The sequence below is a fragment of the Anopheles coustani genome, chromosome 2, assembly GCF_943734705.1.
Source record: "Anopheles coustani chromosome 2, idAnoCousDA_361_x.2, whole genome shotgun sequence".
NCBI classification, from domain to species: domain Eukaryota; kingdom Metazoa; phylum Arthropoda; class Insecta; order Diptera; family Culicidae; genus Anopheles; species Anopheles coustani.
This window is the reverse complement of record NC_071289.1, coordinates 87,740,603-87,979,930: the sequence shown is the minus strand read 5'-3', so window position 1 is coordinate 87,979,930 and position 239,328 is coordinate 87,740,603. Positions and strand designations below refer to the sequence as shown.

At 44.7% G+C, this 239,328-nt stretch overlaps 22 protein-coding genes across 25 annotated transcripts; 8 read left to right on the top strand and 14 right to left on the bottom strand.

Annotated features, from left to right (window-relative positions):
- Positions 1-11,657: 11,657 nt before the first annotated feature.
- Positions 11,658-12,597, top strand: LOC131265261 (angiomotin-like). The gene is made up of 2 exons (XM_058267523.1): positions 11,658-11,681; positions 11,758-12,597. Exons 1-2 carry the CDS (start codon positions 11,658-11,660, stop codon positions 12,595-12,597), a joined length of 864 nt encoding a protein of 287 aa, XP_058123506.1.
- A 3,793-nt stretch (positions 12,598-16,390) lies between these two features.
- On the top strand, positions 16,391-24,496 carry LOC131263609 (uncharacterized). The gene is made up of 4 exons (XM_058265839.1): positions 16,391-16,897; positions 18,532-18,642; positions 22,784-22,866; positions 23,097-24,496. The coding sequence occupies exons 1-4, from the start codon at positions 16,796-16,798 to the stop codon at positions 23,185-23,187; spliced, it is 387 nt and encodes a 128-aa protein (XP_058121822.1). The 5' UTR covers positions 16,391-16,795; the 3' UTR covers positions 23,188-24,496.
- Positions 24,497-27,766: 3,270 nt separating this feature from the next.
- LOC131265260 (peptidyl-alpha-hydroxyglycine alpha-amidating lyase 2) lies at positions 27,767-37,290 on the top strand. The gene is made up of 3 exons (XM_058267522.1): positions 27,767-28,006; positions 36,247-36,416; positions 36,489-37,290. Exons 1-3 carry the CDS (start codon positions 27,767-27,769, stop codon positions 37,288-37,290), a joined length of 1,212 nt encoding a protein of 403 aa, XP_058123505.1.
- Positions 37,291-40,084: 2,794 nt separating this feature from the next.
- LOC131265259 (microfibril-associated glycoprotein 4-like) lies at positions 40,085-41,194 on the bottom strand. The gene is made up of 2 exons (XM_058267520.1): positions 40,308-41,194; positions 40,085-40,229 (listed from the first exon to the last, which is right to left on the bottom strand). The coding sequence occupies exons 1-2, from the start codon at positions 41,192-41,194 to the stop codon at positions 40,085-40,087; spliced, it is 1,032 nt and encodes a 343-aa protein (XP_058123503.1).
- A 1,438-nt stretch (positions 41,195-42,632) lies between these two features.
- LOC131263610 (uncharacterized) lies at positions 42,633-62,222 on the bottom strand. The gene is made up of 6 exons (XM_058265840.1): positions 61,606-62,222; positions 60,865-61,054; positions 45,182-49,746; positions 43,916-45,100; positions 43,221-43,850; positions 42,633-43,149 (listed from the first exon to the last, which is right to left on the bottom strand). Exons 1-6 carry the CDS (start codon positions 61,639-61,641, stop codon positions 42,775-42,777), a joined length of 6,981 nt encoding a protein of 2,326 aa, XP_058121823.1. The 5' UTR covers positions 61,642-62,222; the 3' UTR covers positions 42,633-42,774.
- A 240-nt stretch (positions 62,223-62,462) lies between these two features.
- LOC131263601 (ATPase ASNA1 homolog) lies at positions 62,463-64,017 on the top strand. Its single transcript, XM_058265830.1, has 3 exons — positions 62,463-62,987; positions 63,051-63,309; positions 63,379-64,017. Exons 1-3 carry the CDS (start codon positions 62,575-62,577, stop codon positions 63,715-63,717), a joined length of 1,011 nt encoding a protein of 336 aa, XP_058121813.1. The 5' UTR covers positions 62,463-62,574; the 3' UTR covers positions 63,718-64,017.
- A 23-nt stretch (positions 64,018-64,040) lies between these two features.
- On the bottom strand, positions 64,041-66,326 carry LOC131263598 (2-amino-3-ketobutyrate coenzyme A ligase, mitochondrial). 2 transcript variants are annotated; one of them, XM_058265826.1, is made up of 3 exons: positions 66,260-66,326; positions 65,179-65,381; positions 64,041-65,110 (listed from the first exon to the last, which is right to left on the bottom strand). In XM_058265826.1, the coding sequence occupies exons 1-3, from the start codon at positions 66,324-66,326 to the stop codon at positions 64,091-64,093; spliced, it is 1,290 nt and encodes a 429-aa protein (XP_058121809.1). In that variant the 3' UTR covers positions 64,041-64,090. The 2 variants fall into 2 exon arrangements, with proteins under 2 accessions (XP_058121809.1, XP_058121810.1); XM_058265827.1 differs by having other exon boundaries at positions 66,272-66,326.
- Positions 66,327-69,543: 3,217 nt separating this feature from the next.
- Positions 69,544-82,829, bottom strand: LOC131267250 (uncharacterized). Of its 2 annotated transcripts, none has more exons than XM_058270074.1 (6): positions 82,025-82,829; positions 81,755-81,951; positions 70,807-70,943; positions 70,530-70,727; positions 69,932-70,462; positions 69,544-69,870 (listed from the first exon to the last, which is right to left on the bottom strand). In XM_058270074.1, exons 1-6 carry the CDS (start codon positions 82,162-82,164, stop codon positions 69,550-69,552), a joined length of 1,524 nt encoding a protein of 507 aa, XP_058126057.1. In that variant the 5' UTR covers positions 82,165-82,829; the 3' UTR covers positions 69,544-69,549. The 2 variants fall into 2 exon arrangements, with proteins under 2 accessions (XP_058126057.1, XP_058126056.1); XM_058270073.1 differs by lacking the exons at positions 81,755-81,951; positions 82,025-82,829 and adding exons at positions 73,586-73,757; positions 73,875-74,081.
- A 534-nt stretch (positions 82,830-83,363) lies between these two features.
- LOC131265258 (nose resistant to fluoxetine protein 6-like) lies at positions 83,364-93,807 on the bottom strand. Its single transcript, XM_058267519.1, has 12 exons — positions 93,741-93,807; positions 87,014-87,156; positions 86,711-86,857; positions 85,810-86,101; positions 85,371-85,734; positions 84,958-85,126; positions 84,524-84,603; positions 84,326-84,439; positions 84,105-84,255; positions 83,681-84,010; positions 83,500-83,614; positions 83,364-83,425 (listed from the first exon to the last, which is right to left on the bottom strand). The coding sequence occupies exons 1-12, from the start codon at positions 93,805-93,807 to the stop codon at positions 83,364-83,366; spliced, it is 2,034 nt and encodes a 677-aa protein (XP_058123502.1).
- Positions 93,808-96,822: 3,015 nt separating this feature from the next.
- Positions 96,823-97,570, bottom strand: LOC131265257 (uncharacterized). Its single transcript, XM_058267518.1, has 3 exons — positions 97,169-97,570; positions 96,984-97,098; positions 96,823-96,923 (listed from the first exon to the last, which is right to left on the bottom strand). The coding sequence occupies exons 1-3, from the start codon at positions 97,568-97,570 to the stop codon at positions 96,823-96,825; spliced, it is 618 nt and encodes a 205-aa protein (XP_058123501.1).
- Positions 97,571-98,223: 653 nt separating this feature from the next.
- LOC131263433 (uncharacterized) lies at positions 98,224-100,017 on the bottom strand. The gene is made up of 7 exons (XM_058265634.1): positions 100,005-100,017; positions 99,394-99,548; positions 99,177-99,323; positions 98,948-99,110; positions 98,747-98,878; positions 98,486-98,679; positions 98,224-98,400 (listed from the first exon to the last, which is right to left on the bottom strand). The coding sequence occupies exons 2-7, from the start codon at positions 99,529-99,531 to the stop codon at positions 98,224-98,226; spliced, it is 951 nt and encodes a 316-aa protein (XP_058121617.1). The 5' UTR covers positions 99,532-99,548; positions 100,005-100,017.
- Positions 100,018-100,777: 760 nt separating this feature from the next.
- Positions 100,778-104,071, bottom strand: LOC131265255 (nose resistant to fluoxetine protein 6-like). Its single transcript, XM_058267517.1, has 8 exons — positions 103,823-104,071; positions 103,587-103,730; positions 102,550-102,718; positions 102,387-102,479; positions 101,600-102,326; positions 101,390-101,540; positions 101,139-101,325; positions 100,778-101,067 (listed from the first exon to the last, which is right to left on the bottom strand). The coding sequence occupies exons 1-8, from the start codon at positions 104,069-104,071 to the stop codon at positions 100,778-100,780; spliced, it is 2,010 nt and encodes a 669-aa protein (XP_058123500.1).
- A 2,152-nt stretch (positions 104,072-106,223) lies between these two features.
- On the top strand, positions 106,224-108,596 carry LOC131265254 (uncharacterized). The gene is made up of 6 exons (XM_058267516.1): positions 106,224-107,039; positions 107,116-107,460; positions 107,601-107,680; positions 107,743-108,203; positions 108,267-108,397; positions 108,480-108,596. Exons 1-6 carry the CDS (start codon positions 106,224-106,226, stop codon positions 108,594-108,596), a joined length of 1,950 nt encoding a protein of 649 aa, XP_058123499.1.
- An 829-nt stretch (positions 108,597-109,425) lies between these two features.
- Positions 109,426-112,053, top strand: LOC131265253 (uncharacterized). Its single transcript, XM_058267515.1, has 7 exons — positions 109,426-109,444; positions 109,527-109,666; positions 109,732-109,875; positions 109,983-110,771; positions 111,107-111,300; positions 111,457-111,871; positions 111,934-112,053. The coding sequence occupies exons 1-7, from the start codon at positions 109,426-109,428 to the stop codon at positions 112,051-112,053; spliced, it is 1,821 nt and encodes a 606-aa protein (XP_058123498.1).
- Positions 112,054-112,643: 590 nt separating this feature from the next.
- Positions 112,644-116,425, bottom strand: LOC131265252 (nose resistant to fluoxetine protein 6-like). The gene is made up of 11 exons (XM_058267514.1): positions 116,140-116,425; positions 115,923-116,065; positions 115,693-115,842; positions 114,918-115,083; positions 114,637-114,771; positions 114,363-114,559; positions 114,126-114,295; positions 113,700-114,062; positions 113,400-113,550; positions 113,007-113,339; positions 112,644-112,940 (listed from the first exon to the last, which is right to left on the bottom strand). The coding sequence occupies exons 1-11, from the start codon at positions 116,423-116,425 to the stop codon at positions 112,644-112,646; spliced, it is 2,391 nt and encodes a 796-aa protein (XP_058123497.1).
- Positions 116,426-120,908: 4,483 nt separating this feature from the next.
- LOC131265251 (nose resistant to fluoxetine protein 6-like) lies at positions 120,909-124,238 on the bottom strand. The gene is made up of 11 exons (XM_058267513.1): positions 124,124-124,238; positions 123,908-124,050; positions 123,678-123,827; positions 123,163-123,328; positions 122,861-122,995; positions 122,587-122,783; positions 122,350-122,519; positions 121,924-122,286; positions 121,635-121,785; positions 121,242-121,574; positions 120,909-121,175 (listed from the first exon to the last, which is right to left on the bottom strand). Exons 1-11 carry the CDS (start codon positions 124,236-124,238, stop codon positions 120,909-120,911), a joined length of 2,190 nt encoding a protein of 729 aa, XP_058123496.1.
- A 4,429-nt stretch (positions 124,239-128,667) lies between these two features.
- Positions 128,668-133,593, bottom strand: LOC131265250 (nose resistant to fluoxetine protein 6). Its single transcript, XM_058267512.1, has 12 exons — positions 133,267-133,593; positions 132,943-133,147; positions 132,651-132,842; positions 132,252-132,454; positions 130,820-130,989; positions 130,572-130,740; positions 130,018-130,211; positions 129,733-129,883; positions 129,251-129,437; positions 129,015-129,157; positions 128,830-128,944; positions 128,668-128,765 (listed from the first exon to the last, which is right to left on the bottom strand). The coding sequence occupies exons 1-12, from the start codon at positions 133,591-133,593 to the stop codon at positions 128,668-128,670; spliced, it is 2,154 nt and encodes a 717-aa protein (XP_058123495.1).
- A 2,497-nt stretch (positions 133,594-136,090) lies between these two features.
- LOC131262902 (probable beta-hexosaminidase fdl) lies at positions 136,091-172,159 on the bottom strand. The gene is made up of 7 exons (XM_058264996.1): positions 172,059-172,159; positions 168,625-168,842; positions 144,904-144,967; positions 141,535-141,812; positions 139,813-140,528; positions 139,589-139,745; positions 136,091-139,505 (listed from the first exon to the last, which is right to left on the bottom strand). Exons 3-7 carry the CDS (start codon positions 144,952-144,954, stop codon positions 138,341-138,343), a joined length of 2,367 nt encoding a protein of 788 aa, XP_058120979.1. The 5' UTR covers positions 144,955-144,967; positions 168,625-168,842; positions 172,059-172,159; the 3' UTR covers positions 136,091-138,340.
- Positions 172,160-173,940: 1,781 nt separating this feature from the next.
- LOC131267032 (NADH dehydrogenase [ubiquinone] iron-sulfur protein 4, mitochondrial) lies at positions 173,941-175,067 on the top strand. Its single transcript, XM_058269775.1, has 4 exons — positions 173,941-174,047; positions 174,209-174,356; positions 174,433-174,608; positions 174,679-175,067. The coding sequence occupies exons 1-4, from the start codon at positions 173,998-174,000 to the stop codon at positions 174,857-174,859; spliced, it is 555 nt and encodes a 184-aa protein (XP_058125758.1). The 5' UTR covers positions 173,941-173,997; the 3' UTR covers positions 174,860-175,067.
- Positions 175,061-183,457, bottom strand: LOC131267031 (uncharacterized). Its single transcript, XM_058269774.1, has 7 exons — positions 182,968-183,457; positions 178,698-178,826; positions 178,027-178,234; positions 177,926-177,960; positions 177,419-177,537; positions 175,514-176,906; positions 175,061-175,409 (listed from the first exon to the last, which is right to left on the bottom strand). Exons 1-7 carry the CDS (start codon positions 183,409-183,411, stop codon positions 175,272-175,274), a joined length of 2,466 nt encoding a protein of 821 aa, XP_058125757.1. The 5' UTR covers positions 183,412-183,457; the 3' UTR covers positions 175,061-175,271.
- A 182-nt stretch (positions 183,458-183,639) lies between these two features.
- LOC131265249 (sodium channel protein Nach-like) lies at positions 183,640-185,315 on the bottom strand. Its single transcript, XM_058267511.1, has 5 exons — positions 185,209-185,315; positions 184,597-185,149; positions 184,249-184,531; positions 183,926-184,183; positions 183,640-183,860 (listed from the first exon to the last, which is right to left on the bottom strand). Exons 1-5 carry the CDS (start codon positions 185,313-185,315, stop codon positions 183,640-183,642), a joined length of 1,422 nt encoding a protein of 473 aa, XP_058123494.1.
- A 492-nt stretch (positions 185,316-185,807) lies between these two features.
- LOC131266111 (transmembrane protein 135-like) lies at positions 185,808-189,465 on the top strand. Of its 2 annotated transcripts, XM_058268471.1 has the most exons (7): positions 185,808-186,040; positions 186,110-186,327; positions 187,585-187,810; positions 187,877-188,707; positions 188,785-188,925; positions 188,997-189,163; positions 189,243-189,465. In XM_058268471.1, exons 3-7 carry the CDS (start codon positions 187,664-187,666, stop codon positions 189,358-189,360), a joined length of 1,404 nt encoding a protein of 467 aa, XP_058124454.1. In that variant the 5' UTR covers positions 185,808-186,040; positions 186,110-186,327; positions 187,585-187,663; the 3' UTR covers positions 189,361-189,465. The 2 variants fall into 2 exon arrangements, with proteins under 2 accessions (XP_058124454.1, XP_058124453.1); XM_058268470.1 differs by having other exon boundaries at positions 185,808-186,327.
- Positions 189,466-239,328: the final 49,863 nt, after the last annotated feature.

The window sequence follows — 239,328 nt, the reverse complement described above, 5'->3', positions numbered from 1 at the left end:
CGTGGCCTACTTTCGCCCTCATCCAAAATAGGCACGTACGCCAAACCACACCGAAGTAGCGCCGTAAGAAAAATCCTTCGAGCCACAGCACACGCACGACGGTTGCGGGCCAGTTTCCGAAGGTCTCGGATTGGCAGTACTTCAGAATTTTGCAAACGAAGCCATACGAGCGTTTTGTGAGAAAAATATTTTGCTAAACGCACAGTCAATACGTAACAACCGTTCGTCAACAGCGAGTACCGGGCGCCTCCACCGTAAAATCGGCTCGGCCACCCAATGCAATACCGCATTCATCCGGGGTGTTTCCTTTGCCGGGAGCAAACGTTACCGAATTCCCACCGTTCCCGCCATTCCCGTGTCAAGGACACGGGGAAAAACCCGTAACGGTGGAAGGACATCGAATCGAAAAGTAGGGCAACGCTGAAAACCGAATGACGTCATAGCTGGGCTTACATCAACGGGAACATGGGCGAGCCTCCCCAATGCCACAACCTGGGAGGCTGCTCGGGTGTTGGCTCGTTCGCTTTCGTCATCAACTGCCATGCACCGTGTCGAACCGGGGAGGGATCCCACAGGAAAGCTGGCGAGTGAAAGCATGCCAGTCACGCACACACCCCGTCTCGTAGGCTCGATACGGCTCAAACAGAGACCAAAAAAAAAACCAGCTCTCGATGGCACCGGGTTCCAGAATCGGGATTGAAATCTAGGTCAAGCATCCAGGGCTGTCCTTTCGGCGGGCTTCACGTTTGTCTAGCGCCCGGTTCAGGGCGAACGGCCATCTATCTTCCTGCAGGGAAGCTGACCGCTGCTAGTTTGTGTCCGGATCCACAAGCTGTCGTCTTGTTGTTCGAGCTGTAAGGATGTGGCCTGACTGATTGTTTGTTTGGCTTCTTCGAGTGGATTGGATCACCCGCTCGTTCATTACGGGGACTTAGTTCAAGACTACTGCAGAACTGGGAAAGAAAGACTTCACGTTACATATTGTTAGCACCAAACTCTCCTCTCCAGTCGAGTTCGGCAAACCAGCCGAAGTCCTTTTCATCCATCAAGCCCTTTCCCACGTTCCAGAAATTACCCAAGGACAAACGCAAGGACTTGGAGATATGTTAGTAACAAATTTAGACTCGGCTAGGCTTAATCCCACAAAAGATGGCGAATACAAGGGTAGAGAAAGTTAGGACGTTTGATCCCTCAATTCAGGTCAAACTATTAGGCAACGGTAAACAACTATGTTGGCCTAGATCTAGAATCTACTCTAGAGTGTTTGAAAAGAATATGTTGGAACCAAATTTCACGGTTGGGCAAAGCCTAGAATTGATGACTGTTTTGCATGGTCGGATCAAGATGATTTGAATGAAATGGTTTCGGGTTACTCTGAAGTAAATTGATAAGTTCCTTTTAATAAGTAAATCATGGGGAAAGTAATTTTTATGGTTTAGAAAATTAGAAGCATTTATTTGGAGTATTAATTTCAAAGATAAGGAAAAGCGTTCAACCAATTTTCAAAAACAACAAAACCATAGCAATTCGTAAAATACTATAATGCTTTTTCGGTTTAGATTCGAAATTGCTCAGTAGCAATCCAAAATCATGACAACTATGAATAATAAATAATCCATCATTAAATGTCCAATACAAAAAAATAAACCTCGTCAGCAATGAAAGCATTCTACGACGGCACGCGATGCTGAAGATGGTAATTCTGAAAACAAGCCGAACCCGATTTAATACACCGAGTGCGGCAGCTTTTAGCAACGTGTCGCGACTAAGCTCTCTTTCGTTTCGGTTGGGTTTCCTCTTCGTTCAAGATGATTTCCACAGAAGATGTGTTTTTGCATCAGCACACGCTTGGATGTTTCATCATAAAAGGCTTATATTCAACGGAATGTAAGGAAGCTTTGTAATGCAAATGGGAAAACGCGGGTTTGAATTACCTTACATTTGTTTATTTGTGCACTTGAAAGATATAACACGTCTTTAAATAACTTATAACAAAGCAAAAGTCTGTGTCGTTTCTATATTTAACACACAAATTCGTTTATGAAATTCGCTTTAATTTAGCCGAAGTGAAAGTGTAAATGTAACGAAAATGATTTCATTTTCAATAGATAAGTCAATCAATTGAATTAAATATTGTGTAGATAACATTTATTCGATGCACCGAAGTGGTCGTGCTTTGCAACACCAAAGGAGATTCTATTTCCGTAGTATTTTCACTGGAAATTGTCGCAAACGGTCAAACTGCGGTTTACTAACGAACGAAGGCACTCTCTGGGAAAGCGGAAATTGGCGGGACCGAGCCAGTGGCATCCATTTCCAAGCCGGTCACAGTCGGACGCACCGGATGGTTGAAAGGTCACACCGAATTGGAGCAAGGTCACGCTATGAATGCCACCGTCAGAGTGGTAGCTGGACTATAGGAAGATGAAAGGGGGTGGGGAGAGGGAACCGGTTGCATCCCGAGCATCCAAAGTGCCCCTTTGGTGCACTTAGTTGGTGCGATAGGAAAATAATAGGAACAAACCGGTGCATGGCACCGTCGTTGACATCGGTTGCTTCATTATGCTCACTTTTGCGCCATCAGCCAGAGGTCGAAGGTCACGTGGTTTCCGGTACGACGCTCCGCGGCAAGCACGTCATTTCCGGGAACTTTTTTCGATTTGTTTTCCTCTCCTGTCCAGCGCAGAATTTTCCACACGCTGCTAGGCTCCTGTCGCATTTTCTTTGACGAGAAAAAAAATCCACAACCGCTCGGAAGGTCATTTCCACCTGAATAAAAATGCGTTTCCATTTTTCTATGCCCCAGGAACTCGTCCTTCTAAGCGTTGACCTAATTAGCAATTTGGACAGTCGAAATGGGCGACTCATTGCCAGGGGAGGGACAATGACAGCCCGGTCCTTCAAGGGCGATGGTGGCAATAAATATCTTTTATTTTTCATCACCCGGCGTCGACCAACGCTCGGAGTTGAGGGAAACCCGTCACTGTGTCACAATTACCGGTCGAGACCACGCCATGCCACTTGTCTAGCGCTTGTCAGCGGGTTTATCGGCACCGATGTTAGTGCGTAGGTCATCGTCGTCATTATCAGAGCATGAAGAAACCTCCGGTTGTCCTCTGAAACCGTGTGTGTGTGTGTTGGGGAGTTCATTTTCGACATTTTCCTGATGGAGGGAAAGACAATGGGCGTAGGTGGATGATAAATCGTTTCGAATTCGACCGAAACTGGGATGATAGTGGGTCAACGGCGTTAGCATCGGGGATCAACCAACCCGGTTATGGGCGTTACAGCATCACTCTTATGATGATGGGCGTTGTTCTGGGAAGATTTTATTACCAGGTTGTTTGACCTTTCTCCCAATAAATAGAGTGATGTCCCTAGAAATCGCCCGACAATGATAGGCTTAGTTGTATTGCATTTTCCAGGGTAAATGGGCTCTACAAGTAAAATTTTAAATAAATTAAAACAACGAAAACCTGTGGCGTATTCTGCGAAACATGAAGTCGCACCCAACTTTCCGCCACATCCATCAAGCTGCGGTTCCGGTTTCGGACAGAAATCGTAGAAATAAAAATCACGCTTTTCCATTCTACATCTCGAACGCCCCCGATCCGCGCGAAACACGTGCCCCGAGTTTGCGCCACGCAAATCGTCACTAGCGGTGAAACCTTATCAAAAATTAAGTTCACCTTTGAGCCGCCACGGCACGGGAACTGTTCTATTTATACGACAATAAACATGGCGCTCCGTTTGTATGGAAAAGCGCCGACATCAAACGGGATCGGTGCTCGCGCTGGTGGTTCACTTTAGTGGCACGTTTTTCCTGTCACGGTTGGATTTAAATACACACGCAGGCACAAAAGAAAGGCGATGTTTCCACGGCGCGTGACAGTTTTATTACCGGCTTGTGGAAGCGCCGAGCGCCGGGATGCTGGTGACACCTGGAATAAGGTTGGTTTTCTTTCCTTCCCTCCCAACTCACGCTGACACCTTTGATACCGAGGTTACTGAATGATGCTAATAGGTTCGTGGACATGCGTGGACCCGGTCACTATGGACTGAGGAAAGAATTTTCCCGTGGGTCGATGTTACCCTGGCCATTAGGTTACACAGTCGTAGGCCGTCCTCTATGGTTGGGAGATTTTAGATTACCGAATAATCCCACATCATAAGACCTGAAGGCCGTACGGATTGTGGTTTCACCTTGTGGCTATGATGTGATGATGGTTTTCAATCATGAGAAATACCTACCATTGCAGGCAGAATCTCCTATAACGTATTCTCTCGCTCAAGATGGTGCAGTAAGTCCGATTGCATCACTGTCGATTGCATCAGCAGAAGGGTGATGATTGGGCTGGGATTCGTAAAGCGTCTCGTCGGTTCCATGGAGATAGTTACGGTGCATAGTGTTACCATTTATAACATTCATCCAAATAGAACTTCGGTCCTATCATATCAGATAACTGGGACGGAAGTAAATGTACTTGTGGATTTGTAGTCTAAAAATAGACACAATTCTTACGAGTTACGAGTTCGTTCGTAAGATCGTAACTGCTTGAAGGTTGACGATATAGATAGTCTGTAATCTTCAATGATTGTTCTATGATATTCTCCGTTACGAAAACCCTATATTTATGACGGCCATGATTGAAACAGCGATGCCCAACATCGCTTGATCAAAGTAATCACTCAATAATTTTCAGTTTGAAATTACATCGGTTAGCGTGCAACCACATAACAAACCTGCCTCAAGTGGGTGAAAATGGATCAAATTGGAAACGAATTAATCCTCGGCGGGTTTTCACCGGAAATACGTGCCACTTATTGGGGTCAGCTGTGTCGTCATAATATCGTACACCACACATCAGGCATGTGCAAAGTGATGCACCGTTGATGACGTAGGTGGATGCAAGTTGGCATACAGCGTTCGGCTAAGGTCATAATAATAAGTGTCAAAGTTTTTAGGTTTGAAAAATAACCAAATTTATTTTATAATAATGTTATTACTTTGAGTGCCACAACAGTTTATTTTTAAATGTTTCCTTTTAGAGATCGCACAGTATTAGAGAAAACATGTATGTCAAAGATGTCAACAGTGAGGCTTAATTGATATCTATATCTTTTAAATTCATAAATCAAAGCGTTATTTGCGAATACTATACAGAAATGTTTAATAAGTTTGTCTTCGTTTCATAATCTGAACTAAACAAATTATAACTGTACATAATTTCATTGAACACAAGGCCAATTTAGTCAAAATGCATTTCATAGGTTGATGGAATGTATATTTTCTAATTATCATTTGGAATTCCATCATCATTTTAAAAACTTACACATTCCACTATTGTTTAATGCTTTGATTTATTTTTGTAAAAATAAATATGATATTTTATTATTGTCTTTTGCATGTTTATCTCCTCATGTATTTATAAAACTTACCCATTCGTAATTTTTTTTCGTTTCGATTTATTTTCAAAAAACTATCCCCCCTGCGGCCAGAGAACAGGTAAAAACAAAAACCCATTAAAACATGTGCAGCACTAGAAACGCCATCGAGTATCGAAAATGGTGGGAACGCGCCACTACCAGGCGAACATGCTCGCTGTGGGTAGCTCGGTTCCCCTTTGCACGATGCCAACAACGCATGACGTCACGACACCGCGTCGAACCGCCAAACCCAAATAATAATGCATAGTGGTGATTGAAGCGAAGTGAAGCGCATGGAGACGAGCATGAACAAATGAAAAGAAAACCCGCACGACACGGGGTACGGGCATGCCCGCGTCGATGCTCGCCTATGCGCCTGTGTGCTCGAGGGCACGCTTGTGTGTGTTGCCTGCATGTGAACGGGGCAACGTTACCGGTGGGGTCTCGAATGCGCCGTCGTCGAACGCAAAAAATCCGGCCCCGGCGCTAGGTTGGCACTTTTTCGGAATGCGCACGAGTTCCACCGGGCACAGGGCAGCAGGAATCGGCTGCCGGCCGGTAGGACACAGTCATCACATACACACACACACACACACCTTCTCCATCCGTCAGTGGTGGCGGGTTTTCGATTCAGCTCCGTCCGTCGGACCATTTCCCCGGTGCCGTTGCCGTCGGAGCGTTTTCCTTTATTCATTTTCTCCCCACTTTTGGCGCCAGCGGTTCGGCCCGAAAGGGTGTCCCAGATTGCAGTGCGCGCCGGTCAATGACCTACGAACTGCATCCCGGCGTTTCCTTCTGGTCGTTTGCATTCGTGAGTCGGGTCTTCGCCGACCATTTGGTTGCTTTCCGGTTTTCTTCGACGTTGTGCCTACCTGTTGCTGTTCCTGCTCTGGCGGAACGAGCGGATCAACGCGGACAAGGACGAATAACCGTTTCGGAGGCCCGGGGAACATTAAAATCAGGGCAAGTAGTTGTGTGGGCTTGACACCAATGCACCAGTAGAAGTAATAGAGAAAAAGATATATGAATAACATAAAACAGAGCGAGAAAGTGCTACGAAGAAGTTAAAAGTCAACCTGAAAGATAGGAAAAAACGGAAGGATAAAATATGAATGGGCTGGCAATTGGAGCATTATTTTACACCACACACGTCCCCACGTACGGAACCCCAAACCCGCATCATATTCATCAAGGATCATCTTTGCGGCGCACTCGAGCTGCCATTTCGGTTAGCCAGTGTGTTTGCTTCCTGCCCACATCCGTGCCCGGAGTGCTTCTATTGCGCTATAAATAGCAACCCCTTCGCTTTTCAGCCGGGGAAAGCCCAAGCCGGAGCTTCAACTGTGGGCCGATCGTAAATGGAACGCCAGGAAAAATGCAACCCTTGGGGCTGGAATGTTTCTCACGCCAAAAGCAGAAACGTGCGGGTCCGTTTTTCCGTGACGCTTTGATCGGAGCAAGCGATGGACATGGTTTGCAACGCTTTGGGAAAACGTCAGATGGAACCGGGGCTTATCTTCGGATGGAACAAGCCGCTCATCACGAAGAGCATCTCGGGAAGTGGCAGACAAAAGGAGATTTAAAGGAGTTTTTATTGATCTCTAGGTGTGCCAAGCCCGTGCTTAACCCGCTTGAAGGCGCTTGTTTTTGTGTCAGTTCAGTGGAAAATAGACACCTTGCAGACTTTTTAGGGATGTAAAACTAGTGTATTTGTGAAATCAAAATAATATGGCTGTTTTATTAAGACCAAAGGAACTGGTAGAGTATAATGTTTGTGATTCGCTCGTATATTTACATTCTCTTCTAACTTGTTAATATTTTTTTAGCCATCGGATGTTATTGGAAGCGACCCAAAAGAAAATGGAATATTACTTTAGTTTTTTATAACTTCTTTGCTGTGTAAAACAAGTTCTACAAAAGATTTTTTTGCTTGAAATATATCAAATTATGCTTCTCAAACAGTTACTGATTGACAGTTATCAGTAGATTCTTATCAGAATTTCTCAACTAAAAATTGTTATGTTTAAAACAAGCAATTTTATTCATGTTCATTGTTATAAAATCTGTATTAAAATTAAAAATTGAAAAAAAAAATCTCTTAAATTTAAAATAAATATTGAACATCAGCTTTTCTTATTTTGTTGGAAAATTAAATTCGTTCCAATTTATTTCCTAAACATTGAACTTGTAAAAAAAACAACAATGTGAACTGAAAAAAGGAATAAGACCTGAGTCTTTCTAATAAGTAAAAGTCAATGTAAAAGACACGTCTATGTAGCAGTTTTTACATGAAATGTTTCGATCCTTTAAAATAAGGATAGATCAGTTGAATAGCTAACCTTCAAACGATTGTTACAATGTGTAACCACAGTTGAAACAATTTACATATTCCCACAGCTAGTCTGTTTTATTTATAGAGAAAACCAAACCATTGGGGCATGTTCCTGGAAGCGTACTGCAATCGCAATGCGGCTCAGTTCACCTCGGGGGTTCTTTAGAAGTGCATATGTCGAACAGGCTCTAATGAATGTCATTATCACGCGCCACAGCGAGAAGATTGGTCCGTTTGTTCTAGAGCAGCACGTGCGAGCATTTGGTCGGCAATGTTTGAGGATACTTCTTGCTAACCTGTTGTTGTTCGCGCATCCGTGTTCTGTGACGTCGAATGGGCAAACTGCTGGTTTCGGAAAAATGACCAACGTGAAAACGCTTGGTCTTCACCTTCGGCTAGCGCCGTTCGCATCCAACCGTGAGTGCACGTGAGCGGGAAAAGGTCACACCTCCCATCGAACGACTACGTATTGGTCAGTGTTTGCCCGCGCTCGGTGTTGGCTCCCGGCCATCGATTCCGGTGTGCGACGGATCGAGTCGAAGCCAACCTCTGACCTTTTCAGTGCCTTTGTCGTCGCTCCAGCCGTTGTTGCTTTTGCAGGGATTGTGCCGGTTCAGCTTCTACAGCGTCTTCAAGCGACCGGAACTGCGTGCGGCGAGATGAGACGCTGATGATAAAATACGGCAAAACCATACCCACACTCTCCCATGAGGGCCATACTGACCTTCGAAAGGACCATGGGGGCTTCAAGGTTTGTCTACGAGGAAGAAAAACGGAGCGAGTTTTGCCCGCTATTGAACGTTTTATAATGTTGGTCCACGATTTAATAGATAACTGGAAACAGTTTAGTTGAGTGAGAAACAAATGCTATCGATGCAAAATTACCTTCATTTTTATCGTTTTCCACGTTTCCCGCAAGCCGACCAAACTCAAACTGAAGTCTGAATGGTCCAATCAGTCTGCTCGAGGACGACATCAGAACCTCGCTGGATGCTATTTTCATCGAGCACGAGGGAAAGTTTCACCAAAGTTTCCTGAAGTTGCTGCGTAAGGTTGCTTTTGTGATTAAACCGTGTCAGCCCCGAAGCCTCCGCTTCATCTTCCCGCGGTCGCCAGAGTTTAATACAAACAAGATCCATTAATGCATTGAAGGTTAAGTCAGGGCCATGAAACCGGGCAAATAAACAAAATCTAGTATAGCTAATGTGGGTGACGGCGGTGGAAATTGGGCGGAAAATTTCTTCCTACCACATTGCAACATGCCGGATTTAAATAAGGCGGCATGAGAATCGATTTTGCGTTATGAAGGGAGAGAAAAAGCTTATAATAAAGAAACTTTGATTAGCAGGACTACGTTGCAGTGAGTCGATAGGTTTCTTGAAGTTTGTTATCAGTTTTTGAAAATTATTTTCAAGTGAAATGCGCTAAGGTTATCACATTTGCAAATAATAAGCATAAAGTAAGCACATCGTAAAATTAATGACATAAAATATCCATATGTTTAGATTAGTGCTCGAAACCAAACTGATATAACTTCAGAAACTTATCAATCGCCCTCCTGTCACGACAGGCACGTATCTGCTCAGCAAACATGCAAGACCGAAAGGATGGGCCTGACTGTTTGCTAATCGGTAATTTCACCACCTCCCCGCCTATAAATAGGTTAATTTGGGCCTGCAGTAGGTTAGGTGGTTGCGTTTTTCCCTACTTTTTCAAAGGGGTTTTGTTCACCGATCCTATTTTTAGCCTCGCCCTCACCTTCGGCTGGGAACAGCGGTGTGCAGCTTAGGCGTAATGTTGGATAATCTTTTAATAGTGATAGAGTTTCCGGCGGAACGCTGCTGACTGCGCTGTGGTAATAATGATAATGAGCTGGCAGATAAGGACACCGCAGCTTAACGCATGAGAAAGCTCCCAAAGCTGCCGCAGACCGGAGAAGTTTTCCTCGGAGGAAAACGGTCCGTGTCTTTTGGCAGGGCGCGGACCAGGTACGCCGTTTTCCGTGGGTTGCCTAGGATGTTATCGATGTCATAGGCTGTCTATTGTATGTGTGTATGGAGAAGTCGGTCGTTTTTGGGATGTCTGCTGAAGCACGTTTCATCACGGTTGGTGGTGATTTGTTGGAGTGTGAAAATAGGCTAGATAATTATAGTTTCGGAGAAGTGTCTACCAAGGGGAAAGTCATTTAAAAATAGCTGTCTATTGTTCGTTGTAAACGATACTACAAATTATTACCATCGGATGTTGAAGTATGTGAGAAATGAGAAAAATGTATTATGTTTGGCATATCGACAATAAATGATGTTCTGTTGTAATATGCTTTAAGAAATACTGGAAAGAGGCATCTAAGAAAGCTTCTGTACATCACGGTAGCTCAATCAAACCCATCCAACATCGCACACCATTTTCCTATGAAGAAGATCAAGGTCCTTTCAAATCACGATCGTAATGTGAGATAATGAGAATGGGAGAATGAGACATTTGTAACGATGAGATTCAACAGAAGTCATTTTATTTCCATTGAAAACTTAAATGACATTAAGTTATTCTTGTTGTGAATAGCTACTAATTTTAGCGTGAAACGTTGAAAGCAAATAATCCTGGATGGGGTCTTGTTTGCGTTATAGGAATTCCTTTCTGCTCTCCAAATTTCGATCGACTTAAACAATGAAATATTCACTCGAACGAAATTCACTCGCCGACTGAGATCGAAAAGTAATCCGGTACCGATTATTTCCACCGGGATTTTTCGACATGATTATTTCGCACAGGTTCTCACACCAGTAATCATGTGCGCTTTGATGGAGCGGAGAAAGGTAGCGAAAGAAAAAATGAAATCGTGAACGAAAAATCGCAGATTCACAAAGCACGCGATTTGTTCGTAGTTTTCGGAACCCCGTTACGTGCATCTTGAGTGGTTTCAGCCGAGCGAAACGATGATGTGTGTTTTATTATTCGTCGGATCAGCGTTTTCTTCTCCGTTCCCCCGTTGCAGGATTATGCATGAAGCTACCGGGCGGAACACAGGAACCGTCTTCCGACCAAATATCCGACAGCGAAGTTCGGGGAAGGAAAATTAAATTTTCAAAGCTTCCTGCGCCGGTTGGAGCCCACGCGGTCCGATGGTTGAGCAAGTAAGCCGGCTTTCAGTGGCAGGTAAAGGCATAAAGAACCCTCACAATGCATGTTCTTATACGTGGACGGGAAAATGAGTCCGTAAACAAGAAAACTTTTTTTCGTACCACCGGATTTTGATTGGTTTCGTGGTGGGTGTTTGACTTCATTATTTTTTTGTTTTTTTTTTTTTGGTTTGCCTTTGGTTGTGTAGCTGGATTTACTTGGAAACCCTGTCCGCGAGCGTGAAGCAAAGGCAACAATCTGCATAATTCATGTACAACGCAAGCAAACGCCATTGTGACTCAAAGCCAAACAAGGAGGATTCAAAGCATGAACAGGGTAAACCAAACCAGGGTCTCTGGGTGCAATGCAATGGCTTTGCAGTGGCCGAAATGAAAAAAAGCAACGTAAACAAGGAACACAAAAAACTAAACGCAATTTAAATTCAAATTTTTGAAAATCACTATGTGTTTCTTTTAGGCCAAATGTGGTCCGATTAACATTGCACCCATTGCATGTGTGGTGAGTCGTTTCAATTGCTCCGATTTGTTTTGGAAGTGGTAAGTTCAATTTGGACTCTCTTTTTCTTTCCCCCCTCCTCGTAATCATTGCCAAATTCACTTTCAACATGACAAGGAGAAAACGAAAGAAAATTTGGACATATCCCTACTCGCGAGACTTTTTCGGGAGTTGCATTATAAAAGTCATAGTCGGGCGCACCGAAAGGTATCAGTTTCGTAGTGATCGTCTTCGGTTAGCAGTAAACATTACCACCGTCAGCATGGCAGCTTCGTTTGGTCGTACGGTAAAGGAAAATCTCCATCATTACGGGAAAAGTTTAGATTTTGGGGTTTTTAAACCATTTGTTGTTTTCTCTTCAGTTCCTTCAGGTTGCAGTCCTGGTTGCGGGTGTTCTGTGCACCGGTACGGAAGCTGGATTCGCTGCCGCCCCCTTGGTAGCCGCCCCCGTTGCTACCACCTACCTTGCTGCAGCCCCCGCTCCGGTCGTTTTCCCCGCCCAAGGTGTTCTCCGCTCGGCGTACAGCCAGGTCGTGGGCCGTAGCTACGCTCCCTCATCGTTCGTCCCGGTGGCAACTTCGTTGGCCTACGCCGCCCCACCAGTGGTCGCCCCCGTTGTCCGTGCCGTCCCAACCGCGTACGTCGCGCCACAACTTGTCGCCGGTCCAGTCCTCAAGACGGTGGCCGCTCCGAGTGCGGTGGCTGTTCCGCTGGCACCTCGTTTTGCAGCCCCTCTTCCTGTAGCCGCCCCCGCACCGGTGGCCCCAGTCGTGCGGACGGCCGCCGTACCCGCAGCCATCGCACCCGCCTTCGCCCCATCAGCGGTTCTCGCGAGCCGTGTCGCTCCATTTCCCGCTCCGGTAGCTCCGGCTCCCGCTCCCGCACCGGCCGCATCACTCCCGGGAGTTATCGAAGCTCGGGATGCCTCGGCACCAGCTGCCCGCACTGGACAGACCACTTTTCTGACCGCATTCGGATCGCCCGAAGGAATCCGGCTCGGTTTTGAAGGAACGTCACTGGCCGGCGTTGCCTCCACCAGCGTTGAGTCCGCTCGGGCCGCTCCAGCTCCGAACCCACAAAATACCGCCTCAGGACGGGGCGCTGCCACCCCAGCACAAGCTGCCTCCAACCAGGAAACCTTCGGCGTACCCCAGCCCGCTCCTTTCCCCGAGTATGGCCTACCGGCTTCGGTAAATCCATAAAAAGTGTTCACTTTCTCGAGCGATCGAGATGCTCCCGAATCGTGATCCATCCAGCTCCTACTACAGTACCTTGCAATGAATGTTTATCTATAGAATAAATTAGTCACAATCATTAATTGCTGCTGTTTTCGTTTCCAATTGTAAATGTCACGGTACGCCTGCATTGAAACAAAACGAAAGTTCAACGTCGAAAGAAACCGATACCAACTAGCAAGGAAAGCTACCTAGCTAGCAAACAACTCCGTGGTGAATTCGGCAGAATTTTACATCATTTAATTGAACCACTTCTTTCGTTTCGCCAAAGCGAGACGAAATAAAAACATGTTCCCACATTAGGAAAATAGATAAAATCCACAGAATAATTGAAACACGATAGCAAGGCGAAAGACGCTGGGCGTGTAGCTAAAAATAGACGGCGTAACAGAGTACTGAAGAAGAAAGAACGCTTTCGGAACATTTTTCTTCGGTTTTTCTTTCGCTCCTGGGCTTCACTGGAAAACACCATCCACGCCATCGGGTGGTATTATTTTCGGAATCCTTTAATTTAAAATATCATTCCTTTTTTTTCACGTTGATGTGTTCTGTTCCGGTTCCACCGTTGTGACAAGGTTGGCTTGAGCGCTTCTTCATTGAAGGGTAAAAAAAGGAAACCCGACTTACGCCAACCGGGAGCAGCAGAAGGAAGGTTTGCCTTTTCCGTAGGATGCTCCGGTGGCTTTTATTACAAGAATATAGGTTTATTATCCCTTAATTAAAGTTAATGTTAATGAAAGCTTCCGAGAAAGATCCACGAACGAGGTCGTTGACCACCGATGCAATGCAACGGGAGCATACGAAAGTGCAATATTCGTGCGCCACGAAATAGGGCTCACTCGTAGCTTGCTCTCTGCTTGTCTCTCGCGGGTGGTCGAAGACTACTCCCCCTAGAGCCTTCGGGAAGGCCGAAGTGTGACGTAATGGCGTGAAATCTAGGGCAAATGGGGGTGAATGGCGTGGGCGGGGCGTGTTCGTGGGAGACGCGGTAATGCATGTCAACTCCATAGACATGTGATCTACTTTTGCGCGAGCTTGGGCTTGAATGAAATTGTTACAGGCAATGTGCCAACCTAAAACTTTTACGAGTTTCTAATGGACAATAATTCGTGCCATGAAATACCACCAAACGAAAAGCCGACAAATGCACGTTAGTGCTGCAGCCCATAACAAACGGTGTGACTATCCCACCCAAGGGCGTTTTTATCATTCAGCCTTTTGCTTGTTCACCGATCCACACCACTGCGGGTCATCGCCGCATCGATCCGGCGCATTAGTATTCCCGACGCAGAGCATATGTTTTGTCGCGTAAACAAAGCCAACAGTCAACCGTGATGCATTTAACTATTTGATTGGCGTATGTTTGCCTGAATTTTGAAATCAACCAAGCGCACTTGGGTTGCTTGACTATTCATCAAGCTTGTCCAGGGGATCATTTCGTTTGACCTGGCGAAGTGGAGAGAGAGGCGATAGACAAGAAACCAGTATAAAGATAAAAGCAAATTGGGAAGGTTGCTCTCGACCGACCGAAATGTAGACGAAAAATGAATGTTGATTTTGTTGGCGAAACGCAACGAGGGATTAAATGGTGGCGGTTCACCCAATCGATTGGGTGGCAAATTAGATCATCTTCCGCCCGACCTAAGGTTCAGTTTTTGTGTACGTTGATAAAATTGTTTGAGTGTTGAGTTATGATCTGGGAATATTTAAAAAAAAATAAAAAATAGTTTTTTGAAAACTATGTTTCTATGATAAAATCAAACGTTAAATTAAAAGCAAACAAAATATTTTAAAACATGATTAGAATGATTTGAACAAACTTTAGCTATAAGCAGCAATTAAGCTGACATTTTCCTAGTGTTATAAACAATTGAAAATAAAAAAATACAAGAGAGACAAATTTGGGCACCTTGCAGCAAAATCATTGGATAAAACTATGTTTATAGTTGTTTCACATTTACTGTGTGATTTATCTAATAAAGGGACCCTGTATGGTTGTGTTTCATTATATTATTAACTTTTGTGGAGAGTGGCAAAGGATATACTTTTAAACTACTCAAAAACTGATGCAGACTGAACTCTTTTTTGTATGAAGGACTTAGAAAAAAGGTGAAAAGGTAAAGGTGGGATATGCATTAATGATAAAACCAATAGTGAGCGTTACAAAAACTAATTATCCGGGTCACAGTATATTTTTCTAAATGCTTGGTTGGGCAAATTTTTATCGATAGATACATTAATTTTGTCTGCAATTTAAGCTTTTAAGTATTAATTTTATCATTTGTCAGGAAGTGCTTTAACAGAGTGATTGTGAATCGTCTTGTAGTAGTTACCCAGGTTACGGATTAAACTAAATTAAAGCGATGCAACTCGGTCCCTTGAAATTGCCGCAGGGAAACTAAAAATAATACGTTGAAATTATAGGAAACAATAGTAAATGGGAAAGTGAACGACTAGTAAAACTGTCAATTCTTTTTTTATGGAGACGCCCAGTAACTCTGCAGCTACGAAATAGAAAAAGATAACAATTATCTCGATTCGATACTTCTTGATCTCTGTTTTTCATGGTGAGGGGAAGCTATTTTATACAAAGTAAAGTGGCATTTGCAGATTTTATTGGCATCGTTAAATCTAAGAAAGACGTTAAGATTCGAATGTATGATGAAATGATTTTGGGTGATTCAACCAATTTCACCTTAAAAGAGAGCTTGTAGAAATAATTCAACATCACTAAATTGCGACGAATGCTTTTACAAACACTTTCGACGGTATATTTTCTATGCGCCACCAGGCGTCTCCATCGTGTATCTTCGCCGAAAGCTTTCCAAGACATGGAAAGCACACAGCTGCTCCTGAGCTTTCGATTTCGAACCAACCAGGGGCCTGTGTTAGCAAAAAGACAAAAGAAAAAGCAGTAAACAATCGAAACAACATTCTGCCTCGGAACATTAGTGCACTCGCTCAGCCTCGCCGGTTTCAATGCAGCTTGCTATCTCATTCGCCCGGGGCCATCCACCATCACGACTGGAGAACATTTTGCGTTCCGGCAAAAGGCGACCGGCGGCATTCAACCGACGGCAGTCGTCTCGGTTCAGTTGACGATCTTCCTTCCACCGTACGGCACGGTGTTTTGACGTTTATCTATTTACACCAGATTAACGCCGCCATTCTTGTCCCCGACGACGTGCCCCAACGCAGTCCCTTCACCATCTGCCAGTCTGCGACATCCGTGCGGGATTGCGTGCGGGAATTTCATCGAGTTTTCATCGATTAAAAAAAGGGATGACGATGAAGTGAAGTGTTTAGTTGTTGAGAGCAACAAATCCCTTTTTTGTTTTGTGATAATTATCTTGCAACGAAGTGAAGTTGTTAATTGATACTGTTGATAAATGTGAATGAACGTATAAACGAATCTACGCACAAGCACAAACACAGTGTAGCCAATTGAAAGAAAAAGTAGAACAAGAGTGAATGGCGCTGCAATAGTATTCGGCGAACGATAAGTCTGCGAAAAGGAAACCACAATACAAAAAAGAAAAACGGGCCGACACATATCAATTTATCACTAGGATCATTCTCGGGTTCTGCTACGCGTTTGCCGCTGTCATCGTTATCAACAAGTTGGAAAGCTGCGTCGCGGTTCTGTTTGTTTGTTTTCATCCCTCGCCATCGGTTCAATCTACGTCCCCTTTTTATTTACGCGTCTAGCGCTGTCAATGGCGTTTGGATTAGTGAGAGTGTTGTGAGGAGGAACGGGGGAAAAAAATGAAGTGAAAAACAACCAAGCAGCGGTTGCAAATTTGTGCCAACGGTTGACAGTGATTGGATTGGATTGATTCGCCTCGGTTCATCTCTTGGTTTGGCGGGGAATTCTCGAGGTATTATACTATTTTCCTAAAGACACTGTTAGAAATTTCATTGTGACTGCCTCGTCCATTTCTTCCGAGAACGACCCAAACGATCCCAGGCCGGTTCGGAGTTGACAAGCAATTGGCGTCGCCAATTGGCGGACACAATTGGGTAACAATTGTAGCGCTGCGTCAGAGACTCACTCGTGTGCGGCCGGGCGGCATTTTGGCGGCAATTTGTTGTTGACGAAGCGAAATACTGTTATTAGGGTGGAACTTCGGTGAGAGGGGAACTAGAAAGCACGGTGCAACTACAGATGAGACGGGATTCAGTGAACCGACCGCTGAAGGAAACGACAAAAACCAGCAAAATGACATCAAGTAGATCGATAGCAAATCGGCGGACTAAAATTAACAAGGTAAGGTTGCTCCTTGTATTGTAAGAAACATAATTAATCAATTGCTTTTTTGCTTTCGATAATCCTTTCACTTTTTTTAATTGTCACCATCCACTGTCGGGAAAAATGTACTTCCACGTTAGTATGCTTTTTCTTTATTTTTAACCATTTTCCTTTGAACTTTCGGAAAGCTTCCCACCCATAAAACCGGTCCTCAAGTCGAGAGATCCTTTGAAAGACATCTTGAGGCAGCCATTTTAAATTCCTCGCCATAGAATTATGACGCACTTAATGTCGTCGGCACCGAAGCAGATGAGGAAACCGAAAGCCCAACGAAGCTTGGGATGTGCGAACCCTTTTTTCCCTTCCGCTTCCCCGGAACGGTGCGAAGGTTTATTTCATAATGTCTGGAAAAGGCGAGCAGAGGACGCAGCGGAGGGGGAAAATAATGCCGGATGCAGCGGAGTGTATACTCAAGTACGCCGCTATCGATCAGCAGCCAGCCACAAGCGGGTGTCCATTTTATCGATGCCGAAGCGGGTCTTCTACAGTGTGTGCCGATTTTTCTACCACAGTTTTAGTAACTGATGTGAAGATCAAATAGGTTTGTGTATGGTAAAAGAACATAGGACGAATAAGTCAATTGAAGCTCTTTTAAATTGAAAGTTTATGTTTTTCAATAGTAGCTTACAAGTCATAAACAATTTAAATTAGTTCAACTAAACACAGGCCTAAGTATACGGAAGCGAAATATAAAAGAATACAAAATACAAAACAAATGTTTGGGTTTCTAACTACAAAAACATAAAAGAGATGGGAGTGAAATTCCAAACTCACTGTATCCATACTCGAGCACCCCGGATATCATTGTTATGCTTTTCGGCGAAGTCTACTGGGGAACGAATGAACGGGAAAGAAAAAACTTCAACCCTTTTCGAAGCCTGCACTAAGCTTTTCTTTTGCCCTTTTCCAATGGCAGGCTTTTCCAACTCGATGCTCCCAAACCTGGAAGCAAGGGGTCCATAAACATGACAGAAACGTGGACGTGAATGCTGTCATTGTTGCAGGTTTTCCTTCCTCCATCTCGCGTGCTTTTCTTTAGTTTGTATAGCTTTTCTTCCTCCTGCTTTTCAACAACGACGCGTTCTCTCTGTCCATCACTTTCTTGTCCCTTTTTATCTTTGTTCACGTGCTTTTAAGGATGCCGATCGGCCTGTTCAAGTACTGTTTTCATTTATCAAAAACAAGAAAAGAAAATACACCCTTAATCAAACCCCCTCTGCCCAGCTCCACCAGGCCTCGTCCTGAATCAAGTGAACCCATTTTCACCGGCGATCCTTTCATTCCTGTTTGCGTTTTAGTGGAGCATTTTCTTATTTGCTTGCCAGAATTTCTTACCTCGTGCGGAATTTTCTTTATTTTACCTTTTTCATCGCCCTTTATCGCTGTCAGGTCCTGGATCGCGTCGCTCCTATTACCTTTCATTACTTTTACCTGACACGGGACCCCTTTGCATTTCCCTCATGCGCTCCAGTTCCTTTCTATCGCCTTCAGTTTTTCGCGCTCATGCGTGTGGAGATTGCACAATAAATTTCTTACCCGTGCACACTTTTCTCGTTCCACTGTTTGATACTCTCCTTTCTATTTGTGACCAGGTGTGGGTTGCCTTTGCGGTGTTTGGCGCAATATCCATCCTTCGGCCGGCGTCGGGCCGAATCGTGAAGCGCAGCTACTCCGACCAGAGCGTCCGAGGATACCTGACCGAGGTGAGCATAGTTTTATTACGCTGTTTTTCCGATCTTTTTTTTTCTCCCCCGAGTGCTCGAGTTAATATTCTGCCATTCCGCTTCGGTGCCGTTCGAGCATTAACGTAATCCTACCGGGCCATGGTGCTTATGCTCGTGTGTCCTCGTCGTCCTTTTCCGCTGGCAAAGCACTGGGGCTGGGACACTGTGCAACAGTTCTGTACGGCGCCATTCGGGCCCTAACCACCTTTATAGCCTGCTAGAATTTCCTTCCAGCTGAGATATTCAAGAGGCGACGGTTGGATGGAATGTTTCCAAACACACAGCGCAGCAACTCCTCCGGAAAAGCAAGCCGTACACAACAGGCAGATTGAAAGCAATTCACCGAAACCGATCCGGTGAACATCCAAGCATCTTCTTCCTATTTTTTTTTTGTTACATACGGCAACCCTATGGTGTTTCCGATTTGGTCGACGGTTAGATATCCTCGAGGTAAACGATACCTCGCTTTCCTGCCACCAAACCAAACTTGTTTGATGCTTGCTCAGTACCTTCGCTTTCATCTTTTCTGTCTAGCGAATGAAAGAATCGGGAGTAGTTTGCTTAAGGCATGTTTTTTGTTATTTCAAGCAGTATCTTTTTGACTTAAAAACCATCTCTTAAAAGCAAATGTCATGTTTATTTTTATTTATTAGATAAGCCCCCAAGAAAAACATTCGGCTAGAGTTGTTTTGCTGGTAAACTTAGTTTAGACTTGCTAATGGGTCACTGAAAATTTTGTATAGTTTCCATCCAATCTACCGATATCAAACAAATTTATGAAATTTAATAGTTTTCCATCAATTTCCATTAAACCTCACAAATCATAACGCACTTGGCAAACAAATCTTCATTTTGGAACTGTTTAGGGAAAGTTTTTTAATCCGAACTTGAAATTGCCTTTTCGTGATTTTGAAGGTTATTAAATTTCGCCACAAAATCCCCCATCCCACCGACATTCCTTCCACTCTCCACCCTTCTTCGACAGCTTCCCCCCTATGCGGTTGTATTGCCTTTCCACCCTTTTCCGTGCGTCCCAGGCACCCAAGCAAATGTGAACGTGAAATAATTTCATTTCGCTTCCTGATCTTTCCCATTTGTTTTTCTTCTCCTTCTCGTTTTCTACCGGGTGCGCCTTTTCCGGGCACGTTCCGGTCGTTTCACTGGATCCCTTTCGCTTTCATCCAGTTTTTCGGAAGGGGGATGCTTTTCCTCTGCCCGAGCTTGCTCAGAGATATGCGGATGCGGCGGGAAAAGGTAGCCTACGAAAGCGATTGAAATTCCAGCCCAGCAGCGGGGGGACGGATGGGAAGGAAAAACCAAATTTTCCTTTCATTAATTGAGTCTCTAATGGGTTTTGCGGGGTCGCAACGCGATTTTTCGTTCGCTCCGTTTCCGGCTGGCAGGCATCACGGAAGCGATGATTTGGTTGGCGCAGGTTTTCTGCGAGGGTTATCAAACACCTGCGATCGAAGGAAAAGCTCGCTAGAACTTCCGGTTCGTGTTGGGAAAAATTGTAACGACGTCAAGAACTTGAAAATGTATACTCTACCGTTGGGAAGATTGTCACTACATATTTGCTCCATGAACACTGTGTGAAACTCTCTCTGGCTTTATAAAATTTAATGCTATATAAAACTGCGTTCCGATTCCACTCGATTAAAGCTTCCAGTTGATGATATTTGATGTTGGTTCCAGAGAAAATGAAGCATTCGTTCCCAGGGTGGTGTTTTTTTCTTACGCAAACTGCTCTCCACGATCGCTTACATTTTCGTTGCTTACAACACTCAACAAATCGGTGGCAAACACTTGTAGCGTGGCCCGTAGACGGAACGGCACGAGATAAGGATCGACTCTGCGCTGACGAAGAGCCATAAAATACCCAATTATTCGCCTGTATCCTTCGTCACGCTTGGCCGTGCTCGAGTGGTTTTCTATCGAGGGCAGAAGATGGGCCGACTTAGAGGACGATAATAATAATAATAATAATAATAATAGTAATGATAATAATCTCGTTGATCGCAGCAACGGCCGCTGGCGGAATCTCGGCTCCCGAGTGTAATGAAAACCCACCCGCCCCGGTTTTTCCGGGTCCGCCGACCCTGTTGGCCGCGATATTGGGTTTCCAATTTGGCTCCACGGCTCAACCACGGTGAAAGCTGACTAACGCTGACCATACCCGTCTAACGTCTTTTGCGCTGGAAGCGAGAATGAAATAAAATAAATAAAATTTCTGCAACCGCTCCCAAAAAGCGCCCGGGCACCAACTTTATCCGCCTGTGGGTGGTCGGTGTAAAATCTGTACAAAAACTGCGGAGATTAATGGATGTTAAGAGGAAAATTTTGTCTCAATCCATCAAATTATTTACACATCCACAAGGGAGGGTAAAAATATGGGAAAAGTAATGTCTGAAGGAAGTCCTCGAGCACTTCACGCCTAACTCCTAGAGGTCACACACAAATCGTTGCCACCTCAGGAATCTCCTTTCCTCGGGGCATGGACCATTAATTACGATGATAAATTAGTTTGATTGCGATCGTAGTCGCAAACACACCTCACAGGCTTCACGGGATGAGATAGGAACGGAATTTGATTATGAAAGAAGTTACCGAAAAGAGCCACTGGCGTTGGGAGATACGGTGGAAACGGGTGGAAAACAAACAGCCGACTGAAGCGGACACCGACAAATATCCCAGCCAAGCGTTGTTGTAAGTTTGTTCAAGTGACTACAGTTTTTATGCGCACCTCGAGTGCAACGATGTAAAACTTTGGCCAACTTTCATTTTTTGTGTGTTTTTGATCGCGTTCTGGGTACTTCAAATGGTGCAGTGTTCGTTGCAGTGAGAGTTCTTGAAGAAGTTCGGGAGTTTGATGGTTCTAGCATATCCGGTTAGACTACTTTTATAAGTTTTTATTTCGTCTCTCCATGTTAATTGAGGTTAATCGACAGTAAGTTTTTCGATCATACCTCCTTCTGGCGCTTTACTTGTTAGCTTCGCTTGAACCGATTACAAAAAAAAAATCACTTAATGACCGATCACAAAAAATAATCACTTAATGATGTATCATAAATGAAAGCTGCAGTATGTTTTTCAATTTGTCAAAATTATTTATTATTTGTTCTTCAATCGTTGAAATTAGCTGCTTCTACGTAGCAATGCAATTTTTCGGGTTTTATTGTTGGTGCAACCGAATTTTATCATTTTAAGATTTTAACTCATAGTTCATATCATATCTTAGTAACTAATGAAAAGCACATATTCTTTCACTCAAATAAGCAAATTTAGGTTAAAGTACATGACAGTTTACTTGCTAATACATTTTATGCTCTTGTTGAATTTCAAAGCAGAATATTTGTCTCCTCAGGTAAGCAAGTTTATTTTGTCTAAATATATTTTCCCCACTTATTTCAACAAACCTATTTTTATCTCCTTAACTGTATCTTCTTTCACATCAAATACCATCTGCCTTTCATCGAAAGTGAACAACCAAGTCTGGGGGGAGAATGTAGGAATTTTTCTCAAAGTTATGACAGCGTTCGGTTGAACTTTCCTTGAGACGTTCCAGGCTTGTCATCCTTTCCGGACGCAGACCACAACGCACGCGTGGCCAACCACGGTGTCACGTTTCGTAACGTCCCCTCCCCCTCCCACCCTGCCCAGCTGCTCATTTCCCCGATTTTCCCGTGTGCGCAAACCGTGTGAACAACCGTGCGGCAACTGAATGAATCTTTTATTTGACTTAATTAACCTGACACGAATTCGGTCGACGCTCCGGTTAGGCCAACTGTTTACCCACCATCATCGCAGCAGCCCATTTTCCGCTTACTCTAACTTTAACGGGAGGGCGGGGGAATCGTTTCCGCGGCAAAGTTTGCCGACACTTGTGCCAGTATTTCGCCCCGTTGGCGCAACTTCGGGCAAAACTTTCGACCCGGCGAGCTTAACTATCCGGAAAATTTATTGCCCACCGGTGGCATCCGCTTTTTCATCCGAAGATGTTCGCTCCCCTTTCCTTCCCCCCCGGGGGGCGGGGGGGGGGGGATGTTTTCCTATGCCAAAGACGAATCCTTTGGCTCCGATCACTTCCAAACCGTTCTCTTTCTCTCTCTCTCGTTTGCAGCGTACCTGCTGGTGGAACGAGGTATGCAAGGAGGAATTCCAACAGCTGTTCCGATGCCGGTGTCCTCAGTGGTCGTACTGCAGGTAGGTTGGTTGGAACGTTGCAGTCTGCTCATAATACAAATAAAAAAACGATTAAAAAGCTCACCATGAAACATCATAAACGAGTACATCAAAGAAGTGCCAGACTTTGCCAACTTTAAACGCACTGCAGTGCATGATGGTGTTATGTGGTGCTCATTTTTCACTCCTCCTTTCCCTGCTACCCCCCACCCGGAATGCGGCTCGGATGGTTTTAATTTATGTCGCTTCAGGTCACCGGGACGGTACTACAACGCCTACTGCTCCATGACGAACACCGGCTACATCTGGACGCAACCCACGTGGGACTGGGAGACGGCCTAACCTCGCCAGCATCGGCAACGGTGCCGGGGTTGCAGCAACAACAGCAGCAGCCGGTCGGGGACAAGTGGAACGAGGGTCGTGGAATTGATGTCACAAGCTGTGGAACATTTTACTGTTTAAAGTACGCTGTTTGGCCCTTGTGAGACTAGAAAAGGGTTGAAAAGGATTAACAAGTGTTGGAACTCATCCAACGCAAGCGTCAGTAATCATCAAATATTCATCATTTTCAGACCAAAAGCGAACATCCACTGTCGAAACTTGATCGTTTCAGCATGGTGAAGGGTTTCTTCTCAGGTGGCTACACCCTTTTGGCACTTTGAGACAACACCTGGCTCATAAATGTGACCTGTACGTCGTCACTGTTTTTCGTTGTGCGAAGATATATCTCCAAAAATATGTTTTCTGATAGAACATATAGAAATGATTGTTAGTTTCAAAATAAATTAAAGTATAAACAACTTTTTACCTGTTAATTTTCACTGCTTTCTTTGCGGTTTCAATAAAACCTTGAATGATAAATCACTTAATGTACTCATTGAAAACAATATAGCTGCCATAGCATAAAGAAAAATCAATAGACAACAAATGGCGTAAGAGCATTCGATTCATCATACAAAAAAGATTGCAACTGTTCAGGCAAAGTTTATCGTTTAAAGCACTAGCAGACCAAACGTTCGATAGACTTACAGTGTACATGAGGTGGGCACAAAGCATGCTTACAGCAAGGAAAAATAAAACCATTTTACGAAATGTGTTTGGCAATAGTTGGTCGTTGGGTTTAGAGATAAGGCGCCTTTTGCTGCAAAGTCCCAACATGTAGTCGCTTTAGCCGGAACGATTTTATTCCGATCTTTGCGGGCTGGGTGCTTTATTTTAGCAATAGCAGTGGTAGAAATAGTAGCATTAGTAAAAGTAGTAGTAGTAGTAGTGATAGAAGCAGTAGTTGATGCAATTGGATAAAAAACCTGTTGGAAGAAGGGATTACAAGGGTGTCGAGATAAATAAAAACAGTATTATCGGGACGCTGGAGACCACATATAACATGGTAAACGAAAAGGACAAGGATAAAAACAGCACAAAACACAGGATGCATTTTAGAGTGGGGCCATGTTGAGCACTTGGATTGAGTAGTGTGTTTCAAACGTTATGTTACCGAATAAAGCTGCAAAAGGAGCAAACTGAATACACTCTTGCATAAGTTTTAAAAAAAGGACTGAGAAAAAAATGAGAAATTTTAGTTTCATTTAAAAACAAGTTACAGTAAGTATTAGGAATATTATTCCTTAAGCAAAAGAAAGTGTATGTTTAATTTTACTCGTTCACTTAACGGAAAGAAAAATAATAAATGAAATTGTTGACCTTAAAAACCAGGGAAAATTACTTTGTAAAAACTAACCCCTAGCAACAGCTACTAAATTAGTAACTGTGAATGCCAGGAAACGGGAAGCGATGGAAAACTGTACACGCCGATAGTAAGGCATAACAGTAGCAGTAGATTGAAATGTCGATGGAAAACTCCGGCTAGCGTTGAAGGCACGCGTGGGTTAAGGGATGGCAATGGGTAAAAACCAGCAACAGATTGGCCCCCTTTTTAGCATGTCAACTTCAGTGACGCACACGTACGAAAATGTAGGTACACAAACACATGCACGTGGGGTGCGGGGAGCCCCCGTAGAAGGGAAAATTGAAACGAAAACGGCCCCAGTAGCGTATGACGGAGGAGACGAACGGGAAATTCAAACCATTTGCCACGCAGAGCACGAAACTGTCGGTTCGTTGGCTGTAAGAACGGTGTTTCCGGTCGTTGCGGCATTTTAAGGAGCAACAGGTTAGTGCGATTTCCGAGTGTCACAGTAGTAGACGTTTTTTCCTAAAATAAGATATGGAGTCATGAGTTCTGTTTTAAGGTAAATTGCGTTTGGTAATTTCGCCTGAAAGACGAAACGACTAACGATATTGAAACCAAAAAGTATTCGACAAACTAACCTATCCAGCTTCAACTTCAACCGTGCTGAATTTAATCAATTACACATCAGTGCAGTGAACCATATAATTTAATTGTACGGCTATCAAGGGGATCGCATGGTCAATTTGAAATCACGCATTGTGGAAAAAATCGTCATTAGTTGACCATCGTTAGAAAACCCTTCACAAGCCCCGCTGTTTGCTGGTTCAATCCGTCATTAAAGTTTTATGGGGTTTCGTGTAACGAAATCATAGTGCAATGTTGATTGATATCGAATGTGCTCCGATATTCATTATTCGAACGAGCTGCTCCATATGGAGCGATCGATCGGAAAGCCCAACCATATACGTCACAGACAGTCATGGTGACAGGCAGATAAGCGTGGGGATTTCGATTACGGGATTACTGTGACAACACGTGTCGCATACTCTTCAATTCACGTTAAGCAAGGTATTATGTTACTGTTGCTTTTAAACTCGAACATCGGACCCGAGCGCAATGTCGCGTAATGAAATGTGACAGTTTGTGAGGAGCTTCAAAAAAAGGATATAAAAAGGACTTTTTAGCCAAATTGAGAAAATCATTGAAGTAGTCTCATATGGTACTGATAAAACATAATTTATCGGCTTTTGAATCTTCCAAATGTACAACCAGCTCATGAAAGGAAACAAGTAGTTAAAGAAATTGTGTTGGTTGTGTTTTGTTTTCGAAAGGATTGGGAAAATTGTATGCCACAAAAGCTTCTGCAGACATCTCAACGTATGACGAAGCTTTTGCTACAATTTCAAAAGTATGTAAATTTAAAACACGAACAACGGTTTCACCACAAAAGATAAGTGTTTATACATTCTCTTTACATCAACTTTGTATCTGAAGAGTAAAATAGTTTTTTTTATCCAAAATAAGTCAACAGCTCATTTGAACTCATGCTCTTGGTTTTTCTTCTACTGTTCTTATGGTTATGGGAGTAATTTAGGAAACCAACAAAACACAAGCATACAAAGAAGAAGCTCTTGAAAGGTAATCTTTTGTTCTATCTCAAATGGTGCAACGGTTGATTTCCGCCCGAAACGGATATTATGAAGCTTCCGACAACGTTGAAGAGAGGCAAGTGCGCATGTCCAAGAAACGTTGTCAACACGACAATCAAGATTAGGTTGTTCAAAAAGTTCAGAAAAAAGTCCGCGGTGTTCCCGGTGTCTTTGTCGTTTTTAACTTTTGAAGAAATAATAACAAAATATGATAAAAAGAAAGAATTATAATAAAAAGAAAGAAAAGAATTCTTTTTTATGATTGAAGAAAGCACTGCAAAGTTTTCAAAAGCTCACTGTCATTCACGAGTAGAAAGCTCGATGAGGAAAATGGTTTTCCCACCATTTTTTTCTCTCACGGTAAAAGTAAATCCTTGAGGAGTCTCTGAAGGTTTATGACACACAGACCTTGAAGAACTACATGTAAATAGTAACAGCATGTGGATGCACAGCGAACACAAACACCTGGCAAAACATTTCCTCGCCTGCAGGAAAACAGTGTCCTATGTACTACAGAATACTTCGCGTCGTAGTACCAGCACTAGCACAGAGCGCCCCATCGCCGTGGTATGCGTGAGATTCGCTCCACATTTCCCGCACACAATGGCAGCATCACTCCGTACGTACACCGTAAGGCTTGTCACATCGCACTTTATCAGTCAAAACTGTCCGTGTCAGGCTGGTCCGTTATCCAAACAAGTGCCGTATCTGAGACAGCGCTGCCTCGAACTGTTTGGCGTTTGTTGCGAATCGCCCTCGAAGCCATCGCCGTTCGTCGCGGCAGACATCAGAAGCCTCCCGGACGAGCAGGTTGCCAGGGAAAACTCCGAGCAGCTGTCGGGAGCGTGTCCAGTAGTTCCTCAGCGCGTTCGATCCAGGTTGGATCCGTGGCGGAAGTGAACGTTCGATACATTCGTGCGTGTGTGTGCTTTTCGAAGCGGTGCCCAAAATCGAACGGTCGAAGCAAAAATCATCCCCAAACACATATCGTTTCGAGGGAAACTGTCCAACCATGGCGAGCCGTGGAGTAGAAGTGCCGGAAACGGACTGAGTTCGCTAGCCGTCGGAATCGACTGTGTTTAGTTGCGCGATTGCAAGTTGAGTGTAAGTATTTTCCTCAACGATGAAATGAACGATAGAAAGTGGATCTTGTTTTCATCGATAATCGGAACAACGTTCAAAATGGTAGAGTGAAAATGACGAACAATACGTCGGACATCCGGTGTGCGTAATCTTTTCCACCGACATATGGCAACGTTAATACGAGGTGTTAACATTTGTTACGTTCCACTTGACACTTTGTTTGACGGTAGTGTAGTTTTGTGGTTTTCTTTGAATAAATTTATTTTTCTCGTTTTCTTCATCCATACCCCACGATCCCTTTCGCAGCATCCGGTTAGGTGAAAACAGTTACTAAAGGATCCTTGTTTATCCTTCCTCCTTCCTTCCTACTTTCCTCTATCCGGGCGTTGGGTATCTTTCTCCCGGGGGTTCTTCTTGTTGTAAGTGACAGCCGTCCCCCTTTTCCCGAACACGTAAACCGACGATGACATCGCAGGACAACCTTCCGCGGGGACGCAGGATGATCACCCGGACCGTAGGCGTGTCGAGGGTGATCATCGCCCTGGCGGTGCTGGTGTTGGTGGTGATGCTGGCCGGCGGCACCGACTCGTACACGGTTCCCCGGGACAACGACATCCTGCTGGCGGATGGGTTCTTCAAGCGAATGCGGGATCTGTTTGCCGAGCGGGCCTACGAGGACGCCTTCAGTGTCGGCGGTGGTGGTGGTGGAGTTGGAGGCATGGAAATGGCCGACGAAGCGGTAAGTACATCTCTTAAATCCCCTCCCAACCGGCGGACTAGTTCCGTTCGATCCCATTATAAGGCGGAAATCGAACTGTTCGAGCAAAATATTCAGCTTCATGAGGAGCACTTGAGATTCGCAACGAAACAAAGAAACCAATCAGGATGGCTCGTCTAAAGGACTATCCACAGTCAGTCGGTGGATGGGTTCGGCCCGGAGCCTTTGGAACAATAGTGGATTTGCAATGTTTTGTTAACCAAACGCTGATCTGAGTACCCAACTACAGTTTTACCGTAGTTCAGTGGGGATTGGAGTCATCATCTCCCGCCGGAAAGATATTCTTTCCTGCCAATATTGGCCAACGGTTCCACAAGAGATCCCCGGATACGGTTCAATATCAACCGGTACGGCGCGCGGAATGGAGTATGAATGAAAACGATCCTCGTGAACGTTCAATGGTGATATTGACTTTCGACTACCGACGTTCGAGACTACTAGGAGGATGGCTACCGTATTGTTAATCGGTCTAGGCTTAAGGGTTCAATAAAAACTAAGCACTATTATCGGAAAACGGAGGAAGCAATAGCTTTAGGAGAAGGACGAGGGAAAACGGGAAGTAATTTCGTTCTCGAATGGTTCGCTTTTGGTTGCATTGTTCGGAAATTCCTTATTTTATCACCGGTATCCTTTGCCAGGAGTTGCTTCGGGGTATAGTCGTTCCATGTTTGGTGCGACTACTGTAAGGATGTTTTGGAACTGTTTTTTTTTTTGCCGAGCATATTGGACTGACGACATTAAAGATAAAAAAGAATCTGTTCCAACATGCACAACCTTTAATTTCAACCAATTTGAATCTTCAAATCTTCTGTTTCTCTCAGCGCTGCACTTAATTTTTGTCACGTTTTGAAAGCACGTATGGTTTAGTTCATATGAGCATATGTTTTAACGAATAACAGGTGCCATACTTTTCCCTTATTTGTTCCTCGCATGAAGTAAAATTTAGGTCTTGCTTTTTATTCAATTTTTAAGTTCACTTTTTCTTGGTAGTGAAAATATTGCCAGCAATCTGTGCCACAAATTACCACCTTCAGTAGGCGGATTCATGGACGAGTAGAATCCCACCCAATTTCTTAAAATCACCCAAAATTCTTAGAACCACTGCCGTCCTGTTTCCCCGGGAAGCTTTCAATAACCGACTGAATAATTCATGACGATTTCCTCTTCCACCTGAAGCGGCGAGTTCGGTGATAGATGCGTCAAGGAGATCGGTGAAGTACATCACGTCCCTTCCGGATCGCACACCGAACGGTGGCATAATTAATGTTGCATTTCCACCGGCACCGCATAAGTGTTGTCCGTGTCCTATCGTCCATCTTCGTTACGTGCCGTGGCTTCCGTCTTGGCAAGTGCAAGACGGAGCACACATGACCGGCTCTCGGCTAACCCGAAACGGTGTGCCTCTTATCGCGGATTCTCCCGAGACATTGCTCCCATTTTCTATCCCTCAACTCCAGCTCAGGGAGCGGCAAATTAGATTCCGACAAGTTGCGGTTCCGTGTTGCCCATAAACAAACCGTCTTTGTTTCCGCTGCCACTGAGTGTTGCCGAGTGCGATGGGAGTGAATTTTTCATACGCTATTTTTGGCCCGCTCCTGCTTCCACTAATGCGCCCTAATTGCGTTAGGTAAAGTTACGCCATGCTCAACCAGCCAAACTCCAGCTAGGCCAAGTGTTGCAGAAAAAAAACATAAGTAAAGAAAAAGAAGAAATCCGGAAAGTACAATGTGCGACTATAAAATGTCTTGCCTAATTATAGCCTAGAAATAGATACATCATTGTAAACGCTCTTGTACTCATTTCAAGCACCATCACTTTTTGTTAAAACCCATCGAATTATCAGCCGAATTTGTCGACACTGTAACAACACTGATTGGGATTCCCTTCGTTCGCTCGATAGTGGCAACTCCTACACAGTCTCTTATCACCATCACTCATAGAACAACCGACCAGCATTTGTAGCGCTCTACGACGGGACTTAGTCAAAGAGTAACCACATTATGGCATGACATGGTCAAGGTCGTTTGTGTTTCGTAACAACTGGCCTTAATGGCGAAATTTATCACATAACAGTTCACTGCCCTTTTATTCCACTTCTGAGAATGCAATGTTGTTAACCGTTTTGTTAGATTTCGCAAAACTGTTTAGGCTCAGAGGAAAGTGAAGATAAGTTTGTAACACTATTAGGTTTCAGGGATGAATATTTCGAAGAAACGGTTATTTGCAACTAAAAGAAAAACATACAATAATGCCACATAAAAACTGATAACTATTAGAACCAACGAAATATTTCATTTTAAATCAATTTCCCTTCACTGAAACACAGGGCATACTCAACGATTTTTATACTTAGATCTAGTAGATGATAGTTGTTTTATCTCATTTGTAAAATTTTCAAGAAAAAAGCTTAAAGTTTTCATTAAAATTACTAAATTTACCATCAAAGAAGTCAGATTTAAATTGGAAAATTACGAATGAAAACGAAACAATGGTTGTTATTAAACTTACACAATCGTCTGACAAATCCTTTTGATCCCTTTGTGCACCCTCCAGATCATAATGGGCGACGGCGTTCATTCACAAGATCGCACCTTCTTCTGGCTACTGTTTTGCCAACTTTATTTGCCAACGCCTCTTTTGTAGTCGGTGACGTCGCCGGGCTCGAGACCGCAGCAAGGCTCGGGCAGGGCTTCCGACCGCTACACCAAGCACCTTCTGCTACATGGGCCGACTTTTCGCGGAATTGGATAGAAAAGCCGCATCGTAAACCCGTCGGTAGCCTTGGGTTCGCTTCTTTGCGGGAGATTTAGTGCTTGTTTTGCTATGCTCTGTTTTGTTTCCTTTATTGGTAAGACGTTTTTTCTTCTCTCTCCTCCTTTGTGGAAGGACCGTTGGTTGAAGCATTCAGGGCACTTCAAATGATTCCCATTGCTTGCGATGCGAGCCACTGCAGCCAAGATCCTTCACTCCACTCCTAATGGGGTGTGGGTGGTGCTATAAAACCTCACACAGGGCACCTCGGGGGAGCAGTCAAGTTTCGAACGGGGTTTGTTATTTTCCCTAGCCTACACCCACCCCCTAGGGCGGGTGTCGTATCGAATTGAAAAGTTAGGTTAAAACGACGACACCGAAAGCAAATCGCAAAGAAGAAAGCAACAAACACGCCTTCATACCGGGCGGTAACTTTTCCCAGTGCCTCCGTCCCAATGGGGGTGCAACTTTGGCCCCAAGAAACCGCACATCCACATCGGGCGGGTGAATGGGAAACTTTTTCCACCACAAAACTCCTCGCACATATTTTCCCCCCGGACGTGGCACCACTTCCGTTCACCGGTTCACCGCCGAATTCGGTGGCTTCTGATGGTGATGCCGTCTCGGTGTTGGACACTTCCCACCAGTTCCCATTTGTTCCCACAGGCCCCCGAAATCCCGGTGTCCCGGAAGCACAAAACGATTCTCGGGCCGTATGCAAAAAAGGTCACCGCGCGAGCCTAGGTTTTCCACCACCTCGCGTACCTCGTCGTAAAGCGAGTGAAATCTGACACATCGGAAAGTTGATGGGTACTTTATCTTCTTTTCTCTTCTTGAATTCTATTTGCTCCACCGTTGTTGCATCACAAGACGGAGGGAAGTTTTTGGAGTGGAGTGTTTCCTACGCCATAGAGAATAAGCTAACCCCCAACCCTCGAACGGTTCAGCTCCAAGATGGCGGTGGAAGTTTTGTGACCCCGATGCCGACGCCGCACGCCCCGGCAAGGGTAAAGTTTTTCTCGTTATCTCGCCCTTGTCGTAAGGCGAGGTTCTTGATTGCTGATCGGGTTTGATTTAGCCGGTGGTGTTTCGCTTTTCATTCCTTTTGCTTCTTGGATCATCTGAGACGCACACGGTAAACATGGATAACAATATGCCTTTTTCCACCTTTTGAGGCGAGAATTTAGCCTTTTCAAAACCTGTTGTTTTCTCCACTCTCGTCCAAGTTTCGTTGTGTTCCGATGGGAAAAACTTTTCGGCAGGAATCACGCGCTCGGATGATTGATGGATATTGCCGAACGCGCGGCCCGCCAATGAACCGTGTGACAATATTCGGGGGCCACCTGGTGGGTCACCATTTGGGATCGGCTTTTCCCAACCATCCCAATCTGCAAAGGTGTCTGTGCGGAAGATTTATGGTTTATGACACACGAGTCACCAGCAATATTAACCGCATCGCTACATTAGTCCGTCGATCCAGTTTGGAGAGGGATGGGGACAAATAATTCACAACATTCACACACCGGAGACTTTTCCGGGCGCTCTTGAAGCATTTTTGGGTAGGCTTTTGAAAGTTGTTTATGTAAGTAAGATTTGAACACGCACGATGACGATGACGGGTCCCCCAAAACTACGTGTGTTTTGAAGGTGAACCAAGGCGAAAATTAAAAGCTCCCACAACCGTACGTGTCTAAGTGGTCGTTCCGTTATCGGGCCTCCGGCGGATGCATGCAGTCATAACATCCACACGGCATGTGCCAATGAGATACTACACCATTCTAACGCTGGAAAAGGCTTGAGCAACCAGAGTGTCACCATTTGGGTTGTTTAATGGGAGGCCGGCTAGGATTGTCGAATAATAAAACCTAATTGCTACGGAAGGATAAGCCATAATGATTATGGATGGTCAAAATGTGGCTCCAACCAGATGGTATCCTATGTTGGTGATGAACCCTTTTTCTATAAAATATTTCAGTGAAATGATCAATGATAATGAAATTAAACTGAAAATCAAAACAAGCAAAATAGATATTACTATTCAATAACGTCCTAGAAATGATATGATAGGATCAGAAAAACTCTTGCGTCTTATATTGTTGATTTTTGTGCTAGTTCAGTTTTCTCTAATTTTTCGCACATAAAAACTTTTAACTATTTTTAATAAAGCTTACATTTTTGTAACATAACTCACGACGGAGTTTTTAATTTAGTTTCATATCAATATGATTGTATGTCTGTTTGATTGTAAACCTGTTCATGGATTCATCTGCAATACAAGTTTGGCTGCCATGTGTTAATCAAACATAATGCTATGTTAACAACTTCATACTTTTTAAAAGCATGATGAACTGTTATTGGGTGACTAGTTTCGATAACTTTTTTTACATAATATTTTAACAACAAATTTCAATTTTAAATAGGAGTGATAATTGTTTGCTAAAATCTAAATCACGCATTGAAGGTCGAGCTTATACAATTCCTATAACGTAAATCAAAGTATAAGGCCTAGGATATTTTCTGACCATTAATGAAGACTATCGTTTTCGTACCACTTTTGAACATATGTGTGTCCCATAAAATTTAAATTAAACGCAATTCGGCTTTGAACTGTTTAAAACATAAAACCAGTCCATTAATCATAAATTTCGGTAAAATAAATGATAAATAATTCAATATGCCCCTCGACGATCGTCCACACACTGGAAATAAATCGCTCGACGAACTTACCGCACGCTCCCCAGAGTCCTCGGGGCGATATGAAATATGTATCGGATTTGTGTTTATTTCAGTTTTTTAAAGCAAACCTCCTCACCCATTCAGTGGGAAATATTAATACCTGTAATGGATGTCCTTCGTTGCCGGTTGCGCTTCGTCCAAACATGGGTGGAGTTTACGATTCGCTGGCATTAGGCTTACCTCGAAATGGTCCAGTGAATCGTGTGTCCGTGGTCCGTGCCCTGTCGATCCGATCGCCAACCGAACACGGGACGGGATTTTGACACCGGCTCACGCGCTGCCGGCTTCCCCCCCGGGAGCCCTTAGGCGTAGCTCGGTGGTTATCGTTCCGTACTCCGGTCATATGAGTGTGGAAAAAGCTGAACACTCTGATTCACTCTGGCGTCTTTGGGAAGGAGCATCAAAAATGGCCACGGTGGAAAAAGCGTCCGGCAAACCGAATGAAAGGAATGAGCCAGTACAAAAGGATATTTATTTATATGCTCCAAAAAAGTAAGTAATGGCATCAGGATTATGATTTCGTACCAGGTAGGACGGGAAGCTTTTCAGTTAACGATCCCACCGGGCAATCTTACTTGGCGTAATGTGCGCCGTACACTTTTGTTTGGCCTTAGGGCGCAACGTACAGGATGTTGGAAATCGTATTCCTTCCTTCGTTCGAGGTTCGTCCGCTCCGGAGTTGGTGAGGTTCGGTTATTATGTACAGCTGAATGGATGCCGCTTTCGTCTCATGTCCTCGCCCGATACATTCGATTGAGATATCTTCCATTTCCGGAGGATTTTCTCCACCTCCACCCCGGTCCGAACGAACTCTCACTGGCATTCATCATGCAAATTGTGCCACCGGGCTGAAGTTAGGGCCATCTTTGCATTAATCATGAGTGCTTTCCTCCCGCCAGCCGGTGGTAAACTCACCATCCAACACACACAGACACATAAACGCAAACCGAAAAGCCACCAACATCTAGGACGTCATTGGAGGAAGCCGATTGCCGAGCGGTCGAACCGTGCCGGGCCGTTAAACTCCAACCATTTCCCATAAACATGTCTTGGGTTTTCCATCCCGAACCTGACCCGGCTGCCCGGCTTTTCTCAGCCCCCCCTCCAACCGTCGACTGTGTGTGTAGCAGATGGATATTTTCTTCGAGAAAACCGCACACCGTTTGCGTGCCGGGTGGCATTTGTCTCGGCATTAACGATAGCATACGACACCTGGCGCGTTCGCCGAGCAACTTAAAGCTGAACCGTGTACACACGTGAGCAGAGATGGTGTCATGTGTGCACGCTGGGTGTGTTCCTTATTCCTGCCTCCTTCCTTCCGTTCGCTAACGAGCCAGACGTGTATGGAGCTTCTATTTTTTTTCTTGCGAGCCGATTGAATCGATAAGCGCTATCAACGAAAATTACGGCGTTTCGGGTGGGAATCAATATTCACTTACCACGCACTGCTGGCTGCAATGGGCTGGAAAAGCCGTGAAAAACGTTATCGTAAAGTAAGTGTTTATTCGTTGGCTTCGTACCAGCTGTACGTTTCATTAGAAACAGGTTGGAATGAAAACGAATTTATTTCTTGCCGGGTGTCTTAAGGTTGTCAGTTTCGAGAGTAAATTCAACGAAACACTGCACCTGACTGTTTGTGACTGTTTTATTGCCAAAAACTTGTAACATGCAATGAAGAAGCACAAAAAACTGGTATGTCAATGATGAGAACGATGAGATATGAATATGTAAAGGGATAATCCAACAAATTATTCAATTTATAATAATTGTGTTAAGGATTGTAAAGAGGAACTGAAAATGCTGAGGTTCTGAAAAATTAACACAACATTAAGTGCTTGCTAAACTTTTATAAATAACACAATGTGTATTTTCTGGTATCAAAGTCAGAAAACTATCTCGTATATGGTGTGTACCAACAATGTCTCTTCAATTTACAGATTCCAACAAGGATATACCTAAAATATTGAACAACTGAATCCATCAATTAATGTGATTAGTTTTCTCATAATAATGGCCCGGACACTATATTTGGAGTGCAATTAAAGAACTACTACTATATTGGAAGAGTATTGTATCATCCTTTCGAACCATGTGATTTTTTTAAACTATTGAACAAAATGTGAAAATTGTATGCTTCTAGTAAAACAAAAGGAAAATTTTAAAAGTTTCGATAATTATTTCTAGTTCCATTATGCGTTGAAAATTACCCGCGAATTAGCGTGAATATTGTAAGTTATTCGATTTGTTATTTTACCTTCATGACAGCTCGTAAGGTACTAGGCGTCTCCATCATGAAAAGCGACAGCTTTTTTGGAACAATTTTCCGTTTTTTCAAATTCATGTTAATCTGGTGTAAGCGAGTGCATGCTTTGTTGAAGCTCTTTAACACTTTGTTGCCAGGCGCTTTCTGGGTAAAATATGCGGCAGTCACCGGAATCAAAGTATGCGTGTATCGCGTTGCTCTAATCTCTGCCTACTGTGTGCGCTTGCTTGCGAACATGTTCGTCTTGCCGCCACAACGTTAAGCCAAGCTATCTCGAGTATATTCGGGCTCTGTCAACAAAATGTTAAAAAGGATACTGTCATCGTCGATTTAATCTCATATGAGATTTAAATCCACACCGCCGAGTATGCGGCTCAGACCATTTTTTCTAACCACTCTGCTTTCTTATGCCTTCAGTTACTAATAAGTCTGTAACGCTTCTTAATTTCAGGTCCCGCAAGCGCCGGTGGACACGTCGCACTTGGATAGTCCTCCCAAACCGAAGGTGGTAGAAGGATGGCCAAAGGTCGAGCACTCGTTCGGTCAGGTGACGGCAGTGACGATCGATCTGCAGGGCAATCCGGTCATCTTCCATCGTGGCAGTCGCACGTGGACGGCAGAGTAAGTTGCGTTGAGGGGCTTATAAGATCGTTGTTCGTTTCATCTGATGCGTGTTCTCTCCATGTGTTGTAGGAGCTTCAATGAAAGCAACCACTACCAGCAGATAGCCGAGGGACCAATTGTGGAGACGACGATCGTGACGCTGGCGGCGGCCGACGGTGCGGTGCTGGAGGAGCGTGGAGCCGGCATCTTCTACATGCCCCATGGGCTCACGATCGACCGCGGGGGCAACATGTGGCTGACGGACGTGGCCCTCCATCAGGCGTTCAAGTTCATGCCGGGCCGGGACTACCCGAGCATCACCCTTGGCCACCGCTTCGAGCCGGGTTCGTCCCGGAGCCACCTGTGCAAGCCGACGGCCGTGGCAGTGGCCAGCACGGGGGAGATTTTCGTCGCCGACGGATACTGCAACAGCCGGTTGTTGAAGTATAACGCGGCCGGCCGCCTGATCCGCACCATCCCGCAGCCTCCGGAGTTCCTCTCGCTGCAAGTTCCGCACGGGTTGACGCTGCTCGAGCACCTGGACATGGTGTGCGTGGCCGATCGGGAGAATATGCGCGTGGTGTGCCCGCGGGCTGGCCTACAGACGTCGAACGGTGAGGGCACGCAGGCAGCCACCATCCAGGAGCCGGATCTGGGGCGTGTGTTCGCGGTGGCCGCCTACGGAGACCTGGTGTACGCGGTGAACGGACCCACCTCGCCGATGATCCCGGTGCGTGGCTTCACCATCGATCCGCGCTCCGAGACCATCATCGACCACTGGGGTCCGCAGTTCGAGAACCCGCACGCGATCACCTTCTGCCCGAACGGCTCGGCCATGTACGTCACCGAGATCGGCCCGAACCGGGTGTGGAAGTTTTCGCTAACCAACTAAGCGGTTCCGCCGCCAGCTGGGAACACGGTTCGACAGGCTCCTTTCGAAGCACCACCCCAAGTACCGTCCCGGAGGCGCACCCACCATCGCCCGCACCGTGCCGTGTCTCGCCATCCATCCGAGCCACCGAGTGACCACGACTTAGCCCTCGAGGGTGCGATCCAACCGACACCAGTCGCACCGGAACCAAACCAAACAACACAAGAACCATCGCAACGAAACACCAACACCGTTGAAGCCGGGAAGATAACGTGAAAAGTCGAAACCCACCACGGGGAAGCGTGCTTCTGGGGAATTGTGCATAGGGTGGCCAATCGGGGTCGCTAGCCGAACCGGTTCTCTACTCCTCGCTCAGGCCAGTCAAACCCATGGCCGACCCGACACTTGTCATGTCCAGCCGGGCAAGGGTTGGCACGACCATGAACGTCACCTGACTGTTTTTGTTCCATATTTTTCGGTTAAATTATTCAAACCCACGGGAAAGGGCCACTGCATCATCCAAGAGCCCCGAGGTAACACAATAAACTTGGCAACCAACATCTTCACCTTGAGAAGTTTAAACAAACAAAAACAAAACTTAAGACGATAAGCACCGGAGATGCTCTCGGGACGTTCCAAGGAAAGTATGCCACTAAGCCGCATCGTCTTGCTGCGGGCGGCAATAAAAATATCTATAGAAATATACAGCCATATTCATATACATAGATGCACCACCATCAATTAATGGTACTTTAGAGGGTTCCCTTCCACGCGCGTAGCGGCGTTGGTTTTGAGCAAGTTCGGACAATTTTAAATTTAATCTACTTGCAAAGCAACACCTAAACAAAATAGGAAACAAACATGATTATGAGAGAAGAAAACGGCAGTAGAAACGAACCAAGATTATAAATCAGAAATCGATTTATAAATACATAACAATAAAAATAAATAACCATTCACGCTCATACACACGCACACAAACACATTACTGATGCATTAGTTGTAAAAGAATGGTTGAAAATTATAACCTTCTTCCTACAGCTTACAGTTCTACAGTCCTAATGCAAGAGTTGGGGAAAAAGTTTCAAACAGAATAATAAGTAGCGAAACCAAAGGAACGTTTTCTGCAAAAAAAATCAAAGCGACTAACATTTTCATGTCTGCTTCGTTTGAGCAAGTGTTAGTAAAGTTAGTAGGAATTTATGCTACCAACATTCCGTGAACTAGCATAACGACAAAACACATTTAGAGGAAACCACTAACGCCGAACAGGAAACTAAGAAAAGAGCACCAAGAAGTCATGGAAAGAGACAAGAAGGGGTGGAAAAATCATTCATTGCTGCACGGCGTTCACATTTTTCACATTGATTTTTTCCTGCGCCTGACCATCACCATAAACCAGCACCAACCAGCGTAGAGAATCGAAACATTTGTTAGAGTTTGCCTAAACAAAACAATAAGAAGGAAAACATAAACCCTACAGTCCGCGCTACTCGGCGTTAAGGATCACATACAATACGTAGCTCGCAGAGACGCCAGGTTCGAGAAATCTTTCTAAATGCAAATGCATATTTTTATACGACGATAGAGCGTCACAGCTAATAATAGGCCGCCTTTTATTAAAAAAACAAAGAGGATAAAGTTCAACTTAAATATCAATCATACAAACACAACACACACACACAGTCAGACACAAACTGTGGAATGTACGTATGTGTACGCAAGGAATTAGGAAGTTATTGAATTCCTCTGTCCTGGATTGGAAGCGGCCCGTTTTGATGGAGCAGAACCTTTCTTCGCAAAATAATGGAATAACTTAGAGCCATCTTGTTGGATAAGCAGGAAGTATTGATTATGGCAAAATACGAGTACAAGTAGATGAATTATTAAATATTATCGGAAATTATTTTGTGTAGTCTAATACCTGTGTTACAACGCAAAGGCAAACATTACATCCATAGAATTTCTTGTTCCATCATATCAATATGAATACGACGGAAATGCCGCACCACATGGGGTGGATGTTAGTAACGTTTGCATAACAATTCAGAATACAACAAAACAAAAACACTTCAATCGTAGAGAACCTGTTAACCTTCAAACAATTCCAAAGTGAAATTAACAAGTTTTAAAAATAACACAATACTATGGTTTCGGCACTCGGCGACCAAAAAAAGGGTGAAAACATAGCGACAACTGCATTCAAACAAATTATCATTTAAATTTGAGCTACCCATGATGAAGGGGGTAAAAAAATCTATAAACCCAATAATTCGTGCTATGTCACTATGCTATATATACATATATACACATATATACGTATTATTATATACGCAAGAGATAAAATATATGACGCATATATTATTCGACACCATAATGGAGAAAAAGGAAAGCATAAACACTCCCGTGAGTAATACACAAAACACGGTAACCCCGGCGACTTTCGCGGGCCATTTTGTTATTAGAAAATCTAGACAAAGCCACACAAACGTACACAAGCATAAAAAATACATCACCCCCTGTTGAACCACCAAAGTAGCACGGTTTGCTTCACATCCGCGGAGAGAAAAAAACATTTCCCTGCAGCTGGGTAACTTTCCGATTTAGGCGCTTGGCAGAGTTTGAGTTTCCGATGACCAAAAGTGCATACAGTTAGAGGTCCTTCCGGACGTTCTGAACAGGAGCAAACATCCCACGGCGCCAGTTGATTATTGCAATAAAACATCCTCTTATTTTCACGCCTTTCTTTTCCAACACGTGTGTTACTGTTGACGATGTTTTGCTTGGATCCTTTTGTTCTTCCTCAGGCAACGATTTAGGATTCACTCGTGTCGGTGTCTGCACTGTAAGGCCGGATCATCATGGTGGTTTTGCGTAGCGTTTCAAAGTCGTTGAACTCCTTCCAAACCATGCCATCAAGCTTGTTTACCGACTCACCGTAGAATCGTCCATTCAGGAAGCTGCAAAGGAAAAATAAAATGTCACACAATTGGTAGTCATTGTCTTAGCAAATGATCGATGGCAAAACCAACACGAACCTCTCCATACATCGGTGGAACCACCATCCTCCATGATAGACTGCCGCACAGTTGCTCCGGTTCACGCTATCGTTGTCCCGGTCGCTCGTCGAGAATGCACTATTCTCGTGATAACGCAAAGAGTCACCGACGGTTCCGCTGTATTTGCCCAATGAAGTGAGCCGATAGTTATCGCTTTCGGGTCCAACCGAAAAGTTATCATAGTGTGCGTAGCCAATCTCACCGGAAAACGTTTCCAGCACTATCAGCAACTCGTGGCGACCACCCGCCTGCAAAATATCCCGGACCGTCTCCAATCCGAGCCAGTGGTCGCCCTCCACGTTGCCAAAACCGATCCTATACTTTTCCCAGGATCGATCAAAGTTCACCTCCGCGGATGATTTACGCTGGAACACTGTCCAGCCCTTGCCGAGCGATTCGATATTTACACGTTCACGGTAGACCGGCCGCAGTTGTCCGTGGGGACCGACAATCTGATGCAACCCGACCGCTTGGTCCATGGTCTCCATCTTCCGTGCCATCCGACGCACCACATCCGCCGTTTGTTTTTGCAGTTGTTTTTCCTGATCGTTTATTTCCTTTTCAACAGACGTTAGCTGCTTCTCAATCGCCGCAATTCCACTCTTTATTTTCATTTCACTCTCCATGGTCATCTTCATTTGTTGGACCATCAGCGTCTCCAGTTTTTTAACACTCTCCGCAAGTGTTTCGATTTGCTTCCCAAAGTGTTCTTCGAGGCGTATCTCCAATACGGACATGTGTTCCATTAGCAGTTCGAACATTAGTCCCGGAACGTCAGTTATCACATTAGGACCATTGTTGCAATTGATCCTAGGCACCAGAATTCCACCGATTAATGCAAACAAAATGAAGGTGGATATTGCCATCTTTTCATGAGTGAATGAGTCTTACGCGACACGATGTTTAATGGTCAACTGGCCTCACATTTTTTGAGTGGTGAAATTCTCCAGTAGAATAACTTATCACTACCAGTGGGTTTTTATTATTGTTATCAGCACGCAAACATTCGTACCACTAAACCGAGCCAGTGCTCGCCTTTGATGGACCCGAAAACCGTCCATGCCGAACCTTCTCTGGAAGACGATTCAGCTTCCGCCGAAACCGTGCTCGTTTGTTGGATCCACATAAACGTTGAATTCCTTGTTATCGACGAAAAGTTGTTGCGTTCCAGATACCGTATTTTATCGAGTATAGTGCGCACTTTTTTCAAATTAAAAGGTTGATGAAAAACTATCTGCGCACTATATTCGGTAGTTACCCAAGCAGCATGTAACCAACATGAACTCCAATACTTTTGTTTTGGTTTAGGTGCGCACTATACTCGATAAAATACGGTACTACGGTACTACATTCGATTCGGCGCACAATTTGTATGGCTTGCTGCTACCATGCTACCATGGTTGAGAAAACCTCTTTATTAGTACACTCGCTAATGGCGTTCCATCGAAATGGATCAGTAGCAACTCGACGTAAAATCCATATGATGGTTAAGGAGGATAAATAAAAAACCATTGTGCCTTCTCTTTCATATTGAACGAAACATAATCTTTACAGTCATCTGTTTCCTTTTTCTTATTAAGTATGCCATGGTTTTATAATTTATTCAACGTACTACACGTTTGCTGAAGCGAATGCTTAAAGAGACATTGAATAGGATTTCTCAAATTTTACACCATTTTAAATTTCCCGGAATAGTTGTATTGTTTTCTTCACTGTGGTGTTTGTTTTATTTTACGGACCAATCCACCCGAAACAACTACAGCCCACATAAGCCCATTGTTTTCGCTAGCCTGCGTACTTGTCTTCATTCTACCTACAAACATTAAATAACAAACTTAGAAAATTAGCTGCCACGAATGGACGCATTTTAATCCTGTTTTGCAACCAAGTCCATCATAGATTCTAAGCGTGTTTACGATCACATTTTACCTTCGTGAGATCCTAATGAAGAAATCTGTGAATCGTACCGTTTTGCTGCCAAAGGAAAATCAATGCTCTAGCCGTCGTTCGTAGCCAGATTACAAAGAGATTTTTAATTCATATTTGTCACTAAAATTTACATTTCGAAAACATAACAATTTGCTGCCCGGAATGTGTACCTAAGTCAAACTTAAAAACAAAATAGAAACAGCGTACAACCTGCGAGTCTTACCTCGTTTTTTTGTTTTCTGCTATTCTCCATCAGAAGCTGATCAGAAACTTGTAGTGTTGTGTTCCCTAGCTTGGATTGAAATCTTTCTTAGGCTGTCGTTAAAGGCACTTCTTTACATTTGTCTACCTATCAAATACCGAATACTCATCCGCTCAGTTCGTGACTCGTTAAATACAACTAGTTGAAAATAGAACAAGTATTATAAAATGTGTTTCATAGCTAAATGAAAACAATCATGTATGTTATGCGAGAATTCTCCATTTGTCCTATAAGTTCAGTACGACTGAGGGAGTTTTAGATTTTCCACTCTTTTAAAAACTTCACAACTCGGTTCAACTCGCTTAGCCAGCGTTTTAAGTCGGCTTGGGTATCAGCGGCAAGCAGGAAGCACACGATATTGCTTCGGATGCGTCCCCCGGTGGGAGACATGGCGCGAATACGCTCACTGCCCGAAACCGTACTTTGAGCCTCCCCGAGCGAGTTGGGGCTCGTTGGCGCGCCGGTGCTCTTGTAGCTTCCTATCCCACTGCTGTTACAGCTGGCCTGAGCGGCAACCTGAGAGGCGAAGATGTCCACCTTGAGCGTGCGGGGACGCGAGCAGATGGAACGTTCGGCCAGCTCGATCCGTTCGTTGACACACCGGACCAGATCGATGCTCTGTATCGGTTGCTGAAAGGACACGGAAGAATTTGGTATTCTGTTACGCGCCGTCGAAATCGGGACGCCAAAGTTGATCTCACCTTTTCTTGGCACTCTTGTGGATAGTTCCAGAATTCCAGCGCAAATCCATTCACCTTGCACCAGCGCCGGTTCCAGCTGATCACCTCACTGCCGTCGCTCTTCGCGCCCACGTCCAAAAACCCGCAAACGTCGGAACTCTCGAACCGTACCTCACTGTTGACGCTCATGCCGATCGTGCCGGCCATGTTCGAGGTGTACGCCATCGAGTCGAGCGTCAGGTACTTGAAATCCTCCACCAGGAAAACATTGTCGTTGCCCTGCCGCCGAACCAGCTGCTGGAAGTTACTCGATACCGAATAGTATGCGCCGTGAACCGACGACTGTTCGGCCACATCATCGGGCACGCTCAGGAACGTTGCCGTCGGTTGCTCGCTCCGGACTTCGGCGGTACGAGCCGTGGCGTAGGTGGCATCGAACGTTCCGCCTAGTTCTGCCGGTTCTCCGCCACTCGAGGAGCTGGTGAGCAGCGTGAAAGAGGTGAGCGTGAGAAAACCCTGCGATTTAAAGCGGGAAAACTCATTGTCGAAATCGAATGATTTGGGAGAACTAGAGCGGAACGAGAGCATCCTTCCAGCTTCGCGCAGTTTCTTCGATGGTGACGGACATCCGAGCGGGCGTTTCTGCGAATCCTGGGTGAAATAGTGAAAAAGTTAGCCGGCACTTTGCAAGCGAAAGTATCCACCATATAATTTACCTTGTCCAGATGGTATCGGCTCTCGAAGCTATAGTTTTTCATGTTTTTCCGAAGCCGCAAAACGAATACCTCCACGCGAATCTCGTAGTCCGCGTCGAGGTCGTGGAATCGAATTTCGCAATCGCGGAAGTACACCCGCCCGTCGCTGCGTCGCTCCATTGCCACCGTTCCTTTGACCTGGTCCTTGTACGTACAGACGACGACATAGAAGTAGTTGAACAGTGCATCGCTGATGGCCGTTTCCTTTAGCGGGAACTCAAAGTGATTAAGCGCCACCACACCGACACGTTTGCGCTTGGCCAGCGTCATCCCGTTGGCCGCGTAATCGATACGGCTCAACTCATTGCGAGCCGCCGTCTCCTTCAGAGTGGCCAACAGTAGCAGCCGTTCGGCCTCGATCAACTCCTGCGAGCACTCAAACTCGCGCGTTCCTCGACAAATGGCTACCGCTTGCTTCAGCTGCTTGCGGGCATCCGCCTGCCGTTTGATCTGCAAGATCAGCTCCGACATGTACTGGTTGCTCAGTTCCGTCATCGAACCACCGTTGGTTGAAACGATGGCACTGCTGCTTCCATCGGCTACCGAACGATACATTCCATCCGAATCCGGATCGCTTCCAGCCACCGAAGTACGCTGAGCAGGCTGTCTGACCTTTCCCTCGCCCTTCCCGGGCGAGCTGGATGTAGACGACGAAGAACATGAAGAGGAACCGGATCCTTTGCTGCTCGAACGATCCTCTAGCAGGTAGTTGGCGAAACGCTGGCGTTCACTTTTGATGAAACTTTTGCTCTTACGAAACGAGGATCGCAATTTGTCCTTCAGGTTTCGCATCACAGTTGAGGATGAAGAATTCTTACCGGACGGTGAACCGCCGATCGGAGAAACGTTCGACGTGGCGAAGGTGTCGCCCTCCCCGCGGTGGCTGATCAACTCGGACACGTCCACGGTATCGACGGTTAGATTGCGACGATGGTCGAACTTCTCCGGAGGGCAACGAAACACGCGGGACACGGGTGGCGCTAGATCGACCGTATCGTATCCGCCGATCCTGTCGATATCGTTGGCTGCCGATGACGCCGTCGTACCCGTTTCGAGCGATCCCATATCCGAGAGCGTCACGTTGTTGTGCAATGAAACGACCAACTCCTCTATTTCCCTATCGTCGTACCGTCGAAGTGATTCGATCTGTGGAAAGGGAAAAGGTTGCGACAAACGGTAATAATTGCGATCAAACAACTTTCAGCATCAGAAATGATCATCTCTTACCTCACTGTCCGTATCGAAGCATCCGAGTGGTGCAGCTCCAAAGTTGTTATTCTTCTTATTCCGAAGCGGCGGAATGGGACGTGCTTTACTTTCCGAGCTCCCCGATGGTCCCTGGTCTTTACGTTCTTCAACTATGATATCCTTTTCAAACGAATAATTATCCTCACTGTTCTGTCCCCGCCCGTACCCGTCCTCCCTGGCAGTTGGTGCTGCTTTCTGTTGGAAACGTTCGTGTTCAATTCTGCGCACGGTAAAACCCTCCATCAAGCGATCTTCGACCCGTTCCCGCACGATTGGTGGCTCCGCTACGACTGCCGGCCCCACTTCCGAACCCGTTACGTCGCTGTACCCCTGCTCTTCGTCCTGCAAAACCGAAATATCACTATCATCAGTTGACAGGCGTGATTGATCCGTCTGCTCCCTCGTCGATCGCAGCGATGAACCCTGGCTAAACAGTGATCGCCGGGTGGATGAACTGGCGGCGGTTACAGCGGTGACGGTTTGTCTTGCCGTTCGCTCGGGATAGTGTCGACCTGGACAGTGACAGCTACTTTCGGCCACGGCCGTTTTGTAGAGGTAGCTATCCGGCTCGGTGTCTCCCGTAGCCATACGCTGATCACTACTACCTTCACGAGCACAACGATGATTATGGTTATCATGATCATCATCATCATAATCATCGGAGAAAAGGATTGCACCCCGCCGGTTAGAAGGTTTCATCTGACTTTTGCTGGTATTGTTTTGCTGCTTGCTTACCGGTGTGGACGTTACGATTGGATCCGCCGCAACGCCCACCGAAGCGACGTTTGTCAGTGATCGTGCCCTCATCACCGCGAGCCCCGGACGCTCCCGGGTGCCCTTCGTCTTGCTTACCGTCGCGTAAAGTATGTTCGGATTGTTGTTCACCATCAAGTACCGTTTGTTCGTTTCGGCGCTGATGAACTCGTTCAGGACCGTTTTGACTCCCTTCGGGGAAATCTCCTGATAGATCGGTTCATCGTCCTCTTCGGGAGCGTGCACGTCCACTTGCCTCCCATGGATCGTCCGCCGGCCGTAACTTTCCTGCGTGCCACTGTCACCACCATCCACCATGTGTCGAATATTGCTCAGAAAATCGCCCATATGCGCCACGTTGCTCACGTTTAAATCGTCAAACGAGTGGAAATCTCCATGGCTGTGGTTTTCTTGATCCGCAACCGGACCATGCTCCCGTGAGCTGGCCGTAGAAGACTGTGAAGCAAAACGGAACATCTTTTTAGGTGAGAGTTTACGCAACGTTTTCAGTTTTTCATTCAACAACTGTATGCCACTCTTGCGTGGGGACATTTTGTCGTCCTCCTCCTTTCTCCGCCCCGGTGAAGATTGCGTCGGGCGGGCGCCGGCAAAGTTTAGACTACGTGCCGACTTGCGGTTCGTTTCCACCTTCGTTCGTCTGTCCCGACCGAAATCGTTTTCTTTATTTGACTCCGTAGGAACAGATTCCCTCTGCGGTACGGCGTGCTGCGTCGCACGATGAGCAAGCGGAACGATCGCTTCCTCTAAATCCTCCTCTTCGTCCGACGCTGAACGATCTTCCTCCAGCGCCGGATGCTGTGGCCTCGGGTTCGAGCACGATTTGCAACGCAAGTGATCCGGCGTGAAGCCCAGATGTTTGTGGTGAAGATTTTGCTTTTTCTTCACCGAGCTATTGCGATTAATGTTCGGATCGCGGCCGGCATACGATTGGGACGGAGTGGTCGTGTTGGTGCTACTTACGGTGTTCATCTTTTTCGGAGTTTCAAACTTTTTTATCGACCATATCTTCTTCTTCGACGCCTCGAACAGTGTGCGCGTTCGTTTCAGGATGGTCGCCTTGCGAAAGGTGCGCCGTTTCGCTACTTTGCCACCGACACTGGCACCGCTGTGGCTGTTGCTGTTGTTGCGAGCCAGCGATTCAGCTCGGCGTGCCGCCATAGGACAACATTCACTCTCGGCGACGAGCAGCTGTTGTGTTTGCTGCGTGACCGCTTCCCGTTTCACCTTTCTTCTCCGTGGCTCATGGTTCGAGCGCCTGGCATCGTCTAAAAAATTCTCCTGCTGTTGACGGCGACGTTCGAATATTCCACCCGTCGTGCGACGTCTACGTTCCGCGGGCAGTTTCCGGTGGGCCGCATTACTTTGACGCTCCTCGTTGAGGAACTGTTCGATCAGACGACGAGTTGCGACACTTCCCGTACCGCCTCCACCGGGCCGCTGCAGTTCGCCTCTACGGTTGGGGGTACTTTTCACGTTCGATTCGCGCACAAACCGATCGAAATCCGTCGACGACGAGTGACGGCGAGGTGGTGGTGTCATTGCTCCATCGACCGTGTCAATGTCGAGCTTTGGACCGAGTGGATCACTTTTAACCGTATGCTTTGAAGCCAGTACACTCTTCCCCGCAGAAGACTGTTGTGGCGCTGGCCTGGAATTTCCCGTCTTTATCAACCTCTTTCTACTTTCATCCTCCGAGTAGTGCAGCATGCTGTAAACCTGCGCTGGAATCGAAAGGTTCTTCCCAATACCAACCACCTCGGCCGTCGGGACGGTCCACCCGACCTGATGGGATTTTGGTTTGCCATCCAACTTCCAACCGATTGCGTGCACCGATGGATCACTGTCTTCCAATTCCCTGCGCGCAGGACAGGATGGCGCAACCTGTAACGGTCGCTTCGGCGAGTTGGCAAAGGTACGGGGAGGTTTCTTCGGTCCGCTCGTTTGTAGCGAGGAACTAGTTGTTGATGCATCGGATGACGCACTTTGCCCACTTCCCCCCTTCGATGTCGCGTGCTGCAGCTTTTTCAACCGCTTCATCATCAACCGGCCCATTGTTTTGCCGGAAAAGCGTGGTTTTCCCTCCAACTTGCCGACGGACATGACCGAATCGAAGGACTCATCACCGGGCGAGACGATGTCGCACACTATGAAATCGCTGAAGCACTCCTCCGGACGGGATCGTAGCGGTGGGGACGGTGATTTTGATGCGGCCTTACCGTCCTCAGCACCCTTCCTCCGATTAATGCCGTACAGCCGATCAAAGTGTATCGTGGAGTCCAGTATTTCGTTACAAAAATTGTCATCCATGATACGCTGCTGCCGGTAGTTGGACTTCTCGTGGCGTTTCTTGCTGCTGCCGATGCTCCCACCGCTCGTTCTTGACTTCCGTCTCTTTTCGGGCTTTTCGTCGTCGATGTCTTGCATCTCAACACCTCCGCCGTTCGCCTTTTGCATCTCCTTAATTTGTGCCTTGTTCAACGTTATCGACGATGAGACCTCCTGGTGATCCTCCGACAGCTCCTGGACTATTCTGATCATCGGCTCTTCGGTAGCGCCATCAAGAACATCGCCGTTTTCGCCATCAGACGATGTGCTGGGAGAGTTGCGGTCGGCGGATCTACGCTTCTTCTCGGAATCCTGAGGCGTGACAGGCTGCGAGGTTGCTTGCTCATAGAAGGAAAGCGTCGAATCATGAAGCTCATCACAGTCGTGGTATTCTTCGTTTTCCGGCGTTTGACAAGAACGATTAGTTGCCAACGAACTGCGGCGATGCTTGGCATGATGATCAGTCTTATGGTGCAGGCCACAGTTACTACTCCTTTTTTCCAACTGTTCTACTTTGTGGCCGTCACCCCCGTACCCGCCACCAAAAAGGATTCCTTGTTCCGCCTCCTCCATGTCCATCAATTCACCCGCTTCAGTCTTTGCTGCATGAGCTGCCTTGGATGCAAATCTCCGATCCCCGCCGGAAACCGGTTTAAAATCAACCGCTTCGGCCGGCGCCGACACTACGATATCAACAGCCTTTTCCTCCGCTTCCGCTTCCGAAGCCCCTTTGCTCGTCCTTAGAGGATTAGTATCACATCGGTAGTTAATATTAATGGTAATCATCGTGCTGTGGCCACCCAATTCCTCCTGCTGCTGCTGGCTGATGTCGTTAGTCGTTTGCGTTTCCGCCGCCACCAAGTCGAACCGCTCGATACTGGCCACATCACGGCTGCCTTCGCTGAACGCCGAGCTGGTGCGCACACTTCGACACCCACCATCTCCTCCTGCGCTACTCCCACTGCTGGTCACACTCGCACTTTCAAAGTCGCTCGTTTCCACATCACACGGGTCGTTTCCGGCGGCAAAGAGCCGACTCCCGACCGTCGACTCCAGCGTCCTAGGAGGTGGTTCGACGTTGCCAGCAGCTCCCTTCGCCTTCTCGAACTGTTGAACCATCATCTTCACCCGACTGCTACCGCTGAGATTGTTGTTCCAGTCCTCATCGGACGGCTCCTCGGTCACTGTGGCGTCATGGTTTCGTACTACCGCTGGGCTTCCGACACGAACGCCACACGAGCCACGATCGCTCGTCGGCCAGGCCGAAGCTGTTGCAATATTTACCTTCCCGTGGCGTCGTTGGTCGTTCTGGTCCAGTGTCAGATGTTGTCTAGTGGCCGCTCGAGACTCGAGTGGTTCTTCCGCGTTGCTCAATAGCTCATCGGTTGTGGTTGACCCGTGGCTGGTGTTGGAAGAACTTCGTTCAATTAGAGCGTGTCGTTCATCTGGAGAAGAAATAAAAGAGAAGGAAAAACGAAACAAATAAGTCAAGAGCCACAGCGAATGTGCAATGAAAAGAAGGTTTCAACACTGCTGGAGAACACGTGTCACACAGGCACGCACGGTTTAACGAATAACAGTCACGACATGATCGGTTGAAAATGTGTAAAGAAGTTGATTGTTTCGTGCTAATGAATGATTTCCATTCATCCAGGGTAGTTTACAAAATGAGAAAACAAGCATGCGTTCACTTAACAGGGACGAAATAGACCTGCTTTATACCAACATTAAATAAGTTTGTCCTCACAATTTCGATGAAACTACGTTGCCACTGACACGTTTAACCAACTGATAGCAATCATTTTCTCCACTTTCAAGGCTGTATACACTTTAGCAGAGAATGCAAAATAGGAAAACCAAGCAACTGTTTATTTCTTCACAATCTTTTGAACACATGGGCATCTATTCAGAGTGTTTTGTTCGAAACTGCCTCTTGAAACTATCGCTCCTTGTTTCCTCTAATTCCTACATTGTGTTTTATCTCAAAAAATGGTAAATGCGCGCTTGTCGTGCCATTATTCAACCGCAAGAGAGTGCTACGATACCGGAAAAACTAAACCTAGTCTGCTGCGTTGGTCAAAAATTGCACCGTGGAAACGCAGTCAAAAAAAGACGCCTACTCGAATCTACTTGTTACAAATTTACACAATTCAAACCAGCCGTTCCGTTCTGAACACAAAGCATGAGTAGTGATGTTACTTTATCAAATGTTTGATTTTATCATGTTTCCTCAAGTGTATTCCACATGGAATAGAACACCGAGCTAAACGGCATCATTACAGCCCGAAATGTGGATAATAAAAATCAAGTGTTGAACAAAGTGCCCACCGGAACCGATCTGTTTTGCCCTATTAGCCGAACGGTAGGGAAGGGTGCCAGCAGCTAGCGAACGCCATCACTCTCGACTATGACAAGGGTCGACCCGAGTCGGATTGCCTTAATTGAAACCCATTCAATTTGGGCATATCATTGCACAAGTTGTCCAAGTTCAGTAACAAACCACTGTGCATTTGTGGAAGAAATCTTTCAACTGGCCTGAACGATGCTGGTACGGGTGGTGAAGGGGTTCCAACCGATGCCGAGGGTCGAAGCTGCCGGCGGGCGGTCGTGAGGTTAGAAGAAGAATCAATCCCTCAGGCAAGACGGTAGAAGCAAGTGCGCCCTTGCAAGTAGCGACACAACGACGCACTTAAGAAAACGGTGACGATCGTCTGCGGGCACCATACGGGTGTGCGTGCGTGTGTATGTATGCCTACACCATTTGTACAAATAAGTCAACCACGTTTCGTTCCTTGGAATGGAAGCCCTAGGAACGGGGCATGGGCAAGTGTAGGATGCATTGCGATCGCATCGGACCAAAATGCACCTACGGACGACGGCTGTAGGATGCAACTCAACTGCAACGGAACAGATTCGAACCGATTCAAACTGTGCGTTTTTGCAACCCAACGGCCACCAACGTTCACCGTATGGCGTTGCAATGATAAAGTGAGTAGGATGTTATCTGGAGGGCGGAACTGGTTTTCTGGAATAAGCAACACAGCCACGTTTCGGGTCGAACGCCCTTGCAACTAAGTGGAAAGTAAAAAAAACGGCCATCTGGAACGTTTTTGACTCAATTCTGGCTATGGTTGGTAGGAGAAAATATTGGTTTTTAGATTGATTTCAAAGCGCGATGATGTAAATCATCAATATAAATTTTTACGGTTCTTGAAGTTGCAATAATTGATTTTCTTGTATTCGAGTAAATTCTATTCATTTGCACAACCTTATGCTGTTGCCTGCATAAAACTCGTAAATAATTACATTCCCTCCATCTCGGCTTAATATACAAACCATGGAACGCAAACATCTCGCCCATTATCGTGTACAGCGTCGTTCTGGCATGGAGGGATGCGCTTTTTATCAAGACACTCTCTTCTCACAACCAGTTTTTGCGCCTCGCGATCGCTTGGCCGAACCGGTCCTCCACCTCGCTCCTCCCTGGTTTGACTTATTACCATCTTTATTACCACTCACGAAACGGTGTCGTCAACGTCCGCGCAATGGCAAACAATCTTTACCTTTCGAGCCGCTCGTCTCCGCCAATCCATGTCGGCTTTCTTCCCTGCCATTCGTGGACTTTCGTGGACGAAAAGCCCCAATCAACTTGGACGAGACGCCGCTATCTCTTTGCGAAACCCATTTCGCAAACACGTTCGCATTCTTTAATTCCTTTCCCCCGCCGGCAGAGCCGATGGAGTATATAGCGTCTTCGGCAGTTTGGCAGTGCCTCGCTCTCTAGCTTTTTGGAACGAGCCCGGTTTTCTTCCCTCCACCAGAAGAAAACCCGGTTGGCATGCGCTTGGCTCTGATTTACGACGAAGTTCTGCGCCGATTATTGCTGGTCCGTGCAGCGAATCATGGTCCTTCCTTTTGCAGGGAGGAGGATGATCGCGAGTAACTTCGGATTGGAAATGGCAATGACCGCTGAAAGCGCACCACTTTGATGGCTCCGTTGACGTTACGCTGGCAGTTTGAATAACATATGCAAATCCTTCCTTCCACGCCTCCTTTTCGACGGATTTTACTGGTTTAAAGTCGTGGCATTAAGTATTCGAGGCGCGAATAAGATCGCCTCCGATGAGGTATTTCTCAGAGCTACCGGTGGTTTCAGCATTGTTTTTCAAATTAAAATCTATTTCAGTACGTGACAATAATGATCGATTTGGAATCGAAAACAACTCCAACTCAAAAACATCATCACTTTCCAATCGCAAAATGAACAACACGAATTCTTTGTGGAACTTTCATTTGAACGCAAGATTTTTCTCAACAGTTCTTTAAATCTAACGAGATTTTTCCCCCAATCAAACATTCACACGCACAAAAACGTTTGCCATCGTTCCGCCGGCCTCAGAGGAAACAGGTTTCGTTTTGAACCGTTCAACCGGACAAATCCTGTTCCAGCATTGAACTCACCGAACAGGTGAATGTGCCTTCGCCACGAGGAACAACTCCGGTGGTGTCCTCGCGTTGCACAGTGCCTTCCTTTCGATACAGCGCAATTCTTGGCCCAACGAGGAAGAGAATTGCGAAAATCAAAACCCGATGCAAGCGTGATTTTTAAGGTCAGAACAGAAGGAATGTGCCCGGACTGAGGAAGATGCATGGCGTCCTTCTTGCAGCAGTCGACAACCAAATAATTGAAGGTAATCAACGCATTCGTTGAACGCTCTTCAACACTTTACGTTTTCCTTTACATGCTATTCACACTTTCAAATTAAAATAAAATCGAAACGTTGGAAAGTCCGTTAAATTTAAATATCGCGTCCGCGTCGAATACGAATTTAAATCAACAACAACATTTTCCTGCCACGATGCACGCTATCTCCGGTGGCAACTCCCGATGGTGCCATTATCACAAAAACCGGACCAACCTGAACGGTGGTAGTGGGGAAGATAAGAAGACGAAGGATCGCCTCGGACCGATCAACCAGCCCAGGAGTGGATGCTTTTATTACTCCTTCTCCTTGTTTTTCTTTTGTGTCGTCCTTTTTTATGCGACGGGTCCCCCCATGGCCATAAACCGGACAAACCAGAAATGAGTTTCTTTTGCGAGTCGCAAGCACGCGAAATGCAAAGACTAAACAATGAAAGTTGGCAAAGATAAATAATGTGCTGGAAGAGAAATTATGTTTCCCGAGATCGTTGTTCTCTTGGGAGGAGGAGGAGGATCGGGGGAAGGCTAGAAAGGCAGATTAATAAACCGGCTCTTGCCAGAGCGAACACAACGTGACACCTCGGGTACAAAGACACCAGGCAAGTAACGTTGAAGAAGTGTTCAGACGCGTTCTCTTATACGCGCAGAAACGAAATTCTCTGTTAATCTCGATGGTTCTCGTGTTTTCTTACTCCGATTGGTTGTGCCATTTTTCGTAAGATAAAAATTGCTGTATTGCGCACAAATGCCGATAACGAAAACCGGTAACCATTTTACGCAGGCAAAAGGTGAACATTTCGCTTGGCAGTAAATAAAAAAAAACCGTACATCATCTCAGCGACTGCAAGTAATGGCAATTAGTAAAAAGAGATTCTCGTTTCTCGGCACTAATTAGGAGCGCAGTACCGATTCACCGGCCGCGACTTCAACGCCAGTAGCTGAAGGCAACCGCAGCCTTGATGATATCTTACGTCGATTAAAAGAAACGGCTCGCGGGCACATCTTTAATCGACCTACTCCTCGCGCGTTTTGGTTCTTCGAAAGTGGTGAAAATATCGCGCCCCTCCAATCGATAAATCAATTTAGCCATCCATTTGTCTACATCCCCGCTCCATTGTACTCAATCACTGAACTCTCAATCTGGGGCAGCGAGAGAGCATAAGGCCAGACAGCCCCAGACATCTTTCCCTTCAGCACCTGACGTGGTTTTTCTTCAAACATCCTAAGGCGTTTGATTGAATGCTGCCATTGTGTGGAGAGTTTACGCGGAACAAAAGCAGAAAACCTCGACCTGCAATGAAGATCCATGATTTGAGTATTATCTCAACCACCTCCTCCTCCTCCCCGGTGGGGGGGGGGAGCATGAAATGTTTCATTGCCCTCCTTCCACGTTTTTGTGCTGCCTTCCTCTTCGCCCCCTTAGGCAACACGGGAGAGCGAAGCCAATGCCGTAATGGCGTCTGCCATGTGGGGGCCAAGAGATTGTTGCTATTATTATCAAATTAGCACCAGCATGTTATACGGGCGCCTGCTTCCGTATTTTCCTCACAGGTCATTTGTAAGTTGTTGGGCAGCGTTGCTGAGCAGCGAATGGAATCGACAAATCGGACCGACCAAAAGCGAGAAGGCTGCTCGGGATGAACTGATCCGTGCTCCGAAGATTATCAGATAATTGGCCAAGGGGATTATTGCCAACCGCGACGATACATCGATTATATACAGTAGAGGTCACAAGGGATGCCTACAAATAGCAAAATAAAATACTTTAATACATACAACGATTTGTCCAAATCATTCCACATGTTTGGATTTAGACTTGAACCAATGAAACACTTGATCGTCTTTTCAAAACCGGGTTTTAACATAAAAAGCATAGAAGATCAAAGCTTTCAGACCGCGCTATTCTCTTATGCAAAACAAACGACTTGGACAAACATCATCTTTAAAAACCAACCCCATCAAAACCAGTTTTTCGGTGAGAACCACGTTGGAACAATTCGGTAACCTCTTTTTTGAGCAGAAACTGAGCAAGTGGAGCGGAAATTTGGCAAACAATTTTCACACAATCTTCCATTCCGTATGCGATCCGCGTACGGTCGCCTTCTATTATGCTTCCATTACATGATTTTCAAATGAAAATGGGAGGTAATTTCCGTTCGAACGGTAGCGCAATGGAACAGAGGCCGGAGCGAAAGCGGGGCATAAAAATCGGCTGAATGAAGCATAATTAAAAGCAGGTCGTAAGTGAGCATCCTTCCGACAGCCGTGCACCCCGGATGTGACCCGCCGATCCTATCTTTATGCCACCTTCCTTCATCGCCTTATCCACATTGAAGCACGACCTGCCGACCCCGCCGGCCAAGGGTCACTTAGAAGAACGCGGAAGGATTTCGCTCTCCCAACGCATTAAGGGCTTCTGTTTTCTGTTTTCCCGTTTGTTTTCGTGTTGGAAAAAATAATAATATTTAGTCCGGCCCTTCGGTTGGTGTGCGGGTGAAGAGCACCACAAACCAGTGCCGACATGAGATGGGCATCAGAACATACATAAACCACACCACCGACAAGTAGGAAAGGCTTGGGCCAACGACGACGGGGTATGCGTAAGGGGTATGAATTCTACAAATGCCCATTAAATACAATGATACCTTCCTCTGGCCCGCCCGATGGATTCGATCCGATTTTGGAACCACCCGAGCCGCGATCGCTGGAGGATCTCAAGACGAAGCACGTCTGGTTTTCGTCGATCAAAACACGCAAGCCCGTAAAAATAAAACTACCGTACCCAAGCCGCGCGGAAAGGCGGAAGGAAGTGAGGAAATTACGCGCTCAAGTGGGCATCGAGAGAAAACATACACGGACGGATCATAAGAGCACCACAGCAAAAGAAACACGAAGAAACTCCGAAAGCCGGAAGTAAAGGGCAATCGACGGGGCAAACGAAGTGGGTGAAGTAACGGGGCAGACGAGGCGGGACGAGAAGATAAGGTTTCGGCGCAGGTTGTGGCGTCTGGAAGGGCGTTAACAACGGCGCGCTTTGTGAAACCGCAGCACCCCGAAGAAGAAGCCACGTGGTTTGAATATTGGAAATGAAAAGTGTTTTTCTAATTCTGGTTCTCTGCGCTTCACAAGCTGACGCTTCTTCGTTGGGGAATGTTTTTTCTAATTGTGTTATGAAGAGTCATTGCGGCAGGTAGATTTTGAATGTTATTGGAAGCAAGTTGGAACTTATGAATTTTATTCCCACAGAAGCATAAGTATATTAATCTTTTTTCTGAAGAGTATTAGAAAAAGCGAAAGGAGAAAAGGGAACAAAACCACTTTTAACAAATCTTCAACAAAAAAGAATGCCTAAAATAAATAGCACTCATGTGGTAAAAAAGGTTTAATAAAGAACAAAAATGATTGATAAATGACAGAACCAGAGCGTTTCATTCAAAAGATAACCTTTTTCTGCGTGAAATCTTGCACAAATTTGAAGATATTTAAAAATCTATTTGCTCACGTAAGAGAAGAAGGGACGAAAAGGACCGTGCAGGGAACACGTTTACCAACATTGTCTCTTTACAATCGACCGGTGACATTCGATTAATTAGAGACCATTCCTTTCTTCACGCTTGCGGACAACTTTTTATCTTCCGAAACTGACCGGTCACCGAGTGTAGCGAAATCAATTTTCCACCCGTTCCTGAGAGTTCGAGGAGATGCAAGAGAGAACCGCAAAACAAAAGACGATATTCTCCTTTAAGTGTGTCCTTCGTTGGGTGGAACCCAGGATATGTCGGCGGACATCTTTGAGGTCGAATGAAAAACTGACAGGCAAAAAAAAACGCATAAGGGTTCATGGAGATCTGGTGAAATGACAGGAGGAGAAGAAAACAAGTATGAGAGAAAAAAACAATCCCTTGGAACGTAAAACGTTTTGATGCGATTCCATTGCAGCATTTACGATCCATCCAAACAGGTCGTTCCCTGCCTGGTTCCTTCCCGATACAGACTTCGGGCCAAATACGGAAACGTTCCTTCAATGCCGTTTATGGATTCCTCCATGTCGGGGATGTTGTGGATTCCTTTGCCAGTCCGTCGAAGAACCATAAACTCACGTTCCGATCGCATCGGATTCGTTCGCTGAACCCGCAAACTAAAAGGAAAATAATTAAACACTCGGCACCAGACCAAAAGTCTACCGTTCGAATCGATCCTGTTTGCTAAAGAACTACCATTTTTGCCATCCATTTGTGCGACACGATGGTTTTAACAGCAATTCCACCATATTCGGCCTTCATCGGTCTTAAGACGATCGGGCTCAGCCGTGAGCTGACGGCGATGCGTGGGAAGACTTTACTAAAGCACCAGATCTCAGCACGCGGTCACGATGATCAGTAATCGCCCAAGTCTGCCTTAACCGTTCGGAGAAGGGGGCTCGTCTTAGGTTGGTGGACCGGTGTGCAAACGAGACCACCCATTCCACCACGTACCGGGCCACTTTTCCCCTGGGTCGTGCAGGAAATAATAGCACGAATCCCACGCTGTCGATGGCTCAAGGCGACCGGGGATGCCGGTAGTTCCGTTTCAATCTCTATCTCAAGTTCACGCGCACGAGACAGTCCGACGCTCGATGGGTATATTTATAGTTATTTTTTGCTTCTATCGCCGTCATCACGAGTTAATATTTACCACCGGAGAAGTCGACGACGACGATGACGACGACGGCAGTACGTTATCTCCCCGGGTGCGTTTATATAAGCGTAAACGGAAGAACGTGTGCGTTTCGAAGAGTGTTTGTGGCAGTGGAATGGAAGGAAAGGTGTCTGCATATTTTTAAAATCAACCGTTTTTCACCGTTTGTTTGTTCGCCTCAGGCCATGTTTGGGATAGGTCAGGCATGTCACGGTCCGGTTAGAGATCACCATGTGCTTCCTTTGGAGCGTGTGTGACATCAAAGGGCAACTGGTTTTCATGGTTTGTACAAAATTCGATGAACTCATTTAAAATACTCCCAAAAAAACCTGAAACATGAACAAGTATTGAAAATAGTTTCCTTTGGTTTCACAAATTAAAAAAAAAGATTTTGTGAAAATAAATCATTTAATTGAAACAACTCCTTCTAAGCATCGGTGGGGACATTTTCAAGGGATATTTATTATTTTGTGGTAAATAAAGCACCCAGGCAGGCGGTTCCTTCCCACTGCCTCAACTCCAAGGCTTTCACAGTGAGGCCCTAAGTAGAGTTAAACGAATCTCTGAGCAAATATAACTAATTCCGACACAGGCTTCCCTGCCTCAAATGTGGAGCAGGTTGTAACCGGAATGGTAAAAAAAAGGAAGCACGAAAGCTGTAAATAATGGAAACATCATGCCGAAACATGATCGCTGCTCCACGCGGCATTATCTCGCGAGTAAACAGGCCGCCACCAGCTCGGTCTACCATCCACATACCGTTCCCCTTGTGCTTCCATCTATTTTGTACGGTGTGGTCCGGTTCGGCTGAACCGTTACTAATAATCTACGCAAACAAACGCGGCCGCAAAAGGGACCCAAAAAAACCGAAAGCGAGTGAAGTGAGGCAAGCACCCGACGGAGGTCTGTCATTGATCCGTCTAGCTCCGATACGATCGCGAGTGACTGGTAATAAAACGATAAAGAAAACAGGGCCAAACTACAGCACTGTCCAAATGAACACCAGACTGTGTACGATAATCTTCACAAAAAGTTAACTCCTAATCCATCGATTCTAAACGCAAGACCAATCTTACGTACTTCTTCAGACAAGAAACCCTCTCCCGCCAGGTCATGAAAGATCAAGGAAGGGAAAAACGGGGCCGTTAAAATTGATTAGGCATACAGAAGCGTCGAGGCAAATCATTGCGTTTTCGGGCCTAATGACGTTGCGATTCGGCGGTGAAACTAAATCAACACATGACCACCGACCGTGGGGCCGTGCGAGGTGAGCAACGTACTTCGATGGCGCCGACCTTTTCCGAACCGTATGCACTTGTTATCAGCAACAGGACACGAAAGCCAAACACTCGGCTGATGCTGTACGGCCACAATTTCAACCCGTACTGCTGTGCAACGAACCGCACGAGGTGGAAAAGAAACGGCTTGCCCTTTGGTTCGATCATTACACCCGATGGGACCCGACTTTTGACCGGTTAGACGTGTGCTACCGGCATACTTCAGCAAGCAAATGGGGGCCTCAGGCGCATGTGCTTTTCAACAGTAACGTCTACAAAAACAGCAAACATTCATGGGTGTTACCAGCAAACAAACAAATGATTAGTTTCAGGTTCTTAAGAGAAAATAAACATGTAACATGTTTTGCGATAGAATAATAAACAACTGATAGTATACAACTTACTTAGTATACAATATCAATAAAAAGGGTCGTAAAATTCAGGTTTGTGTCATGTTTTAAGAAAAATAATAATCATACATTTTAGTTAGACTTTTAGACAAAAAGAGTTATTGGTTTTTGGTTTGATAATGCTAGAAAAGCTTCTGTTTGGAGTCACCTGTATCTACGTGCATTATAGAAACACGTTTTTCGATCCATTTACACGGAAGCTGTTCGCGTCGAGACAAAATGCTGACCAGTTGAGTACAACGGCGATGAAACCCCCTCCATACCATTACCGGTTAATGGTTACTCCGCCTTACTTATGTGTCATTATAATGATGGATCAACGGGGGGAGACCAGTTGCCATCGTAGGGGTAGAGATGAAGCCTGGCGGTGGATAATTTTTAATGGCCAAGCAAGGTTCTTCATCTTGACAACTACCTCTTGCGTTACTTTGCTTGGCTTTACAGAGCCTGAATTGGCCCGTCAACGTGTCGCGCGTATCGGTATATGCATACCAGACGGAGAGAAGTGGCTGGGTTGTCCTCATTCGCCACCGCCGGGTCCGTGTCGGGCTTTAAAGTGTCGAGCCAACCTTGAGGTTCCGGGGGCCCGCTTTCTCGAAATTATGTGCGCGATTACATATGCATGCCGGTTCGTGTGCGAACCGTGGTTGGCGAAGAGGACGTTATGGACCAAGCAACGTGAGCGAACCACCGTGCAAAACGGGTCGAGGAAGAAAAGATACAAGTTAACCACGAAAATGTTACTCTCTACAGATTTATGCTCGAACCGTGTCTGGCCAAGCTACAAAAGTAAACACGTGCCATGGACGAGTGTGACGCGATGACGCGATGGATGAAGAGGGGCCACTTTGTTGCTGCATACGCAGTAGTGGGGTATTTGCGGTTTTTTATGCGAAAACGTGTCCATTCGGTTAAACTAAAAACTATCAGAGTAGCTTACCCCCTCCTTTCGACCAGTTTTCTCTTGACTTCATCTTACGAGGTGTCAAGTTTTGCGGTTTGTTTGGTTTGTGCATCTATTGTAGGTGCCATAAAAGGGTTTATTTACGAACACGTTTTTTCTTAAGCTGAACGTCATCAATCTTGTTGAATTGTTGCTGTTACTGGTTAATAGTAAACGCGATGCGTTTCAATAGCAACAAAATAGCTCTACGATGAGTGCAAATGTGCAATGTTAACAAAACAACAATTTCATTTGATATGAAACACAAAGTGAGTCCAAACAACAACAAATTGCTGATGTGACAAAAATCATGCAAAGTTTCATCGCTGCTCGCCGACCGTGGGCTATCAACCTTGACATAAAAGTCGATTTTTCCTTTTTTAGGTAAAATGCGCAAAACATTCTACGACGTAAGAGCCTTTGTAGGCGAATGGCCGCTATGGTTTTCATATGTTTCGCTGATGTTACGCCTTCCACTGTTCGGTTTTTAAGCGAGACATGCGTGCTGACTGATAAGGATTCCGGTGCGATGGACCCGGGATGAGGCTACTTACCGGGCTCAAACTGGAGATTGTTCAACAGCAGCGACCGATGAACGGAATCGAGCGTATCGAGAACGGAAGGATTCGTTAGCAAACGCGTTCGTACCGCAATGTGATCTTTGCCTCCCGTTAGCGCAAGTTCTCCAGTTCCGTATGGCTTGTTGTTTTCTGCGACGTGCAGTTTGTCGGCGCGTTTCCTTTTCTGCCGGGTTCGAAATCCCGGGGGAAGGCGTAACGTCGTAGTGGGTGATTGTTGGAGTAGCGTGAAAAGAAGGAGAAGTAAAGTAAATAAAATATTACTTGCCGGCTAAGAGGTCATATTGATCGAACGTGCGCGAAAGGAGGGAACGGGAATAAAAACCGGATTCTGGGCAATCGCGAGCTTTGCGAGATTTTACTTCCTTCTTACCATTCGCGAATAGCATGGAATACACAATATTTTTGGTTGTTTAAATGAAAGTTTACCATTGTTTGGCGTTGCACAATTTCTAAAAAGTAATGCACACACTTTGCTTAAGGACAACACTTTGGTGAGGTAATGACCAAAATTTCTCTGCAGGTCTACTATGATCCGGGTTGTAAAAATACGATCATAACCTCAAAACGGCCCTAGGTTGCTTTGATCTTAAACCGGACTAGTGCTTGCATTTTCTAGGCCTTATTTTTCCATTCGAACAGAAACGACCATCCTTTTATTACCATTCCCTCCACTGGAGGTCCTTTTCCCGCTGAGCGTAAACGCTAGACACTTACGGATTCTTTCACTCCTTGCCGGAGGTATGTCGCCATGAATCGTTGAGAAGTCCTTGAAGGAAGCAGTCGAAGATGTGTGGAGGCAAACAAACGACGAATGAAAGAAACAAACTACCTCCACCACCACCGAACAACCGAGCAAGTCTTGCCAGACACCGGGGGACGCTAAATTCCGGCACGGACAGAAAAACCAAACAACCACAACAACAGGACAAGAACAGCCTATCTACGAACGAAGGACACCATTGAACAACGATTGAGAAAGCGTGCGATGCAATCCACGGAGCCGCTTGACCCCTTCCAAATAGAAACCAATTGTTAAATCGCCGCACAGTTCACTACAGGTCGGGCATTTAAACAAACTGCCTTGCGAATGGGAACCAACGACTCGGGTCGTCCTTTGTTTCAACCACTTGTTGCGCTGGTGAATGATACGACGGGAATTAAATCCTTCACAATGTTATTCTTTGGGTCGTTGATAAAACGGTACCAGCATGGGTTTGACCACTAATGCATAATGTGCCGGAACATCGTCAAATCAAGAATTTGGTACAAAACTGAAGCGCGCGCGTTTTTTCACTAACTTCAAACGATCGTCCGATACGTGTTTCCTCGTCAACAGCTCGGAACCGAATGATGAAGATTCGAAGAATTCAAACGTCAAAACTGGTAACGGAATTTTGAACTTCGGATTCAACGATCCCGGAACTATAAACGGATTTGAATCGAAAGATTGGATTTTTTGCAAGATTCGAACTCGGTGAGTCGGATTCGGATCATTCGGATTTAGTCAAAATCAAAACATTGTACGATGGCAACACTGCCACAATGGTGAGTGTTCGTTTGTTGACATTTGACGTTGACAGAACCAGCAGATTCCGATATTTGTGATATTTTTCCGCAGGACGTCCAAAATCGGCTAAATTTGTGCAAATTTTTGCAAACCTCACACACCTAACTCGTCCAAAGATGGAGGAAGATTTTGAACCGTGCGAGCCGACGCTGCAAAATGTAATCGATCAGACCTCGCTGAAGTGGGTATTTGTCGGTGGCAAAGGTGGTGTGGGCAAGACGACCTGCAGCTGTAGTCTGGCGATACAGCTGGCACAAAAGCGCGAATCGGTGCTAATTATCTCGACCGATCCGGCCCACAACATATCCGATGCGTTCGATCAGAAATTCACAAAGGTCCCGACGAAAGTGAACGGGTTCGAGAATTTGTTTGCGATGGAAATCGACCCAAACGTCGGTTTGAGCGAGCTGCCAGATGAGTACTTCGACGGAGAAGGGTCCGCGCTGAACGTCGGCAAAGGGGTGCTACAGGAGGTGATCGGCACATTGCCCGGTATCGACGAGGCCATGAGCTATGCGGAAGTCATGAAGTGAGTAAATGGGAAAGTTATCCTTGGGAATAAGTTATTAATCGCGTCCCGTTCTCTTTCCAGACTTGTGAAAGCGATGAACTTCTCGGTGGTTGTCTTTGACACGGCCCCAACGGGACACACACTCCGTCTGCTTTCCTTTCCACAGGTCGTCGAGAAGGGTTTGGGCAAGCTTTTGCGTTTGAAGATGAAGCTGGCCCCAATCATTTCGCAAATGGGAGCCCTGTTCGGACTGCAGGACTTCAACGGTGATACCATTGCAAACAAGCTGGAAGAGATGCTCAGTATCATACAGCAAGTGAACGAGCAGTTCCATAATCCTGTAAGTACACCTATCTTATCCCTCCAATTCAGCACAGTTCCTTCCAATGGTTACTTTCTTCGTTTGCAGCAACAAACCACGTTCGTGTGCGTCTGCATAGCCGAGTTCCTATCGCTTTACGAAACCGAACGGCTCGTCCAGGAGCTGACCAAGTGCGGTATCGATACGCACAACATCATCGTCAACCAGTTGCTGTTCCAGAAGAAAGGCCAACAGCCGTGCAGCATGTGCTCGGCTCGGTGCAAGGTGCAGGAAAAGTATCTCGATCAAATTGCCGACCTATACGAAGATTTCCACGTCGTTCGGTTACCGCTGCTGGACGAGGAAGTGCGCGGGGTGGAGAAGGTGAAAAAGTTTTCCCGAAACCTCCTCGTTCCCTACTCGCCCGATGCCCCAACACCGGAGTAGGATATCAATTTGTTGCATCGAAGACAGGTATTCCGTGGCAAAGCATCCAATGCTGGCGTTCAATCAATTCTGGAGACAGTGTATAGGCGGGTTTGTATTGTCGGGTTGATAAAATAGCACATTTACCGGGTACATCATTTTTGTAAATGAGCAACGATTAGTTTTATTTTACTTCTGGGCTTATGCCGCGCACCGTTTGTGTGTTTCCTTGGGTGATCTGCGATCGGTAATCCTCAATTTTTGCAATTTGTATTGTTTCTTTCTTTAAATAATAAATGCCCCAATAAAAAGACTTCTAAATATTTGGAAAATTTGTGCTTTTCTTTCCTTTGCTTTCCCACTTGTAGATCGAGTGTCAATTGATTCATCATCTTCAAGACACAACACCAAGTTTTTTGCCTACTTCGATAAACGCGGCCACCGCCCGATCGATTTCTTCCTTCGTATGGGCCGCCGAAAGCTGAACACGAATGCGTGCTTTACCCTTCGGCACCACCGGATAGCTGAATCCGATCACGTAGATCCCGCGGCGTAGCATTTCGTCGGCGAAGGTGGACGCCAGCCGGGCATCACCCAACATCACCGGGCTGATCGGATGATCCATGCCGGAGATGGTAAAACCGGCGCTTGTCATGGCCTCCCGGAACCGGCGCGTATTACTTTGCACCTTCGCCGTCAGTGAGTTCGATTTCATCAGCATATCGAGCACTTTCTGTGCACTGGCCACCACCGGTGGCGGCAGGGAGTTGGAGAAGAGATACGGCCGAGACTTCTGGCGCAACAGATCGATCAATTCGCGCGGTCCAGTCGTGTAACCTCCGGCGGCACCACCCAGCGCCTTGCCGAGCGTCGAATTGATGATATCGCACCGACCGAGCATTCCGTAGAACTCTTCCGTACCGCGACCCGTCTTGCCGAAAAATCCAGTCGCGTGGCAATCGTCCACAAACGTAACTGCACCGTACCGATCGGCCAGCTCGAAAATCTCCGGCAACGGAGCCACATTGCCGTCCATCGAGAATACACCGTCGGTGACGATCATCTTAATGCGCGCGTCGGTACTCCGTAGCTTCTCCTCCAGGTCGGCCATATTACGGTGCAGGTAACGGGCCTTCTTCGCCTTGCATAGCCTGATACCGTCGATGATGGACGCATGGTTAAGCTCGTCGGAGAAAACGGCATCTTCCGGCGTTAGTACCGCCTCGAATATGCCTGCGTTTGCATCGAAACAGGACGCATAAAGGATCGTGTCCTCACGCTCGTGGAACGCCGATAGTTTGTTCTCCAGCTGCTTGTGGATGTTTTGTGTGCCACAGATGAACCGAACCGAGCTCAAGCCGGCCCCATACTCGTCGAGAGCTTTCTTGCCATAGTTTATAACGTCATTGTTTGCCTAAACGAAGGGTAGAAGAAGTTTATAAAAATCGATTTCCGTAAAATTGGTTACGTCGAGAAACGCACCGAAAGACCGAGGTAGTTATTGGCACAAAAGTTGAGGATCTTCCCGCTGGTACCCTCCACTCCGATGGCCGTTGCTTGCGGCGTGGTAATGATGCGTTCGTTCTTGTATGTTCCCGCCTCGCGGATGTCGTTCAGCTGATTTTGGATGATTGTGCGCAGCTTTTCGTTTCCGGCCGTAGCGGTGCTGTATAAGGCAATTGGTGCTTTTATGCGAAAAATTTAAGAAATATAGATTAAATATTTATTTGTGGGGCTTTTGTTTCCTATAAACTGATTTTAAATTTTAAATTTAGAACATGCTTTGTGTCATTTAAAATAATAAACCGTAGGACTGCTACTCTTCCTTCGTTAGTAATTCATTAGGAAGGGTCACGTCTTCAAGCTGTTACAAGATTTTTGCATAATAGCAATAGTGTTTTCCTTTTGCTAATATCTGTCTTAACATACTATGGCATAATGGCTAACGGTTTTCAGTTGTGGACTGGAAAGGTGTAGACAAAAATACAGCATCTTTTATCAGCTGTTCTCTACGCTGTTCGCTATTTCGGGCTATTTTCAAGATCCCCAGAAAATGTCTCCCATTGCCATCCGACTGTGATGACGCACACGTGGTTACTTAGCGTTCATATTGCGTGTATCTATTCTATACCTGCCCCTGACCGGCGCTGCTTATAGGAATCCTGTCAATCATTTCGTCGAGTTCGAACACTCTTCTCATTAAAAATAGAATCCATGGCAATGCGAAGCGATGTTTACTGATATTTTCGGGACAAAAGATACTTGGAGCAGCAATAATTAACGTAAAATATAACTGAAGTTACCAATGATTAGAAGTAATACAAGTTAGTTGGATCTCTAAACACTTAGTATTAATCTTGCCCATCTCTCAAACTAAACCACAAGTTTTTTATCACCATGCATATCCCATAAAAATGTTGCTAGTTTTGCTTTCTATGGCCTCTTCCCGCTTCTATTGGCCTTCTAACGAACACCCATACAAGTAAAGGCCGCCCGATAGAGTGTTGTGCCTCCTTATATACTTGTGATGCAATTTGCAAAAACCTGTTTTCCATCGACGGGCCCTCAACCTTACCTCTGGTGGGGTTGCATTTCTGCAACAAGTTGCGAGAGAACTGCATCGTTGCCATTCTGCTTGGACGACGTGTGGTCAACCGGTAGTCGTAACACTCGTTCACCTAAACTTCACTAACTAAGCTCCTTTGACGATTGAAACGAAACGAGTTGCCAAATAGGACAATATTCGTTCAACGTGATCAGGTTTCGTGTAGAGAAATATGGCTGGTAGTGCAAAAATGTTAAACTAATGCGACACTGGACTTCACGTTCCCTGTTCTTCGCTCGTCGTAGATGTTTGTGTTTGATTAGAACAGCGAAATTGGATCAATTGAATACGACCGTTGTGCGTTTCCGCATACCACACTTGCTCAACCCTCAAACCACCGACCAGTTAATATAAGCCACGCGCTAGACGATGGAACCGATGTGATCCGATCCGGCCAAAGCGTAAACGACCACTGCCGGCGGATCCGTGATACTGTGCGCCAGCCGGTCCGGCCATTTGTCCGCGGTTATCCAAAACTGTAAAGAAAATATGTTTGAGAGAAAGAGCAGGTTTTGAATATTGGACGCGAAACGGATTGCATTCGCGAGAGTGGAGCATAAAACACGACTTGTGCTCTCCAAACAACCCTGTGCCGGATCGCATAGCAACGCCTAAGTCCGGTTTGTCATTCGAGGACCATTAGAAAAACGGTTACTTTGGACGCGTGGGGGAGGCCAGGGTGAACGATGTAGGCCGGTTGTTTAATCAATGCAGAAGCAAAGGAACGCCGCTGACTAGATGACAAAATTTATCCAAATGCAGCTCGAACACGATTAATACGACAATTGGTAAACAACTTCTTCCATATGGGAAGGGTTTTAATATTTTTCTTTCACTTCAGAAACTCACACAACTTCGATCGCCATGGTCACGGTCTGCGTTTTAAATTCGAAAGGGTTTATTTGGGCGCAATCAATCATGTTGGAATCTGTCCTAGCTGGTACCACGGAGGTGATTTGTGATGTGAGTTGGGAAAGGATTTGCTTTAGTTTTTCCCTCATAACACATTCCCGTTCCTCGTGAGTAGGGAAGGTGGTGGTGTGTGGAAGAGTGGGTGTGTTTGTATACCTAATTTACTCCTCCTTGTGTTTAACCTACGACAACATCGAACTGTATCCTTTTTGTTTTTTGTTTATACACAAACAGACGGTGAAATAAGGCATCGGCGCGTAAACTTTAACGTATGCACATTGGTGAAACGTACAACAAAATACAACCTGTTTAACGGGTTAAAACAATGTTACAGATAACTAAACTATTGGATATGCGCAGCTACCGGCACTAGTAATCAATAAAATAAGAAAATTAAGTACAAACAATACTTCACTAGTTTTCAAGCCTTTCTAGTACGCCCCTCAACGGTGCTGTTTCAGGTACTAGAAATTAGAAAGGCGACCGGTGAAATGATTTCTTTCGTCATATAGACGGCCTAACAAAATATCGTGTGCTAATCTCACATGCTTAACTCGAATGAAGAACTTTGGGGAAATCTAGAACAAAAATTGAGACAACTTTACAACTGTTACAAACGAAATAAAAAGCAGGTTAAACTTAATTCGTATTAAGGCAAGCCTGGGCCAACGGTTGGCTTAAACTTAAGCAGCTGCCTGGTAGAAAACTGACCTTTTCGTGGATATCGGAAAGAAGCTGCTGAAACTTATGATTAAAAATTAAATGAAAACCCAAAAACACGCACATTTAAAAGCGCAACGAAGTTTTCTCCCGCACATTTTGCCGAACCTGCCTCGTTCGTTATCACTTGAGAGAAACGCACCGCATATTAACTGCAACCGGAAAGCGTTGTGAAAGCGTACACACAATAGACTGGACTGTTCTACTGCCATACTTGGTGATTTTTCTCGATTGCCCGAAAATACTTATTGCTTACTGAATTTAATTGAACCCTTTTTGAGGCTGTGGATGAACAATTCGAAATCTATTCACTTCTCTTCCTCTCAACGATGCCTCTTTAACCAATGGATCGTTTTTTGATTTCCTTCCCATCTAAATATCAGTAAATAGCCATTAGTTGCCCATTTGATCTTCAATACTTATCTCGAGAGACACACGTTCCGCGGGGTTTGGTTCTAAATTGGATACCCGACTTTTCGCTTCAAGGTACTAAATGTAGTAGAGTTAAATCTGTGTGTGTGTGTGTGGGTTTGTGAGTTATTTGGCCAACCGTGCCCCGTGAATGTAGAATCTCGGTTTCTGTAAGCTGACCATTATGATGGGGATGTGGATACCAATGGTTGTATCTAGCGTTCTACAAGGATGAAACAAATTCATGCAACGGGAGTCGATCGTTAATCGTTCTACGCACAAGATGGACTATTGCTTTGGAATGAAAAACTGTTTGCGGTTTAAAAACAAGGTTTGTGCCTACCTTCGTTAGGAATACCTTTTGCGTCCGCGTGTTTTTAGCTGTTCGATGTTACGACGTTAATTGGTGCATTCATTCCCCTCGCTTTACGCTTCAACTAGAACTTTGAAGATTTGTTTTGAAGCAACCACCCCGCCCTACTGGCTACGATAAAATTATCTGATTAATGATTTTCAAAAACCAAAGGATACCGTTTCTTGCCTCTAATGTGTTGCTAATTAGTGCGAGTTTGATTAAAACAAAAACTTTTATCTCCTAAACATCACTTGCGTGCCTCTATATCGTCACATTTGGGAGGAGGGTTGGCCTGTGCACTATTATCTATTCCCGCTACCTTATCAGGTTACACACGCGACCGGTTACACTTTCTGGCTCCATGGGTTTTTTTTTCCAACTGGCCCGCGTGGGGTCCGCGGCTTTGCAAACACACCTACAATTTCTCCCGTAAGTCATACGTTTACGATTCTCTGGCCATCATCGATCACACGTTCACTAAATTTGTCACTTGTATCTCTTTGTATTCAGTGTCGTTCTATCATATGTTCTCGTTAAATGTTAAATGTGTTTTGTCCTGCATTTCCTGTTGCTTCGCCTCCGACGCGCAAACATACCTACCATATATCAATTGAATTATTTAAAACTTTGGTTTACCTTCCCTTCAACATCGGCCCATCGGGGATTGGCCAAGGTTTGTTTTTTTTCGTTTTTTTCAGTTTTACGGTCAACACTGTACAAAGCCTAGCCTTTTTGTTTTCCATCCCGCTGAAACACTCCGATAGGAATAGGGAGCCGGCGCAAGGAACGGACGTGGGCCTCGACTTCAGAGCTGTCGCGATCGATACGTTCGTTTCATCGATCAAGTGATCTACATGACGGAATCGAAAGTGGCGGGAGCTTTTTTGCTGCTAACGGAGCCGTCAGCATTTGCCGTACCGGTGATTTCATTCGGTTTGGATGGTTGTGCGGGACCAGCATTGGCGACGTTCGGTTGCGGTGTGGTTGACATCTGCAAAACTAGTGTGCCCGGGTACAGCATCGACGTTTGGGGCTTGGCCGTGGTCGTAGTGGTCGGGGTGGCAGCCTCTGTTGATTTGGGAGTAACGGGAGGGTTTGTGCTGACCGTGGCTGGCGGAATATGTTCGGCGAAGAGTTGCGAAAGCAGGGGTGACATGTTATCCTTCATGATCTGTAAAGAAATAGTGTGTGAGTGTGTTGTTTTAATAAAGTAATCGATCGATGCGCCTCACCTGTTGCGTCCCGTTCGATGACTCGCGTGACAGATGGATCGCTTCCTTCGTTTCGATCTGCTGAATCTGATCCTGCAGCGCACCGAGCTTTCCGTTCACTCCATCGAGCTTGCTGTGGTACTGCTGGCACTCGACTTGTACCGTCGCGATCGTTCCGTGCAACCCGGTGGTCACGTTGGCCAGCGCCGCCAACTGCTCGTTGATCGTTTTCTGGTCCGCCTCGAGAGTCGTCATATTGTTACGTATCTCCAGCCAGACCGCCTGAATCGAGGACACGTGCGACGAGATGTTGTTCTTATCCTCGACCAATCCCTCGATGCGCTTCGTCTGGTTCGCCAGGTCCGTGGCCAGCCAGACGTTCTTTTGCCGCAGCGCCTCCAGCTCACCGGTAACGTTCTGGGCGAGATTGTTCAGCTGCCCGGTCAGCTGTTCGCGCAGTTCGGCTATCGTTTTCTCGACACCCTTCGCCACTTCGTCGCCTCCGATGATGGCCGCGCCGGAGGTGGTGTTCTGGATGTGACCGAAGATCTTCTACAAAGCATAAAGCGGGACGATAAGCGACAATAATAAAGTCGATCTTTTCCAACCTCACACGTACCTGTAAGTCTTCGAGCGATTTGTTCAACTGCTTCTGCTCGGTCTGGATGGCCGTGAGACGTTCCTCCAGGGCGCCGATCCGGGAGTTCGAATCGCCAATGCTGGAGCCCAGATCGGCCACGCTGGACTGCAGGCGGTTGAGTTGTGCTTCCTGCGAGTTTTCATTCTTCTTGTCCATCGAATCTCGCAACTGTTTGAGCTGTGAAATTGAGAATGAGGTAGAACCAAACAGGGAACTTTAGAACCAACTCGAACTAAAACCCCGTTCCCTTACTTACCTCCGTGTGGAACTTGGAGAGTATTTGTTGCATCTGCAGCAGCGTCCCGTTGAGGGCGGTCTGGTTCTGCTCCAGGCTCTTGGACGTTTCGTGCCACTTTTGTAGCGCCTCTGGCACATTTTGACTAGTTGCTGAAACTGCACCGTGTCCGAGGGACGATCGATAACAGCCATTTCAAGCAAGCACGTTCCGTTCCATGTTGCGAGTAATGAGAGAGAGAACAAAAAAAAAACAGAATTAATTTGGTTAATTATCTTCCCGTCGGTTTTCGAGGTGTTCCTCGGCGTAACGCAAACGTTTCGATAGGTTTCTTTTTAGGACTTCATTCCACCGCGGGTGGGTGGAAGTCGTAAATTTTGTTTCCCAAACCGAAATGCGTCCTTTTTGCGCATCGTTCTACTGTTGGCTAGGAGGATGAAGGAAAGAAAAGAAAACCCCCCTAAGGCTAAGGTAGCACATTTTTCGTTTGTTTTCCACCCATAACACCCCATTACCTCCCCACAGAGAGTCTAGATCCAGTTTGTGGTTTTAGCAGGACTGCTGATGATGGTGCTGTTTTATTTTTCCCTCTCACCCACCTAATTGGCCAGTTTCCGGCGAGTTCCGGTGGCCGGTAATTGGAGGGATAATCATATCTAACTGTATTACGCACAAACTACCATGGTCGGGAGAAACTATAAGCCACCAGCCGGGACGAAGACTATCCTCTTTGGCGAGCAGTTTACTTCCTTTTTCCCGTCCTCCCTTTGCTCGTTGCATTATCTCAGCTTCCTAGGGAGCCTTTTTGCTTCCACTGGCCACGAAGCCTGGAACGGACCATCATAATCAACGCTTTACGATATCGTGTTTTGTTGTTAATTGACAATGAAAAGGATCATTTCATTTCGTTAACGAGCGTCGGTGGAGCTTAATGGATGCTGTTCGAATAGTCATGCTTTAACCGGTACCGGAAGTTGGTTTTATTGTCGAAGCAAAAGGAGAAACAAACCGCTTTTAAAACCGAATAAATAGGTAATATTCTAGTGTTTCGATTCATCATTACATTCGTGTGCAGGAAAGTGCTTGCAGAAGAAATTTTCACCATCATAAATCACTTTCGGAACTAAGTTACTGCAAAAAACAAAAATTGCCATCGATCGGTCACACAAGTGGATGACAATATTGGCTTTCGCTTTGATGGATGTTGATGCTTAATTTCTCACTGGCAAAATCTGCCACTGATGGCACACTGATGAATTAACGGTCTCGCCGAAGCCGACCCACAAGATCCTTGGACGGTCATGGAAAACCGGGGGAAAAACTTGACACAACAACCATTTCTTCGTTTCGTGACATTTCCTTCCTTAACGATGGGTGTCAAGTTCCAGCCACGTGGCACGTGACGAACGTGAAATTATATGCAAGAGAGCCCTCGGTTCGAACCGTTTATTTGGAGGTTTGCACTTTTAGACACGGTTGTTGCAGACCGTCCCGACATCATTTGAAGTTCAAGTTCACGTACTCTTGTCGCCAATATCGGGACACCCCGAGACACGTGACGATGATTCCGGGTCGAGCGGATGGAGTCAACATTCCTACCGTTTTGTTCGTTTCTTTTTACTATTATTATTCTTCAACAGCCTCTTCCTTTTTGATCCGGATACCACCAAAAAAGAAAAGACACCGAAACGGGGCCCAAATTGGAACCACTCCAAGCGACTAAAAGATCTTTGAAAAGAAAATGCTAATATCGGAAAAGCCGTTATCGGCACAGGCCGCACGCTTCACCGAGCAACCGATCCGTCGGTATTGGCGCAAGGGAAGAAAGAGGAAGTGGAGGAAAAAAAAGCACAAAATTGGATATAATACCGGCGTTCGGGTTGTGCATTCGGTGGTTTCGGTCCAGAATTTCTCCGATGAACCGTGCGGCCGGCCGCAAGCCGGAACGGAAAGCAATTCCTTAAACTTTTTGTTTTTGCGCCGTTTGGGGTTCGTTTTTATTTTCCTCCCCTGTTTTGCTGCCTCCGTCGTTGGCGGCGTTGGGGGATTTTCCGATCGAAGAACTGTGGCAAACAACAAACTTTTCACCAGCGTTTGGTGTGGAGTCCCGTCTGTATTCGGGTGAGTCGGTGTTGCGCAAAAGCTGGCGCTTTGCAAGGGATGAAAGTATACAAAAAGTTTGAAAAAAGAGAAAAACTTAAGCGATTTTGAGGAGCTGCTCCCCACGGTACGGTGTTTTATTGTGATAAAAATCCGTTTCATTGGGGTAGAAGCAAAACTTCCATAAACGCTACTTCCTTCTACAGCCTTAGCGAAGATAGCAAACAGCTTGAGTTATTAGAGCAATATAATAAATTTCCCTTAGAGCTTTTTCTAAAGGCATCTCGAAGTTTTTAAAGCGCCCCACGGTATTAGCGGTTGCAGAAAATTGTATCAAACGTAATCATTTTGAGCAGGAAACCGAAAGGTCCGACGTGGAACGGGAGAACGTTTCAATAGGTCTCCACCAAGTCCATAGTTTAACTTAATTTTACAATGTTTTCAGATCCCCTTGACGAGCTTGACCCGGTGTAGACTCTCTCCCTGACCATCGGAAAAACTTTTCCCCATTATCCCAGAAACGAAATGCGATCTCGCGGTCACGCAAAAGCTATACGGCCAAACTTGGCAAAAGTCGACCACAACATGCTTATTATTATTATTGTTATTTTGACCGTAGTTGGCTCTTCGTCCTGCCGACCGTAAGTTTCTTCGTCATCAATAGAAAAAGAAAAGGAGGACCACATCCACAGAAGGTCACCTTGTTCGATGCGGATGCGATACTGCGATATCTGCTGCCTGATATCGAAGTACAGCCAGTACATGAAGGCGAGCGAGATGAAGATGCAGGACACGAACAGGAGCGGGCCGCAGGTGCGCAGACAGGAGAACCGCTTCGTCCGGCACCGGGACTGTGTGCGGACCTTTGGCTGCTGCAGTGGAAGGTAAGAGAAAGGGGAAGAGAAAACAGAGAAAGAGAGAAAGAGGAAACGAGTGGATGAGTTGGCGGAACTGGTTGGCCAACGGACATCACCAACGCGCACACACACCCATGAGTAGTCCTCCTGTTCGTCGGTAGAATTCGAGAGGAGCTGGTCGTGCGAAGCGACACCGTTGCTGGCTATGTGCCGACCGGCGCCACTCTTCGCGCCCTTGGCCAGCGAGTGCGCCACCAGGGCGTCCAGCTCGCGCCGCTTGCGCATCTTCTTCCCGCCGACCCGCAGCGGCACCGCCACATGATGCCCGACCGACTCCATCTCGAGCTGGGGCGCCAGGGGACGCTCGTCGAAGGTCACCACCCGGTAGTGGTGCTGGTGCTGCGCCGCGACGAAGGGGTGCTGGAGGTGGTGGTGTAGCTGATGGTAGGCCGGGGGAGGATGGTGTGGGGTTGGGCGCCGGGTGCGCGATCCGCGTATGATACCGGTGGGCCGAAGGTCGGTGAGTTCCGCCTGGCCGCTTCCGCTACTGCCACCGTCCGCCTCGTCCGCGTCCCGGTAGACGTGGCGCGTCCCGTCGTCGGCGTCGTCGTCCTCTTCGGCGCTTCCCTGCCGGGCCAGACCGTCGTAGCTGTAGCCACCGTATGCGCCGAGCCGGCCCTTCTCCGGTGCCCGTGGCCAGCCGGCGTGCGTCCGTAGATCCGTGGCGAGATCCGTTTGCGCCGCCACCTGCACGCGACCGAACGGTTCGTACAGCCAACCGGTGCGCACGTGGACCGAGCGTCGCTTCGGCGGGGGAGCTATCGTCGCTGGCGCCGCAATCCGGCCATTCCCGTTCGCTTACCAAAACCACCGACACATGGTCGCGATTGATTTCACAGGCGCACACACCGAAGCACTGGCACGACAATTGCACACCTGTCACACACACACACACTGGAGCGAAATTCAAAATCAAGCCGACGACAGTTTACGGTGATTTTGTTCTAATTTGTTTTCTGCTTTCCACCTCGCCTGACTGACACACCCGAACCCGACCCGGCATGGAAATGGAAAAGGCATCCGAACGAAATTCAACCAACAATCCAATGGATCCCCTCTTGGGAAAATAAAAACCGATAGCTCGACAACCCAACCCAAAACCAAATGAAGCGTAGTTTGTTATCGTTCATCGTGTCATAAATCAGTTGACATTTTCCCCACTCTAATAATTACATTTTAATTCCCCAACCAGGGCGTGACGGAAGGGTTGAAATGTTCCATGCACCAAATGGATAAAAAAAACCCCAACAAATAGATTTGAATCACGTTTAGTGCCACATTGGGTTTATTATTGGAAAGGAGCGAGGGGGAAAGCTGTGTCTAAAGAATGACAAAATTTAGATAATGTCCTATGCGATAACATTATTCTGACGCGTGAAAAAGGAACCACTTTCCAAAGGCACAGCTGGCACAGATTTCCAATGGTGCAAAACAAACAAAATAAGGGTAAATGTATCAGTATTTGCACATTTTGTTTTGCATGTCGATAACACAAATTCTTATGTCGCTTTATTTATTTTGTACAACTCTCGCATAAATTCTTTTTGTAACGATTTTTCTTCTCATCAACTGCTGTTTTAAGTTCTTTTTCTATTGTGGTCTGTGTACGAAAGCACAGTGTTAATAGTTAAAGCAATAATAATTGAATAAATTGATCGAAAGGATTGGATGAATGGTTGATGAATGATCGAATGAATGCGATCCAAACTAACGTCGAATTCAAACATATTTTTAAAAAATTGGAAATATTCGCAACCAAGTTGGCATTGAAAATTAAGGCAACTATGGCCTACTACAGCCGAAATAACGGTGAGAGAAGAAAGCGCAAGGAAAAGTTTTTAAATTATAATCTGGAGAATCACGACAAATAGTTCAGCAACATTTTGGGAATTTTAACCAATAACTGTCGACTAACGTGTGTACAAAAATTTTGTTTATCGATTTAGTGTCGCTTGAAAACGTTTTCGATTTGATCGAAACACTCCTTTTACTTTTACAATTTGCACAACCACATAAGCGATTGTGAGAATTTGATCGTATGTTGGTAAAAATATTGATCATAAACCGTAACGAAAGGGTTGGTTGGTTCTACCAAGGAGGTTCATCGGAACAACCGAATCAGTCAAAACTCGTTCACCCTTATCGCCAGTCAATTGGATTCGTAAGATCAAAGGGATTGCTGGTAGCGACAGGATACCTACACCACCTGCCAAATGTTACCGAACAGGAGTGGCAAAGTGTCTGAGGGAAGTGAAAAAGGCGCTGCCGACGAAGAAACAGGCTACAAACGGATTTTCCTACAGTAAATTTTGGGGAGGGAAAAGAAACGAACCATTCCCCAAAAAGCAATACTACAATAAAACACTAATCCAATTGGGATACGGGTAGAAGTAACGCTTCGTGCTATTTTTAAACCAACGGGACACCGCAATCGTACTCCCAACATATCGACCCGTTAAGGAATTAAATATGTGGTGGAATTTTCCGAGCGGGGGGAAAAACGACCCCGGAAAGAATCGGCGGACGCGTGGAACCGTTTGAAAGGAAGAAATCGAATTGAAATCTAATCGCAAAGGGAACACACAAAACCACTCACAATCTCACGAACAAATCCAACCCGAAGTGAAAAGTGTCGTAGTTTTTTTTTTGCTGTATTTTCCTCCCCACCTAGTATCTTCAGGGTACGTATCCTTTGGGTTTCCAATAGTTCTCTCCAACGTTTGGCGAAGAGCAAGAGTGTGAATCGACGGAAAACCCATCCCTCTGGGACCCCGGGGTGGGGGTTTTCTTTTCGCCGTCAATCACTCGATCCCAAATTATCCCATTTCCTTACACTTTGGCGATAAGGGGGGAAAAAATGGAGCAAACGAAAGACGACTTAAACCGACTATTTCAAGGTCCCATTTGTGGGAAACGGTTCGGTTTCCCAAGGCCCCCGAAGGTTGTAGCTGCATGCAGCTGAGGCTAACGGGGGGATATAAGTGAATGCGGGGGAAACGAAATGGAATAAATCTTCCGGTATCTTCTCTAATGGATCGGGTACATTTGGGCAATTCTCCGAAGAAAACACGCTGGCGAGGCTTCACACGTTTCCGGGCCGCACTCTTTGTTTTCCCCAAAGGTTTTCATTCCTCTCGGAAAAGGTGGAAAAGCCACAGAATTGAAAGCCTGCAAAGGAAAATTAATACGACCGATTGGAGGAAGCAGTTTGTTTTCCAACCCGATCACCTGAAACGAGTTGGCCACAAGCCATTATCACGCGTACTACACGCGGTGAGTGATTTAAAGGTTTCGCTTGGTCCGGCAATCCTTTTCCAAGGGGGTTTCAGCTACACCCAAAAACAAAAGCAGAAAAAATGGGTGGAAAGATTGTTGCTCGCCGTACGCCACACGAAAACATGGATGGAACCGGGCGGGAAGGAAATAAAATTAGAATTATGCAAATGAAGCCCGTGAAGCCCGGCTGGACGTTGAAGTCGTACGGAGTGTGCTTGCGGAGTGTGAGGTGAATTAAACCGCCACCAACAAATCGCCACTAAATTCAAAGGCCAAACCAGGTCGGTCCCTGCTATCGTGGCTTTCCCTCTGGCGGGTGGCCGTGATTTATCGTGAGTACAAAACCGAAGCACAACCTTTAAAAAAAAAGGTTTTAAATACGAAGACGACGCCGTCCTTGCTTTGTGGTGTGGTACAAATAGAATACTCAAGCACTGTGTCCGTCCACTCTGGACGAGCCGAGCGGAATGGGGTAACATTTTCACTTTTAAGTGCCTGAAGTTTCGCTCTCCCCCTCCCCTTCCCCTGAGGACGCTCGAGAACCTTTCGAAACGCGGACAGCAACCGGCTAAAGTTCAAGGTTGAAATTCCAGCACCTCGGTCGGAGCTTTTCCCCAAATCCAACACAAATCGGAATTTATTGGACGACTACGGTCGCACAAGGGCCGCTCCGACGGTATCGTCCTGTATTAGGTCACGGGAAAGGACGTCATCGGAACGTTCACGTTGGACGGAGGCATAAAATCCCCCAACGCCAGGGCAGTCGAGCTTCCGACCAGGCGGTATACGTTTATTGGTGTCCCTCCCCCCGCCGAAAAGTTTAGTGCGTTCCATTCGGAAAACTTTAACGAGAAAACGGGGAATGTGAATGGGATGTCCTCCAGCAAATACGCCTGGAAAATTCCACCAAGATCGACCGTTGGGCTCGACAGGGGAACTCGGGACGAAAAGTGTCAGAACAATCAGCCGAGTACAGTGGAGTGGAAATTTTATAGCCGAGTTTATTTTTTCAACAGTATAAAGATGGAGCAAAGCACCGTATGCTGATGTTTGTAAAAGCCGCATCTCAAAAAGGATTATACTGCAGAAACTAGGTCGTAACATGTAATTCTTATTTCAAGTTGTTTTACCACATGCAGGAAGTAGAAAATTATTAAGTAAATTATTATTATTGTTCATACACACGACCCACTTTTTATTACCACAAAGTCATGATGCCTCTACACTTCTTACCCATTTAGCGTAAAATAGCGGAATGGAAGGAATATGAACAAATCTTGCAACAAACAAGACATGATGATGTTCTAGCGTTGCTCAAATTTTGTATGCAATTATTCATATTTATTCCGGGCCCGGCACTAAGCCTGTTCCACCTTTGGAAAAAGGTTCTATGGAAAGGGAATAAAAACAACCGAGGTGAAACCGAAGCCGAATTTAACCACCCTTTTGCCAGCTGCCCTGTTCCATCTCGATCGGTTTGCTTGGCCGGTGGCGTTTCACCGATGCCGGACGTAATGCATTATTCAACGTAATCTCCTAATCAATTTGCAAACCATAGTTCCTTCTGAACATTCTCGAGCTGACCAACCAAGGAAATGACGATTCCGTTAAGGTTTCCGCTGGCACATCACACGATCGGGCAAAAAAAAAAAAACTCTCCCCGGCGAGCATTAGAAGAAGCCGTGTTTCATGGGTTTCATCGGTGCCCGGTTGCCCAATTCAACGATGTCAGCGTTTTCCGCATTTGATATCAAAGGCATTTCCCGACGGAAAGCACCCGTGCGTAATGCTTCCTACCCAGCGTTTCAATGGCTGTAAATGTCCTTGTCGTACTGTTGCTCGGTTCGGAAGAAGCATTCCTTCTTTTTATTCGATTCGTATTCCACCCTGAAGGGAGACTGGATTGGAGAAACGGGCATTCCGACATTCCGGAGAATTCTTCCATTCTGTTGGAGGATAAATGTTTGCGAACTTTTGGTGAAGAAAGCCACGACGGTAACATTTCCTCTGCATCACATTCGTGACATTACCGTTGGAAGTGTTACAGCTGTGTTTCTCCTGTGGAATCTTTAAAACATGAATAGAACGGCATTCGTACCGAGTAGTAAGGCAAGGAAAAGGTTAACTTTCCCGCAGCCCTCACCACCGTCATCGGGGGAAAGGCGTTTTCATGCGACATCTCGACGAAAAGCGAGCGCCTCATCTTGGAACAATTAATCTCACCATTTGTTCGCAGTTTTCTATGCACAAGAATGGAAATCATTTACTATAGGCACACAAAAGATCCCAGCATGATTTTATGTTCCGCACATCCGGATGGTTTTCGTCGGGCGCTTCAATGCTTCTGGCCAGCTCCTCTCTCAACAGTAACACGCTGCGTCGTCCTGGCTGCGTCAGCGTTGTGTATGGATGAGCCATCCTTGGGGGTGGTATGCTCGTTCGGATTCCGTTTGTTTTACCCGAAGCGTGGTTCGATGCTCCCGTGTTCTAATTTTCATCCCCAAACCCACTTGGTCTCATCCTTGAAGCTACAAAACAAAAGTACAAAGTCATCACTAAAATTACAGTCTGTCAATGTCAGCGTTTCAGTTTCAGGGATGAAGCTCTCTCCATACTCGACACGGGTTTGCTGTCTTTCTTTCCCTCGCTCTCAGCGTCTATTTGCCTCTCTATCGTTTTAGGATTTGCGCTTATTTGAAACCAGTACCGCGTTTTCCCCCTGAGAGTTTTCCTGCGTTCTCTCCTGCGTACGGTTGTATAGATATTATAAAACACATATTCCAAGATTTCAATGTAAAGCAAAATACTGAGGGAATAACACATTGTGTGCGCCTAACGCATCCAAGGAGAAAGAGAACAAATTTGATGCAGAGAGCGACGACGGGCTGCTGCGATTAGGAAGGATAGCTTTCGTGGCGAAGAAAAACCGTTCGAAACGTATAATGGGGTACCCCCATTGTAGTACCGTGGAGGGTGAAGCTGGCGGGCAGAAACCCCAATAAAATGCCAGTATCCTTCCCGTGTCGACGGGCGACGACGTGGCCCACAGGAAGGAGAATAATGGTGCGACAGGATGCCGATGAAAATATAATGATCCTGGGTGATAAGCTTTTTTGTGAGTGCGGTCGAGGTTCTTGCAACCACTTCGGAACCACTGGAACGCAGGATGCTGTGGGGGTTAAGTGCCACCAGCTGCTAGGGGCCATTGAAAACCTCTGTTGTTGTATTTCGTTGGATGCCTTTTTACCATTACTGTTCACCCAAGTGAAGACAGCAAAAAGTAATTTCCTTTTCTTATTCAGTTCTGTTGTTTTTTTTTCAAACCTGCCGATTAAGGACGATTGGTGACACAATTAATTTGCAACCATTAACACGCTGAAAGTGGCATGACACTCACACACTGGTTGTATTGATAACTAAGTGTAATGGTTGTTTGTTTAACCATTTACTGTACAACAAAATTGTAATCTTATCTTTAAACACGACAACTACGTTCACAACGAACGTTTAGTCAAACTTGCAACTTCTCGCTCTAACTTATATTACTATCACCCACAATTGGTACGGGGTTGTCCTCGTGAGACAATTGTTCCCCCAACCAGAACGCCAACCGTCCAAGGACGGCGAGTATCCTTGTAACTGGAATGAAGCGGACCCTACGGAGCGAATATCCGCTAGGCGACCAGAACGCGTCCGAATCTAAGCACAAACTGAATTGCGCTCCATCGAGCGGAGAGAGCGCTCGTGACAAAATACGTTTTCCCCCGCTCCGGTTTTCCTCTATTTTCATCCCGAACACGGATGGCGCGCGCTATACACGAAGGAAAATCGCTTCGTTTACTTCTGCCCAAGCGTGTGCGCAGATGTTTCGCTCATTTTCTCTCCGGATTCTCTCAAATTTTCTAGTAATTGCAAGGTTGAGGTACACATTTTTCCGGCCCTAAACCGAAACCCACATACACACAGTCAAAAAAGGGATCAATACTTTCACAAGTCACAGTCGTCTGATAACAGGCCTCCGACAAAAAACGACAACAAGTCGTGCGTTTTCCTCCTGCTTTTTCACATCCTCCCCCCGGCCATCGGCATTCGGGATTTCCCTTCTCTTTCAGCCTTGCTTACCAACAAACGTGGGGAAATTTGCACCCTCCATCGTTATTCGTAGCTCGAACGCAGAGTTCGTTTACTTTGCCGGAAGCAGGCATACAGCGTGTGCTGGTAGTGGAAAATATTCGCGGGAAAACAAGATGCCGATCTTCGACGTTCGGCTACACTGATGCACGAATCGTTCTTTGCAGTGTTTGTTCACTTATGCGACAAGCCATCCAAAACGTACCGCGGCGGTAGTTTTTCCATAGCGACCAATCGCCGCATACTTAGCAACGCGGGGTGACAAATTACGTGTCGTTACTCCCTGACATTCCGGCATGTCGGCAAATTGGCATTCCGGTTGTTTACTTTGCATAATTTTAATGCTGCAAGGGATTTTGTTATTTGGAAGCTATACAAATTATACCGCTACGGGGAATTTTCCAGTGAACTGGCTATCGCTATACAATATTTCTTAGAGTAAAACTACCCGGTAATATTTTACGGAATCAGAAAAATGTGCTACCTTAGTAAATATTTGCTTTCGGGCATTCTTTCCACTAAATTTAGAATTTCTGAAGCCTTACCTTTTTGTAGCGCAAGCTCTAGTCGATGGTTTTCGCCGTGTATGACCGACGTGACGTAGGAAATAATAAACAGCCACAGCACAGTCATAGCGACCGCTAGCCAAATACTAAAGTTTTTACAATCGATGTGCCCTGCCCGTATGGAGAGGCCGCGTTCGTCATCTCCACGATAGGACGATGTTCGTGGACGTGTTTTTCTGCAACGATAACGGCATATTAGAGAAAGGCCCCTCAGAAATGTTCTTGTCGTCGAGAAGGGACATAACTTACCTGCGAACTTTTCGCTTCCTCTGTGACACTACCTCTGGTAGTTCGAGATCAGTAAGACTTTTGGAGTCGTCGGACAGCTGCAGCAGCTTAAACGATTCGTTCTTCTGATCGCCGTTCATCTTGATCGTATTGCTATTCATGGCCGGAATACATTAGACGTTGCTCTGCTATTGTGTTGCGATGACGAGACTAGCACCATAGACGAAACCGCCCTCGTCGTCGAAGTGTACGGCTAATCCTAACGATAAATGCTACGGATACAGATCACAGCACTTTGCACCACACACGTTCGCAGCGCGCATTTGAAAGGTGAGTACAGATTGCGGAGCCCTTAAGCCCCTGATAACTCAAGGCGAGACACGATGATTACGCCGAACGGTCGCGGTGATTGAGAAAAGAAAATCGACACAGCCCGAGGGAAAGCCCACGCTGCTGGTCAACGAAAACGAACCCTCCGGGAAATGCGTCAAACGCTATTGCTACGATGCTAGTAAGCCACTGAATATCGATATCCTTCGGACGGACGGCAAGGGAAAGCACTCTCCGATGTCATAAGCACACATTCATGGTCACAATACACACGGCCCCGGCTATTGATATCGGATTCCCGATGCTGGGTTTACGGCGGAGGTCTCCGTAGAAGCAGCGTCCCTGTTATTTATGTAACCTTCCTCGCCCGGGGATGATTCGACGCAAAGAGCTATTTTTTATTCGCGATAAGATGCAAACCAGCTCGCGTACGGTGGAAGCGCTAAGAACATACAACTGAAACGCACTGATTTGTTGTTTTTTGTCTATCCCGTGTTATTGCGAGACTGTTAATTTGCGAAACGATTCAAAGAAGCGTGTAGGAAAAAGATGAAACACCGTGCAGTTTCAATCAAAACAAAAGTCGTTGCTGTCAGTATGATCTCGAGCGGCAGCTATAAACGCCCTGTGGACGTCTCCGCGGTGGCGGCTAAAAACAGTGTGGTACGTATATCTGTGCTAAGCTGGTTGCTACTTGCATTGATCCTCATTGCTGTCCTAATAAGCTCAGAGTAGTTATACCATAGCTGTAGCTTGCAACGGTTTCTTGCAAAAACAGCCGATGGCGGCTGAGCGGCAAATAACATTTTTGAAATACGGTAAAAAATCAAACTTGTGGTCCGTTGTGGATAGTTTATTTTCCTCATTTTATTTTAAACATATTTTCTAGCAATCTCGGAGTATTTTTATTTCACAATCATGCGCAATACAGCATTGCTCATATCTTTCATAGTTGTGCATTTTCCTGACGGTTTATTTTATTATAGTATCAAAATTAAAACTAAATTTATAATTAACATGCATTTGGCTCTTACGCTGACGGTGGGCTCACGTTGTTGTTCTCTTTCGGTGGTTCTGGTTTGGAGATTTTTTCTACAAGTAAGAAACAGGATGTATTATAAAATCACCTAACTGCGTCTTTTTTACTAGAAAGATTTTTCACTTACCAAGTTGTTTTGACAACAGATGCTTTTGCAGCGCAGAAATGGGGAATTCCAATGTTAGGGCCACTATGGCACCAAGAATGTATGACGCTATTATTACTGATATGACTTTTGTGTACTGGAAAAGACAAGTACAAAATAAGTCGTTTTCTGTGTCGGAGCTGTACTTTTTAATTTAACTTACCATCGATACCTGACTGAAGTAACCGATTTCACGCGAGCCGTAGAAGAAATTCTTCAGGAAGAACACGTGACTTATGTAGGCACAATACGTCAATCGACCCAACGGAACAAACAGTGGGAAGTTAACGACACTCTTTACAAATCGATTGTAATTGTAAATGATGCCGTACAGCACGATCGCGCCGAACAGCGCCCAGGCGTTCTTGTGCAACGGGAAGAAAATTGCGATCCACACCGACGGTTTCTCAAAGTTGTTCGTGTAGAAGATCATGCTGAGCATTAAAGTTAACATTGCGCATGGGACGGTCATGTACCATAGGAACTTAAGGAACTGATTTGACAAAAAAAAAAAAAAAATAAAATATGGTTATAAGAAAAGAATAAAACTGGTAACATAATACAGCTATATTATCGCTCCAACTTACCCCAGACCGGTTGCCTTTGTTGTCGGATGTACGCACACGGTAGTAAAGATACCCATAAACCACACCTCCGAGGTAGCAGCCGATGTTCGTGTGGAACGGTATGTAAATTTTATGATACATCTCATCGAACCAGTAAATGAAACGTTCCGCTCTGCGAATAACAAATAGATAAAAAATTATTATTTCTAAAACATTTACTTTATTCCTTTCTCGATACTCACTGTAGTGTTACGAGGAATACACCATCAAAGTGATTGAAATAAACAACTAGAGCCGGGATCAGTATTGCAATTAAACCGGAAACGCTAAAAATGTGTACGACATACTTTTTGTACCTGAAGGAAAACCATGTTTAGAAGAAAATTAATGGATAACGATTAATAAAGTTTAACAAAAATGGTTCAAGAGTAAAGTCTTACTTTGTAACCGTTACTAAAATGATCAACCCAACGGTGAACAGCTGATAGTCACATGCCAAATACCAGGCTTGTTGGAGACACTGGAGAAAAAAACAAAAAAAAATCATAGTTGCATAAAATAAAAATTATAATGGCACATACATAATTCTTCAAAATGATTATTTAAATCGAGTAAAGGATGCGCGGTTTTCAGTGTATTCTTTTCAAGGCCGTTCAGTGCATCATGGGGGGCAATAGACTCGCGTAGAAATCTTCCGGAAATACCAAACATGAATCATGGCACAAAACAGTCCGTTTTCTTTGTTCGTATATTGTAGTTGCCCTGAGAAAGTAGCACCATAACGATGGGGTCGCTTGTTGAGTTCAAAGAGTTCGCGACTTGATAATCAATTCAAGGGCGGGGTCACAATTCAGATCTACATCGGCACACTCACCGGTTCGTCGGCATTGACGTAGTTGTTGACGTACAGCAAATTCGTCCACCAGTTGCGTCGACAAAGATTCCGCTCGACTTCGGCACCACGCGGCCAGAAGGGTCCGTCCTGAAGCTTGGGCAGCCAGGTGGCATGCAACAGAAGGATAAATGCGTAGGCAGGCGTCAGTCTGTAAGGTAACGAAGGTAAAGACAAATAAACGACGTTTCTGGTGAAATGATTAGCTTAACTCCCTTATTGATGGATGAATTCGACAATTCTTATGACGTTTAACAGCTTATGACGTACTCAACGTGAATGTACTATCACGTTACATCGGCATATCTTTTGATCGTTGAGCGAGATGATTAATGATTGCCCAAGTTGGCCCTCCAGCTCTTCATTTGGCAAACGTTAAACCTCCCCCAGCTTACCGGATATAGCGATAGGCTACAGTGACAAAGATGGCCGCCCAGCTAATCTTCTTCATTTTCGCCTGGTTGGTGCAGAAATGAATGCTGAGCAGGAAACCACTCATCTCGAAGAACGACTGCACGATCAGCGACCCGTTGATCAGGATATGCGCAAGGGGGTTGGAATACTCGGACTCGCGGCCGTAAGTGTTTGCGAATGATGTGGCTGTAAAGAGATCCCCGCAGTGGCCAACAACCACCAGGCAGAAGGTGAAGAACCGGATCGCCTGGAAGAACTTAAGGTCCTCGTTTAGCTGGTCCTTGGATCGCGACACCAGCCGATACCAGTTGCGCACGAGTGAAAAGGACGTCAGGACCATGGTTTCTGTTGGGAGGAAAAACAGTCCCATTACTAACACTGATGACTCATTCAACCCGGAACCTTCCTCGTGGAACGTACTTCGACATGGCAGATCCTTCTTGTAGTGCTCATTGCCAAGCTGCTTGCTGGTGTGGTGGTCGTACCAGGTGGAGGCAATCACAAGCCCAACGATCAGGGCCGAAATCACGAGAAAGCTGATGTCCAGCCCATCGATCGGGGTAGTTCGCTGTGGTCCGGTGCAATACTCGATCTCGGTGTACGCGGACAGATTGTACTGGCGAAGGGCATAGTTCTGGCAGATGTTAATCAACCGACCGTACCGCTCACGATCTCCGGTCACATTGTTGAAGGCATCGGATCTGATGATGTACTGTACAGGTAAGAGGATAGAAAAGAATTGATTTACATCCAAAGTACCAGCATAAAAGACTTAACCTGACTGTAGGCATGCACCCTTTGGAATGTGAAAAAACAGCCCTAAAATTCACCAGCACGTTCATCACATGAGGGAGATTTGAACAAATTATGCAAATGAACGTCTATGATTGAAAAAAACAAACGATTATGAATAAGTTACATCCGTCTAATCGTATAATCTTTTCGACCATTCCTTTGATGAGGACACATTTTTCATTGTCAGCAGGATGCCGTTCGCATGCTTGACAACTTTGGATGGGTTTGATGAACAACGAGTTAATTTGAAATGGCTAACGATAGTGAATTAAACTAAGCGTTTAAAATAAGCTTGTGGCTTCTGTGCGATGGTTCAGCGCATCTTGTTTTATTGATTAAAGTTCATAAACAGGTTTGAAGGCAACTTAAAGCGTGCCTACTTTAATTTCATTCAGATATAGCGAGCTGGGCTGATCAAAACTTTTGGGATGAAGTGTTTGAAAATCTATAGATTTTCCTTGTTCTATGAAATCAATAAATGATTTTAAAAACCGTTCTGTAATACGGTTGTTAAAAGCATACTTACCGGAAAAGAAATGTCGAACTTAGTCACAAACAGGTCCTCCGCCGTTTCCCGATCCAACGAGTCCACCAGCTGACGGCAACGATCGACACAAAATCCGCGATCAAGGTGATCGTGACGAAAGTTTCGCCTAGTGTCGTTCGTGATATGCTGCGTTCGAAATAGAAATTGGGTAAAAATAGTGATAGATATGCATTATGGTAAACCGCCAAGTGAAGATATGCCGACACGGTCGATAAACTTTAGGCCAGGCCCCAACGGTTCGCGAACTGGTCCCCCCGTTGAACGCTCGCCTTCTGTACGCACCTCGATCAGTCGCCAAAGGCTCGAGTCTTGGTCCGGTTTGATGACGGAACGAGCGACGCAGTAAACGGCATCCTCCGCTCCGGCCACGCACCGGTCGTAGTCGTCGTAGTCGTAAATCTGCGGCATGAGGTAGTACTCATCCACTGGTGGAGGCGGTGTGTAGTGAAAAGGAATGGAAGAGCACAAAGAAACGGGCTATGAAAATCATGCGGACGAATCGAGCGGATACCAGGTGAGAGATTGTTTTTGAGGAAGTAGCCGGCGTGGTGTTCGCACGAAAAACAACGAATTAGAAAATCAGCCGGGTGAATCTAACGCCCTAACATGGTGAGATAGAAATCCCAAAGATGAAGTTCAGGGTTGCCACACCACGTAGCCGTGTGTCATCGGATTACCGGTTTGTAGTGCAATAAGGAAATAAGATGTTGGGGGAACAATGCTCTGAACTGTTTTTCAAAGCTGCGACCACAATGGAAATCGTTTATTCCAAAATTCTAATTATAAACGAATATTCTTTCAAAATTTGCATATTTTGTCCGATCTTTCAGAAAGATTCTAGTACTTGTATTCTGGTTTGACTGGAAACGAAACCAAAACCTGATCTGAACAAAACATGTGAAACATTTAAAAATCAACAAATGATTCACCAAAACATAGAACTAACGGACACCTAACATAGATAAATGCTACGTATTTCCGACAGCGTCGTAAATCAGAAAATGTACCCATCAATTTCGAAAGGAATCCGAGTGGCTGGAGGAAAAGATGCACCAGGCAACACGTGCCCAACTGCAGTGATGCAACCCAGTTCGTATGGCCAAAGGCATCCAGCGGTTCATCGCAAGCCCCTCTATACCGAATGGAACACATGGAGCCCGTACTATGCTAGGTAGTGCAAAAACTTGTTTCAAGCCTGCTGTGCGACTGCTGGGAAAACGTGAACCGTTGGCTGAACCGGTTTTGCTGTCTGATCAAGTGCAGAGTCATTATCATTCGCTTTAACTGGAGCTATGGGCGGAGTGGAGGCTATGGTCAAGGAGTTTATGGAGACATAAAAATAGAAAAGTATGCCGACCAGTACAGTGAACTTACAATAAGTTTCAGTATGCATGTATATCGAATCGAAAGAAAAGCTAGAAACAAGAATTCTCTACTGCTCTAAAGGAGTAAACGGCATACCATTACAGAAACTTGCCTACAATAAGGAAGGCAAAAAGTCAGCCGCTACATCAATGAATTATTTGGAAAATAACTAATGTTTCTAAGACTAATGCAACTTATGTAGCTAAGAATATATTATCAGTCAATTCCAGTAGAAATATCCAAGATAATTTTACAAAATCACGTGTTGGAAGTTAGTTACTGACCTATTCTTATTGGTCATGACATGAAGGTAATGTCTATTTGGCTTCACGTCAATTGAACTGCGCCGCAGAAAATAATTACACCCATCGCGCCGGTTGGCTGACGGAAACTTGAGAACATTTAGATGGGCGGGGGTTTTTCCAGGCGCTATAACGATCCCTGCACCGTAGAGGTACATGTAATGTAACTCTACTAGGACTCCACACCAAAAGAGCTGATTGACGTTCCATCTAGGACGTCACCCGAGTGAGTACAATCTCCTCTTTTGAGCGGCTTACAATAAGGGATGCTTCTTCCCGTCAGGAACCTGTTCCTGTTGCGGGATGCGCGGTTAGGACAAGTGTAATTTATCTCTTCAACACAAATCCCAATGTGTCGCTTGATGAAACTTGTGGGCACATTGAAGTAAGATTCGCTTCTTATTTTTGCGCTTGATGAGCAGTCTTTAACCAGCAGAACTCTTTTGATGAGTAATCAATACACTAGTATTTCGTAATTAGTGAAAAATCGATAGGCCATCTTCTAGTGACGCTCGATTCATGGTTTTACTATTTGTTTTAAGCCCTCTTCAGTTTGTTTTACAAAATGTATCGGGAAGGGCGAGCTTCGATTTTCGATTCTTGCCAATTACAATTTCATCACCACGTGCGGGCTGCGACCTTGATTCGAGACCCATTCAGCATTTCCAAGAAGGGCGTCCGTGGTTAAACGTGGAAGGAAATCCTCAACTAAATGTCCAAATGGTGAGTTTTATCCGAAATGTGAGGACTTGAAACTGGTTTCGAGCAATTCGTGGCCGATCATTCGTCGTTTTAAAGAGCGTGCGAAAGCGGAACAGCGGCCGGTTCTAAGTTATTCCTTTATTTGGAAGGCACAATCATCATTTACATAAAACGCTCCGATCGTAGAACGTTCTATTACAAGAGGTTACGAGATGAAGGAGGAGCGGCTTGATAAAGGGCAGGATACTGATGTTGAAAAATGTTGTTGGTTTGAAGTGAGTCTATCAAAGTAAAATTTGAAACAATGAAGAAATAAACGGCTAACAACTATTTACAAACAAATTATATGTGATCTTCTGCAAACCGCTACAGCTTAATAACTTGTCATGATGGAACAAATAATTGTCCATCATTTACTCATCCCTCAACACGCGAAACATATTTATTGCCAGGAAAACATGCCCTTCCTTCTCACACATAATAAACGCCCAAGTAAGCCTCGAGTAACGGCCAAATCAGACTTACCGGGCGGGTACTTCCTAGAAAACCAGTTCTCGTCAGGAAGATGGTAAGATTGGTAAAGAAATGCCATTCCCGCTGGACCAGCGCTGGGAGATTCCTGTAGTTAAGTTGCTGGGCTGGATATCCCAACGAAGAGGATTGCGAGGTAGGATGAAGTGGGTCAATGTGAGAAATATTTTCCCAAATGTTTTATTACCGTTCTAAGAAAATCCAAAAACAAACACCACCGTCTTATTTGACAAATCGGTGAACGGTTTAATACTCCAAAACGGTTTTTTGGGGAATAAAATTATTCAATGTTTTTTCCTTGGGTCGGAAACAATATGATGCGATATCAGAGACGGGTTAAACGCGACAATATATGATTATTTGAGTTAACGACCATGTGTGACTCGGGACGTAGGACCCGCCGTGCTGAAGCCAATGAACTCACGCCATGTGGTTGCTAATTATTATGCTCAAGAGGAGAAACAGTAAGACCAACGGGGAAATGAGGGCCTCACTCTTGCAAACCGGTAAGTCGCTCGATCGTGCTAGATCTTAGCAGTTCCGAGCCAAACCCTATCCGGATGTAACATTGCTAGGAGGGTAATGTTTTTAACACCTGCAGCCTGTAGAACCATTCTTGGTGGTTTCTTCTACAGAGAAGTGACATAATTCACCGGATGGAACCGGGGACTTATTCGCACTCCCTACGTGGAAGGTGCGGTGGTTTAGGTTTAGAACACGAAACCACACAGTTTTTTCGGTTCTCTGTTGGATTTCACAGCTAACGTCAGATTTCCGGTTCTACCAACCCACAGTTGACCTCCGTTGTCTGCTCACTAATTAGAACATCATGAAGTGATGAAGACGTTTCGACGTCTTACATCATTTCTATTCAGCCTTCGATATCCCATGCTAAAGTGTGAATTAAAATCCACCGGGAACATTGGCGATGGCGCAAATCCTATCCCGCGCACCAGACTTTCTTCCCTTTTTGCAACGAAACACGCTCCAGAGTGTTTGCTTGGATTAATCAAACCGGCTGCCGACAAGCCTCTCCCACTCGACACGTTGTCGCTTGAATCGTGCCCAACGCAGGACGGCTTTTGTTTCGAACGGGGTTTGTAAGAATTTGCTTCCGAAATGCGCAAAACATGGGTTGAATTCTTAAACGGTAAGACAAAATGGGTGGCAGCTTCTTGGTCACGGGGTGGTCCGAGAAAAATATGATACACAACTGGATAAATTCAGCTGTAGCAAAACAGTTTCAGTTCGGTTCTAGGCAAAATAGATTCCGGGTGGATGTATTTACGATTTTTTTACGTTGGTCAAAATCGCCACGACGATGAACATTCTGGGTAAACAATATGAATGTGAGATAGATAAAGGCTTAGCATAAAATCGTAACCACGCCAGTGAGTCACTTCGGCGTAGTATAACGCTTCCGGAAATATATTGCGTATAAAACTAGCCTTTATGAAGGTTTTCCCGGTGCTCATGTTGATTTTTAACATTTAACGTATTAATGATCTCGCTTTTTGGTTTTTAATAGTTATTCTCATGCATGGGTAACCTCGAAAATGGTAGAAATAAATAAAAGGTGTGGCGAGTATGTAGAATAGAGCCAAAATTCCGTCGTTTTAATTATCATATGTGGTTGAATCAACGTACTAGCAGCACAAGTCTCCTTTGTTTTTGGGTGGGATTTCACTTTGTTTTCAAGATGATTCAGATGATCCCGGGATATTTATCTTTTACTCATTGTTGGGGGTCTTGTGCAGGAGGTAAAACCTGATTCCGCGGCAAATAAACATGCATGCTTCATTTCACGTAACGTGCGCTTGCGTTGTCTATCATTTTCGTCAATTAACCATCGCATCTTGGCGATAGCTAGGAAACATCCCCGAGGTACTTGTTTTTTCTTCTAGGTTAGCAAACGAATCAAGCATCGAATGAGCTAATGAACAGTTGTTTAAAGACAATGATAATCTATTCTAGGAGAGTTGGAGAAGATGTAAATCCCAAAGTGTGCATTATCCGCTGGAAGCTATGGTGAAGTTTTTCACTTTTTAGATGTCTCAGATGCGATTCATTCGTATGGGCTTGGATTTTTACTTGGAGAAAACAAAAGTATCTTTACATAACCAATTGTGTGGCGCGTGTTTGGAGGCGTCTCTTGGTTAAGTTGGCAGTCGTCAACTTAGCGCCGCTGTGTGAGCAGAATATACAATCTGAAAAATTCGGACACACGTCAAATCGTTCACTTAAACGGGTCAACTCCCCGTGGCGTTGCGTTAAGCTTTATTCAATCGGTGGCGTTGAACTATGATATGATCAGCATGTTCAGCGGTCGCACGCACAATTGGCATCGTTGCACCTGATCTACATTGACGATCGTTTGTTACGCCGCAAACGCCTACTAAAACACTGAACCGCCGGCTCCATCACCCGACGAGGCTCGCTGAGCCAATTAACGTTTGGTTTGGTTTTCCCAAGGTTGCGTAGTTGAGGCTGTTGGAGCTGGTTTCGAAAGGTTAACCAAGCGGATGTAAAGATATCAGTCAGAAGAGGACCGAACTATTTGAATTGAAGGAAAGACAACTGTCATGGAGCTCTAGGTTATCGTTTTACTCTTACCCTTGCCCATGACTCATAATCCCTACTGGGTTTATTATAACTCCAAGCCCTTCCGATACTGGCATTAATTAGTCGGAGTCTGATTGTTCCGCGGTTTCCCTAACAACCTATTAACACGTGGTTCTCATTGTACCACAACTGAGAAGGAGGAAATTGTTCGTTAAATTCCGATCTTTCGACTTCCCCTTCGAAGCTTCTGCTCTGAAGATAAAAGGAAAACTAAATGCTTCCTAATAGAGCGGTGAAAAATTCCCATTCGTTATGAATGATATCACAACTACAAAAAATACAGGTATTTGCTTTGGGTGTACGAAATTCTAGCCCATTAGTCATTTCTTGAAATACCGAGGCACACGGTGTTGTTTGCCCTGCCAATGCCCGCAATAGTTGGGGCCGAATACATCCGCCTGTCACCTGCAAGGAAGTGTCACTACGGCCCCGATTGATGGGTAATGTTAACCAATCCAATTAGACCCGGAATCCGAAGGTTCCCAGGCGGCCAATCGCAAGATAAATGGAGTATACAAACGGAAGCAACCGGGACACTGCCGGGGCCATCCAAGGGAATAACCGATTTTGGTAAACAAAATTTAAATATCTGCGCTCGACCGTGCGTCCATTAGGCCGTATCGGATCAAAGCGCCAGCGCACGCTGGCTTAAGCAAGCTGTACGTGGCCGTTTAGCTCGTTCTTGAATTTGTTGACAGTATATTTGGCAACAGAACAGAACAAGAATATTTCTCTATCTGAAACAAATTAGGGTTGTATTTGTTTACGTCACTTTTAACCCACAACCAGGATTGTATGTTTTAGCAAAGAACTCAAAACATTTAGAAGATCGTTTCCACTCAACGTCCACTTATGGGGCGTGCATAAATTTTGCCACGATGTAAGCTTGGGTGGATTAATTTCAGAGTGTATAAATAACTCACACTGGCCCAAGTTTTCCTGTAGAAATGCAAAACGTATCCGTATCACTGGAAGCAGAAACCATTCTTTTCCATTAGCGTCCGTCAAACCATCTCTGGCGAGAGGCAAGTTAATAAATGAAGCTGGATTCGGTAACATTGTTTGGAGTGTTTTCGTGTATTACAAGAGACGGTACAGAAAAAATGTATAGGATTCGTGATACCGTTCATTTTAAGTTTATAAAAAAAACCGAACCGTCACTAATTTTGAAAAAATCCATGCTATGTATTAATCTTTATAGAGGCATTTAAAGTAAATGTAAAAAGTTGATGTAAAAAGAAAAATGGTGCCATTGAATATTTAACTTCAACCAAAAGTAGGTAATATCTCATATCAACAATTTATTTGCATAGAATTCTAGTATTTATACAGCCTCTTTCAAAATGCGAAGTCTTTAATAATCCTCAGTTCCATGTTGCAGAGAAGTCACTAGAATAAATTATAAACTTCGAAACGATCAAATTCGATTCTGACTTAAGGATTCCTTTTCTTAATTTTACACACGCATCCGTTTCTTTTGCACTTACACTTGACTGATTCGGCTGCACTTTGTTGCACGAGCACTGCTGCCGCCACCAACACAATAAAATGCATGATCCTCGATGGCTTTGAAAAGGGATCCATTTTATGTTGCACATTAGCCCGTTTCACCCTCATCCTAACGTCACTTTCCATGTGATCACCGTATCGTTCAAATTCAGTTTGCCACAGTGTTTAGTGTTCAATTTTCCTCTTCACAAATTGTTCAAAGCTTGTGGGCTTCGAGGAACACTTGCACAATTCCCAGCAATCGAAATGCTGCAGCCTTAATAAGGGAAGATGTCCGTTACAGTTACAACCGGTTCAGCGGTCCTCAGGAATAGCGATGTGATCGATCGGATGCTCCAGCGACGACTGTAGCTCGCGAAACGTCTCCAGTGGCGTTTTGGCTAGAATGTGGCGGCTGCCTTGTCACCCATTTGAATCGAACCGTACGCGCAAAACCGGCCATGAGGATGGGCTTTCCTATCCCTGCCTTGACGCGACGTTAGCGATCGAGTGAACGGGTGAACGCAACAGGGAAAATTCACTCAAGTGGTTAGATTTCGTTGCCAACTTCCCAGTGTGCATGATGGCAGCCTCTTTTCAATCGTTCGAGTCCAGAGAGATGTCCCTTTATGCGACACTATTTTGCGAGTCTTCATTTCACTTATTTTATGGTTGTTTTTGCATCTAATGTTACTCTTAACACTAAATTTAAAAACAAAAGCAAATTCGATGTATTTTGAAAGGTATTTATCATTTCATCAATTATCTTATCCCCACATCCTTAAAGTGCGATTTTATTCAAACTATAAGCTGGCTTCAGCGCTGCATTTCACCAAACCTACAACGTAACGATGATTTGCAAATTTCTCAAAATATGCAAATGATAGAATCAGCGCTAAAAAGGAGATGAAGTGATGTGGGATGAAAAGGAAAATGTAAAATAGAAATGTAAATTTTTGAGAAAGTGACTGTGTTCTCTTTTGTGTACTTGTCAACTAAATTATTCAGCTATTTAACTATTTAGAAGTTTCATTTTGTCCCGATTACAACATTTCAAATATAGATTTTCAACGCATTTTTGTTTTGTATCCCTTTTTGACCTACTGAATCTGTATGTGTGATGTACTTTGTATTGAGTATGGTTTTTTAAAGTTATATTTCACTAACTGATGGCGTAAAATTGTACGCTGCTATATTTCACTAACGTGTTAGCGCCACCAGTGGTGATAATGGGCTCGACAAACAGTCATTTTCTGCAACCGAAATGTAGTTCAACTTGGCCACGGTTCAAGACCGTTCACAAAGATGCACAGAAGAATGGATAACGTCGAAGATTTATTTCTGATGATCGATAATCTTCATATCGTTCAACCGACCCCGATTCGGTGAGATCACGGGGATCAGTTTTGAATTTGCACATTTGTATCAATTAACAGTTCGTATAGTCAAGGTAGAAAATGTAAAAAAAATAGCAAATGATTTTGACACAGCCAATAATGCATAAAGAAGTATTGAAAAAGGGTTGAAACAAATACTAAATGCAATGTAGTTGATTCGAATCATGTATTTCACATGAAACAATTAATTTGCTTATTTGAAAAGGACAACAAATTGAATGATCTAGAAGCTTACGACCCCACTAAGAGTCCATGATTTTCGGCACGTAGACACTTCTGAGACGTATAACAGTAATAATAGAAAAAATAACACTATAAAATCTTCCAGACTTTTGGGGCGATGAGTCGTACGCGATGATAACAAAAAACCAGTTTTCCACCAAAAGTGTGCCTTTTTATATGGGTTCGTCGCTTACTCTCCCGTTGCCGTCTTCTGTTGAGCACGCGGTGAAGTCTAACGAGTGAATGATATTCGCCGTTCGAAAAGCATTTTATTGGTATCGGTATAAAGCTAAAACCAGATTTTGTGACGTCAAACGGGAAGAATAGCGAAAGTATTGACGTTGAGCAGGCGAATTTGCACATTAATTTATATGTTTGCGAAGTCATTTTAAAAGATGGTTGAGAATGGAGGAACATTGCAATTCGTAAAACATTTCGGAAGAACTTTTAGAGAGTTGTTCCCAATGCCGTCGCACTTTTTCCGTGGGATGCATTTTCTACCAACATATGCGTGTGTGTTTACTTCCTCTTTTCATTTAAGTGAGAAGAATTGCATAACATTGCACCATGCAAATATACTTGCTGGTATTGAGGGGGAATTGGGAGAAATTTGTAGTTTTTTTTATAAAGGTAAATATTAAAAAGGTTTTATATAAATAAATAAAATAAAGTGAAAAGGCAGGTGAGAAAAGTGAAAATTTAAACAAGGCAGATTAATTATCTTAGAATCCTACCCAGAGGCTAAAACCAGTTCATGAATCGTATCGAATCGTAATGAGAACTACTGGTTCGACATAAATATGGGAAAGTTTAAAAATGTTAGTTCAAGCTAGACATTAATAAGCTTATGCTCGACTAGAATTATGACTCATGAATGATGTTTTCATCACGTTTTTGGAAAAAAAATCAAAAGCTGTGTACCAATTCGCGTAATTTGCATACCATTCGTGAAAATCATATATTTGATGTTGTACATTGAATAGCATACACGCAGGCGCAGAACACAGAAAAGACGTTTGAGACGTATATTTTTTTAGAAGCGCAATACCTTCTAAATCCCCTTGCTTATTGTGCGAACGCAAACTTGTGTTTCGGTTTGGTTTCCCATAGTACCATGTAAACTCATTGAATTAGTAGTTTTCCTCATCTGTTTAATTCTCATCCGAAGATAAACTCTGGGTTCGTCGCTTGTTTTCCCGTTAGTGTCTTTTGTAGAGCACGCAGTGAAGTGAAACCTCACAACGATGTTTATTGATGATTTCCTCTGGAGTGCATTTGATCTATGCTGGAAACTATTAAAGCTTACACTTATAAATTACGTATGTTACAGAACATATAAACAAATACAGAAACAAATTTGCAAGTTTATTGAGAAAATTGATAGCAAAAACTGGTTTAATCGAAATAAAACATAGTTAAGCTTCTCAATTGAACCACACAAAGGCGAAACACAAACTGGTGTTCAAAGGTCTGTTTTCTTAGCTTCCACCTCTGGTGCACTGGCCGGTGGTTGATCGGGTACGGTAACATCTTCCGGATCGACTTGATTAGTAGTTTTGCGCGCTAGAAAATAAAAGGCCGCATTGTAGTTTCGAGTCACAACTCCAAGGCTCCATGGCTTACCTTTAAAACCATCAAATAATAGACTCTGCAAAGCCGACGTTGGGAATTCAACGAGGAAGCACAGCAATAAGGCTACCAAACAGGATAGCACAATGGAACCGGCCACAAGCGAAAGCTGTGGATGAAAAAGAAAAAAAGTTGGTAATGTACTCCAACGAAGATTCCTTCTTGGGGGTTACACTTACCGTCAGCAGATCACTGTAATAGATCGGGCCACGTGCACTGACAAACATGTAACGCATCACCAATGTATGGCTCAAGTACGCACCGTACGCCAGTCGACCCAAAGGCTCAAAGAAACGATAGTTCAACATCCGCTGCAGCACTTTGTTGATGCGGTAAATCGACCCTAGGAATAAGATGCACGCACCGATGCCGAAGAGATTTTTCAGCACCGCAAAGTACACCGCCATCCAAATGGAGGGCTTTTCGAAATCGTTCACGTAGAACATGTACGAGGGCAGCATCGTTAGCGGTATGACGAGAAAGTTCAGATACCAAACGACGCGGAACGACCGATTGTGGGCGAGATCGATGGAGCGCCGTCGTAGCTCGATGTAGATCAGACCGGTCAGGACGCCCATCATGTAGTTACCGAAGTTCACGTGCGTCGGGATGTAGGCTTGCAGGTAGTTCCGATCGAACCACAATATATACCGCTGAGCTCTGGAAGTGGATGAGAAATGGAAAGAGATTGACATACAGGTACAAAAACTGGCGTAAAAAGTTGTCTATACATACTCCAATGTTATCACGAATGTTCCATCAAGCTTGTTAAAGTAGATGAATAAGGCCGGAAGGGTGTAAGAAACCGCGAGTACGAGCCCGAGGATGGTTGCCTTCAGGCGAGGAAATTTGACAATCGTTATCAGTACAAATACCGCCACGATGAAGATCTGGAACTCCGCACCAAGGTACCATCCCTGCTGTAAGCACTGAAGGACCCCGAAGAGAAAAGGAGAAACAGAATCAAAGACCGCAATCGCACTCCGTTTTGGATTGACTGTTACCTACCGGCTTGTCTGCATGCACATAGTTGTTGATGTAAAGCAAATTCGTCCACCAATTCCGTCGGCAGTACACGCGCTCCGTTTCCGCACCCCAGCGCCACAGTGGACCGACCTGCAGCTTCGCCAACCACGTGGCGTGGAACAGCATCACGAATGCGTACACTGGCGTCAATCTGGAAGAGGGCAGAAAGTCATCTTTCCCTGAGTTTGGCCTCTTAGAACCCATGAACTCACCTCACCCATCGGATCACGATGGCTATCACCATGTAAAGGTAGCCGACGCGTCCTTTTCGCTGCTCGGAAAAATTCAAAAACTGTATCGCCAGCAGCGTTCCGCTCATCGCCAGGAAGGTTTGCGTAATTTGGGTACCGTTCGTGAGAATCATGCTGCCGACGTCATGCATCAGCTTGCATAAGCGCAGGCGCAAAACGACAACAAAACGCTTGGTGAATGTGGTGTGCGAGACGCTTCAATTCCGTTTACGGGCTTACCTTCTCCATTTTCTCCGGGTGCGTCGTTGGGCTGACGGTCAGCAGAAGGACCGCGTGGCCAAAGATGACCAACGTCATCGTGAGGAACCGAAAGGCTTGAAAAAAGCGAAGCGTTTTGTTCATTTCGTTCGACGAGCGCGACGTGAGGCGATACCAGTTGCGCTGAAGGGAGAACGCTACCCAGACCATTTTTCCTGCAAAATGCATTGATTGGAAGCTGTTAGAATGTTGTGACTTGCGAACTGATAGGAAACTACATACGTTTACTGTCCAACGAGTGTTTGTAGTGATCCGGAATCCGTTTGTAGTTGATGGAACTGTCGTACCACGAGGATAAGATGACAAAACTGATCAGCAAGCAGAGAATGATCAGGAACGACTGATCCAGAGTATCTGTTGGAGAGGTAAAAAGATATTGATAGATTAAGGCTGCTAGTAAGCCATTTCATCGAACCCATTTACCTATGTTCATTTCCATCGACGACTTATCACAAGACTGCACCTCAGTGTACGCCATCAAACCGTACGTATCGTTCAGCTCCTTGTTGATGCAAATCTCCACCATGTCCTCGTACATGGCTCGATCGGCGGCTGAATTTTCGAAGATGGTTTCATCAAATTTGTACTGCCCAGGAAGAGACAATGTGCATGTTAGAAATCGCCTTAATTTTTAGAGCAAACGATTTCCTACCGTCCGGTTTATCGCAAACTTATCCACCAAAAGCGCATTCCTCACCGCCGGCGAAAGACTTTCGACGGTTTTTTGACATCGTTGAATGCAAACGCCTCTCTTTAAAACCGCATGGTTGAAGTTGCGTTTGTGATCGTTGGAAAATTCCTACCGTAAATAAACACAGCGGTGAGTTAAACACAAGCCTCAAACAGCATCCTTTATCATCTCGACAAACCTCAATCAACCTCCACAGTTCCGAACGGTTGTCGGGCCGTATGACAACCGTGTTTGCACAATACACGCCGGGCGGTTCCTCCGGTCCGGGAGATTGCAGGCAGTCGTCGTAATCGTCCAGCTTCCACAATTTCGGCATGCGATGGTACTGTGACACTATGGTTTTTCCATCCGTCAAACGGTGTTTGTTTTTTGTTCGTAAAACCAGAGAGATCATACGAGGCCAGAAAAAGAGAGCAATTAAAATGTGACGGCATACGTACATTAGTGTGGAACCTTGAAAGTCTGCTCAAGGTCATATCTTTGTCCCAATTCAAACCTTGTTAGAAATAGTTAGTAGTTAAAATGACTACCATGGTCAATTGTAATGGCATTACACGTTTTCTTCACATAGTTGATTCATTTAAATTCATCCCTTGTTTCTAAATTCACATCTCTATCATCAGAATAGCGCATGGATTGGATTATCTATTTTATTAATCGAAACTATATTACTAATCATAGTTAATTAGTTATGTTTTGAAAGGGGGCTTATTTTGAGCATTATTAATTTTAAAACCTTAAAAATAACGATTTGTTTATGCTCTGTCAAAGCTAATTGTTAACACTCACATTCAATAAAGTCTCCTTTGGTAAACGCAACTAAAGAACTTAGTATTCCCACTACAACCACAACATTCTTCATTTTTTTAAACTTTTCAATTCTTCACTAAACTAAAAACTCAAACTATGCTAATTATCTAGCTTGAAGAGTAATTTTTGGGAACTGTTTCGAGCTGTTTGCACTACCGCATGCTAAACCACACTGTCGGGACGATGTACCATTCAAACGGTTATATTTGCTTTGCGAAAGAGTATTTCTGTCCATTAAGAGATGACCCGCACGATATAAAACCTCGGTGACGAAGTTAAACGTTCGTTTTTGCTAGCTTTTTGTTTAATGACGCGAAATGTCCTTCCACGTGGTACGAAGCAGTACGCAAAGCAATTCAAATGCAACAGCTAGTCAACTGTTCTTGTTTCCTTTGACGCGTGGTCATTTAAATGTAAAAACTTATTCTTCAGCAAGGCATGTATCGCGGGGTCATTAAATCTAGTTAGGTTAAAGATAAACAAATAGCGTCAAACTCACATACACATTGGTGAACACGAAAGCCAAGCATCGTGGCATAGGATGTCATCAGCACGAGGAATGAAATGCCACAATTTGTTCATATAAATTATCTATTTTAATTTTCCCAGTATTTTACATTTACCTTTCCCTTTACCAAAATACTGAATTAAAATAAAATACCTCATTAACAATACAGCTGTTTCTAAACTAGCCTTATCACAACAGTGGCGAAAACCCTTCCCTGGACTAGTGGATCGAATTTTACATTGACTTAGTTATTCTTTGACTTATCAACCTGGATCGGATACGCCCTGTTGACGACTGGCTTCAGCAGCTGTATCATAGGCTGCTCGATGGCCATAAAAACTATCAGTCCACCGACGAAAGATGCCCCATTCACGAAATATATGTAGCCCAGGAACTTCGACACGCTGAGCATGGTGCCTATCCGCTCCTGCAGCAGCACGAACCGCATCACGACGTCGTGCAAGATGTAAACGCTGTAGGTGAGTTTGCCGAGCGTGACGAACGGTTTGGAACTCAGTATTGATCTCAGGAGACCTGGAACGGTGTAAAGATAGAGATTTAATATCTGAACTCTATTTCTTTCGTCCAAGCTCAAGCGTTCTTACCTTTAGGAGTGTTGATGCAGCGCAGAAAACAGAGCGCCACAAAAATGCCGATTATGTTTCGGAACAGCGCACTGTACATCGAAACCCAGACGGATGGTTTAGGAACGTCGAAATTGTACCACAAACAGCTGGAAACTATCACCATCAGTAGAACCGGAGTCACCATTTTGTCGGCCAATCGATAAACCTAAAAGTGAATAAACCACCATAAGACGTTAGGAATGATCAGGCGAGTTCAAGAGTGTTCTTACCGGTGACTTTCCGAGCTGTAGATTGTTGGTGGTCGTCTGATGGTAAAGGTATCCGGCGATGATCCCGAACAGATAGCATCCGGTGTTCGCATAGCTCGGAAGATAAAGATGCCTCAGCCATGGTTCGTACATGACCAAAAACTTTGCTTCACTGAGAGAGATTTGAATCAAAGGTGGGACAGGTTATGGAAAATTTCTTTCTAAGCATACCTCAATTTAGATGGTAGCACTGGATGCAGCTTTTGCTGGTGCGTGATATAGGCCGGTACCCAGAACGAAAGGATCACACCAGAAACGAACAAAAATCCAGCGACTCGTGGCCAACGATAGATCACCAGTAGCACCGCTAGGGCCATCAGGAACAGCTGCAGATCGGCCGCAAGGTACCAGGTGTGCATGAGACACAGCTCCCGAGGCCAAGAGAAGTTATTCACGAACAGGAGATTGGACCACCAGTTCTGCCGGCAGATGGCGTTCTCCGCCGTGAACAACCGGAAGCCGTTCTCGTTGACGTCGAAGCGACGGTTCAGGCTAACGGAGAACAGCAGGAAGTAGCCGTAGACCGGCATCAGTCGCACCAGGCGGTTCAAAAGTTTGTTGACGATGTACTTGGCATTGATTGGTGCTCGGCTGGCATCACGTAAGAAGTTCACGGTCAGCAGGTAACCACCGATCGTGAAGAAGATTTGCACCAGAAACGCGTTGCAGGATACGTAAGCCTGCAAGCCGCGGTAGCCTAGTAGATCTTCCAAGTCTTGGTAGTTCTTCGTGGGAACCACACCAGCGACCAGAAAGGTGTGCAGCACGATCACTAGGTGATTGACGACCACACGAAGCCCGTCGATGTAGAGCAAATCAAGGTGTAAGGATGACCTCTGTTCGCCCATCAGCCGGTTCCAGTTTTTCCGGATGGAAAATGCCGAGACTACAGAACTCTCTACGAAGGAATAAATGCATTAGTTGGCTTAAGTTTCAAGAAGATTTAGTTGCACATTACCTGGTCGAACGCTACAAGCATCCAACATTGTAGAGATGAGTAACGCTCCTATAAAGCCCGCGCTTACGGCGATGAACAGTATTTCCAAAAAATCTATTTAAAGATAAAAATGAAAGAACATGAACAAACAGCTCTACTCTTTTGGTCAACGCGGTTTGCTTACCGAACGATCGAGCCACTTCAATCGGACGAGGGCGGCAATACTCCAGCGCCGTATAACCGGACATATTGTACTCCACACTTAACCGTCGGTTCACGCAAATGTTCACCAGCGTCTCGTATTTGCTCTTATCGTTTTCCATCGTGGGAAACAGCTCGTTTGGAATAAGAGACTAATTTTTAAATTAGATAATTAGATTAGATTTCTACGTGGAAAGGGGTATGCGTGTGTGCATGCGTTGCGAGAATGGGTGTTACTGCCAAATACTGATCGCATTTGATGAGAAATGATAAAAACTACCGGTTAACACTAAACGCACCACGGTGGGTTAATTTGATGCTCCTACTGATGATTCGATGGCGAATAAGTTTCTACTAGTTATTATTGGCTGAACGTGTGTTTTTGAAGTTGGACATTGAGATTTGAGTATTTACAATGAAAAAATAATTTTCTAACTCTTCATTTCCTAAAAACATCCCCAAAATACTTGAATAGATCTCTGAACTAAGCCTGAAATCCTCCTTATCAAATAAACGAAATAGGAACATAGACAGAGCTTTGAACTCACTATAATAATAAATGTGTCTGTATCACACATGTGAAACTTTGTAAAACAAATGTGACACGGAATTAGTCAATAATTATTTAAAATCACAGAAAAAGAAAAAAACAAAGTCTATAAAAGAAGAAGATGAATTGTTTCTGCATCACATCAGTTTTTGTTACATGCCAAATGTAGTCCAGAAATCGTGTTTCTGAATTGAGAACGTGTAGAGTAAATTGTTATGAGTGTATCGTAAAGCTGTAACGATTGTGATTGAGATAAAACAGGTATAAAAAGCGCTTGGTACGGCTAGTGTAGTTGTAGGCTCGTGCCAACTCGAATTATGCAAACATGAGTGGTGGGAAAAAAGCACAGGAAAATCAAGTTAGCTCGAACGGAAGAAATTCTTATCTCGCACTGATGATGTGTGTTTTAGATCTTAAACTGTCGTTACATTGAGTACTTGCTTTTTTTTCCCATGTTCTCCTATACTTACGGTAAAATTGACGTTGATTTTTGAATGATACAATGCGGCCTTCTCGGATGTACTTAGGTGTCGTAGCTCTTCCTCGCAGCTGCTCAGACAGATTCCTAGATCCAGAAATTGGGCCCGGTGATTGTACACGATACGGGAGGTGCTCTAACGAAATAGGAATCGAATTCGGGCACTCAAAAAACATTCACACATTTTGTTTCGCACTTTTCGAGAACGTCATGCTTGTCACAACTTACTTCGGTGTCCGGTAGGACGTATCCATGCGGAAAGCGATCCACTCGCAGGATGGTCCGGGCGTAGCAGTACACGGAATCGTGTGCCTCGCATTGCGTCAAGTCATCGTACATAAAAATTGGTGGAAGCCGAATGAGACCCCATTGGCGACCTCCAAGACCGCGATCGGCTTGCACATTGTTAACAACAACTTGTTGCGGTCGAACCACAGATAAAATGGTTAACAACACTAGGAATACGTTCTTTTCCATCGCAAAATGCTGGAAAATCCTTCACACGCTCAGGATGTAGAGCCCCTTCCAGGGAGAACCTTTCGTTCGGAAGCGCTGATAGTGACTGATCGGCGAACATCGATCGAAGTGCGGGCGTGAGCACTGGGCTCTACCGCGCAGTGCATGCTGGCGCAACGCGCATTCTACGCTGTATTTACAATGTTAATCGCGTCAAAGGCTCGCTAGTCCACATTCTAGACGGCTTCACCTTCGCCCTGTCTCTCAAGCGTTCCACTTGTTCTAAGTTGCGTCGGGTGCGAGGCAACTCAATGCTCGCCTACGTTCCGCCCTGGGTTTCGGAGTGAGGAGTCGCTAGCCATGAGCTCGTGCAGTGGCGATTATGGTGTGCGTATGTGCAATTTACGATCAATTTCATTCTAATGCTCCACATCCTATCGGTAGCACTCGAAAGGCGCAAGGACATCCCAACGATGTTCGCTCAGCAGATCATAGGACGGCCAGGGTGTCCTCTCTTGCTCTCGCTCTACAAACTCCGACTCCGAGAAGTGCGACTTGAACTTGGTCAACCTCCCCGAGTGCACCGTTGCCTTGCCCTACCCGACCTGCGAAAAGCTTTGTATATTCGCCGAGTGTATGTCTGGTTGAGTGTCAACGCGCACAAGCAGCCGGCCGGTGCATCGTTGCATCTTGCGAATGGCGTGTGTCCCGCCCCTCATCCCTCCATCGAGAGGCCACCGCAGGGTGCAAGCCCATCAAATTAATGGTTTCTCTCGATGCAAGCGCACCGCGAGCCGCCGATCGGTCAACATTGATTAAGCGATTTTATTACAGCCAGTCTCGAAAGCGCACATGGCTTGCGGACTCAGCGTACAAAGGGAGCAATGGAGAGAAAGGGTTGTAAAATCTCCGACCGCCAGCCAGAGCTTGCCGGAGTTGTTTGTGTTTTTCGTACGCTTAACAAAACAATTGACAGCTCACGGATCCTAGGCGTTGCATTTCCAGTGTGTCCAGCGAAAAGAAAATATTACAAGCTAACGGTAGCTGGATTCAACAATTGATTAGATTCCTGCGAGACACTTCCACTAGGAATTCGAATGCCAGTAAACCTGTTTACAAAACAGGTCGATTTGTTATCGTTTTCTATGTCGTTTTCAATGATATTGGTCAAGGTACAAACTAAAATAACTTTTAAAAGATTAAGCATCAGTCCTCCGAAACATACAATACATTATTTTGTGTAACGGTTCATACTTTATCGATGAGGATGTGTTTTTTTTTAACAAGTTTAGTTTATTGCATAAAGCACAAAAAACATTCTGGAGTTGTTAACAAATTGATGATCAGATAATATTTTGGATCATACAAATACATTGTGTGAGAAGTAGTTATTAAAAAAAATATGGTATTGTTGCGTAGGGTTTTCTTATGTTTTCAAATATGAAAGATAAATGCAAATTTCGTAAAACTCATAAATGTTTAAACAGAAGATTTTTACTCATGAAAATGTTTCTTCTTCTTCTTCTTGGCGTAACGACTTCTTGGTCATGCCTGCCCTTTAAGGGCTTACGAGACTTGTTTCCCTGTTGTACGTGGATAGTCAGTCCTCTCGTACAGGGGAGGGTCCGGTCTCGGTTGGGATTCGAACCCACGCCGTCGAGGTGGTGAATGAACATGTTTAAGAGTTTCAAATAAAGGAGAAATAGCGTTGTGCTGTTGAAGGTTGATGACGCGACGGACTTAAATATGCTTGAGTTGATACATATGCTTGATTTGTGCAGATATTTCCCTTTTTTACTTAGACATTTATTGGGGCTTTATCGCCATGATAGGTGTTTTATTTAAGAAAATATAATAAAGCTTCATGTTATTTATTTATGATGAAATCTTCAAATTAAATTAAGCGACCCTATCCTATCAGTAAGATGTTATTAGGAAATATTTTTTTAATTTAAATACATCCCATGGTGAGGAAATGGCAATCTGCCCGCCGGGAATATGGTTCCTATCAAGCGCTCCACCAGCGATGACAGCCCCAGTCAAACAGGCAAACGTCACGTCCATACCGGCGGCAAAAATCGATTCTATTAAGAACTTGTAGGTCTTCCTGCGGGGCAAAAACGCCTCACGCGTACGGCAATCATGTGGTTGGTGATAACCCACGCCAGGAGTCATGCCGAACTACCGGCTGTTGCCGGCTGATAGCGAATACCAAAGCCATCAGTCTGCTCCTAGCGCCGCGATCGAAAAGATGGTCCGCCTTAGAACGTTTTTACAGCCGCTTCTACTAGCCGCACTCGTGTTTGCGCCGCTTTCCCACGGTGATGGTGACCTTCAACTGCCGGCCCTGTACGAGCTAGATGAGTGGACCGAGTGCCGGCAGCTGTACTGTATGGCCCGGGTGATCCTATCGTCGGAGGGAAAGCCCGGTTCTAGTGAAGTCTTCGACCCCATCAACGATCTTCAACACTTTCGACGGACGCTCCTTGATCGAGGTGTGTGCCTGCGGTCTGTGGACGCGGTAAGTGGACGCAGGCCCGATGGAAAGCGCCACTTTCCTGCCCAAGCATGGAACCGAACGGACCGATACATTCTGGAGCGGGAACACTTTCCACCGCATTTTCACGCCAACGAAAGCACTCAGCTGGCGGCCAGTGACGTTATCGATCGGCAGCTTGCGGCTCAACATCCGGGACTGAAAGCGTACACCGAGATTGAGTACTGCCTTGAGAAGCGCTCGGCTGCCGACTTCGAACGCGCTGTTTCCATCTCGCTGGCTTTGGTGTTAGTGGTTGGTTGTGTTACGAGCTGGCAGGCTTGTGGCTGGATTTTCCGGGAGTTGCGTTCACCGCGGACGAACGGTCCTCACAAACCGTTCCTACTGTTCGACCTGTACAAAAACTTTGCCATGGTTGGATCGGTCGTGGCACACTGCGTTCTGTTTGGGCCGTTCCTTATGCCGATGAAAAACATCGACTACTTAGAACAGGTAAGCGGGTTTCGCTCTTCGCTTATCAGCATAAAAGTGATGACCTGCCTTCAGAAGGATTGCCTCTACCCGGTAGGTTATGGCCCATCCGAACGCTAAGATGTACCGGCTACTTTGTCCCTTTCTCATGTTGGTGTTCTTCACGATGAGCTCGATGCTGCTGACGGTGAAGCTTCTGCAGGATCGCGCCGCCAGCCGGTCCCAATTGTCGCGGCCCACCACGTTCGCCGCGATCGTTGCGCATCGTCTGATAAGGCTGCAGCCACTGAATCTGCTGACGGTCGGTTTCTGCGCGTTCGCGTATGATCGGTTCATCGGTGGACCCCTCGCGCCTCGTCAGCTGATCTTCGAGCAGGGTGCGTGTCGGTCGCGATGGTGGATGAACGTGCTGTTCATTTCCAACTTCAACATGCACAAACCGGTAAATGTTACACCGCGTCAGGGAGGGGAGAGCCACATCGCCGTCGCGTCGTTTCCCCACCACCAACGGTGGAGGTCAAGGTGAAGGCCCACGCTACGTTCATTGATGAGTGTTTTGTTTTGACTGCCTCTCGTTTACAGTGCCTGCCACACTCGTGGTACATCAGCGCCGATTTTCAACTGTTTATACTGATCGCGTTACTTTTGTTTGCCGTTTTTAGGTAAGAGGATAGAATGGGCTGCTACTATTTTCCCGTTTTTATTAATTGTTTATTTTTTCAAGATGGCCGCAAAAGGCTCAACTCCTGATTTTTGGTGCTATAGTGTGCTCTTTCTTGGGCCCGTTTTTGACCATTCTCTGGTCGAACTTCAACCCGGTTGGGCCGGACAGTTTGCACGAGATGCGCTTCTTCTTGGTAGACAGTGCGTACCTTGCGCAGCTCTACACACCCTTCTACAACAACCTTTCTTGGAGTGTCGGTGGTATGGTGGCCGGTTTCGTCTACGATCGGTATCAACGCTGTGCAAGCCAAACGTCGCTTGCCACAATGCGACACCACGTAAACCTTTTCGTAGCGGTTGCTTTCCTACCGCTTGTTGCGTTTGCACGTCTTACGCTGGCGGCTTCCGAAAGCTCAGCAGGAGACGACCGCTTGTGGTTGGCCACGTGCTATGCCGCCTTCAAGCTCTCGGCAGCTGCCTTCTTCAGTGCTGGCATTTTGCGTATTTTGTTAACCGAGAGAGGTACGACATACGAGCTCCGTTCGCTTGTCCACACATCATTAATTCGTTCGTTTTCTTTGGCAGATTTTCCCGGGTCGGAGATTGTGCGCGTAGGGGCTAAGCTGTACTACTGCGTCTACCTGATCCACATGCCCGTCTTTCGGATCGTGTTTAGCAGAGCAACAAGCACGGTGGAAGTTACGCCGGAACTGTTGGTAGGTTCATGTTTTCAAAAAAAGCCACACAATTTCATAACAATCAAACGTTTTTCTCTTCTTCTGCAATCACTTTTTACAGTTTCAAATGGCAATGATAGTGTTCGGAATATCGTATGTACTTGCGATTCTATTGCACTACACCTTCGAGAAACCAGTAATGGGATACCTCAGGCGAATTCTACTGCAGCGAGTATAAGTAATATTTACTTTCAAAAAAAAACCGTACCAAACCATAAACGGGTTCATTCGTCAACTACATTAGCAGCAGTTTTGACTCATTATTGGTTTCGAGGAAGTTTATCACAAACGTTTTGTTGTATCAAATTTACACGCACTGCGGAACGGTACTCAAATGATAAATGGGAAATATCATAGATCCTGTGTGAAAATCTACCTACTGTTAACTTATTCTTATCAAAACATCGCTTGCATATCACGAGCATTTGAATTCTAAGAGTATGTGGGGATTTCTACCGCCTTAATGCGTTTACCATAAGGAAAGGGCTTCCAGGCGTAGAAGAACATTGGAAGAGGTTTTATAGTATCAGGAAAAAATCTAGAGTGATTCAGTCAATACAAGAAAAACTCATACTTTAGTTATTTTTTTCCGTTGGAATTACGATATTCTGTTTCTTTATTCGTACGACTGACGAAAATGTGACGAAAAAGTGTAATAAACACCAAATATTTTTCTTTTAAGCTTCCAAAACAGCATCGACTTTTTATTTTACACCGAGTCCGCATCGAGTACCTTCCAGATACCGAACTCAAGAGTACCTGCCCCAAGGTTAGTAGAGGATTTCGGGTACTTTACGCTAATGAATTCTAAGTCAACAGGAGATATCGTTGAAGGTCAATGGTAGGTACGCGTGGTGTACAAACGGTATGCATGCCTTGGCAGTGGGATCAATGTCTCAGATATTCCTTGGCACTTGCATCGCACGGTTGGTACTTCCCACGATGGCGTTGTGGACCGTTTTCGCCATAGTGTTCGCAGTGAGTGTGTGTCCGTTCCATTTTCGACCATGCCTAGCCCACATCGACGTGAAAGGTGATCTTGCCAAAAGTTCGATTAATTTTTCGTAGCAATTGATTTTGTTAATTCTAATGCGCACCTGTTCTGCAGATGAGTACCATCGAATGCCACCATTGTTCCACTACGAAAGTGTGACCGACTGCTTCGAGCGGTACAGCACCAGTTTGTATTGTGTTGTGAAAACGGTTGTTCAACCGAACCAATCATCGGAAATATGGCGTACGATTGAGGTGAGAGTGATAGCGAAAGTGTTTAGGACAGGGACAATCTTTTATTTAATTTCTTTTATTTGTAGAAAATATCGAAGCTTCCGTCCTACCACGAGCACTCCTTACTAGATCGAGGATTGTGTGTGGATTCATGTATCCGGTTGGTGGACGGTTTAGGTCCAGAAACAGCATCCTTCTTAGCCACTGACCCGATAACGGTCAATCCTTATGTGAGTGATTTGAAGCAATATGACGAAAAGTGATTGGTTCGAATGATACCAGCTCTGAATTTCAGCGCCTTTTATCAATTCCTTCTGAAAAAACAAGCCTCTCGCAGTATCAACAGCGATACGGTAAAGTGCTCAACATCTGTGTAAACTATCATCTCCGCGAACGGTACAACCTGACCGGTTATTCCGAACTGGAACGTTGCGTCACTGCAGAAACTTATCGCCCAGCTCTCGATGGGTACCACGTCGTCTTTCTGCTGATCATGTTGGTTCTAATCACCGTGGTGATCTACGCAACCTTCACCGACTGGTTGAACTCATCGAATTCTGCCCACAAACCCGAGGATGTTAGACGAACCGGTAGCATCTGGATGGAGTTTTCCCTTCGCCGAAGCTGGTCCCAGCTGATCGCCAAACCCCGGACCACCCTACAGCGAGATTTCGCTTTCGTGGAACTCTTCCGCCTTTTGTCGGTGTTCCTCATTATTGCGCTCCACTCGATGATGCTTTTTGCGGCGGCACCAACGGCAAACATACGGCCCATGGAGGAGTTTTTCGACCAACCGTTGATGCGCATCGCGACAAGCATCTTCCCGTTTCAGGTGCACACCTTCTTCACCATCAGCGGCGTGATGCTGGCGGTGTACTTTCTTGATCAGGCGTCTTCGGCCAAGGCACGCATCGGATGGTCGTTCTACGGGAAGGCGATCGTGGGGCGATATCTTCGGATTTTTCCCGCACTCTTCATCCTGTGGTTGTTCCAGGCGTCTTGGATGGATCGCTTGTCGGTAGGACCGGGCGATTACAGATTGGTCGAGCTGGAAAAGGACAACTGTCGGACGAATGGGTGGTTGAACTTTTTGCTACTGAACAACTACTTCCGGTATGGCAATATGGTGAGTTCAAGAACTGTCCAACTAATCACATCATACTGGCACTAAAAGGGATTGAAGGCCGGTTAGGAAATCTAAAAACTAAGAGCCATGGTGACATCGATTGTAGGGTCATATTTTTCTCTTCCAAGGATCCAGAATTCTGCGTTTATACTGTAGTTTTGACTGGAATGCTATACCCAAGGTGCATAAAATTTTGTTTGCGTTTTGGTCTAGACATTAGGGCTTAGCGAATCAAAGCCTTAAACAACTAGGAAATTTGGTGTTCAAATTCTCAACACCTAAGTCGTGCTACTTTTAAACTATTTCTGACATGTTGCTTCTTCTCTCCAATACAGTGCATACAACAGTCATGGCATTTGGCTGCAGATTTTCAATTCTTTCTCATCGGCGTCCCCTTTCTGCTGCTCATCCATCGCCATCCGAGCCTTACGAAGCCTCTTATATTTGGAGCAGTAGCGTTTTCAATCGGCGCACCCATCGTGAATCTCTACCGTTGGAAACTTCCCGGCGTCATTCTTGTCAGCTTCAAGTAGGAATACTTTAAAGAAGTTAAAGAAAAGTGTAGTTTCATGAGTTTTTTCCACCATCCATCCATCTTTCTCTTCGGTAGGCATATTCGTTTCATATTTTACGCCCATCCCGCTATGGAACACGACTACATGCTGTCTCATGCGCATACGTGCAGCTATTTCTCTGGCATATTCGCCGGAATGGCGTACCATCGCTTCCGGAATGGTGGCTTCACGGAGGCTCTCTCTGGTGGTAAAACCTTACGCATCCTTCGGTGGTTTCCGCTGGCAATGGTGCTTCTACAAGCTGCAGCTTCACCACTGTTCTACCACCTCGACTACAGTGAGCCCCTGCTGTGGAACGCCATCTTCGGGGCGCTACATCGATGCTGCTGGGGCGCAATGTGCGCCATCGGTATCCTGCACGGTGCTACGGTATGGCGAGCCCGACATGCCCGGATCCATTTCCATCCGGTGCTGCTGGTACTAAGCCGACTCTCGTTCGGAGTATTTATGGTGCAGTTGAGTATACTGCGAAGTCTAGGCCGCAATGCGTCTGGGGAAGGAATTGACTTCAGCTGGAAGATTTGCGTAAGTATATAGTCCAAATTATCCCAATGCATTACTCATGAGGCACATGCTTTCGTCAACAGCTTGTTACAATTGCGTACGCCTGGGTCGGTTGTTATGTTTCCGCACTGTTCCTTGCCTTGTTCGTGGAATTGCCTTTCGCAGCTGCTATCAAAAGAATATTCGGTAAGAACTCTATCTAATCTTATGGTTACTTTTTTCAAAACAGTGTGTTTATGGTATGTTTTTACAGGAACAAAACAACGAACCGTTAGCGTGGAAAACGGCAAAAAATTAACTTAGTTAAAAAGTGTCCTAAAATTCATACAAGATCTAAAACAAGGCTCGGGCTTTTGGACACATATACAATAGAAGCTACAAATATAGGCTTGGGACTCAAGGGATCTCTCGGATAGAAGCTTCAATTCAAAAATATGTATTTAGTAAGCGCACGAGTAAGTATGAGTTCCGTATAAATGTTTATTCAAATCAATTTATGTGTATCAGTCCAGATATTTCATCCATGTACTTTTACGGAAAGTGCCAACCATTTCGAAAATTGCAAACATAATCAATTGTTCATTGAAAATGGATAGGTAAGAGTTTTGCAACCAGCAGTTTTTCACCTCAAATAATGCAATAATAAGAAGGCTATCGTACAAGCTAATAAAATATGCGCTACTTAAATACTTTTGATTCATTTTCCATGCTTAGAATAGTGCTTAATTAAGCCGAACCTCGGATGGTATGTGCCACCGATTGTTCGTGGTTTAAGGTATCCGAAAGATGACACTTATGCACTAGAACCTGTTACCCTTCCCTCCTGATGGTACATTGTTCCCGCAGCTGCTCCGACTCCGTACTCTGTAAGATGTCCGTTTACTTGCAACCCGTTGCTCCCCAGCGTCATGGAGCGTAACTCTGGTTTCACGTTGCCTGACTTGATGAACGTTTCTGGCAATCGCTGTTCCTTGCGGTTTCCGCCGTCAAGCAAAAGTTTGAAGATGACGTCGAACGGTTTCTCCACCACGACGTACGCTACCAGCGCGATGGCGTACGACAGCACAAACGTCGTGCAGTATGTGGTGACCTGCAGCAAAAAGGGAAAATCTTCGTTTTATCCGATCATCCAGACTCAACCCAGTGGTACGCTTACGGCCAGCTGCAGATTGACACGCGTATCCTCCGCATAGTTGCCAAAGACGACCCATAGGACCGACATCTGCACGATGTAGAAGCCAAAACCGAGCTTGGCCATTGCCCGACTCAGTCCATTTCCAGCGAACCATCGACGGACGGCCGATTGGGGATCTTGAAACGCCATCAGCAGAAAGGTTGACACAAACAATGCGGCGTAGGTCACCTTGTACGCTCCGCTTACGATCGCCATCCAGATAGAGGGTTTGCTGAAGTTTATCATGTTGTACAATGGAGCTTGGAGTGCGAACACGACGGTCAGGATGCTTGTCACATTGAATACCCTTCTTACCTGTAAAGAAACACAACAGTTAGGAGTTGCCATTTTGTGTTAATACTGTGAAAGCCATACCGTCCTAGGCCCAAGTGTAAGCTCTTTGCGCGTGATCTTATGGTACAGCAACCCGGCGATCATCCCGGCAAAGTAGCTGGTGCAATGTGTCTCTGTGGCCTGGTATGTTCGGGTGAAATACTTATCATACCATAGCTGATATTCATTGCCTCTGTGAAGTAATAAGAGATTATAGGAAACTGGGGTGTCAAAGCTTTTCTACCTTTTAGAGCTTATAATAATCGAAAATAGTTTATACCAGCCATCACTAAATTCAGGTATAGCTTTTCACGGTAGGAAATTTATTCCGCACAAACTTACTTCGCAGTTATTGGCATCATACCATCGACGGCGTAAACGTACGTGTTCACCATCGGTAACAGAACCCCTAGCAAGCCAAGCAATATGGATGTCCTGAAGGTAGCTTTCGGAAATCGCCATAGGAGCGTCATCACCAGCAGACCCACGACGTACAGCTGGAAGTCAGCCGCCAGGTACCAGGTATGTATGAGGCATTGCTCCTCCTGCTGGTAGTAGTTGTTGATGAAGAGAAAATTGCTCCACCACTTCCTCCGGCATATCCGTCGAACGGTTGGTAGAATTTTGTACGCTGACGGTGTCGTCTGGAACGTGTCGTAGCGGGACACGGTGAACAGCATCAGCACCGCATAGACTGGGAGTGATCTAAAGAAAGTAAAGAACGCGCGTTGCAAAGTGGTTTATTCAAGGCAGACGAATGTACATTACCTCAGGTAGCGATTGATAAGTCCCTTCCAAAGAATGCTCACACGGAACGCTCGCTTTTCCGCGTACTGAAGGAACTGTACCGCCATCAGAAGTCCACTGATAGCGAAGAATTGATCTACCTGAGCTGGCACCATGGAGAAGAACATTTGATTCGGAAGGAGCCCCGCGTACTGGAAGAAATCCATGCAATACAGTTCTCTTGAGGTTTGCTCCAACTCAATCCAACTGGATACGTACCTGCTCCATCGCCATCGGATTCTGGGAGGTGAACATATACAATCCAATAAGCACATGTGTGAGCAGGATTAGGCTCATCGCTATGACCCGTATCTGATCGAGAAAGTCGAAATCCCGTTGGTACTGGCAGCGCATCGAGTTGTAGGTGAGCTTGGCCCAGTTTCGTCGGATCGAGAAGGCAGTGGCCAGGGTTGAAACTATGGTGAGGAAAAACAGTAGACCATCAGTATCCGGTAACTCCTCTCGAATGTCTGATAGATGGAGCATAACATACCGCGTCCTGTCAAAGGTTTGCAATAGTGATCTTCACTGTTGGAAACCCGCGCAAGCCAACTATCGTAGTACTGGGAGCAGACGGTGAGTATGAAGAGCGTTACAAGGAGCACGGTGAACAACACATCCAAGGCATCTGTACAAGAAACACAACAGAATTTGACTTTTTCTCCTTTCTCTGATTTAACCGCTCAAGAACTGTCTTCGAGTCGAGTTCCAAGGGTTTTAGCTAAACACATACAACAGAACAGCCACTTTCTATGATCATCCTCGACTACTTACCTAATGGTCTGGTAAGTGTGTCGTTTGTTTTACACTCTTCTATCCATGTGTATCCACTGAGATTGTAATTGGATCGCAGGTCATAGTTCTGGCAAATGTTGATCAATCGATCGTATTTCTGGCGATATTCTGTTGCATTCGGTAGGATCCATTCAGCGATGGCATACTGAGAAAATTACATTAACACAATTCATTATTACCTTGTTTTGTGCGTAAATACAACTCTGATCATTATCTAAGCTCTGGTATTCGTCTTAGTCGATTTAATAAAATGCACTCGGGTGCCTAACAGAAAACAACAACTGAGATGTATTTTAATGTTTTTTTTTGTTGTAAAAAATTTGACTTTCTCAGCTTCCCAGCGCACACCTATAATAGAATTTGTATTTCAACTACTCAATGAGACCCAGTTACACGAGCCTTTTTAAACAGATTAATTTGCATCACAGTCTCATAACGATCTAGTGTGTTTCTAAGTTCGCGGGTTTTTAAAATTTTGAATGGTTCTTTTCGATATGAATCTGTTGGGGGTTTTATTAAAACAGTTTGAGCAGAAATTATTGAATGTTAAAAACTTTGTAATGAAACTTATATTCGTTCGCATTATCCCAACTTATATGTCCGCAAGCGTTAACGATTTTTTGCAAATACTTTCACTTCTAGAGTCCTTGATTCATCTTGTTATTTTTAATCTAGTTCCACTTTATTAAGGGCATAAGAAAATGAAACGCCAAACTCCGTGCAAATAAATACACAAATTCAATACTTCACTTACCTTTTTCGACACATTGAACTTTGGCACGTAGTAACTTTCGGGCAACACGCCGGAATCTTCTAACTGCTTTACCAAACTGAAACATTTCTCCAGACAAATTCCTCGCGTAAGCACGTCATGATTGTACTGGAAGGTGTATCGGGAGTATTTCTGAAAATGTTCAACCAAAAAGCGAGAAACTTTGTCACATACATCACAAACAAACTGCTTTCACTTCCATATTCCTTTACTTCAATAAGTCGCCATATTTCCGACCGGCTATCCGGCTTGATCACCACCTTCGTCACGCAGAACACTCCATCCGGACGGTTGTGGAGGCAGCTCTCGAAGTTATCATACACATGCAGTGGCGGCATTAGCCAATATTCACTGGCTGTAAAGGAAAAACGGACATCACACGGTTAACGTAGGCACACGTTTGTACTAGCCACTGCCACCTTCACTCACTGTTGTAACCGAAAAGGACATCGAACGCCCCGACACCGGAAGCAAGCATCAATGCTGTGCACAGGGTGATCACTCCACCAGCAGGCCTCCATAGCGCGAACCGTGGAAAACTCATGATGCACTTCGATCGCTCCTTCACGATGGCGATCGCACGCGACTCGCCACTCGGGACGGATGCTGAAAGACTACTGAGGTTCCATTCGACATCTGCCTCCTGCGAAACCGCGGGTGTCACAATCAAGCTCGCGAAAGTAACTGGCGCAAGGAGAAGGACGCCGTCAGTCATGCCGGTTTTGCAGGCCTTTTCGCCATTCTAGTAACCGCTGGAACTGACGGTGGAGGTGGTAAGATCTTTCTATATCTCCTACAGCATCTGGAAATTACCTCCTAGTGGAAATACGCGCGAATAACAGCCATAACCAACCATAAACGATCTGGTAGAAATCTCAAGGTCTTTGTCACTTCCGAACACCTGCTAAGGATAGTGGATACCGACTGGATTAAACTCTACAAAATTTTTCTACAATAGCCAGACAAAGTCGACGTCACATTGTTGTGACGTTTAACACGCTTTGGCAGTCTTCTGTCCTAACCTCCCCGCTAACGGTTTATTGATTTTCAAATTCAAGTTCGTCATGCTTTCAGCAGGCTGTCAAATTAGTCTTCAATTTTCCTGCTCGCTCCGGCGCCGGTGCGTTTAATCCGATCAAAATTAGATCTCGCGTGAGAAGAATGTATCAAATCTCCCCCCATGGCTTACGAAACACTTACCTTTCGATTTTCTAGTGCATGAGCTGCGAACACAAATACAGATATTTTTTACCCAAATCGAAAACCTATTCCACTCATTGGCGACGTTTTTAGGATGCATCGCTAAAGATTGCCTTGAACCGGAAATGTAAGCTGTCATTCTGGTCAACTTTGGGAGAAAAAGATTATTGTTTCGTACGGTTCATGAAAGTTGCAACCGGAAGAGTTATCTTTTCTTCATAGAATTTTTCTTTAGTTTTTAATGCAAGTTGTTTTAATGATGCATTTTTAACTAACAATGGAGATAGCTCGTAATTCTGAACGTTGTTTCCGTTACAAGCCATATTTTTTTTTTAAATCTCACCCCAAACAAAACAGTTCCGTTACGGGAAATCAAGGTAACGAATCATTGAACTTCACAGCAATGCAACAGCATCCCATTTCGATTGCATTAGTTAAAATCAATGACATACATTGTAGAAGAATTGCGAACAAATTACATTTACCACACAAGGAAAATATATGGTTGCAGGTATGTATTGCACCAAATGATTGGTCTATTGCAGATGTGAAGTACATCATCTTTCGCTAATGCAACGCACAACAAATTATCGCTTCAGCATCACTTTTTTCCGATGTTGTAAAGGTTTCAAAGCGAAAATGATTTTTTGACGCAATATTCTGCTCTCATCGAACGGAGGCCTGGCTCAATCATTAGTCACGCTAAGGGCAACAAATTATTCGTTTTGGTGCAACCCTTAATAGGTGCAACAAAAATCTTGGAACAAAAACTCTTTCAATTAGACGTCGAACAGACGAGCGGTGATCCAACGCTCTTGATTCACATCCGCCGATTTTAGGGTTGGCCGAAAGGGAGAAAGAGAAAACTCAAGGCCACCAGACGCAAACATCGGTCCATTGACGGGTGGAACGTAAGGTCGACTGAGGCGTAGTCACGCATTTTCTTCGTCACTAACCGGTTCACGGTTGGCAGGTGGCTAACGGACGAGACTGGGAGTGGTAATAGATTTATTGTAGCGGGGATGTCGGTCTCTAAGTGGCGCTCCGGTGTGCATATTTTCTTCCCAGATGAGTTTGAAATTTTAGATATCTTTGAAGGGTTAAAAACTCAACTTCAAAAAGGGTTCATTCAATTGACCTCTAGGTCATCTCGTTATGTGTAATCTGAATCGAATCAGGATGTAACAGCTCATTTGTAGGATGCACGATATTCCGCGGCGAAACACTGTAATTAAATACATACCTACTATCCATGCTGACGTGAAACGATTAATAATGTAACCTATGTAAATGCTAAGTCTAGGTGCCCAGCGTGACGATGATGGATGATAAAATCTCTGCACTCGGGAATTTTCCCATCAATGCATACTTATTCGGGATTTATAATGAACCAATCATGGTCGAGTAACTTACTAAAATATTTCAAACTATATTTCTCGAAAGACGCAAGGTACTAATCTATCATTTGTACCAGTCTAAGTACATTATAGTAATGCAAATATAGAACATTCATATGCGAAACAGCGGTTGCATGGATTCCATAGGAACATGGCACTACGTGTTTCGTTGTAGGTTGGTAATATATCTGGTTTCCCTGTCAGAATAAATTGAACTTAAAGCAAGCACACACGTTACACAATCTTCTGAACCTGTCTAATGATGCGTAACATTTTCCAGCTGTCTCCAGAAACAAGACAATGTTTCAAAAGACGTTTACCGAAGTGAGTGGCGATAGGCTTCTTAGAATAACATTATCTTTTCATGGAATGATCTACATCAGCAGAAAGTATATCGTGCCGCTGTGACGCGATAGGAAATGAGGCATTAAACTAAAGTGATTGATGTAATAGTTTCCCGATCTGAACCGGTTGTGCGTCAGTGCGCAATGAATTGCATGCAACAACCGTCGCAGTGCAGCAAATCTCACAATTAACATGCGTTCCCGACAACCTCTCTCGATCGTATGTGACTTAAGGAGTCCGCTTAAAGACTCCAGTCGGATAGAACCAGTCTATTGACAAAGGGTTTCCTACAGGCGGACTAAGTGGTCACAGGGAGTCTCAACTTTCAAGAGAACTGCGGGACCCAAAAAACATTCCTCCGATAGCGAAACAGGTGAAAAATGGAAGGTATACCTTAAAAGAACGATTCAATTAATGTATGATAAAAATAAATAAATTCATCAAGACGTAAAGAATAATTTATCAGAATTGAGTTTCTAGACTGAAAAAATCACAATATAGTTGCACTTGTAAACATTTCATATAACAGCAAATTTTAATCTTCAATCAATTTGTCAATTTTGATAATGACTTGGTATGTGTTACTAAGTTAATGTAAACAATATTGAACTGGTGGCTTGCAATAAAATAGATACATGCAACTTTTGATGGTGTCATGTCACTCGCCGCCAACTTCAAATGCGAGTCCCACGAACAGGACATCGTTACGATCCGACGCTAGTTCTGAAAAATGGAATCTCAATAATAATAAAAAAGATATGTTCAATTGATCGTTATTGTCACTTTTATGGGTCTGAATATTGCACACTAGACATGGTTCTAGAAGTACCTGGAAATTGTCGTGACCAAGCTTCTGACCGATGCCTCTGACCGAAGACACTTCGGATCTTCTGAAACTATCTCTGGTCTAAAGGCTTAAGCGGCCCCTTCCTAGATGCTTTTCCAAGGCTACGGTTAGCATATTTCGGTTCGCTTCCCAAATGCCGGGTTTGTATTCCTGTTCCCTTTGTCTGCTCCAAGGCTACCTGGAGTGGCTGGTGCGCGGTTTTGTAGTTTACTTTAACATCTTTGATTTTGTAAGTGTTTATGGTAAACCTGTTCGCGGCTCAGAACGCTCTCGCAGTTCATTCACCTTGCTTAGTATTCGTGTAGTAGTAGTATTTGTATCCGCTTTTGGGGAGATCAGGATAATGTTGTCTGCCACCAGTAGAAGGTCGTTTAGGCGGTCCATTCTTTTGGGCTACCACGGAGTCCCGGTCGATCGATTTACCACCAGAAAATGAATGTGAAAATACTCCGAATCTGTATGTAGCATTCCCCTGCACGAGAACTCCTCTTCGGTCCCTTGTGTTCTGGGCTGCTTTATTTCGTACAGGAGAATCAGGAAGACAACAATCGTTCTTGTCCTTGACTGGTTGAAATACTTGAAACCTGATCTCTTATTTCACATTCCCCCGGCATGTCCTGAAAATCAGTGCAGAGGCCCTCTGGAAACTGAAAACTTTTATTTTTTCCGTGAGCCTTACCTTTAGCCAGTAGCGCTGGTTAAAAAACTTTTAAAATGTGTTTTCGAAGATTTATTTCCCTTGAAATATTATAATGGCTGTTTCAAAACGATCCCGGATAACGCCAAAGTTGTACTTAACAAACCCAAAGTGCTTCATAACAATTCCAAACAAAAGCCTTGCGCGTGCAATTGACTACCTAGTACCGGCAAAGAACAGCTTCATACAGACGAACGGGCCCTGAAAACACTGTATCTTATTCAAAAAATCAAAACGAGTGTTCATTGTGAAAACGACAATCATTTAACTTTGTTAAAAAATGCTCTAAAATTCATAGAAGCAATAAACCACTGGGCTTTTGGCAACGGAATAGAACTACAAATGTCTTGTATAAAGGCTTCAAATGAAGGATTGTAATTTAAAAACATTTATTTAATCACAGCGCGAATAAGTTCGACGAATATCTTTATTCAAATCAATTTATATGTATCAGTCTGGATATTTTATCCATGTTACTCTTACGATAAGTGCAAACCGTTCCGAAAATTGCAAACATAATCAATTGTTCATTGAAAATGGATAGGCAAGAGTTTTACAACCAGCAAAATTTAGTTCTTCGCCTCGAAAAATGCAACAATAAGAAGGCTATCGTACAAACTAATAAAACATTAGCATAGTGCTTAATTAAGCCGAACCTCGGATGGTATGTGACACCGATTGTTCTTAGTCTAGAGCATCCGAAAGATGACACTTATACCCTTCCTTCCTGGTGGTACATTGTTCCTGCAGCTGCTCCGACTCCGTACTCTGTCGCATGTCCGTTGCTCCCCAGCATCATGGCGCATAGTTCGGGTTTCACGTTGCCTGACTTGATGAACGTTTCTGGCAACCGCTGTTCCTTGCGGTTTCCGCCGTCAAGCAAAAGTTTGAAGATGACGTCGAATGGTTTCTCCACCACGACGTACGCTACCAGCGCGATGGCGTACGACAGCACAAACGTCGAGCAGTATGTGATAACCTGCAATAAAAAAGGAAAATTTTCCATTTATCCGATCATCCAGACTCAAAACAGTGGTATACTTACGGCCAGCTGTAGATTGACGCGCGTATCCTCCGCATAGTTGCCAAATACAACCCATAGGACCGACATCTGCACGATGTAGAAGCCAAAACCGAGCTTGGCCATTGCCCGACTCAGTCCATTTCCAGCGAACCATCGACGGACGGCCGATTGGGGATCTTGAAACGCCATCAGTAGAAAGGTTGATACAAACAATGCGGCGTAGGTCACCTTGTACGCTCCGCTTACGATCGCCATCCAGATGGAGGGTTTGCTGAAGTTTATCATGTTGTACAGTGGAGCTTGGAGTGCGAATACAACGGTCAGGATGCTTGTCACATTGAATACCATTCGCACCTGTAAAGAAACACAACAGTTAGGAGTTGTCATTTTGTGCTAACATAGTGAAAGCCATACCGTCCTAGGCCCAAGTGTAAGCTCTTTGCGCGCGATCTTATGGTACAGCAACCCGGCGATCATCCCGGCAAAGTAGCTGGTGCAATGTGTCTCTGTGGCCTGGTATGTTCGGGTGAAATACTCATCGTACCACAGCTGATATTCATTGCCTCTGTGAAGTAAGGAGAGATTATAGAAAACTGGAGTGTCAAACCTTTTTCACCTTTATAATCGAACATAGTTTATACCAGCTATCATTACATTCAGGTATAGCTATTTCCTGTAGGAAATTTACTCCGCACAAACTTACTTCGCAGCTATTGGCATCATACCATCGACGGCGTAAACGTACGTGTTCACCATCGGTAACAGAATCCCTAACAAGCCAAGTAATATGGATGTCCTGAAGGTAGCTTTCGGAAATCGCCATAGGAATGTCATCACCAGCAGACCCACGACGTACAGCTGGAAGTCAGCCGCCAGGTACCAGGTATGTATAAGGCATTGCTCCTCCGGCTGGTAGTAGTTGTTGATGAAGAGAAAATTGCTCCACCACTTCCTCCGGCATATCCGCCGAATGGTTGGTAGGCCTTTGTATGCTGCCGGTGTCGTCTGAAGCGTGTCGTAGTGGGACACGGAGAACAGCATCAGCACCGCATAGACTGGGAGTGATCTGAAGAAAGTAAAGATGGCGCGTTGCAAAGAGGTTTATTAAATGCGGAACAATGTACATTACCTCAAGTAGCGATTGACAAGTCCCTTCCAAAGAATGCTCATATGGAACGCTCGCTTTTCCGCGTACTGAAGGAACTGTACCGCCATCAGAAGTCCACTGATAGCGAAGAATTGATCCACCTGAGCCGGCACCATGGAGAAGAACATTTGATTCGGAAGGAGCCCCGCGTACTGGAAGAAATCCATGTAATACAGTTCCCTGGAGGTTTGCTCCAACTCAATTTAACTGGATACGAACCTGCTCCATCGCCATCGGATTCTGGGAAGTGAACATATACAATCCAATAAGCACATGTGTGAGCAGGATTAGGCTCATCGCTATGACCCGTATCTGATCGAGAAAGTCGAAATCCCGTTGGTACTGGCAGCGCATCGAGTTGTAGGTGAGCTTGGCCCAGTTTCGTCGGATCGAGAAGGCAGTGGCCAGGGTTGAGACTATGATGAGGAAAAGCAGTAGACCATCAGTATCCGGCAACTCCTCTCGAATGTCTGATAGAAGGAGCATAACATACCGCGTCCTGTCAAAGGTTTGCAATAGTGATCTTCACTGTTGGAAACCCGCGCAAGCCAACTATCGTAGTACTGGGAGCAGACGGTGAGTATGAAGAGCGTTACAAGGAGCACGGTGAACAACACATCCAAGGCATCTGTGCAAGAAACACAACAGAATTTGACTTTTTCGCCTTTATCTGGTTTAGCCTCTCGAGAAATGTCTAGATCGAGCGGAGTTCAACCTCATTGTACATTGACAAAGTTCCAAGGGTTTGAACACTTTACATCATGATGATTTGTATGATCATTTTCGACTACTTACCTAATGGCGTAGTAAGAGTTACGTTTGTTCTACACTCTTCTATCCATGTGTATCCACTCAGGTTGTAATTGGATCGCAGGTCATAGTTCTGGCAAATGTTGATCAATCGATCGTATTTCTGGCGATATTCTGTTGCATTCGGTAGGATCCATTCAGAGATGGCGTACTGAGAAAATTTTAAAAACACAATTAATCATTACCCTGTTTTGTGTTTACGTACAACTCAACTTTGTGTGTGTTATTTTATCAGTTTCCCAGTGTACTCCTGGATTTGAATTTCTAGTTTAACTACATAATGAGACAAGGTTACACGAGCCTATTGAAAAAGATGTTTTTGCATCACAATGCAATGTTTTCTGAGTGCTTGTGTTTGTTTGTTTTAAATGGTTGCATTTGATACGCATCTGTATGCGGTTTTATAAAAAATTGCGACATGAGGCGTAGATGAAAATGAAACACCAAACTTCGTAAAATAAATACACAAATTCAACAAACCAACCTCAAACTTCACTTACTCTTTTTGACACATTGAACTTTGGCACGTAGTACTTTTCGGTCAACACGCCGGAATCTTCTAACTGCTTCACCAAACTGAAACATTTCTCCAGACAAACTCCTCTCGTAAGCACGTCGTGATTGTATTGGAAGGCATACCGGGAGTATTTCTGAAAATTTTCAACCAAAAAGCGAGAAACTTTGTCACATAGATCACAAACAAACTGCTTTCACTTCCATATTCCTTTACTTCAATCAGTCGCCATATTTCCGACCGGCTATCCGGCTTGATCACCACCTTCGTCGCGCAGTACACTCCATCCGGACGGTTGTGGAGGCAGCTCTCGAAGCTATCATACACATGAAGTGGCGGCATTAGCCAATATTCACTGGCTGTAAAGGAAAACGGACATCACACGGTTAAGGTAGCCACTCGCTTCTACTAGCCACTGCCACCTTCACTCACTGTTGTAACCGAAAAGGACATCGAACGCCCCGACACCGGAAGCAAGCATCAACGCTGTGCACAGGGTGATCACTCCACCAGCAGGCCTCCATAGCGCGAACCGTGGAAAACTCATGATGCACTTCGATCGCTCCTTCACGATGGCGATCGCACGCGACTCACCACTCGGAACGGATGTCGAAAGACTTTTGAAGGCCCATTCGACATCTGCCCCTTGCGAAACCGCAGGTATCACAATCAAAGGAACTGCATCGACACCAGTTCCTCATAAAAGTAACTCGCGCAAGGAGAAGGACGCATCCAGTCATGCCGGTTCTGTGCGTCCTTTCGCCATTCTAGTAATCGCTGGTGCTGATGGTGGAGATAGTTCGATGTTTCTATTTTTTTCCCACAGCATCTGGAAATTGTCTCCAGGTGAAAATACGCGCGAATAACTGGGTTTTTCTAAGGATTCAAAAACGGCTATTCAAATTATTTATCGGTTATCGACTGGGTAATTCTCTAGACCAGTGAAGTCAAACTCGTTTGACCTCGCGGGCCACATTTCGCTCCAAAATAGGTTCGCGGGCTAAAACGTTAAATTGATTGGATTGATGAAAATATGTTCTTATCAGTGTGGTTTGATCCAAGCAGTCAATCGTGTTTAACACCTTCAAATTTTTAAAATATTATATTACTTCTTATAAAATTTACAATTTTCAGTAAAAGTTAAATTTTCTTTAACACTATTTTGCATTTTTAAAGATTTAAAAAAAAATGTGATTGTGCATTATTACTACAGCTTGTTGGAGAAACAAACTTTGTGTATAAACCCTATGTGTCAGTTTGACACATTTGTCAATACTGAAATACATTATGAATTCATTCTGTGTTCTACCGCCAACGAAACCACACGTGTTTTTCATTACGATATCACTTTAGGTTATGGTCCCAGTGTAACAAAATGGAGGATGAGAAAAATGATCGTTTTCTGCTCCCATTGTTTAATGGCTCTAATTACAATGCCTGGAAATTCCGTATGCGTGTGTTATTGGAAGAGCGTGATCTTTTAACGTGTGTAGAAACAGAATCGGCGGATATCGAGGAGCTGCGTGATGCTCCTGGTGATACAGCAGAGAAAAGTAGAGAAAAGGCTATGGCGCGCGAGAAAAGGATTAAAATGGACAAAAAGTGCAAAAGCTTGTTGGTGTCAAGGATACACGATTCCCAGCTGGAATATGTACAGGATAAACCTACACCAAAAGCTATTTGGGACGCTTTGTCTCGCATTTTCGAGCGGAAAAGTATCGCCAGCCGAATGCACCTCAAGCGACGAATGCTCTCATTGCGTTTTGAGAGCGGAACACTGCAGGATCATTTCCTAGTATTTGATCGCTTAGTGCGGGAATACCGTGCAACAGGGGCAGTGATCGAGGACTTGGATGTAGTTTGCCACTTACTTTTGACTCTTGGATCCGCGTACTCAACGGTAGTGACCGCGTTGGAAACCATGCCCGAAGAGAACCTGAATCTAGAATTCGTAAAATGTCGTCTGTTGGACGAAGAGATTAAACAACGAGGCTCAGGTATGGAACCGGCTTTAGTTGAAAGCGGATCACCGGCTTTTGTGAGTACGAAGAAAGTGTTTAAGACGAAGAAAATGTTCAAGTGCTACGGGTGCCAACAAGAAGGCCACAAACTTTCAAAATGTCCCAATAGAAAGCCAAAGGCGAATTTGGCAAGCAACGGCAGTGTTTCGTTCGTCAGTTTGGTCAGTAGCAATGAGTTATTGGAAAAACAGGAGAAGGTGCAATGGGTTATTGATTCGGGGTGTTCAGACCACCTAGTGAAAGACAAAGGTCTTTTTGAATCATTGTCTCCGTTACCAGTTCCTATAAGAATAGCAGTTGCAAAAGATGGCGCGTCGATCGAAGCTCGGCACATTGGAACAATACGGCTCGTTTCAATAGTAAATGGTGTGTGTATTCCGTGTACGGTAAACGACGTTCTTTTTGTTCCCGCACTACGCTTCAATCTGTTCTCGGTATTGAAAGTTGAACAGAAAGGTATGAAAGTAGTGTTCGAGGATGGAAAAGTGTGCATATGGAAAGACACAAGGCTTGTTGCCACAGGTTCGCGTCGGGGACAGCTGTATGAACTGGATGCAGTCAGTGAAAAATGCAATGAAAAGAAATCTTTGGTGGCATGCGGACGAATCACGAAAAACCTTGATTTGTGGCATCGTAGGTTTGGTCATGTGAATAATCGAACACTAGAAAAGTTGATTAGACATAATTTTGTGAAAGGCCTAGATTCTGTGAAGTGTGACGATTCGGATAAAATTACTACCGTGTGTGAAACGTGCGTAATGAGTAAACAGACTCGTCAACCTTTTACAACATACGAAGGAAAACGCTCAACACGTATACTGGAAATGATCCACTCGGATGTATGCGGACCAATTACACCAGTGGGTCCAAATGGTGAACGTTATTTCGTGACGTTTATTGACGACTGGAGTCATTTTGTCATGGTTTACCCCATGAAACGTAAGGATGAGGTGTTTGAACTTTTTGTAAAATATGAGGCGTTAGTGACAGCAAAATTCTCTACAAGAATATCGCGTTTAAGGTGTGATAATGGAGGAGAATTTAAAAACCGCCATTTTGAAGCTTTTTGTCGTCGGCAAGGAATTCAAATAGAGTACACAATACCATACACCCCACAACAAAATGGCACTAGTGAAAGAATGAATCGCACACTTGTAGAGCGAGCTAGGGCAATGTTGGAAGGTGCAAAGATCGACAAATGTTTTTGGGTACAAGCGGTCGAAACAGCAGGATATGTGGTTAATCGTTGTCCAACAAGAGCGAATGACGATGACAAAAGTCCAGCTGAGTTATGGGAAAGTACCAAACCTGATTTGTCTAAGTTGCGTGTTTTTGGCTGTCCGGCGTTCGTCCATATACCGAAAGAAAATCGCAAGAAGCTAGATGCTAAGGCATGGAAAGGCGTATTTGTCGGATACGCACCGGCAGGCTACAGAATATGGAATCCTGAACAGAAGTCCATCGTTGTAGCGCGAGATGTTGATTTTCTGGAAATGGAAACTCTGAAGAACGTCGAAAGGAGTGAGTGTTCCAGAAGCTACGATAACATTGATGTAGTTGTTTTAGATCAAGAGGAAGCAGAGCAAACAAATGAAGGCAATGATCATAACATAGAGGTTATGAATGATCAGGAGAGCACAGGAAGCGAAGGAAACTACGACACTGGTGAAGAGGAAATAATTGAAGGTGAAGAAAATTCTAATACCAGGCCTGTTCGAGAACGAAATGCTCCTGTGTGGCATAAAGATTATCAAGTTAATGCCAGTTTTGCTCTTAATGCTTTGTGCTATGTTGATAACATACCTGGATCAATATCTGAACTAAAGGAAAGAGACGATTGGATATTGTGGCAGCGGGCATTACAAGAAGAAAAGGATTCAGTGCGCATGAAACACGTGGATGTAAAGTATTTCTTTGTAAGAGACCTAGTAGAAAAGGGTACCATAAAGTTGCAGTATGTTCCAACAGTAGAACAGGAAGCGGATATATTGACAAAAGGTCTACCTGCACCAGCTTTCACGAGATTGCGTACATGTCTAGGATTGTCCGATTCTAAGGTTTGAGCGGGCGTTTTTGGGACTACAAGGTTTGAGCGGGCGTGTTGGAGAAACAAACTTTGTGTATAAACCCTATGTGTCAGTTTGACACATTTGTCAATACTGAAATACATTATGAATTCATTCTGTGTTCTACCGCCAACGAAACCACACGTGTTTTTCATTACGATATCACTTTACAGCTAACATATCTGTTATTTTATTTAGAATTCTCCGGTAGTTCATGACGTTTGTTTTGTATGAACACTATTTATTCGCTTGTCTCGAAAACCTGTGTGAAATCTTTGCTCTTGTCAACCGCAATATATCGGCGTGATGTGGATCAAAGTTGTATATCACTTTCTTATAGGAATTGTTGACATTGATGTTCGTTCAGTTCTCTTGCAATTCATTCAATTCAACAAAAAACATTTTGCCATTCAAACAATAGCTTATACTCAAAGATCCAAACTTTCGATGTATTGCTTCAAAGGGGTCGCGGGCCGGATCCGATGTGCTTGCGGGCCGCATGTGGCCTGTTTTTCTATAACAGCCGGATAAAGTGCCATAATATTGTTGTGACTTTGAACACGCTTTACTAGTCTGCTTTTCTAACCGCTCCGTTAACGGTTTATTGTTTGTCAACCTCAAGTTCGTCATACTTTCACCAGGTTGCCTATTTTGTCTTCAAATGCCTTGCTCGTTCCGGCGGCGGGTGTAAAGAGTAATTCATTAGAATTAAGTTTAAAGACTGAGAAAAATCACAATATAGTTGCGTCTGTATACATTTTATATAACAGCAAATTTTAATCTTCAATCAATTTGCCAAATTAGATAACGACTTGGTGCGTATAACTACGTTGATTTAAACAATATTGAACTGAGATAATGTACGCGTGAGTCTTGTATCACACGATGGTTACGTTTCCTCTCTCGTAGCTGGTTTTATTAAACCACTCTGTATTGCAGTTGGGTGTTCACGTTGCACTAGTTGTATTTCTTCTCGATAGACATTCTCTGTTGAGTTGATACAAAATTTGTCATAAAGTCGAGATAATATAAGTTCTGTCTAAAGCTTTACCTTGTTTGTTGGCGAATAGAATCTTCTGTACGTTGGAAAATGGCATTTCGATCAGCAGACACATCAGGCTGCCCATAATGTACGCCAGGATGAGGGTGGATGAGGTCGAAACCAGCTGTAACGAATATAAAACCCTTTAAACGTCGGCACGGAAATCAAACATCCCCTCCAACCCGTTGACTTACGATTCTCATATCGCTCACATAGATGGGCTGCCGAACGTTTCCCAACGTGACACGAATCACGAACAAATGACACAGGAACACGCAGTACGTCACCTTGCCCAGCGGTCGAAAGATGGGATTATTGAGCACGCCACGTATGAATCCTAAATTTGCGATATTTTGAAAAAAAAAAACAAATTATGTTCAGTACTGCCGTGTTTATGGTGTCGTGTTACGCACTCTCCCCTTCTACTCACCGCCAATGCCAAACGCGAGACCCACGAACAGGACACCGAACAACGCCCCCCAGAGATTCTTCGAAAGGGATGCATAAAGGGCAATCCAGATGGCCGGCTTCTCGAAGTCGTACGCATAAAATATGTAAGCCGACACGAGCAAACCGATTGCCACCGGTAGGGAAGCGTACCAAAGGATGCGAAACGTCTGTCGAGGGGTACAATGAAGCAAACAATAAAAAAACTCAGGAATAAAATAATGTTTATGCTTTATGCTTAGTAGGCTGGTTTTTCAATGAATGCCATAAAAGTTCAAACAGTGTGCCTTATTTCTCTTAAAACAGTATTATTAATTATTATGTAGCTTATTAGACATTAAAATGCTAAGTTAAACAGAAGTAAATAGGTCCAGTTCTAGCAAGAAATGCATCAATATAGAAAGATACGTTCACTTTTACGAGAGAAAATGCTACCGAAAATATTCCTCGTGCCAATTCACCTACTTTATGATGTGCCGCTTCAAAGTTCGCTCGTTTCAATTTATGATACACCAAACCAGCGATCAGACCCGCCAAATAGCTGCCGATGTTGGTGTGCGTCGGAATGTACATCTTGTGGTACATCGGATCGTACCAAAGCACGTACTTGAGGGCCCTTAAGGGACGGCAGAAAAAATGGAAAAAAAGGATAATAAATATATTGCCAATCGAAAACGGTTAGACTGATAATATTTATGGAAGAAAACTACATCCGCAACTGTGTGAATTCGTACTTGGAACGACACTTACTCCGGCCGTAACATAACGACTCCTTCGAAGCGATTGATGTACGTAACGAAGGCAGGAATAAGCATGCCCAACATGATGGCCAACGCAAACAGTGGCTTAAGGAGCCGAGGAAAGCGCCACGTGAGTCCAAGAAGAGTTAAACCAATAATGAAAAGTTGAAAGTCCGTCGCCAAGTACCAGGTTTGCTGGAGACACTGTAAATAGCAGGTTTAAAGCATACGTATTTCATGTGAGTTAAATGAATAAATAAACCCTTCCCGATAATAGCAATGAATTACGCAACAAGAATAGGTAATTTAAATAGACATTAAATGTTGTTTGACTAAAATTATAACTTCTATGATAACGCAACAAACGATTTTATCGTTAACAAATCACTAAACATAGCTAAACAAGCATACATTATAGCAAACCGTCAGGTAGTTTCATTATCGAACCATTAAGTGCAAAGTGTCGTATAACGACACAACAATGAGCTTGATAATGATTAGGGTAATTAGCACCGACCGCGTGCTGAGTACGGAAATGAAAGGGGGGTTGGAAATGGAACTTACTGGTTCCGATACGGTGAGATAGTTGTTTACGTAAAGCACGTTCGCCCACCAGTTCGACCGACAGAAGGTACGCTCCGTTTCGGCCACCCGCCTCCAGACCGGTCCATCCTGCAGCCGAATCAGCCAGGTCGCATCGAGAAGCAACATGAACGCGTACGCAGGAGTCAACCTTGACGCCAAACGGGAGGAAGCAGAAATGAGGAGTTTTCCTTTATACAAATTTATCAAACTGTTTTTCCCCCCAATACCTTAGAAACCGATAGGCAACACTCTGGAGAAAATCTCGCCAGCCAAACGTACGCTGTCGCTCTGCAAAGTCTACGAAATGCACCGCAAGGAGGAAACCGCTTATGGTAAAGTAAGTTTGGACCACCGTGATACCGTTGAAAATCAGCATCGTTACGATCCGACGATAGTTCTGAAACGATAGTTAAACAAATGAATCTCAATAACAATAAAAAAGATATGTTCAATTGATCGTTACTGTCACTTTTCTAGGCTCTAGAAGTGCCCGGAAATTGTCTTGGTTATGTTTCTGATCGACCTACGCGTCTTGTCTCTCAGAACCTACGTGATGGTTTCCAACCGCTCACAGTTCCTCACCAGCAGTTTGACTTGATCCCAAGTCGTCCGCCGATCGTAGATCTAAAGCTATTTTAAGACACATCGAATCTTCTGGGACTATCTCTGGTCTAAAGACTCCAGCGGCTTTTCCAAGGCTACGGTTAGCATATTTCGGTTCGTTTCCCAAATGCCGGGTTTGAATTCCTGTTCCCTTTGTCTGATTCAAGGCTGCCTGGAGTGACTTGAAGCGTTCGTACGCGGTTTTGTAGTTTACTTTAACATCTTTGGTTTTTTAAATGTTTATGGTAAACCTGTTCATGGCGCAGAATACTCTTGAAGTTCATTCACCTTGCTTAGTACTCGTGCCGCTTTTGGTGAGATCAGGATAATGTTGTCCGCAAGAGGCAGAAGGTCATTCAGGTGGTCCATTCTTTTGGGCTACCACGGTGGCCGCGGTTTAATTCCCGGTCGATCGATTTACCACCAGAAAATGAATGTAAAAATAGTACGAATCTTTATGCAGCATTCCCCTGCAGGAGAACTCCTCTTCAGGCCCCTGTGTTCTGGTCTGCTTTATTTCGTACAGGAGAATCAGGAAGAAGGCGACCGTTTTCGTCCTTGACTGGTTGCAATACGTGAAACCTGATCTCCTACATCACGATCCCCCGAAAACCAGTATCCTGATCTCCAGAAAACCAGTGCAGAGTTCCTCAACAAACTGGAAACTTTTATTGTTTTCCGTACAGCTCAAAAATATTCTGCATCTCGAATATGTGTAGCCTTTCATTTGTTGTTTTTATTCTGTTTCATAGTCGATTACAAGGCCTTCGTGGAGTTCAATATCTTTAGTGGAACAGGTTCTGCTTTAACGAAATTTAGTTTTCAAACAATTCCACTTGTCTACATATTCTTTTAGAATATGTCTGTACATATACATTGCATAATGAGCATGTAATAAACTCATATAAAATACGTCCAAAACGTCCAATACGTCCAAACATTACTATGAAATGGCGAAGCTGTTGGTCAATTTTGTGTCGTCAATTCGTTTACCATGAATTGCAATATTTATCTCTTTACTTTCAACGTCATTTGATCTCCCACGCAAATACTTACCAGTTCAACATACTGCGGATTAAGCAGGGGAAAAATGCAATTGAACAGCATCGAGTGCCCTGCTATCACCAGGTACATGACGAGAAAGCGCACCGATTGTATGAATCTCAAGTCCTTTGAACCTTTGGTTTTCCTTTTTTGTGCGCTTTCCGTCAGCAAATGCCAGTTCCGGGGAAGGGAGAATGCCACCAGCAAACAGGATACTGGCCATAATAGTGGATCGGGTAGAAAACATTTACAAAACAAAATGTAGTTTGCTAGAAACGAGTTTTCAATGAAGCTTCCCAAGGGGTGGGGTTAAAATAATTAACAATTCGATTAATATAAATGTCCTTGCGTTTGGCTGGTTACATCTCCCAAGGGAAACGTTATCGAATCAAATATTCTCGTCACACTTACGCCCACCCGCACCGGGTCGTCCGAATCCGGAGCGATAGTAATCCATCATTCCATTATTGTCCGTGGCGTTACCGTTGCGAGCCGGCGATGAGGTTCTTGTGCTTCGATAGCGCCTACAATCGTACACGGTCGAGGCCAGCGACAGGACGAGAAGCACGCCCAGCACTGCCAAGAACACGATGTCGGGAGCATCTAGGAAAAAAGAGGGGAGCACGAGAATCACCACGAACGACGTGGGGTTAGGAACCGGTGATACATTTTTCATGCCATCCGCCGGAAGAATAATTGTCACCTAACGTCGCCAGGGAGGCTGCGGTTGTCGCTGGGTTCTGTTCCGTGTGCCGCGCAGGCCGGTTGGTGCTACAGTATTCCACCGTCGAGTAGGCCATCAGGGCGTATTGGCGTTTCAGCTCGTAATTGACACATTGATTCGCTAAGCGCCGGTAACGGTTGCGCCAATCGAGCGCGCCATCGAACGTGTTCGGATCGAACGTGATCTGAGCGCGAGCGGAAAGTGGGTCACGGTCGTGCGACATCGCCGGAGCGGATGAAAACGAAAAGTTAATAATTAATCGTTCGTTAGCACAACATTCGCACGGGATAGAACATGCCTCACCTTCTGCGAGTCGTTTGGCTCGAAGCGTGAAAGAAAGTATTTCATCTGCGTTCGACGATCGAACTTGTCCAGCAGCTGATGGCACCGGTTCATGCACAGTCCACGCTGCAACCGATCGTGCCGGAAGCTGCGCTTGTCGTCGGCGGAAAACTGCCGAATCACCGGCCAGATTGCAACGGTTTCGTTCGGCGCGATCCAGCTGTCCACCAGGCAGTAGGTGGCACCGTCGGGGAACTGCTCCAGGCAGCGATCGTAGTCGTCGTACAGGTAGAGCGGTGGCATCTGGTAGTAGGCCGTGACTGGGCGAAATGTCGTCCAGTTGCCCATGGGGAGTAAAAGGGGCGGGTTGCGTTAGGTTCAGGAGTGCAGCTATCGCAATTGCAATTAACTAACGATGGTTTGCAAGTTTTCGGAAAAAAACTGGCAATGCATCACGTGCTAGTAATTTATATTCTTGGATGACTCAAACTAGAATATTCTTCTAACTCACTTAATCGATATGGTATAAGAAAAAAACTTTTGAGAAAAATGGCTGCCTCAAAATGAGATAAAAAGTAAACACGATAATGTTATAGGTATTTGTTTCCAAAAATTATTTTGATTGTCGTTATTTTTAAAATATCACATCACCAAAATGGTTATCATAACAATACACCATATGTTTTATTTCGCAGGTAGTTTTTGATGAAATCATTATTCCACTTCTTATTTCACTTGAGCACAACTACTACTGCGTCCAAAAAGTAAGGTGACTTTGGTGCTCAAACTGAGCGCGTCAAAGGTATTGGTGAATTGTTAATTTTTTTTTTGTTGCTATATGTGTTTTTGATTTTTACAGCAAGTTTCATGTAAAAATATTCATCCGGATAGGAGATACGATTTATTTTGTGCGCTACTACACGTATGATCCTCGTTTGGCTAGTTTTTTGGTTCTGGCTTATTCCTGGCACGGTATTTATTCGATTGATTGATTGTTTTACAGCCTGAAGCATAGTTACAAGTCTCATCTACAGTAATAATGCACTTCGGCTTGTCAATTTAGACGGATAGCGCTGTTTCACCCACTTCAACGCAACGCCTTTTTTCAAAAAAATTCAACGATTTTGGTACCAGTCGAGTTCCAGGCCCAAAACCTCCTCTAAAATGGTATTTACTGATACTTCCGATATTTCAATATCATCAGTGAAGTCTCTAATCATCAATCGACGTTTATTTAACATTGATTCCTTAAAATTTTGAACGTGAGCTTCGTTGAATGAGGAATCGTTGAGGATGATGTGTCCCATGACTTCATTTTGGCCATTGTGGCCATGGCGGCCATTTTGGAATTCACTAAACTCCTCGCAAACATTTTTTTTCGACATTACTGCATCGCCAAAAGCTATGTCAACGAATTTGCAGCTAAAAATTAGTTACGAATACAAAGTTTTAAGCAAATTCTTTGCTCCCCAAATGTGGCCAGCGATGAAAAACGAGGGTCATACGTGTAGTAGGCCACAAAAAAATCATATCTCCTATCCTGATGAATATTTTTACATGAAATTTGATGAAGAAGTCAAAAACACATATTTCAACAATAAAAAAAAAACAATCCGCCAATACCTTGGACGCACACAGTTTGCGTACCAAAGTCACCTTACTTTTTGGACACAGTAGTATATATATTTTTTATTTGCCTAAATGTCATTCAAAATTTCGAAAGCGAACACTATAGCAAATGCCATTCCATGTTCTCCTTCAAATATCCTACAATAAAATACCTAGGCAAGATTCATTTTATGTAATTTCAAGAACTTACGGTTAAACTTGCCATCTTTTGCACACAAACTCCCATTGTTGGCACCACTAACGGAAACCACCACAAACATAAACCGAAGAATACGCATGGCTAACTTCAAATCAGGATCAAATGCTTCCGACAGAAACGGTTAACACCGTCGGCACTAAACTGATCTTCGGAGATAACTGAACACAAACGCGAATTTCTTGTGCGCATCCAGTACCGTAATGTGGGAAAGGAATGAAAATGCATTCTCTGTACACCCTCTCTTTAATGACCTGCCTGCTAATTGTCCAGATTCGGCTTTCCCAGCACGAACTGCACCATCATTTCGATGCGTCGAACAATTTTGCACCGTTCAGGGTAAGTATAATTTTCCAGTGTGGAACCCAATCCATAATTAAAGATGGATTCCTTGAACGGATGCAAAAAAACCGTCATAGAATCGGCGGGGAAAATGTTTGTTTGCAAAAAAACAAACCCAACCCTACTCCAACTGAATGATTGCCTTTGCTATGCTAAGGCTTTGCGAAAAAAAAGAATACTATTGTTGGCGTATACCATATTAGGATTATGCGGTTGAGGTATACAACGTTGAGGCTGAATCTTTTATATCCATCGATTTATTGCTCCTCGAAATAGATTTTTACCCATCCTCAAGCCACGTGTTTGGCGTTGTGTTGTGATTGAGACCTCGAAGGGACCAATTTATTTCTATATGGAACCTAGAACCAGAATAGAGCAATGTTGTCATCGGGCATCAGTGGGCTGGTGTGCAGCCAAACCTTCAAAATGAATCCAAAAGCAGGATCCAGGACCTACTGATTGAAATTAATTTTTAAATTTGTCCTATGACGACTTTACCGGATGAAACATATAATTACCATGCGTAAGACAAGTAAATACACTCGGACGACAATTTTCCTTATGACCATCAAAAGGTTTTTTTGTGGCTTTTTCTTTATTTCGCTACCAAATAAGAGACAAACGAAAATGTAGTATTTTTGACAAATACGTATAAATATCTTAGCATTGCCATGTGTGCCAGCTTCGTACCAAAGTAACTCTTTCAGTTTTTTTTATTTTACTTTTAAATTTCATGCGGTGCTACCTAATTAATCTAATCGCGTGAGGGCAGCTTATATCCGCACAGGATGGAAGAAAACCGGGTTCTCTTATGCATATGCACATTGTACTCACAGTTCAAACTAGCAAAACTAACACGCTACGTAGAAAATAACACAAGAAACACATCCTTACGCACTAACCTTCCTTTCCTGTCTGGAAGTAACAAGCAATAGACTACGCTGCCGGAAAAAGAAGACATGCTTGCGATGAGAACGTCACCCACGTTCACCCAGTGTTATTTGATTATACTTTTTTCAAACTTTCAATAACAAAATTCTTCTAACCGTGGAGTGGTCTAGATACAATGAGTAGTTTCAACTGCTTTCCGGGGGGGTTTCATTTGATTTTAAATATTTCTTAACTGCGTAAACTTTGCCCATCGTTTGTTAGCTGCATAATTTACTACATTAAACTCAATCAACCCAGAGAGAAGCGATGTCGTCATATGTTATGGTCATATCCCATCCTCGGAAGGAATCATTCCCTTGTCTAGTTTCTCTTCTATCGCAACTTATATTTATCAAAACTTTCAGAATTAATCTCAGGTTAACTTTGCAAACTGTCTACGGAATAACGGACGTGCAAGTGGCGTTTGTAATCGCAAAAATTTTACCCAATTGTGTAGGATGTGGAACTAGGAACATCTCGTTTCGCATTGCATCCGGAGAGGGGGGAAAAGACTCTGTTTACTATTTACAATATCTGCGCTCCTTTACCGGTGAAGCCAATCCAGCCAGTTTGGTCGGTTGAAAAGAAAGAGTGTATTTCCTCTTTACTTAAAGTGCACTTGTCCAAATAGTGTAGGCGAACGGTCGGTGTTCAATCTACGTGCTACACAATACGAAACCATATGGGCTGGTATTCGTCAATGGCATCGTTTGGAAAGGTAGAACAAAAACAACGAAATAAAGAAACATGAAGTGCAGCTTCCACGTTGGGAAGCAGCATTTAAACAAAACATCTTATAGGTATGAAATCGTTGGCAGGTATACGAGTTGCTTGAAATAAGCCTTCCTTCCACACCGAATACTAAATATCTCAAACACTTCACGTTTCGCTAAGCTCGTTTTTCACCTACCGTAGATCGTTTTGCCTCGTACCCCAGCCGGAACAGGTTAATGATTGCACGTAACAGTGAAATATACTCTTCCATGCTAGTCGCAAACCTATTTTACTGTTAAACCGAAAGCTTCTTACTTGATCGAGACTTTAAATATGGTTAAACTATTAATGCAAAACGGCGTTACGTTTGTATTGTTTTAAGTACAGGGTCAAATCTACCACATTGGGCCCATTTTCAACCATTTCCAGTCACGCCATTTATTTTTAATGTGTAAAAAAGTCAACACTAGGGGAAGAAAAGAGGAAAACGTTATTTTAACCAAAAACCATGGTATATAACCTAGAACCTACATTGAGAACTACAACCATTGTCACTGAATTCGGGCAGCCCGTGAGTACCATTTTTGTATGGGTGAGCGGCTTTTGTAAGTGTTGTTGGTGAATGGTTTTTGTTTTACTCTTTCTGAGACGAAAAGTACTAAATGTTTGTAAAGATTTTTGTTTTCTCTAAACTAAAACATAACTCATTCGGCCACTTCGACAGTTGGCGAACGATTGTCCTCCTTACTGGTCGTTCTGCACAAGGTTGTGGCTTTAATGTCTACCTTTGAAACCTCCGGATTAATAAGCTACCGTTTGCCGGGTAGTGTCCTATTGGTTTACGTTTTACAAACTATTTACAACCGTTTACCGTTTGACTCCTCTTTTCAGCTGTGTGAGTGTGTGTGTATCGTTCATACATACATATCTAGCAACAAATAAATAGGACCAGAGCAATGGGTCCCTTTAGGATTATTGGTCGTAATTTATGATGAGTACATGCGCATGTCACAATTCTGGTTCCACCCAATCAGCCACCTATCACATAAAGCATAGGCTTTTTGTATCAGCCCCATTGTATCGCTCCTTTTGTCGGTTCCCTCTCCCCGCGCCGTCCAGAAAAAATGGGGAAAGAAAAACAAAACAACCATGATGCACCACGATTTCCCCGACCGCACAAGAACACAACTCGATGCGCCGGAGCCTTTGTTTCGCGCGGGTATCACAACCAACGGTGCCACACCTTGTCGTTCCCTGGTTCTAGTAGAACGGGTTGGCGTAATATCATACACATTCGTCCTGATTCTGCGCGCAGTACTTCGGGAAGATCGGTTCCGCCCGCAGCCCGAGCTCGAGCAGGTGGTTCCGGAACACCGACATCCGGTTGTACACCTCGAGCGGCACCGATTCGCTGTACCGCTCCTCGACCGGATCCGTCCAGAGCCGCTCGGCGAGGGCGGAAGCGCGCGGCCACAGTCGCGCATCCAGTATCGACTCGTCCACCTGTTCCGTCCAGAGGCACACCTCGCCGCCCAATATCTGGCGCATCTGCAGCGACGTTAGCTTCATTTCGTCCCACGGCCGGTGCTTGTACACCGTCTGCCAGTTGCGGTACGGTGAGCATGCTCCCTCGCCCGTGGTCCGCCAGCTACCGAACCCGCAGTCCAGGTACCAAGCGTCCACGTGCGATATCACCAAGCTGTAGCCGGCGTTGATGAGCTGGAAGTTCTCCGGCCACTTGCTCCCACCCCACACCTGCACGGCAAACGTGTTCTTCGAAAGACACGGTGCGTTCGTTAGCCCGCTTGACCACACGCCCGCCAGCTTGGGCGTAACGGTAGCGTTTTGGCCCCCACTCGCCAGCTGCAACCGATGGTACGCCTGCAGCATGAAGTCACACCAAAGCGTGCGCATGTCGGAGTCGTTGAAGTTTTGCTGCCAGCACTCCAGGTTCACCTCGTCTCCGCCGATGTGGAAGTAATCGAGCGGGCCGACCGCCTCGAGCAGTTCCGCGTACAAACTCTGCAGGATCGCGTACGTATGGTTGTTCTTCGGATTGAGCTGCCCGCACGGTGGCTCGCCGCAGTAGTTGTTCCACGGCTGCTGGTTGATGCACAGGCTCAGCTCACCGAGCCCGTGCTTCGGACCCCAGTCCCACCCGTTGCCGGCGTGCGCCGGTGCGTCAATCTCCGGGATGATTTGAACGCCACGCACCTTCGCGAACGCGGCCAGCTCGCGGACATCCTCCGGCGTGTACACCTCGCGCTCCGAGTACGCCCCGTAGCGGGCGAGCTGCGGATAGTGGCGTGAGACGAGCGGGAAACTCTGCGAATCGGTGATATGCCAGTGGAAGCGATTGAGCTTCGAGTGCGACATGCCGACGATCGTGCGCTTGATCGCGTCCACCGTGAAGTAGTGCCGGGACGTATCGAGCATAAGGCCACGGTAGCTAAAAGGAAAGCGGAAGAAAAAACCAATGGGAAATCAGTGTGGGTTCACATTGGAACGAGGAAGGGAACACGCGAAACTTACTTAAACTTTGGAACGTCTTCAATCGACGCCTTGTTGAGGATCTTCAGTGTTCGCTCCTCGTCGTCGAACCAGATCAGCTGCTGCAGTGTCGTGAGGCCATGCTTCGCTCCGAAGAATGTGTTGGCCGATATTTTCACCATCAACACTCGCGCCGAATCTAAATGGCAGAAACGGAAGAATTGTAGAGCTTTTGCGAGTATAATTTTCTTCAATCATCAACTTACGCGTCACCGTCATGTTGTAGCTTTCGTCCGTGTGCAGCGTGAGGAACGTTACGGACGACTTCTCGACGTGAATGTTCACCTCGAACGCGTCCACATCGTACCGCTTGTCGCTGACCAGCTTGAAGAAGTGAATCTTCCCCACACCGGCATCCGGAGTGCTGCTTCGCTTTCCAGCTTCCCCCCCTTCCGATGGCATTCGGGATGCGCCCGATTCGTTTTCTTCCGATCCCGCCCGCCTTTGCTGCTGCTGCTGCACTGTCAATGGCAGCAGCATGGACGGTACGGAGCTGGCCGGCACGGCGCCCTCGATCTCCTCCAGGGACGCCCCGTGCGCCACCATCATACCGCGCACTTCCGCCCGCATCACATCGTACGCGTCGCGGAGCAGCTGCTCGACCGCCGGGAAGTCGGTCACAATTTTCAACCGCACATCGGAAAGGCGGAAGCGGGACGTCTTGCTGCCGATCGAGGTGGACCCGGTCGGCTGCGGCCAGATGTTGATCGGCCCGCACGTCATCGTGCAGGTGAGGTAGGGAATTCGCTTGCCAGCGGCCGGATTGGTACTAGTGCTGCTGCTGCTACTTCCGGCGCCATGTGCTGGCGATTGCGGATGGTTGCTGCTGCTGCTTTCGAAATCCTCCTCGACGCCGTTCACGAAATGGTGACGCACGCACCGATTGTTGACACACTTGTACGTCCAGGTTCGCTCGATGGGGCTGCCGATGGGGGATGAGTGAAAGAGTTGAAGGAGGAGAGGACGTAAATATGTAATCGAATCGATAAGGTTCACCGACCAACGAGAACAAGAAAGTAACACACTCTGATTGATTTATCGAACTTGAATGTTTTTAGATTCGGAGCATCGGGTTGACGGAAAGGAATCTGAATAAAAGATGAAAAAAGCTATACCTTAGAAGGATGTCAAAGTAGAACCCACCATTTCTCATGAGTTTACAACATGCGCAATATGTCAAAACCGATTTAGTGCTTCATCAACATTCTAGATTTCAGTTAGAGTAGTAGGTATAATGTCACAAAAAGGCACTCTTTTTATCATAAAAATATTACTTAGTTGCTCAAGAAACAACCTATACACATATTATTGTTTAATAAAATAACGTGTGAGTCCTTTTAAGTCAAACCTTGAAATGTTATACTTCCCAGACAATGTGTTTATCGGGAAAATAAAAGAAAAGCCACCCTCCGTTGGCGACGGAGCCACCGCGTAAAATCGCCATTGAAAAGCTTTAATTGTACTTTATGGTTCCATTTCCGCTCATTAGCACCACATTTTATCGCCGTGCGGAATCGTTAGTCAGGTCCGTGAGTTTCGTGACGACCGGACCCGACGCCAGTTACACGGATCATAAAACCGCGCAAATGTTGATGATTATCTTTTTGAAAAGAAAAACAAACTCAATTCTCGACCAGCACCAGCAAAGTAATGGTTTACTCTTTACGGAATCGGGAGCGGGGTGCCCGACAAATGTACTCCATTCCGACGTTTTGACGTATGATTATAAGGTGACAAATTGGTTTGCTAAAAACAGGGGGTTTTAATAATTCACGTTGCAAGTACACTTAAGCACAGTCACGTTATCCTTCTGGATAATATTCGAGTTATTATTACATGTGCATATTTCCGCCTCAGCTTGGATGATATTAAAAAGTAATAAGTTAAAACTTGAATAGAAGGATGGGCAATTAAAAAAGCAAACTTACTATATCGGGATGGCACTACCACGTCCGTTGTCGCCGGCCGCAGGATTTCCGAAATTTCCTTCCACCACGTGCGAATTGTAAGCGGGCATCATAGAGGAAGGTTTGGCCGAATCGGAGCTATCATACCAGTACACCAGCAGGAAGAAGCTGCAAAATGCGGCCACGATCAGCACCGGCAGCGCCTTCCGCAGCGTCAATCCTGAGACGGTCATTTTCTTGAACAGATTTTTCAACACCGTCATGCGCAGGTTCCGAGTTTGGGATGCTGCCGACGAGCGCTGTAAGACAAGAGATAATCAAAAAATAAAGAAATTTTTATAGATCAATAGTTATCTAAGGTAGAGGTTGATCAACTTTGATATCGACCGCACATAAGAAGGCCAATATTATGATCTGAAAGGGAAAAAACATTCAATGAACCACTTTAAAGAATATTTCCATTACGCCTCTAATTTGTCTGTTATTTACCGATCGGGTTTAAAAATGCCGACCGCACATAATAAAGCCAATATTATGATCTGAAAATGAAAAAACATTCAATGAACCACTTTAAAGAATATTTCCATTACGCCTCTTATTTGTCTGTTATTTACCGATCGGGTTTAAAAATGCAAAAATCTGGGCCGATAAACTTCGTCATACGTAAAACATAAAACAATTCAGTTAAGTATTATGTTCGATAACAAAACCAAAAGATTTCGCCAACAAAGTGACAAGCAACCAGAAAAACACCTACCAAAATAACATGCATAGTCGCCTTCAATCTCTTTAAATTGGAACAATGTGTCATGCTCAAATCAATTTGTTCAATTCGTAGTCAATCAGTGCCCTGGGCGTTTGACAATTGAACGTATAAAATATGTCAATCAAAAACGCTCCTCGCATGCTATAAAACACACCGTGAGGGCTAGAATTCTGGATGGATCTCTTTTTTTGTCGCCCGAAAGCCGAGAGGGAATGAATATTTCAAGCCCGTGCCAAACTTTTTCCCGAAACTAAAAAGACGCAAATTAGATTAGGCCAGGCTCCGATGGGCGTGCTGCCATTCTTCATAGTTGCAATCGGAAGAACGACTAGTTGGTTTTGGCGACAAGGGAACGCCGGTTTGCCAGCATAGATTCACACAAACTTGTTGCAGTAGCTCGTGAGGGCGGATCATGAGAGTTAAATCAAAGTCGAAAACAAGCCTAAAAATAATGCTCTTTTGCAACTAAGTATTTTTCTTTAATGCAAATTTAAAATAATCATTGATGTTATAAAGTCTACAAAATAACATTTGAATTAGTGTTCTGCTTAATGAATCTTTTGGCGCGATTCATTCATATGAATCTTTCACCTAAGATTCATTCGGATGGATTCATGAATCTTTGCTTATTCGAATCTTCAAAGCTTAATGAATCTTTCGAAACCTTAATGAATCTTCATGAATCTTTCATGGATCTGTCACGAATCTTCCCGATTCTTTCATAGGCGTGGACAATGCGACCAAAAAAAAAACAGGTCCCTCAACCCATTTTTGGCTGGTGACTTTCCATCAGTTGGTGTGTCTTTAGGATTCATGAATCTCTCGACGAAAGATTCATTAATCCCTTATAAGGCAGAGATTCACTCAGATTTTTTAATCTGAATCAGATTTACACAACTCTAGTTTGAATATATTTTTTTGGAACCTGCATTTTAATACGTTAAAAAATTATCCTCCCCAAACCACCCTCCAGCCGGCTAATTATTATTAATTTATCATCCGCAAATCAGCCGACAAAGAACGCGAAAGTTTTGTCACAGTTACCAAAAGATTAAGACAACTTCATACGAGAGGAATGATTTATGCCTCGCCGCAACCCACAACTACCCAACGGCGGCGAAGAAGAAATCAGGTGGATATGTTGAGCCCGTTCTATCCCGCTTTTTTTTGCGACTGTGGAAGGTGAATCCATGGGGTGAGAAAAGTTTTCTGATTATAGCATATGAACTAATCAAATGGGATTGGGCGGTGGAAATGTGAATGAATGCTCACACGCGGTCAAGCTTCTATACGAGGTTGCTTGAGGGTGGGCGAGATGGAGGTTGGAACTAACTAGCGAGCGAGTTTGGTTCGAGTTTGGCCCACCCAAAAGAAAGTCAACAAACAAATGGATTGAAGGACCGTCTCGGGAAGAGGACTCTTTGCCGTGTTTCAAGCTGAGTGATTATTATTAGGGAAAGCCAAGGAAAAATCAAAATGAGGCAGGTGGCTCTAATGAGAAAAAGTCGTACGGCTCTTCGTTTCCTTTGGACCTTCGATGGTGGATTCCAGGGGGACCTTAAAGATAGTTTAGCATACGATTTTTTAAGGAAGCAACTTTATCCTAAAAAGGTGAAAGAATGAGAACTTGGGACGATATCTTTTACCTCAGTGTATAATTGATATGTTGCTTCCCTTCAGGCACGATCAAGGAAGCCGAAAGGTGTTGATTTATAAATTTAAAACCCGTATGAATTTCAATTTGTAAATTGTATTTACTAGGGTGGCGGAATGGAGGCACTAAGTGCAATTACCGGAAAATTGTGTTTTTTGTTTCTTCTCTTGCAAACTGCTCACTTCCTTTCTCTTTCTTAAGGGCCCCCGGCGAGGCAATCAACGCAAACAACGCTTCGACACAAGTGATCGAATGGACGGCAGAAACTTTCCCTTTTTTTTTCTTTCATTTGCTAAAGTCAAGATTCCGTTTTTTTTTTGCTCAATTCATCACCCAATTTGGCTTAAACACCCTGGAACGACGAAATTACATTGCGCCACCAAAGTCCGCGGAACGCCAAGATGGCATTGACGTTAGCAGTTCTTTTTTTTGTGGTACGTTTTGCCCCCTCCTTCGGCTAGCGAAAGTGACGCCATTCAAAGGCTAGTAATTAAATTTGCTTCAGTTGAGACCCGGAGCTGGAGAACGAGTGAGTGGCCAAAAATGGACGACCGGACGAGAAATAGCGAAAGTGTGGCGAATGACTGTAAGGGGTCGCGGTTCGCGGGAACGGGTTCAGCATCACCGTTGCGTAAAAGCTCTTCGGCCACTTCCGGGCCCCTGATTGTCAATGTCGTCGGCCCTCAAAGTGGTTTAAAGAAACGGAGTGAAGAACTTACAACGTTTGTTTTAATCAAAACAGAGTGTGGAAAAGTGAAGAAAAAAATCAATCTTTACAGTAAATGATGAATTGATGCAGCATTAGGCGATTGCTTTTGGTGTCACTAATTGAGTCCAGAAAAGAAAAGAGGAAATAAGAACTCGAAATGTGTCGTAAGTAGATACCGGGAAGCAGATATCTCTCCTTGATGATGCTACAAAAACAACGGGAATGTTGTCAACGAAAGCAATTAGTTAACTACACGCTTACCCTGCTATTGTAATCATGAGACAGTAACATGTTGTAATATGGTATCAACATCTATTCACAGTACCTGCAACGAGAAGATGATAATAAACTCATTAGTTATTGCTATCAATAAACGACTTATAATGGATATAACGTAGAATTTATTGACCAAGTTATTTAAAAAAAATAAATGCACACTCTCAATCATATTGTTCTATTTAGTTTCATAATAATACACGAAAAAAAAACAACAGCCAATGTTAAACCCGTAATCAGCGCCTTTAAATGTTCTGTTCTTGATTGGTAATGAGAATGTCATTAGTGTATCTTGTTTAGTGGAACTACAGGACAGCAAGGTCGTATTATTCATCTGGAGTATCAGGCACGGCCACCGCCAAGCGAAAACATCCTAGATAACCAGGGATTCTCAAACTAGTCCTCCGTGCCATCCACCAGTAAACGCTGGAACTAGTGCTGTGCTTTATGAATCTTTCATCTATGGTTTGTTTCGATTGTTTCAATTGAATCTGGGATTCAAATCTTAAAACATTGATGAATCTTTCACGAATCTCCATTATTTTTTCATTGAGGGATCTTTCCTTCTTTTGCATTTTTTGGAATTGACTTTTCTGCTCTTTGAACATTAATGAATCTTTGAGATTCGCGATCTCTCATTAAAAGATTCATGAATCTCAAAAACAAAGCAAATTTTAAATCAGAATAATGAATCTGAATCGGAATTACACAACTCTAGCTGGAACATAACATAAGGCTAACATCGAACAGAAACTTATACCCAAATTTGAATGCTTACTTTGAACGATGCATTTTACCTTCTCAGAATTATAGAATTAGTTCAGTGAAAATTATTTCGATGCAATTGGAAAAAGTTATATGTAATTTCTATCATCGATCAACTTAAATCCAAAACATTGTTTTATAAAACGAATTCTATTTTTTTCCTAACCCTGTGAAGAGTAAGTAGCATTACTGACGCCTCAAAGAACAGTTTGAGAATCACTGCTCCAAACCATCGGCTGTGCTGGTAAAGACAGCCGATTATTTCTTTCACTTTTTTGTCCCCACTAGCCTAATGCTTATGCCAAGATGCTTCAACCACAGCGGGGTTTGCCGTACACGAAAATCCTCCGCCAGTGAAACTAAAAAGAAAACGGAAAACTAGGGAAGAGGAAAAGAAAAACAATCCGCACAGCTTCCGAAACGTTCCGTTCGCCAATGTTAACGAGAAGAAAGGTGCATTTGTGTATCACCCGGTTTCTTTTAATATTTTTTTTTCTTTCTCTCCGTTCCAACAACCCGTGTCGCTCCGTTCTGACTGGCGTACGGTGTCGCGATGGTGGTAGAGTTATGCCCGGAATATTGTCCCCGGGCGGCAGAAGGCCGCCACCGGCAGAACGTTCGCCGTGTGTCACTGGCCCACTCTGCCGGTGAAATGAATTGCGAAATTTCAATCTATCTGAAATAATTGAATTGGAATTAGGTAGTAGATGTAGTAGAGCCAGGGTAGAACCGTGCGTCCGGCGTTCGGGGCCGTTGAGGTTTGCAGATTGCAGATTGTGATTTGTGGCAGCAGCTTCCGAAAATGCGAAGCGGAAGCTCCGTCGTCGCTGCTGACGGCGCCAAAAATGTAAAGAACAAACGTTCGGTTCTATTTCTGATTCTACTCCCACGCCACGTGGTTCGCATGCAAAGCGGCCAACGGGCGCCCCAAAAAAGGCCACTCGTTCGGAGGGATAGGAAGATAGGAAATTCACTCGCGAATGTGTTGAACGGTCCATCAACTTCCATCCATCCATCCATGACCATGAGACACGCTCCAGAGGCTGACCGCGAAGTTTCGTTGCGTGATTCATCCGGTTATCGGATTAGTTTGACCGCGTACCGGGACCTTGTTCCAGGCGCCGTTACATTGCAGGAGACATTTTTCATTCGATGTTATTCACATTAAACATGATTTACCGTTGCCGCGCAATGCTTCAAATTTTTCCATAACACTTGGAAAGGCCGTTAAAGTTTCCTTTTCCATCGGAAAGCGGCGGTAAAGGTATAATAAAGGTAAATAAAAGCAAAGAAAATTACAGCAGAACAACCCCAGTTTAAAACCAAAGTATGTAAAGTCTATTAAATGCTAGAGTGTGCACGATGTCAACGATCGACGTGTAGGAAATTTTTAGCTCAAGCGATATCTATAAATCCTTTTGCATTCTTGCTTTTCCAACCATTTCTAGAGCTCATCAACGGGAAAAATTCATTACGAGCAAGACATTAATATTTGCAATCACGGGACCACATAGACAAATTTAATTTCTTCCACCAGCAATCATTCCTTAAACAAAGCAATAAAATGCCATCCCGCAAGTGGACATAAACGGTGTAATATGATGTTTGTATGAGAACTTACCACCGCAAAATGGGAACATCGTTCAGTTCCGCATCGATCACGAGCAAACTATTTTAGTTCAAACCTTTAGCCCCCACGGAACTCCACGAGGAACTTCGATGGAAAGGACCGAAAATTAGCCGGTTGGGAAAGTGGGCGCAAAAAAAAAATTAACGTCCACCAAAAACACACACACCACCGAGTGTTGGGAGCGAAGACAGTATGGCAAACTAGCCGAACCGATACCGAGCGGCAAACTAACGGCAGCGCTGCTGCGTCAGTCAGCATCGACATCGACACTACCGCGGCGAGCATAACCCGAGCGACATAGCCCTAGCCCGCCCCGCACTAGTCCCCTACCCCCGCCCGGGAAGGGGGAGGTCATTATGTCACGAGGGGTAGCATAAAGGTGGTAAATAGTTCGCGGGAGGCTTAGGACGAGAGCGCGGTGGTTATAATTATTACCCGTCCAGTTTTTCTACTCGCTCCAGAAAGAAGAGGAAAAAAAACGGTTGGTATACAAATGACAACGGGGAAAAGTTGCCCACAATGGAGAAGGCACCTGGAAGCGGTAAGGGTTTGCAGGGAAGTAGGAAAAATTAGAATAAAGCAAACAAAAAAGGCACCCTCCAAAAGCACAACGGAGCAGAGTGGGTAGCAAAAGGGCCTCCAAAAGACGAGCCATAGGTTTGGGCGAGGAATGCACAAATCACACGATTCACGAGAAAATACATAGGAACAGGTACGGAGGCGGCCGGGTCCAGCCCGGAGCAAGGAAGGCAAACAAAGAAAAAACAAAGAAAAACAAAGCGAAACAGTGCGCGGGGGGAAAAAAAGGGAAAATCTTTTCGACGCTGAGTCTGACGTTCACTATTTCCTCGACCACTTCATCTACACCTTTGTGCGGTTGTATCCTTTATCGTAGCTCCACAGTACAGAACACATCCTTTCACAAATCCAATCCTTTCCAACTCTCCGGCAGCTTCGGATGGAAAGAGAGACAGAGAAAGAGAGAGAAGCAAAGGGAAACCGAAACACATGGCGTGGTAATAACGAATCCGGATTGAACCGGAACAGTTGGAGCGTTTGTGGTAAAGGGAAACGCGGGTAAATCCTTCGCGGGTACAGAAAGTAGTGTCGGAATGTATATGCCAACACTAGTGAAGCTTCACCACCCACCCAACGGCCACCCAAAGCTTCCATCCACCGCACAGTGGTTCCAAGGGTGGCCGATGGGATCATTATTACACACAGGCGGAAATATTGGAAATTTTTCAAAGGTTATCGCGTTCATTTAACACTTTTACTGTCAAGCGTTTTTAGCATACTTCTTTAGTACAATCTAATTTAATAAAATTTGTTTATAACATTTGTTAAGCCGACTATTTACGAAGGCCAAGCAAAGACTTTGCCTTCCAAAGAACTTGTTTTTAATATTACTATAGTTTTTATGACACATTTTCATTAATTTATTGGTCAAAAGCTTTTTAGTACTAATTGTTACTATCACCCACTTTTGGGTGACATGGCAGTCAGCGTGTTAAACAGTTTACTGTTTTAGTGCAGAAACTTCGCAATCTTTGTACGCTACAAGATAAAGCTGAATAAAGATATTTTATAGGATCACTTTGATTTATGAAATAAATAAACAATTGCCAATTCTGTTTTTTAGTAACCAAAATTTAAATTACAACAATAGAGTTGTAAGCTGCACTTCCTTTTCATAAATCATTGACACTGATCCGAACTGCATGAATCAGTTTCTATTTCCCTTTATATTTATTTTTCCTGGAATCCATTATTTATCCATTTGGATCGTTCTACAAAAATCAAGCTAAAAGAATAGTAAGTATAGTTAAGTGCCAAAACGGTTTTAACTCCATTTCACAATTTCAAAAATAATCAAGCAACTTCGACTTTCAAAAGGATAACCGAAAATGAAAATCGAGAATCATCATACGCCACAAAACATGTCTCATAAAACGGTTAAAATTGAACAATATTTTTCTCTGATTTGGTTTAAAATAGCAATGAGATCGTAGTTCAGAATACAACAATCGAAAACAGGAAATATGAAAAGATAAATATAAAATACAAAAAATGGTAAAATAAGCAAAAGAAGCACCGTAAAATATTTCTTATCCAATGCGTGCTTCAAAACCTTCTCAAGTAAAAAAAAATCATCCACAAAACATCCCCGTGTGACCCCACTGTGTGGCCTTTCCAGCCGAAGCGCACAGGAGTAATAAGCTTGAAAAAAAGCTTGCTTCGTCTTCCTTCCCGCAACACGCGGGACCGAAAGGACACGAGCGCCGTAAACTGAGAGGGAAGGGTTCTCCCGGGGGAGGGGTCAGGCAAAGGACGACCGGTCGCGCAACGAACGGAAGCGACAGACAACAGGCACACACACACATACACATTTTCTTCCCGCCACGAACGGCCGCCAAAACGTGGACCAGTTTCAGTTGGCTCGAAGAAAGTGGCGCGTGCGGGCGCATCGTGTCGTCCTGGCTTCGTGGTTGTTCCGTTGGGCTTGGGATTCATTGGACGGCTTTCTTTCAGGGTTTGTTTACATCGCGAGTGTGGTTGCACAAATGGCGAGTTGGTGAAATTAAGTGAAGTTCTCTTCATTCAACGTTTGGTGGATTTAAATAACGTTTGACCAAACACTTAGGTAAAATTAAACGTGGTGGCCATTACAATACACCGTCTGTTCCGCCGGTTGTAAATGAGGTCTCGCGTCTGTGTAATGGGTGTGAACACATTCAGACAGGAGTGGTTCTGCCACGCGAGAATGTTCGACCGCTTACGATGGCGGTGAAGTAAAGTGGCCGTGTTTTGTTGTGCTCATCCATTACTATCCCAACGGACCCCAGGCCGAGGCAAGTCCCCAAGGGGGGCAAAGGTTAGCAGGGTGCAGTAGAACGTCTACCCTACAACCGTCATGGACTTCCCCCCACGTTCCCCGTCGAAAGAGTTGACCTTCAACGGCTCGGTCGTGGTGTACAGCGCGTTGTTGGACGATGACTAACGTGACCCCACACGAGGCCACAAGACACACATACTCGGGGCAGTCATTACTTAGCGTTCGATGGAGGTTGATTCCGATTTATTTCTTCCTCTTTCGAGAACCCTTTACACGTGCAAGCGCCGATGTTTAGGAAACCGAAAACTTTCTCCTGCGTGAATGGTTCACTTCAAGCCGCGTTTCGGCACAACACCTAGCGTGCACGGCGCCTTTCCCCTCCGGGGAGAAGGTGGTCAACCCCACGGCGGGCGCGTACCTCCCGAGGGTGCCTACGAGCTGTGACACTTGGCCATCCCTTTCCCGCTGCCTGCCATCTGCCCGATTTGGGCTTTCGGTCGCTCTCGTGTGGCTTTCGCGGGGTTTTTCCGCAACAATGCAAAGTCCACCGAGGCCCGGTGGCCTGCCAACGCCGCGGGTCCAACTCGGTCCGGCAGTCGGTCTTCATTAGTGCACGGACGCGGACCCCTCGCGAACACACTCTACCGAGGCAGTGATTCTCACCACTCCGGGCGCCTTGTGATTGACATCCGCGAAGTGAGTCGAAACGATCCGACGTCGGTGAGCCGTTTTTCCTTTCGCTTTTCTTTTGGAGTAAGACCGTCCGTGGGAGGGGGGGGGGGGGGGGGGGGGGGCGGAAACCGGAGGTGGTCGATGAAATCGTCGAGCGTTAGAGCGATATGTTCGCGCCATTTACCACCGAGACGGCATTTACCGACTGTGATGGGTGGGTGGGTGGGTGGGTGGTTAATCGAATCAAACGACACACCCGTCTTACGGTTCCGGTGGCATCATCACCCCCCTCGCACGCATAATATTCCTATTCTGCGGCCAATGTTGTGGCGTGAGATGGGCTTCCGACGCAGTTGGTAGTTGATATCGATGCGATTCGATTCCGTTCGATCAATTTCCCACCGATAACGCGGGCAAAGGGAAGAGTAACATGGGAAGTGATGGGAAGCAAAGAAAAAAATATTCGCCTGTGTGTGTTTGTGAGTGAGGAAAACTACTAAACCACCACTGCGTCGGCTAATGCGAAGCCGCTTTCCACTGATGAGACGAGTGCGGGCCAGAGGGAAAAAGCTTTTCCACTACTAACCATTACGCGGGAAAACGTTTCACCACAAAGGAAACAAACACGCTCGGCAGGAAAAGTGTGTCCGGTGGGCGGATCGCAAAAGGGCAACCGGAACTAAAGGACTCGTCGTTGGGGCAATTCTTAATCGATACGGAGAAACTTCGATGGCGGCGTGCCACGATGTGTATGTGTGTTTGTGATTCGGTGTGATGATGAGCTGCTGATTAAGTGAAAGTGAAACTTCAAAGGATCAGCAGCGACAAACAAGTGTATGCGGTTTTGGATTGGAAGCGAATGGAGGCATGCAGTTCTGTGACAACGAAACGGTGCTCTCTACAAATACTGGTGATTGAAATGTCGTTCGTTCGGGGATTTTTGTGATCGAAAAGAAAATTTGTAGTGAAAAGAAAAATGTCTGTGACTTGTGAAAACATTACTATTGCAGCACGACAGTGATTACAAAATTTTAAACCCACAAAATTGCAATGCAATAATAGAAATTGCAATAATTGAAATTGGTTAGTGACTAACAAAACTATCGAGCACCAGTGATAAAACCATAAGTTGACATCGATTCTTGGATCAGTTTTCCTGCGAACAATGTTTCATTCTGGTTTGGTTTAATTTGTAAGCAATCAACTATTTTTGAGAAACGCAGGCAAAAGAATGTCAAAACTTTTCCTTACCCAGATTGTACAAAAGAAACACTTTACAATTTGGAAAAAGGTTCTAGACATTATCGCTCGATATAAACGGCATTTTTGACAACACGTAGAAGAATGTTAACGCTACATGTTTCAAAATACCTAAATGTTGCATGAAGCTTGTAACACATGAGCTCAACCCATACAGAACAGAACCCAAACTCTTCATACTAAAGTAGAACTTCAATCAAAAGAAGCACCAAAAACCGTTGAACCGAATAAAAATGTGATATTTTACTTTTATTAATCTATAAAAAAGGAAAGACTTCAAACAATAACTTCAGTCAATCTTTTTCATTTTCAAAAATGTTGGAGTCAAAGCCACATTTAGCCACAACTGATGGCATTGTTGCTTCCCAGTTTAATATGTTTTCTTTCGCTTTTTTATCCCCCAAAAAGGCTATCAAATTTAATGAATTTCTAAGCTAGACTTCCTCCCCCATTTCGAAAGGTTAATTTGATGAATTTCACCCATCCCCGTCGCATCCTAATGAACCAAACTAATGGAGGCACATCTGGTGACGGTTGGGTATTAATAGAGACGAGGTGGTTCCATGGCAATCGGGTTCGAATTTCACCTTTGGCTGACACGATGTAAGACGTTGAAGTGCGTGAGGCAGAAAAATAAGGGCCTTGTGCAATCAGTAGACCCTGCACACATGAACTCCATGGAGTGTCCTTTGCGTACCTGCCATTGCGATGCGTTTGCTGTTCCCACTTCAGTTCTACATCGCTTCAGTGTAAACATCGTGTGCATCCATTACACCATTGGTTTATTGTACGAAAACTTCAAAGGATATGTACGTCATTAAATCGAATCGAGCTCGTCTTCAGCTCCAATTCAGCGAACACTATCAAAACTGCACTTGAACTGCAATGCCGTTAGGGATAGTATTATTTTGAAAACCGCACCATAACATGTGGTACAACTTTCCTTCCCGTTAGATTCCAGCTGAAGTTGCGCTCCTAATCATTTTCTCGCGTGCTTAACGCACCTCAATGCGATCATCGGACTGACGTTTGTGATGAAAATAATGACTAGGTTCTTCCCTCTCCGGCTGTAATCGCTCCTTATCGGTACCGGTTGGGTTAAGTCGGCCGTACCGGAAGACTTTACGCGCCATCCGCCGACATCCGCCGAGGGCACATGGGGGAGCCATTTTCATGTCGATGTCGAAACAAAACATGATGATGAATGTCGAGTACCGCGCGATCGTCCTCTCGTACCTGCTTCGTTTGTCCTGTGGCCGCTATGAAATTACTGTCGCGTTAAAGTGTTGCCCAGTTGCCGGCAGCACCGGTCGAATCATCAATCAGCATTTCCACGACGCAAACGGAGTCCTGCTCGGCCAACCCGAGGTGGAGTAAGTGCTCCCAAGGACGTTCGTTCGGTACTTCCGGCTTTCCTTGGGGCGCTTCTTGCTTTTCATGACTCCAACGCCTATTTTCGTCTGTATCAAAACGGTAGCGCGCAGGGAAGTGAACATGGATGATTTAGAACGGTGGCCTTCGACTGACAAAAAGCTGAGTGAAGTATGCCCGACGGGAGGATTGAAATAAAAATGTGTTCTTGACCGCCATAGTGAACATGGATCATAAGACTTTTCGAATTTGATCCTATCAGAACATAACGTAATTAAACGAGGACACGTGCAAGTAAAAATAGAAACAGTACAAGGAAACCTAAGTAAAGAGTTTGAATGATCTACGGCTTGAACGTCCTTGGAGGACATGGTACTTAAAACTCTCAAATAAAACACTATTCTATCCATATTCTTGACTTACTTGATCAGTTACGGCACGAAATACATAACTTAACCCGAAGTAAACTCAAAATACAGTATGAAGCGATAGTAAAAAGGGATCAAGCGTCACTAGATTCGCGAACGTCGCCGGGTACTTTGCATCCTAAACGGTCCCCATGAATGGGATTAGCATTTTTATGCCGTTCCCCCCATCCGATCGGCCCTCGGAGTGTAGTTTGTTGTCTTCTGTTCCGAGGATACGCTCCACGTGCAGGAAAAGCTGAGAAAAATAGGGCATAACGTCGAGTCCTTGGAGGTCCAGTGAAAGTTGGTGCATGTACGTGCTCGTATTACAGGTCACAGGACCAACCGCATGTGTTTTGCTAGTGTTGCGGTTTATTTTGCAATATTTCTTCTCTGCTTTTTTAACCGATTTTTAGTGAATTTCGAATTGCACGGTGAAGGGAAGTGAAAAGTGAAAAGGGAGGCAAAGTTAAGAAGTGATTGTATCGAACAAAACAGTGACCAACTCCAATGCGTGCCGTCGAGGTGTGAAGTGGATTCGCCCGCCCCAAAAGCCAATCCCCGCCGGAGGAATGTCTTTAAAACGGCTCACCGTCATTTCGGCAGTCGGTTCGCACAACAGCTTCAACAACCAGACCATCTCGTACGTCAGCTCGTATAGCGGTGGTGGTGGTGGAGGTGGTGGCGAGCAGGGTGCCTCCGGGTCGTCCGGTTCCAGCAACAGTCTGCGCACCAGCGGTGGCCACCACCAGGGACTGCACACGATGCGTCCCGGGGCCAACCTGCACGGCAATGTGAACATCATGCTCGGGGGGTAAGTAACACGGGGGAGAGGGGCACGAGAATCGCGTGTCTTCGTTTGGAGTACACTTTTTTTGTTGCCTCCGAAATAAATGTCATACACAAAGGAGGCAAATTCTAATAATAAATGTTTACATCATGTATCATTTATTGCATTACCTCAACACTAAATTAAAAGACATAAGCAAATTAATACTTTTACTTTAAATCAAAATTTTTCTTTTTGTCAATTATAAATATTTCATGATAATTTCAAACGTGAAACCAAGCTTTTCTCTATGAAAAATAAAATATCCCTCACCAAGTTAGCATTTCGATTCAAAGGATTGTAACGCAAGTGACGAACCCGCAATTCATGATGGCGCTTGGTATGCAGTAAACATTTTGTTTTTTTGTCAAGAATTTTCGTATCGATCATCCAACCGTGTGGAAACAATGATTTGCAGTCCCAAAACGCTATAATTTAAGGACGCGGTTGTTGACCGCGAAAAAGCGAAAGTGACTTTGGCACGATGACAACGCAAGAAGTTTCTCTTCTTGTAAATTACCATCAAAAACACCCCCGCCCCGCCGGCCCTTTTGGGTTATCGACAAGGAGGGGGGGGCGTAGTCCCGGTCCTAGTGTTCGGTTAACATTAACTCAATTTTCGGGAAACCACTCCGCGATTGTGACCGAGGTGGGTTAGAGGTTGGAGTAGAAGTGACATTCCTTAAATTCGTTTTACGTCAATCCGACCTCATTTTGCCGGTGACTCCCAACCCCTCCCGAGGGGGAAGGTTTCGTAATAAACTATCGACCCAACACGCAGCAAACGCGAGCCGGCACGCAGTTGGGGGGGGGGGGGGGGGGAAACAAAAACACGCCCTCTCTGCTGCTGCTGGAGGTATTAAATTAATTTATTCATTTTTAATTTCGCCAATTAGGAACATTTGCATCGTCGAAAGAGTCGCTTCGCCCTTTGAACCTTCTTGTTGGAGCACAAAAAAAAGGCAAACCCATCATGTGCATTTTGCTGATCCGTTTCACAAGACGGTTACACTTTTCCATCCGCTTCACCATAATCGCTCGCTTTCCCCCAGCGTTTCGCGTAGAGGTTGATTGGTTAACGGGTTGCGTGCAGAACTAAAACGCCGTACGACGGGGCATGTGTAAAGCATAAACCATATCTTCCATCGAACAACCGTAATCACCATTAACGAAGGGGGTGGGAAGAAGAGGGAGAGGGAGAGTAGTTGAAACATGATTAAAATCTAAATGACTTAGATAATTTGATAATATTTCTTCGGGCCGGAAAGGTGAAAGGGCGCGTGCCCTGGACGCAAACAAGTTCATCGCCGATGCCCGGTCTTTTTGATTTCATGCAAACGACTTTTGAGGGACACAAATCGGGAGCTTTCGTTGCGAGTTTTCCCGGTGCGATCGAATAAACGCTCCCAGTCATCACAAGCGGTGTGCAATTTTGCGACGTAAAATGTAAATTTTCCGATTCATTCGAGTGCCAACAGCCATTTTCCACGTTGAACTTGGCAATCGAATCAAAGGGGCAGCTCGTTTGATTTTCCCGATAACGTCGTGTTGTGTGACATCGAAGTGCCGGAGTGGCCATACCATTGGGTGAACTTTAAACATAGCGTCTCTATACGATTTAGTTTAGTGGGCGATCATTTGGTGGATTTTCACGCGCGTTCTTCGTCCTCGGAACGGAACGCAAAAGGATGCCGCGCGCGCACTAACATAACCCATCGATTCGCAAATGAAGAGAAACGGGCTTTGCTTAGTGCCCTCTTAGCATGGGAAAACGATGCAATATTTCCCGCGACTCGCTAGTGGCAGAGTTTTCCCTTTGGCGAACGGTTTCCCATCGTGCAGATTTTATGAATTCGACCTTGCTCTGCTGGACGGTTTCTACTTCTCGCGATTCGCCTCACGTCCGGATAATAACCATTCACAACCACGAGCTCCTGTGTGTGTGTGTGTTTGTGTGTGAGCATTGTTTTGGCGAAAAAAAACGGCGGTTCTCCTCGGGAACGTCGATTGCGAACTCAAAGATTGACATGTCGTCGCGCTAATGGGACGATGATATGCCACGGCTCGCTTTCCGCACCTTGTTTCAGCACCTTTTCTTGCTGTTTTCCTCTCTCTTTTGTCAGTTCCCCCGGGGGTGCGGAAGTGAGGCCAACATGGGCGAATGAATGAACTCGTACCGACATCTTCATTCGGCGTGCACGTGCGCGAAAAATTTCCAATTCATCGCCATTGCCGGCACATATGAACATATAAATAGGTTTTGTGATGCGACCGGAAATGAAATATGCTCGCCACGGTGGGTGGCAGACACTGGGCTGGACCCCTACCCCCACCCTTAAGAATATTGTTGGGACTATTGCGTTATATTTAGCACAAGCCAAGCCCCATCGATGCGATCGATCGTTTCGCGTTGAATTAAGCGAAATTGGCAGGACCAGGAATATGTTTTATTTGTTTCCTTTTATCCGGCGTGTGCCGTGAAGTAATTTATCATATTAGCTAATAAACACTAAGCTATACTGTGGGTTCAATGGTATACCGCTAAGGAATATGAACTTTACATTTTCCATTATGACTTCATTAAAAGACATTGCTCTTCATTCCAAATGTTAGACACATCATATGCGAAGGAATTAATAATCCAAATCACTTAAGACACAAGATTGCAAGATGTTTATTAGAACAAATAAAACCTAACAAATAAAAACAGTTGCACAGAAAATTACGAACCAATTTATTAAAACGGTAAACATTTATAGTGTTGTCTGCTATTTAATGTAAGCTTAAATGTTCATTATAAGCCTTTTGAAATAGCAGAGTTAATTGATTTGCAAATTTGGATGTTTTTAAAAGAATATTCTGTGGAGAAATCCGTAAAACCGGAAACAATACAAAACTTTTACGAAACAAAAACAATTCAGAAAAAAGTCATATGTTTATGTGACCCCGAAAATGTGTTATCCGATGTTCCGAGAATTGTCAGTGTACATACCTTTTGAAGAGGGTACTAAGGTTTTCCGGTACGTGTCATTATCGCACCTGGACGAATGCAAAAATTAAATGCATCCCCGTCGATTTGAGGCTTCTTCGTAAACTACTTTTATCCGGAAAGGATGCCACCGGAAAGCCATCGCACTTTCGCCTTCTGATAAAGAGTTGCTTCTGTTTGTACCTCGTAGGTGTTAGAAAGGATAGGGGGGGGTTTTTTCCAGGACAAAACCACAACAACAGTAACGCCAAACGTAACTCTTCCCTGACGATCGCTCTGCACTTTGGGGGTAAACCAAATGACTTCCCATCAACATAATTCCCCGTGTTTAAAAAAACTCAAAAAGATAGATGAAACAACGTGCAGAAAGAGCGCAAGAACGACGAGTTGCATGGAGTGGGCGAATCCTTGCGGTGGACGGTGGCTACAACCTGGCTGGGCTTGAAAAAATCCACAATAACTCAAGAACTGGAAAGGCGATGTCGCGGGGTTTTTCTTTCTGGCAACATTTTTCAACCAGAATGTAAAACGGGGGGCAGTAAAAATGCAGCACCGGAAGCTTGCGGTTTGCCTGTCACCTGTGGGATGGGATGGATGGTCGCCTCCTTTGGCCCATCCTCCGCACCATCCTCGTCAATTATACAAAGCGGAAGCACATTGTCTCAGGGAGTGACTCCGAATCTCGTGTGCGGCGAATTGCGAGGACACATTTGAATAATGTCACCTCGTTCGGTGCAGCTTGAAGCCACGATGCGCATCGCCATCGTCATCATCATCATCATCAAATGCTCCTAAAGCAGGGGATTATTCTCACTAATGAGAGCATCATGCTAAAATATTGTTTCATTTTACAAGGTGGTTTACAATCCGAACCTACTCTATTTTACCGAAAGCAATAAAAAAACGCCTTCATTTTTGCAAACTCTCAGAGAACATGAACAAAAATTGCGAACCTTCAGTTGGATGATGCAAGTTTTTTCAAGTTACTTTCAAAAGATGAATACATATGAAGTTGAAACTAGTGATGTGCAAACTGACTCAGAGTGAATGAGTGAGCCATTTCATCGCAATAAATGAATTGATTCAATTCACCAAGATGATTTATTTGGCTCATTAATGATTCGGCTCAGTGAGAATGTATTGGCTCAGTGTGAATGTATTGACTCAGTACGAGTGAATTGGCTCAGGGAGAGCGAATTGGCTCAGGAAGAGTGAATTGGCTCCCTCAGCATGATTTGACTATTTTGCAAGCTCAAAACTGCACATTTTTTCGATGGCTCATCATTGATTACCAGGTCAGTTCAGTTCATCAGTAATTACTAGTGTCGTGCTTAATGAATCTTTTGGCGAGATTCATTCATATGAATCTGTCACCTAAGATTCATTCTAAGATTCTAATTTTCAAAGCTTAATGAATGAATTTTCAAACCTTAATGAATTTTCATCAGTTGGTGTGTCTTTAGGATTCTTGACGAAAGATTCATGAATCCCTTATAAGGCAGAGATTCAGTCAGATTCATGAATCTGAATCAGATTTACACAACTCTAGTAATTACCCATCGAAAAACTGGCTAATTTCAGCTCACAAAATTGTCAATTCACTCTTCCTGAGCCAATTCACTCTCCCTGAGTCAATTCACTCTCCCAGAGCCAATTCATTCTCCTATTCCTCTTCTTACTCACTCACTCTGAATTGAATCACGTTACTGAATCGTTATTCTCATCACTAGTTGAAACGAATGTCCGAAATCGACATAAAGTAACCTCTCCAGAAGATGGAAAATGTTCGTAGAATCTGACAAGAATATATTTATCGTATGAGGACCGACTCTCCTCCGCAATTCCGGTATACCCCTCCTCCCCTCCCGTCCAGCCCGTCCAGGTGGCTTCCTTCCCGTACGAAGTGATTTCTGTCGTCAGCTTTATAATTACACTCCCGTGACATGTAATTTAGCTAACGGCTACTCGGCACTTCTTCCTACCTTACGAACCACCCCTTTTACATCCAGTGTAGATTGCTTCCGGTACGAGGTGGCCTCCTACCCCACTTCTTCCACCCGCAAAGCAAGGTTCCATTCCCGATTCCCGAAGGTTTATGTTTTCGATTGGCCGCGGGCTGTTTGCTACCGCTTCGCTTTCACCTCGGACCGTCACCTTGGGCTTTCCGGCAAGTGTGGCCTTGCGTCGCACTATCTCTGGACGACCCCCCCGGCCCAGCCCGATAAGGTGGCCACGGAATGCCACGGGAAAAGGGGTGAGGGGTTTTTTTTTCCCATTCGCTCCATTTTCTGTCAACATGATGCAAACGGTTTTCAAGTGATTCATCTTAAAGTAAAGCTACTGCCATGGGGATAAAGAAGTATATGAGATGTTTGAGTGTATGTGTGTGTGTGTGTGTGTGTGTTTGGAAGAGCATCCATCCGAAGGTAAGCCGGAAAAGGGTCAATCTTAGTGCAAGGTTTTTTTTCATTACTTTACTCTTTTCGTAAAACAACCCAAACTTGTCCCTTTTTTATGCGTGTTTTTCATTTTGTTAGACGAAGTAAAGAAAGAAAAACAACCCGATTGGCGAAAGGGAAGAGTGAAAATTAGAAAACATGCTCCACTATCCTCGGGGTATTTGGCGTAAGCTCTCTGGACCACCGTTCTGGACGTTCTAGGAAACCCATTCGGCTGCATCTCGATCAGTCCGTGGGATTAAAGTCCCTTTGGGCGGTTGACGACGAGGGGGAAAGGGATCAGCGGAGTATGGGACACCGGGAAAAGCCATCACATAATCATGTGCACCATTTGTTCCTATTCTATTCGGTCCGATTGGACATAATTGAAGTGGCGAATGAATGTGTACGATGCTTGTTCCGCTATTTTGCTACCCTCCCTCCCTCCAAACTCCACGGTGCTCATCCTCGAAGGAGTCGCACTTTTCCTCACAATTTATGCTTCAATTATCTCCGGCCATGCCCAGGACCGGCAGCAACAGTTGCTGGTGTTTAGAAAAGAATCGGAAGCTTTCGACCGAAAACTTTCGAGAGAAGTAAAACGAAACGCAAAAATAAAAGGAAAGTGCGAACCTTCCCGCAGGTATCTTTAGGCAAGTATTAAAGCACATCGATTGACAACATTTGTAACTTTTAGTTGCCTCGTTGCCTCCAGGGGGGGCCAGTTTTCCCTGCGTCGAGGAGTGGTATTGACGTAAAAGTTTCCGGACAGCAAAGTTTCAATCACTCGACAATGGATTGCTTTTTTCCTAATTCTTTTATTCGGTTATTCGCTCCATTTTCTCTTCATTTTCTAATTCTTTGAAGGCGTGGTGCGATCTTTCTGGATGAACTACATCGAAGGTCCTTGCTTTTCCAGGTTACAAAACATGACTACAAGTACCTTTGCATGCACTCCGGGTTCCTTCCATCCTGGGGCTTTATTTTTGTCGAAACTTTTATGTGTCCGAGCCGAAACCGAATCAATTAACCTTCGTTCCGGGGCTTCCGATCGCTGGAGGTGACACAACATTTTGCTTCTTTCTACCAGCGCAAAAACATTACCGCCTTTGTTTGGTACTTTATTATTTTCTGTTAAAACTGTTCTTATGCTATACTTCGTGGAGCATGTCTAAGCCATCCTTCGGTTGGACACTACTCAATTGTGGTTCGTCTTACCGAATAGCGTTGTGTTTACAGACTTAATCTCAGGTTCTATTAACTATAGGGGAAAACTTACTGAAGAAGTTTTTTATCTTCTTCTTATTGTGTTTGTGTTTTAGAAAGAAGATTTAGAAGATCTTGCGTCCTATGATTATTCTCACTACGAACCGAAATTACAGTTTCGATGTTTCATTTCATTCGTCCCTTTCTTTCAAAGCACTTCTTCATAGAATTTCTGAATATAAACTAGAAAATGTTTAAAAAGAAATTTTTTGATACTTTCGTAAAAGATTATTTAAAAGCAATGCAATTTAATGTATGCTAGACAATTCCATTTCTGTCACAAACAATCGGCTCGTACAAAAACCACAAAAAGAATTTCTCTCGCCTGGAAAAGCACGGTCAAGTTCTCCATTTTTGCAACATAACTCCCCCGCCGAGTTCGGCTTGTCATGCTGAGGGAACAATAAAAACTTATTACCTGTCACAAGCACTAATGAATTTATATTGTTGCCCGGTGCACGATGATGACTGCTGAACCGGCTAGATTTCGTATGCATTTATCCCGTGTGTATTTTTTCTCCGTCGCATTCTACCAGAGGAAACGGATTTGTTGTATCCGTTCAGCAAGTTAACTCGTCAAGGCTTACCCCGGAGAGATCGGTAGAAGTTTGAGGAAACCGTTTACACCAAGAAAAGCAAAAAAGGAAACACACAAATATGTGAAAACCGTCGGGAAAAGGGGAATATCTTCACGTCACAGATGCAGGTGACATGACGCGCTTGCATAACCAATGCACAGCACAAAAAAGGCACATCGTTCCAAAAACGTTAGAATAAAACATACTTGTTGTTTGTTTATGCCTGCACTTGTTTGCACTTCGCTATGTCAACCTTTTTCACCAATTGTTCGACGAACAACAGAAACCTACCAATGGAAAACCCGTTGGATACAAGGTTCAGTTACTGAATGAAACACATTTCATGATGCAGTGAATGGGTACAACACCGTTCACAGGATATTAAAGAATACGTGATTTGAGTTCTGAAAAATAAATCATTGATCATAAAATTTTGTTCTGCTGCAAAAATATGTTTAAAAAATCGAAGATGTTACGGTCATATTTGCATGGATTTTTGAAGTACCCCGTTAGCCAATAATCCCAACTTTATAACACCCCGTCACTTCACCTCAAACCGTCGTAAAGATTAGACATTTTATAGGACATTTTCGTGAGCAGCTCTTTCAGTGAGTAGAACAATAACAATGCTGAAAGCTTAAGAAAAAAAACCTTAGGAAGTATTTTTTATTTTAACAACTCCACCATTTTTCAATCGATATGACATCGTCGATGATCTGACGGGAATTTAGCACCATCTTGGCGGACACAAAAGCATTCAGTCGATCTATTCAGTACAGGGCTTTGTGCTATCATCATTCTCCCACCCAAAAAAAAAAAAACTGCAAGTGCCCTTTTGAAAGTTAACGGTTACGCGTCACTTGCTTATCACGCCGGTTATGATGGACGGGTCGTAAAACTTTGTTCCCGCGATTAAGAAATGGATGGCGCGCAGGGTTACACATTTCTTTGGTCGTTTGACTACATATCAAATACAATACATGCACAAACCTTTAGTATTGCCTGCAGTTTAGAGTTGCGTTAGCGTGCGATTAAAAGCCATGTCCACAAAAAAATAATAATTTCTTTGCTGCATTTCTGCTTCCACAGGGCGATGCTCTCCGTGGTGATCACGGTAGTGTGCTTCGTGTGCTACTGTTGCCATCGGAACATCAAAAAGCGCTCCAATTCCCTCTATCGCCAGCAGTGGCTCGAAACGGAGGCCAACATGGAGATCTACAGCGTCGAGCAGGTAGGTCCGATTGTACGATAAGCAATCTGTAAGAATCTGTCCGCGCACATTAGGCAGCATTTCGCTGTTCCAACCGGACGCACAGTGGGATGTTGCAGAGAAAACGAAGGGAAAATATTTATTTTGTTTAAATTCTCCTATTTTTCTTAAATGTATTATCAAAAGAAGACCTCTGTGTAATGAACAGAAAAATAGGATTGATTTTCATGATTGAGTGGAAAATCACAACAGCTGCCCTTTTCCTTCTTTGACGTTACACAGCTGCAATGTACTATTACAGCATAAGATTAATATTTCGTATTTTCTTAAACAATTAGTAAAAAGCTTATTGGCATTACCCCTCAAACGGGACATTTTTTTTCGGAATTGTCCACCAATCATCCCGCTGTGCGACGTCAACCGTTCCATCACAAAGGCTTCTACATGATTTTCTTCCTTTTTTTGTAGACGTCCTACTGGGCATGGGAGGGGCATATCTTCGTGTATGTGATATTTTAGGAGCCATTAAAAATGTATATTCACCTTCCCGAAGCAGCCTTCACCAACGTGCAGGTGCAAAAGAAAAAAGGTGGCAACCGTAGTGTTTGCCACGGATTTCCTTCATTCTAGAGCAGAAAATTGAAAAATCGATACCAAATTGAGCCCCACCATTACGTTGGCCTTCTCCGGCGTAGGTCCACTGTTTGGATATTTGAATGTTAGATACATTCGAAGGAAGCACGTTGGAACGTAGTTCAAACGGCTCCGTAGGATACAGTTACAAAGTTCAGTGCTCAAACACCAATGCCGGAATCGCTTACAGCACTTCTATCGGTTACTAAATCAAGCTCAAACCAAAACTAAATAAGCCGTATATTAATTTGTCTCCCACTTCCGTTGCTATAAAACAAAATTTATGCATCCGGCATTAGCAACCCGCTACTCCCGACGATTCCAGTCGATGTGGTGGTGGGTTGGGATTTCGAACCTTTGGTAGGCCATAAGCGCCGCGAAAAACGCCATTGTGCGTGCATGAAGTAACATTTGACCATAAAAAAAGAAGCCGAAATCACAAAACCCCCTCTATGTCGGAGTAATTCAATCGGGCGATAAAAACGTCCATCTAATCGAACCATCGTCTTCTGCTTCGTCTTCTTACCCGTCGTCCGTCTTCGTCGAACAAGGCAAACGTTAATCGAGGCCCACAAATCACCCGCTCCCCCCCACCGATCGGCGATCAGTGGCCGCCATCCATATGTCACCGAACATGGGCGCACACTTTTCCACCACGATGGGCGCGAAAATCCGTAAATCGGTTAAATATTCAGTGGGATAATCGAATAATGCGACGAAACAGGCGGACGATCCTTCGCTACGGAGTTTCGTGCTACGATGATCGAATGGGGGAAGAATTTCACTAATTTTCTCCATCCCGCCAGCAAGCAGTGCAAGATTTCCCTTTTGCCTGAGTAAACCAACATAAATAAATAAAAATGTCAAAGGTCGCACCCACGGGGGTGGGAGGGACGAGGATGGTGATGGTAATGAAAATTAATTACCCTGTTTACGACAAGTGTCCCGGTGTATTTCATTACAACCCTCCTCGCCCGGCCACATGCAAAAAAAAAAAAACAGCGTACTACCACGAAACGTGACCCCAATCCGGTGGCGAGGAAAATTGCAACCAAGCCAAGATGTTCTGGCGCGGGTTATGTGCGTACAAAAGAAGTTTAATTAATTTATGCGCATCACCAAACCGTTCCACCGCCACTCTCTCTCTCTCTCTCTCTCTTCGGTCCGGCAGATTCGCACGCCCCCTTCCATCTTCATTAGCGAGGATTAGTGGGCACTCGTCGGCGTCGTCGGTTGAGCTCGGAAGGTGCAATTTGTAGTAGCTCGTAAAGGATTCCATCTTCCCCCGGAAAGTTGCACTTTCCACGCAAAAGGCGATGATCGTGACGACAGAGTTGCGATTCATTGTGGGAGTGCGATGGGTTTTTGTTTTATTATTGTCACTCCTTGATTTTATGTTTCCAACTCGCGCGTTTTACTTTGTGCAATACGCCGTTTTCACTTTCTCTTTCCTTCTTCCGCGCAGTGCTACGATGCTCCGGCGGCGTCCGGTGGTGGATATTTTATGGACGGTGGCGGTGCCGGCGACTATCAGTCGCTACCGATGGTCGGCAGCACCATAAATCATAACGGCCAGCTTCCATTTCCGTACCACCATCTGCTGCAGCAGCAGCAGCATTACACGCCGTACCCGAACGGTCCGCCACCGTCCTACGACACAGTCGTCGCCCATGACGAGCTGCTGGCGTGTGCGGTGTCATGTCGCGACAAGCCGAGAACCAACTGCCCTGTGGAGGAAGTGGCCGAATCGGGCTGTTCGATGGAGGGTGCGCCGGATGAGTGCAAAAGCTCCTGCACCGAGGCGTTGCTGCGGAAGGCCACCGCAAGGGCACGGTTCGCCGATGGGACGCACCACCACCACCACCACCACAGGCGGGGTTTGACCCGGCGAGACGTCAATCCGGACGAAGCGAACGACCGGGACGTGACGGAACCGTTCTGGCGCAGCATCGAGCTGGAGGAAGCCGAACGGCAGGAGGAGCAGCGGGAGGCCGGCGAGGTGTTGCGAAATTGCGGTTGTACCGTCAGCGGTCGCTCCAACGGGTCGCCAATTTACTGTCCCGGCTGTGGCTGTCACGTGGCGGCGGAAACCGGTGGGGGTCACCGGGTGCAGATTGATCCATCGACGAACGCGACGTCCATCGCCGCCGCCGCCGCCGCCGGTCCGTCCGACACGCCACTAGATTGGCTCGATGGGATAAGTAACGGGCCACTATTAGTCGATTATGATAGCTCCACCAACGTCGGAGCGACTCCCAGCAGCTGCAGCAGCATCCCTGTCGAAAGAAGTAACGGCATGGAAGGCGGTGGTAATAGTGCCATTGTTACACCCGCCACCCACAACAACAACAACAACAACGATGACAGTGACATACTCACAATGGAGACGACGACGTTGGCCACCTTACCGAGCCCGTCGACGGTCCGGCTGGACACGATGAATAATAACGATGCAACTCTCCGAGGGGACACCCGAGGCTGTCCGGCGGAACCGTCCGCTAATGAAGCGTCACGACGGGCCGCGAACGAAAATAACAACGTGATTACTGGACCCCCTCGGGGCGATGCCGGTCTGATCGAGATTCTGATCGACCAGCGCCAAACTGACGACCAGGACACCCTCCAGCAGCAGCGCACCGAAGATCTCACCAACGGTAACGGGAGTCCGGGCGCTCCGGGCGAACCGCAGCCCGGCATCCGGCGGCTGCTGGACGAGAACGGTCTGGTCCGGTTGGATATGAGTCAAATCATCGACAACACCGGCCTACCGACGTACGAGGCGGCCTTAAAACTCGAATCCAGTGGGTACGTGTGAGGTGGCGATGGAACGAAATCGAGAGCGAAAAACCCCAATACACGAGAAATACCCCATGTTCGTCCGCTCGGCGAGGTAAGAACCCAAGTAATTATAACACCACTCTAAAACACCATGGTAATTGTCAGTTAAAAGTTCTTTGGATTACGAATCTGCCACAGCAGTTTCACACTTTGGTAGAACATTGAACATCACACTTTGGCCTGAATGAATCGCGAATATTTCCATTTCACCAATCTAAGCCACATTATCATATGGGTTTGTTTGGGTTTAAAAACAGTAAACCCCTGAAAAGACGCGAAATGTGTGGGGGTTTTTATTTTAGAAAATTTAATTAAACCCCGATCAGAGTAAAATTGAAAAATTCTATCGAAGACAACTCGCATCGTAGAGAAGTTCTCTCTGTTTTGGACTCAATTGGTCGTTTTCTTATCAATACTAGCCGTTTCTCAACATCCTAAACCTGAAACTCGGCCTGATAAAGCTCATACGAAGCGTTGAAAAAGTACGCTTGCACCACGTAGTCGTAAAAAGTAATACCAACCAAAACTACAATCGGGGTTTTCCACGCAATTTCGGAGCATAAGTTAGAGAAACCCGTTTTTTGTATTTACCGGTGCTTTATATTTCGATGAAAAATGTGCTTTTCAACTTCGTGGGTAAATGTGGAAACCACAAGGAATCAACAAATCAAATAAGCACGTGGGACATATCAGGCTGAGTTTCTTATATTTTAAGGTTCTGAAGTTGTTAAACAACAAGTAAGCGATGTTAGGAACACATGTTCAATTGTTGTTTATTGTGAATCTTCTCCAAACTGGTTTTTTCATTGAACATGATTTGCATCTTGAACACACACCAATCAATTTGCATTACACCATCAAACAGGACACTTTCCAATTTCAAACGGAGTTGTGTAGTTCTAAAATAAGTGCTATGAAGATTTATAATCCTAATGGAAAGAATTGTTCAAGTGAATTACCATTCTATACTAACTAATGTTTGTTGTGGATTACATTTTAAACGAATTAACATGCGTTCAATTTTCTTTTACTTTTAGTCGTCATTACATTTTCGTAACATCTAGAGATTGACGAGCGTAAATCAACCCCTTATTAAAAGCGAAAATGCGATACACCGAAAATGCGTCGGTGAGAAGAGAGGACAGCAGAGACGTCTCGCCAAATTGATGGCTATAAAACACCAACCGAAACGTTTATGAACCAGTTGTTAGCTGTGTAGGCGAAAACATAGGGGTAACAATCGAAGGCCTTTCTAGTTCTAGTGATAGCGTTTCCTTCTAGCGATACCTAGATTCTAAACACCTGCACCAAAACCCAACCCACGTCTCAGTGTGTCCACCGTAAATGATCCGCTTTCGTCGTCCATTTCCTTCGAACAAACTCTCCTCCGTAGGTCGGCTGCTGAAGGACGGTTTCATTTTTATAAATCACAGTAAGGTACAATTTACAGTCAATGTTAGATGGGGTAGAAGAACACTTTTAGTAAAACTTCCATTTCCGGCCACTTTGGGGCCAGCATTTACGAACCAACCGGTCGGCAGTGAGGCGAACGATCCAAAGTTCCGAACAGTCTCACCCTTTTCCCCAGTGTAAGAGCCATTTTCAAGGATCATACAAGGCTTTAATGTAGTAGAGTACGTAAATAAATGTTAATGTTTCGAAAAGCAGAGGAAATCATTGTGTTTACGTGGGACGAAAGTTTTGCAGGTAAGTGAATGAACAACAAAAAAACAAATTTAATGCTATATACTATCAATTTTATCAACGAACATAAACAAACTCCAAACTCCTGCTTTATTAGTCAAAATAGTGCAACGTGTCGCTACCTGCTACGCATTGCTGCTAGCTACGTGAAAGTCTAAGCGATCAAATTACGCAATCAGTTAGGGATGCATTGATTTACAGCACAGAAGGTTAAATTTCGAATTCGACTACCTCTCCAAACGACTAAAGCAGCGAAACAGAGAAACAAGGCAAAACTCACGCGAAACAACTGTGTCGGAGGCGTTGCACACCAGAAGCTCGCCGTTCGTCATAAGAAAAGTTTACTGAAAACTGACACCCAAGACGGTTCGCTGCGCCATCCGATGCGCCGGCTCTCCGTTGCTTCCTAAGGCACCCTGCACTGTCATAGGACCACACCAGGTCCGACGTCCAATTGAGCCGATCTGACCCCGGGGCGGCCCCCCGGTTGCGACTGTACTGTAATTAAAGTAAATTAAATTGATAATTGAACATGGGTTCGGCTTGTACCGAGCGTCGGACTGGCTAACATCCGGTTAATGTAAGACTGCACACGGGCAGGCTGCTGTTGTTAACCAGGTTAAATTGCAATAAATAAATGTCCATTTGATACACGAAAACCGTTCGACGACCTGCCCAATAGACAATTGTTTAAATCATCAGTCAACCCAACTGGCAAGAAACAAATGTCCCAGTTATCATCGTTGTGAAATGCTCTTAGTACCAAGCATTCATTATGAAGATATCCAACCGTTCCGCGATAAAAGCATATAAGTGTAATTAAAGCTGCAACAAGACGCAAAGGGAAAACCGAAAACACCCCGTCCAGCACCAATTAGGTAAATACTTGATACGGTTTGTCTTTTTACCGACTGATAAAATTGCCGCCAATGTGATAAGAACAACCCTACGATAGAAGCAAACAAATATGAGAAGATTGAAAAGGTTGTTGTGATTGTTTAAAATTTCCGAATATACATTAAAAAACACATTTTAACCATGATGAGGTTCTTTTCTAAAATCTCTTTTTGATTATGCAACACGATTATGTAGTTGTTTTCCTAACATTTCATGAGTAATTGCAGTAACAATTGCAGTTTGGAATTCTCATTCACTTTTAGTCGTTTTTCCTAAGTTTAGCAATTTGGTATAGAAAAAATGCCATACTTATTGAAAAAATACTGAAAAATATTTTAATTTATGCTTTAAAGTACTGTTCGACCATTAAGAGCTTCATTTAATAAATTACTAGTGCAAAGTTACTTAAAACTCAATTGGAAATGTAGCTAATTCGGTTTGCCAGTTTGAGCGCGCAACTGCAATGTGAAACTCGATTGTTTCAAGTTTCCACCAAGTCGACCATCGGCTGGCCGCCTAATCTGACCGTTTCTGCTCGACGCCGGAAATCGCGTATCAACTGTTCGCTAATTCGGTTCCACTTCGGACCGGACGGGGACCTCGTGGGCCGTGTGATATGATTTGCTATGCACACATTCGTCACGTCCACACAATCGTTCTATTTTAAATCGCACGCCGCACTGTGTTTTGCATCGCACGAAGTAATCGAAGGTATGCAACGGGACGTAAGTTTGAAGGATAAATAGAATTTATCCGCCAGATTGGTTTTTTTCTTCTCCCTTTTTTGTGTGCTATCACTAACGAACCATTGATAAATAAAATACTTTAGTGTGTCATTTAATGACATCGTTCGGGGGACAAAGGGTGGGCGGCAAACATATGAAACGGTAAGCACGTCGCTAATGATGATGATTTATTTAACCCATTCTAATGTGAACCTGCGCAAAGCTAGTGGTAACAGAATCGCGCAAGCGTACAAAGCCATGTGTGGTTTATATTTTATTTTTCTCACGGAAACGGCAAGTGTTGGAAATGGGGACGAGTAAGAGGGGGGTAGGTTTGCATAAACAGTCATAACATTTCCGTTCATTCGCCCATTCGGTAGGAGGGGGGGACGATCCGATGCGTGTCCGGTGGTTCAATGTTTGCTTGCTTATTTGTATATTTGTTTGTCCAGACGCGTAATCCCCTCGTGCCATCGGTTGACCCTCGGAGGCGCGTGGCCTCTCCGGTTGCTACGGAATGGTGTGAGAGGATTTGTCCACTCCACGAACGACTCGCAGTACGCGTGCCATAGTTGGCGGGCAACACAAAATTCAAACATACCAAAACACAATGCCAAAAAACAAAGTTTCCCATCGTCAACAGATTTAAAAACCAACGAAAAGCTGAAAATAAAGACTAAGACAAAACCAAAACACCTAGCGCCAAAATGCACCCTTTGTCGGACACACTTTCAGGGTTAAGAAAACGTCAATTTTGCAATTATGATTGTACCTTTTCCATGACGCCACTGGTGGCCAGTTGGTTTAAGGAGAGTCGGGCAGGTAGACAACGGTTGTAGTGGAGACAATTGTTGATGGAGCAGTTGTGCACATTAGCGCCGATGCACAATGCAGCCATGGTCACGTCGGAACCGGTCAGGAGGCGGATAAAAATAGAACCCGTGCAACGCAACGTTGACTACAAACTTAAACATTAGACTGATGCCCCTTGAACAGAAAAAAAAGGAGCTCCATCGGCAAACATTATACGGCTGCATACACATTCCGTTTGCTCCAATTTCCACATGCCACAAAAGCCGTCGAAGTACTCCAGCGGTGAATAAACAACAACGGCAAAACGGGTCATCTTTAGCTAGCACCAGACACCGATGGTTCTTGCCGCATGTCTAGCCGTTTTTTTGCTTCTCCTCAAACCACGGTGGCATCGTTTCAGCTCCAAGCGAGGCAACTAAGGCAACCCGCAGAACCCGGGGAGGTTAGACTAAACTGAACTCCTAAAACATGTCGTGCTTCGGATGAACGGCGTACATAAACAATAAATATAGAGCCTATGTAGAAATGGTCGCAGAAAGATGTTTCCGGTGTTTGGTTCAATTTCATCACTACTCCTCCCAAATGTTGGCCGAAACGGTGGCGGCCTGGCGTGGGAATGCAGTTGGAAAAGGATTAACTAATGTTGGCTAGAAATGACAATGAACAACAACAAAACAGGTAATTAATGATTCTCTTTCGATAAATTTGTTAATAATTTGTTGCAAAAGGGGAAACAATGCAAACTTTCAAGAGACTCTTGCACACCGAATTGAAAAGGTGATTTACATTCTGCGGGCGAAAAATGTTCATACTTTTCCTCCTTTTACCATGTGCCGCACCCATAGTGCCAATATGAAAAACCAGCATTGTGGGTCTTCCACATGTACCTGAACCAACGAACGCCATCGCAACTGGCGGATGTCCATCGAGCTCATCGCGAGAAACACGACACAAACAGGACACCCTTTCCCGATGGATTCACTCTGGCGGCGGCAAGGAAAGCGATTGTCCCTGCTACGCGTTTGTGTGTGAGTGGCTGCGCCTCGGTAAATAAGGGAAAAAAGGTTAATTTATTGATTTAATAATTCCATCCTTTTACTCCATCGCCCAACCCAGAGCCCGGTTCCAGGTTCGGTTCTTTTTTGCCTTTCGCCCAGGGCCGATCCGACACTCCGACGCTCGGCATCGATTTCTGGAGTGGTACCGCGGTCCTCTATAGCCCCGCCACCTTGGGCTTAGCCGGAATGTGCTTATTATTATTTTACCAGCCGAGCCTTACCTTTCTTTATGCTGGAAACCGGTCGATTCCTTACTGCCACCGGACGGGAACGGGGGGGTCCTATTTCAAATGGGGAACTATCGTTCCTTCTCCGCGTCTTGAAGCCACCTTTTTCGGCACACTGGAACTCTCCAGAACTAGCTCGAACTAGTATTTACTCCATAAGACACTGGGATCCCGTTCAATCGCTTCAATTTACCGTTGAAGTCGATGCCTGCTAGATCATCTAACTGCACGTTATGATTTTCTTCTTCGCCTACTTTGCGGCATTTGTTTTGCATTCACTACCTTCGCAACCCGGCACTTGACACAGCTGTCGGGCGCGATACGATACCGGAAGGTGGACGTCTTATCAGCGGCGGGTGGAGGGAAACTACGGGCACGGTTGGGTGATTTCGCCGACCGTGGAATTACCCACACCGCGATTCCGTTGACTCGGGCGCGCGCGCGCACACACGTCCGTGTTTCCACGCTCACCACCCCTGCTGGATAACGGTCCAGCGGCCGAAGAACGGCACCGGCCGACGTAGGCCAACGTTACCAGCAGCAGCAGCAGAGGCACTTTCTCCGATTCGTTCAATCCTTTCACGAGCGTTGAAACACGACATTTGTGAAATGCATGGATGGATGGATGGATGGATGGATGGCGATATAATTACACCCTGCACTTGTCACACCGCACAGACGACGCTGACACAGATTCAAGTGGGCGCCCCCTCGTGTTTCCCTCCGTCCGTGGTCACCTATTCAGTGGTGCCCCGCACTCCGTTCACTCCTTCCACTCTTTGCGGGTTGACATTTGACGGTATTCTCCTTTTCTTGGCGCTGGTCTGCTAGCTCGCGGGACCCTTTCCCGGGATCGTCACTCCGCCCTGCGTTCGCACGAGAAAACGTCAAATTAATCGATAGAAGAGCGCCCGAAATAAAACCACGGAACGGTGGCTACACTACCAAGACTGGGGTATACGGGAAATGTGCACAGGCCGAATTGCTGCTGTTGTGTAGGACAGCAACCACTGTTTGCTGCGATAAAATGCGTAATGAGAATGCACTGCCCCCACGAGTCGTGAGCTAACACAAGAAAACAAAACAACCCTTTCGCACGGATCCGTCGGACCGAGATACAAATCGATTCTGCTGCTGGCCTCTGGTTGGGATTTTTTTAGCATGAACTCACATCGAACGGTGGACGGATACGACCCAAAAGCACACTTCCACACCGTAGGTATTTGATTGCAGTTTTCTGCCTTTCTGTGTGTACTTTTTTAAATTGTAACCTGCGAAACTAGTCGACGCTTGCCGTGTTCTCAACAACCGCACTGGGATCGACAATGACACAAAACTGATGCAGTTGGTTTTTATTTTGTTTTTAACTTTATCTCAAGGTTGCTGAAATAAAGCAAAAGCTTGCTTCATAAGGTAAGATCAAAGAGAACGATTTGACAGCCACCAAGCTATTTTGAAAAATTCATGATTTCTAACAATCCAAAAGAGTTCATTCTAATTCTATAATATTAAATAATCCACATAGTATGATTCATTAAATTTTAGCAGTCGATATCAAAACTATGATTCTTCTCCCGCTATCAAAGCGGTATATGTATGTAATCCATTTTTAAATGCAAACCCGTTTCATATTTTGGAACATAACACACAAGAACCACGTTATGGAGTATTTAAAAACTCAAATACGTATTGTAAAATCAATTTCTTTGCAACTTCAAAGCGACTTTGCTATGTCCGTAGCTACTACATCTGACGATTCGAACAAGTAGTACATTATTTGGAACTTGTTTGAAGTTGTCCAAATCAACCGTATTGCTTCTCTCTAGTTACCTTGGTTTGATAGCAATATCGATGTTTTGATTTGTTCTGTCACTCAGTCGAAAGCAAAACTTCGGCAACTCTGCGGTGCTCGGCTTGTGCAAAATTTGTAAAAATGAGTCTTTTCCTTCGATCCATTGCTAGAAACGGCGTCGCGACACAATGGTAATGTATATGGATAACATTTTCTGTTCAATTCGCATCGCTTGATGCGACGTATCCGACGCGTGTTGTTTTTTCTGTCGCTGGTTTCTGTGCATCCGATGGGTGGTTGTGTAATCGAGACGTTTGAAATATCGCATCTTTTGCTATCTTTTGCTTACAAGGATGCGGGCTTCGCTCTCGACGTCATCGATTGTTTACAAGGATCCCAAGACGCAGAAGGAGGCACCGATGCTGGATGCGAGCGTTATACTAGCCAACGAAGAGGAGCGTCACCGTGACCACCTGCCCACGATTACCGTCCCGGTGAAGGTAGTGCATTAAGCGTAGCTCGTGCGATTTGTGATCGTGCCGTTAAACGTAAATTCCTTTCGTTCGTTTCCTTCAGGTTGATATTAGCCCCATCACCGGTGTTCCGGAGGAACACGTCAAGGAACGGCGTGTGCGTATCTTTATGCCGGCTAAAAATGCAATGCAAAGTGGAACCGACAACATCCACCACTGGAGCATCGAGTTCGACAACCGCGAGCGCTGGGAAAACCCGCTAATGGGTTGGGCCTCCACGTAAGCCTCACCATCGGTGAAAAACGAAACGAATATAGAGTCAAAGCTAATTTCTTCTTACAACTTGCAGCGGAGATCCACTGTCTAACATGCGCGTGGAATTTTCCTCCGCCGATGAAGCGATCGCACACTGCGAGAAAAACGGATGGAGGTGGTTCGTTGACAAGGCGGAAGTTACGAAGAAGCAGCGCGTGAAGAACTACGGAATCAATTTTTCGTGGAACAAGCGTACTCGCGTATCTACCAAGTAGAACATTCGTTCCGGTTCGGTTTGGTCGTCCTGAAGATTAAGCGTGTCCCGTTAAATATGGAATAAAATGGGTGCGATCGCTACCACGCTGTTAGCTCGTTGTAAATAAGACACTAAAGCTATTGTTTGAAACTAAGCCGTGCATCTTGGTTTGCGGCCATCGGCCTTTCGGTGATCGATAAAAATCAGTACCAAATCTAAATTCAGCAATAGAGAGTTACTCGTCTGTTTTATTCATCAATGATTGTTGGAAATTAGTTCGGCGTAAGGAGTCCCGCTTTGAGCTGTTGTCCAATACCGGTAACGATCGGTTGTGAAGTTTCTTCGCTGAAGGACACTTTGAACACGGCTAGTTCGGACGGAATTGCCTGCTGTTTCGTTGTCATTCGTATGTTGTTTTCAAGTGCTTAGATTCAATAGTTTTTCCCATAAGACGAGGGTCCGTCCATTTGCAGCTGCTCCAACTGGAGCTGCCTCCGAATGGCACCGAGCTGTGTAAGCACCCGGGCCGATCCTTTATTGTTCACCTTGGTCCGCTCGACGGCCGGAATCTATAAAGAGGGAAGGAAAATAGAAATGATAAAAAAAGAAGGGAACCATTTGCACCACCACCGGATGTTGTAGGTAACATCCGGGACGGGAACGACTACTGTACCTCCCACTTTTTCTCCACCAGCTTCAACCCGTCGCTCTTGAGGTTATCCGGCCGATCGCTAACGTACACTTTCGGAGGCGAAAGCGATGGCAGCAGTGAACCGGATTTACTATTTTTCATGATCCCCTGATAATGATGATGGTGATGATGTTGATCATGATCGTACTTTTGTTGCTGGTCCGGTTGAAAGTTGTGCGCATTGTTCTTCCTACCGGTGCCACGCTTCATCCAAAGCGTGTTGTAGTGTCGCACGTACTTCGCAATCCGTTCGTCCAGCAGATCATCCCCGACGGTGGCCGAAGAAGTGTCATCGTCGCGCATCGGCCCGGCTCTGTCGTCAACATCGGAAGGGCTTGCGGGGCGTGACGAGCCTCCCGCCGTTCCACGCAGCTTGTTATCCACAAATACCTCTCCGTTGCGTATGTTCACCGAAAGGACCGGTTCCGGAGTTTTCTTGCTCGGATGAAACAGCGAATCCTTGTTGATGTTGAGCGAGAAGGGTGGCTTGCGATAGTTGTTACGCACGATCACCGGATTCAGCACGGACAGATGATCGCCACCCTGCTCATTGTCACTCTCGTGGTATTGAATGTCGATCACTTTGTACGGATTAGCGGAGGGCGAAACGGCGTCAGTGTCGTCGTCCTCCCGCGTGTTCGATACCCGTCGATGGCGTTTCTGATGGTTTCTATCCGCGTCCGTCGCTAGCTGACAAACGGCACACATCGACGATTCATTGTTGTTCGTCCGCTTCATCGTCCGGGCACAGCTCGTGCACCGACGGTACACGTCCTCCTTGCCTCCTTGTGATCGCTTACAACCACACTTGGCGCAATGGAGTCGCTTTTGCTTTGACGACCCTTTGGTGGTTCCCAGACTTCTCGAGGTCGGTGGAAGAAACGAACGATCAATGTCCGCCCGGCAGCTCTTGCAGTACTGATAGCGATGGTCAACCGCGAGCGAGTTGGACAGACCCGTCGTTTCACTGGAAGATTCATAGTCCTGCTCGGACGTGGAAAGTGTGGACGAAGACGCTGGCCCACCAGCACTGCTATCGGCGAAGTGCGCATGCTTCTCCTGGTGAGCGGAATTGCTAAAGTACCGGTACACCTTCGTGCGCTCGTCACCGGACGAGAAGGATCCGGAGGCTTTTGGTGCACCAACAGTCCCTTTTGTTGGTGGAATCGATGGTTTGAGACCACCGTTTTCGGAGAACGCCTTTCGCTGGCCATCGTACGGGTTGAACAGTTTGTGGTCGTTCTCGAGATTGGCCAGCAACTGCAGGCGCCGGATGTGGTTCTGCTCGTTGGCAATGCGGATCTTTTCGCTTCGTAGTCGCTCGTGCTCGAGCTGTTCCTCCAGCTGCATCGTTTTCAACTGTTGCTCCAGTCGGCTGAAGGAAAAAAACGGGAAGCAAACATTCGAATGAAACACGCAAGAACGAAACGAAAAGGATACACATGTACACGATTTCCATTTCGTCTACGTAATTGCGTGACAATTAACAACATCCCATCATGCGCCAAGGTCAGGGTGAAAATGTTCCACCGTTAAAAACGTTAATACATAATTACATCCACTTTCTTAGTTGATAAAGGTTCTCCGATTAAAACGGATGGTCGTCTTCCAAATGTATTTCGTTTTGAAAGCGTTTACTTTTCGGCAAATATTTCCTTTTAGTGTAATCGCTCTAATGTTTCGTGAGAAGAACTAATTGAAGCTCTACGAAATAGTGGTTCCATAGGCCACACCTGATTACAAACAGTCTTGTTGTTGAAGTAAAATAAATTCTTACCAAAATAGAAAATTTATCATTCTAAATTTTAGGCTCCATTTAGAATCCTTTTGTTTTTCTTTTAAAAAGTGATGGTTTCCTTTACCTGAAGTTCTCGTCATTTTCTTTACCTTGTCAGCATTTGCTCCTCGAGCTTTTCCTTTTCACGCAAGCGTTCAACTTCCTTCCGCTTCTCTTCGATCTGCTTAATAAGTTCCTTTTGATAGTCCATTTTTCGGCGACTTTCCTCCTACCGGCGATGCAACGATGTGGTGGAAAACAAAATTATTAGTGTGGTAACAACATCAGTGGGAAGTAAATAAGCTACCACGTTGGTTGTACATCTAGTGAGACTTGTTATTTCTTGGAAAAGCTTAAAAAATCGAAATTAATTTGAGTATTTTCATTTAGAATTTCTTAACGATTTAGCTGTCTAATATAAATTTGAGAAAGGGATGATTTTTTATTAAACAAACTGTTCTTTACATTTTCCTATTTTCCAAGCTTTCCCATGAATATTCTCTCGAACAAATGTTTCCGTTAAAAAAGATATGGCTTCAAACAACAATTTTGCGTAACAACTCTCCCCCACGTGCCCCTCCACTCCACTGAATCCCCATCAATCCCACGATACCTACTTCGGCCAACATCCTGTTCCTGCGATCGATAGTGTCTGTGTTAAGAATGGTAGGCAGATCAGTATGGGCTAAATCTTGAATCAACTTTTCACGCGGGCTACCTTTGCGGAAGTTTGTATTCGCTTCCGCCACCAGCGACTTTCCGAAGCGAACCTGCGGCTGCCCGGGGCTTGCACCCCCTCCACCCACCGCCGGCGGTGGACTGGTCGTGCCGGTCGCTTTCTCATTCGACGATGACGCCTTTCCTGCCGGTTTGCCGGTGCCGTACTTCTGCATGTACTGTTGATGCTTGGTTGTTACCTCGGGGATCTGGAGATATTTGGAGGGAGGAGAAATAACCATTTACTTTAACGATATATTGGTGCTTACGGTTTGGTGCATGTTTCAAGGGTGTATCTAAGAAGTGCAGCACTCTGTATCTAGGAAATGTTAAGCTTCTTCAAAATCGGGACTCAAAATTAAGCTAATCTGATTAGGTGCATAAGATAAAACAATTGAACAGAACGTGATACGATAATTTAAATGAAGAAAAAGAAATTGAATCAAAATAGTTTCTTCGACTAAAATATAACAGTGGCGCAAAAGTGAAACGGTTAAATTTAACAGTGTTTGTGTTTGTGAAAAGCAACTAATCAATCAGTGAAGGATTCAAACGGCTTTACTAAAAAGATCAACTAGTGCATAATTTGAGTTCAATTCGAGTTTGCTGCTACGTTGGTCAATAGTATTCCAAGAAACGGCGATAGTTTACCACGTTAGCAATGAAATTTACATTTTTCAAATACTCTTGATACTCCTGCTGGCGCGTGCGGGAGAGGACGGTTTTCTCTTCCGTTTGCTTTTTGTTGAAACTCGGAAAGTACGAAAAGAACGTATCCGAGACCCACTGTTCCATTTCATCCTGGGAAAAAAAGAAATAAAGAGTAAAAGAAAATAAGTCACTTCAGAAACTATCCCATTCTATATCGAAGGAGAAGGACACATTTATTGGCCACAGTACGGTTACAAAAATAAAAACAAAACGCAACCACACACGCAGTTTTGTGGTCCTTCCCGGTGGTGCCTCAAGAAAATGGGTCGCGGTTAACGTTGGTAAGCCACCCACCGCCATAATCACCCAGGACATGAAGGCGGCGGCGTTTGCGGCACTCCCGCGTGTGAACGCAATCAGATATTTATAGACGAATGTAACCTATTATCATTTGCATAAGCATTTGCCCGGCCTGCACCTCGCGTTCCGGGCTCGGCCGGCTAGCATTGATTCCATCCGGGAAATTCCGTCGGCATCGATTAATATCAACTGACGGCAAAACCGTGTCAATGTTTTCGTCACATGCGGAATAAAAGCAAGCAGACGTACAGGAGTCAGAAAGTAAATTCTCATACTTTCCTCACAAACCAGTTATGCAATCCTTATCCTCGGGATTTAAAACAAAAGTAACTTCACCACAAGTAACCACATCACAACTAACCAACCAGAAGTAACTAAAATTTTACTGATCCACATAACTCGGTCCGTTAACCCTGTGACTACTAGATCTGCTACAAAAACCTCAACTACCGGAAAACAAGCAACGCGCAACAAAGTTTTCATTTCGACCGGCATTAAGGTTTTCCCAACCCCCCGGGCACGTCATAAACCAACAGGCGTATGTGGGTTTTTCAACAATAAAAAAAACACATTCACTTCCGCTACAAAACGTTATTGCGGAGGAAAAGTTCAACTTTCAAAAGGAGCTTTAACCCAGCCACAGGGAAATGGATTGCGTGTTCTATCGAATGACACTCATCTTCGCCGTTTGTGTCTAATTTTTCATGCAAACCGATGAATATTTCTACTTTCCACACAGAAAAGTGCGACAAGACAGTTTTATAACGAAAAAAGGAAGAAGCGTGGAAAATCGAGGAGCAAGGAAAGTACATCCAATGCGACGGAAATTACCACCGGTTGGAATGCACCAGAAGAAAGAGGGTTAAAAAAAGCTGGTGCAATGAAAATGGTAATGGAATTCGTAGAAGTTCTATCGCAAGCCGTAGGTAAAGTCAACGTAATAATTTAAACTTTCAAAGTTTATCCACCTCGTTCCACTTTACACCGGCCACCGTTTTTGTTGTATTTGCTGCAAACGAAAAGTCATTACTAGAGTGTTTTACATTCCCGGCGAACGAACTTTTTAAATGTAGATAGTGGGGTATTTTTTTAATTGAAATTAAAGCTACCTAGCACCGATAGTGTACACCTCCGTGGGGACCGTGTGTTTCGTGACTGGAGCTGTTGAAAAATGTAACATCATCATCAACGGTATTACCTGCAGCCGCCCCTCCTTTTGTTTGCGGTTGACCCCGAGCCGGTTATGGAGATGCACCACACATACCAAATTGAAAAGTTGGTAGTGCGAAAGCATGATTGCCCCCAACTCCCCGAGCCGGGTAAAAATGAGGTGTCTCATGATGTGTTTTTCCATTGCACCATCGTCCTTTTTTTTCTTATTGGCTAGCAATGATTGGAAAATGTATTCTTTATAGCTCATTTTCACCGGACCTTGGTTGGAATGTTTCGTTGCGGAAAATATATCCTTTACGTTGACCGCGAAAGGCATTGCCCGACCCAAAACGCTTGATACCACATCCTTACAAGCCTTTTCCTTAAAGGAAATGTTTTTCACAATCCTTCGCAAAAGAAAATTGAATGATGGATTGGATGGGTGAAAGTATTGTACATTGAAAAATGAAAAAGTTCCTTGCTAGGTCAGAATTGATGCCAGAAAGTCGAGTGAATTGTTCAACTGTTTCTTCGCAATAGGAAAACTAAGTAGATCTGTTCAAATTAAATTAAATAAAGTCTCAAAATATTGAAAGCACTTCCGCTCGACCTCAAAGTATTGCAATTTAAAAAAATGAGTAAAACCTTCAAAAACAGGGATGGGAAATAACTTTAAACGGATAAATTGATGCTGGCCTTGGCAAAAACAGTAACGAGTAAGTGTGTACTTGACCTGCATGATCCTTGACTTGAGGGAGTTTTCTCTTGTTGAAGGATTTTTTTCTCCTTTGCTTGCCTTCGCCGAACAGTACTGGATAGACATTAATTTTGGAACAAAATTGCCAAAACGCGAAGGACGAAGGGTTTAAGGAAGAGTGTAAAGTGTTTAGCTTTCTATAATATTATAAATAAACCATGTAATTTATGAGGAATGCAATTCATTAAATTGCACAAGTACTATCGTTGTTACGAGAACCAGACGACAACCACAAGGAAGTTCCACAAAACAATCTTAACAGAGGCCATTTTAAAAGAAGTGCATTTCCCATGCAATATAGTGCAAACATGAAAGTATCGTTTGGTTTTGAAAATTAATAGAGGTTTTATGGTAAGCAACTCGTTACTACTTGAAGATGGTTTGTTGAAAAAGTTTTACTTTCCATACAACTGAAGAATGCAGGCAAATACTTCTATCCTTGAACGGTTGTGAGGTTCTTTATCTCGAGATACAGGTTCGATTTCTATTAGCAAATTATCCTACTTTTTTCCTGGCCCCTCTACAGTCTTCTACTACACTGTCCCCATTGCCCAGTTAATATGCATTATTGACGACGGTATTTCAACAGCGGATCGAATGTTGCCGACATCTCTTCCCCCACTTTTCTCAAACCAGTGACCACCGTTCAATATGGTTTCTCTTGCTCAAATTCTTTTATCCAATCCCCCCACTGCACTTGACGCGTCCATTTCTGGCCGATGTATTTGGGGCAAATTTTGAATTAATTTCCAATTTCGGATACCCATCCGTGGGCCAGCAGACGGATATTGGCCCCAAAAGAACACCACCACCCAGTTGGACGGTGATAAAACCAAAACTCCAGCTCAAACCGATGCAGCCAGCCCAGGACAGGGGAGGTTCGAATCTGCATATGCGGTCAACTTACCTCAACACGGAACTAAACTCTTCCGAGATATTAATCAGTCTAACTCCATCGAGAATAATACCAACGAAAAAGGAAAAAAAAACAAACGACTTATTAGGCCATGGCAAACGGTGGACGGAAGTCTACGCACAACTGATCTTATTACATCCCATTTCGTGAGAAAGTGTTTCATTTACGATTTCGACGTCCCGGATAACTTTAACTGAGCCTACCAAGGGGGCTATTTGGGGGTTAGTAGAGCAATGTTAAATGTACGACGGAAGATAACTTATGCGTCTTGTTTAGAACAAGATCCGGAGAAAGGCGTCGAATAAATTAGGCCATGTGCTGAGGATATCGAAGAATCTGGATTGTAATTCAGCGTAAGACTTGTACTGACAACGAATTTGATACTACGAGATATACTATAGAAAGAATGTGAAAATTTCAGTTAAGTTTAGAGAAAATAATACGTGGATATTTCTATTCAAAAATAACTGACATTTTAGGGAGTAAAAGGGGCTTCCAATCGATTAACATACAACCTTATTAATTACGTCGTAATTTCGTTTGGGAAAGAAAAATGTTTGTTTTGTAAGAGTAATGATAAATAGTTCGGGCAAAATGCCCTTTACTTTACTTACAGCACCGGGAAGGTTAACAAGTAATCCGAATGATCATTTGATGATCTACAGAAGACGTCGTTCAGATATCGAATTGGTTACCACATTGTAGAAACGTTCGGAATATTCATACGGTGAATGTTCATTCCTAAGCGAAACGTGCTCAATATCAGATGCAATCACAATGCACAATCACTGCCAAACAGACTGATCTACCGAACTGTTCGTTGCTGGAAGACGCGAACGATCACCCCGAGAAGGAACTCAACTAGCGCACGCCTTGGCCTGGTGTGTCCTGCCAAGTGGTCGCCCCGAATGCACTGACCGGCTAGACTCGTTGCCACCAAAAACGAACCCGTTCCGAGAGTGTTTTGGGCAGCCCAAAGATACTGACCCTCGCACCGATGGAGCTTCTGCGCCGAATCCATTCCATGTCTAGGTTTATGTTCCGTCTCGTGAAGGAAAAACATTACTGGAAAAAACAATCCGCTCTATGGTTTTCTTTTCACTCACCTGTTGCGGCGATACCCGTTTCGCACATGATGGTGATGATGATGTGTTGGACGGTCCTTCGATAGATGTTCGTGGTGATAATTTATCCCCTTCGTGCGATTTGTCCATATTTGCCAGATCGATAATCCTTTGGTCCGGAATAGAAGCCGCCACAGCGCTGCTCACTTTCTCTGCTGGATTTTTGTTTGTTGGTTTTCCTGAGCTAGTTTTCTTACTTATTTCCGAATTAACCATCTCCTTTGAGAGTTTGTCAGTGGATGTAAAACTATCACCAGTTTTCCGTGAAACTGGTTCGTCTTGAGCAAGTGCCGCTGCTGCGGGTGCTGGACCATCGTGGCGTTTGCTCGTATCTTCCAAATGAATTGGCTGGATTCGTTGTTTGTCAAGTTCTATCAGCCTTTTCTGCTCGGCAATGAAAGCCTCCAGTTCGTTGGCATAGTCCATGCCGGATATTTTAAGAAAATTAACTGCTTTTGAAACGAAAACAACACTGAACAAGTGAAACGCGGAGGATCTTAAATTTTGACCGTTTGTTATTTGACATTAAATGTCGCAGTATGCTGTCAGATGGAATGCTGTAAGATGGAATGCTGTAAGCTGTACCTAGAAAAGCCGCGTGGATGACAAAAAAATGATTGCGGTTGCTTTTGTCAAAGTGAAAAATCTTTAATTCTACTTGAACTTGATCTGCTTTTCCTGTACGATAGGTTTGTTAACCAACACCTGCTTGTTTTTCGCACGATTTTCTTTAGGTCGTTGACGACGGCAAAACGCCTGTGTAGATTTCGATCGGAAGCAAGAAACGATCAAATTTCTTAACGAAAAGTAACCCACTTCGATCAACGTTATGATGCTGAACCCAAAGAAAAATTCCAAGATGTTTCCCGTAGAAACTAAAAGAAGAAATGAGCTGGTAAGTATTAAAACCGCAACCATTCACATCGGCCTTGTTCCTTACCCAACGCATCAATGAATGCGTAAATGATTCTGCGGCTGTAGCGAATTTTCGGTATGCGGATACTCCATTTGATGACGGGATCGTTGAACCAAAACGTGGATCCGTACTGTTGCAGCGTAAAGGTAACATCGTCGCAGTTTTTCATGCAATTGCAAGCACCAAAGATTTCCCGCAGCTCGTCGGCGGTTAAGAAGGAAATGTAGCTTTGGTATAACTCCACACACGCTAGTTGTGTTAATTTACAGTATTTAGAACGATCTGTAAGTAATAAAATATGATGGTTCAATACGCCATTTAGAAGGTTGTTATTTGGTTCGATTTACCGTCAATTTGATAAAAGTACGGTACACAGTCACAGTGTTTGAGAAATAGATAAAACTTGCACTCCAATAAACACAGTCCGTATGAATAATAGTCCGGAAAGAAGCGCAGATTTGATTCATGAGGAAATCTACACTTGCGCTGCTTGATGCTTAAATATTTCAATGCTGGATCCGAAGTGATCGCCAGTGCGTTGAAGTCCATCTTCGTAAACGTGAAGAAACCACGCTCGAGTAAAAGCGACTTACGTATTGTAGGCATTTCGTAGGGACTGTGGAAGTAAATCTACCGATGGAGAGATGGTTGAATTAGGGCCCTCTGAAGTCATGACGGTCCTCTAAGCTACTCACATTTGCGTTCGAAGTACAGTTCGATATTGTGGCCGACGCTTCACCATTGAACACGCTGACTTGGTACAGTTTTTCTTCACCGGTGTATTGGTCAATGCTTAAATACCTGGTTAGGGCCGAGTTGAACGTATAGCAGATGCCCATTTCCGTCATAGTTCGCACCAGTGTCCCCTGTAGATCGCCTTCCATCGCAATGATTGCGTTCGGCCGATCGGTTAATTCGTTTAGCAGCTCCCTCAAGTTGACGCCTTCAAACTCGTCAAAGTCGGCTAAACGACCCACGTTTTCTATGTCGCTATCCAGCAGGGTGTCCAAAAATTCCGCATACCTGGGCGCCAGCTCGGGATCTATGCTTTCTATCAACTCATCTCGAGCACGTTCGTTCAACCGTTTCTGGAAGCAAACGGTCAAACTGGGGAACGTCGTGTTCCAAAGGTGGTAGTCGCGATCCAGCGCTATTACCGTTGGATTGGTCCAATAACGTAGCCAGAAAATACCCACCGTGTAGCATCCGCCCGTTAGTGCCATTGTAATAAATCCGAACCATAACACTCTACCGAAAGACTTACTTTTAGATAGCGATACAATATTACGAAGAATTCTCCTACCTACTTTTCAAAATATGTACTTCGAGCGTGCACTAGATGAAACACTCCATGCAAGCTGGTCCTGGAGAGGACACTTTGAATAGCTTTAGTGAACGTTAGCCGGTACGTCATGCTGCTGTTAAAAGGTAGTCGCTACAGTCGTGGGACCTACCGAGGAGCCATTTATACTCAATCCAAGCTACTAAATTATGCAACGCACCAATTCACTTCTATTGTTCATGCCGACGACAAAGAGTGTATCACAAAATAGGGTACGTAATTAAACGGAATCTGATAAACAGCGGCACACATCAGAACTATCACAAGAAAGCATCGAAACGTTCGATTGATTTTAATTGGCCGTCCTTTTTAACAACAGTAACGTTTCAATAATTGGTAAAACATTCTAAAAACGAATTTCTTAAAATGGAAAGACCGAAAAAATTCAAATTTACACCGTCCCCTAATGATCGTGGCGTAAATCGTTTTACACCGCCATGTTTACAAATAACAGCTGTCATTATCCCACACTTTCCGTTTCACTCGCACTAGCGGAATGTTGGCGGTACCAGCTGCTTGTTGTTGTTTTCATTCAACGATTCGCTAGCGAACATTCGTCGAAAGTGGTCGTCGTGCCACGGCGCCCGCCCGTTAAATTTACTTTTTCCTTTCTGGCACACAAATCGGACGGCTTATCAACGAGCCATCGCCAGTCCATTACCGAATAGAAAATCCGTTCCATGTTACCATCGCTCTCTTGTGAAGCCTGCCATTAGATTGTGCGTTTCCAGTGGTTCAACAGCCTCATCGCAACCAAGTTGTAGGGAATAGAAAGGCGACAAAGTGATAAACAAGTGGTACAATTAATCTATCTGCTATTTACCTGTGGACGAGAACGTTAAGCTATTTTAAATCCCCGCTTGCAGCCAAAAACAACAACTTCTTTATCAGTGCAAGACGTAGGCGATAAAGTGAGGCAGGTTTCGATTAGTTTACTTCACGTGCACGAAGAAATTGTCGAGTCAGTGCGTGATTTGCTAGGGCAAAGGCGATCATTTGGCGGCTATCCGATAATTAATCGTTACCTCATCGGTGCGCGTACTACACTACATCAGGGCAGGAAGGCCGGGAACGACGCAAACCTGTAAGTACTTCCCGTATATCCGCAAATGGTGTACTGTCTGCATAACAGCACCAACGATCCAAACGATCGCAAAAGCGCACTCCACATCATTTCACAACACAGCTCGCGCGGCGTTTGGTTTCGATTAAGCGAAGTGTGTACGATGGAATACATTTGGGTAGCTAATATAACGCCGTGCAGGTTAGGGAACGCGAACAAGAAAAAGACGATTGGCCATAGCAAAGGAAGAAACTATTAGAAATCATTTACGTCAATCAAATCACACATGCGTATAATTTAACCGCTTTAAGTTACACCAGTGCTAGACATTCTACGCTAATCTGTGCACTTTAAACTCTGATCGTCGAAAAACAAAATACGACGCGACGCAAAGTAGGCTTTTCTAACCGGTATCAAACTTTCCATCGTCTTTCGATTATTGATAAAAGTTATCATCGAATCGCTGCACCCCTAAATACAACCATCCGTTGATAAGCGAGAAAGCGTAGGGTTGGAACGACGACTTTGTACGAGGGAACAAACAAACTTAAGCTTAAAACGGAGATCAAATAGAGACACTTTGTGATCGGTTGGGGCCTTTTCTAGTTGGTTTTCATGCGATGTTTGGCTGTTGTGTGTTGCGCTGAAGGGCAATATCAACATTCGGGTCAATTTCTTCTCGAAACACGCAACTCGGTCGACTCGGACGACTATAAATGCTCTGGTGCAAAGCAACTTGATCATGTTTGTGTCCTACTGCCTTATTTTGGGCGGTATGTTTAACGAACACATCGTCTATAACATGAATGTGTTAATAAGATGGTACAAAACTAGTGTAATAAATTACAATAATTATTGATAAATTCAGTCACATTTGAGAGTGCTATGACGCACTAATATGCAAACGATACTCTTACAAAATTTGAGCTTGTTTAGAAGTAATGTCCCAATTTGTTTCATGTCGAAACAAGTACCATCTGTTGGATTGTGACATGGATTATTAATCCCATATGTAGGGTAGTACCCTTTCCTCCCTTATGTTATGTCAGCGAATAAGTATACTGCGCCAATGTGCCCTTTAAGACCCCCTACCAAGCTAGCGACGGCGAGCAGCGGGTGTGATACGAGAGTGAAGGGGGACAAGGGAAATGGAAGCTTCCTTATCGTAAACCATTTTATGACACCAACCATGCGAGTCATGGCTTCGTTTAAGTTATTTTAAAATCGTCTTGAGATTTACTTGTTCTTCTTCATCAAATCTGCTTCCCCTCTCTCAAGACATGACACCCGCTTTAGGTACAGCTTTGGAAAAACTGGTTTCGTGAGTGTGAGTTGCACAAGAAAAAACAGCATCAAGATGCAGGTCCTCAGTAAGATGACCCCGGTGCCCGTCACCTGCTTGGAGTACGTGCATCCGTGGACGCAATCTTGCACATTAGCAACCGCCGAGCTAATGCTGGTTGGTTTGCAGTACTGTTTGCGAATTTATGCAGCTGTTTATGCGGTAAGTCAGACACCAGTCTATGGGATATAATAATTTAAAAAAAGAAAAATAATTCCTTATTTTTAGTTCTCCCTGCTGATGCGTGGCCGCGTACCAACCCTGGCAGAACTAACCAAAACGATCCGAGGTTGGCTTCAGTCCACCGTTTTCCTCACGACCAATGCCTTCAGCTATTCGATGTTTCTGTGTTTCATCCGGCGTGTGATGGGCTCGTTCAATTTCTACACCGCCTCCTACATACCAGCCTTCCTGGCGGCCCTGGTATCCATCTTGGTCGAACGTTCCTCGCGCCGTGCCCTGCTAGCCCTGTACGTGTCGAACGTAGCCACCGAAACCATGTGGAACATTCTGCAATCACGCGGGCTCGTCCGCTCGCTACCGTACGGTGAGATTGCCATCTTCGGGCTGTCCACCTCGGTCCTGATGTACTGCTACCGACGCAATCGTCAGAAAGAGTACCGCGACTCGATGTTCGATGTGGTTCGGTTTGCCATCGGTGAAAGCGAGGTAATGAAGGCCGAATCGCCACCGATCGATGACAGTGGCTCCACTACAAAAGAGGAAAAAGTTCCAAGAACAAGCCAAACACGGTCGAGTAGCCGACGGCTACCCTATCCGTTTATTCAGACGATCCTGCGTGCCTACCTGCAGCTTATCGGACGGCTGAAGGCTCTCGGGAAGCATAAACTTTGCCGGCATCGGCATGGATGCGTTTACGATACAGTTTCCAGCGGGATGCGCATGTTCTCGATGGGTCTCGGAATACAGGTCGTGATGAAGGCGGTATTGCAGCTACGAAAATTCATCAACCGGCCGCAGTTGATACGCAAAACGTTCCTTAACAAGGAGATCGCCCGGTTGGGACTGTTCCTGGGAGGGTTTACTACAATTTATAAGGTAACACCATTCCGGCATGGGTCCACAAAAGGGGGTGTCGCAACGTTGTTTTATGTGTATCGTTTCACAATTCCCAGATGTCTTCCTGCTTGTTGCGTCACCTGACGGACAGTGATAGTCCAAGTTTTGCCTTTCCTAGTGGACTTTTAGCAAGTATCGCTTTTGCCTTCTACTCCGATAACACGATTGCCTTGTACATTATGTGGAAAACGTTGCAGGTAAGACCGGTTCCCATCGGGTTTTCTTTCGTACAGTACAGTTCACGATTATTTTTCTCGCAAACATTCAGATAACTTATAACTGGGGTATCGAGAAGGGCTACCTGCCACGCGTTCCCGGGTTCACCATTATGCTGTACGCAACGAGCACAGCGCTACTATTCCACGCCGCCACAATCGAACCGGAGAACCTGCGACCGAGCTATTGGAAGTTTTTGCACTCCATCTCGGGAGGAAGGTATGTCTGCCATTATCATTCGCCGTTGGTTTTAGTACGAAGTTTTACAAATACAACTCATTTCTTGTATGTACCGTAGAATTTGCATCATGGATCGAAGCAGCTTCGACGTGTACGGCCTCAACACATCCGGGCAGATACGCACGATGATGCAGCTGTGCAAAACGGAACCGATACTCCAGGGAAACCTGAGCTGAGATGCAATACATCGATTGTTCGATTTCAACTGGATAAAGCTTTAAGCTTTTTTGCAAAAGAAACGGCCCAAAAATCAAAGATTAGCTACCAATTGTATCCGATCCGCAAAAAACACTATGACAACCGTAGCATACGGGAAGCAAGTAAAAGAACAAACTGGCGCACTTATAAAATGCGGGTATCGTAGAATAAGAATGAAATTCAATTACGTGTTAAACTGGGGTAGTTTTATTGTTTGTTTTGTTGTTTAGGGTAATTTTTGTTTTAATTTTCCAGTTTGTATTTTAATTGCAATCGCTTTGTATACTGTTTTTTTTTACTGAACTAAAATGTATGCATACCGGAAACGTTAACGGTTGTTTAGTACATTCATGTACTTAGTTTTAAGTTCTCCACCAGCTGCTAGAAAACCACATTGCAACATTTTTATTTGCAGCAACGTTTAATTTCGAACATATGACGCATAAGCTCGATGCAGCCAGATTTAAATAGTCGTTTTTGATTCCAAGAATCTCCGAAACTAGTCCCGATATGAGAGTTAAACAAACAACAAATCGCAAGACCAACGAGTAGGAGGGTTTGTTATTTCACAATTAAAATACATTCTGCGTACAAGGGTTGCACGATTTAATTGTCTTTTTCAAGAGCTTTTGAAAAACATGGCAACTTTATTCACCGGCTTACTATCCTGTGGTTATTGAATCCTGACACTGCCAAAGATCCCACATCCTGTCAATCTGCGGCACAAAAGCTCAATTTACCCGGTACCGGAAGCCAAAGCTTCCGAATAAAAAAGCTCCCCGCACGAGCCGCAAGGCTTCCTTGGCAAAGCAGGACAACGCTCGGGCAACTTCGCCTTACCTCCGGTCGTCCCGCTCTCACCTACGTCATCACCATCGATCGGGGGCAAAACGGTGGAAAATCGTCCCCGGTCCGCCAGCCGACACTGTTGCTGGCGCCCGATGGCATGACTTTTCCGAAGCTTTCGCTCGCTCGGGCCGCAGATACCCCAACAATTACGTCAACCTACCCGAACCCCGAGCCGGATCGGGCGACGCTTTTTCCCGAGCGCTCCTTGCGGGCATCTGGCCATCGGGAACCGGCCGTCGCGTTCGCACCGTTAGTAGCCGGAGAGATTTCATGCGGGTTGGTAGACGTTGCCGCTGTGCATCCTGCAAGAAGGAGCGCAGCTCCAAGTTGGTGGTAGTGATATGGTGGTGGTGTTTGGTGGCGGTGCAGGAACAGTGCAAAGGGAAAGTCTGCCAGAAGGGGGTACCGAAGTCCGGAGGAAAAAAGAAGTCCTTTCCACACCAGAACCCCTGCCACCTGCTTACCTCCTGCTCTCCGCTGTGTGCAGGTCATTCGCCGCCGTGTATGACAAGCAACGGAAGCACGGAAGCAGGAGCGAGGCAGAAATTGTGCGTGTGTGTGTGTGTGTGTGTGTGTGTATGTGTGGTATTATGGAAGAAGAAAGAAACGGATCTGGCATGCCTGCTTGTCGTCCTGGGTACTTCTGTGTGGCTGAAAATGTTTCCACGGTTGTGTGCCTGTGGGCTGGTGTGTGAATGTGTGTCCGCACGTTGGCACGATTGTGTGAAGCGAGGCACTTCACGGGGTGTCCAATTTGCCGTTTGCAGAGGTCCTGAGTGATGCGGTAACCGTGTCCAGTTGTAGCCCCGGGGATACACTCGACAACGCTGGTGTCAGTAGGTGCCTGATGGCAGCAGGAAGGACAAGAAAACTGACGCTGTGGTGGAGCTTACTTACTGTTTCGTGTACCCGAGGAATATGAATGGCTACTTTGTTGTTTCTTTTTGTGTCCACCAACCTCTCCTACCTTCTGATGTTGCTACTCCAGTCATTGAGGAGGACGATGGTGGCGCTTGTACGTTTGTCCGAATGCGTGGCGAAGGTGATTCCAAGAGGACTCCTGACGTACCATTCATGACTTGCCAGTTTCCATCGCGCGCGCGGTCATTGCTTGCGCGTTTGGTTGTCCAGTGGCTTCAGGCCAGCATCGGACCACCTATGGGACGCCGTTTGGCCAACACACACACACCAGAGGCCATCGAACGACGGCGCGTACGACCGAGTAGGATCTTGAATTCGCTGGCGATTGGCGAATTTGTGTACTCGCGCTGGGTCGCGCACGGCCACCGAATGTCGTTGGTTCGATTGCGTGCGGTGGTAACCTGTAACCTTTTTTTCTCTTGCTTTGTTGTGTCCTCCTTTGTGAATATTTAGCGGTGGCACGAATTAGTTTTCCGATTTTCACCGAAGGGCGGACTATCGTGCGCACAGGTATCCCCGACCTTTACTGTGTGATCGTTGCTGGAGGAAGAGTAAAAATTAAAAAAAAAATAAGGCAGAAAACCCCGCTGATGGATACAGTTCTATTCTGCATTGACTTTATCCAAGCAAGCACACGGACTGTTTGATTGATTTAACTGATTATCTAAGTTGGGTAGTTATCTTCACCAGGAGTAGGGCAACAAAAAATAGGTTCAACTGAAAAAAAGAATGCAACACTTTTTTCCTAGAATATCAAGAGCTAGCAATTCATTGAATAAAAGGACATGAAAGATCAGTTATACATTTTTTGCACAGTTCTGTTCAAAACTTTTTTTTTTCATTATTGTGGTATTGTCGATATATCAATTTCAATACCATTATTTTCAATAAGTTTCTTCAATGTTACTCCTCTCGAGTTCCTTTGTTGCTTGAAAAACAACAACACGCTTTTAAATTTCCCAGCTCGTTCATATTCGATTCGTTGATTGGAGCGTAATGGACTTTCATTCTTCTTATCATTCTTTCCACTCAAAGCAACCAACTGACCCGTGTCGTATCCTTTTTTTTCCTTCTTCAAAGAGTTAGGTTTGCGTTCCAGGACAGGTAAACCCAAGCCATACCTACCGTAGCGTTTGGTGCGAAAATTCTTCCCTTTCCCGTTTGCCACCACACGCCGAAGGTGGTGTCCGTTTTGATGCGAAGAAAATTGCAAGAAAAGAAGTTGCGTAAAGCAGCCTTTTGCCTACGAGGCGCTGACTAGGTGTCGGGAATTGCTTCTAGACACGCAGCCAACCAATCGCGCTGCGAGGAGAAACCACTTTTCCCACGAGACACGTGTGCGGTGGATGTGATTTTCCCGTCCATGGGACATGTACGTTCGTTAGCGTTGATTCTCCTTCGTGCCTCGCCGGTGCGAAAGGACATCCAAGCGGAGGCTTTCTTATCGTGTTCTATTCGTGGACTGTTTGCCTGATTTGTTGACCCTTGTGGGGTTTATCTCCGGCCGTTTGTTTGTGGACATTTCTCCGAAGCCATTAGCCGTTCGGTGGCCATCGCTCGGTCAGTTTGGGTAAGGGTAGCAACATGTGTGTGCCACCTCATTTCCATGCCCTTTGAACCTCGCATCCATTCGCGGGTGTAAACGAGCAAACTTCGAGCGGTCGAGCCAAAGGAAGAGCTTTGCCCGAACCCGCAGCGAAGGAGTGTATTGGAATGAAACCTAGAGAGGGAAAGAGAAAGAGAAAAAAAAGCTCCTACCCTATTCACCCTCCTTCGGTGCTTTGGCGTGCGAGGACGCCGGAAGTGCCCACTTCCCGCTCGAGTGTATGGACGTCGCGAAGCACACCGAATGTGTCACGAAAGAGCACGGATTAGCCCGTTCGATGGAACGTTCGAGCGCACTAGAAGTGGCCATTCGAGTGTCCGTTGCTGATAACGCCCCTTGCGAGTCTCGTACCCTACACCGCTTAGCCTAGGGCCGCATGTGTACGACCCACTGAGGGTGGGTAATTGCTCGTCCAGCGTGTGGGTGTGGGAATCCCGACACAAGGCTTCGCGTGGTTAAGTTGTAGGAGGCTCCCTTGAAGCGAACCACAAACAAACACACCGCCATCAATGTTCGTGGTGGGCCGCAAGTGGAATGTACAACGCGGTGTGGGTTTTCGCAGTGTTAACCGCCGAGTGTTCTCATCCCACCACCTATCCCCGCCCTCGTCTTCCCCGCAGCATCCATTCCGCAAGGATCGTGATGAAATTGTGAACAGCAGTGGAAAGCAGCCGCATTTTCCAACGGTGAAAACGAAAAGCAATAAGAGGAGCGCACCGCGCACCCGGTGCCCAAGGAAGGAGAGGAAGCAGCGGCAGGAGTAGTGATTTTCCCATGCAGCGATCCGTTACGCGGGCAATCCGTTTGTAGCGTTACGCGTGGAAGTTTAGAAGAAAAAGGGCGCCCACGTCGATCATCTCGTCTCGCTCGACTCATCAGATCATCGTTCGGGACGGGCTGAGAAGTGAAGGTGCGTTCGGTTTGGAAGCGGCAGTAGTAAGCCGTGCTTTTCTTTGAGTGAGTGGTGGAGTGTAGTAGCAGAATTAAACAAATCCATCCTCCTGCGGCAAACACAGTGATGGATTAACCGTGCAAAGGTGGCGAAGGCCCGCAGTGTAGAAGCCCCGAGTTTTCGACAAAATCCGACATCCTTTGCAAGTGAAGCAGATTGGATTAAAGCAAATCATCCTCTATCGTATTAATCGGTGAGTGAAGTTGACTCGTGGCTCAAGAAAAAAAAGGAGATTTAACTAAAACTTCGTAAGGAGTGTGTGTGGGTTCATGTGGAAAAATGCAACAGTGTCCACCAGTGTTTCGGTTTGCTTGCGCAAAATCTTGACCAAGTTAAGCCGGAAAGTTGGATAAAAGATGGCCGCTGCCATTAAATCGATTTCGCGCACCGAGTTCGACACGAACAGGAACCGCTAGCCGCCAACGATTCTGCATCCGGTTTTGATGTGGTCGTCACAAGCCCTACAAAGACCACCACGCTTGTGTGCCACGTCCGCGTGTAATAAGGGGTAAGTAGAGTTGATGCATAATTACTGATAAAACCTCCGGCCGGTCCCCTGCGGGTTTCACGCGCTCGCGGACCAAAACTCTCTCCCATCCGGCCATTGTCTGTCGCAATGTGACGAAAGTTTTTCCGAGCACAAACCGAGCAGGCTGCGGTGTACGGTCGGAGTTGGGTATGTCGTGGGATATTAATGATCCTTTCCAAAACCCCACCGACCTCTTGGTCGACTCAGTACTTTGTCTACGAACCGGAAGCGCACCATCATACATTTTGTCACACCACGATTATGTTCCCCGGACTGTGTATCTGTTGCTGCGAGGTCCCCCCCACCCTGCAAGTGTGTTTGTGCGCAATATAATTGTTGCTTACGGTGCCAGGGACGGAACCAGCGACTGCTTTATTATAGGACACCGTAGATAAGCCGAAGACCGGGCCGAGCACCGCACCCCCCCGATGGAAATTATGACGTTAAACGTGTGTTGAGGGTTCTCCGGTCGGTTCCGTATTGTTGTTTTCCGGCTGACAAATAGCGTTTCTTTTTTCCTACACCAAATGATGATTGTCGAAAATTGGCTGTGGATGAGATACTATATTTGAAGCTTTCTTGTCGTCGTTTTCCACCGGATGAGCATTTTCTTTCGATTTTCGAAGCGCACAGTATGCTTTAGGAACGAAATGAAAACGATTTTTCTGAGATCATACCGATAATAACTAAGTTTATGGAGCTAAGAAAGATTGGTTTTTTCTCCTTCTATACAAGACGAACGAATTATTTTTTCTTCTGTTATTAAATGTTCGATAACGAATGATTATACATATAAGTATACAAACATTCTTCTATATCAAATGGAAAGTGAGTTTTTTTTCTGATCTACACTAACCTTACAAACGGTGCAATCTGATTCTACCTCTACATCCTTTTTAAATCCAGAATATCAACAAAAACTACTAAACATCAGCTTAGAACACGAGCTAAATCCTTCCGAAAAGATCGTGTATGGCTTTGCTAAATAGTTCCATATATGCTTTTACCTCGTCTGCCTCTGGCTTTGGTTCTGCCATGAGGATAATCACTATTTACACAAACTCTTTTCCCAGTAATGGTGAAGTAATTCCCAATGGTCCATAGCTAAACAAAGAAGATCCTTTCATGTTCCAGCCCTGATCTGGGCCTGAAGAAAACACAAGTTCGTGTGAGACGTTCGCATTTCCTTTCAACCCATTGCTCTTTGCTGCCGAATGTTGTTGCCGTGGGGTAATCATTTCGTTAATGGTTAATTCAACTCAGTAAACGTGCTGTAAAAATCAACTATGTTCGAGAGAGAATTTGTGAGATGGTGTTATTCAGAGCACTGGATGAAAGCTGTTTATGGGAGGGTATTCAAATTATTTGTCTAAGTGGAACTGAGTATTAGTAAGAATATCCACCCAACTAATCTCAAACATTGTTGAAATGTGTAATTTTTATAAGAGGGTCTCCATTTTTCAAACCGAGATTTCCTCTTTCTTATGAAAGAATCATCTTTGGCTTGCTCCAAGATTCGCTACAAACTCTACAAATGGCCCAAACGGCTGTTGCTGTTGAAACTTTTATGAATACTTAAAAACAATCAACAGATAATACTTATCCCAGGTTCCGGATAGAGTCGGCCTTAGTTTGCCTTCCAGGCACATCAATCTTCATTGCTGGGGTCCGAAATTCAACGGAAAACAGGAAAGGAAACCGAGTTCCGGCCTCGGGACGCAACGCAACCGGAAAGAAGGGAAGTAAAATCCTAGTCCGTTTTCCGTCCCGGCCTTGAGGGTGGACGTGTAGGAGGCGTCAGTTTGTGTGTTTTTTATATTATGGACTTTTCGTAAGCAACGATAGTTTCCTCGTAATCGTGGCTACTACCGTTTTTTGCTTTCATTATTACTTTATGGAACAAGATTTAAGTATGTAAAGTTGTTGCTGCAAGCTATGCGTTATTGCCGATTATATAGATTGAAATTCGATAAACATTTCAAGTACTGTGTAAAATTTGCCTGTATCTATCATGTTTCCATACTTCTAGTGGTTGACTTCCATCCTCTACGAACTCTGATTAGCAAAAGTATGGTTAAGTCAAAACTCGTAGGGAAAATCAAAACCGAATAATCGTACAAAAGATTCGCAAAAGTTACTAAAGATGCGCTGCGATGAAATTGTAGTAACTTCAAACATCTAATCGAATTAACTTCAAATGAACAGACAGACTTCATTAACCACTCATTAAATCTAAGTTACGTTAAGCTTCGCGAGACTCATCCTCGAGCTATGAAGTCCTGATACCTTGGCAAACGTTGAAACCTGATAAACCTGATTCCGGTGTGCTGCGTGAAGTGCGTCGAGGGGAATTTCTCGAGATGACGCCGAAAGGAAATGGGTTTTCGATGGATATCAAATTTATTCCTGCTCTCCCTCTCCCTCCCAACGTCTAAAACAGTGACTCGACAAACGCGCTCGTCATCTAATGAAATTCCTAGCCGCGGACAACTTTTCAAGCCTGTCAGCTGTTAATGGAATATTTAACTAAACGCTGTCTACAAATTACGCAGCGAGTTTGAAGAGCGATTATTTTTCCTTGTTCGGGCCGTGGATTAGTGGCAAAATGATTTTCCGCAATCCCCGGAACGGACCGGCTGATCCCCGGTCCGCCAAATGACACCTGTGTGCGCCGGGCACAAAATGGGCAAATGACAGGACATTAATTTATCCCGCGGCCAAAATGTGGTCTTCCCCAGCTCCCCGAAATGTTGGTGGGTTTGCCCGATGCCCAAGGCCCCTTGGGGTATAGCTGATTTTATTTTTTATCTTAACATTTTATCGCCACTTTAAAGAAGGGTACGTTTTGGGCAAGTGTCGTTAAGAAAGTGGAACGCTCGTAAAGCAGGCTTACAATCGATAAAAATGCTGATGAGCGCCATTTTTTTTTTAACGCGCAGGGCTCGCAGAAAATAATGTCGATATCCCAACGGCAGATGATGACGGGGTGTCCTACATTAAAGTGCGCCAGTGTGGAATCATTTCATGGGTGAACGGTTGAAAAGTTAATCGATGGAAGCTTGGGATAGCTTGCGAAAGGACACGAGGGATCAAGCCGAATGCGGCCGGAACGTTTTCTCTTTATGTTGCTAATCAAACGGTTCGAGCTGACGTGTGATGATGAAATAGGCAAAAAGAGGTCTTTCGAACGGGAAGTGGGTATATGAGGAACGTACCCGAGAACGTTTTTCCAAACAAACTTTTTCTTTTTATCATACCACATAGGGTTTGGAAGATTGTTCTTATCCTCTTCCGCTGCTTGGTTCGATCTTTCGGTTTTAGGGAATCGGTTTGCTGGAATATTTTCCGTGGAGGGGAGGTGTTTAGACATGAACATGATCGATTTTTCTTCCAACACAACGATGATGATGATGATGATGGTGCTGATGCGAGCAGATAGAAAGTTTGATTAACTTCTCTGCCCGTTTTCCTTCGGTTTTTCTCTGCGCTTTTTTTTCTGGCTCGAAGCAAGATTGGATTGGTGCGTCGTTGTTATTCTTTTCGCATGTTCTTTTTTTTGTGTTGCTCTTTTGTTTTCCTTCCCTCAAGTGCATAGACCCTCTTTTCCAATTTTTCATCCCACGAACAGGATGTTTGTGGTTGTTGTTTTGCCGCTCGCGTGAAAGGTAAATTTGTTATTCAAATGCCAGCGTTTTGTTTCATTTTACTTTTATTTTCCACATTGCCGATTAGCTACATCGTTTGTTCGCTGGGTTTGGCCGTAAGGGAAAGGAAAAAAGGAAACAATCCATCCTGCCAAATCAATCGACTCGCGGTTCAACACAAAACCCAATACGGTTTCAAATGGGGGGGGGCGGAGAAAATTTAAAAAGTTCTCATCTGCTTCCGGCCCAATCGGTTTCTATGCGTTGTTTTTTTTATGCAGCGGAGAAAGTGTGAAGATGCGCACCTTTTTTCCCGTTTTATAGCTCCAAGCTCGCGGTAAGCACTTTGGGCGGATTGAAAAGTGGTTTTGTTTTCGGGTTTTTTCCCCGTCCCAGAAGTTAAATATTCATCGAACGGGGTCCATTTGAATGCAGTACACCATTAGTGACGAAATGGGTGTATGAATAATAAACATGCGAAATTGAAAACAATTCTATAAAAGCGTAACAAAAAATCAAAACATTACAAAAAATCGTATCCGTATGCCATGGTAAATGGAAAAGTTAAGTAATTAAATCATGGCAGTGAACAATTCTAACGCTCCTCACTACTTTCATTGTTTTTTGCTGCTCTTGCCATTCTGTCGTTTCATTCATTATTCGACATCACAATCTACTACTCCGTTGGCCTATTTTTTCCCTATTTTTCTATCTCGTTGAGAGCAAAATATAGAAGGTCGGCCACATTCAATCTGCTCTTGTCTGTGGAGGATTTGTATGACTTTCCCCGAAGGCTTTGCATGTTTGTACCAACACCACACCGGACACACCGTAAGCCCCACGTTCTGTAAGCCCACCTTCCGAAAGGGGATGGTTTTGGGGGCTATGGTCGGGATGGAGGATAAACGTCGAAGAGCTATAAAAATGCTCCCATTCGAAAGTACAACTTTTTAAAAGGGAACTTCTTCCGCCAGCATCCAAGACCATCGCGTACGGCATGCAGGGCGCCAAACAACGACGGGCTCCGTTGATGAGGAAATCAGTTTATGCCTCTTTCCCTCGGGGCGGTTGATGGGGGTGGGGATGGGGCAAAGTCGTCGGAAAACCGAACGATGACGTAGAAAAGCTCGCTCCTGTGAGGTGGGCACGAAAGCCAATCAAACAACCGTGAACCACCGGATGGAGGCAACGGTGGTCGTGGATTTGCACCTTAGGAACATATTCCGGAGAGAACCGGTAAGAGTGTTGAATTTTTGTGAACTGGGCGGTTTTCTTTTTATTACCCGCCAGACTTTACGATGGCCATGTGAGGGTTTCCTTTATTTCCCAAAGCGCCACCACGCCACGTTTGGAAAGTTTCATCGCGGACCAAGATTTCTTTCCTTCCATCGCGCGACGGTAACGCAACAACCGGTCGGTTTGAGTGCGGTGGCCATTTCCGGCCCGGGCTCGCTCGGAATCGGCTTTCGTACGGTGTGAACTTTAAAAGCATGTACTAGCCTTCGCCTTCGAGCGCCTAACAGCGCAGACATTGGAATCGTTTCGAACGAGTGGCGCTAATCCGACCGTTCGCCGTTTAGTCCAAAGCTAAGAAGCCGGAAGGTTTTTTTTATTTTGCCTCCTCTTTTGTTCGTTTCTATCCTCTTACATGGTTTCCACGTCGGAGACGACTTAACGCGCCGTCCGAGGCTGCGGGGCACCCGGGGGTGGGAAGACACTGATTTCCCACGGTCAACAACACTCGTGCGAAGTTTTTCACTTTCCCCGCTCCTCGGTTCTCGGTTTACATGGTGTTTGTTTTCCTTTGGCCCGAACTAACCGGCAACTTGGCTTGATGGGAGGAGAATTATCGTTTTAAATTTTCCTCCGGATAGTTGTTGGAAGCTTTTATTTTCTTTTGGAAAACCATTAGCACGCGGGCCCGCCGGGACTTCGATCCGATCAGCTCGCAATGCCGCAAGGTGTGTTTTTTTTGGTCGATCGATCGAGTTACGACAGCCTATAGCTTTATTAGTTGAGCCAAACATGTGTGGAGCACCAATGAGGTGCTAAGTGGAAGCAATGAGTTTTGAATGGAAATTCTTTTTCAAGTCGTCTGTGTTAATTGCGTGACTTAATTCGATCTGTTTATGGTTTGCCTAAATCGATGTTTTATCGGTCTTTCACACGTTGGTAACACGTTGATTGGCAAGCGTTTTTAGAACACTTTTTTAGTACAATCTTTTTTAATAAAATTTGTTTATAATATTTGTTAAACTGACAGTTTTCGATGGCAAAACGAAGACTTAGCTTCCCATAGAACTTGTTTTAATAATACTATAGTTTTTATGTTTCGCTTTCATTTATTTATGGGAAAACCACTTTTTAGAACTAATTGCTGCTGTCACCCACGTTTGGGAGACATGGCAGTCAACGTGTTAAACCAAATGATAATTGTTTCGTGTGAATCGTATAGTATTTTGGGATATACTTTCTTTTCATTTCAAATAATTGAGTATATTTCCTAAAGTTATCTCTATTTTCACTAAATTTTATTAAATATTCATACAACATGATGCCATGTTTGGGGGTGTTTATAACTTCTCTTTCACCTAATTATTGAATCTTTCATCAAATATGCATGATAAAATTAATGTTCTCCTCCTTCTCCCCCCACAAACCTCCATTTCCCAAACCGACGAAATGCACCAACAAGCTTTTAGTGCCATCGTTTTTAATGTTTTAAAGCAGCAAGCAAGGTAATTTATTCGTTACCTTATTATCACGCGCGTGTTGATTGTATCACCGACACATTTGGGCCGCTTCATATAAGTCCGCACCGTGCCTGCACGCCACAGATACGCTGCGCTAGCGCCATTGTCACACCCGGGCGTCGGGCTGAAAAACAATGGAGGTGGTGAGCTTTTCCCTCCCCCCCAGAGACAGATAACCCAATTTCGTGACCGTGCCACTCTGGTACCCTTTTTCGCCACACGCATCGTGACCGCGCGATGAGGTTTTCCACGGCAAAGGGATTCTCCATTACGCTTTCCCGGCTTTCGGTCGCTGTGCTTTAGGTGTTTTCTGTGTCGGAAAAATTGTTAAAAGTATGCAAGATCAGCGGGCGGGAGCACTTAAACGAGCGGCGGCCCAACGGGACTACTTTCCAACCCAAAGTGGGCGCGCAGGGCCTTTGATCCCTACGAAGCCGCACGCACGGGATGATGAGAATGTCGAATGGCTTGCGTCGCAAAGGTGGGTGAAGGTGGATTTTTATTCGAATAGTGCTACTACCTGCGGCCCAACGCGAGCTTCGGGATCGGGTGTGAAAAAGGAAAAAGACAGCAACGCGGAAAATTGAGCAGTATTCAAAAGTTTATTATCTCCCAGCGAAGCAGGCATGCGGACTCCCCATTCCGGAGTTGTGTTCACTTACAGCCAAACACTTTCTTTTCCACCCGCCAACTCTAGGCGGGTAAGATTTTCCGTGCCGCATTGTTCAACATTTTTCCCCGAACACACTCTTACACCCGGAACAATTTCGGGACTGTTTTGCTAGGCATCTCTTTTGCGGGTGAAATATTCCCCATGCATCGCAATGCTTTTGTGTCGGTTACGGGGAAAACAAAGTGTTTCATTCACCTTCGTATGTGTCAGTCCTCACCGCTTCGTATGTGCCGGAAGCGGATCAAAATATTCGCTCCGTAAGAGGCTTTCCAAACGGCTCACCGAAAACAAGTTCGAGTGCAATCAGCTTCGAGAGCTTCCTTTAAACCGGCTCCTGTCCTTGCTGCTCGTTTGTTTTGTTTTGCTCCAATGTGTGAAGAAAAACAATCCCATAAAGCCGTGGCCTTTCCTTTTTTTCCCGCCAAGACAAACTGTACCGAGTAAAACCGACCTGAAGGAGGCGTCGGTTCACCGAAAAATAAAAACAAATAATTGCAATAAAGCCGATAATTTACGGAGAAAATTAAAGAAAATTACTTTTCGGTAGTCGGAAAATTGGATTAGCCCGCCTGCCGCTGCTCGGGGACGGGACGTTTGCGCCGTGGGAAATAACGGGTTTTTCCCCGAACCGTGGGAACTGTTATGTTGTTGTTTTTCGGTGGGTGAAGTTAAAAAATTAAACCATGTGCCGGGGCTGTCTTAGCCCCGTCCCGGTGCGCTCCATTCCTTCACGATTTCCGGTTCACCCCCTATTTTCGCCCCTTTTTCGCCCGAGCGAGCGGTTAACGTTATAATGGCGACAATGAAGTTGTTAAAAATGATACTTTACCTTTGCGGCGGACGGCGGGCGGGTTGGAGGGCAATGCAATGCCTTAACTGTTGGTAGCCGTGTTTCGGTGAAATTTCGGGATGCGGAAGTGTCAGATTCAACGTAATGGCAAGCGACCCTTAGCACGTGGAGCGCGACGTGTGGGATGCTATATGTACGGCACGTATCTGGTTTGGGGAACATTCTTCCGGTGAATTGTGTTAAAAAAAGGCTTGGGTTAGAACGTGTGCCTTAGCTTGAGGAAGGTTGTGTTTAAAGTGAGCTGATGCGATTGTTCTACGTCGTACGTAATCATTATGTTGGTTTAATTGGGCCAGAAGTGGTACAATTACAGGGAACTTTAATTAGTAATATTGATATTATAAAATATGGAAACATTGCGAGAAAATAGATCATAAAAATGTAAAGTCGGTCAAATGAAATTTTTGCAAAGGTAAATTTGAAAGTCAAAATTAAATTTTACTCCTACAACATCAAGAAAGAAAATCTGTTTTTTTGAGTAGTAAAAAACAAATGCGGGTATAATCAAATACGAGAAGAGAAGCATTTGTATCGCTCAGACAATGTTTCGTAAAACATTTTCTTATTAACATTTTTTTTGTGGTATCAGAGCTATCCACATAAAAACATGGGTTACAGTTTTTGATAGTTAGTTCCGCGATGACCTTTGAAATTTATTTAACATAAAAAAATACTTAAAAGTCAAACTGTGCGTAAAATTAGCGAAAGGAAAGATTGAAGCCAACAATGAGAGGTTAACCGAAAAATTGAATAAAAAAACTCAATTTTTGGGCGATTCAAAGAAAGCATATAAAAAAGGAAATGGTTCGGCAAATGGCAAATAGGTGTAGCGGTAAATAACGGTACCCTAATCTCGTAAATGGCACCCATAATGGGCACTGTACATGGAAACCTTCAGGCCGCCCGGGGCGGAATCTCGGCGGTCGGTTCTCTGCCTGTGGCGTTTCGGTGGGCGATCGAAAACCATTCGAAACTGTTGTGTTGAAAATATTAAAATTTTACGATATTATTTAACTAATTAATATTAGTGGTAGACATTTGCCAGCACGGGCAGGCAGCTTCGTGCCTGGTTTTGGATCTTTTGCTGCATGCTAAAAGTGGTTTGCTCCTTTAGGGCATGTTTGTGGTTTTTCGCTAATCAATACCGAGTTGTGTACCGAAAAGAAGATCTAGATGCGATGCCGAATTGTGTGGGATTGTACTATGTTTTCTTACAGTTATACTTTTTAGATGTTCATTCATTTTATATTGTTTTTTTTCTAATAATATAATCATCTTATAAGAATAAGGTTTGGTTATTTATACGTTTTAAAACTTCTTTGTCCTTTTCAAGTAATAACTTACCATTTAACAAACAATTTGATGATAGTTATCCGTCTTTAAACCATTATACACACTAGAAAGTATTATTTCTTTTTGGTTAGAATTGGTTTACTACAGTTAATATCTCTTTTTTTCTAATTTATCAACTTGAAATGAAATTTCCCCGAATGAAAGGAACACTAAGCAATTTTGTGTAAGAAATACTTGTTTTATATGAGCTCATTTGGACGTACGAAAATTTTAAAATCATTTACTTGTTGATTTACGTAGCTTTGCACCATTTGGACACAGGAGAGCACAGAGTGGTAGTATCTATATTTCACATCTGAGAGTATCGAATGACTCTTCACAGCAGAAAGGACACGCCATGGGACAAAAATCGAGTCTAAACGAATGGAAGCGAGAAGGCGTTGAAGTCCAACAAAGAATCATAAGACCCCCATAGTGGTAGGTGTTGCGTGCGAATCCTGGTGGGGGGGAGAAAACCGACGCGATGCCGTGGGAAACGGGGATGCATAAATTAAAATAATACCCAATAAAGCCAGTGGAACCGGAGAGTCGCGCCATCTGTAGGTCATTCGGTTCGTTCCCGCAGCTCAAGAAACCGCTCGATGGCCTGTTGAGTTTGTGGTGGAGGCGGCTTCGGTCGATCGAGTTTCTGGTGTGAGTGGACCGAATGGGGGGAGTTTGCCTCGGCAAACGGCGGTCAAGCATCGGATCTTATTCTAAACTCTTGGTCAGCCTTTTTGGCAAACAGCATCGTTCTTTTGTCGAGGGCCGTGTATCGGTTAAGTAAAGCTTCGGAATGAAAGGTTTTCGAAAGTGGGAGGCACTGGGGGGGTTGAAAACTTTCACCCTTCGCCGGTGGCCACTTCGTGGATGGCTCGGGTTTCGGTGTGTTTGTGTGTGTTCGTGTTTGACGGCGGACGTCCTTTTCTGAACGAAAGCTCGAACCGGATGGCGTCGACCGAGTCGGTTCACCTTCGGCCGTTTTGGAGCCGGCGGACCACTGTGTGTGTGTGCGTGTATTGGTGTACTATGCTGCAGAATGTGGAAGGTCTCAATCGATCGTGCCAGTGCGCATGGGTCGCGGATTTTCCCGCGGCTCTCGGAGGTCTCAGCAGCGGAACGGTTTTTGCAGCAGCGACCACGAACTAGCAGCAGAGAAGGTTCCACGGCCACGGACTGTTGCGCAGTTGAGGTTGTTTTTCTTTTCTGTTGCTTCACCCCCACTTTTGCTGGGGGGGATGAGGGTCCGACGGGAGCAATTTGTTTCCTTCGCGAGGGCTCGCACACAGCTACACGGCGTAGCACGGGACGCAGCGTTACTGCGCCATCGAATTGATTTGCTGACGGTTTTCCTCAACCGCTAGCGTCTCGCTTTCCACCCTAACCCTGTTGAGCAATGGAAAGTTGCTGCTCGTCGGGGGCGGTAGAGTAGGTGAGGAACCATTTCGATTGCCGTTTCTTTCTCGTGGGCGATTCGTGCGGTGACCGCAAGGGCTGCAATGGCGTACTTGCAGCGTTAAACCGTCACGGTGCGCCCAACCTAACCCACCATTAGTCGGGCTTTCACCTGGAAAACCGAACGATAACGAGCCAGGATCGGGAGGAAAATAAAAAAATAAATAAAAATAAAAACCGTTTGGGTGCTGGGAGGCCACGCGAAGGCACGAGAGGATGGAGAGAAGGAAGGGGACCACTTGTTGTAGCATTTTGCATATGTTTGTGGTCTGAAATATCTTGCGTTTGTGTGTTTTTGTGCCTGCTCGTGTGTGTAGCATTTGCATTTTCGTTTACCGCGTGCAGCGACATCTAGTTCCCTTTTGGCACAGTCGTACCGCAAACGGGTTTAATGTTGCAATGTTTCCCTTTGTCGAGGGAGGATACGCTTCCACAAACTCGTTAGACGGCAACGTCACGACATGCGGAGCGAAACGTTCCACGTTGTAGCAGATAGAGAAAACAGGATGGCTTAAGGACGGTTCCAATCATCATCGACATCGACGGTGCACCGGCAGGAAGCGGATATTAACCGGTGCTAACGAGCCGGTGGTCCGTGGCAAGTCTTGCACAATTTTTTTTTTTTGCAGCTGCTGCGGCGCGCTGCATCGCGCGGGGAATTAAGTTTTCCAATTCGGTGCCATATTGCTGCACCGTACGCTCTTTTATCGGTTGCTTTCGTGGTGCTACGCTATGTATTTTCTCTGCAGGGTTCTCTGCTCTTATTGGAAACTTGTTTCGAGGGGTGGGAAGAATACAACGGGATACCTTCCGGTGACAGTTGGTGGGTTTGACAGGGTCCTGTAATTGCATCGGTTGGTAGCGCATCGACCCAGATGGCCGGGTCATCGGATCTGCTCAAGATTGCACTGTAATCGGAAGAAGCATTCTGCGACGATAGTGTGCTGAATGTTTGAGAAAAGAGCATCGGAAATGTGCAGTTCATTCCTTTTCAATACATATAGCGAACAGTTGTGTTCGCAGAATGAAATATAGAAAGCTATTTTTAACACAAATTTATCTAAGATATTTTTAGACTGAATACTAAAATATGCTAAATTGACGGTTTAAAAAAATTAATATCTACTAAATTGTCGCATCTATTTTGAATGATTACGCTTACATGAACTGGTTTGACTAATCGTAAGGAAATAGACGGGTTGTGAGTTTATGGAAAGATTAGATACAATACACTACGATTATTACTATGCTGCAAATAATGAGTAATGCTAAGATTATGCTACGTATTCGAATGGATTTCAATTCAAAGTCAAGTGCTTAGTTATTTCCACACAATTATTACAGTCGTATTTAACGTACCGTATTTACCTTACGATTGCTACAAATATGCTTAAATTTATATTTATTTTTCTAAATTTAAAGTTGTTTGAAGATCAAGGACTAAGACCATCAAAGATGAAGATCGAAACTCGATTTTCAGACAAATCCTGAGAGAAGCTTGTAGTTAAATATATATCATAGTCAAATAATTAGAGCTTTCAAGTTTGAAAAATATCCAGCCCAATGTTAAAAGCTAGATGTTTTTATCTTGTTCACATCAGAGGTTACCAAACCACAATCTAGCCGGTTAATATAATGATAGTAAGTTGACTTTTGGTACTAAAGAAAAATTGTTCACTGAATTCCAACTAACAGGGAAATTTGAGATGAGAAACGGGGACTTTAAGCTTCTGCAAATAACCACAAAAATACCTGCTAAGCTTCCCTATGGGAAAGGTGGTTTAAAATCCATTCCACTCACCATAGTATGTGCCCTAACAACCCTAAGATGAACGATATGTGGGCCACAAGCGTGGATATGGACGATCGACCGTGTGTGTGTGTTAAAGATGAAATTCTTCCATCGTCATCTGCCGCCATTTAACATAGCACATCGCTATCTTTCAGTGCATCAAGCGTAGGTTGGTACCATGGTGCCACCGGAAACAGCCGAGCACTCGCTTTCGATCGTCGCTTATTCTGACGAGGGAGTTTGTGTACTTCCGCTTCCGCTGTGGCAAGTGTGCTTTCACCGAATCCGGTCGGAAAAGAGAAGCTAGGCAGTTGTTCTGCTGGATAGGTAAGCTGTCACGTCGATAGTCACTGGTGGCACAGAGGCCCTTCGTCCCAGGATGTACAAATGTTCCGATACAATGCACTCGCGATAGTACAGGAGACGTTCTCCACAGAACAAGACGAGAAACTAAACTTTATATTACTTCGAAATGTTGTCTTAGTATTTGGAATGTATATTAAGGCATGGGCATTTTGCAGGGTTTGCCATCGGGAACTAAAATAGTTTAGTTTTAGTGATGCGCAAATCTTGATATAAAATAAAATGCCATAAAAAGAATGGTGTTTGAGATTTAAAATATGTGGTTGTTTTTTTTTGTAGAAAAGAAATCACTTGTCGATGTGGAAAATTTACGCTCATGAAGATATGAAAAAAACAAATCGGAAATTTTGCTAAAAGATCGTTCCTCAGTAAACAAGAGTGTCCAAACCAGAAAATTAATTGTTGTTGTCGAGTACTAACATTTTTTCGTTATTTCTTCTCTCCCTTTCAGAATCGTTATGCTCGAAGTGCATCTGCACTTCAGGTACCAGCTTCCGACACTTGTTGTCCCGCTGATAGACGAACATTGAAACAGCTCCCATGGCATCCTTGAAGTGGCTGGCGAGTGATAAGCAGATACCACAAGTGGAGTGACAACTAGGACCGACCAAAGACGATGGTATGACATGGTCAGTGCGTTGTAGCCGTCAGTGATCTGGGCGACAGCTCCAACCGGCCGACACGTCTCCCGAGAATCCCGTCGACGGTATCCTTCTTCCCGATTCGCTTCAAGGGCACAGCCATAACTGTGCAACAATAATGGCAAGCGGCGCTATCATCGCCGCATGAGACAGTGGTGGTGTTGAGTGAGGCATCGAATGAGGGGCGTGATGCTGGCAGGGGGTGGCAGCAGGGCGGTCCTTGTCGCTACGCGGTACGGCGAGACGGAGGCCAGATAGCGAAGCGTTTGTGTGCCCATGCTTAGCATATATCGTCGGTTCGGACGGTTCGCCATGCCGTTCGCGAGCGCTGTCCACCGGGATAAGCAAGTGAAAATCCGCAAATAGTGCACACAAAAGCAGAACAAAACCGGGCGTTAATCGCATAAATGGTTGTGCAGGAGGGGGGAGAAAAAAAGCACCAAACACTACGAACGATGTAGAACTTCTCAAGCACTCCGTATTTCTTCTTCAACAGCACCGACACACCGTATGCAATCCATTTTCCACCGCATGCCAACCGCGTGCAGTTGCAAGTGAAAAAGTGCTCGTACGTCAAGCTTAGTGTTGCGCGAGTGCATCTGTGTGTGTGTGTGTGTGTGAGTGTGTGCACATTAATTCCCCAAAGTAAATTGTTTCAATTCGTTTCTTCCGGAACCAACGAAAAAACAAAGAGGAGAATGAATGTGTAAGATAAGGCGCCTCCATCGCACGGTAGCATAATATGTTATTTTATGCGAAAAAGAGGGAATGCAATCCCACGAATTATTGTTCATTCCACGCTCGACACCGAGATCGGTATTCCAGTGAGCAGTGAGATGGTAAAATAATCCGATTATAGCAAGTGTTTGAAAATTGCCACACGGCAAAAGGATGTAGAATTCAAGTTACGATACAGTTAACGTAGATTATTGTTGTTAAAAAAAAAAAAATGGTGCAATTGTCGTTGGTGCACCGTTTCGAAAGTATCTTAAGCAAGTGTAATATAAATTCCAATTGATAATAGAATAACGCCATACTACGGTCGCTGTTAAATAGCTTACTCTTAACCAAAGGAAAACAAAACAAAACAAAAAATCAGTAACCCCTTTCGTACTACGAATAATTTCAACATAACCAACGTTCAATTTACTCTGCAACACGTTCCCAAGTTCCGAGCGAGGCAAACCGTGCTTCGACGCTTGCATGGGGATGTCCCAGTTTAGCATGTTGTCTAGTTAAAGCCCCGTAGCGCGTAGCATTACGTAAACCCAGCAGTTAAAGTTGTTAGGAACAAGTAGGCAGAGAGAAAACATCAACCAACCCGGAAGAAAGACGACCGAAAATGACCGATGCAACCACTCCGAATGAAGGACAAGGTGAGTTAATGACCTTTACTGTTAATGTATAACTTCTAAACAATTTTAAATTATTTAAACAAGTGCAAATTTGCCCCTAATAAAAGAAAGGAATAGGTAATTGTTAATAGAAGTATTCTTACAGATAACCGTAACACATGGTAATCAATCGATTGTATTGATTGATAGCAATTGAAAATACCCTTTTCTATGCATTATCCAACAGATTAACGCATCCCATAATAGTCATGTGTTTTTCCCTTCCCCCGACATCATTTCTCCCAATCCCAGTGTCCCCAAGGTTCACACGGGAAAGGTTATAATATCCGGGGAAATGTTGAATGTTGAAAAAAGAGCACCGAAAGCGTCCGTAATCGCTTTGAAACCTAACCGAGCAATTCCCCCAAGCGCCTCATTGACGATATGCGTTTAGTGGTACACTCAATAGGATGGTTGTTTTTTTTCTATTTTACTGTTTTCGTGCTTTCATGGAGCATGCTTTTATGCATTTTATTCATTGGACTAATGGAGCGTGTAATATAAAGGAAATTGCCGTATTATTGTTGGTGTACCATGTGCATTATGTTGGTGCTCAATAGAAAAAAATTATGTGTCAAACAAAAGAATGACCCACATTCAAGCGAAAATAGTGCAAAATTGAAAATGTTTGAAGTAAAAAGTTTAGAAAAAAAAATCATTAACATAATTCATGGCTAAGCACTTTTTTTCAAAAGTGTGCTCCTTTTGCGTAAAATTAGTTGAAAGAGATGCTAAAAAAAGAAACAGTGCAAATGATTGCTCTATAAAGAGCTAGGAATAACATTTCAGGTAGGAAACAATTAATGGAAAAAAGTTCTTCGAACCTGCGTTATAAACATCTTCAGCAGCTTCCTTGCCAAGCTGTCCAAGACTGTTTTTGGTGATTCCTTCGGGGAAGCGCTTAGTTTCGGAAGGAATGAAGCAAAAAAAACACAATCATCTTTGCTTAATTTTCGACCTCATACATTAGTAACGTGCTGCCTCTAATTTCGCTTGCGTGTGCCCCAGAAATGAGCGTGTTTTTACCTTGCGTTGGAATGCTCCGGCAGCGGAAGACGTCCGAGTTCGCCCGCCCCGGAACCGAACCAGAAAGAGCGCCGCGTGACAGTGCTTTGATCTTCGGACTCCGGTTCGGCGGTGTTGGTAGATTCGTTGATGTGTTAAATTGTAGCTACATGTACGGCACCGTAGCGTGGAATATTTGCGGTACGGGAAGCGAGGTAGAAGTTGGTAGCTGGCGGAACTCAAGGCGAGCTCGTAAACGCCGATCCTAAATCCGGTTCCATCATTTCGCAAGGGTACGCCAGGAAACATTTTACTTCGTCTGGCCTCCGACGTTGGTTTCTGGCACCCAACGGTTCACGTTACAGTCGGTAGGGTGCTTCTCTGACGATGATTGTGGTAGATTTCTCAATAATTTATGCTCCAGATTGCTTTCCCCGAAGGGATTTTCGGATTTCCATGTGTGTGTGCGTTTGATGCTGCTGACTCCAAAGTCATTTTGCATTTCTTTGGGCATACCTTTGCTTGCAACGTTGATTGCTAGTGAAGGAGAACAATCTTGATGTCCGTGAAGCTTGAAGCTGGCACGCAACACCGTAAAGAATGTGGGTTAGGTTGTTTTGATATCATTCGGCCTGAGAATTTTCACCTGTGGTAGTTTTTTTTTCTATTTGTTACAAAGTTGTTTGAAGTTTTAAGGACAAGTGTTTCCTAGAATGTTCCTAATATAGATTCTTATCTTTTTTGCTTAATGAAGATTTGTTGTCTACATTTACAAAGATTTTGTTTATCTCATAGTTCGGACTTTATCTAGCTCTCGAAGATATTCATTTCCGGAAATTCTTTTTCGACCTGTTTTATTTAAATTAAAGAAAGCATTTTAAAATAGAATGACAAGATTATAATTCTGTTTCTCATTTTTTATGATTGAATAATTGCTCACATGCAGTTTTACTTTGAGACAGGGTCGGTAGAACAGCATTGTTGTAAACAACGAGCCCCTGATTAACTTGTTGCTCTGCTTTGTTAATAGAAGCAGCTAAAATTAAACGGCTCTCTAGGGCTCTCCGTCCCTTCCTTTCCCTTTTAATTCACCAGACACCCGTTATCAACAGCTGCAGGAAACCGTTCATTATGTTCTTTGCTTGATTACGGCAAAGAAAGCCTCCTGCTGCGGGGCAAAAGAAGAAACGCTTTGGCGGTTGTGTTGTACCGTGTTTCTTTTTTTTTCGTTTGTCGCCGCGCAAGTTTTTTTTTGCATTAGCCACACCGCAAATCGTTTAGAAGCACTTGCAATAATGTGGCTCATAAAGTCAAGCATGGGAACGTGGAAGGACCGGACCGAGTGGAGGCGCTGGTAAATTAATTACGACCACGCGCCGCATGGAGTGGAATGCGACTGGTCGTCGTGCTGACCGGGTGAGCTGGTGTGTTAAAAAACTGAACTAAAAACATAAGAAAACATGCACATAAAGCAAACGAGGCAATAGTAATAAAAGCACAATTACGTCATCTAGGTGAATGAGCCGCGCTAAGTGAACGAACACATAAGACTTTATGGCACCCGAGCAAAACACCTTCTCATAGTTTTATCGTTATTGGGAGGGTGGTTTTCAAACAATATTATTAAAAACTGCTATTAAAACAGGGTACACTCGGTTCAAATGTCAAACAGAGAAATCTATTAACAACAAAGTACTAGCTTGATGTTTTATTTCGCAAATAAATATCTTCTCAATGCAATGACCTACGATATTGCATGTTGGTGCAAAAAGATGGCAAAAACTTTCAGACATTCCTTGCTATTGTCGAACGAATGTCGTTGCGAATCATCACAATCAATTTGATTTTCAATTCATCGGAGTAGCGCTAAGAATAGTGCAGCCATTTACCATCGACAATGGGGGGCGGATGCGATGAGTGCTTGGAAAACTACCCTGCCTGACGTACGGATGGTACGGATGAAACATCCTCTCTCTCGGGACGAAGGAAATTACACAATGGATAAAGAATGTTCATTACCGAAACATTGGGCGGAGAATGTGGTGAATCGCTTTCCGGCACACAGTCGGGCGCTTCCGATCATGTTTTATCAAATAGTTTTCACCCAGGTCCGTACGAACGAAGAAAACGAACGGCCTCACAGCTGGGCTTGGCTTTTTACTTTTCTTGATTCGATCGAGATGACGACGACCAACGCCGGGAGTATCATAATCCGGTAGACAGCAAGCTAGTCGAGCATGGCGTCGGTCTGGAGCCAGCTGAAAATATTTTGTCCCGCTTCTGCTCTAAACAGTGGCTTTTTGTCCCTTAATTCTTTCAATCGGATGTCTGCTACGCGTGGGAGAGGAATAGGTTACGATATGGAGCTCAACAAGTTCTGTGTGATTTGTGCCAAAAAGGTAGGTTCAGGGAAAAAGGTTTGGCTGCTGGCTTTCTCATCAATTATGCAAGGGTTTGATTTTCGGATAAACATTTCGGCCGCCGTCGAGGAGAATGATTTAGGGTTTTGAAAAAGCATGCTGAAACGTTAGTCAACACCATCATCACACACACAAAATATTTTGTCCATCCCGATAAAAGTTAGAAATAAATAATACAACCAGTCTCAATTTCAAACATTTTCAATATTTAAAAAATGTGATATGGATTAAAATTAATATTATAAAATAATATACAGACATTGTAAGCGATGAAAATACCAAACACCACATTTCGGTAGACGAAATCAGACGGTTCGAAAAAAAAAGTATTCGCAATCGATCGATGGTTGCGTTCACGCCAGCTTTATGCCACAGATTTGCGTCACGCTTTTGGCCAACATTGACCGACCCGCATGTAGTCACACGCAAACGCATGCTGACCTTGTTTGAAGTGATTCACCTTGGTTTTCTTCATCCTTTAACATTTTAATCTTTTTTTTTTCTTGCCGTCGATTCGGTGGGCGTTGACTTTGTGTTGCTAAAATCGAGCCAAGCTTAAACGTAATACCTCGGCGGGCACCGGCTGGTACTAGGATTATGTTCACCTTTTGCGAAGCGAACCTTTGATACGAAACAGCGTGAGTCAGCAGAAACGGTTCACATACAGCATACAATGGAGTTTCGGGGATGAGTTTCTGGTGAGGGAAGGGCTGAATCTAACCGAATGGCCGGGAAGTAGAGGAAAAGCGCCCGGTCCAGAGATAGTAAAAGCGCCGTAAAGGTAATTTAATTTCCAAACGATCACACATCACAGTGTCGAGATGTGTCAAGCGGGTGTCCCTCTAGGGTTAACGGGTCCATTCCACTACCACCACCACCACCAAACAAGTGCTTTCTCCAAATTTTATCATCACCCAAAAATCTCGCAATCCTCGCAAACAAACGTCAACTAGCCAATGGACAAACATATAAACAGTGAAAATTTACGGATGACGACGACTAGCAACGGCGTTGACTTCGACCACGCAGCACCACAGAGAGCCATCAAGCCTTGGCGTGGCTTTCCTGGTTTGCGGTTCATGTAAGAAACATTCGCACGGAAGCGTACCCTTTCGCCATACTCCCCAGTGGCCCTCAGGGCACATCTGTGTCAGTTTCGTGACTTTATGAAAGTTTATTCACGTTTTATGCAAACGCCCCGAACGTACAAACGCAAACCTGTTGTCCGTTGGTTGGTTTCCCATTGCCGGTTATGGTACGGTGCATGGCCGGATCAATCTTAAATCCCGCCACGGGGACACGTTCCGAGCCACTCGTATCAGGCAACCATCTGGCTTAACATATTCCCGAAAATTGTCCATAAAAATATGCCCTAGTGAAAGTGCGGACTACTGTGGACGTTCTGAGGTATCCTAGTGGAAATGGAATGGCTCACTTTTGGCGTATTGCGGAAACAGTTTAGCGCCAGACGTTACTCTGAGGATCCACTAAATGTAAATGCTAAATAAGTTGTTCTAAGCAGGGATGAGTTTACTTTCAGCACTGTGTGGTAGAAAGAGTTTGATGTTTTAAACAGTAATTACTTCGTTGATAACCATCTCTCACTATTAAAAAGTGAAGAATGATATTCTACATCTGTAGGATTATCTATGCTATGACATAGCATATGTTTTTTTTTATATTTGTACTTGCATTTTTTAATGATATTTTTGGTTTATTATTTATGACAGTTGACGATGATATTTTTTATTATTTAATAGATAATTTTATTTAAAATTACCGATCTACAATACACCGTCTTTCGGTCACAGAAACCCTCTTCGGAGAAACATATGGAAACATTTTAAAAACGTTAGAAGCGATTTTAGTAGTTGTGTTTTTAATATCAGTTGAATGCGATCCAGCTTTGAGTCACAATAGATAAAAGTCATGCTTTGGATTCGCTCATGGAACAATCTTCCAGATGCTAACTATTTTAAAAAAGCTTGTTTCACACCATCATCAAAAATCTAAAACAATTAATACTCTTTATGTTGAGTTGCCAATTCAACTGCTGTATTAGAAAGTTTTTGTTTTCATTTGCTAAGCCAGCCGATGATACACTGGGTAATTTCAAAACTCAACAGAGGCAAGCGGGGATCTAGATCGAGCATATCCCGTAAATATTTTATTCAGCTTCCATTGCATCCGGCCGCTTCGTGGAGAAATATTTTATAAGCACAATCCCAAAAAATCTCATCTAAATCAATTTTTGTCACTAATGGCACGTGGATGGACCGCGGGCACAAAACCGAGGCGTAATTATTAGTGACATAAAAACCAATTTGCAGCGACTCACCGTTTCCGCCCGAACGATGTCGTCATTCCGCGGTGCCGAAGCTCACAAATACGATGTCGTTGGCGATTATTTCGGCACATAATGGTGCGTGAGCAACTGAAACGATTGTTTAAGCTTTAATTTCATTAGCTCGGGCCCGTTTGGCCTGGCCGGTCCGGTCGCGTTTTGAAACACTGTGCCTACACAACCACACTGCAGGCACTGCGGGTCATTTCCGGTCGGAGGGGGGGTGGTGATGGGTGGGGGATGCTGCCGTTGGTACTGGTTTGATGGAGCGCGGAATATTTTATGAAATGGCCAGCAAGGAGAGAGCACGAACATAACGCGCGCACACACACACACGCACACGCACTCACGAAAACACACTTTTTGCTGCACCGAAACGTGGAGCTCTACGTGACCATAGCGGTTCTCTCGAGTCTTCTTCCGCCGGAAGTGGCTTGGCTTGTGGCAGTAGCGCCCGTTGGATGGAGTCCGTGAACCGTCGAGGAAGAGAGGGAGAGAGGGGAGCTTTCTGCGTACTTTTCGTTTTTTGAATTTATTTATTAATCATGCTTATTACTTCGGAAGTTAATCTCACGCTCATGGTTGTAATTGAAACGGATGAGTAATGGGCGAAACGGGGCACGAACGTGATCAGCCGGGACGCGGTAAGAATCGTTTCCGGCAGTTTCCGTTACTAAAGCTATCTGTTGTTTACTCGACAGCGAAAGTCACAACGAAGAAATGTACGAGGTGGAATTTCATCTCAAAATTCTACAAAGCACCAGGCGCCTCCATTGTCCATTAAATGTGTCCTTGAAGTGATAAGCAAACAAAAAGAAAAACGTAACACACCATCAACCATACAAACAAAACGTACCAAGTAACATAAAAAGTACATACATTTGATGTTTAAAATATTGTTTTTTCTCAAAATTACACTTTAATGTAAAGTAGAATTAATTGGGAGCTAATATGTTCCGACAAATCCCACACCAACTTGTTAACAGAAGATTGATGGCCGTTAAAGTAATAACCGGGGTTTTTTTTCTTCAAATGTGTAAAACTCTGTCAAACGAGAACCAACGCTCCAGGGAGAAAGTAATCTACGTAATGCGTCCCGAAACATACGCCCTCCCCCCTCGCAAACGACCAACTTATGTTTGTGCTTTTGTTACCGAAAGTTCATTCTTTGACTTATAATTTTTGGATTTAGCAGGACGGGTAGAAGTTTTGTTTTTTGTTGTGCAGAAGTTTTCTGCTGCGAATGTGAGAAACGTTGGGTCTTATGTGGTTATTGTGTTTCGTGTTCATCCATCGAATTTTATTTTCTTCGTGCCAAGCGAAACACGGTAAATTTTTTGTTTATTCTGTGAGGATTTCTTTTATTACTTTAAGCTTTATGGAAAAATATAATGCAGTTCGTAGGGGTTTTTATAAAACTGTTGTTTTTTTAAGAAAGCGATGGTTTGGTTTGAATATGCTTTAATATTATGGATACACGATTGTTGTCTTGGCTTTACACATTTTATGTGTGATGTTGGTGATTCTTATCGAGTCATGAGCAAACAAATGTAACAATAATAACAGACTCTTGCAAGCAAATGTGGAAACTATTGTTCATTTAGCGTTTGCCACAATTCGATGGGGGAAGGGCATGGAACTCATTTCGGAAAATCGATACCCAAACTTCGAGCAGCAGCAGCCCGCTGGCATTCGTTCCGAACCAGCACCGACTAAGTACGGCTTTTTCTCACGTTCGCACGGCTTGGAGAGTGCTACGCACGGGACGGATTTACTCGACGATTCGGAAAGATGGCCCTTTGCCACGACACCTTGAGCATTCGGCACATTCCGGTGCGTGTTTTGAATTGGAAGAATTTTTGATTAAACCCCGTGGCGGCGGCGGCCCCATGGACCAGTGCGCAATGTGTTTCCGAAATCGGCGAGAAAATTTCCCCCAGACCGATGGAAAATAAAGTAAGATGACGGAATGACTGGTACCTGCAGGAGGTATGTTGGATGCGGTATGCGAGGATATGTCGAAGCGTAGCAACGATCGTTCGCTCCCGTCGGGGGATGGAAAATGAATTAAATAGCTGTGAGATGTGTAAGACTCTGAAAAACATGTGTTTTTGCCTTGGCAGGGAAAGCGTTGTGGAGTTGCTGAGCGTTTTTTTTTTGTTTGTTTGTCGAAAATCCGGCATGACCGTTTTCGTGCACACACCGTACGTGCTTTATCCGAGCACTTCAGAGGGCCTCAAGGAATGGAATGTTTCATGTACTGCCTCGAAATACAGGAAAAGACGCGTTTCTTGTTGCCCTTCCGGAGCAGCTCGGATTTTGCAAAGAGGGAGGAAAACACGTGATATGTCTTTGTTTTGTACCGAACAATTCTAATTCCAGCAGAAGATTAACGGTGAGAAAGCAGGTTCTATCGAAATAGTGTTTTAATTTGAAACTTAATTAATTTTATGATACTAAATTAAAACATAGTTTGCATACTTCTCTTTACTATCTTTTACAGTAATAAATGTAACACACTTCCTAATACAACCCTAAACTTACACGTTCAGATCTAGTTAAGCACAGGGGATGGTTCATTTAACTAGTTTTAGTTCTACAAGCGAAAAATCTGTTTTTCTTGAGTCCAAAATGTGGCATGGGGTTTATTTGGTTTGACCGGCGAAAAGAAAACTTCCACCTATGCACGTGCCTTGGTCTCGATTCTTCGTCAAGACTAGCTATTAGTATGCTGCAGCACGTTTTCACGATGAGTTTCTTTCGTACTGGACTGTTTCGAGTTGCCGCAAATTCGTAAAGTCGTACAATTTTCATAACGTTGAACCAAACCACATTGATAACGGTCACGTAGGTCCGTTGGTCTCAGATTAATTACTTGAATTTGATGATACTTTGGGCATGAATTCATTTGATCAAATTTGCTTTTAAAATAAATATGAAAGAGAAATAGAAAATTTCTTTACAAACAAACCTCAATAGTTAGCTTATACATTCTTGTTTTTCGTATCACCTGTAATTGTTTGTGTTCACGCGCCATAAAACATTTTATACCCTCAACATCAGCAATATTTCCGAAGGTCGGAAGAAAAAACATTTTATCACAAAAATAAAGCTCACAAAAGGGAAAACGCAAAACGACCAGTTTGTCACATTGGCTACTGTTGCGTTTCAGTTTGTCGTCGGTTGTGCTTTCCGTGCCAGTCTGGTTGTCGCCAGTTGCTTTTCGATGTTGGTCTGCGATCGTGAGTTTTCTTGCCGTTGATAAATGTGGCATGGGAATTATCAAGAAAGCAATTTTATATTTTTGCCCACGGAAGCACTCCATAAATAATGACGAATGTAGAAACTTGTGCCTTTTTTAAATTTGTTTTGGGTTTTGGTAATCTGAGTTATAAGTGTTGTTACGCAACTGTATAAAGACCTTACTTATATTTTTGGATAACATTTAAAGGTCAGTTACATTTTTCTTCAAGAAGCGTGACTTTTGCTGAACTAACACTAAACGAGAAGAGTTAATTCATCACTTCAAAAGCACTATCATTTTTTGCCCAGCGAATCAAATAGTCCATAAAAGATATTTCAAGTTTGGAGATGAAAAATGTTTAATCCTCCACCGCCGGCAGACCTGTTGATAGACATCCTTTTCATCATGGTCGATCCATGGTTCGCCAGGGAGTCAGGGGTGCGTGCCTTCGAAGATTGCAACGGTAAAAAAAAGTAAAAACAACGTAACGAAGGGACGCGAAAGGATAACAACCTAATCTCAACCGCAGCCGTATCCATTTCTTGTGCACGCAAAGCCGCTGCCCTAAAGTTTTCCATTTTTTCTCCCGCCCTACTTCATTCAGCGGAAGGAACTTTTTGTGCGTTTGCTCTTCCACTTTCTTTTAACCGGATTGTTGCGGTTTGCGTTGGGTGTATTTTTTTTTTTGTTTTGTTTTGGGGTTTGCAACCAAAATGAGCTCGGGTGGTGGTTACACCTCGGATGATTACGGGGAAATGTTATCTGACCGACCCTCGGTGGTGCGCGAGCCCATCCGTCTTCTGCCCGGATGCTTGGCACTTTTTACGACCCCCGATCCGTATCCCGAAGCGGTGGATTTCTTCAAATATTTTTAAAAGTTCGCCAGCGAAAAATACAAAACGGTTTAGAGTCGCGATAGTATCTTTCCGGGACGCGAAGAGGAATTCTAGCTGCCCAACCCTGCGAAGGCTTGTGAATTCTCCGAAAGGTTTCAGTTTTATCACCGGCAACGGGGTTTCCTAGTGGAGAAGGAAATATTTTCATCAAGCAAAATCTCATCCATTCACCGGGTAGTGACAGGAGCAAACAATGAACCTCAAAAAAAAAAGAAACAATATCCCACAAGAAACAGTGGCGGTGTGGCATTGAAAAATGCCGCTCATCCATTTGGGTCGCACCCGCAAACGTATGAGTTCCCTGTCATCACAGCTCCATGATCGCAATATTATGCTGCCGTACACGGCGCCGAACGATATGTAGGTTGCGGTTGCAGGCACGGTGGCGTCCGTTAAGGCGACCTTCCGGGCCAAAAAACGCGGCCGAAAAGTAACACAACCCGTAGCTTTCTGTTTTTCCTTTCGTTCAGCAATCCTTTCCTTTCCGGTTCGTTCGGGAGGTTCGAGTTTGCGTTGGCTTGCGAGGAAGCGATGAAGTGCGGTAATCCTAAATACATATTTTTCTTGCACCATCCCAAATGTTTTCGCAGCGACACCGTCGGGTTGAAGATGGGCAAACAGAACTGGGCGATAGCGCCAACCATGTACGGACTAACCCAATGCGTTTGTGCCCTCAGAACGTGCTGCAGGCAAAAGTAAAGAAACCAAACCAAACCCTCAGTGTTCGCCATGGGTGACGAACCAAATTTGTGACAAAAATGACAAGAAAGAGAGACGAATGGAAGGCAGAGAAAATAATACAGGCACATGACCGAGTTGGCTGACATTGAGCGATTTGCGATGATGCCAGAAAACTTCGATCCAATATTCGACGGCTTAAACATGGGACGGGTGGCCTTATCTCCCTCGGAAACGGTGACGCCTTCTAAAGCGAATCAATATTGCAATGGTGAAGGAAGAACCAGAACATACAACAAGTAAGCACAACGTAAAGGAGAAGATCGAGGGACGAATCGAAGAGAATCGGGGGAAATTTAATTCATTCAAACAAAGCCGAACCAGTGTAAGAACCGTCTTGCCGTCAACGTTGATTTATGCCCGCGGTCGTTCGTTGACGAAGTAAATAATTTTGCTGGCGGTCGCCGAAAATATGACGTTCCGGTCGGGGAGGCAGACAAATCGTCAAGTCGGTGCGTTGATTTTAATAAAACATACAACGCGACTGCAAATAAATGGAAATGCGAAAATCGACAAAGAAATTCAAATTATAAACGTCTTCCGGATGAGACAGGCCCATTTCCCATCTTTCTTATCGATCGAGAAAATGGTACATTCATTTTTTTTTTGTAACTGTGCTTCACCATTTATGATTTAGAAAGGTAAACTTTGCCAATTATTCATCCTGTCCGGAGCGTTGGTGATAAGAAAATTCCTGTTTAACGCAGCGATTTTCCTTTTTTACATCCGTGATAAATCGAATCAGATACGGTCACCGCAATATTTTACGACGAGCGTAGGTTTTACGACGAAGATTAAAATAAAATCGAAAAGCATATTCCTATCCGACTTTTACCGCTTCCTAAACCAATGCGCCGCCCGGTCATTAAATTATCGATATTATTCGACCTTCTCATCCCATAAAGCTGTCTCCGCTGTTTGAACCTGTTTTATTTTTCTTCTTCTCTTGCTTCACCCCATAAACCCGGTCGCACTGGAACTTCCGCGAAGCGGAGGAAAAATGTGGTTCGTGATAGTAAATAATAAGGATGATTTTTATACCGACGCGCTTCCCACTCGTCTTTTGCTTTCGCGCAGCGTGCGTGTATATGTATGCACCGACATGACGTCGGCAAGTACACGCGTTAAGATCGAAGGCGGACGAGAAAGAAAGAAAGAAAGTAAAAAACACATGCCCAGATAATGCTACCGAACCGCCATTCGAACGACTTATTTTTCCATTCGATTTTGGTACCGGGTTTTTCTTTTAGTTTTTCCACCTATGTTCACTCACTTGCACACGGGGGGTGTCGTATTTTTCTAACCTCACACGAACAGAGCAAGCAGTATCTCTCGGCGTAAGAATTCGGCCCCGGGGTTTTTCCTCCGGGCGCCACCGGTGGAATGAATGAAAAATTCAATATCGCTCCATTTTATTCGGCTCATTGATTTTTACTTGCCAGCAACAACATTCCCCCCGACCATATGCAAGGGGGGATAGGGGGCTGGAAGGAAAGGCAGGGGCACCGTGTTGGGGCACATTTGGGAATGATTTTTACATTCTCTTACATCCGGCATAAATTGCCCGTGTTGGAAGGGGGGTTGGGGGTGGAGTAAGCATTTTGTTTTTTGGTTGTTTTAGGCGAAGTGAAGACACCGAATCGGAAAAGGTTCATCGGTGTCCCTTTTTCGTCCCAACGATCCACGATTATACCGAACCGGCTGGAACCGAATCGAAACTCCGACGGTGGGCAAAAGGGAAGTTTGCGGGAAAAGTGTGTGGAAAACTGGGTCGAAGCGCATTAGAGTCGTATCGCTTGCTGCGGCACGTTTTGCCTCTTATGCATGCGTCTGTATGTGTGGTTTTACTTGAGTTATATTTTTAAAGATTTTTCAACTATGATCAAAATAATCCCTAAATCCTCCCACTGCCTCTCCATGTGTTTCCCCTCCCGGTCGCCTGTTATCGAACGGATTGAACTCCATTGCTCCGGAAGAAGAACGAGCGGAACGGAGAAAGGAAACGCAAAAGAAGACGAGTGTAACTCGACGACTCAAAGTGGAAGGATTTGTTTTCCTGATTGCCGCTGCTCTGCTTTATGGAGCATGTTGATGATGATGATGATGCTGATCGTACCAGCGAACGGTGGTGGTTCATCTTTCATCTAGCCGGTGGGGCGCCTTTTCACCTTTTGCCCTTATCCTTCCCACGGATGGCGGCAATTTTTCGGTCTAATAACATAAACTCAGCCCGGGTTGGATTTGTGCGGTACCGAAGACCCCGTGCGAGCTCTAAGTGCATCGGTTTGGCTGCTGCGGGTTTTCTTACGGCCCCGGCAATGGTGGTTGTGTAGATGTTGTACGGTGTTTTCCCCTTTTCTGCTTTTTCCATTCGATCTCGCTCACGCTATAAATCTTCCTAGTTTTGAGTGGTACTTTTGTGCTCTGGTAGCTACCGACTTGTTCGCTTCTAAACCGCCCGATACGGCAATGGGTGGGAGAGAAACTGTGAGTGAAGTACTTTATGCAATGGTTGAGCATTTCTTAGAAGCGTTTCTTAAACAACTCAACCAAAAAATGGTGTAATATAGTCATTTAACATGGGATTTAGTAATTGTTAATGACCTGAAGCACTCTTGATCGTTAGATGGGATATTGATCAACCTATATGTATAGCTTCTAAAATATAAAAATAATAAATTTAGGGAGAAGAAATATAAAAGAAAGATTAGAATTTATTAATATGCTAATTTAAATATGTTAGAGAGTTTTTTTATTTGTTTCGTAATTTGTTTCCACATGTCATTTGCCTAGTAGTATGTTCTCTTCAAAACGCAGTTGTTAATTTTTACTAATCCTGTAAAAAAATGTTTCAAATATTAGTAAGTCCATTGATATATGTTAAAGAGTATTTTTATTTGTTTTGTAATTTGTTTCCACATGTCATTTGCCTAGTATGTTCTCTTCAAAACGCAGTTGTTAATTTTTACTAATCCTATAAAAAACTGTTTCAATTATTAGTAAGTCGATTTAAAAGCGATAATAAAAAGTTACTTTTCAACGATAAGGTTCCTCTAGTTTGTCTGGTCTCAACAGGTCTAGCAGGGTCAACTCTTCGATTGCGTTCCGAGGTTGATACATCGCGCATGGCAAGGGCCTTTTTCCCTCCTTCGATCGATAAAAGATTAGTTTTGCAACAATGGGTGACCCAAAATGGCGCCCGCCTAAACGGAACGAACCCTGCCACAAGAAGCCGACCAAATTCGGCCGCCTCATATCATTGAATTATCGTTGCGAAAAGGTTAAAAAGATGATCCAACGAACCCAAGATTTATGCCACCGAAGAGGGGGGCCGCTGATGTGTCTATGATTTCGAGCCCCAAAACCCAAACCCCAAGAAGTTTACCAACCAAGTGACCTTGGCCAACCAGGAAGGGGAGGGAAAAAAAAACTGACACCGGTCCGTGTGGGCTTTTTGAAGCGAAAAAGGAAACCCGACATAGCGGTAGGTTTGCGTTAGGAAGGGAAGAATCCACACGACGGTTTACGGACGGCGTTCGTAAATAGGCAAGCTTTTATCATATATCGTTTATCGTTCGCTTTCTGCTATCGCACCAATCATCGCCTAACGATAGCGAGCGACAGTGAAATGTGTTGTGCAAAAGGCCCTCAACTGTCGTATTTTGTATTTTTTTTTTTTGTGTGTGAGAAAACTCTCCCTCCATTTTATTGCATCGTACGTTATGAGCAGTTTGCAGGCTCCCACACAAAGTGGGAGGACCTACGGACGGTTATGAAACCATCACCAACATTGGATTTTTATACTTTGGACAATCAGTGGCAACGCGCCGGAAGCAAATCAATGCCTCGGGGGAATGTCGTATTTCGCCGATGTGAGCAAATTGACAAAACTGTCATCTTCTCTATTCCATTTGCAATATCGCCGTGTGACTTGCTTTCACGTTCAATGTGATATTTTACGATTTTTTCCATTTACGTGGATTGCCGACAATCGTGTGTTGTTCAAATTAAACTTTGCTGATTTATGCGACCGAAATGGAAGGCTCGGTGTTGACCTTACATACCGGAAGCGACACCGAAGAATTCTCATTTGCGATGCACAATAAAAGAATTATACTGTCGACGATTTTATTTCCGTTTAATTCAACTCTGTTGGGACTCAATCAGGGTACAGTTTATCGCAAACAATGCGCTTTCTCTTCGGTCTGCTAGCCCTCCACTCCACTCCCCCAAAAGCATCGTACCATAAAACCACCGCAGAGCAACTTCACCATCTTGATTTCATCCAATCGGAATAAACTACAACCGACTTACGATTTCACGGTGCGGGAAAAGAAACCGGCTCAACCAGTTGCGATGGTGGAGAAAACTTTCAAATTGTTGTCTGGGGCTGGGAAATCTTTTATTGGCATCTGTGCATCCACCGTCAGAGGCCTGCCGTCCTCCGCCATATGCATCGGGTTCTTCGGCAGCATCTGCATAGCCGTTCGTACGGAATTTCCCATCCCACGCCTGTTGATGCCGTGTCGGTGCCCGGAATTGCACTTCTCTCCGATGCAAATGACTCTTCTCGAAGTGGAAAGTGGAAAACCGCACCGTTCGCTCCAATCCGTTTACCGCGGCAAGTTTTTCAGGAGTGTCAAGAGCCGCTTCCGGAAGAGCGACATCAGTTCCTACGCCTCTGACTTGCGTTGGTGGTGGAAGAGCATTCCGTGCGGGATTTGATAACGGCCACGACATCCACGTGGAATTGGTTTTACGACGGAATTGAATTTTATTCCAATGCATTCTTTATTTGTCGAATCACACAAAGTACTTTTCCCACGCGAACATATTTCCAACAAACTGCACCACTTAACGTCACCAGCCATGTTTATCCCTGGTGCGAAATCTAATTAAATATTTTATCCGTGTTCTGGAAGTATTCTTCTCGCGGAGGTATTTCCCTCGACGATTTCATTTTCGACGAGTCAAAACACCTCCAACTTACCCCTTTTGACAGGACTGATTCCATTTTTATCCAACTGTCATTCAGCCAAGTTGGTGACAGAATGGTATCCCTTCATCGTTGCAAACATTTTCATTCACTGATTCATGATTAATCGATCGTCTGACAAGGGTTTGCAACACGATAGACAGTGGTATATAATTTCCCTTTTTTGGTTTTCGATTGCTTTGTTGGATTCTCATTTCCTACCTTCATTATCGGTACCGAAACAATCGTAAAAATATTGCTCCCCTTTGAAACTACTCGAGTTGCAGAACTGGCCAGAATGTTTCTTACACATAAAATATAGAAGAAAGTAGTATTTCAGGGAAATTATATTTTCGTGGCAAATAATTTTATGATCGGGGAATACCGCAAAAATGTTTAATTATTGGGTTGCAACATTCAGCTAATCGTATGAACTTACGTTTTGTTGTATTGTACAGAGGCTTGATCCGAGATTTGATATGTTGCAACGAGGCTTTCTTTTCAATGTTTTTTATGTATTTCAAAAAGAATAAAAACATATCAATAACATACATATTCAAAACAGTGCTTTCAGCAGTTTTATTGTCCATATCTATAGTATGATTCACCTTTTTTCACGGTCATGTTTTTTAAGGTATTTTAAAAAGCAAATCGAATTTAAAATAATACAACACAATAAACTGCTATATTACAATACGATAAACATACAATCTATTTGTTCGTATGTAGTCTTTCAAATATTCTTCATTCGAAGCATTGAAACCAAGTGTAGGTTAAGCCATATATTGCTACGACTAACATCAAAAGAACTATGTTCGAAATAAATTCCACATGTCTTTGGAATCCCGGTTCGTTAGGTAAATGGGCTCTGTTAGGAAGTCATTTTGATTCCTTGCCATCTGCACCGCGCCGCAGGAGGAAGAATTACGTGCACATGTGTATTTAGCAGAACCTCTCGCTGCAATCGAGTGATAAGAACGCGAGGTATTCCTTCCCTGTTCCAGGTGCAGTCTGTTCGGTCTGTTCAAAGCCCGGCCGCAGCAGCAAGAAAATGACATTCTGTGCACCTGTCGTTCCCGACGAACACCGGTTTGCACCGGAAGGCAGGACCGGTTTTCGATGCGGGAAAATCCTCCCACCGACCGGAATGGCTGCAAGCATCGGAAAAGTAGTCGCTGTAAAGTGGAGCACTTCGCTAGACGTGATGTTTCTAGGTACCCCTGCTGCTCCTTCGTTCTAGGTGATCCCCTATATGTTTCTTTACACCCCATACTTTGCTGCAGTAACCTTTTCAGAAAGCCACTGATCAGTCGTTTGAGGACGAGCTCACTCTCTCTCACTCACCGCACCGTTCGGAATTACTGGAGTCGGTACTCACGCGGAGGGACAGATAGGAAACATTCTGTACGCTCAGCGAAGCGCAGTACTTTCCTGGCGGGTTGCGACAACGGAACCGCTTCCTTCGAGCGGAAATGGGAGACATTTTCACATCATGTCTTCCATTCGCGATGGTGAGGCTATAACTGGAAAACCCCTGGCGGAAGTAGCAAACGCTAGAAGAAGAAATACGCGTCGCGGCGGTAAAAAGAAACCGCCGGGAAAATATCCTTCGACATTTAGGGATAGTGTGTCGAAGCACTTGTTGGCTTCCAAGTCGAGCATTATCGTGCGGGGCAAGGTGATGTGGTGAGTGTTTTTTTTTTTTTCACGGACACACACCTACAATATATTGAATGCGATGCGGTTCTTTCCGGGTGACAACGATGGGTGAGATTTTGAGAAAGTAAAGTTTCCTTCACACATAAGTCTTCATTATCGCTCGTGCAGAATGCGGAGTGTCATCGTAACCTCATTACATTTCTGTCTCCTGTCAGCGTGAATGAACAGACATTTCATACTCTAGTGAGGGGGTTAAAGTGAAATTTTAAGCATATAGAAATTATTTGACGTTGGACAAAGTTTTATCTAATTATTTTTTATTTACTCTTATTAGATAACGTTTCGAAGTTTCACATTTAATGAAACAAATGTGTACTGCGGAATCGTAATTAAAATAGACACAGTTTAACACGGGCGCCTTTCTTGGAGCCTAGCCAGCATCGGCACGGGCGAGAACCTTAACCTGCTAACAGGTAGCACCGATGCTGCATTACAATTTATTTATGGCCAACACAAGCCAAAACGACACACAGCCTGCGACCGGCTGCCACTAACATCGACCGCACGTCCAGCCCCCCCAAGGTCCATTATAATAATGTGCATAATTTATTGCACTCATAATTGATTCTCGGTATCGCCACAATAAATGCCTTACGGTGTGCTTATTTGATCGACCAACGTGCGTGTGTTGCGTCTTCGGGCGTGTGTTCAGCTGCAGCTGTGGTCACACGCCAAGAACGGATGCAGGCAAAACGAACGGTAGCCACTCAATAATTGGCCTCCCTGCGCCGTGATCAGCAAACGAGCTTAAGGTTCAATTTGTTCAGCCATCATAATCTACAAAGCACCGGGCGCCTCCACCAAAGGCGCGGGGTGTCGTTCGCTCGCCCTTTGGGGAAACTTCGGCTGCATCCTCATCCGTTTTCCCACGGGTAGGCGCTTGGAGGCTGTTTCGGGGGGAGAATATTGTTTATTTTCACAACGTGCTTCAATTAAAATAAATTATGGTTGACTTTAGGGTAGGATGGCCCTAAGATGGGAAGCTTTATTGTTTGTTGCCAAAGGCCACGTTATTCACTCCTTCACGCGCTGCCAGTTCATATGGTCGGGGTTTGAGTTAATGCCCGGAGGAAAGATATTCCAATTATTTGGGAATGTTTCGCGTTACGGAGATTTATCAAACATTTTCTCCGGAAAATTCCACCGCTTGGTATCGAAATTGATGATACACTTCCCTTTTACACATTGGATGGTAAATTTGGTTGGATTACGGGGCCACTGATGGTATCGCACAAAATTCCCACATTGTCAACCCATGCGGCGCCCCATCGCTACGTTCATTTCCCCCCCCCCCCCCCCCCCACGGGAGTGGTCGGATACGTGCCAGATATAAATTTACAACCTATCAGCAGGGTAAGTTATTGCACCACTCGAAACCACCGTTGTCTTACCAGCTGCCGATGACGGGAAATGGACCCGGACCCGCAAATGACCGAATTCCACTGCCCGAAATTGACCGTTTGGTGGGAAATCGCCCTCAGTAACACTACCGGGTTTTTATGTGTGTGTGTGCACACGGTGGTTCCGGCTTTTTCCGGTCCGTTTAACGGACCACCGTTGACGGGAAAATAATTTATTGAAGGACGGATCCGTACGGATGGGAGGATGATGTTTCGTTCTTTTCCTGGCCCCTCGCCGGCGTGCTATAAATAGACCCGACGTTTGCTCGGGAATTTCGAATTGAATCTCGCACGGGTCCGAGGCAATGGACGCGACTGCCGGAGCATCTGTTATTTACAGTTGTTGTCAATCCAGACGCCGGGTAGCAGTTGACGGTGCCCGTCGCCGAGGGTCCTGCCAGTTACCATGAAGCACATGAAATACGATACAGCCGTGTTTTCCCGTCGTGAAACGGGATAGCTTGTTTGCCGTGCGTGCGATATTTGTGTAAGTGAGAGCCCTCTTCGTACCGGGGCATTAGCGACGCTCCGCTGGGAGTGATGTTTGCAAATTGATACGATGTCATTCAATATTATCTACGCCAGCCGAGCGAGCCAGACCCCGGCCCCGGGGTGGAGTGGGTTTGACAGATCGTTTGAATGGGTTTTCCAGGATTTTTTTATTACCCCCCAGCAGTTACAACATCTTCAATTTCACCTGGATCGCTCGCTGTACAATCAAATCGTTAGCTTTATGCTCGTTTTCCCCCCCCGCGAGATAACATTTTCACTACCGAACTTAACGCTTCTCTTCCCCTTCTTCTTCTCCACTTTCTCCACAGTTGCAAAGCATCAGGTTGTTGCGTATACCGAGAAGTCCCAGGACAAACATGAGTCACGCCACATTCAGCTCGTGCGGGAGTACGGCTTTCATCCTCGATCGAAGGTACAGGTCGAGGATGGCGCCCTGCTGCCGCGCAAATTCGAACCCTTCCCCGACGACATGTACGGCCGGCCGCTGGAGGAGATCGATAACTTCATCTACGAAGAGGTGAGTGGACCTATACCGTCTCTGTTCGCTGCCGCTTCTGTCTGAGAAGTGCGCTGACATACATACATACCTTTCGTGCGGCATAAAAATGTCATACAAAATTAATGCTCACTGCACTTTGGTAGTTGGCTGAAGTAAATCGAAATTGAATGACACTCCTACCATATAGGTGGCTTTTATATCCTAAAACTGCAGTGCCTGCAAGACCTTTCCTGCCGTATTAAAATTGACTATTTTCTAACAGCTTAGTGTAACTTTTTTTTAATGTAAACAAAAATAGACTAGAATAGCATCATTCTTCCGCTGATGGAGGCGCATGGTCATTCATGATTTGCAGTTGTTTCTTAATTGAATCCTTGTTATCTTAGACACTAGAAGCAACCAACAGTCAATACACAATACACTTTGGTAAAAAAGACAGCCAAAAAAATTATTTACCTAAATTAAAGAAAATCTTTCATTGGTTTTTTAAAGCAAAACCAAAATTTGTAAATCTGCAGCCAAACATTGTCTAGCGATTCGAATATTTACCAATACCTTCACATCGAAAGCAAACAAAACACAACAGCACCGATCGATGGCGAAAGCTGTTCTGTTTCTGTCTGCTTCGGTGCGCTTCAAACCAACCAACTCTACCCATTGTGTCGTATGCAAACAAGCAACTTCCGAATTGAATTTCTAATTAATCACTTTCCTCGCAAAGACGGCCCGGGTGGTGCAAAGTTCGTCGGCGGTGTTGATTCGGTTCGGTTATGGATTGTTTGTGGGTTTGTTTTCATTTTATTTTCACGGGTGTTTTTTGTGTTTTGTTTTTCGGTTTTACTCACCATTTCGCTATGCTCGCGAAGGGCTTAGGGTAATGAGCGCAAAGGCACAAACGGTACGAATCGCTCCGGGTGTTGCTTTCAACCCCGACCGGGAGCCTGTGATTTATGATAACTCACGTACGTCGTACCTCCGCCACCGGTGGCTCCACCGAACCCTGCTGGAGCCGAAGTGGCCCGAGAAGCTTGTTGCTTGTTAATACCTTGAATTATTGCGTTCTACAGTGCCATTGCCATGCGGGCGTCCGAGCTAATTTTGGCTCGACTTTCTTGCACGCTGAAAAGCTTATGATCAAATAGGGCATTTGGGGCTTTGTGGAAAAAATTGTCAGAATTCGATACTAGGAGGCTCAAAATTCTGCTAGAACTGTTTATATTTGCCTTTATATTCTCTTAGATTTTTTATCAAACTAATTTAAATTACTTTTGGAACCACTTGGCTGCATCAAACTAAAGTAAAGCATTCAATTAACGAATGTTATATGTTGATTTTCAATGTTGATCGCTTTTTCAGATCTATCGGTTCTGTTTTATTACTATCGGATACATTTCAACATAAAATATAACACATATGAGACTTTACACCCCATCTTTGCTATTTTTTATCTTTAACTATTTGTTTTCTTGATCCAATCTGATCCAATTCGTAATAAATGGGCTTTGTTACTAAGTGTAACGAAGTGTTTTGCCTTGCCAAGACTGACTTGTTGAGTCAAAACTAACAAAAACTAAACCACACCAGGCACTAACTAGTAAAGACTTCGTTACGACTTGTTTGCTTTTTCTTCCACCACGAGATTTTGGCGATTCATTTGGTTTAAGAAAGGATTAGTGGACCCTTGTGGACTGTACAAGGGTTTCATTTGTCGTTTCACAACTTTCTTTACCCAACTGGTGTTCTCTCATTACACTCGCCGCGCTTTTCTCGTGCTGGGAGATCGCGTACGGTTCGCTTCTCTAATCTCCGTTGATAGCATCGATAGTAATTGTTAATGAACACATCCCCCCCTGGCCCTCACCACCACGATCCGTTGCCCGGTGGGGAGCGATTTTCCGTTCCCTATTATTTTAACAAATTGTTTCCATACAACCCGGCCCGCCTTGGTGGAACGAATTTCCCTTTTACCTCTCAACCGGAAAAAAGGGTTCCAACTACAATTGCTTTGTCGCCGATGGGTTCTTGGTGGGTACCAAATTGAAGGCAAAACAATGTCACGAATATAGATTTCGGATCTTCTTTTTCGGACGGTGCTTTCGGTTGGGCCCCGGAGGCGAAGAACTTGCTGTCGTGACGAATGGAACGCCAACAACACGCGTTCGACAATAAAAGAGCCCGACCGAGAAGGATCATTTGGCAAATGTATGCGCCGTCGCCCTTTACGACTCCCGGAATGGGTTTTCCTTCTTGCGGAAGGTTCGTTACGTCTGGATAATTTCTTACTGCCACCGGCGACGGTTCGGATGGAAATCGGGCGGTTTTTTTTTGTGTTTTTAACTGCAAACGCTCGAAAAGGAGATGAATCGCTTACATTGTAACATTGTTACAGTTTTATTAGAATTCCTTTGTGTACCTTCGGTTACTCGGAGACACTTAGACAGGAATCGGTGGAAGAAATCTCAGGGCTTTTCAAAAAACGAACCGGTTTACTGTTGGTGAACGAGCTTTTTTCTGCTGCGCATTTGTTAATTTGTTTTAACGTAAATTTTCATTGTATGCATTTGTATTATGTTGTAACAAATATGAGAAGAACGGGAAGTCGGTTATTGGCGATTTTTATGGTTAACGATTTTATTGAAAACTGTTCACACATAAATCGGTGACAAAATATAGGTTATTTTCCCTTCCAGAAGCGAACCCTTCCCTTTGCCGAACGAGTCATTTTTCACCTGTACAATTATGCTCACTGTAGTGCGTATTGGTGTGTATTAAAATGACCCTGTGTGTATATACATGGCTAATGATGATCACACACTACTTGCGCTCGTACGGGCACGACCGTGAACATGAATCATAATTATTTTATGGCCTACCCTTCGCAGCTGTTCGGAAAATGGGCCACCACGCGATGGAAAATGCTGCTTTTTGGCAGCGTTAAAAAGGGGTCGCGAGGCACCTCATCGTAGCCGTGTTTTCCACGATCCCCACCTCACCTCGAAAGCAGTGGCTCATTACGCCACAATAATAATTACTATCCTCCTCGCTGGGAAAAAGGTAGAATTTCTAGGAGACGAACTTTCCCAACCACGTAGAAAGTCACACGAAGCGATAGGGAAAACAGGGAAGGAAAATAAGGAAAAACAAACATAGGAAAGGGAAGGAGAACTTCACATTTTGCGGCGGTCGCCCCTATTCATGTTGCTCCTAATGATTTTCAGGTTTTCAGTACTCCACCCAGAACCTTCGGCGAGGGCGAATGTTTGGAAAGGCGGCCAGCCCCAGCAGATGGTTCCAGGCCGGGCCGGGAACTTTTTCGGTGCGTGACGTGGACGCTTACCTTGCCCTTGTTTTCCCGCTCAAACCCGGTGGGGTTGGCTTCTCTTTCATCGCTGACCTTTAACGTATGATATTAATTTCCACGTGCTGATGACGACCGACCGACCGCCCGAACCGACGAAGGAGTGCTTCGGGGCGAATAATTTGGTTAATTATGTCAGGTTTTGATTTTCTTGGAACGTTGCTTCGAGCCGTCGAGGTGGCCGGAGACTTCGGGCAGAAATTTGCTTCCACTTTCTAGGTCCTTTGAATTTCTAGAAGGTGGAAAATGGTCGAACTGACATAGAATCTTGTTTTAGAAAAGTTTCTAAACTGAATGCATTCAACGGTGATGTTTTCACCTAAAACCTGTTCTCTCTTTTAGGGTTGTACATGTATTTAGATAACTGTAAAAGATTAATATTTTTATAATTCATGCAACGATAATTTACGTGAACTAAAACAGTTCTCAGGAGGAAAAAAATATGATACAATCGTGATAATCGTTGATTGGCGTGTCTAAAGGATTATTTAACTGGAGCGCATTGGAAGCGAAAATGCTCAAATTAATATGCATTATTCCGTGCGCCAGGTGCCTGTATCCGACAACAACCTTAAACGTCATAAAGGCATTCAAGAATAGCGCTCGAAGCACATTCAGCATGGAGCAAACATTCCTTCCGTCGGCCAACGGCAATATGAATGCTTATCTCACCGTTGTCACGGTCATTTCTGGCCCGCGTGTGGGCCGTGTTTGTGTGTGAAGTTTTCATATAACAGGACATTCACGACACGGAGCGTCATACCGGCGACTAGTGACCTAGGCTGAAAGTCCCTCGTTCACCGCTCTACATCCATTTGAGTGGTCCAGAAATGGGCAAAACTTTCCGAACCGGCCGAGTTTGGCACACACACACACAAATAGCTGTTCGGAGAAAGTTGCTCCAAACTTACAATTTATGGTACTAACGGGTGTAATGAAAATCGTAAGCAATGAAAAACTCATCCATTAGTTCCGCACAAAACTCGATGAACTGGAAAAACTGTGCGAGACCGAACAGCTTCGAGGTAGATTTTAGCAGAACTAACGCATTGTCAAGCGGTCTAGCCGCTGGACACCATCGGGCTTTTACTATTTACATCCATATATCAATTTTGTTTTCATTTTATTTGCATGACTACTCCCCCCCTCCCATCCGCCCGGTACTTTACACAGTCCCATTAGCTGGGCAGCTTTTCTCTACCTAGATTTTATTATACACATCGTAGTAGTTTTGTTTTCCAATGTTTTACCACAAACCGAAACCAAAACCGTAGGTCCATCGAATAAACTGCCATTCATTTTTGATTCTTAACTCTTTGCAGATGGTAAACGGATACAATATAATCAATCTGCGCCTTTTATCACTAAGGTTTGGGTATGTTTTAGGTTTAATCTTTACGTTTCGATTTAGCGAAAGGACGAAGTTCCGCTTCGACGAGGATGAGCGTTTCCCAAATTGAAATATTTTCCAACACATTAACGTTCGTAGTGCGAGTGAACACGTTCTTTCCATTTGATGCTAGCCTTTTTTCATGTTATCAATTATTATTGTAGTGGGTTATTGTTCTGCACAAAACGTGCTATGAGCAGGGACTAATTTTAAAATTGGAAAATTCATTTATTCCCCGACGTGACGCATTTGAGCATATGGATCTTGAAGTGAAATTAAAATAAAGTGGAAATTATCTACGAAACCAATTTCCACCGTCTGATACAGTTATGGCTTTGCTCGTTTCTTTAAGTGTAGCTATTTCGGAAAAACGGAAAAGCATTCGGTACACTTTGAAACCTTTTTCCAAACTGGAAGGTAGTTCCGATTCAATCTGGAATGCGTTTGATTCCTTGATGTGTTTCATCGTTTTGGGTTCTAGATTTTTCAAACGTTCACCGAATCGTTCCCGATCGTACATCATGATAGTGGCTGTTTCTGCAGTGAGCTGAAAATGAAAAAGTTAAAAAGTGAATCTAGCTAGCATCATCCGAAATGAGTTCTGCTCCGGCCAGATGTACGTAATCTATCAACTTTCCAATCGCAATTTTTTTTCCCGGCGTCGGTCGGGACAGCAGAGAGCGTTTCGCAAAGGATACTTCCCTTCCTTTACTTACAGATTGCTCACTTCCACCCTCCACCCCCTCTACCACCCTCGTCCCCACCCGCACATGGTCTGCAGATCGTCATCATTGCGATGTTTGCTTCACTTTGCTCGACCGTCCGTCAGCACCGTCCGCCCGGAGCTGACGCTGGAAAATGGGCATGCATGCGCACAGCTAGCGCGCTCGGTTACAGGTTGCACACAGCACACTTACAGAATATAGATGAGATTTTAATAATAAATCGTTTCTTTGCGCCTGTTCGAGCGCACCATCCGCGCCCGACCCCGCGCGATGTCCACACGCGCTATCTCGGTGGATTCGGTGGGTAAATCCTAAAATTTCTCTGATTCTAGATGTGTAAAAAAAACCAACCAACACACACACACACACACCCACACCCTCGGAGGGGATAAATTGGAGCAAACAAGTAGGATACAGAACGCCCCGACAGCCCGAGGCGCTGGCGTGCAAAGATCGCTTGTTATCGCAGTGTCCGGCTTCCAAACTGCGCTCGGAAAATTTGGTTTCTCTTATCCGCAGCAAATGTGAGCGATTTGATGGTTTACTATGTGCGTGTCTGTGTGTGTGTGTGCTGTTACCTTCACCTTCCAAGGATACGCCCGCAGGCGAAGATGCAGCGGTGGATAAGAATGAAGTCGCTTAGCGCCTGGAAGATGAACTGAATTGTTTGGCCGAATACCAGAGTTGGAAAAAACGAACGCGAACGAAACTTCGGGACCGAGGATGGGAAAACGTTAAATAAGGAAACGCATCCAAACATACCAGCTGAAAAACAAACATGTTCTAACATTCATACAAAGGAACATTGGGTGGGTTTTTTTTTTTTTTGTTTGGTGCCACCGATGTAGGATTTCCTCGGATTATCTTCCTCCGCGCAAACATAGTGCGCTCATAGTTCGTTTGGGAGGAAAAATTGCAACAATCCCTGCCGTCGCCGGGTGGTTGGCCAGGGACGTAATAATAGTGATGAGGCTGCAAAAAAAAAATAATCAAAAGCTGATGCAAGCTGATGCAGGCAACGGAATGAAAAAGTTGTTTTGTTCCTGGTCGATGTCGGACACTTTTCGTAGGGAACGCTTGCAGGGGCGATCCCGGTATCCCGGAGAACGACGGTGGCTTCCTCGGTTTATCCGAAGACAGCTGGTATGTTGCTGAAAGATGAATTCCGCTCGGAAGTGTCAGCGAAGGCATGAGGAACGACAATGGGCGATGACTAAATGCCCGAGCAGCTGGAAGGACGGAGGTGGGATTACTTTTCCCGGCTTCCGTTATAACAAAAACATGTTTGATAAAAACCGCTAGAAAATACACTCCTTTTGCGCTGGGAGAAGGTAATCAACGGTACAATTTTACCAACGAAACGAACGTGTGCTAGAGGATAAATAAGCACTTTAAGCGCCACTGACCTAGTTTTTGGCTCAATTCGAGTCCAAGGTCCTCATTTGGTGCAGTTGGGGATACAACATCGCAAAGGTTCTCTTTAAAACTCCACATCGATTTCTTCACGGAGATTTTCATGTGATATAAGTTTCTCAACAGCTTAAAAATATCGTTGAATATAAAATTTTAATTTAAACAACAGTAAGCATTAGATTTTATAATAAAAGCTAACAATGTAGGCATTGCTATACGAATTTGTCTAAACCCTAAGAATTAATGTCAATTAAGAATAATTGCACCCCTTACCAAGATCAGTAAAAAAAGAGGTCGTGTCAAAGCTATTATCTACTCCGCCATTGTTGTGACAGTTGGTTGAAAAAGAGTTTACAAACATACTTGCAGTATGTGGGAGATCTTCGCCAAAATGTCTTGAACGAAATAGATACAGGCTGGCCCCGGTTTTCGTCAGCCTCGGTTTTCGTCGTTTGACAAATCGTTCGAAGCTGGTTTATAGTTGCGTGCTTTGTTCTTTACTCATATGATTCAATGCATTTTGTATAACACAAGATCCGAACATGGACTCATAAGCGAGTGTTGCAGGTTTTCTGCTTCAGACTACTTTGCTCAATCAAAAATATCTTCCAATTGAAGCACTGAATGTATTATTGTAAAACTACACACCATGGGAACCAACGAAGTAAAACGGAATATAAAACGGTTGATGGCCATTGATTTGATGATTAAATACACAAACTTTGTTATAATTTGTAGAACACCTTCATATGAACCGCTAAAAATTCAGACGAGAATAATGATCACATCCAACGTTTGTTTTGTGTCAGTCAGGTCTTGAGTAGGTGTTATAAACGTAAGAACTGTAGTCCGCTAGCCTCGGTTTTCGTCGCTGTCAAAGTCCCGTTTGGTGACGAAAACCGGGGCCAGCCTGTAATTGGAGATTTTGGATCAGAGTACCCATGGTTTCGCGTATACAAACGGTTCTTCTGTGTGAAATTACTAGATATGGATCCTGTAGGTTGGAAATTAAGTGTGATGGTTTTCCTCACGCTCCAGAACATATTCCGAACGTCTCAATTTCCGCTCTGTTGATGAAACATAACAGATTTGCAGTTGTGCCCTGGCTGCTCGTAAGAGGTAAACAAAATTTCAACCAACTGTCAAAAATTTTCCCTCTGTTTTTGGCTCGTTACATTGGTATGCTGCGACCTCTTTTCTATTGATCTTGCCCTTTACATTACAGAGCTAACGTGGAGTGGTTTACCTCTTTTATGAAACCCTACTTTTTATAACATTTACTTTAATTCTCTACTTTTCCACTATCTTCGTGATTCCATTTGAATCACCAGAGGAAAGTATTGTATCAACAGCATTGCGAGCGGCACCGTGTGCTCCTTATCTCGTAATCAATTAAAAGAACCTGCTGCTACCATGTGCGCGGTCAGTTCCAGTGCAATATCTCCTCGGAAATCTCCCTACCTTTCCGATAGCGTTGCCGGACAGTCGTTGTTCGGTCTTGTTCAGCCCTACGACCAACCGCTTCGGACCGCTCCAGCAGTGAAGGTAGTTAACTTAATGACGGCTTCAATTTCCGTATCTGATCGTAACTGCTTCCGGGTGCGATTGGTCGAGGCGCAACCCGGTACAAGGACCTCCTCGCTCATCATGCCGGCAATCATTGTTTACGGCGGTGGTTCGGCACGCCCGCAACTGCACAAACACATACAGCTATACACGTTCTAGCAAGAATGCGCTCAACGGTGAACGATAACGCTGGCCAATGACGTCACGTTCGGGAGCTGGGTGGCTTAGTGGCGCTCGGAGGAAGCGGAATCGGAAGGAAACATTCGATAAGCATGGCGCAGCATATTGCCCACCGTTAAGTGTTTGCCCTAAGACTTGGTGGAAGCCGTTGTTCCGGAAGGGTTTGCTCACTTCATGCTCGCCGGCGGTGGTCTTTGTAGGTCACCCCGCTTCCTGTTCGGACGGGAAATGGAAAATGAGCATCGAGAAATGTAAAGAAAGCCTCACACACACACCTACTCGTTTCCCTTTCGATTGTATCGCGCGGAGAGAGCACTTTTGTCAAGAGGTTGGTCAGTGTTTTCCTTCTACTTTGCGATCTTTTTTTTCGATAGTCATTATCTAGATTTTGATCCATTTCTCGGATTAGTCGATTTGTCGACGACGGATGTTACATTGCCGACAGCTTAATTGTCATGAAAGGTTTGATTTATGGCCTCCGAAACAGGCACACTCGAAGTGCACCGAGGAATAAACATTCGTTTTGCTGGGAAAATATGCGTATCATGGCAGACACCTTGCTTTACACCTGTCCGGTGCATGAAAAATCCATTCTAAGTAATCCGCCCGCCTCCCTTTGTTGGGGGGTATTTTTCGGAAACGTGACAAACTGCGTGACAGCATTATTTGCCTTTCTGTTGCAATCCACCACCTTTTACACCAGCACACCTCTAAGCCAGCGAATCTGTGACCCAATTATCTCATCCCCTCCCTATTGCAGCTCCACAGGGCTCCTTCAGGTGGCAAGCGTCGGAACGTGATTTGGTTAGCCAAACAGGTGTGATGGAGTTAACCAAATGGCCCTTTGCCTCACCTTGCGGTGGAAACACGGAAACGTGCAGCCATTCTTCTTTGCCCAACAAGACGTGTAGGTGTTCAGCCGCTTCCGCACACCGACGAACGGGAGCCGCCCCTACTGCGTCCGAGCTAATGCCGGCTAATCCGGTAAACGCATAATCTGCGGGCCCGGTGAATGGGAAACCGATGTTGAGCACCGGGTGGCATATTGATGAATCGGAAATCAACGGTATTTCGTCGGATTAGCGTGACAGAAGACGGAGGACCATAGCTCGTTATCGCGGTTTTTATCTTGTCCTTGGGGGGGTTGGACTCGATTTGTTTGAAGCCAAAGGAGTGGAGAGCTGTTTTGAATAGGTATACTTTGTATCCTATAATTTACTGTCCATAGTTTTATGATAAATATTCATAAATTAAATCTGTTTTGGAAATACATTTTGTGACACGTTAGACAAGGATCTTTCCAATATTATTCATGTTTAAAATCTGGGCTTTAACACACAAGAGTTGGTAAGTAGGAACAGTTTCTTGCAGTGTTAAACAAAAACAAAAATGGATAGGGTAACGGTACCAATAGTGATGCACTTAGTAATGTAACTAACAATTTGATGTAATTTATAAATGTTAGGAACACAATATTTTACATATTTGTACCAATTCTGATCGAAACACGACTTTTCTTCTGGAAAACATCTATTCTCACCAAAAACCATTAACGAAAAAAAGCGTATATTTCTTCCGATTTGGTAGCTCCTATAATGGTGGTATGGTTCCTATAGATGTGGTATCGTATTCCTATAATCGTGGTAGTACTTGGAACTGACTGAACATATTTTGACTGTGACTTATTTTTGAAGCATATTTAAAACAGAACGACCAAAATATTCATAGGCTAATGCATTGTCTTGGTCATAGACCAATGCATTGGCCTCATAGACCTCTCATAAACCAATGCATTTTGCAGCGATTT

Bases quoted from the DNA above. Each gene is read 5' to 3' on its own strand.
- LOC131263610 (XM_058265840.1), bottom strand. From the start codon at position 61,641: ATGGCGACATACCTCCGGCAAGGAGTGAAAGAATCC. The intron at 45,101-45,181 runs GTAAGAGATGAT...CCCTTTCCACAG, and splicing joins GCTTCGATACGGACAGTGAG to ATCGAATCACTTCGACGGTA. The intron at 43,851-43,915 runs GTAAATTATATG...TATTTCACCCAG, and splicing joins GCCGATACCATCTGGACAAG to GATTCGCAGAAACGCCCGCT.
- LOC131265255 (XM_058267517.1), bottom strand. From the start codon at position 104,071: ATGGAAAAGAACGTATTCCTAGTGTTGTTAACCATTTTATCTGTGGTT. The intron at 102,327-102,386 runs GTAATGTGCAAC...ATTCCTTCGTAG, and splicing joins TGCTTGTAGCGTTCGACCAG to AGAGTTCTGTAGTCTCGGCA. The intron at 101,068-101,138 runs GTAAGAACGCTT...ACACCGTTCCAG, and splicing joins CTGCATCAACACTCCTAAAG to GTCTCCTGAGATCAATACTG.
- LOC131263598 (XM_058265826.1), bottom strand. From the start codon at position 66,326: ATGGCAACGATGCAGTTCTCTCGCAACTTGTTGCAGAAATGCAACCCC. The intron at 65,382-66,259 runs GCCCGTCGATGG...TTCGCATAAAAG, and splicing joins CACCAGAGGTAAGGTTGAGG to CACCAATTGCCTTATACAGC. The intron at 65,111-65,178 runs GTGCGTTTCTCG...CCCTTCGTTTAG, and splicing joins ATAACTACCTCGGTCTTTCG to GCAAACAATGACGTTATAAA.
- LOC131262902 (XM_058264996.1), bottom strand. From the start codon at position 144,954: ATGTTGATACCATATTACAACATGTTACTGTCTCATGATTACAATAGC. The intron at 141,813-144,903 runs GTAAGCGTGTAG...CTTGTCTTACAG, and splicing joins CTCATGATTACAATAGCAGG to CGCTCGTCGGCAGCATCCCA. The intron at 139,746-139,812 runs GTAAGTTGATGA...TCTGCCATTTAG, and splicing joins CTACAACATGACGGTGACGC to ATTCGGCGCGAGTGTTGATG.
- LOC131267031 (XM_058269774.1), bottom strand. From the start codon at position 183,411: ATGGACTATGCCAACGAACTGGAGGCTTTCATTGCCGAGCAGAAAAGG. The intron at 177,538-177,925 runs GTAGGTATCGTG...CATCGCCGGTAG, and splicing joins GGAACAGGATGTTGGCCGAA to GAGGAAAGTCGCCGAAAAAT. The intron at 175,410-175,513 runs GTACAGTAGTCG...CCCTCTTTATAG, and splicing joins TGGTGGAGAAAAAGTGGGAG to ATTCCGGCCGTCGAGCGGAC.
- LOC131265252 (XM_058267514.1), bottom strand. From the start codon at position 116,425: ATGACTGACGGCGTCCTTCTCCTTGCGCCAGTTACTTTCGCGAGCTTG. The intron at 116,066-116,139 runs GTGAGTGAAGGT...TTTCCTTTACAG, and splicing joins TGTCCTTTTCGGTTACAACA to CCAGTGAATATTGGCTAATG. The intron at 113,551-113,699 runs GTAAGTTTGTGC...ATTACTTCACAG, and splicing joins ATGATGCCAATAACTGCGAA to AGGCAATGAATATCAGCTAT.
- LOC131265254 (XM_058267516.1), top strand. From the start codon at position 106,224: ATGCCGAACTACCGGCTGTTGCCGGCTGATAGCGAATACCAAAGCCAT. The intron at 107,681-107,742 runs GTAAGAGGATAG...TATTTTTTCAAG, and splicing joins CTTTTGTTTGCCGTTTTTAG to ATGGCCGCAAAAGGCTCAAC. The intron at 108,398-108,479 runs GTAGGTTCATGT...CACTTTTTACAG, and splicing joins AAGTTACGCCGGAACTGTTG to TTTCAAATGGCAATGATAGT.
- LOC131265251 (XM_058267513.1), bottom strand. From the start codon at position 124,238: ATGAGTTTTCCACGGTTCGCGCTATGGAGGCCTGCTGGTGGAGTGATC. The intron at 123,329-123,677 runs GTAAGTGAAGTT...AAATTTTCTCAG, and splicing joins AGTTCAATGTGTCAAAAAGA to TACGCCATCTCTGAATGGAT. The intron at 122,520-122,586 runs GTTCGTATCCAG...GATTTCTTCCAG, and splicing joins ATCCGATGGCGATGGAGCAG to TACGCGGGGCTCCTTCCGAA.
- LOC131265257 (XM_058267518.1), bottom strand. From the start codon at position 97,570: ATGATGGGCGTCCTGACCGGTCTGATCTACATCGAGCTACGACGGCGC. The intron at 97,099-97,168 runs GTAAGTGTAACC...TTTCATCCACAG, and splicing joins ATTACAGTGATCTGCTGACG to CTTTCGCTTGTGGCCGGTTC. The intron at 96,924-96,983 runs GTAAGCCATGGA...TTTATTTTCTAG, and splicing joins ATTATTTGATGGTTTTAAAG to CGCGCAAAACTACTAATCAA.
- LOC131263601 (XM_058265830.1), top strand. From the start codon at position 62,575: ATGGAGGAAGATTTTGAACCGTGCGAGCCGACGCTGCAAAATGTAATC. The intron at 62,988-63,050 runs GTGAGTAAATGG...TTCTCTTTCCAG, and splicing joins AGCTATGCGGAAGTCATGAA to ACTTGTGAAAGCGATGAACT. The intron at 63,310-63,378 runs GTAAGTACACCT...CTTCGTTTGCAG, and splicing joins ACGAGCAGTTCCATAATCCT to CAACAAACCACGTTCGTGTG.
- LOC131265250 (XM_058267512.1), bottom strand. From the start codon at position 133,593: ATGGGCAACTGGACGACATTTCGCCCAGTCACGGCCTACTACCAGATG. The intron at 133,148-133,266 runs GTGAGGCATGTT...GCTCGCGCTCAG, and splicing joins AGCCAAACGACTCGCAGAAG to ATCACGTTCGATCCGAACAC. The intron at 129,884-130,017 runs GTAAGTGTCGTT...CCGTCCCTTAAG, and splicing joins GTCGTTATGTTACGGCCGGA to GGCCCTCAAGTACGTGCTTT.
- LOC131265258 (XM_058267519.1), bottom strand. From the start codon at position 93,807: ATGCATTTTATTGTGTTGGTGGCGGCAGCAGTGCTCGTGCAACAAAGT. The intron at 86,858-87,013 runs GTGCGTACAGAA...TTTCGAACGCAG, and splicing joins GCCTTTGGCGACTGATCGAG to CATATCACGAACGACACTAG. The intron at 84,011-84,104 runs GTAAGTTGGAGC...TTGTCAAATCAG, and splicing joins ACAAAGGCAACCGGTCTGGG to TTCCTTAAGTTCCTATGGTA.
- LOC131265249 (XM_058267511.1), bottom strand. From the start codon at position 185,315: ATGACGTACCGGCTAACGTTCACTAAAGCTATTCAAAGTGTCCTCTCC. The intron at 185,150-185,208 runs GTAGGTAGGAGA...GTCTTTCGGTAG, and splicing joins CGAAGTACATATTTTGAAAA to AGTGTTATGGTTCGGATTTA. The intron at 184,532-184,596 runs GTGAGTAGCTTA...CTCCATCGGTAG, and splicing joins ACTGTACTTCGAACGCAAAT to ATTTACTTCCACAGTCCCTA.
- LOC131267250 (XM_058270073.1), bottom strand. From the start codon at position 74,081: ATGGAGTCGGTCGGGCATCATGTGGCGGTGCCGCTGCGGGTCGGCGGG. The intron at 70,944-73,585 runs GTGACCTTCTGT...GACACGGTGCAG, and splicing joins TCGCATCCGCATCGAACAAG to TTTCAGCAACTAGTCAAAAT. The intron at 70,728-70,806 runs GTAAGTAAGGGA...TCAATTTCACAG, and splicing joins TCTCCAAGTTCCACACGGAG to CTCAAACAGTTGCGAGATTC.
- LOC131266111 (XM_058268471.1), top strand. From the start codon at position 187,664: ATGCAGGTCCTCAGTAAGATGACCCCGGTGCCCGTCACCTGCTTGGAG. The intron at 188,926-188,996 runs GTAAGACCGGTT...GCAAACATTCAG, and splicing joins TTATGTGGAAAACGTTGCAG to ATAACTTATAACTGGGGTAT. The intron at 189,164-189,242 runs GTATGTCTGCCA...TATGTACCGTAG, and splicing joins CACTCCATCTCGGGAGGAAG to AATTTGCATCATGGATCGAA.
- LOC131267032 (XM_058269775.1), top strand. From the start codon at position 173,998: ATGAGTCTTTTCCTTCGATCCATTGCTAGAAACGGCGTCGCGACACAA. The intron at 174,048-174,208 runs GTAATGTATATG...TTTGCTTACAAG, and splicing joins AACGGCGTCGCGACACAATG to GATGCGGGCTTCGCTCTCGA. The intron at 174,609-174,678 runs GTAAGCCTCACC...TACAACTTGCAG, and splicing joins CTAATGGGTTGGGCCTCCAC to CGGAGATCCACTGTCTAACA.
- LOC131265261 (XM_058267523.1), top strand. From the start codon at position 11,658: ATGGCAGCTTCGTTTGGTCGTACG. The intron at 11,682-11,757 runs GTAAAGGAAAAT...TTTTCTCTTCAG, and splicing joins CAGCTTCGTTTGGTCGTACG to TTCCTTCAGGTTGCAGTCCT.
- LOC131265253 (XM_058267515.1), top strand. The intron at 109,667-109,731 runs GTGAGAGTGATA...TTTTATTTGTAG, and splicing joins AAATATGGCGTACGATTGAG to AAAATATCGAAGCTTCCGTC. The intron at 110,772-111,106 runs GTGAGTTCAAGA...TCTCCAATACAG, and splicing joins ACTTCCGGTATGGCAATATG to TGCATACAACAGTCATGGCA.
- LOC131263433 (XM_058265634.1), bottom strand. From the start codon at position 99,531: ATGCCGAAATTGTGGAAGCTGGACGATTACGACGACTGCCTGCAATCT. The intron at 99,324-99,393 runs GTTTGTCGAGAT...TATTTACGGTAG, and splicing joins AACTGTGGAGGTTGATTGAG to GAATTTTCCAACGATCACAA. The intron at 99,111-99,176 runs GTAGGAAATCGT...CTTCCTGGGCAG, and splicing joins AGTTTGCGATAAACCGGACG to TACAAATTTGATGAAACCAT.
- LOC131263609 (XM_058265839.1), top strand. From the start codon at position 16,796: ATGAGACGGGATTCAGTGAACCGACCGCTGAAGGAAACGACAAAAACC. The intron at 16,898-18,531 runs GTAAGGTTGCTC...ATTTGTGACCAG, and splicing joins GGCGGACTAAAATTAACAAG to GTGTGGGTTGCCTTTGCGGT. The intron at 22,867-23,096 runs GTAGGTTGGTTG...ATGTCGCTTCAG, and splicing joins CCTCAGTGGTCGTACTGCAG to GTCACCGGGACGGTACTACA.
- LOC131265260 (XM_058267522.1), top strand. From the start codon at position 27,767: ATGATCACCCGGACCGTAGGCGTGTCGAGGGTGATCATCGCCCTGGCG. The intron at 28,007-36,246 runs GTAAGTACATCT...TCTTAATTTCAG, and splicing joins TGGAAATGGCCGACGAAGCG to GTCCCGCAAGCGCCGGTGGA. The intron at 36,417-36,488 runs GTAAGTTGCGTT...CATGTGTTGTAG, and splicing joins AGTCGCACGTGGACGGCAGA to GAGCTTCAATGAAAGCAACC.
- LOC131265259 (XM_058267520.1), bottom strand. From the start codon at position 41,194: ATGGCAATATCCACCTTCATTTTGTTTGCATTAATCGGTGGAATTCTG. The intron at 40,230-40,307 runs GTTCGTGTTGGT...TTTCCTTTGCAG, and splicing joins TTCCACCGATGTATGGAGAG to CTTCCTGAATGGACGATTCT.